The 243,793-nt window shown below is 37.5% G+C and overlaps 1 protein-coding gene across 2 annotated transcripts; it reads right to left on the bottom strand.

Annotated features, from left to right (window-relative positions):
• Positions 1–17,429: 17,429 nt before the first annotated feature.
• LOC150082916 (uncharacterized) lies at positions 17,430–176,629 on the bottom strand. Of its 2 annotated transcripts, XM_090376910.1 has the most exons (13): positions 176,257–176,629; positions 126,241–126,278; positions 125,894–125,968; positions 115,422–115,632; positions 109,254–109,429; positions 104,976–105,166; positions 90,934–91,093; positions 80,634–80,669; positions 71,013–71,168; positions 65,120–65,314; positions 46,320–46,436; positions 29,656–29,877; positions 17,430–17,988 (listed from the first exon to the last, which is right to left on the bottom strand). In XM_090376910.1, the coding sequence occupies exons 2-13, from the start codon at positions 126,260–126,262 to the stop codon at positions 17,573–17,575; spliced, it is 1,977 nt and encodes a 658-aa protein (XP_090233036.1). In that variant the 5' UTR covers positions 126,263–126,278; positions 176,257–176,629; the 3' UTR covers positions 17,430–17,572. The 2 variants fall into 2 exon arrangements, with proteins under 2 accessions (XP_090233036.1, XP_090233037.1); XM_090376911.1 differs by lacking the exons at positions 125,894–125,968; positions 126,241–126,278; positions 176,257–176,629 and having other exon boundaries at positions 109,254–109,385; positions 115,422–115,578.
• Between the last annotated feature and the right edge of the window lie 67,164 nt (positions 176,630–243,793).

Raw genomic sequence — 243,793 nt, 5'->3', positions numbered from 1 at the left:
GGGCCTAACACCGAACCTTGGGGGACTCTACTAATAACATTAGTCTACGAAGAGCAGTGTCCATTGATTACCACTCTGTCTTCTCCTACTGAACTACCCTTTTATCCATTGTAGCAACTTAACCTTAAACCTTAATACCATACTGCTCCAATTTGTACAATCTTCCATGCACAACAGTGTCAAAAGCTTTCCTGAAATCGAAGTATACGATATCAAAATTATTTTTTGCCTCCAGTACTTTTGTAACCACATCATAGAATCCAATCAGATTTGTCAGACAAGACTTTCCCTTAACAAACCCATGCTGTATCTGATTTATTGTTGCAGTCTTGTCTAGATGATCCAGCAATGCATCTTTAACCAGTGACTCCATTATTTTTACAGGAACAAAAGCTAAACTAACTGCAGTTACTCGTGTCACACTTAGATCTCCCTTTGTGAATTGCCAATACAATTGCACATGTAAACTCTATAAGGAAGGGGATGAATCAGATTGATCCACTTAACATAAATGGTTCAACTACTGATGATCCTGTTCAAGTAGCTGATAAACTGAATGAGTATTTTGCATCTACATTCACACAACGAGTTATTCAAGGAGGGGAATGCCAGAAGCTTATAAAATTACCCCAGGGGCTCACATCTGGTGAGTATAGGCTTGGCAAACCCAGGGTCCTAAGCTGGATATCATCATTCTTCTCTTTCTTGGAAATTCCTTTCTACTTCTGACTCTCTCTCTCTCTCTCAGGTAACTCGGGGAATTTTTTTTGGCTGGTGCAACATAAGCCTCAGGCTTCCTTGCATCATATGGCTAATAATAATAACTCTAACAGGGAGCTAAGTGATTTTTGTAATAACTGAGAGCAAAGTGGAGGAGAAATTGTTGAAGTTAAACATAAAAAAAGGCATCTGGGGCAAATGGAATCTATCCAGTTATATTGAAGGAGGCAGCAAGGGAAGTAAGCAAATCCTTAGCCATAATTATGGGAGCATCCGTAGAGTCAGGGGAGGTTCCCATGGACTGGAGATGTGCAAATGTATCTCCAATTCATAAAGAGGGTGCAAAGGGTGACAAATAATTATAGACCTGTTTAACTTCTGTTCTGAGAAAAATAAAGGAGTCACTGGTTAAATAGTTGATAGAGGATTACCTAGACAAGACTGCAGTAATAGTTCAGACACAGCATGGGTTTGTTAAGGGGAAGTCTTGTCTAACCAATTTGATTGGTTACTACGATGTGGTCACAAAGCAACTGAATGCAAAAAATAATTTCGATATCATATACTTGGAAAGCTTTTGATGATGTTGCACATGGAAGACTGCTTTACAAATTGGAGCGGTATGGCATTAAGGGCAAGTTGCTGCAATGGATAAAGGGATGGGTGAGTGGGAGAAGGCAGAGAGTGGTAATAAATGGACACTTCTCTATGTAGACTTGTTATTAGTGGAGGCCCCCAGGGTTCTGTGCTGAGTCCATTGTTGTTTTGTGCATTTATCAATGATATTGATGAAGGTATATCAGGCTTAATGTCCAAGTTTGCAGATGGTACAAAGGTTGGCAGGGTTGATAATGACAGTACAGTTGTGCCTCCATATCCGCTGATTCAGTTACCCGTGGTAAACCAAGGAAAAAAAACGAAAAACTTAACATGAACTACTTGCATTTCCAATACGATGCTTCCCTTTATTTTTTACAATGTTGCATATGGTTTGGTCACATTATAATGGTTCTTTAGAGATTTAACGGATGCACCGTTTTCAAACTTTTGAATAATTTCAAGTTTTTGTTTCATTTGAACGCACAACTCTTGCATTTGCCCATCATTTTCAAGATTTCTAAACAAAAAAAAAAGTTACTATAAAAGAAAAAAAAATTCTGACATCCCTGACATAAATAATGAAACAGAATTTGTCCTCTTCTGGTGCGACGGAACACAACAATCGATGCAGGAGTTGCAAGATAATAGGTACACTAATCTTCCAATGACGACTTATAACGCCGGTTCTTGTTGCTTATTTACAATTTGCCGGTTTGAGTAAATACCTGTTTATACCTATTCTAGTTATTACTTGAATTTTATGATTTCTGGTTGATTTTTTTTTTTTTTTTAATTTGGAGTCTTGAAATCTTCCGGTTAATCCAATCCCAGTAAATTGAGTCTGCTGTACTTTATTATTACCGTATTTAACATCTTATTGTGTGTTTAATTTATCAATTAAACTTGATTATAGTATGTATGTACAAGAAAATCATGTAATATATGGGGTCAGCAGGTGTTCGCTTATATCCGAGGTAGGCCTTGGAACATATCTCCCTGTGGATACGGGGGTCTTACTGTATGCTACTGCAACAGGATCCAGAAAAGTTAGGCAGATGGGCCGAGAAGTGGCAACTGAAGTTTGACAAATGCAAAGTACTGCATATGGGTAGCAATAAACAAAGAGAAACATACCGTGTGGTACTACACTCAGGAAGGTGGAGAATGAAAAAGGCCTGGGGTAATTGTGCAGTCAGATATGAAGTTCTCTGAGCAGTGCAGACGGACTGCCAGAGCAGGTTATGTAGTTTTGTCAATGATATATAGGAATTTTGCTAGCAAAGACAAGGAGGTGATTATCTGTTTGTATAAGGCAATGGTCAGGCCACACCTTGAGTACTGCGTACAGGTTTGGAGGTCTCATTTTAGGAAGGTTGTAGAGTTGCTAGAATGAGTATAAAGAAGGTGTATAAAGGGGTGCACTTATGAAGAAAGTGCTTTGGTTCTGCAAGTTGCAGCATCTGGAGACTAGGCACCTGCAAGGTGATCTGACTGAGGTGTATACAGCCTTGAATAGTTCTGAGTGGATGGTGGTTGTTGTTATTTGGTTTTTGGGAGCATTAGCAACTAAGGCCATATTGCTCCGGGGATATGCGGTGGTCATTCCCTGACCTTTCCGCATCTGGTGGTCATGGGCTCGAACCCCAGTCTAATCAAGAAGCGTGTGCTGCGCACTGCTGCTCCTGCCCACCTGGCTATGGAGGTGCCGGTTTGAGTAAGCTCAATGCTGATGGGATACTTTCATTTGCTCAGATTAAGAACCTGATGGGGCATATATTCAAATTGAGGAAAGACAGTTGTTGAATAGATGTGCTGAAGTTTTCCTTTAACCAGCCTGCAGGTAGTTGACTGCTGGAATAAACTTCAGTCTCTCTTTGAGGAAGTTGAAACTTAAATAAATTCAAGGCTGAACTAGACAAACATTTGGAAAGAATGGATGGGAAGGTTTTTTTTTTTTTTTTTTGGCTGATATTGTATCAGCTTGGTTTCTTGCATCATATGCCTCAACTAATGCTCATCTCCAGTCTGTGGCGATTTCCCCCGAGTCCAAGGATGATCTCATGATTATGGCTAAGGGTTTGCTTTACTGCCTCCTTTAATATAACTGGATGGATTCTATCCACCTCAGGTGCCTTTCTTATGTCTAACTTCAACAAATTCTCCTCCACTTTGCTCTCAGTTATTACAAAATCATTAAGCACCCTGTTACAGTTTGATAAATATCTGGCATTTTCTCTGTTAAGAACTCCTCGTGTGAATGTAGATGCAAAATACTCATTCAGATTGTCAGCTATCTGAGCAGGATCATCAACAGTCGATACAATAGCTCAACAATAGTCCATCGACACATAAAAATTTATTTAGTTTAATAGAATGGCATATCACGAGCTTATGCCCAACTGCAATGTTTCCTCATTGACCCACAGTGTTCCTTTCCTTCGGGTTGCCCTAAACTCATTATAATATGCCACTGGTTTCCAGATGCTGAGCTCAATCTTTTATACATTTATTCATCTAAGCTGGGATTGTCAGAAATATTTCTTTACCATTTTTTATATATTTTGTTATGTTATCTTACAGTTAGTTGATTGGGTGATTTTGTAAACTAATCTAAAATTATTTCAAAGAAACAAATTGAGAAAGAGGATTTGGTGCAACCACCAGACTGCACCATTATGCTATCTATCTACTGTCTTCACAGAACAAGCAAATATATGGGCTGCAATATGTTAACTAAAAAAACAATTGCATGTATACTTGCATATGCACTAATGCTAGGAGAATTGTAAATAAATTTGATGAAACTGAAGTACTGGTTAAGTCATCAAATTTAGATATTGTAGGAATATTGGAGTTGCAGAATTTGAATATGGGGAGTACAATGTGTGCAGCAAAATCAGAGTTGAGGAGAGGAGGAATTATGCTCTTTGCTAAGAAGATTAATTTTAAATCTAAGGCAGTGCATCCAATTCACATGGGTGGACAGTGAAATTTTGAGTCAGTTTGGTGTGACATAAGCACTGGAAAAAATGAAAACAAGAGTAGACATTAGCATTTTTTAGCATTAGTAGAGGCATATGATGCAAGAAAGCAAGCTTATGCAGCATCAGCCAAAAAAAAAAAAAAAAAAACCTTCCACTTCACCCCTCCGTTCATTTGAAATACCTGTCCAGCTGAGCCTTAAATTTATTTAGGCTATCAACTTCCACACCAAGGGATGGAAGTCTGTTCCACCAACCAACTACCCGCTGGCTAAAGGCAAATTTCCGCACATCTATCCTACATCTGTCTTTCCTCAATTTTAATTTATGTCCTTTCAGGTGATTATTCTGAGCAAGAGGCAGAATCCCATCAGCACTGAGCATGCTCAAACCATTCAAGGCTTTATACACCTCTATCAGATCACCTCGCCGGTGCCTAGTCTCCAGACACTATAATTTGCAAAACTTAAGCCTTTGTTCCATTCACTAAACTTTTTGCCCTTCTCTGTACTTGTTCCAGCAGCTCTATATCCTTTTTGAAATGAGGCCTCCAGACCTGTATACAGTACTCAAGGTGTGGCCTGACCATTGCCTTATACAAAGGAATAATCACCTCCTTATCTCTGCTAAAAAATTCCTGTATATTAGCATTAGCATTAGTAGAGGCATTTGATGCAAGAAAGCAAGCTTATGCAGCATCAGCCAAAAAAAAAAAAAAAAAAAACCCACTTCCACTTCACCCCTCTGTTCGTTCAAAATACCTGTCCAGCTGAGCCTTAAACTTATTTAGGCTATCAACCTCCACCACAAGGGATGGGAGTCTGTTCCACCAACCAACCACCCGCTGGCTAAAGGCAAATTTCCGCACGTCCAGCCTACATCTGTCTTTCCTCAATTTGAATTTATGCCCTCTCAGGTGATTTTTCTGAGCTAGAGGAAGAATCCCATCAGCATTGAGCATGCTTAAACCATTCAAGGCTTTATACACCTCTATCAGATCACCTCGCTGGTGCCTAGTCTCCAGACACTGTAATTTGCAAAACTTAAGCCTTTCTTTGTAAGAGCACCCCTTTGTTCCATTCACTAATCTTGTTGCCCTTCTCTGTACTCGTTCCAGCAGCTCTACATCCTTCTTGAAATGAGGCCTCCAGACCTGTATACAGTACTCTAGGTGTGGCCTGACCATTGCCTTATACAATGGAATAATCACCTCCTTATCCCTGCTGGAAAAATTCCTGTATATCATTGACAATACTCCATGAGCTACTCTTGCAGCCCGTCTGCACTGCTCAGGGAACTTCATATCTGCCTGCACAACCACCCCCAAGTCCCTTTCATTCTCTACCACTGTCAGTGTAGTACCACAGAGTTGATACATTGCTCTGGGGTTGCTGTTTCCCATGTGTAGTACTTTACATTTGTCAATGTTAGACTTCATTTGCCACCTCTCAGCCCATCTGCTCAACCTTTCCAGATCCTGTTGCAGCAGCACAGTGTCAGTAGTGTCCTTGACAACCCTGCCAACCTTTGTATCATCTGCAAACTTGGACATTAAGCTTGATATACCATCATCAATATCATTTATAAATACAGAAAACAATAATGGACCCAACACTGAGCCCTGAGGGACTCCACTAATAACATTAGTCCACGATGAGCAGTGTCCATTGATTACCACTCTCTGCCTTCTCCCCCTCAACCACCCCTTTATCCATAGCAGCAATTTGCCTCCAATGCCACACTGCTCCAATTTGTGCAGCAGTCTTCCATGTGCAAAAGTATCAAAAGCCTTTATAAGATCCAAGTATATAATATCCAAGTTATTTCCTGCATCATAGTATCCAATCAAATTGGTCAGGCAAGACTCTCCCCTTAACAAAACCATGCTGTGTCTGATCTATAACTGAAGTCTTGTCTAGATGATCCTGCAGTGTTTCTTTAACCAGTGCCTCCATTAATTTTCAGAAGAGAAGGAACAGAAGTTAAAGTCACATGTCTATAATTACTTATGTCAGCCTTTGTTCCTCCTTTGTGAATTGGGGTCACATTTGCACATCCCCAGTCTATGGGTACCTCTCCTGAGTGACATGTGTTATAAACCTAATTAGTAACAGTAAATGATGCAAGAAAGCAAGCTTATACATGTATAGCTTCTGCAAAAAAAAAAAAACCTACACAGTTTACCCATCTGTACCCTCCAAGAATTTTGCTAGCTCTTCCTTGAATTTATTCAGTCCATCCACTTCCATACAGCTATCGTGCAATCAACCTTCCTCAACTTGAATTTAGGCCCTTTCATGTGTGTAGTCTCAGCAAGTAAAAGAATGCCATTAACATCTCAATCAGATCTCCCAGCAAGTGCCTAGTCTTGAGACACTGCAATTTGCAGAAGTGAAGCCTTTCGTTCACCAGTCTGTCCTTCTCTGCACCTGTTCCAGCAGATTTACATCCTTCCTGAAGTGAGGCCTCCAGACCTGTGTACCATACTCAAGATGCAGCCCAACTATGGCTTTATACTAAGGGATAATCACCTTCTTATCCCTGATAGAAAAGTTTCTGTATATAATTGACAAAATCCTATGAGCTATCCTGGCAGTCTGACTGCACAATTACCCACAAGTCTTCTCCATTTTTTTTTTTTTTTTTTACTACCCTGAGTGTAGTTTCACACAGTTGACAAGTTACTCAGATTACTGCTACTCATATGCAATACCTTGCATTTGTCAATGTTAAACTTCAACTGCCATTTCTCAGCCCATCAACCTAGTTTATCTAAATCTCGTTGCAGTAGCATACCATCATTACTCACACTGCCAACCTTTGTATGATCTGCAAACTTTGACATTAAGCCTGATATACCTTCACCAATATCATTAATAATTATTTAAAACTACAATAGGCCCAGTACCAAACCCTGGGGAACTCCACTGATAACATTTAAGAGCAATGCCCACTGACAACCACTCTGTCTTCTTCCACTTAGCCATCCTTTTATATACAAACGCATTTTAGCCGCAGTAGCTCTTGCACCAAGAATTCTTAAATCAAATCAAAACCATCCTTTTATACATAGCAGTAACTTGTCCTTAATGCCACATGTCTCCAGTTTGTATCAAAAGCCTTCCTGAAATCCAAGGATATGAAGTCAAAATTATTTCTTTTGCATCCAGGTCCTTGGTCACTGGATCATAGTAACCTATCATAGTTAGACAAGACCACTCCTTAACAAATCCATGCTGTGATTGCAGTATAATTGCATGCTTGTCCAGATGATGCTGCAATACTTCATTAATCGCCGATTCCATTATTTTCTCTGGAACAGATGATGTGAATCTGTAATTACTCTCGTCACCTTTTGATTCACCATTATGAATTGGAGATACATTCACATATCTCCAGTCCATAGTGACCCCTGAATCCAAGGATGCTCTCATAATTACCACTAAAGAATTGTTTACCTCCTTTGCTGCCACCCTTAATATAACTGGATAGATTCCATCTATCCCAGGTGCCATTTTTATGTCCATCTTCAACAATATCTCCTCCACTTTCCTTTCAGTTATCACTGTCATTTAGCTTCTCGTTAGAATTTGATAAACTTCTGGCGTCCCCTCATGTGTGAAGTACACAAAATACCTATTCAAATTGTCTGCAACCCAATCAGGATCATCAACAGCTAACCCACAGACATCATGTGGCCCAGTGTGATTCAACCCCTTCCTTCTGCCATTAATATAAGCATAGAAATCTTTTCTGTTTTACTTTGCATTCTTTGCAAGGGACTTTTCATCATCTGCCTTGGCTTGCCTAACCTCCTTTGTGAGTTCATTATAGACTAATTTATATCTGCTATAGGCTTCTGTAGCACCTGATAATTTATATATGCATCCCATGCACTTTTCTTCTCTGCCAGGTGTCTCAATAGTTCATTTGACATCCATTTAGGTCTAAGCCTTGAACAGTATTTCTCCACTGGTACATAAAGCCTAGTAGCTTCTTTGATTACTTTCCCCCTCTATAATTTGTGGTTTGTAACATCATCAGTTGGTCCCACTGCACAGAATTTAAAAAAAACTGAGACCACTGTATACTTGTCCTTATGAAAGCAAAAGCCTTTCTTACTTGCAGATTCTTAATGCATGAAGAATCACTGCTGAAAATCATATCAAGAATATTGTTTCCTCTTGTTGCCTCTCTAACATGCTGCTGTAGAAAACAGTCATCCAAGAAATCCACAAGTCTTGCTAGTGTGTGTGGGGTTACAACCCACAAATTCCAGTCAACACCTGGACAGTTAAAATTTCCCTATTATAAGGCAGTCTGATTTACTGGCCTGCTCTATTTCTCTGTATAGTTATTTGGTATCCTCATCCCAGTCATTAGGCCTATAATGCACTTCTCTCAACGTTGTTTTCCCAGTGCTTATATCACACCAAACTGACTCAACAGTGCACTTGTCACCGATGTCAACTGGATGCACTGTCTTAGATTTAATATGCTTCTTAACTAAGAGGTAACCTCTACACCTCTCCTGTATACATTATACTCCGCATATCCAAATTCAGCATCACTTATGTCTGAGTGATACCATGTTTCCACTATTTCTATGGCTGCATGTCCCCAGGGGCTCACATCTGGTGGGTATGGGCCTGGCACACCCGGGGTCCTGAGCTGGATATCATCATTCTTCTCTTTCTTGTTGATTCCCTTCTACTTCTGACTCTTGTTTTTCTCTCTCTCTCAGGGTAATTCAGAATTTTTTTTTTTTTTTTTTTGGCTGGTGCAGCATAAACCTCAGGCTTTCTTGCACCATATAGCTAATAATAATAATGATGACTCATCAGTACTTCAAATTCATCAAATTTATTTACAATACTCCTAGCATTAGTGTACATACAAGTACACATGCATATGTTCTTACTCTTAGTTACCCTAGCACAGCCCATGTATTTATTTGATCCATGATTATCCACAGGAGGGCCCAAAGTCCAAGACACCTTATTTTCCAGGCTGCTGCATGTACCAATAGTAGCAGTGCAAGAATCACTTTTGCCTCAGCCTGCAGCTCTAGTTAATTCTGTATATCCTCCAAGCTAGCAGTTTTCCAACTCGCTTATCACTGCCTCATTAGCAGCAGCAAACATTCTTGCACTCCTATTCAAATGTGTCCCATCCCTGTGAAAACAGTCTTCTGTTAAGAGGCACAGACCACACTGAGAAAAATTTTACCCCATGAGCCTTGCAATCTCTTCAGGGCCAAATTGATTGAATAGGCTCCCAACATGTACTACTTCCTATCATGGCTGGGCAGAATTACTTTCAAATTCGATCCTAACTTGCACATTTTTCTCAACATTGCCCTGTGCTTGCTAAGCAAATCCTCAGATCTCTTAATATCAGTAGTACCAACAGGTACAACAATATCACCTTTTCTGCTGTTAAAAGATGATATCTGCTCTACATTATCTACTTTTGCTCCTGGCAGGCATACCCTCATTCTATTTAACCTATCCTTCTATTCCACCTATCCTTCTTGCACAACATATTTCCCATTTCCCTGACAATAGAGTCATCTGACTGATTGTGATGAGTAAAATGCATGACAATACAATGGGCCAGTAATTCAGAATGTCTTATAATACACAATTTTATTTAAAGTTTCCAGTTGCTGACTGGAATTTGTGGGTTGGTCACACACACACACACACACACACTAGCAAGACTTTGTGGATTTATTAGATGATTGTTTCTTAGAGCAGCATGTCAGAGAGCCAACAAGAGAATGCAATACTCTTGATATGCTTATCAGTAGTGATTCTTAGTGCATTAAGAATCTGCAGATAAAAGACCCACTGAGTGGTATTGATTGCAATGTTGTGATTTACTTAAAGATGTGACTATTGTCAAGAATAAAGGGACAAGCATTTGCTTTTGTAAAGGTGACAAATACAGTGGTCTCAGACATTTTTGAAATTCTATACAATGGGACCAACTGATGATGTCAGCAATAAAAAAAAAAAAAAAATTCTATATAGGAAGCATTCTGATCAGTAATCATAAAAGCTACTAAATTTTTTTTTTACCCACTAAGAAATACTGTTTAAGATTCAGACCTAAATGGATGACAAACAAACTAATAAAACTCATGGCAGAGAAGAAAAAAGCATGGGATGCATATAAATTATCAGGTGATACAGAAGACTAGTCTGAAATCAAGTCACAAATGAGGTTAGACAAGCTAAGGCAGATTACGAGAAGTTTCTGGCAAAAAACAGCAAAGCAGTCTATGCTTGCATTAACAGTAGAAGGAAGTGGTTGAATCGCATTGGTTCACTTGATAAATGGTTTTGCTGTTGATGTTTCTGCTCAGGTTTCTGATAAACTGAATAAGTATTTTACATCTACATTCACACATGAGGAATTCTTTGGGGAAGGGAATGCCAGAAGTTTATCAAACTATAACAGGAAACTAAATGCTTGTGATAATTGTGAGGAAAGATGAAGAGAAATTGTTGAAGTTAAACATAAAAGAAGGCATCCAGGGGTAAATGGGATCTATCCAATTATATTAAGGAAGGCAGCAAAGGAGGTAAAGCAAATATATATACAAGCATCTTTGGATTCAGGGGAGGTCCCCATGGACTGAAGACATGCAAATATATCCCTAATTCACTAACAGGATCAAAGGGTGATAAAGTAATTACAGACCTATTAGCTAAATTTCTGTTATAGAGAAAAATCAGAGTCAGTAGTTAAAGAAGTAATGCAGAACAATCTACACAGTAGTGCAGTTATACTGCAGTTACAGCATGGATTTGTTAAGCAGCAATCCTGTCTGACCAATCTGATTGGATACTATGATACAGTAGCAAAGGAACTAGATGCAAAAAATAATTTTGGTATCATATATTTGGATTTCAGGAAAACTTCTGATACTGTTGCGTTGCACATAAGACTGCTATGCAAATTGGACAGTGGCATTGATGACAATATTTTGTTAGGGATAAAGAGATGGTTGAGTGGGAGAATAAAGTGGTTATCAATGGACACTGCTCTTCATGGAATAATATTATTGGAGTCTCCTAGGGTTCAGCGATTGGCACAAATGTTTTCTATATTTATTAATGATATTGATGATTATACTTCATGTCTAAGTTTCAGATAATACAAGGGCTAGCAGGGTGGTTAATGACAGTAATCAAGATAGCCTACAAGACCTAGGAAAATTAGGCAGATGGGCTAAGAAATGGCAATTGAAGTTTAGGATAGATGAATGCAAATTAATGCATATGGGTTACAGTTATCTCAGGTTAAAGTACCAACAGTGTAATACTGCACTGATGGTACAGAAAAATAAGGACCTGGGGTAATGGTGCAGTCAGATATAAAGTTCTCTGAGCAGTAAAGAAAGACTTCTAGGAAGCTCATGAGGTTTTGTCAGTGATGTACAATAATTTTGCTAGCAGTGATAAGGAGGTGATTATCCCATTGTACAAGGCAATGGCAAGGCCACATCTTGAGTTCTGCATACAGATCTAGAGACTTCATTTTAGAAAGGGTGTAGATCTGCTGGAATGGGTGCAGAGAAGGGCAATGAGATTGGTAGGGGGAGGGACAAAGGCATGCTCTTATCAAGAAAGGCTTCAGTTCTACAAATTGCTGTATCTGTAAACTAGGCACCTGTGAGGTGATTGAATGATTGAGGTGTTGTCTTGCTCAGACTACCTACACATAATGGAGTTCAAATTGAGGAAGGTTTCTTAATTTGGTATAAACATGTGGAGGTTTGCTTTCAGTAAGTGGGTAATAGACTGTTGGCACAAATTTCCCTCTGTTTTCATGGAAGTCAGTAGTTTGAATAAATTCAAGCAAGAACTAGACAAACTATTGAAGGGGTTAGACAGAATGTTGGAATTTTTTTTTTTTTTTAAATGCTGTATAAGCATTCTTTTTTGAATTATTTACTATTACTAGTTTTAATATTTCAAAAATATTGCTTCCAGAAAACTGGATTTGTTTTCATTCTCAGCACTGCTGCTTCCATGCAATTATTTACTCTGTAAATCTCAAATCCACCCACCAGAGAATGTTGTTTCTCCATTTGGGGAGGTGCCTCCAAAACCTTTCAAATTTCTAGACACTATCCAAAAGAATGCAGTCAGATTAATTAATGACCTATCTCTACAAGGTTTCACGACTGTCTTATTGATGTTGTTTCTACACCATGCCGTTTCAATAAATACTTCCATGGACACTATTTTTCTGAATTGGCATCTGTAATTTCCCCACTCTTCAAAATCAGTCTGAACACATGCCACAACCAATCATTTATTTACTGTTCATCTACAAACTCACAGAACCAACTTTTCCCTCTTCATTTATCTCTTCTACTTCTGTTTTCTAGAACAACAATCTTTCACATGTATTTCCTGAGAAAAAAGATACAACATGCATCTTTTGTTTTCTCAACCTATACATGGTACTAATTACTATAGGGTCTAATACCTTTTGTGTTTTGGGTATTCATTAAAAAAAAAAAAAAAAAAAAAAATTTCCAACCAGTAGCAGCTACAATAGCATATATTAAAAAATGCTCATAATTAGGTCTTATTTCTTTTTATTGTTAAAAGATGAACTTTGCTGTAAGTGGTTTTTAGTAATGTTTATGAAACTGCAGTGACAATTGCAAAATATTTGCCTCTCACAACAAAACATTTCACAACATTGATGTTCACCAAAACAAATTACAGAAGGAAATTTGAGCATGAATAGAACATCATGTTTGAACAAAATGAACCAATAGGCACCCATAACATCCCATAGCCTAATCTGCTTTAATAATTCAATTTTTATTACCAAAAAATTCAAATACAGTGCAAACTTCATTTTATTTATCAAAAACCTAAAAATACAGAAATCATTCAGAAACAAGTCTATTCAAAGTAACATTTTTACATAAGCTTTTCAAAATTAGAGTTGAAAGCCAAATTTAATTCTAAATAACTATTCAAGTAGGGGAAAAGAGGGCATAAATTAAAACAAACAGTTCTTTTGTTTAATACATTTAATGAAATAATTGCCAAGTTCTATTGCAGCAGACATAAGAATCTGAAATCAAGTTCAAAAATTCTGTCAGCCACAATTTGAACTGATTTTTGATTTAAAACCAAAAATAAAGACATAAGGATATTATATGATTTATTTTAAAAAAAATCACAGAATTCACTGGGTTTACAATTTAAAAATGAAAACTCCAGTGAATGTTTAAATTTTCATTAATTTTTTAAATACTAAAAATTACTGATATTCTTTCATTTAACCTCCATCATCGAAATTATTATCATTTAACCAAGTAAAGCACAAGGCACACAATTCAATTTCAATTTACTAATGAATGCTGATCATAAAACCAAACAAATGTTCCTTTCCTATTAGCCAAAGCACTCCTATATTAGCAACTAATAGTTGGGCTAATTAATCCATAAAGAAATGAAACTAGAAGTAAGAGTTCATAGCGTAATAAGAGGAAATATTCAAAAATTTATGTTAAAATATGATACAGCTAATTTTCTTTCAAACATATCCAGTTACTTAAATCAACAAAGATAAAAATAAAATTTAAATTATAAAGACTATGTAATTTAATTTCAGTTTTAGTCATCACATTTTAAAAGATTGGAAATTTTTAATTGCAATAAATGAAAGAACTACAGCCTATTTGAATCACATGTCTAATAAAGTGAAGACCAGTTTTGAATTTTAAAAATTCAAAAATCATTCAAGCAACTTTTTACACAGTTTGCCAGTAGAAGGTTTGGTTAAGGCAGATGTAAATTTCTTAAATACAAAAAATATACTTCCGTTAATACAAACCACTAAAAATTTTTTTCTTAGAATGAATGCTCTTAACAGTAATATTTAGCACACCACAATAATTTGACATTCTGAATGTCCTGAGAATATCAGTGCTCTCTCTCTCTCTCTCTCTCTCTCTCTCTCTCTCTCTCTCTCTCTCTCTCTCTCTCTCAAATTCATTTGGGCTACATAATAATCTAGACAATTACATAGCGCATTTGAATAATAAAATTATTACATTAAATACAGATTCCAACCAGAATAAATCAAGTCCTTAGTACATAATTTAAATTAACACACAGTGTTTAAGTGTCACTTACATTTTCAAATACTTTTTATTAGAAATTAGCCAGATTTTAGGAGAATAAACTAATTAGTTTATCATAAAACTAATTATTTCTATAATATACTATTTATTTAATTTTGATTAATTTAATACTTTATTATTATTAGCAATAACTTAATTTTTGTACAATAAAATAGCATATAAATTTATTTCTTATGGAACAACTTCCAAAATGAAAGGAAGTTACCACTGCTGTAATAAGAGGAACATAAAATTTATTATATTAATATTATATTTTGCTTTCTAGTAAGAGATATTTAGCATTAACTCCACAATTAAAATCTAGTTTCCTCTGCTTTTTTTGTTTCATGAATTGATACCACTCATTGACAATCTTTTTTAAATGAATGTTGCAAAATATATCTGCTATTATACATTAAGTGAAATTTTGGTTAGTAATAGTATTGTTTCCACTGGATTCTAATGTTGAAGTTATTTCTATATATTTATTAACTAACAAATATAAAACAAATGCCTAAAATTTAATTTAAGTATTAACAATTGTTATTCCTCTCTAAACTGGGTCCTATTGTATCCTCTAAACATGTTTACAGGAGACACTGAAATGCATTTATTCCCAAATACCTTCAGACATACCTTTATGCTGAGGTGGAGGACTTTATAATTACATTAATTAGTATTTTAAAATCTCAAAAAATACTTCCATTTCAAAAAATGCAACCTGTTTCTAAAATAGGAATGTAAATCTAAAATGCTCTCCACCTTATTCTAAAAATTCCAGAGTAGAACAAATAACTTATTTTTTAGATAAAGTATTAGAATTCTCCATTTCAGTGATGTGTAGTTTAAATATCATCTTGAACAATAAGTGTAATTTTCTGGCTCAGAGAAAAAGGAAATGAGGGGGAAAAAAAACCACATTTACATTAAGTTCCAAATTAGGGACCTACCAAATACTAATAATCATATTATTTTAATAAAACCCAAACCATACGTAATTTATTAATAATTCCTATTAATATTATAAAGAAGAGAAAATTTGACAACTTTTTCAGATGTCCACATGTCATTATAGTGCTGTTCATTGCATATAATAAATACAATATTCAGAAGGCACATATTTGATTCTAAATACAGTCAAACCTTCATAATAACTATGATAAATAGCTATATAATATTAAAGCAACAAATTTGACTAGATCAAAAACAAAGTTTTCTTGCATTTATGCTACATTGCCACAAAGTACAAGTTTGGAATAATTCTGAAAGTTGCTAAGTTAAATTAATTTCAACATTGCATTAATGTAATGCAAATTTTACAGACTTGTAACTTTATATAAATATTATATTTAACATAGTTACATACAAGTTATTTAAATATATGGCTTAAATATTGTCATATAAAAATATTTTAAATGAACTTAATAAAAAGGTAACCTTAAAATATTTTAATAACCTTGATATTACAACAAATTTTATGATACAATTTCAAAATATGGATAAAGACAGTCTTTACATTTATATTAAAACTAATTAAACCTTATAAGCAGCAGGTCTCCCAAAATCTGATAAAAAGGCACTTTATTTCTGATGCAAATGATATTCAGTAGTGGATGAAGAGTATAATAGACACTCGCATTATTATAAAACTTGATATTAAAGACGTTATATCAGAATGATGCAACTAGGTTAGCAAGGAAATGCAGCAATGGTAAAATTAAATTCCTATAACTGTAGGGATAAAGAAAACAAAAACACTAAGGAACAGTTTTTATATCATGGAAAGCAAACAGCTTAGAATGAACATCCTTCAGAGTGAATAAAGTTCTGAGTGTAAACAGAACAGTTTATTTCTGGAATGTCTTACTATGAATTCTTATATTCTTAGTCTGGAATTTCAGAATTGGCCTACTCATATCATTTAATTTAAGTAAATTTGAGGTTTACTGACAATGTACCACATTTAAGTTTTAAAGTCTTATTAAATCAGCTTCATAGCAATGTAGTATTTATTGTGCTTTCATTATTTAACAGATGCAACACTGATTTCATTAAGGAATCACATTAGGCAAATGATACATTCATTATGTGGCTGAATTCTAAAAATAAAATTAGAGGCATTTGAAACTTTGATGTATACAAAGTGTACACTACTAACTTAGTTTTTTTTTTTTTATTTATTTTTTTTAGCAATGAACCACAATAATTCATTTAAATCCACAGTCTGCTGCTGCTGTTATATCCTATCATTATATACTAAGAAAAATTAATAGTAAAGTACTGAATGGTTGTAAAGAATCAATTACACTTATACATTAAAATATTACAATTCTTTTTTTTACAATGATATCAGTATTTGATTCACTCAGTAACTAGTTTCCACCATTATTTCAAAATACTGATTATGAGAAATAAATACTATTAGTTTATGACTAGTCAAATTAATAAATAAAAGTAGGCATTTATAGTTTAAGACAAACTTTTGCTCTGCTCTGGCACAAATATATGCAAAAATATTATTTTGCACTTTCATTTTGAATTTTCTTTTAAGAGATCAAAAATAAAATTTACATAAACTGTCAGAATAATTTGTATAAAGATTTGCACACGCACACACACACACAATTAAAATATTAACTGGAATACAAAAATACCATATCTGTTCCAACTAATATAAGAAAAACTAGAAAAAAATTTAAGAAAAAAGCATTAAACTCAAATTAAGGTTTTAAATCCCTTAAAAAACAGACTAGATAACCTCGAAAATGCACATACTAAGTAATGTAGAATAAATTACAAATATTACAATGTTATTTACAATGGAAATGTTTTATTCTTGAGATGGATGCAGGAACACTATAATGGAAATGAATACTTTTTAATCCTTATTTTCTAATGAAATTTATACTCCCAATTTTTATTTTCAAATGATCATGAAAAGTGTAAAGTCCAAATTATTATATTTAATGAAATGCAGAATGTGTTTGTGGAACTAATTCTTTTATGGTGGGTTGGATTCCTTACTTCAATAAAAGTATGATCTCAGTTGATTGCTCAACGTGACAAAATATCATTACATGTGAATTCCTATAATAAAACAAAGCTTAGGCTATGTTACATTTCCCACATCTTCTATCACAGAAAACTGAGATGACTGAAGACTTGATAATGAACAAGAATCACAGGATGCAACAGTGAATATGCTTGTCTCTCTTGAATCCACTGACTCCAACTGAGAAGCACTCACAGTACTTGTTGCAGTTTGTGATGAAGATAAAGGGTGATTCAGTATGTTATCATCATATTGACAAATTTCTCGCCTGGAAAGTGGAACACTTCTAGTAACTGCTGATGGTTCATCTTGCACAAAACAAGAGTTATCATTTCCTTGCACCACACTTTCATAAGATGGAGGCAGATATTCACAGTACTTGGTTGCTTCGTCATAAGTTGGAGGCAAGTCGCACTCAATCTGACTCAAGAATCCAACATGTACAGAGAGATTTTCCACAGTTTCTCCAACATCTATTAAATAAAAATAAGATCAATACAATTGTTTAAATTTCCTTTTTTTCAATGCTAGAAAGTGAACTTTTATAGTAATATGATAAAAGTGATGAACAATGAGTAATTCTCCATTCATTTTTGGAGTTTGAAAGGGCAGATTCAACATATCATATTAATAAATTAAACTATATTTAAATATATTCAAAAAGAAAGACATTCCCTTTTCACAAAATAAGCTGTGCAAAGCATACACATGAAGATAATGACAAAACTAGAGATGTCAGCAGTAACGCTTTCATGATGAACATGTTTCACGGAGATATTAAATAGGTTTAGTAGCGTTCGTTAGCTTATTTTGAATTTAACCAGCAATTTTTGGAAGTTACGACTCCCGGTGTTGGCACCAATATTGTTGAACTAGCCACCATATTGTAGTTGATAATAAATTGCTTAACATATATATATCTCGAACTGATAGCGAAGGTATAAAGTAAAACTAGATAGCGTAATACGAAGCACTGTATTAGGAATCTGTTAGCTTATTATAGTATTATCAGTTAATCAAAAATATTACTAATCTTATTAAATTTCATTGTTAATTAAATTGTATTGAAACGGAAATAATGACCCAGACTAGAGCTGTGAAGCAAAAATCAGACTAGCGAGAGTGCTGTGGCTCAGGGGAGAAACGAAGGGGACTATTCTCCAAGGTATCACAGTCTCAAAAAACGTGCGAAATGTGAAATGTTTGCAGACCTTTCTAAAAACAGGAAATGATCTAGCTAAGGAGGATGCCTTTGTGTGTGTGTGTGTGTGTGTGTGCTAGGTGTCTGGAGTGTCAATAAATTAGGTGCCAATTCAGCATTCTGATGGGCGTCTATGAGAGCTTGAGGTGTAGGGTAAATGGTCTCAAATAAATTAATGAGGGCCATCAGGCTCTCAAGCTGCCCAGCTCAATGACAAAGCTCACTCCTGTGCATCAGGCAACACAGAGGCAATCTCCAAGGCAGAATGTGCTGGTCCCAAAGGAACTAGTTATTGTTGGTGACTATTGTCAGGGAGACGGGGAATATATTATGTAAGAAGGATAAGTCAAACAGGACAAGGGTATGTCTGCCAGGGGCAAAAGTTGATGACATTGTAGAGCAGATGTCTTTTCAGGGCACAAAAGGTGATGTTGTACACTTTGGAACTAATGACATTAAGAGTAAGAGATCTGCAGATTTACTCAACAAGTACAGGTCAACGTTGAAAAAAAGGTCACGAGTTAGGGTTGAATGTGAAAGTGTCTGCAATTCTGCCCAGACACGATAGGAGGGAGTATATGATTTGTTGTTTCGGTTTTTTTTTGGAGCATTAGCAACTAAGGCCATATTGCTCCGGGATATGCGGTGGTCATTCCCTGACCTTTCCACATCCTCCGTATTTGGTGATGACGGGCTTGAACCCCGGTCTAATCAAGAAGCGTGTGCTAAGCACTGCTGCTCCTTCCCACCTGGCTACGGAGGTGCCTGGGAGTATATGATGAGAGCCTTGTCAATCGATTCGGCCCTGGAGAGATTGTGCAAGGCTCAAGGGGTAGAATTTTTTTCAGCCTGATCTGTGCTTGTTGACAAGAGACTGCTTCTACAGGGATGGGATACACTTAAATAGAAAGGGTGCAAGAATATTTGCTGATGCTATCGAGGCAGTGTTAGGTGGGACGGACAACTGCTAGCGTGGGGGGGGATACACACACTAAAAGGTTAACAGTGGCTGCAGGCAGAGGCAAAAGTGATTCTTGCACTGCTTCTATTAGAATGGGCAGCAGACTGGAAAGCAAGGTAATGGAGATTTCCAGGACTGCTGGGAGTCATAGTGGAACAAGTAAATACATGGGCTGTGTTAGGGTGGCTAGGAGTATAGTTAATAAATTTGATGAGCTTGAAGTGCTAGTCAAGACATCAAAGGCAGATATTGTTGGGATATCACAGACGTGGTGTCACACAGATATAGGCAGTGCAGAGTTGGAATTTGGGGAGTACAATATGTATAGGAAGATTTGTTTGTTTGTTTGTTTTAGGGTTTTATGGCGCATTAGCATCTAAGGCTATAATGCGCCAAGTCAAAAGGATGTAGAATATAAAAATATAATATTAAAGTTATTTGTATATTATTGTAAAATAATATACGATATAAAACGTTCATATAGCATAAAATGATAAAAATATTTTATATAGAATTATTTAGATTAATAAGTTGTACAAACTTAAAAATAGCTGACACGTTGTCATTGTCCGATAAAACCTGTCTGAGTGTATAAGGTTCAGACAGATGGCTAAAACATAAACGGCGGTCATTATAAAAGGACGGACATTCAATTAAAATATGACGGACTGTTAAAATGGTGTCACAATTTCTGCACATAGGATGATCGTCTGCCCTCAGCAAATAGCAGTGTGTCAAATGACAATGTCCTATGCGGAGTCGAGATAGAACAACTTCCTCTTTTCGGTTCCTGCGCAGACTAGACTGCCAATGTTCAATTACAGGCTTAATCTCATATAACTTGTTTGTAATCTGTCTATGCCATGAGTGTTGCCATTGGGATACCAGTTTCTTTCAAATTACCGGCCTGTAGTCTGTATGGGGGACTAGGCAAGAGTTTAAATAGGTTTGCTGATTTGGCTGCAGTGTCTGCCAAATCATTTCCTGAGATCCCAATGTGGCCTGGGATCCAGCAGAAACGAACATCAAATTTGAATTGTGCAAGAAAATGCAGCTTCTGCTGTATCCGGGTCAGGACAGGATGAGGGTTGAACCTCATCGATGATAAAGCCTGCAATGAACTCAGATGTATAGGAAGAATAGACAGGATGAGAAGGGAGGAGGGGTTATGCTGTTAGTTAAGAAACAAAATCTAAGGAAGTGCATCCAATTGATGCTGGTGGACAATGCAGTGTTAAGTCTGTTTGGTGTGAAATAAGCACTGGGAAAGGAAAAATGAGTAGGTGTGTGTTATAGGTCTAATGAATCTGATGAGTATAATGAGCAATTGTGCAGAAAAATAAAAAGTGGGCCAGTAAATCAGAATGTCTTATAATGGAAGATTTTAACTTTCCAGATATTGGACTGGAACTTGTGGGTTGGTCACTTGCAAACTAGCAAGACTTTTGGGGATTTATTGAATGACTGTTTTCTACAGCAACATGTTCGAGAGGCAACCAGAGGGAGTAATACTCTTGATCTGATTATCAGTAGTGATCACAATGTATTGATGTGGGAATTATTTAAAGCTGTAACTACCATCAAGGCTAAAGGGAAAAGCTTTTGCTTTCGTAAAGGTGACTACAGAGGTCTCAGACAATTTTTAAATTCTGTACAGTGGGATAAACTGATGGTGTTGCCAACAGTGAATTCTAAATGGGAAGCCTTCAGGGACTTAATTTTGGAGGCTACTAGGCTTTTCATTCCAACTAAGAAATACTGTTCAAGGTTTAGGCCTAAATGGATGTCAGATGACTTAATGAGGCTAGTGGCAGAGAAGAATGTATGGGATGCATATAAATGCACAGAAGCCTATGGCAGGTATAAACTAGTCTGTAATCAAGTCACAAAGGAGGTTAGGCAGGCAATGGCAGATGAGAAATCTTTGGCAAAGGATGCAAAGAAAAACAGCAAGGAGTTCTTTACTTATGTAAACTCTAGAAGGAAAGGGATGAATCAGATTGGATTGCTTAACATAGATGATTTGGGTACCAGAAAAGAATAGTCAAATGCAGGCAGCTCTCGTTGAACAAGAGAGCAAGTTTTATTGGGAGACTAGCATTAGTAAAGGCACATGATGCAAGAAAGCAAGCTAATATAGCATCAACCAAAAAAAAAAAACAAAAAACAAAACCCCTTCTCATTTCACCCATCCACTCACTCCAAATGTTTGTCTACTTCTGACTTGAATCTATTTAAGCTAACAACTTCTACAATGACAGATGGAAGTTTGTTCAAGCAATCAACCACCCGCTGACTAAAGCCAAACTTCTGCACATCTATCCCACAACTGTCTTTCCTCAATTTGAATTTATGCCATCTCAGGTGATTATTCTGAGCAAGAGGAAGAATCTCATCAGCATTGAGCATGCTCAAACTATTCAAGGCTTTATACACCTCAATCAGATCACCGCAGAGGTGACTAATCTCCAGACACTGTAATTTGCAAAACTAAGGCCTTTCTTCTTAAGAACAATCCTTTGTTGCATTCACTAATCTCATTGCCCTTCTCTGTACTCATCCCAGTAGCTCTACATCCTTTATAAAATTAGGCCTCCAGACTTGTATACAGTATTCAAGGTGTGGCTTGACCATTGCCTTATACAAGAGGATAATCACCTCCTTATCCTGGCAAGAAAAAAATAAGCTTGATATACCTTCATACAGGAATTTTTCTTGGACACTACTGACACTATGCTACTGCAACAGGATCTGGAAAGGTTGAGCAGATGGGCTGAGAGGTGGCAAATGAAGTTTAACATTGATAAATGTAAAGTACTACACATGGGGAAACAGCAACCCCAGAACAATGTATCAACTCTGTGGTACTACACTGACAGTGGTAGAGAATGAAAGGGACCTGGGGGTGGTTGTGCAGGCAGATATGAAGTATTCTGAGCAGTGCAGACGGGCTGCAAGAGTAGCTCATGGTTTATTGTCGATGATTTATAGGAATTTTTCTAGCAGGGATAAGGAGGTGATTATTCCCTTGTATAAGGCAATGGTCAGGCCACACCTAGAGTACTGTATACAGGTCTGGAGGCTTCATTTCAAGAAGGATGTAGAGATGCTGGAACGAGTACAGAGAAGGGCAACAAGATTGGTGAATGGAACAAAGGGGTGCTCTTACGAAGAAAGGCTTAAATCTTGCAAATTACAGTGTCTGGAGACTAGGCACCAGCGAGGTGATCTGATAGAAGTGATAAAAGCCTTGAATGGTTTGAGCATGATCAATGCTGATGGGATTCTTCCTCTTGCTCAGAATAATCACCTGAGAGGGCACAAATTCAAATTGAGGAAAGACAGATGTAGGATAGACGTGAGGAAATTTGCCTTTAGCCAGTGGGTGGTACAGACTTCCATCCTTGTCGTGGAAGTTGATAGCCTAAATAAGTTTAAGGCTCAGCTGGACAGGTATTTCGAACGAACAGAGGGGTGAAGTGGAAGTGGTTATTTTTTATTTATTTATTATTATTTTTTTGGCTGATGCTGCATAAGCTTGCTTTCTTGCATCAAATGCCTCTACTAATGCTAATGCTAATTAACAACCCTGCCAACCTTCATATCATCTGCAAACTTTTGAACTAAGCTTGATATATACCTTCATGAATATCATTGATAAATATACAAAACAACAGTGGACCCAACAGCAAACCCTGTGTGGACTCCATTAATAGCATTATTCTGCAAAGAGCAGCATCCATTGATTACCACTCTGCCTTCTTCCACTCAACCACCCTTCTATCCATTGTAGCAACCTATCCTTAATACCATACTACTCCAATTTGTACAGTAATCTTCCATGCACAACAGTGTCAAAGAATTCCTGAAATCGAAATATATGATATCAAAATTAATTTTTTGCATCTGGTTCCTTTGTAACCACACAGTATCCAATCAAGTTTGTCAGACAAGACTTTCCCTTAACAAACACATGCTGTGTCTGAATTATTGCTGCAGTCTTGTCTAGATGATCCTGCAATGCATCTTTAACCAGTGACTCCATTATTTTTCCCAGAACAGAAGTTAAACTAACTGGTCTAATTACTCGTGTCACCCTTAGATCCCCTTTGTGAACTGGGGTACTTTTGCATATCTACAATCTGTGGGGACTTCCCCTGAGCCCAAGGGTGCTCTCATAATTATGACTAAGGGTTTGCTTAGTTGTCACCTTTAATATAACTGGATAGATCACATTCCACCCCAGGTGCCTTTCTCATGTTTAACTTCAACAATTTATCCTCCACTTTGCTCTCAGTTATTACAAAATCATTAAGCACCCTGTTGCAGTTTGATAAACTTCTGACATTTTCCTCCCTTAACTCCTCATGTGTGAATTTAGATGCAAAATACTCATTCAGATTATCAGCTATCTGAGCAGGATCATCAACAGTTGAACCATCAATATCAAATGGACCAATCAGATTCGTTCCCTTCCTTTTAGAGTTTATATAAGCAAAGAAATCCTGCTGTAAAGAAATAGAAGAAAGTGAAATAATGCTTCCTCACATCCCAAATGCGATGAACTTAGAGAAATGTTTCTCTGAGTTCATTGCATTTCCATGTTTTTACCACCAAATGCAACATTTCATTCAGAGTATGGATCGAGGGGATTCTAGAATGTATAAACTGATAATATAGGCAAAAATTTAGGTTAAATTTTGGAAAAAATTTAAGTCTTAGAGAATAGTTAAATGTTATGAAAATCAAAGATGTGTTTAAAATATAGCACTAGCATGAAATGAATGCCAAGTTCAGAATTTACTAAAGGTGTCTAAAAGTGTTCAGTATTTACTGAAAGTGTCTGCAATTCTGCCCAGACACGATAGGAGGGACTATATGATGAGAGCCTTGTCGATCAATTCGGCCCTGGAAAGATTGTGCAAGGCTCAAGGGGTAGAATTTTTTTCAGCCTGGTCTGTACTTGTTAACAGAAGGGACTCCTTCTACAGGGATAGGATACACTTAAATAGAAAGGGTGCAAGAATATTTGTGATGCAATCAAGGAAGTGTTAGGTGGGTCGGAAACTGCTAGATTGGGGGAATACAAGGACTAATAGATTAGCAGTAATCTATTAGTCCTTGCACTGCTTCTATTGGAATGAGCAGAAGCCTGGAAAATAAGATGCAGGATATTTCAGAGACTGCTGGGAGTCACTGCGGTACAAGTAAACACATGGGTTGTGTTAGGGTAGCTAAGAAAAAGAACAGGTGCATGTATACTTGCATGTACACCAATGCTAGGAGTTTGGTAAATATATTTGATGAATTTGAGATATTGCTCAAAGCATCAAAGGCAGATATTGTTGGGATATCAGAGACATGGTGTCACACAGATATAAGGAATGCAGACCTGGAATTTGGGGAGTACAACGTCTACAGAAAGGATAGACAGGATAGGAAGGGAGGAGGGGTTATGCTATTAGTTAAGAAACACATAAAATCCAGGAAAGTTAAGCCAGTCGACATCGCTGGATAGTGCAGTGTTGAGTTAGTTTGGTGTGACATTGGGAGATCAAAATTGAGAGTAGGAGTGTGCTATAGGCCTAATGACTCTGATGAGTATAATAAGAAAGTGTACAGGGAAATAGAGTGGGCCAGTAAATCAGAGTCTTATAATGGGGGATTTTAATTTCCCAGATATTGACTGGAATTTGTGGGTTGGTCACTCACACACTAGGCGCCTCCGTAGCCAGGTGGGAAGGAGCAGCAGTGCGTAGCACACCCTTCTTGATTAGACCGGGGTTCGAGCCCATCACCACCAAATACGGAACATGCGGAAAGGTCAGGGAATGACCACCGCACCGGAGCAATATGGCCTTAGTTGCTAATGCTCCTAAAAAACCAAATAACAACAACAACAACTCACACACTAGCAAGGCTTTTGGATTTATTGGATGATTGTTTTCTACATCAGGATGTTCGGGAGGCAACTAGAGGGAGGAATACTCTTGATTTGATTATCAGCAGTGATTCTTCATGCATTAAGAATCTGCAGATAAAGGAACCACTAGGTGGCAGTGATCACAGTGTGCTGAAGTGGGATTTACTCAAAGAGGTAACTACCATCAGGGGTAAAGGGAAGGGTTATTGCTTTCATAAAGGCAACTACGATGGTCTGAGACAGTATTTAAATTCTATACAGTGGGACCAACTGATGATGTTACCAACAGCAAATTCAAAATGGGAAGCATTTAAAGAACTTATCTTGGAAGCTACTAGGTTTTACATACCAACTAAGAAATATTGTTCAAGGTTTAGGCCAAAATGGATGTCAGATGAACTAATGAGACATATGGCAGAGAAGAAAAATGCATGGGATACATATAAATTAACACGTGACAGAGAAGCCTATGATAAATATAAGTTGATCTGTAACCAAGTTACAAAGGAGGTTAGGCAGGCAAAGGCAGATTACGAGAAATCTTTGGCAAGGGATACAAAGAAAAACAGCAAAGAATTCTTTACTTATGTAAACGCTAGAAGGAAGGGGATGAATCAGATTGGTCCACTTGATATTGATGGTTCAACTGTTGATCCTGCTCAGGTAGCTAACAAACTAAATGAATATTTTGCATCGACATTCACACATGAGTTATTCAGCAAGGGGAATGCCAGAGGTGTATTCAACTCTGGCAGTAAGCTAGATAATCTTGTAATAACTGAGAGTAAAGTGGAGGAGAAATTGTTGAAGATAAACACAAGAAAGGCACCTGGGGTGGATGGGATCTATCCAGTTATTGAGGGAGGCAGCAGAGGAAGTAAGCAAACCCTTAGCCATAATTATAAGAGCTTCCTTGGACTCAGGGGAGATACCCATAGACTGGAGATATGCAAATTTGACCCCAATTCACAAAGGATGATCAAAGGCTGACACAAGTAATTATAGACCTGTTAATTTAACTTCTGTTCTAGGGAAATTAATGGAGGCACTGGTTAAAGAAGCCCTGCAGGATCATCTAGACAAGACTTCAGGTATAGCTCGGACACAGCATGGTTTTGTTAAGGGGAAGTCTTGCCTGACCAATTTGATTGGATACTATGATGCAGTCACAAAAGAACTGGATGCAGGGAATAACTTTGATATTACATACTTGGATCTTAGAAAGGCTTTTGATACTGTTGCACATGGAAGACTGCTGCATAAATTGGAGCAGTGTGGCATTGGAGGCAAATTGCTGCTATGGATAAAGGAGTGGTTGAGGGGGAGAAGACAGAGTGGTAATCAATGGACACCGCTCATCGTGAACTAATGTTATTAGTGGAGTCCCTCAGGGTTCAGTGTTGGATCCATTGTTTTCTGTATTTATAAATAATACTGATGATGGTATATCAAGCTTAATGTCCAAGTTTGCAGACGATACAAAGGTTGGCAGGGTTGTTAAGGACACTACTGACGCTATGCTGCTGCAACAGGATCTGGAAAGGTTGAGCAGATGGGCTGAGAGGTGGGAAATGAAGTTTAACATTGACAAATGTAAAGTACTACATATGGGAAACAGCAACCGCATGGCAACATATCGACTCTGTTGTACTACACTGACAGTGGTAGAGAATGAAAAGGACCTGGGGGTAATTGTGCAGGCAGATATGAAGTTCTCTGAGTAGTGCAGACGGGCTGCAGGAGTAGCTCATGGTGTTTTATTAATGATATATAGGAATTTTTCTAGCCGGGATAAGGAGGTGATTATTCCTTTGTATAAGGCAATGGTCAGGCCACACCTTGAGTACTGTACAGGTCTGGAGGCCTCAATTCAAGAAGGATGGAGAGCTGTTGGAACGAGTACAGAGAAGGCAACAAGATTAGTGAATGGAACAAAGGGTTTCTCTTACGAAGAAAGGCTTAAGTTTTGCAAATTACAGTGTCTGGAGACTAGGCACCGGAGAGGTGATCTGATAGAGGTGTATATGAATGGTTTGAGCATGCTCAATGCTGATGGGAATCTGCCTCTTGCTCAGAATAATCACCTGAGAGGGCATAAATTAAAATTGAGGAAAGACAGATGTAGGCTAGATGTGTGGAAATTTGCCTTTAGCCAGCGGGTGGTTGGCTGGTGGAACAGACTTCCATCCCTTGTTGTGGAAGTGGATAGCCTAAATAAATTTAAGGCTCAGCTGGACAGGTATTTCAAACGAACGAAGGGGTGAAGTGGAAGTTTTTTTTTTTGGCTGATGCTGCATAAGCTTTCTTTCTTGCATCATATGCCGCTACTAATGTTAAATCGTGGAGAAAAATTGGCACGAGGTTGACAACATTAATTGAAGTGCTGAAAAAAACTGATGTGAAGATTTACAGCAAGAAGTCAACATATTCAATAAAGTTTTCCAACAAATTGGTGATGATCTGCGGAAAATGAAATTATAGATGATGCAGAGATTATACGTACCATGAAAGAAAGATGGATTTAAATATGAAGACAGAATGAATTAAATCTAGAGCCAAAACCTTCCCGTGGAGTAGCTAAAAGAGCCCTAGAAACTGCCTGGAAGAGAGGGACTATGCTGAAAAATGTCATATTTCATTTACATAGAGGTTTTGATGTCAAATAACATCAACTACATTTGCATTTGAATAAAAAAAAAAAAAGTCATTTGACTTTTTTTTTTATTCAAATGTAAATGTAGTTTGCAAAAAGTTATTTCAAAACCCTAAATTAACTACAAAACCCTACAATATATGTATGTACATATCTTACGTCAAAATAAAATTAAGGTATGTGTATATTTTATGATTCCCCACTTTGACTGACTGATTAACTGACCAACTAGTGGACCTGATCATGTTGGATAAGAGGGTTTCACCATACAAGTTTTTATAGTTGGGAAAAGCATATCAGTGCAAAATGCTTTGTTTTTAATGTTAATTTTTGTTCATTTTTAAACAATTACTTATGTATGGGCAGCTTATATATTATACACATATATAACCGAGAGACAATGGTTTTACTCTCGGTAAAACTTTTCTGCTTTTTTCCTCCTGAAAGATGAAGAATTCTAATAGTAAATATCTGATTTGTCTTTCCATGTATCTTTTGCTAGAGCATTACAATACTAGAATTTATCTTTTTCAGTTTTTCCTGTTTATGCAAGCTATTTCATAAACTGCAGCATGTTATTTTCTAGAAGTTCTGTAATGATGATATAAGCAACCAATAAAATAAGTGGCAAAGAACACTCTGAATGAAAAATGAATAAGTTTCTTCACTTATAAAATGGAATAATGCTCCTACTTCTCCTACAATAATGTCTGACAATTATAATACAATTGTAAAAAACAAAACTTGCAGGAAATAGCCCAGTCCTTAGGCAAGCTGTCCATTTCCAAGAATATATAAAAAAAAAAAAAAAACTTGCTAAAAATGTTTTGTTAACAACTCTCAATTTGGTCGCTTGCTTGTAACATCCATTTTATACTAAACACAATCTGTACTAAAAAATTCAAAAACTGTGATAATTTGCTTTAAAAAATGATCATACAGAAAGTATCAATTGGCATTGATCGAACAGCAGCTTTTAACAAAAACTGCCACAATTTGGCATCAGCAGTAAAAGTATTAATGCAAATTATACATAACCATTTAATAATGTAATTTACCATCTCTTCTGTTTCCTGGCCAAATCTTATTACCATCCATTTGATTTTATTGCCAAGTCCAAAAAGGAAATTAAAATCACAAAACTTGAGCAACATATTAATTTTAAAATATATATTAAACAGTTACAGGCAAAAATTTAAGATATTCATTGCCAGTTTGTTGATACAATGAACATCCATAACAAACAGATGGGGGTGGGGGAAGGAATAAAATTAATACCCATTTTAAAATTATTCATAATGAAGTTGACTTTAGCTTATAATCAGCTATTAACAATCTAACAGGTAACCAAAATAAATCTTTTTAGAAAATAAGTTTTTGCAAATAAATTTATTTAATTTACCAATATTTCCGCTAATTGTTCTCAAAGGTTCCCTGTCCAATGTTGGTGGTCTTCTCCAATGCTGACATATCCTCATTACAATCATACCAACAGTAACAGTAAAGATACCCAAGATAACCATTCCAATTATAATGATTAGAGTAGTGCTCATTTCTCTAGTCCTAATATAGGTTTCAGAACGTGATGCAACAACTATTGTAGGCATGGCGCTTGTCCTTCGATCTACAAGAAATAAGAAATTCAAATTTCTGAAAATAACTATTTATAGAAAAAAAAACTGGAAATAGTCCTTTTCTTTTTCATAATGAATTAAACATCCTATAAAATATGTAACAAAAAATAAACCTATAACAACAAAAATGGACAAATGAATAATTAGAACCAACTTATGCTAAGAGTACTTTAATTGCACTATCACATGAATCTCACTGGGTGAAAATCTATCATTCTTCATCACCTCATGTGAATTTCAACAAAAACCTATTTAGTTGGCAGCTTGTCCCACTTCACTTTAGCCAATTTATCCATTATTCATCTTTAATTTTGTTAAGTTGCCTTAAAAAGACAACTTAGCCAAATTAAGAATGAATACCATATATAGGATAAGTTGGTTAATTGATAAAATTGTACAAATTTAAAGTGAATTAAAGTGCACAATCCCCTAATGTAACAAAATTCATTATGTTAGGCACCTTCCAAACTTTTAACAGACACCAGCAGGGCCAAAAATAATCAATACCCTCACTCATTTTGTTCCTCATCATTAAGTTAATAGTAAATGTAATCCTCTATTTCATGCAAAATAATAGATAAACCAGAGTAAGATAGGGAAGATATGAAGTATACTTAACTCATGCTTAGCCAAGGCCACCTGAAATTGACTATATTTATCAGATTTCAAAGAGAAAGTGTTTGAAGCCCAGCCACCAAAGCATGAGAATTTTTAATGTATTAATAAATAAATTCACAAATACAGTGAAAAGAAACCAGAATGAAGGCAATACTGATGTGATGCAAAAATTCAGCAAACCCTTTTGTAATGTGATGTCACTTTGTGTTGTGATATAACCCACTTTAGAAAGTTCTACATTCGATGTTTAGGTCATTTCAGTTGAGTTGCACTTCTCAACCAATGATATTCATGATGTGACATAATACAGATCGCTTCTATCAGCATTCTTAACGTACTTTTTCATAATATTTTCATGTCATATCTCAGAATTTGAGATTTGACTTTGTGAAAGCTAATTACTGTTATTAGTATTGGGTAAGGAAGCTTGCTTTCTTGCTATTATTAAATACTTGCCAATACTAGCTTTTAAAAAATTGTCATAATTAAAATATAAACTCTTGTTTATAAAAATTAATATAAATTATGATGACAAGAATCACATATTAGGACTAATAAAATATTATTTTGTTGTTCTGCTCAAATTTTCTGTTACAAGAATGTTTTCTTTGCTAACTGTACATTTCTTCAATTTTTTTTTTTTTTTTTTAAACAGTTCCAAGTTCTGCTTTTTATTTTGTTCCTCAGAATAAACAGGTAGCATCTTTTCATTATCCACCACTGTAATTCTGAAACATTTAGAATTACACTGGTGAATAAAAGTTAACTAGCAGAAGTGCTATAATTGATAATTAAATTTGGTATAAAAATATATTATGCAGGAACTTATGGGTAGAGAACATTTCAGAAATATGAAAATTAGCTCATGCATATCAAAAAATAAGTATCCAGCAAATAAGATTGTACACATTAATATGGATATGATTAATCCTCAGAGCCAGGCAATACTTATAATGTAGTCACTGAAATTTTCCTCTTACTGAGAATCCTATATGAGCTCAACAGAACAGGATTCTCACTCAGAAGAAAGTCCTCCATCAGCTGCACTCCAAAAGGAAGAACATTATCATCCATCAGAATGAACTGGGTCCCTACTGGCTCCTACTGATCCCTACAGAAAATCACAAATCCCTAACAGAGATACGATTTTCTCTAGAAGGTCAGAGTAATAAAAGATGAGCACAGAAACAGTAAACTTTTGTGAGAAATACAACAGGACTGGCTTTTAGGATTGAAGAGTTTTCTTCATGCCACTGGAGAACAGCATTTAAGGAATTAGTGGTGTAAGAAGTTCAGTTTTCCAGGGCAAGGTTTCTCAAACTAATAATTGGAACATAGTGTGTATTATCATTGGCAAAACTATGAAGGGGATTGAGTTAGTAAATAATATACTAAAGGAAAAGAATGGGAGAAAAATTAAACTCGGGTAACATGAACACTACCAGAGAAGTTGGAAAAAGGGTTGCCATTGCCGTAGAGAGGTTGGACTTCTACCTGTTGGTCCGCGGAAGGTATTTGATTTCCCTTCTACCACCCAATGGGAGGCATTCCCCGATCCGCCACCTGGGGACGCGCCCTCTAGGGGTTACAGGCTCCCCCGAGGGTCGGCTCCCCCGACAGTCCATTACAGTCCATTGCCAGACTGAGAACTCGACACATGGCAGGTATGAAAATTAGTGTGGATGGTACCAGAACTTATAAACTTTGCAGAAACTGTCCGAAAGAACAGCTTACTCCGGAACACATCTTCAGCTGTCCTGCAATTCAGGCGACTTTGCAAAGCATGGACGAATCCCCTTTTCAGGGAGAACTTTATAACGAAAAGATCGTGGACTTAGCTAAAGCAGTGATATCAGCGCATGGTTCAATTTGACTTCAAATGAACACGACACCAACCAACCAACCAGAGAAGTTAGAAGATAGAGCCATCTTCCATTACTTGCAATGAGTGGTCAGAGAGAAAACTGTTTACCCAACTGAAAAAACAGTTAGCAATCCACAAGATAGGATTTTGTTTAGAAGACCTTTATACTAAAAACAGTCAAAAGGCTTAGATATGTCAAGAGTTCCAAACTTTTCCATTGAATTGGTCCAAAGATGAGTGACATAAGCCAATACATCACCAGTGGGATAGACACAGTCAGAATACATAATCACTGAACAGATGGAAGATTGAAATAGTTTGAAATGGATTTCTCCATTACTTTGGAAAGAGTAGAGGTGAGTGCAGGCAGATAGAGGGAAGAGGGATTTGTCACCAGTTTTGGAAACTGGCTGGGAATCAATGTCTTGACTGAGAAAAAACTCCGTGCAGAATTAAAAACACCAGCAGAATAAGGAAGTGTGATAAGGCAACACAGAAAAGAATCAAGTTTAGCAGTGTGGGTTTTGAAAATAAGAGGAGAAAATCATCAGGACCTGGAGCTGCTTTCTTGGCATGTAGATTGTTCAGAATTCATATCCTTCTGTCAGAAGACAATGAGTGGAGTATACCTGGAACAGCTAATAGTAAGTAAATTTCATCTTTAGCTGAGGATGCAACATAACTATCAGATTGTAAGAGAAGTGGGAATACAGATGGACAGAAGCTGTGGCCAATAGCTTTGGCAAGAGGTCAATGCTTAACTACCATTTGGACAAGCAAGTTTTCTATTCTTAGAATATTAAAAATTGAATTTGGATTGATTAATGATTGTTTTACAATTCTTGTTTAAAAACAGGATAGTGCAAGCAGAAAATTAAGATGGAGATTTGGATACAAGCCAATTATGATATGCTGCGGCCTTAATTTGAACAGCCTTGCCACATTTATTGGAAAACAAAAGGTTTCTATAAAATACAATATTTTAGGATGGAATGTGGAATAAGAGATTATCCTTAAAAGAATAATTCTGACACCATCTGAGCAAACATTAGGGTCAGAAGATTTAAAACAGTAATCCAACCAATGAAAACAGGAATTGCAAACATGTAGATCATCCTATTCTGCATTTTCATAATACCAGCAAAAACAAGAGGATTCAGTGGAGCTGTAATCTGAGATGCCTAGAGGATCACGCCGACCGGGCTAGCCGAGTGGGTAAAGTGCCTGCCCGGCAACCCAAAGGTCGCGGGTTCGATTCCCGCCTCGGGCTTGGATCAAAGTACTGCAAAAAAACCTTGGGAGGTGCAATATGGCCACAGAAGCCGATGCGCCAACAACTACCAAATCAAAATCAAATCTAGAGGATCACTAACTTTGATTATACTTTGGGGGCTTGTTGGCAAGGTTGATTGATTGATTGATTTGATTTTTTGTGGCACAAAGACAGCAAGGTTATAGTGCGCCATGGAAAGATTAAAATTCAAAAAAAGATTAGACTGGTTACTTTCAAAGAGGTTACTTCGTCTAAAGTTCCACACACACACACACACACACACACACACAAAATCAGTACAATGATAAAAGCAAATTGTATATTTCATATGAGTGTATACATATTGATCGATTTTAAAAATTTAAAAACTGCTGACACATTGTCATTTAAAATCTGACTCAGTGTATATGGCTCAGTCAGATGGGTAAAACGCTAAAACAAGCATTTATAAAACTGGTACAATCGCATAAAATGTGTTGGACGGATAAAACGGTGTCGCATTGCTCGCACATAGGAAGGTCATCAGCCCTCAGCAAAAAGGAGTGTGTCACATGACAGTGTCCTATGCGGAGCCGGGTAAGAACAACTTCACCTTTGCGATCCCTGCGTAAGCTGGACCGCCAAGGATGGATCACAGGCTTAATTCGACATAGTTTGTTTGTAGTAATCAGTCGATGCCACGAATCTTGCCACTGAGATTGTAGGTTACTACGGATCACTTGCCTGTAGTCTGTATAGGGAACTAACAGGTCAAGATTATCCGTCAGGGCTGCCGATTTGACTGCAATGTCAGCCAAATCATTTCCTCTAATCCCGATGTGACTGGGGGTCCAGCAGAAGCGGATATCAAATCGATTTGCATAGAGGCTGTATATTATCTGCTGAATTCGGGACAGGGTTGGATGATTAGTGCGTGACACTGCTGATAAAGCCTGTAGTGCACTCACTGAATTGGCATATATAATACACCGTTGGTAACGGTGTCTTCTTATGTGATCTAGAGCTAACTCTATAGCATGCAGCTCTGCAGTGTAAATGCTCCGATATGGTGTTATCTGGAAAAACAGCAGCAGATCCCACATACGATTCTGACCTCGAGCCGTCTGTATAAACTGGCAAGAAGTCAGAATGTTCCACACAGTGTTGTGAATAGAGCTGAAGGTAGACAGAAGCTGGAGTATAAGACTTCGCCACAATCTTGAGCGAGAAGTCACATGCTGGTGTTTGTGCATGCCAGGGTGGAAGGGGCTCCTTTGGTGATCGAGCAACCTTGTCTACCGAGATGTTAAGCTTATTGAGTAGCTCGAACACGAATGCTGAATGGGCGATTGGCGGTCCGTCGTGTGTTATAAAGATTTTCCCGTCGTGGCTCGAAAATGGATGCCCACGTGGGATGGTCTGGCAGGGACTTCAGCTTGAAGGCATATTGTAGACAACTGCATTCGTCAAAGCGACAAGGATGGTTCATTTGCTTCGACATAGACTTTGAACAGGTGATGTTCTGAATGCACCAATAGCAATACGAATGGCTTGATGACGGATGGGGTCAAGCCAACGAACAGCACTATTTCTGGCAGATGCATATACCTGAGACCCATAATCTAATTTTGAGCGTACAAGTGCACGGTATAGACGTAGGAGAGTGCATGGGTCTGCACCCCAATAGGTAGAAGAGAGAGAGCGGAGAATGTTAAGCCCTCTCGTACACTGTGCGTAGCTGACGAATGTGTTGGACAAATGTCAGCTTTTTGTCAAAAATGAGTCCCAGGAATTGCCTCTGATACAACTGGAATGGTGCTTTGTCCAAGTCGTAATTCAGGCTCAGGGTGGAGGTTACGTTTGCGACAAAGATGTACGCAAACGGTCTTCTCCGGTGAGAACCTGAAACCATTGGCCGTGGCCCAGGAGTTAAGACAGTCAATAGCTTGTTGCAGATGTCTCTCAATAACCCTCATATTGCATGATTGAGAGAATTTGCTGAAGTCATCGACGTAGAGTGCACTGTTTATAGTTGGAGGAAGTTGTTCAGAAATAGAATTTATTTTAATGGCAAAAAGCGTGACACTTAAGACAGGTCCTTGTGGTACCCCCTCCTCTTGGCAAAAGGGCTGCAAAAGGGAGGATCCTACATGAACTTGGAAATAACGGCAGGATAAAAAATTTTTAATAAAAATGGGAAGGTCTTTTAAGATACCAAATCTCCAAGTTGCGTCGTATGCTTTTTCCATGTCAAAGAAGATGGACACCAAGTGTTCTCTTTTTAGGAAAGCATCTTGGATAGATGTTTCCAGTCTAATTAAGTGGTCCAGTGTGGACCTGTTTCTTCGGAAGCCGCACTGAAAGCGGGAGAGAAGATTGTTCGATTCTAAATACCATAAGAGACAAGCATTGGCCATCCTCTCCAATATTTTGCACAGACAGCTGGTCAGAGCAATGGGACGATAGTGTTTTGGACATTTAGGATCCTTTCCTGGCTTAGCAAAAGCAAGAATAGTTGCCTTGCCCCAGGTATCCGGAAAATGCTCTTCAAGGAAGATTCTGTTGTACAGGAAGAGCACACGGTCCATGGATTCTGGTGAAAGATGTTTGATCATTTCATAATGGATGTTGTCTGGTCCAACAGCGGTAGCCTTTGTACGAGCAAGTGCTGTTTTCAGCTCATTGATATTAAATGGCCCTCTGTGTGGGTGAGAACCCTTCGATGTGAATTTAAGGGCCTGTTTTTCAGTGTTGCGCTTTAAGACCAGAAACTCTGGGGAGTAAAGTTGATGTTAGAAAAAGTTTCCCCAAGAGCATTGGCTATTGCAGTAGAGTCTGCAATAGTACATCCATTATATTCAAGGACCGATGAGGGGTGTGCTGTGTATTTTCCCTTCATTTTCCGGATTTTTTCCCAGACCATCTTAGTGCTGGTCGTCTGGGTAATGGATGATGTGAAACGGATCCACGATTCCTTTTGACTCTGACGGCGGATGTAGCGTGCTTTGGCTCGTGCACGTTTAAATGCTAATAGGTTGACCGTGGTAGGATATCGTCGAAATATCCCCCAAGCTTTGTTTTCAGCCTTTTTAGCTGCTGTGCATTCTGGATTCCACCATGGTTTTGGAAAGGGAGGAAACCGTGTGGATGTTTTTGGAATTGTAGTTGCAGCTGCATAGACAATATTTTCTGTTATGTACATAACTGCATCATTGATAGGCTCCTGACTGACTGCAGAGTTGTCAAATTTTGCCAGGTGTTGAAAGGCACTCCAGTCGGCTTGATCAAACTTCCACCGCGGTAACCTGACAGGAAGACAAGGTCTCCCAGCAATTAAGGTGGTTATCACGGAGAAGTGATCACTTCCATACAGGTTCCCTTCTACCTCCCAAGTAAGTGACGAGAGAAGAGAAGGCGAGCTGATAGAAAGATCAATGGCAGAAAACGTATGGGTAGGCATGTGGAGAAAGGTGTTTGTTCCCACATTAAGAAGGCAGTGGTCACTGTCAATGAGCATACACTCTATGACTCGTCCCCTTCTATTAATGCTAGCACTACCCCACAGGGTGTTATGTTCATTAAAGTCCCCAAGAAGTAAGAAAGGGGGAGGCAACTGCATTACGAGATCATTAAGGTCTTTCTGGCAGATGTCAGCGCAAGGTGGCAAATATATAGAGCAAACGGTTAGTAAAAACCCCACTGTTATTCGAGTTGCTACTGCCTCTATGCTGGTAGTAAGTTGCATATGCTGAAAAGGGGTATGGTTGCCCACAAGGATTGCGACTCCTCCATGAGCGGGGCCATCCCCAGTTCTATCCTTGCGAATGATAGTAACATTATGCATCCTGGGGTCATCATTTGTCCTTAGGTAAGTCTCCTGTATGCAAAAGTAAGATGGTTTGTGCTTTTGCAGGAGTGCCTTGATGTCTTCTGCATTTTGCCGGAATCCAAGACAATTCCTTGTAGGAATTTAGCCATTATTTTGGCTTGGTGGTTCCTTCAGGCGGCTTCCGAGGTGCTGAGGGCTTATTTTTGTCAGTCTTAGATTTATCCTTCCTGGGGAAGTATGGACGCTGCCCCGTGTCCATATCCTCCTCAGTAAAGAGTTCCAAGACTGCTTCTTCCTGTACCTCCTTCTCCTCAACGTCCATTTTTTCCTGAGAACTAGGATGTACGTCAGATTTCTTATTCTTTTCTCCAGAAACTGATTTTCTAATTGGTGGGGCACTAGGAGGTACAGATATTGTAGTGGCAGCTGATTGGTCCTTTTGTGTGGGTTTTATTGAACTTAACAGGTAGCGAGCAATAGGAGTGAATGACTCCTTTGGTGGTATGGTCATTTCGGTCTGAGTTCTGATGGAACATCTCCCTGCTACCTTCTGAGCGTAGTTGGTTTATTTATATTTAAAGGTTTCACCGTTTTCCTTGCCTCTTGATAAGATATGTTCAGCTCTGCCTTAAGTCACTGAATTTCTTTTTCTTGTTTCCGCCTTTGGCATGCCCTTGAGTAGGCCGGGTGTTCTTCTTGGCAGTTAATGCAGGTTGGTTTTGCAGCCGAGCATGATGTTGTTTCGTGTCCTTTGCGCCACACCAAGCGCATACAAGGGTTCCACGACAAGCCATCTGTGAGTGTCTGTATTTCTGGCACTTGAAGCACCGTAACGGATTTGGGATATACGGACGCACTGGGCAGTTAATATAGCCAGCTTTGATTTCACGAGGAAAAGTTGGTGAATTTAATGTTAAGATGATATTTCTAGTGGGAACTAATTTTCCATCCCTACGCATGGATATACGTTTAACAGCTGTCACTCCCTGTGGTTTTCACTCCGAACAGATTTCCTCTTCAGTTACATCCATCAGATCCCATTCCACGATGACACCACGGATGAGTTCAGTGTTTTGTGGTGGGTTATAGTGACAGGCATTCCCCCGATAGATGTAGCACGGAGGAGCTGTTCTGAGTGTATATCACTTCTGATTTCTACAAGTATGTCACGCGAACGAAGCCGTTTGACAGACTTAGGAGAGCCTGCCAACCCTTCCAAACCCTTCTTGGTAAAGAAGGGTGACATTTTTTCTATAGGCTTCTCACTAGTTGAGTGAATTATCAGGAACCGAGGTGTAGGACCTGATATAATCTCCTTTTTCTGTCTTTTAGCAGAAGTGCCGTTCTCTTGGTCTACGGTAAAATTTTCAGTTAGGGACAGGGTTGGGGCCCCAGAAGAAATGAATTTATCAGGATTCATGTAGTTTAAGTGGTTCAGTGCCCGGGCTCCCCACCCACCATGGAGCCCAAAGGGATGCCCACTACCCGGCATGCAATAAATGCCCTCGGGAGTGGAACGCCAGGGCTACCCAGACACCATACTCGCACCGCCGCCAGCCTGAATCCTGTCCCTCTGACCACGAGGGTAGGAGCATGGCATCGACACGGTTGACCCTCGCAGGCGAGCCTACTAGCCAGGCCTTCCAGGACCTCCCGTCTTGTCGAAGCAGGGGCCAAAGTGGTGTGTCGAAGCTGGGCCCCTCAACCACCAGGATCCCCCTTTCCGGATTTCCACGGGTCGCAGCGCACGGCAAACACGCCGGATTCCATTGATGTAAGCCTGGAACCTGGGCTGTGGGCGTTGGATCCCAGTGATGCTAGTCTGGAAGTCCAGCAGCGTCACTGGGAGGTCCCCCTCACCACGTACAGGTGCCCACGTCGAGGGGGTTGGCAAGGAAAAGATCAAGAGCAATGGGTGTTTGTGGCTAGGATTGTCTAGTATTCTGGTAAGTAAATGAACAAGTTGATTAAGGTCAATGGTAATCACAAAAGCCTTGGTACTTCAACTAGTCATATCTATGTAACTAGGAAACTGAAGCCAGCTAGATTTATGAACATCAAAATCATTATATATAATCGCCTTTAAAGAAGGAAAATCAAATTCTTCCTCCTCGGAGTCAATTTGGTAATTGTCATTATCTAGACAGATTTGCTGCTGTTGAGTTGATCGGCATCGCTGATAGAGAAAGTATCAAAGTTTGTTCTCATGACATTGTCATGATTCCTCGGGGTGTTATTGTAGAATGGACTACTTCTCCTCTTGGGAGTTTGTTGGTAGTAACTCTGTACACCATTCCCCAAGGGTCTGAGTTACCAGTGGCGGTAACCAGCCACTCCCATATAGTTCTTTTTCACTACCTGATCATGGAAGTGTATTGGTTCCTGGTCTTCTTGTAGTCTTCCCAAAGGGCTTCCACCACTTCAGTAGCTGGCCAAGAAGTGCGAGCTCTCTGAAAATCTTTCCTCTTGTTATGAACAGTCCAGCATAGGCATTCGAGTTCACGAGACCACCATGGAACAGCACTTGGAAGAGGTTTTTTCTTGGGCATAGATTGATTGCAGGAGAGAGTGATGTCAGTGACAAGCTTCTGATGCTGCTCAGGATTCAGGGAGAGGATATCAGAAGGGTTATGATCCATGATTTTTGACTGGAGAGAGAGAGAGAGAGAGAGAGAGAGAGAGAGATGGTGAACAGCTCCCAATTGGCTTTGCTGATGGCATGGCGGTTGATATCATAGTGCAGAGTAGGAGTTGATTCTATATTTCTTGGAGGCTGTATGTTATTGCTCTATGGTCAGAGGTGGTCCAGGCTTCACTGACCTGCCACGAGATTGATCTTGTGGCAATTGTCATGTCTATTGTAGACTCCCACATAGTACTGGAGAATGTTGGAAGGTTATTGGGCCTGTTTATCATGTTAAATGGTAAGGTGGCCAGAAAGTCTTCCAAATGCCACCCATTATGGCAACCAGGTCAGTCAGCTGTGAGGCTGTGCCAATCAGGAGAATGGCAGTTAACATCTGCCCCAGGATGATTTTAGCATTAGGAAGAGTAGTGGTAACTGTTCTTAGGTAGCCAATAGCTGGGCCGACGTCTTGACTGGGTCTACAGTAGGGTGATATTAAATAGAAGGCACCTAAGGGCCAATTACATGGGCACACTGAAGAGAGATTTTGGTGACCATTATGTCAGCATAGTCATTACGGACGACTATGTCAGCCTAGGGAGTATCTTCATCTGCTTGAATTATTTTATATGTGAGAGGATAGCCTCTAACTTTCTTGGAGTGGGTGTATGATTCTTTCAGTAGTAATATATCAATGTTTTCTTCATCTGCTTTTTTCCTTATTTCCTCCGCTACTGCACGTGCTCGCTGAGCATTAAGTTGAATAAATTTAATAACACTGCTGTTGAATGGTTTAGGCCTCACTACCATAGTCGGTCTTCAGTTGTTGGTTTCGATGTAAATAGGACAGTTGCTGTCCCTGATTGAATGGGATGCATCCAGTTTTACTGCTTTGCAGTTTGCGCCCACCACAGCATATGATTTGTTTGGGCAACTGCTATAAATGATGCCCTTTTTGGGAACAATGCCCACAGGTTGGTTCCTGTTTGTGTTCACATGTGGGTGGAGTGCCCAAAACGATAGCATCTGAAACATTTAGGAACAGCCACACGTTCCTTGAAGCAGTGGCTGCTCCAACCAATAAAGATCCTGTCTTGCAGTTTTAGTTGGTTCCATGCTTGTGGAGAGAGTTCCACTACCCAATTGAGGTTAGGAGACTTCGACTTGGTGCGGTATTTTGATTTTATGTTATCCTTGTCTCTTTTTTCTTGGGTTGAGTCTCGAATGTTCCTGTGTAAAATTTCTTCAGCGATGCCGTCTGGAGTAATTTCCCTGTCCAAGTCAAAAATAAGGATTGATTGGCCTTTCTTCTTGGAGTATTCTGCTGTTAGACTGAGGGAACTAATTCTAGGATTAGAAATGATTGCCTGGGCCTCTTGTTTTGTTGCAGTCTCGATTAGGACACCAGTGTTTCTAGTTTTCCTGATGGATTTTATTTTAGTTGTTTTTAAGTCGTGAGCAAGCTTCTGAACCACAATGGTTTTAACTGCTTCACTTGAGTCTAGCGATGAGTTGTTTGTAGCTTTCAATAGGACAAGGTGAGGTTCTTTGAGAAATGTTTTCTTCTTCTGATGATCCGTTGGTGGTAGTTGTATCTGGTGGGATCTTCCGCAGAGCTTGGGCATATGTAAGGGGTGCTGTAGTATTTTCATTCACCCTTTTATCTATAAAGGCATCAAGTTTCGCTTTGGTTCTCTCGTGTTCAACATTCAAATTTGATAGCACATGCTCCATTTTCGACCACACCCGCATAATTTCTTCTCTAACTGCAGTAGTGATTCGATTATTCTTTTGGAGCAATGACAGTACCTGGTCCATGATGGTTCCGTTTGGTAGTTGGGTGGTGTCTAAGTCATTGTTGGTTGTAATTATCTCTTTATTTTGGCCCATTCCTGAGTTTGTTTTTAGTTCCCCTTTGGTAGTCAGTTTCCTTGGATGCTTTATATCAGCCGGTACGGGTCACCGTTCTTCAGCATCTTCCTGGTCTTCCGTGAAATGTGGCTCATTCCAGGTTCACGTGAGGGCTACAGAGATCTCGCCCTCAACGAATTGTTCCTCACTGTTAGACATAGTTGGTGTGTGAATATAACTTGGTAATTATGACTTCCGATTTGCAAGGGTTCGGATTAGCGGGGTTATCCCTACACAGTTGGTAAGTATAGTTCCCAAGGGGGTAAAATGGTAGTTCAATTATCTCTGCCAACGTATAGAAACCAAGATACGCGGCAGTATGAGAGTCAGCACATAGTAAAAAAATTAAGGAGAGTTATTTCTGCAATATGACAGATTGGAACATTTAATGCATTCAAAGTTACAAAGGTTGGGAGAAATAAGTCAAATGCAAGAATACTTCAGTTAAAGCAGCTTGTCGGTCTGCGGTAATTAGCAGTCTTTGCTCCTGTTCATTCCAAGCGTCCCCAGTGGGAACTCGCTCCCCTCAGCACAATACGTTTGTTAGTGTGACCTTGTACTACGAAGCATTCCGTAGCCTGATTTAAACAATGAATAGCTGGCTGGGAATTCAATATTCAAAATTGCTAATATAAATTTACCTGGTCATTCCAGAGTGATGCTTTCATCAGATTTAGATGCTCAAGACACCTGGGAGTTGCTGGATATCAAATACTTGACTTGGATAGAAAAATAGAATTGAAACAAAATACATTAAAGCAGGAGCACAAGGCAATGTGACCATCTCGCACTGTCTACAGACAGTCAAGCCTTCCCAATTTAATAACACCAAACTTCTTCCTATTTCCCAAGATGAAAACTACCTTCGAAAGGAAAGATTTCAGGATGTTGAGGGCAAAGAAAAAGATAACAGAAGAACTGACCCAATTTGATGTTCAATTTGGCTGTTAGGTCATCCAAAAACACCCATCTTTTTTGGATGCCTTCAATGACACTTTCAGAAAGTTTTAGAACAGCATAAGTGCACTCAATCAGGTGGTGATCACTTGAATAAAAATAAAACCATTTTTGAGTTCTTCACTTTTTTTTTTTATTGAACCAATCCATGAACTTTACTTCCACACCTAATACAGCATTTATATTTACATGCTAAGTAAAATTCATAAAACTAAGATGCAAGCTTTTTTCAGAACACCAGAAGATTCATTCATTACAATGAATCAAACATACATCTGATGAAGATTCTTAGAAATCTAATAAAGAAATTCTCTGTTTTGAACTCAAATCTTATTTAAAAAAATGAATCAGACAGGAACAGAGACTAGTTTTTATTTTATCTATAAAGAATTTAATTCTACACTCTCCAGAGTCTCTTGAGCATATAGATAGTTATGGTCCTTTCCATTCTTAAAATTACAAAACTATTTTCAGTCTGCTGACGAGGCTACTAGAGACGGTCGTGTTCAAAGCCGCTAAGTGGATTTTTCTTATCCCCCAAGGTTCAGTTCTTTCCCCCACTCTTTTCCTCTTGTATATTAATGAATTTCTTCCATTGACTGGAAATCCTATCCATAGTTTTGCCAATGATAGCACATTGCATTCCACTTTCCATTTTGAGAAACCTTGTCCTGCTCAATCAGCTTCAACTTCTCGAAAATCTGCTACCAATTCCTTAAATGCCGATCTTCAAGTAATTCTCCAGTGGGGCAAAGACAACTTAGTTGATTTCAACCCTTCTAAAATTCAGTCTTGTCTTATATCTCGCAAAAAGGATCCTTCTGCTCCTATGCTTATCTTTAGTGACACTCCGATTTCTAGGCAAAATGATATATCTCTTTTGGGGATTACCATGCCTTCTAATCTCTCTTGGCACAAGCACATTACAAATATTGCTTCCTCTGCATCTAAAAAACTTGGTTTTCTCTTTCGCTCTCAGCGTTACTTTTCTTCCAAACAGCTGCTCACTCTGTATAAATTGCAAATCTGCCCTGCTGTGGAATACTGTTCCCACATCTGGGGTGGTGGCCCCAAAACTTCTCTCAGGCTTCTTGATTCCATTCAGAAGAGGGCAGTTAGGTTAATTAATGATTCATCTCTAACAGAGTCTCTCCACTCACTTTCTCATAGACATACTGTTTCTGCTGCATGCCTCTTCTACAGATACTTCCATGGGCACTGTTCTTCTGAATTGGCTTCTATAATTCCCGCTCTCTCTTTCAAAACAGTCCGAACACATGCCGCCACCAGCCAACATCCATTTACTGTCCAACTTCAAACCCACAGAACCAACTTTTCATCTTCCTCATTTATTCATTCAACTGCCGTTTTCTGGAACAACCTTCCTTCATATGTATTTCCCGAAAATTACAATCTACAGAAGTTCCAAGTCCAATGTCAACAAATATCTTCTTTCGTCTTCTCAACCTCCACCTCAAGCACAGTACTAAGTACTATAGGTTCTAAAACCTCTCGTGTTTGAGGTTCACATAAAAAAAAAAAAAAAAAAAAAAAATTGCGAGTCATGCCTGAAGCTGACCTAAAACAACTAGAAAATTTTTGTTCAACATTTCATACAGATGTCGATAATCTCCTGCTAGTATGAGATACTTGTTTTTGTTAGTTTGGTCTATGAACTGTTGTAATTTGTCATAAAATTCTGCGGTTTCATCAAGGTTGCCTTCTACTGGGGCGTAGATGTCAACAATTGTTATTGCATAAAATAGAATTTTTAGTCTTAATTTCAATATTCTGGGTGATATCCAAGAGTAGTCTAATATTTTGTTTTCCCATTCTTTCTTTATTATAACAGCAACTCCCGATGATGCCCACATTTCATTTGGTACGGCAGAGTATATCATTACCTATTTCTTTGGATCCTTTGTTCCAGTAATGACTATGCCAATATTTCTATTTTCTAGTTCCATGGTCAAGTCATCTAATTTGTGATTTAATCCCCTAATGTTCCAAGTTGCTACTTTAAGTTCCTTAATCGTAGTCTTATATCCATTGCCTAGGTTGTTACCCTTGAGATCTGTCCAGTTTTTTTCCCTCAAGCTTATTTTGAGTATTTAGAATGTCCCCCAGATAGGTTACCAGCCTTTCGCAGGGTAAGTCTAGTGGTGGGGCTGCCACCTTACAGCCTCTACACAGGCTTCAGAACCTAAAGAATTGAATTATTGAGAATTGAACCCTTCAGGTTCAATTCTGAATTAATAATGGATTTATATCAATTTAGTGGCACATGTAATTTCTATGAAGCGGCACACTTCAATCATTTTTGATAACCCTGTAGTTATGCAACAAGAGTAAAAAGTGGGGTATTATTTCACAAATTCGTATGAGTTATTAATGCACTTTTTACTTGAGTTGCATATAATATTTTTTTCTATGCTCATAATTAAAAAGTTTGAAAGAAATATTTGACATTTGTAATGGCATGGCATAACCTAACGAAAACTGTATAATTTGAATTCTGCCATTTGACATTACTATTTCCCATGGTAATCAGTGTGTAAGAGTGAAATAATGACATGTAATGGACTTTTATCGCACTCTTCCTTACTTTTTTTTTTTTAACTGTTAGAAAAGCCACTACTTTAAACACACATACGAATGAAATATAAGGTACTGTTTATCTAGGGTATAGAAAAAATCAATTTGATATTTTTGAATAATTGTTTTTCTTTCATTTTGTAATGGAAATTCATGTGATGTTTCTAGTCAATTGTTTATTATTTACCAGTATATTAAATATTGATCATAATATCATATTATTTTCTTATATTCTTCCTACATGAAATAAATATGAAAATTTGAAACATTGGTTAACCCCCCCCCCCATATTTTAATCCAAACTTCCTAAACTGTTTGTCTCACCTTGCACAGGGCCCAACAAAGTTTGCGGCCAGCTCTGGGAGCAGACTTATGTTCCACTGGCAAAACAGAAAAAACATTCAGGAGTAATTATTTAAAAGATATGAATTCTTAGTTCAAAGCAGTATTACAGACCAATGTAGTAGTAGTAGTGGCATGTGATGCAAGAAAGCAAATGTTATGAGCTTATGCAGCATTAGCCAAAAAAAAAAAAAGAAGTTATTCAGTTTTGCACACAGATCCAGAACTAGGTGGTGCAGACAGTGCATTTGCCACAGGCACAACAAAGTCAGGGGAATAACAATCCAAAGACAAATATAACCAGGAGTATTTTATAATTGATGGTGGGGGACAGTATTTTGCTCTGGGCACAAAAACACTTATGATTCTGGATCAGATAATTGAAAATTGTACTGTAAGTTTATAATAACACATCAATATTCATGAATAATTACTTACAATTGCATGCATCTTCATCAGACTGATCACCACAATGATTATGAAAATCACATTTCAGAGAGCGATCTATACAGCGATCATTTTTGCAGAGAAATTCTCCACCAGAATTACATTTCGCTAAAAAATAAAAATAAAAATGTTGTTTATAAAAATCACATGGTACAGAAAATTATATGGTTTTAACTTCTGAGGATAAAAACAATTTAATGAAGATAAAGTTTGCAGTTTAAATTTTAAAATTTTATTTAATACTATTCTTTTACTTCATTACATAAAATACCAGAAATGTAATGTTTAATATTCTGAAATAATTAAACATCAATTTGTATGCCAAGAAAATGAGCATGTACACGAGAAAAGAAATTAGCATTTCCTACCAGACTTTACTCCGCCACCTCCTTATCACAAACATAATAGTTCCTATAGAACAGCACAATGGAAAACAATGCAATGGTTGGGAGAAAGGATGCTAATTTTAAAATTATGAAGTTATTCTCAGAGATAGTTTCCCATAATATTACATCATGTTTTCTGCTTTTTTGTGTGAACTTATTTTTGAAAAGAGTAACAAACCCACATCTTGTTTCTCCCATGAAACACACTAATTACCAAACGTAAGGCAAATTTGTTAATTTACAAATTATATCTAACTATTAAAAAGAAACCAATGCAATTTTGCTATCTGCAGATCATTTAAAACTATAGGGAATTATACTCTGAACAACACAAAATTAAAATTAAGCAGTCTGCACAGTAGTCTAATGGGTACTGTTCTTGATTTCAAAAACTTGAAGTTTTAAAAGTAAGGCATGAATATAAAAAAAAAAGCTAGTAACAACAGCCAATGCCAGCTCTTATTGATATCTATACCTTAACTTTAAAGACAAATAAAAGTTATTAATCTGAGCAAAACGATTGTATTGATCACTCTTCTTGAGGCATGTAGTTATCTTATTGACATATGGGAGATTTCTATGTCCACATATACTTCAATAAAAACGTTATGTGATGCTTGACATTACTTTCATAACTACTTTAGTGACAACAATGTGAAGCTTTTTCATTAAGAGATAACACATATGGGCGGACACACACCTCTTTCACCTGCCAACAAGAAATAGTAGTAGCTACATATGAAAAGTTTTACTGAAGTTTGTTTTATGTAGGTTTCCCCTTCTGGAATACAGGTAGGAAATTTCTTATTAATTACATTGTGTGTGTGTGTGTGTGTGTGTGTGTGTGTGTGTGTGTGTGTGTGTGTGTGTGTGTGTGTGTGTGTGTGTGTGTGTGTGTAGCAAAGGCAATTTCTTGCTGTTTGTGTCAGGGCAGAGTGTAGAAATTTAAAAAGGGAGGCGATTTTTGATTGTGACCTATTACATTACAAGAATTGTGTGTGAGCATAAATGAATATAAACTAAAACTAGTCTATATTCATTGTTTAATATCTATATCTGTAATGCAAATTAGCGTTAGTTGAGGCATATGATGCAAGAAAGCAAGCTTACATACAGCATCTGTATGTAAGAATTTTACATACAGATGCTGTATGTAAAAAAAAAACTTCCCATTTCATCCATCCAGTCACTCCAAATGTTTGTCTAGTTCAGCCTTAAATTTATTTAAGCTATCAACTTCCACAACAATGGATGGAAGTCTGTTCCAGCAATCAACTACTCACTGGCTAAAGGGAAACTTCCACACATCTATTCTCCAACTGTCTTTCCTCAATTTGAATCTATGCCCCTTAGGTTCTTAATCTGAGCAAGTGGAAGTATCCCATCAGCATTGAGCCTGCTCAAACCAATCAGATCACCTCGCAGGTGCCTAGTCTCCAGATGCTGCAATTTGCAGAACTTAAGCCTCTTGGTAATAGCACCCCTTTGTTCCTCTCACCAATCTTGTTCCCCTTCTGTGTACTCATTCTAGCAACTCTACATCCTTCCTAAAATGAGGCCTCCAGACCTGTACACAGTACTCAAGGTGTGGCCTTATACAAAGGGATAATCACCTTGTCTCTGGTAGCAAAATTCCTATATATCATTGACAAAACCATGACCTGCTCTGGCAGCCCATCTGCAAAACTGCCAAAATGAAATGTTCTAAACAAAGCAATTTATATTAAATTTTATTAAGAGTTTGTGTTTACTAAGAGTTTGTATTCATTAAAAGTTATTTGAAAAAATATGCACAATGATAAAAAACTGAGTAAGCAACCAGTTACAATGAATTTCATTTTTTGAATTACTGAAGCTAACTACACTAACCTCTGCAAAATGGGACCCTCTGTACAGTGGATGCTCTTCTAACAGAATATTGTCCATGTTACAGAGCTTTTACTGTATATAATTCACATAGCAGGAAGCTTTATAGCTCTGAAGTTTATATGTATTTAGAACTTTTTTAAACAAAGTTAATCCTTCAGAAGTTAAATATCACCTGTGGCAGCATTTCCAATTCTCCTAGTGTTTCTTGCAAATTTCATGCAAAAAGAAAAAAAAAAAAAAAACCTTCTCTGAACTAGACGAGCCCTCTCTATCTTCCAAAGATATTTTAAAATTTGTCTAAGCAGCAATAAAATCTGTTTACCTTCAGTGACGATTAGATAAATATGACTAAAGCCAGTGTTTTTTCCCCTCACATAATGTTCAAAAGACCATTACTTTACTTCATTAGCAACCCATAAAGCAAAAAAAAAAAAAAAAAAAACCAACAAGACTTGCTTGTGTATTTATTTATTACTGTAAACATTCTGCCAAAGCAGGTTATTTATATTCAAAGGAAATTTGAACAATTTCATTTGAAGTGGCAGCTTCACAATATCATATGAAACCCCCAATACCAAATGTGTACAATAAATTCAATCTATGGTACTTCCCACCTGTATCACAACCAAGGCAAGCGAAGGCAGATTAAAAGAAACCCTTGGCAAAGGATGCAAAGAAAAACAGCAGAAACTTCTTTACTTACATAAACTCTAGAAGGAAGGGGATGAATTAGATTGGTCCACTTGATATCAATGGTTAAAGTGTTGATGATCCTGCTCAGATAGTTGACAAACTAAATGAGTATTTTGCATCTACATTAGGAAAGTGAAGTACAGAAGCTGATTAAACTCTAACAGGGAGCTAATAATTTTGTAATAACAGATACCGAAGTGGAGGAGAAATTATTGAAGTTAAACATAAGAAAGGCACTTGGGGTGGATGGGATCTATCCAGTTATATTAAAGAAGGTGGCAAAGGAAGTAAGCAAATGCTTAGCCATAATTAATGTCCAAGTTAACAGATGACACAAAGGTTGGCAGGGTTGTTAATGACAGTAAGCTACTGCCACAGGATCTAGAAAAGTTGAGCAGATGGGTGAGAAGTGGTAACTGAAGTTTAACACTGACAAATGCAAAATACTGCATATGGGTAGCAGTATCCCCAGAGTAACATATCAACTGTGTAGTACTACACTCAGGGTAGAGAAGAATGAAAAAGACCTGGGGGATAATTGTGCAGTTAGATATGAAGTTTTCAGAGCAGTGCAGACAAACTGCCAGAGCAGCTCATGGGGTCTTGTCAATGATATCCAGGAATTTTTCTAGCAGGGATAAAGAGGTGATTATCTCTTTGTCTACGAAAATGGTCAGGCTACACCTTGAATACTGCATACAGGTCTGGAGGCCTCATTTTAGGAAGGATGTAGAGTTGCTTGAGCATGTACAGAGAAGGGCAACAAAATTGGTGAGGTCCTCTTACAAAGGGGTCCTCTTACGAAGAAAGGCTTAAGTTCTGCAAATTGCAGCAGCTGGAGATTACGCACCTGTGAGGTTGTCTGATTCAAGGCCCTATACAACCTCTGATTGAGGTTGTATAGGGCCTTGAATGGGTTGAGCACGCTGAATTCTGGTGAGATTCTTCTGCTTGCTCAGATTACAAACCTGAAAGGGCATCAATTCAAATTGAGGAAAGACAGTTGTAGAATAGATGTGCAGAAATTTGCCTTTAGCCAGCAAGGTAGTTGATTGCTGGAACAAGCTTCCACCTGTTGCTGTGGAAGTTGAGAACTTAAATAAATTCAAAGAACAAGTGAGCAAACAAACGTTTGGAGCAAATGAATTGGTGAAATAGTAAGTTTTTTTTTTTTTTTTTTTTTTTGCTGATGTATAAGCTTGCTTTCTTGTATCATATACCTGTATTAATGTTAATTGATTGTATAAAGAATATATAAAGTGCTATAAAAATCCTCTAAAAATGGAATGGGATGAAGTTATAGAAAAAAAAAAATTACAAGTACATTTCATTGTACTAAAAGTATTACATCAAATAAGCTCCCACACAACAGAACTGCTTGATAGCTGAAGTTTCTGAAATTGTGCAACAACAGGTGTAATCAGGAAATATTTTGCAGCTATTATTAACTATGCCACGCAGAAGACTACCAAGATGCCAAATCTTTCCTCATTAGGCCTAATGACATGATCCGACATGGAATCCAGAAGCATTTCCAATTACTACTTATAGTACCATCATGCTTGGAAGGGCCTAAATTCTGAAATAACAGTGCCACTATAGCACACTTGTTTTCCTACAATGTGCTTACCAGAAAGAGTCACATTTTTGGCTCACATCTGGTGAGTATGGGTTTGGCACACCCAGGGTCCTGAGCTGGATATATCATCATTCATTCTTCTCTTTCTTGGTGATTCCCTTTTACTTCTGACTCTCTCTCTCGGTAATTCAGAAATTTTTTTTGGCTGGTGCAGCATAAGCCTCAGGTATCCTTGCACCATAAGGCTAATAATATCCATCCATTCACTACAGGTGAGGCTTTTGTTATCATTATTCGTGATAACTAATTAGTGGAAAACTAATTTAGTATGTTTGAAAATTCCTGTTCAGAAATAAATATAAAAGAATAGTTTTATCTAAATGGAAAGATATGCTGTGGGCCACATGTTTTTTTAGATAATAAAACATAATACCTCCAATTTCACAGGTTTCACTATTTAATACAAAAAAATTGGGAATGATTTAAAATATGCAGAAGTAACGTGTGAAAAAGCATAAATTGTAGACAGAGGCTATTGAGGAATGTCGTAATGCACAAAGCAATGCTCTTATTTTTCACTAACTCATACAGAGTGAAATAGTGTGGTTACAAATCCTGAAAAAAAATGAAGACACTGATGATAATGAAGAGACAAATAAAAACACAATTTCAAATGATAAATGAAATTAGTTTAATTGAAGAACTTAAAACTGGAACAAAAAAAAAAAAAAAAGTTTAATTTCTGAGCAAAACATGTGGTTATATTTTATAAAATAGAAACCCTCGTGCAATACAAAATCGTGCAATATAAACAACAGGCCCTATGGGAAAAATAGGGTTAGGTGCCGACCATCCAAGATTGAACACACATTGGTAACCAAAACATTACCAAACACAATAAATAATCGTAATAAAATACTTACGTATTTTATAACAATTAAAATACGTAATAAAAAATAATATTATAATTTTTTATAATATTTTTTATTATTATTATATTATATTTTATTATAATATAATAAATAATAAAAAATACGTAAGTATTTTTTACAAATAAAATACGCATTTTATTACGACTATTACGTAATAAAATATTGCTACTGCTTTTGCTTCTATCGTAAGCAAACTTGTTTTTTGTTTGATTTTTTATGGAAACAGATGACAGCCGTTCCATCTCTTCCAATTCTTTGTGTCTTAATCTAGTGGATTTTAATTACCCTTTGAGTTGTTCCTGCTATGAAAGTTGTTTTTATTTTCTCTGCATTCTTTGTAATATTCGGCCTTACCTCATTTAGGTCTGTAGCACGTGCAATATCACATGGTCTTCATTTCGCTCAAAGCGTTTCACAGTTTCATATTTTTTCGCTATCGACAGTGGCGGACTGGCCATAAGCCTTACCAGTGTGATTTTGGCCATAAACGCTAGTGTGAGGACAATACAAATTTTCCTGGGTAAGAATTCTTGACCCAGTCCGCCTCTGTTTATCGATATTGCTTCTTTTTTTTTTCTGTCTGAATCTGCAGTGCTTTCACCAGGATGCTTCCTTTTCACACCTTTTAAGTATTTTACTCATTTTTAGGGAATAAAGCACCATTACAAAATGAGGAGGCATGCTTGATACACATAAACAAAGCTGCGCACGTGTAGCAACTGAATAAACAACACCGTAAAGGCAGAGATACACTATTAACACCTCACATTTTACTAAAGCACATTTCTAGGGGTTACTACCATAAAACAATAAAAACAATTTCCAGTTGTGTTTCTGCTAGTGGAATCTGTTATAAACTGGTAGTAAACTCTATCTAATTGCATTCACGATAATACCGATAGCTGGAATTCTATGTTATTATGGTAAAACACATAAATACATTTTCAGAATCTCCACTTCATTCCTATCGTGTTGCGTTTAGTTGGGGTGATTCCGCGTTCGACTGGCATTTCTTGTAAACACAAAGGCGAATCGTGCATAAGCGAATTCGGTTTGTGTTATATAAGATATCGTTCCCCTATTCATAAATCGTGTATGATCGAATTCGTGTAGTGTAAACACGTGTTATATGAGGACTGATTGTATAACAAATTTCCAAAATTAAAAAACTAAATACATGAAACCATTAACATAGGGATAAGTTTAAAAATTTAAATGTTCTGACAAAAGTACTTTCAAATCTGGCTCTCACTGTCAACTCTTTCTATTTATACTCTAGGATGACAGCATATAATCAAGAGTTCAAAGGCAGAGAATACAAAATATCACCATATTTGGCAGTCACATGAGCTTGAACCATGGTGAGTACAAACAAGAATAAAAATATACCTTCACATTTCACTAGTTGGTTATGGTGGCTTCAAGCAAGATATGATTTATGTTCAGCTAATTATAATATTAAGGGCACAAAAGGTGATAATTATAATATTAAGGGCACTAATGATATCAAGAGTAGGAGACCGGCAGAATTACTTAAATACAGGTCACTGTTGAAAAAAAAGCCAGGAATTAGGATTGAATCTGAAAGTGTCTGCAATTCTGCCCAGACACGATAGGAGGGAGTATAATGATGAGAGCCTTGTTGATCAATTCGTCCCTGGAAAGACTGTGCGAGGCTCAAGGGGAAGATTTTTTTTTTTTCAGCCTGGACTGTAACTGTTAACAGGAGAGACTGCTTCTACAGGGATGGGATACATTTAAATAGAAAGGGTGCAGGAATGTTTTCTGATGTTATCGAGGCAGTGTTAGGTGGGTCGGAAAACTGCTAGCTTGGGGGGATACAAAGACTAACAGATTAACAGTAGCCACTGGCAGAGGTGAAAGTGATTCTTGCACTTCTATTGGAATGAGCAGAAGCCTAAAAAACAAGATGCAGGATATTTCAGAGACTGCTGGGAGTCATTGAAGTACAAGTAAACACATGGGTTGTGTTAGGGTAGCTAAGAATAGAAACAGGTGCATGTACACCAATGCTAGGAGTTTGGTAAATAAATTTGATGAATTTGAGGTATTGCTCAAAGCATCAAAGGCAGATATTATTGGGATATCAGAGACGTGGTGTCACACAGATATAAGGAATGCAGAACTGGAATTTGGGGAATACGTCTACAGAAAGGATAGACAAGATAGGAAGGGAGGAGGGGCTATGCAATTAGATAAGAAACACAAAATCCAAGGAAGTGAAACTAGTCGACATCGCTGGACAGTGCAGTGTCGAGTCAGTTTCGTGTGACATAAGCATTGGGAGATCAAAATTGAGAGTAGGAGTGTGCTATAGGCCTAATGACTCTGATGAGTATAATAAGAAACTGTACAGGGAAATAGAGTGGGCCAGTACATCAGAGAGACTTATAATGAGGGATTTCAATTTCCCAGATATTGACTGGAATTTGTGGGTTGGTCACTCACACACTAGCAAGGCTTTTGTGGATTTATTGGATTGTTTTCTACATCAGCATGTTCGGGAGGCAACTAGAGGGAGTAATACTCTTGATTTGATTATCAGTAGTGATTCTTCATGCATTAAGAATCTGCAGATAAAGGAACCACTAGGTGGCAGTGATCACAGTGTGCTGAAGTGGGATTTACTCAAAGAGGTACCATCAGTGGTAAAGGCAAGGGTTATTGCTTTCGTAAAGGCGACTACGATGGTCTGAGACAGTATTTAAATTCTATACAGTGGGACCAACTGAAGATGTTACCAGCAGCAAATTCAAAATCGGAAGCATTCAAAGAACTTATCTTGGAAGCAACTAGGCTTTAAATACCAACTAAGAAATATTGTTCAAGGTTTAGGCCTAAATGGATGTCAGATGAACTAATGAGGCATATGACAGAGAAGAAAAATGTGTGGGATACATATATATTAACATGTGACACTGAAGCCTATGATAGATATAAGCTGGTCTGTAACCAAGTTACAAAGGAGGTTAGGCAGGTGAAGGCAGGTTACGAGAAATCTTTTGCAAGGGATGCAAAGAAAAACAGCAAAGAGTTCTTTACTTATGTAAACTCTAGAAGGAAGGGGATGAATCAGATTGGTCCACTTGATATCAATGGGTCAACTATTGATGATCCTGCTCAGGTAGCTAACAAACTAAATGAATATTCTGCATCGACATTTACTTCACACATGAGGAGTTATTCAGCAAGGGGAATGCCAGAGGTGTATTCAACTCTGGCAGTAAGCTAGATAATCTTGTAATAACTGAGAGTAAAGTGGAGGAGAAATTGTTGAAGATAAACACAAGAAAGGCACCTGGGGTTAATGGGATCAGTCCAGTTATACTAAAGGAGCCAGGAAAGGAAGCAAACCCTTAGCCATAATTATGAGTGCTTCCTTGGACTCAGGGGAGGTGCCCAGACTGAAGATGTGCAAATGTGACCCCAATTCACAAAGGAGGATCAAAGGCTGACACAAGTAATTACAGACTTGTGAGTTTAACTTCTGTTCCAGGAAAATTAATGGAGGCACTGATAAAGAAGCACTGCAGGATCATCTAGACAAGACTTCAGTTATAGCTCGGACACAGCATGGTTTTGTTAAGGGGAAGTCTTGTCTGACCAATTTGATTGGATACTATGATGCAGTCACAAAACAACTGGATGCAGGAAATAACTTTGATATTATATACTTGGATCTTAGAAAGGCTTTTGATACTGTTGCACATGGAAGACTGCTGCACAAATTGGAGCAGTGTGGCATTGGAGGCAAAAATGCTGCTATGGATAAAGGGGTGGTTTTTGATGGGGAGAAAACAGAGTGGTAATCAATGGACACTGCTCATCGTGGACTAACGTTATTAGTGGAGTCGCTCAGGGTTCAGTGTTGGGTCCATTATTGTTTTCTGTATTTATAAATGATACTGATGATGGTATATATCAAGCTTAATGTCCATTGGAGACGATACAAAGGTTGGCAGGGTTGTCAAGGACACTACTGACACTATGCTGCTGCTGCCACGGGATCTGGAAAGGTTGAGCAGATGGCCTGAGAGGTGGCAAATGAAGTTTAACATTGACAAATGTAAAGTACTAGATATGGGAAACAGCAACCCCAGAGCAACGTATCAACTCTGTGGTACTACACTGACAGTGGTAGAAAATGAAAAGGACCTGGGGGTAATTGTGCAGGCAGATATGAAGTTCTCTGAGCAGTGCAGACAGGCTGCAAGAGTAGCTCATGGTGTCTTGTCAATGATATACAGGAATTTTTCTAGCAGGGATAAGGAGGTGATTATTCCCTTGTATAAGGCAATGGTCAGGCCACACTTTGAGTACTATATACAGGTCTTGAGGCCTCATTTTAAGAAGGATGTAGAGCTGCTGGAACAAGTACAGAGAAGGGCAACAAGATTAGTGAATGGAACAAAGGTGTACTCTTACGAAGAAAGGCGTAAGTTTTGGAAATTACAGTGTCTGGAGACTAGGCACCAGCGAGGTGATCTGATAGAGGTGTATAAAGCCTTGAATGGTTTGAGTATGCTCAATGCTGATGGGATTCTGCCTCTTGCTCAGAATAATCAAATTTGCCTTTAGCCAGTGGGTAGTTGGTTGGTGGAACAGACTTCCATCCCTTGTCGTGGAAGTTGATAGTCTAAATAAATTTAAGGCTCAGCTGGACAGGTATTTCGAACGAACGGAGGGGTGAAGTGGGTTTTTTTTTTTTTTTTTTCCCGGCTGATGCTGCATAAGCTTGCTTTCTTGCATCATATGCCTCTACTAATGCTAATATAAAGTTATATTGCACATTCAAAAGCACTTGAAAACATTACTAGTATTGAGCTGAACATAACATTAGTCAAAGAAGAGCAGTGTCCATTTATAATCAACCTCTGTGTTCAGTCACTCAACCATCCCTTTATCCAAAGCAGTAACTTGTCTCTAATGCCAGCTGTTTCAATTTATACAGCAGTCATTTGTGTGGAACAGAGTCAAAAGCTTTACTGAAATCTAAATACATAATATCAGAACTATTTGCATCTAGTTCTTTTGTTATTGCATCATTGTAGCTAATCAGACTGATCAGCCAGGATCCCACCCCCTCATTAAATCCACCATCCTTGGATTTCCACATAACTATTTTTGTTAAGATAATCTTCTTTAACAACTGATACCATTATTTTCCTTGGAACTGAAATAAAGCTCCCAGGCCTATAATTGATTGCAATTTGATCCCCTTGGTGAACAGGAGAAACATCTGCACATATAAAATCCATAGGTACCTCCCATAAAAGGATGCTTTAACAATTACAGCCAAATGTTTGCTTACCTCTTCTGCTGCTTTTAATATAAAAGGATAGATCCCATCAGCCTCAGGCACCTCATTTACCTTTTACTTCAATCATTTTTTTTCTTCCACTTTCTTTGCAATTATTACAAATATCATTTAACTCCTAGTTATATAGGCCTAAATGGTTGTCAGATGAACTAATGAGACATGGCAGAGAAGAAAAATGAATGGGATACATATAAATTAACAGGTAACACAGAAGCCTATGGTAGATGTAAGCTGGTCTGCTTTTGCCTTTGGCAAAGGATGGAAAGAAAAACAGCAAAGAGTTCTTTACTTATGTAAACTCTAGAAGGAAAGGAATGAATCAAATTGGTCCACTTAATATCGATGGTTCAACTGTTGATGATCCTGCTCAGACAGCTAACAAAATTGAATGAGTATTTTGCATCTACATTTACACATGAAGATTTATTCAGGATGGGAGGAATGCCAGAGGTGTATTAAACTCTGGCAGGGATCTAAATGCTTTTGTAATAACTGAGACCAAAGTAGAGGAGAAATTGTTGAAATTGAACATAAGAAAGGCACCTGGGCAGATGGGATTTATCCAGTTATATTAAAGGAAGCAGCAAAGGTAGTAAGCAAATGCTTAGTCATAATTGTGAGAGCTTCCTTGGGCTCAGGGGAAGCACCCATGGACTGGAGATGTGCAAATGTGACTCCAATTCATAAAGAAGGATCAAAGGGTGACACAAGTAATTACAGACCTGTTAGTTTAGCTTTTGTTCCAGGTAAATTAATGGAAGCACTGATTAAAGAAGTACTGCAGGCTCATCTAGAGAAGACTTCAGTTACAGTTCAGACACAGCATGAGTTTGTTAAGGGGAAGTCTTGTCTGACAAATTTGATTGGATACTATGATATGGTCACAAAGGAACTAGATGCAAAAAATAATTTTGATATTATATACTTGGATCTTAGGAAGGCTTTTGATTCTGTTGCACTTGCACATGGAAGACTGCTGCATAAATTGGAGTACCATGGCATTAAGTGCAAATTGCTGCAGGTAATAAAGGGATGGTTGAGTGAGAGAAGACAGTGGTAATCAATAGTCACTGCTCTTCGTTGACTAATGTTATTAGTGGAGTCCCCCAGGGTTCAAGTGCTGAGTCCATTGTTGTTTTCTGTATTTATTAATGATATTGATGATGGAATATCAGGTTTAATGTCTAAGTTTGCAGATGACACTAATGACAGCATGCTCCTGCAAGAGGAGCTAGAAAAGTTGAGCAGATGGGCTGAGAGGCGGCAACTGAAGTTTAACATTGACAAATGTAAAGTACTGCATATGGGTAGCAGTAACCCTAGAGTAACATATCAACTGTGTGGTACTACACTTAGGGTAGCAGAAAATGGAAAGGATCCAGGGGTAATTGTGCAGTCAGATATGAGGTCTTCTGAGCAGTGCAGATGGTCTGCAAGAGTAGCTCATGGTGTCTTGTCAATGATAGACAGGAATTTTTCTAGCACGGAAACAGTGCGATTATCCCCTTGTATAAGGCAATGGTCAAGTCACACCCTCAGTACTGTATACAGGTCTGGAGGCCACATTTTAGGAAGGATGTAGAGCTACTGGAATGAATACAGAAGGGCAACAAGATTAGTGAATGGAACAAAGGGTTGCTCTTATGAAGAAAGGGTTAAGTTTTCAAATTACAGTGTCTGGAGACTAGGCACCTGCAAGGTGATCTGATTGAGGTGTATAAAGCCTTGAATGGTTTGAGCATGCTCAATGCTGATAGGATTCTTCCTCTTGCCCAGATTAATCACCTGAGGGAACATAAATTCAAACTGAGGAAAGACAGTTGCAGAATAAGATGTGCAGAAATTTGCCTTTAGCCAGTAGGTGGTTGATTGCTGGAAAAAAACTTCTATCTGTTGTTGTAGAAGTTGACAGCTTAAATAAATTCAAGGCAGAACTAGACACACATTTGGAGCGAATGGATGGGTGAAATGGGAACTTGCTTTCTTGCATCTTATGCCTCTACTAATATTAATAACGTAGTATACTTCTGGTGTTGCCATCTCTAAAAATTTCAAGGGTGATGTAAATACAAAATATTTCTTTAGTTTGTCAGAAACCCAACAGGATCATCAATAATGCCTTTCATATCTAGGGGACCAATGTTGATCATCCATTTCGTTCTAGTTATTAACATAAGCAAAGAATTTGATACTTTTCATTGCACTCTTAGCCAAGGATATCTCAATCTGCCTTAGCTTGCTTAACACCCTTAATGATCTGATTGTAGACCAGTTTGTACTAATACAGGGTTGTTAAAATTAAAGTATCCCTATGTAGGGGCTCTGGAGCGAGTTCTAAGGCTCATGCTGAAGAAAAATTTGTATAACAGGTACAATAAAGAATGCGTTTACCATTTATTGGAAAAAAAAAATAAGTTACAAAATTCACTGTATGGTGCGTAACTATCTTAGTTATGATTATGCAAATAACGTAAGTTATTTGCATAATTGTACGTTATTGCTACAGCACCACTACTCAGCTCTACTGTACTGTATAAAAGCAAAGCAGTCTCTTTAAAATCATACAGTAGCCAGCACTACAGAAGCAATGCCAACAACGTTGCAGGAAAATGCACTATTAGTGAAGCTGTACTATCAGAACAGCAAAAATACAGCTGCAGCTATCAGAGAATTCCTGCATCAGAAGCACATAAGGCACATGTGGACCTATGACTGTTTGTGCTGTCCGCAAAATGATTGCGAAATTTGAAGCGACAGGACATCTTGGTGTCCAACCAGGTAGAGGTTGAAAATTAGTGGACTCCTCGTGTTGAAGATGTGGCTATGGCTGTTGTGGATTTATCAAATCAATCTCCATGTGGTGGCGCACGTCTGCCAGCTATTTCTTGAAGTGGACATGCCGTATTCCACTGTAAGGCTAATAATGCGTCAGGTGCTGCGGTTCTATCCTTACAAGATGCACGTGCTAAAAACCATGGTGATGCAGATATTCATTTCACATATGCACTTCAGTTTCTGGCACGGATATCACTTGGCCATGGAACATCTTTGGAGTGATGAAGCCCACTTCTGCTTAAATGGGCACATTATAGCCTTAGTTGCTAATGTTTTTTTTTTTTTTTTTTTATGAGAACCCCAAACACGAGAGGTATTAGAACCTATAGTACTTAGTACCGTGCTTCGGTTGGAGGTTGAAAAGACGAAAGAAGATATTTGTTGACATTGGACTTGAACTTCTGTAGATTGTAATTTTCAGGAAATACGTATGAAGGAAGGTTGTTCCAGAAAACGGCAGTTGAATGAATAAATGAGGAAGATGAAAAGTTGGTTCTGTGGGTTTGAAGCTGGACAGTAAATGGATGTTGGCTGGTGGCGGCACGTGTTCGGACTGTTTTGAAAGAGAGAGCGGGAATTATAGAAGCCAATTCAGAAGAACAGTGCCCATGGAAGTATCTGTAGAAGAGGCATGCAGCAGAAACAGTACGTCTATGAGAAAGCGAGTGGAGAGACTCTGTTAGAGATGAATCATTAATTAACCTAACTGCCCTCTTCTGAATGGAATCAAGAAGCCTGAGAGAGGTTTTGGGGGCACCACCCCAGATGTGGGAACAATATTCCATGGCAGGGCAGATTTGCGATTTATACAGAGTGAGCAGCTGTTTGGAAGAAAAGTAACGCCGAGAGCGAAAGAGAAAACCAAGTTTTTTAGATGCAGAGGAAGCAATATTTGTAATGTGCTTGTGCCAAGAGAGATTAGAAGTCAGGGTAATCCCCAAAAGAGATATATCATTTTGCCTAGAAATCGGAGTGTCACTAAAGATAAGCATAGGAGCAGAAGAATCCTTTTTGCGAGATATAAGACAAGACTGAGTTTTAGAAGGGTTGAAATCAACTAAGTTGTCTTTGCCCCACTGGAGAATTACCTGAAGATTGGCATTTAAGGAATTGGCAGCAGATTTTCGAGAACTTGAAGCTGATTGAGCAGGACAAGGTTTCTCAAAATGGAAAGTTGAATGCAATGTGCTATCATCGGCAAAACTATGGGTAGGATTTCCAGTCAATGGAAGAAGGTCATTGATATACAAAAGGAAAAGAGTGGGGGAAAGAACTGAACCTTGGGGGACACCGGCATTAGTGGAGAAGTTAGAAGACAGAGCCATCTACCATCACCCTCAGTGAGCGATCAGAGAGAAAACTGGATAACCAATTACTAAAAACAGTTGGCAAACCATAAGATGGAAGCTTGTTTAGAAGACCTTTATGCCAAACACGATCAAAAGCCTTTGAGATGTCAAGAGCAACTACTTGTGTTTCACCGAACCTTTCCATTGAATTAGTCCATAAATGGGTAACATAAGCCAGAATATCACCAGTGGATCGACACTGACAGAATCCATACTGGCGATCGTTGATCAGACGGAAGGTTTCTAGGTAGTTTAAGAGTTGCCGGTTAATTGATTTCTCCATTACTTCAGAAAGAGTAGAAGTAATTGCAATGGGACGATAATTGGATGGGAGGGATTTGTCACCCTTTTTAGGAACTGGCTGGATATGAGCAAATTTCCAAGCAGAAGGAAAAACACCTTTGGAATAAGAAAGTGAAAAAAGGCGGCAAAGAATAGGAGTAAGTTCAGGAGCACAGGTTTTGAGAACAAGTGGAGAAATACCATCAGGACCTGGAGCTTTCTTAGCATCAAGATTCATCAAAATCCTTCTGATATCCTTTTGACGGAAGACCACAGAAGGCATTGAATGGAGCGTGTTAGGAATGGTGGGAGGTGTTTTACCAAGATCATTAATACATGAGCTGGAAGAAAAATGGGATGCTAGCAGGTCAGCTTTATCCTTGGCTGAAGTGACAACAGAACTATCTGGTTTGGACAGAGGCGGGAGCAGAGATGGGCAAAAGTTGCGGCCAATAGCTTTGGCAAGAGACCAGAATGCTCGGCTACCATTAGGGCAAGAAGCAAGTTTTCTACTCTTAGCCTGTTCAAACTCTAGTTTGGACTGATTAATAACTGCTTTACAATTGTTAATGTGACAATAAAACCCAACCAACCAATCAGCTTAAATGGACAAGTGAATATGCACAACTGTCGCATTTGGGCAACAGGAAACCCTTGAGTTATCCAACAGGTCCCATTGCATTCTCCAAAAGTAATAGTGTGGTGTGGATTTACGGCCGCATTCATGATTGGGCCATATTTTTTTTTAACAGGTAACATCGACTGGACCCCGCACCTGTTCCGTCACTGGACAGCAATATTATGAACTGTTGGCAAATTTTGTAATATCAGAGCTGCAACAACGTGGGTGCCTTCAGGATACCATATTCATGCAAGATGGTGTGCCACCCCACATCCACCGTTGTGTCCAAAGATTGCTAAGGCAACACTTTACAGATGAACAGGCCATCAGACATTGTTTACAGACATCTTGACTACCCCGATCACCAGACCTCACTACATGCAACTTCTGGTTGCGGGTTTTTTTGAAGAAACAGGTGTATCAGGAAGGATGTCAAACTCTGACAGATCTGAAGGACAGCATTAGATGTCGTGTGCTGGCTATTCCAGTTGACATGTTACATTCTGCTATAGAAAATGCTGTTCTTCAAATGGAAACTGTTGTTGACCAAAATGGAGGATACATTGAACAATTGTAGCGCTGTTCAAGTTATTTGTATTGCCACAGTGCCATATAGTGACAAATTTTGTAACTAATTTTTTTTCCCAATAAATGCCGAGCACATTCTTTATTGTACCTTTTTTTTTTTTTTTTTTTTTTTTAAAGGAGCATTAGCAACTAAGGCCATATTGCTCCAGGAATATGCGGTGGTCATTTCCTGACCTTTCCGCATCCTCCGTATTTGGTGGTGACGGGCTCGAACCCCGGTCTAATCAAGAAGCGTGTGTTACGCACTGCTGCTCCTTCCCACCTGGCTATGGAGGCACCCTTTATTGTACCTGTTGTCCAAATTTCTCTTCAGTGTCCTGTATAACAGATAATATAACTTGCTAATTTATAATTGTTCCACATTTTACTTCTCTACCAACAGTAATCAGCTCAATTGACATCTGTTTTGGTCTAAACCTTGAACAAAAGCTCTTTGTTCGTATAAAAAGCCTAGTAGCTCATACAATTGCATCCTTGAATTCTTCCCTTTTAGAATTTAAACTGACTGAGACTGTTGTAGTTACCTTTATGAAAGCAGAATCCTTTCCCTTCATACATCACAGTAGTTTATTTTGTTAAATAAATCCCACGTCAATATCTTATGATCACTGTCACCTAGTGGTTCCTTTTGTGCATGTTCTTAATGCAAAAAGGGTCACTGTTGATAACCAGATCAAGATTATTGCTTTCTGTTGTTTTCAACATCTTTCATTGCTTTCAACATCTCTAACATGTTGCTATAGTTAACATGTCATCCAATAAACTCAGAAATTTTGGCTACTGTGTGCAGGGCCAACCCACAATTTCCAATAAGTATCTGAAAAATTAAAATGCCCCATAAGGCATTCCTATCTACTGACTCTCTTTACCTGTCTGTATACTTGTTCATTATGTTCATCACAGTCATTTGGACTATAACAGATTCCTACTCTCAATTTAATTTACCCAGTGCTTATATCACATAGAACTGACTAAACATTGCAAAGAGCACTCACATCATCTAGGTTCAAACCTCGGTCTAATCAAGAAGCATGTGCTACGCACTGCTGCTCCTGCCCACCTGGCTACGAAGGTGCCACCTCTAAGGCGAGACAAGGGAGAAACAAAGCATATACAGTAATTAATATTGGATAACTACTGTAATACCTATTGTAAAATTTGTGTTTTGCCACAAACTACATTTTTTTTTATGTCCCTCTTGGGGGAGACACCTTACATTTCAAACTGTGGCATAACCAGGCATGATATTATCAGGGTTGGACTGTAATATAAAAATTATCATTTAGACTGTATATATAGTAGTACCGGCCAATAAAAAAAATATGGCAGATCATACGAGGCTACACTGAGTATTTTCTCTCCATTTCTGCTATGACATTTATTTTATTTTAGGCATGGTATATAGCATTCATGGTATACAACATTATGCTTTGGGGGAAATTATAAGAATATAAGCTTTTGAGTTATGGGGTTAGAAGAGGGTTGAAAGAGGGAGGGGTTCAGCAAAAACAGAAATATGATAAAAGCTATAAGGAAAGAAAGAAAAATTGGATTGGACATATAGCGAGGGAAGGAGGAGAATTTCATAAGGTTGTAAATATTATTATTATTAGCTATATGGTGCATGAAAGCATGGGGTTTATGCTGCACTAGCCAAAAAAAAAAAAAAATAAAATAATTCGAGTTACCCTGAGAGAGAGAGAGAGAGAGAGAGAAGTAGTAGAAAGGAATCACCAAGAAAGAGAAGAATGATGATATCCAGCTCAGAACCTTGGGTGTGAAGGGAAGCTGATGGGCAAGAGACCACGAAGGAGAAGTGGAATACCAGATGACTTGAAAGAGGTTGATAAGCATCATGAGACAAGGACTAAGGACAAAGATATGATTGAGTTCTGGCTGTCAAGGTTCTGCTATATGGCAGAAAACATAACACCATATTATTGTTGACCAAAATGGTCAAAAATGTGTGCATGCACACACATTCACTCAAGGAAAAATCTGCTAACAGCTACAGCATGTGGTAAAAGTTAAGGTTGAATCAGTTGAAATGAGCTGAGCTGAGCTGTGTGAAGATTTATTTTTCAAAAATCCATCTAATGTCACTGGGTATCAAGGAAAAAAAAAAAAATTCAGAATAATTTTTTATCATATCATAAGTTTAAATGTTGGAGACATAAGTCCGCCTGGCAGGAGGACCACTCAAACTTAGCAACTGCTAGCAAGTTAACCTAAATATCAGTTAATTTTAATAAATCTAAAATTAAATTTTAATATTAATATTTTGAAATTCTTTTCATAACTTTAAAACAACTTACTTCCATAATGGAAAACTGCATATGTAAAGGAAAGAAAAGAGCTTATGTTAAAGCGAGCTGTCATACGAACATAAAGGCCTTCTGATGATGGAACAATTATTTCCTGAAAGCCTGACTGCTGAAACCATTGTACAGTTCTCAAAGGTGGTGATTGAGAAGTATGTCCATTGCGAATTACTATCATACCATTTGGCTCTGCAAAGAAAACTTAAGTATTTAATATGGAAATTTAAATATATATTTATTATTAAAATTAAAGAAGACTGTTGATACCATGTTTAATGATGAATTAAGTTTTTTATTTCATTGTGTAAAGATAGAAAGCCTTATTAACACCTAATATAACAAATTACTAAACATACTTATGCAAATTGAAACGTTTCTAGATTTTCTACTGAATCCTATTGTAAGGCTAAACAATAATGGGGGGGAATAAATTAAAACAGTAGATAAAACATATCATGTTAATTATATTGTTATTGCAGAAGTTATCTTGAAGCTTTAATTTGACAAATTAAAGATTACAATAGAATTTACAGCAAATATGAACATATGAAAGCAATCAAATTAGTAGTAGGAACATTCAGATATAGAGAATCCTTTAAGAAAAAATAAACAAAGATAAAGAAACAAAATTCAAAACTGAATTATTACAAGTTAAAAATATTAGGAATCTATACAAAAATATATTGAGAGAATATTTAGAATTAAAAGAAATGGAATATGAAAATCAGTCAATAAAAGAAAAATGGGAAAGGATTAAAATTTGTATATAATAAAGCATCGTATAACACATTATTAGAATAAAATATAAAAAAGAATAAAAATTATAAACCCTACAGCAGGTATACAGAAGAAATAAAAGATCTAGATAAGATCAAAGCAAAAGCACTTCAGAAACATTTATTAAATAAAACAGATGCACAGATATAATACACTGAGGAGATATGAAAAATAAAACAACTGTGTCGGAATAGGTTTTCAAAAGAATGAGAAAAATAACTATAAACAGATTCAACTACAAGGGAAAATTATTTTAAAAAATTATGCACAAGAAAAGGGCAGCAAATGTTAGAAAACAAAGAAAATAAGGTCAATGAAGAGGACATAGAATTAAATGCAGAAGAAATTAAATTAGAAATGCTAGAAAGAATTAATTAATAGAAAGAAATGCAGAATTAACAGAATTATTTAAATAGATTTTTAAAGAAAAGAACATACAAAGTGATTGGCAGAAAAATAGAATAATACCAACACACAAAAAAATGGGTATAAATTTATTAAACACTTCATTGCAACTGTATACAAAAGATAATATCAGAAATATTAACTGAAATTTTAGAATTGAATGACAAGCAGCAACAATTTAGAAAAAATAGATTATGCATAGATGCAATAATTATGACAAAGCAGATAACAGAAAAATCATTAGAGGATAATAGACCAATTTGTGTTTCATAGATTTAACAAATGCTTTTGACAGAGTTAAAATAAAAGATATAATAGAACTCAATGTTGCACAAAGTTCCTAAACAATTAATAGAAGTAAACACACACACCAATTAAATTCAGATGTCAATGTAATTGGCATCTAAATTTAATTGATTTCTTTTATTCATTTATTTAGATTTTCTAAATAAATGAATAAAAGAATATTTATTCATTTATTTAGATTTTCTAAATAAATTTGGAGTTTCTGCTACAATATTTTTAGTCTTGTTGCCTTTTCTCTTCCCTCCCTGTTGGTTTGATTATTACGTTTATTATTTTTTTTGCTCTACTATTTTGCCATGCTACTGGCATGAGTTTTTATTTTAAATTTATTTCCAGTACTATTTTTAGTTTGTATTAGTTATATTTCAAGCATCATGTAGAGCAGCAGTTCCCAACCTTTTTTTGACTCATGAACCCCTTTCAATATAATATTTTTTATTATATTGAAAACCCCTTTCAATATAATATTTTTTTTTATATTGAAAACCCCTTTAAACAATATTTTTTATTGCAAACCACTAAGCCTAGTCTACGTGGGTAGCACAGTGGTATCGTCACAATCCTCCCCACACCGGATGAAAAAGGCCCGGGTTTGAATCCCTTTGATGACGCAAGGAACTTTAATGGGCTTTTTTCACTCTGTGGCTGAGTTAGCATTAGTGGAGGCATATGATGCAAGAAAGCAAGCTTATATACAGCATCAAAAAAAAAAAAAAAAAAAAAAAAACCCTTCCCATTTCACCCATCCATTTGCCCCAAATGTTTGTTTAAGTCCTACCTTGAATTTACTTAAGCTGTCAACTTCTACAACAACAGATGGAAGTTTGTTCCAGCAATCAACCACCCACTGGTTAAAAGCAAATTTTTGCACATCTATTCTACAACTGTCTTTCCTCAATTTGAATTTATGTCCCCTCAGCCAATTAATCTGGACAGGAGGAAGAATCCCACCAGCATTGAGCTTGCTCAAACCACTCAAGGCCTTATACACCTCAATCAGATCACCTCGCAGGTTCCTACTCTCCAGACACCGTAATTTGCAAAACTTCAGCCTTTCTTCATAAGAGCAACTTTGTTCCATTCACTAATCTTGTTGCTCTTCTCTGTACTCATTCCAGCAGCTCTACATCCTACCTAAAATGAGACCTCCAGATCTGTATACAGTACTCAAGGTGTGGCCTGAATCATATCTCTGGCCTTATACAAGGGGATAATCACCTCGTTATCCCTGCTAGAAAAATTCCTGTATACAATGACAAGACACCATGCTCTTGCAAACCATCACTGCTCAGAAAACTTCATAGCTGTTATTTATTTGGTTTTTAGGATCATTAGCAACTAAGGCCATATTGCTCCGGGATATGCGGTGGTCATTCCCTGACCTTTCCGCATCCTCCGTATTTGGTGGTGACGGGCTCGAACCCCGGTCTAATCAAGAAGTGTGTGCTACGCACTGTTGCTCCTTCCCACCTAACTTCATAGCTGACTGCACAATTACTCCAGGTCCTTTTCATTCTCTACCACCCTGAGTGTAGTACCACACAGTTGATACGTTACTCTGGGGTTACTGCTACCCATATGCAGTACTTTACATTTGTCAATGTTAAATTTCAGTTGCCACCTCTCAGCCCATCTGCTCAACTTTTCTAGATCCTGTTGCAGTAGCATACTGTCATTAGTGTCAGTACGCTATTGCAACAGAATCTAGAGTTAGTTGGTCTCAGGCGGTAGATAGCAAGGTTCTCTCCCCAGAAACTGGGGTTTCTTCATCCAGCAAAACTGGCAAATTGACCACTGAACACAAACAATTTACAACAGAAATACTTGTAGATGTATTAAATTACAGATGAACCGAATATAATAATAATATCCCCATGGAATCACTAAGCCTATATTCTCTGAAATCGTATAATAGTTCTGAATTTTTATTGTAAAACATTTCAAGTACTTCATTTTTATAAGCGATATTGCATAATAATAAAAATTATTATTAAGTACCTATACAACAATGGTCTTTGAGAATTAAAAAAAAATTAGTATGGAAAACATATTTAACATGATATACTGTAAGATAGTAAACTAATAAGGATTTGTGGTTTCTTTCATTGGCAATTCTTAAAATATACCTATTAAATAGGTATATTTTAAGAATAATACAAAAATATACCTATGTAAATCTAATCAAACACCATTACAGAATTTTTAGTGCCAATCCCCTGAAACACTTTTTGCGGACCCCTAGTGGTTCGCAAACCACCGGTTGGGAACCGCTGATGTAGAGGAATATGCATTTTGCTGCCGCTTATGTTTGCTTAATTTCCTTTTCTCTTTCACTACTGTTTTCAACTATTGTTCATCACACACACACTTAAGGAAATACAGAAGAAACAGAAATAACTAAAGGAATAAGACAATACTTGTAAGTTACACTAGAGCCAGAGGGCATAATTAAAACTAAGGGGTAAGAATTACAAGCTAGATTGTAGGAAGTCTTCCATTAGCCAAGAAGTTATTAATCATTGGAATAAGATGCTTTTATGGGTAATTAAGGCTGATGGCTTTAACACATTCAAAGGGCTGTGGAGGCATGCATGTGGGTTTTTTTTTGGCTATATTAGCAATACCATATCTCACTGACATCACTTCATGCACCATTCATACAAAGGGTACTAGGAAAGTTTTGCAATATGACGCAACAATGAATCACAGGAAGCTGCTTGTTGCTGCATGTTGAGACATGTTCATACGTGCATAGTAGCCGCCGCGCCAAGTCGATGGGCTCAGTTATTCATTAGTAGTGAGAGTGTAAAGTGCTTGCGATGGCATCGTGGTCACGAAATGAGATAAGGACAGTTTTGCGGTATAATTTCGTGCGTGGTTTAACCATAGACCAGTGCTTAGAAGAAATGACTCTTGCACTAGATGATGATTGTCCACATCGTACAATGATATTCAGGTGGTATAGAGAATTCGAGGCCGGGAAGGCCACGAACGTCAGTTACAGAGGAAAACGTTACTGCTGTGAGGAAAATGCTTGACGAAAACAGGCGAGTGACCTACCAACAGATAGAGGATACTTTGGGCCTAAATGCACCAGCAATTCGTTCGATTCTGCAAGATCATTTGCACGTGAAGAAACTTTGTTCTCTCTGGGTGCCGCATCAACTGACTGAAGAGCAGATGACACGACATGTGACTAGGTGCTGGGAGATGTTAAAAAAGTTTGATAAGGGACAATCTCGGTATGTGAACAACATCGTGACAGGTGACAAGACTTGGCTGTACTATTACGATCTGCCGACCAAGGCTCAAAACAAAGTTTGGGTCTTTGATGATGACGACACACCCGTAATTGTCAGAAAATCCCGATCTGTAAAGAAGAAAATGATAGCTGTATTTTTCAAATCGAGTGGAATTGTGGAACGTGTCGTTTGGGACACGCAGAAGACAGTCACAGCTAAGTGGTATACTGAACAATGGCTGCCTAAAGTCATTGGATCTACGAAGAACCTGCGGCCAAAGTCAAGAATGGACACCTGGTACCTCCATCACGATAATGCTCCAGCTCACCGCGCCAAAGCCTGCACCGAATATTTGACCACGACAGGACTGAAACTTCTCTAGCACCCTCCCTACAGTCCAGACCTTGCTCCCTGCGACTTTGCACTGTTCCCGCATGTGAAAATGAAGATAAAAGGGAGGCGGTTTTCCAGTGATGTGGATCTTCTACGGGCTTGGGACAACGAGTGTGCTTTACTCCCTAGTGAAACTTGGCAGAACTGGTTTAAAGATTGGTTTTGGAGGATGGAGAGGTGTATTAAATGTAGAGGAAATTACTTTGAAAAAATTAAATAAACAAAGCTGTATTTCAAAACTTTCCTAGTACCCTTTGTATGGGGAAACAGGTTTAGACTGGATTGCATGAAGTCCTTTTAGCCAGCAAGTTGTCAATTACTGGAACAATTTACTTCCATGAGAACATGGAGAAATTCAATTATTCCTATTCACATAGGAATATCAGCTGGATAAACACATGGGAAGAGAATCAAATAGGTAGTTTATTTTATTTTATTATTTATCTATTATTATTTTTAATTAATTATTTTATTTTTTGGCTGGTGCAGCAAAAGCCTAGAACTTCCTTGCACTACATGGCTACTACTAACGTCCTTTTTTTTGAGATATCAAAATTTTATCAAAGTTTAATATTTGACTATAACGTTCTGACTCTATAAAGAAAAGCCTTTTACCTACAGAATATTATATAGTTCTCCCACAATCTTTAACTTTTTGCCTAGGTTTTGGCATACACTGATTATCATATTTGCAAACAAAGATATTTAAATATATCACCACTTCCATTAAGGAAGTCCATATATTTGGTAATATTAGTACTTACCCACATTTAAGAAATAAACAATGGAGAAAGAAAGATTGCTCTTCAGTAAAGGAAAACGAGATGGACGGATTAACCAGATACAGTCAAAATATTGTGGTTCACTTTTGCTGGACAATGAAACTAACCCACCATTATCTTCAATATTCCCGCCACAATCTGCAACATACAGATTAAGAATAATGCTTTAAGTAATATGACTGAAATAATACAAAATCATACTACCTTAATAAAGTCTCAAAGAGTACCTTCAAATGGGAGAGTTTAAGATCAGCAAATATGATTATGAGCTTTGTGTATCCATCATGCTATAAGAGGATGCCATGATTGCAAAAAGATAGTCGTATGAAAATGTTTGCGATATAGATTAAATTTTAATCTGTGTAATCGGTTCTTTAACAGATTAGATAGATATAACAATTTTTTTTTTATTTATTATTTATTTTTTTTAAGTATTTTAACAAAACTTTGACCTTTTCTCAAATATAAATAGAGGAAGTGTGTGTATGTGTGTGTGTGTGTGCGCGCGCGCGTGCGTGTGTGTGTAAAAGATGGAGCTTCTGGAACTGATCAGGTACAAAAGGCAAAGTAAACAGTTAAGTGCAAAGTGAAAAATAAAATTGTTAAAATGAATAAGTATAAAGTAGCAGTGATAGGTTGTTAAAATGAATTTTAAAGTTAGACTTGGTAAAAATATAAAAAAGGTACCTACTTTTTTAAGAACAAAAAAATCCTTCATTACTAATGATTATGTATGAAAACATTCCCCAAAAATTCAAATTTAAATTACTTTTCCTATTTACAATATTTTCTGTCATTCTATGCCAGATTACATACATATTTATATGGCTGACTATATATACAGTACTTCTGCCATGCTGACAACAGGCAAATTATGGCAAGTAAAATTTGCCATTCAATATTATACAGACAATATATTTCACCTGGTGACTCCATTTTGAAAAGCACTGTCAATAACTTATGACATGTAGGACAGACAGTACTTTTTGGCAACTTAGTAGGTATGACACCTCACCATCTGCCCTCATTTAGAGAGGTCTGGGTTTGATTTCCATTTATAAATGGAATGGAAGATAGTCTGGCATCCTCTTCAATTGAAGCTAAAGTTAGTGGACCATAAGCAGAGGGAATAGGGGTTTCTCCTATTGAGTTTTTCTATTTTCCAGCCTGCACAACATAAAAATAGGCCTATAAACATGCACATCTAGAAACAATATATACAGTAGAACCTCTCTAAGATGACTACCTTCGGTTCCACATATATTTGGTCTTTTATATAGGTGGTCGCCTTGCAGAAATATATTAAAAGTAAAATATATCATAATATAATGAAAATTTTAATAGGAAAATAGAAATAAGTCTTATTTTAAAAGCAGTTTATTTGTAACTAAGTTATTTTTTAAAATGAATTATAAAATGTCTTAAAACTAAACAAAATTTACTTTCATTATAAAAATGTTAAACTAAACAGATAATATAAAATATACACATTTATTTTTTTTAAATATTCAGGTTACAATTTGTCTCGATTTTTTTTTTTTTTTTGCTGAATTATTTCCTTTTCTAAAATAGTTTCAAATTTAATAATTTTAACATTTTATTATTACCTAAATCATCACAAAACAATTTTTTAAGTCCTAAAACAGTAATTAAACTTTCTTTTATTGGAATTTTAATTTCTTCAACATCCAATTCATCATTTATATTAATATTTTCATAAACTGTCACTGTTGTCAATGTTCCTAGCAGAATCAAAGTTCTTCCCAGTTTTCACCATTTTCACACATGACTGATCTTCATATTCTGTATCGATGTTTACATTTATCTGTTGTCCAAGTTAAACAATTTCTTTTTGTACTTATATAAAATCAGTTCTAACATTAACCTCCAAGTTGATATCACAGTTAATTCCACATTCATTGAAACCCTTGTACAGTATTTTCACTAACACAATTCCAGGCCAATTTTCTGTATTCAACAATGTCTGTTAGTGAAATTTTTATTTTATTTTATTTATTTTTTAACTAATTCTTCAATGTTTTGTCACATGTTAATATTTGCTACTAATATAGTTAAAATACAACAGTGGCATTACAATTTAAATGACTGAATGATAGCTTGATCTACTGGTTGGCAAACATTTGCTGTATTAGCAGAAAAAAAAAATGACATTAGTTAAATTCAAATTTACAGGATGACAAGGAGCATTATCTAATAATAGTAAGATCTTCTTATTTTCTTTTGTCATTTTTTCTAAATTATGAAGCCATTCAGAAAAAAAAAAGCAATTGTCATCCATGTTTTTTTTTTTGTTGTTTTGTTTTTTTTTAATTGGCATACCAATCAACTTTCATGGATGCCATATTCATGTTTTTAAAATCTTGGTTTCAGCACAGTATTAATTATCAATGGTTGTTCTTTTTGCCTCAAAAAATTTACACACAGCACAATTGTCACTGTTTGTTTTGTTTTTTTTTTATAACCGAAAGAATTAGAACTTTTAAACACTAATGATTTACTTGGTAAAGCACAATAAAAGAGGCCAGTTTCATCTACATTAAAGATGTCTTTGGATTCATATTGTCGTGTTAAAGATGGCAAATGCAAAATTCATTGTTCCACATAATTTCAATTCACAGATGTACTTTCACCACACAGTCTTCAAAACAATCTTATTTCCGTGACAATTTACTAAGCATCCATTGCTAGCAAAAAACACTTTTTTTTAAAGCTTTTGCAAAATTCAAAGCTTTTTCTTGTAGTATTAGACTGCTTACTAGCAGTCCTATACTACAAGAAACCAGGCAAGTGTTAATTCATTAATTTTTTTATATGGTTGATATGTTTCTCATCAAATATTCTTATTTGCATTCTGAATCCACTTTTCTTTAATATTATTTTTTTATAGCAAAATATTTTGAATTTGTGTTTTACCACAACTAGATTTTTCTGCCAACTGTCTTTGCAAAAAACCCTTTGCTGCATCTTCTATATCTTTCAGTTGCATTTCTAAATTTTAAAATTTATTGTCTTTTTTTTCTGCCATCACATCTATATTCAAAGATGGATAAATCAGAAATAAATGATGAAATAGCTATTTGGTAGCAATATTTATACAATTACTTCAAAAACTTCATTGTGAAAAACACTGACCACCAAACAGGATCAACTGTGTTAATCAAGCAAGACAATAGCTGACTTAGAGAATTATAGATTTCTAGAAATCGATGGACTACACTGGCCACCAAACAACAGGGTTAATGGTCATGGTCAGGTCAGAGTGGTCACCTTAGAAAATACAGTTTTTAATACACAGGAAACTGTATCTAATTGGTGAATACACACACACACACACACACACACACACACACACACACAATATACAACTGTTAAGAAGAAAAATAAGCAGAAAAAGGAAAATAACAAAAGTTATCATATGTCTAATGCTACTCTGTGAAATATTTTCACAGACACTATTTTACAAACCACACACACACACACACACACACATATATATATTTTTTATGAAACCCCCAAACACGAGAGGTATTAGAACCTATAGTACTTAGTACCATGTTTGGGTTGGAGGTTGAGAAGATGAAAGAGGATATTTGTTGACATTAGACTTGAACTTCTGTAGACTGTAATTTTCTGGAAATATGTATGAAGGAAGGTTGTTCCAGAAAACAGCAGTTAAATGGATAAACAATGAAGATGAAAAGTTGGTTCTGTGAGTTTGAAGTTGGACAGTAAATGGATGTTGGGTGCTGGTGGCATGTGTTTGGGTTGTTTTGAAAGAGATAGAAGCCAATTCAGAAGAACAGTGCCCATGGAAGTATCTGTAGAAAAGGCATGCAGCAGAAACAGTACATCTATGAGACAGCAAGTGGAGAAACTCTGTTAGAGATGAGTCATTAATTAACCTAACTGCCTCTTCTAAATGGAATCTAGAAGCCTGAGAGAGGTTTTGGGGGCACTGCCCGAGATGTGGGAACAATATTCCATGGTAGGGCAGATTTGCAATTTGTACAGAGAACAGCTGTTTGGAAGAAAAGTAACGCCGAGAGTGAAACAGAAAACCAAGTTTTTTAGATGCAGAGGAAGCAATATTTGTAATGTGCTTGTGCGAAGAGAGAGAGAGATTAGAAGTCAGGGTAATCCCCAAAAGAGATATCATTTTGCCTAGAAATTGGAGTGTCACCAAAGATAAGCATAGGAGCAGAAAAATCCTTTTTGCGAGATATAAGACAAGACTGAGTTTTAGAAGGATTGAAATCAACTAAGTTGTCTTTGCCCCATTGGAGAATTACCTGGAGATCGACATTTAAGGAATTGGTAGTGGATATTCGAGAAGTTGAAGCTGATTGAGCAGGGCAAGGTTTCTCAAAATGGAAAGTAGAATGCAATGTGCTATCGTCAGCAAAACTATGGATAGGATTTCCAGTCAATGGAATGTCATTAATATACAAGAGAAAAAGAGTGGGGGAAAGAACTGAACCTTGGGGGACACTAGCATTAGTGGAGAAGTTAGAAGGCAGGGAGCCAACCTACCCTCACCCTCAGTGAGTGATCAGAGAGAAAACTGGATAATCAATTACAAAATACAGTTAGCAAACCATAAGATGGCAGCTTGTTTAGAAGACCTTTATGCCAAACCCGATTGAAAGCCTTTGAGATGTCTAGAGCAACTGCTTGTGTTTTACCGAACCTTTCCATTGAATTAGTCCATAAATGGGTAACATAAGCCAGAATATCACCTGTGGATTGACACTGATGGAATCCATACTGGCAATTGTTGATCAGACGGAAGGTTTCTAGGTAGTTTAAGAGTTGGCAGTTAATTGATTTTTCCATTACTTTAGAAAGAGTAGAAGTAATTGCAATGTGACAATAATTGGATGGGAGGGATTTGTCACCATTTTTAGGAACTGGCTGGATATAAGCAAATTTCCAAGCAGAAGGAAAAACACCTTTGGAATAAGAAAGTGAAAAAAAGGCAGCAAAGAACAGAAGTAAGTTCAGGAGCACAGGTTTTGAGAACAAGTGGAGAAATACCATCAAGACCTGGAGCTTTATTAGCATCAAGATTCATCAAAATCCTTCTGACATCCTTTTGATGGAAGACCACAGGAGGCATTGAATGGAGTGCATTGGTAATGGTGGGAAGTGTTTTACCAAGATCATTAATACATGAGTTGGAAGAAAAATGGGATGCTAGCAGGTCAGCTTCATCCTTGGCTGAAGTGACAACATAACCATCTTTTTTTGACAGAGGTGGGAGCAGAGATGGGAAAAAGTTGCAGCCAATAGCTTTGGCAAGAGACCAGAATGCTCAGCTACCATTAGGGCAAAAAGCAAGTTTTCTATTCTTAACCTGTTCAAAATCTAGTTTGGACTGATTAATAACTGCTTTACAATTGTTGCGAGCTTTGGTTTTTTGTGGTTAAGTAAACAATTTTTGTTTAATTTATAAATAATAATTGTGTTTATTTTAATAATAACAGCTTTTTTAAATATGCATAAAGTTAAGTAAAAATTATTATAATAAATCTAAATGCAATGAGACAATATTAAAAGAGCTTAAATTATCTATTAAATATCTTTTTATTTATCTATTAATATTTAATAGATAACTTTAATCTCTTATAATAATATTATGCCTCATTGTGGGATTAACTTCACAACTGGGTTTTCATTGCAATACCAGGGTATCTGCCCATCTACCAATGAAAGGCCAACAAGCCTTGAAACAGTGCCATGTGGGTGGTGGTGCCCACCAAGAATAAGTAACAATAGTCTTCTCTATTAGTGAAGTGTTACTTGTTTGAAGTAGTGCAATACATGGTAACTCATTGTGAAGGATGATCACAATATGAGATAGAGTTGAAATGATGCCTTTTACACTACTATCATAGTTTTCATTCAAGAGCTATCTATGGTGTATCTATACTGATGTTTAACAGTAAAAATTAATGTAATAACATGAGGTCAAATATATTACAACTAATAGTATAAGAAAAGACAGAAAAAAAATATATCATAAACCAAGGTACATATCTTATCAAGAAGCCACAACATGACAGTGGTTTATGGAGGCACAAATTATTTTGATTAGCCAGACAATTTAGTATAATTTCAGCAAAATTTTTAGTAAATTATTTTATTTTAAATTTGGCAACTTTTTTGTTTTAAATTTGGCAACTTTTTTGTTTTAAATTTTGCTTTTCCTCATGTGGACACCCTTTTACTGATCTCATCAGAAGAGCTCTGAATTCTTTCAAAAAGCTCAGTCTTTAAGGTGCAGTATCCATACTTGAACACAGTATTTCAAGTGTCATCCTACAGTGTGTTATATCCTGGGATTATGACCTCCTTATCTTTACAAGCACATATTTGATAAATCATTGCTAGACCACCATGGGGTTTCCTTGCTATCTGTCTATATTGCTTGGAGAAAGTCATGTCTGATTGTATCAGAACTTCCAAAACCCTTTCTTCCTCTACTGTCTTTACTTCAAACCCCAACCCCAACCAAGTGGGTAAGTTATTTTGGGGTTATTATTTCCCAAGTATAAGACCTTACGTTTTGATGCATAAAAACATAGTTGCCACTTTTCTGACCATCTCTGAAGTCTAAGTCATCCAGAAAACCTCTGCTTGGTGCTGATCATTAATTATTCTACCGATCTTGATATCTACAAATTGACATCACTCCCTTTATCCTTTTGTCAATGTAATTTAAGAAAATCAAAACCAGAGGTCCCAGTTAACAAGTCTTTTGCTAACAGAATTTTCTTTTATCATATATACAACTATCTTTTCTTCAGTTAAATGCATGTCATCTAGTTTCTTCCACCAGCAAAAGAGAAATCACTCTTTCAACACATCTCAATCAAGTACCCATGCACAAACAATATTGGAACTCACAAAACCAAAATTTTTCAAGAATACATCTTTATTTCAATAACTATTGTTGCTTTTCATTGTGCCTTTTCTAGCAGATCAGTCTCAAAATGGGGTTCAAAACCTGTACAATACTCTCAAATTACTCAGACATCTTTTTCACTGTCAACTGCCAAGTTTGCTTCCAAAATAAGATAATCTTGGATTACTATTACCCAAAAATAACAAGCATTTCATCTCCTAATATTATACTTTAACTGAAATTTTTCAACCCAACTGAGTACAGAAAAACTTCAATTTAATTAATTACCTGGAGTAAGGTCCTCCCACTAAAGCCATTAGAAAAGTCCATTAAACTCAAAATAAATATATGTTGTCACCAAAATTAGGAAAAACTACTGTAGGATAAAATAAAACCTTTAAAAATGTTATAATATTGTATTTAACTGCATTTAATAGTTTTGTGCAGCAGAAGATCTTGAAATTTTGCCAAACTGCATAATGGAGACTGACTACAACTTATTCAGTCTGAAGGCAAACTAACTAAATTTCACGTATTCAATAGCTCTCTAACATTTAATAGGTTTGGATTGAAGACTAATGTAATGAAAAACATTAAGTTACAGTCTTCAATCCATGCTCAAGAGTAAATTTATTTATTTATTTTTTTAAATACAAATTTCACTCATACTTGGGCACAACTTAAATTTAAAGTTGTTTACAGTTTCTTTACATCAACAGGAACTGCAAACAATGGTTAGCTAGAGCTTTTCAATAAATTATTTCAACAATCATAAGAGAATAAAACTGCTTCATATAAAATATCAGCTTTTCTATCTAGTGCTGTTATTGATATATGAAAGGAAGGCAAGCCTTCTCATTGGCTGCAAAGCTAGACTGCTTTACTGTTAAAATATTTGAACTCATGATAAACACTACCAGAAGAAGGCAGCAATATCATGTGTCTTTTATGGACAAAAAAAAAAAAAAAAAAAATCCGCGTTACCCTGAGAGAAAGTAGAAGGGAATCGCCAAGAAAGAAAGAGAAGAATGATGATATCCAGCTCAGGACCCTGGGTTTGCCAAGCCCATAACTCACCAGATGTGAGCCCCCTGGGGTAACATAGCACACTCCTATTCTCATTTTCATTTTCCCAGTGCTTATGTCACACCAAATTAACTCAACATTTTACTGGCCACTCATGTAAACTAGATGCACTACCTTAGATTTAAAGTTAATCTTAACTAAGGGCATAATCATTTCCCCTCCTCTGCTGTTTGGTGTTGCTCTTTCTGTACACGTTGTGCTCCCCATATTTATCTCTTATATCTGAGTAAAACTACATCTCTGATATCCTTAATATTCACATTTTATAAATTAATAAGCACTTTGATTTTATCAAATTTATTTACAATATTCCTAGCATTAGTGTACATGCAAGTATACATGCGCCTGTTCTTATTCTTAGTTACTGTATGGCAGTTCATTAATTTGCTTGTTTCGTGAAGACCCCCTTCCCCAGAAAGCTTTGAAATCTGACACCTTGCTTTCAATGCTGCTTGATGTTCCAATAGAATCAGTGCAAGAATAATTTTTAAACTTCTGCCTGCTACTGTTAAGCTATTAGTCTGTGCATCCTCCAAACTATCAGTTTTCTGACCCACTTAATACTGACTCAATAGCATCAGCAAACGTTCTTACACTCCTTCTATTTGAGTGTATTCCTACTTTGTGAAAACAGGCTCTCCTTTTATCAAGCTCATAGACCATGATGAGAAAAATTCTATCCCACGAGCTTTACACATTCTTCTCTACAGGGCCAAATTGACCGACAAGGCTCTCAAACATGCACTCCCTCACCCCCATCATATCTGGACAAAATTGCAGATACTTTTGAATTCAGTTCTAATTCCCAAATGTTTAAAAGACTTAAGTGAGTGAAATTTCAAACATTCATATGTGCATTATTTCTGCTTATTATGTATAAAAAAAATTAATAAAAAATTTTAAAAACATGTTCAATACTATTAGTTGCTTCTGATTTCAAGTTTATTTAAAATTTGGCATTCTTCACAGCATGCAAAATTGAAACTATATATCCTGCTTCCTGCAGTGCACCAGCCATCTGGAAGGAATATAGTTTGATGAAAACAATAAAATTTTCAAAAACAACTAGGATAAGAAATGTAGATGTTTATTAAACTAGTGTGAGAGTAAAATAAGTAACCTGAAATGTTAAATAAATATAACATTAGCACTTGTCTGGTACCATGCTACTTATCCAAATAGTTGCAAAGATACTGGTAGGTAATCTAACATGTTGTCATACACAATTTCTATGAGAAATCCATAAAAAAAATCCTCCCTTCAGAAACTGTTGAAGTAAAAGTTTGATTGTGTTTAGGAAGGCAGGAAAAAAATTTCAGATGATTTTTAATTATTGAGGGAACATTATTTTCAAAGATCACCTGTCAGGTAAAACCCACATTATCACTTGGCTAATAGAAGTTCTGATAACTGAGGTCCTACTGCAGTATCAGAAAAGAAGAATGAAATTATAAAATGCATCACTTTGAAACTATTACTATTTCTTGCCTTGCCATTCTCTCAAAAATAGCACTGCATGCAATACAATATGCCTGCTAAAGGGATAACTAAAACGTTTCAGTAAAAAAAAAAATAATAAATAAAAACCTTACCTGTAGATGGCCTGTTTACCCATTCTGATTGAGGATCTATAAGAGAGAATTTTCTTAAGTCTTAAAGCAATTTTCAGAATACCAAAATTTATGAATTACTAAAAAAAAAAAAAAAAGTGCGTTCAAGAGCCGACTTCAGTAGTGTAGAGAGGAGTTTTTGTCAGCAGGTATATTCAGTAAAAAAAAAAAAAAAAAAAGTTACCAATCGCCTAATGCTAAAAAGCGGATTTCGGCATCAGGGGGTAACAATGTACCTGCTGACCTTACCCTGGCTACACCACTGGCTGACTTAAAAGGATTTTATGAAGTGGGCTACAGTTGAGAAACTGCTAGAAACATTAAAACAACTGCCATCACTCCGCACTCATAAAAGAGCCACATTATCATTTCAGATATGATTGAGATAACCACAATATTTGAAATTATTCTCAGTATGAATTTTACTATGTTCTCAACATTTTCTTGAATTTTCATCTACATCACTGATTACATAGGTCAACAAGTATTTTTCATTGAAAAATAAAATATGGACTAGACAGATATTTGGATACTAATTCCAATTCCCCCCCCCTTTAGCACATTAGTTTTCATGAGACGAATTACATGAACATGATGGGATTGATTATACCCCAGGGCCATAACATGTATGAGGCCCTTCTCTCTTACCTGTGACAATATTAAATAAAGAATTTAATATGGAGCGAAGCTCCTTGTAATGTAAGGCCCAAAGCTGTAGCTTGTTTAGTTTATGTGTAAATCTGACCCTGATTATACCATTCATACCTATTCAAGTCAACCTACATGATCATTATTATTATTGTATATAACATTTCTATATATATATATATATATATATATATATATATATATATATAATTATTTGAATATATCTATTAGCATTATTAGGAGGCATATGATTCAAGAAAGCAAAGCTTATACAGTATCTGCAAAAAAGGGGGAAAAAAAAAAAATCCTTCCCATTTCACCCGTCCATTCATTCTAAATGTTTGTCTAGTTCTGCCTTGAATTTATTTAAGCTATCAACTTCCATAATGACAGATGGAAATTTGCTCCAGCAATCAACTACCCGGTGGCCAAAGAAAAATTTCCACACATCTATTCGACAATTGTATTTACTCAATTTCAGTTTATGCCCCTCAGGTTTGTAAATCTCAGTATGAGAAAGAATCCCATCAGCATCGAGCCTGCTCAATCCATTCAAGGCCTTATACACCTCAATCAGATCACCTCGAAGGTGCCTAGTCTCCAGATGCCACAATTTGCAAAACTTTAGCCTTTCTTCATAAGAGCACCCCTTTGTTCCCCTCACCAGTCTTGTTGCCCTTCTCTGTACTCGTTATAGCAACTCTACATCCTTCCTAAAATGAGGCTTCAGGCCTGCATGCAGTACTCAAGGTGTGGTGTGACCATTGCCTTATACAAGGGCATAATCACCTTATCCCTGCTAGCAAAATTCCTGTATATCATTAAAAAGACCCCATGACCTACTCTGGCAGCCTGTCTGCACTACTCAGAAAACTTTCTGACTGAACAATTACCCCCAGGTCTCTTTCATCACAGAAATGGGCAACAAGACTGGTGAGGGGAACAAAGGGGGGGGGGTTTCCTCTTACCAAGAAAGGCTTAAGTTAGGCAAATGGCAGTGGCTGGAGACTAGGCACCTGCGAGGTGATCTGATTGAGGTGTATAAGGCTTTGAATGGGTTGAGCACACTGAATTCTGATGAGATTCTTCTGCTTGCTCAGATTACAAACCCGAGGGGGCATAAATTCAAAATGAGGAAAGACAGTCGTAGAATAGATATGCGGAAATTTGCCTTTAGCCAGCAGGTGCTTAATTGCTGGAGCAAACTTCCATCTGTCATTGTGGAAGCTGATAGCTTAAATAAATTCAAGGAGGGACTGGACAAACCTCTATAGGGAATGGTTGTGTGAAATTTTTTTTTTTGGCTGATGCTACATAATCTGATATGCATCACACTCTATTACTACTACTTTCTTGCATCGCATGCTTCTATTACTACTACTACAATGCCGACCAAACAGGACTTCTTTTTTATAATTTGACACCTGACAATACATTTAAATTCAAAGGAGAAAAATGTGTTGGCGGAAAAAAAAAAAAAATCAAAGGCTCACTTGACTGTGCTCATATATGCAAATATGACTGGAACTGATAAAAAAACTGTTTGTTATCAGAAAATCTTTAAAATCTCAGTGTTTCAAAAACGTAAGGAAACATCCTGGGGATTACACTGCAAAAAAGAAAGCTTGGATGAATTCGGATATTTTTCAGCAATACATAAATGATTGGAATAAACAGCTACTCAAAAAGAAGAAAAATATTTTATTGTTAGTTGATAACTGTCTTGCACATCCCGTGATTCAAAATTTGTCCAACATTAAGCTAGTGTTTCTGCCTCCCAATGTGACATCAATTTTACAACCAATGGACATAGGTGTAATCAAGAGTTTGAAAGAATTTTATAAAAGATTTCTAGTTCTACATCTGATCAGTCAAAGAGAATGGAAACTTGCCAAATCTATATTGATATTGGATGCTATAAATTTATTGAATGATGTGTGGGAACAACGTTACTTCGACAACCATATCGAATTGCTTCAAGAAATCGAAATTAAATTCAAATGAAATTTCAATTGTAGATGAAGATTTTTTTTTTTTTTTTTTTTTGATTTGGTAGTTGTTGGCGCATCGGCTTCTGTGGCCATATTGCACCTCCCAAGGTTTTTGCAGTACTTTGATCCAAGCCCGAGGCGGGAATCGAACCCGCGACCTTTGTAGATGAAGAAGATGAAAACAACTTACCATTATCTGAATGGTTGCTGTGTAACAATGTTGTAGGTTTTAATACAGATAACATCGATGAATTTGTATGAGTCAATGACAACTTATTAACTAGTGGTCTTTCTACAGAGAGTGACGTAGTGCTGTGCTCAACAAAGATGATAATGACAATGGTAAAGATGATATGATGACAACTGAAAGTGAATCAAAATTAGTGTTGACAATCTCAAGCTCAAGCTCCAATGGATGCAGTCATTTTTTTTGAAGTTACTGAGGCAAGTAATGATACTTAACGCATTGAGTGTTTTAAGGTTATTGTTGTTATTTGGTTTTTAGGAGCATTAGCAACTAGGGCCATATTGCTCCGGGGATATGCGGTGGTCATTCACTGACCATTCCACATCCTCCATATTTGAGTGTTTTAAGGAGAAACTTAAATATCAAAGTGATATCTTTAAAACAAATATCAATTTTAAGATTCATAAATAGACTAATTGAAATCATGTTTATTATTAAATAGTATTGTTTTTAATTAGAGAAATAAATTGTGTTTAGTATTAAGTGCATGGTTTTAATATTACAGATAAATAAATTGTTAAATATTAAGTGTATTGTAGTTTATACAAGCATATTAACACAAATAATATGTAGGTATATACTTATATTATTTTTTTCTCTCTAATATTTTTGTTTTATGAATCTATCTTTTTATTATTATTAGCCATATGGTGCAAGGAAGCCTGAGGCTTATGCTGCAGCAGCCAAAAAAAAAAAAAAAAAAATTCCCAAGTTACCCAGAGGAGGGGGAGGGGGGGAGAGAGAGAGAGAGAGAGAGAGAGAGAGAGAGAGAGAGAGAGAGAGAGAGAGAGAGAGAGAGAGAGCGCGCGCCAGAAGTAGAAAGTAATCACCAAGAAAGAGAAGAATGATGATATCCAGCTCAGGACCCTGAGTTTGCCAAGCCCATACTCACTGGATTTGAGCCCCTTTTATCAAGTTATCGAGAATTTAAAAAAAAATAGGAGGTAGATTTAACTCCTCACTGATATAAAGCATTTGTTGTTTAACAGCCCCGGGGATTTCCCCGTCTCCGCTACCACGGATATAGCGAGTAACGGTTATAACGAGGAAATTTCGTCAGTTCCTTGATGCTTGTTATAACCAATTTCGACTGTACTTGGATTTCAGGAAAGCTTTTGATATTATTATTATTAGCCATATGGCGCAAGGAAGCCTGAGGCTTATGCTGCACCAGCAAAAAAAAAAGAAAAAAAAAAAACCTGAATTACCCTGAGAAAGAGAGAACAAGAGTTGGAAGCAGAAGGGAATCACCAAGAAAGAGAAGAATGATGATATCCAGCTCAGGACCCTGGGTGTGCCAAGCCCATACTCACCAGAGGTGAGTCCCTATACTGTTGCACATGGAAGACTGCTTAGCAAATTGGAATAGAATGGCATTAAGGGCAAGTTGCTGCAATGGATGAAGGGATGGTTGAGTGGGAGACAGCAGAGAGTGGTAATAAATGGACACTGCTCTACATGGACTAGTGGTATTAGTGGAGTCCCCCAGGGTTTGGTGCTGGGCCCCATTATTGTTTTGTGTATTTATTAATAATATCAATGAAGGTATGCCAGGTCTAATGTCCAGGTTTGCAGATGATACAAAGGTTGGAAGGGTTGTTAATGACAGTAAAGGCAGTATGCTACTGCAACAGGATCTAAAAAAGTTAGGCAGATAGGCTGAGAAGTGGCAACTGAAGTTTAACTTTGACAAATGCAGAGTACAGCAATACCTCGCTTAACATGGCTTCAAACAGCACAGGTTTCACTATAATATGGTTTTAAATTAAGTTTAAAATTTACTGTACACATTAAAACTCATTCAATGCCTAGACACATACTCTACATATATGCTGTGTTGTCATAGCCTAGGTAAACGTGTGTGTGTGTGTGTGTGTGTGTGTGTGTGTGTGTGTGTGTGTATATATATATATATATATATATATATATATATATATATATATAATTTAACCCTGGGGCTCACATCTGGTGAGTATGGGCTTGGCACACCCAGGGTCCTGAGCTGGATATCATGATTCTTCTCTTTTTTGGTGATTCCCTTCTACTCTCTCTCTCTCTCTCTCTCTCTCTCTCTCTCTCTCTCTCTATTCAATTTTTTTTTTTTTTGGCTGCTGCAGCATAAGCCTCGGGCTTCCTTGCGCCATATGGCTAATAATAATAATATGCTGCAGTGCCAAATATATTGTCTCACATGTGCATATATGCCAATAGCTCCCCTCAGGCAGTCTGCGGCAACATGCAACACTGTTCGGTATTCTTAATTCCATTATGATAAGACAATGTGATAGCTTTTCAAACTTTTCATTGGACAATTTATTTTTTATCCCTTTAAATACGATCGAAAATATATCTGCATCTTGGCTAGAAATCACTGTCAACAACATGCCTTCTATTTGGCAACATGTTTTGCCCCATTTGGCAAATAATCCCACTGGTTTTGAATCACAAGTTCAAACAACTGCCAAAGAATTTTCAACAGAAGAATTGGAGAAAGTTTTTCGGGAGATTTACGTGGCCTGCAAGGTGATTATGAATGGAGATCCGAACGTTGAACATAGCATCAAGATATGGCAAATTTTACAAGGTGGGATTTGATGCTACAAAAACTTGTATGCCAGAAAAAGAAGAGATGACTTCATTATTGAAATATCTAAATAAACAATAAAGCTTTTTTCTCATCTCTCATGCTGTTACCTTTTCATTAATTAAATTTTTGCAATATATATTTTTTTCAAATCCTTTTAATTGGCTATCAAGTGCAAATTGTTTCTCTGGTACGCATTCAATTCAATTAAACATTATAATTATACCTCAATCAGCACAGTTTCACATAACACGGAATAGTTTCGGTACCAATTATCAGTGCTATGCAGGGTATTACTGTACTCCATATGGGTAGCAGTAACTCAAGGGAAACGTACCAACTGTGTGATACTACACTGAAAGATGGAGAATGAAAAAGACCTGGGGGTAATTGTGCAGTCGGATATGAAGTTCTCTGATCAGTGCAGACAGGCTGCCAGAGCAGGTCATGGAGTTTTGTTAATGATATATAGGAATTTTGCTAGCAGAGACAAGGTGATTATACCTTTGTATAAGGCAATTGTCAGGCCATACCTTAAGTACTGAGTACAGGTCTGGAGGCCTCACTTTAGGAAGTGATGTAGAGTTGCTAAAACAAATACAGAGAAGGGCAAGATTGGTGAGAGGAACAAAGAGATTCTCTTACCAAGAGAGGTTTAAATTCTGCAAGTTGCAGCATCTGGAGACTAAGCACCTGCAAAATGTGATCTGATTGAGGTGTATAAGGCCTTGAATGGTTTGAGCAGGCTCAATGCTGATGGGATACTTCTGCTTGCTCAGATTTAGAACCTGAGGGGGCATAGATTCAAATTGAGGAAACACAGTTGCAAAATAGATGTGTGGAAGTTTGTCTTTAGCCAGCAGATAGTTGATTGCTGGAACAGACTTCCATCTGCTGTTGTAGAAGTTGATAGCTTAAATTTAAGGCTGAGCTAGACAAACATTGAGTGACTAGATGGGTGAAATGGGAAGTTCCCCCCACTCTAAGCTTGCATCATATGCCTCAACTAATGCTAATGTCAACTTGATGCTCTTCCTTAGATTTTGTATTTCTTAAACACATAATATCCTTGTTATTTAGTAATTTAGTCAAATTGTTTCAGGTAAGATCCATTACATTACTTAACCACATTCATTATCATCATGCCTCGAAAATGTAAAAATTACCCCAAACAAATACTATGGGTGCAGCTCTTTCCTAATTAAATTGCAACTATGCAAAATCATGACAAATTATTCAGAAAATTTACCAGTTATAGTTTAATATCAGTATAGGCCAAAAGTTCCCAAAGTGTGGGGTGGGGCACTTATTTTCATGAAGCACTTTTTTTTTCTTTTTTTTTAAACATAAAATGAACAAACCATCCCACTAATCCGGCTACAAAGCATTTTGTTTAAAAAATGCTTTCTATTATTCATATTTTATTTCTTTAAGATTAAATGTATAGGAGTATATTTCAATTTATAAAAGTATGTATATTCATAGCTAAATTATGTGAAATCTGTTTATTTGTGCTGAAACTTGGGGGACATGAAATTTATGAAAAATTTTAAGGGGGCTCATGGTATAAAAGTTTGGGACCCTATGGCACAGGCAAATGCTGCAAGGAAGGAAGCAAGCTTATACAGCAACAGCAACAGCAAAAAAAAAAAAAAAACACACATCACTGAATTATGACCACAGTTTGCACATGTTTTGTCTAGGAATCAACTCCAGGGATCTACTGCCATGCTGCCTGCCTGCAAGGCTTTCCACAGTGTTGAAATAGATGCTGGTTACATGTCTATATGCCTCATGATGTTCCAGAATATCCCAGAAATATTCACAATTGGATTAAATACTTGTGGGATATCTGGATTCACTTGAGGTCAGGTGAATTTGGAGACCATTTGAGTCTCCTAATAACTGCCAATTGACCTCATTTGTGAAACATTGGTCCATATAATCTGTGGTGCTAGTTCTTGCCAGCAAAATATGGTCTGGATAGTGGGCACATGCATGACTGGTCCACGGACTATCATTGCTTACACTACACACAAAAATGTCTATCAGCATATTGCACAGGTATTTGAACTCATTTGACCAGCACACTTGTTTCCAGTCCCAAGTGTCCTAATCAGTGTGTGTGTTCTTGACGCAACAGCATTTACCATCAATGATGATCAGCAGTAAGGAGAGTACTTCTTGGGTCATCTGCTGTAGAACCCATATGTCTGAGCGTTCTGTGCATTGTCATTTGTGATTTTTTGCACTCCCCATATTGCATTGCAATATCAACTGTCTTAGGGTGGCCTGCCATTGAGCCTGTACAATACAATACAACACACTACACCCTTTGCTCACTATGAACATCCACCTTGCATAACCCTTTACAATGTCAGCAGAAGGTGGTTTGATCTATCTGACACCATTCTTTGTACACCTTGACCCCAGTGAACCATGAGCAACTGACAAAAAGTGCCATTCCCGATATCGAAGCACACGATACACAAACTCCCACAATAATTCTCTTTTAAAACTCCGTGATATCTTTTCTACATTCCATAACTTCTACTTTATCAGTCTGATTTGCACAATCAGATGCAAATGCAAATTAACACTGCTCTAGCATACAAAGCTAGAGCAGTGTTATTGGCTTTTTATACTGTGAGCTATGAGGTACAGTCTATTATAGATGGGGGTGGTCATAATTCAGTGATTACTGAGAGAACGAGAGTGTCTTGCATGTGTGCACACACACATGCAAGACATTTATTCACAGCCACACACACGTTTATGGACTCCTAGCAATAAATCCATTCTCCCCTCCCCCCATTTGTCTGCAGCAAAGAATTTGAACCACCATTTTAACAGAATTTTTTTTTTGTATTACCAGTTAAAATCGGTGGCCACCACTGCTTATAGTAGTCCTAAATGTTATTAAATACAATTTGGTTAACTTTTCTTTTAATTAACAATTAATATGAAGCCTCATATTTATGGTGAATATACAGGATAATTCATGAAGATATGAACTTCAAGAGCTAATTTTTGAGGCAATTGAGTAAAGAGTGCATATAAACACGGGTCCAATTCCAAATGATTACAGAGCTATGACTTTATAAATCTTAGAAAAAAAAAAGCAATTATGAGCAATGTAAAATAAACGGACACATTAATAGAACAGATGGTGTTGATTTATTTATTTTTATTTAGAGAAATTTGTGTCTACAGATATGTATGTACATATGGCTTTTCCAGTTTTTCTGGTATGGATCTTAAATTTCATCTGGTGAGTATGGGCTTGGCACACCCAGGGTCCTGAGCTGGATATCATCATTCTTCTTTTTCTTGGTGATTCCCTTCTATTTCTGACTCTCTCTCTCTCATTCACAGGGTAACTTGAATTTTTTTTTTTTTTTTTTTTTTGGCTGGTGCAGCATAAGTTTCAGGCTTCCTTGCACCATATGGCTATTAATAATAATAATAATAAATGACACCAAAATTTGTTCATAGAAATCAAAGGAAAGATGAAATCAGCAATTTTCATCCAGTGCTGCAAACTGACTTAACTAATTCTATACGTTGCTTAGAAAAGGCTGTTTTCATGAACAGTACAAGATAAATTGACGAAATAAATGGTATTCAACTTGGATTCTGATTGTATTGATTATTTAGAGCTTTCCACTAATGTAGAGAATCTAATCTTAGACTTCAATGCATTTCACTATTCTTATTAATTACATGCACTGCTCACCTAAGCTCAATCATGGCTGTCCTTTATGCAAGTTGCAGCATTCAGCAGGCAATCAAGTAATGAATCTTGAATTTGCACTTTTGTTTGGTATACAAGATCTTTCATCCATCCAACAGGTTTAGAAATACTTTTAACAGCAGGAACAGGATTTCAATGCAAAATCCATAATTATACACCATATTGGCATATTCAGCACCTGTAAGAAGCATCTTGTAACAACACTGCTCTTCACAGGTTCTGCATGCATGAGTTACAAGTGAGATTCGCAATAGTGCATTTCTGGGAATTCATTAACATTACATAATTCTGTAATTATTCAGAATTGGAGCCATGTTCACATGAATATTTTTACTCAAAATTGCCTCAACAATCATTATGAAGTTATGCCACATCTTTGTGAATCACTACGTATTGCTATATGAATGAGAATATGAGAATTGCCTAGTAGGGGCTGTGCTGCTAAAAATTTTGAAAAATCCAACATTAATTTTCCTATGCAACCACTTACATAAAAAAAAATAAATAAATAAATAAGTACTAGGATTATAAAAATGACTTTTATAATGAATATATCCCTTTTAGTGTAGAAAAAAAAAGGATAAAAGAAACTGTTACCTTGAAGTAGGTAAACTACTTCAAGTAGTTTACCTACTTGAACTACTTCTACTACTTAAATTTTTACAGTAAACTACTGTTTACCTTCAAAATGAAGAAATTCAATCATTTGGTTGTAAAAATTATTTAGAAAAAGTTAAAGTTATGAATGTGTTACTTTAATAATAATCAGTACAATAGTGAAATTTTCTTGTAAAAATTTATGAAAATACTCATAATAATAAGGACCTGCTATACACATTTAAAAAAATTGAGTAATGACATGGCCTCCTAGAGATACACTTACGGAGATTTGATTAGCATTCCCTTTACAATAAAAATAGCTATTTACTGGAAAATAAAATTTATATGCCATTTTGTTTTTACAACTCTGATATTCCACAAAAAAATTAATTAATACTACCCTAACAAATTATGAATGCAATTCAATATACTACACTACAGTATTCCTTCATACTTACATGACACAAAGGTATATTCAGCCCGAAACTGTGACATCAAATAACCACCCCTAGTTTTAAATATTACACTTAAAGTGGGTCCTGATGACATGATAGGAGGTGGTCTGAACGTTGTCTTCCAAAAATACATACCAAGACTCGAGTTGTCACTGTCTCGTACCTGTAAAAGCAAAGAATATAAGGTATATCTGAAGATTTACCAGTAGCATTATTCTCTAATTCCAGAATTTTCAAAATATATTGTTTCCATTAATTAAAAACCAAATGTGCTTAGTTATTATCTCAGAATTCCAGTGAGAAGACTTAACCACATGACTATCTATGCCCTCTCCAATAGGGCCTAATATTTTACTTATTAGATCTTGTTTCTTAACCCCAGATTTTCTGATTATGTTAATACCATCCTTGAACAGAGAGAGAGAGAGAGAGAGAGAGAGAGAGAGAGAGAGAGAGAGAGAGAGAGAGAGAGAGAGAGAGAGAGAGAGAGAAAAGCACTTTTTTTTTTTTTAATTCCAAATCTCTATAGATGCTTCATAAAACTGGGACCCTGAACTGGGAAAAAAAAAAAAAGAAAACAATTTGCAAGTAATTCCTAGTGAACCAATGCTGTAAAATGAATGAATTTTGGACAATATATAGACAAAAGAAAAAAACAATAATATAATAAAATATATATCATTACCAGCTCTTTACAAGGAATTAATATCACCAACTTCAAATGGTACATTCAAATTACAAACATTTAGTATTCATAGACCAATGACCATTACTGCTGGTTTGAAAAAAAAAAAAAAAAAAAGAGAGAAAAGAAAAGAAAGTTTGCAAGCGTGATAATGCAAAGCCTTAAAAAAAAAAAGGAAAAAAAACAGGGGGAAAAAAAAAAAGTGCTTTTACTGCCAGTAATAAGCAATAAACAAACCTTCAAGCTGAGATAAGGTAGCTTATAGGTTCTTTTAGTATGCTTAGTCTTCTTAACACATGAACCTCATGATTTGTGCATCATGGAAAAATGGTTGATGAATATCACTGGTATACATACATGTACTTTCTATTATTATTATTATTTTTAAATATAACTAGGTGAACCTGCTCAACTTTTGGGTTCTGATTCAAAATTGGGAAATGATTTGTTCTATCATAAATTTTTCTGCAAAAAATGGTAAAAAAAAACAACAATAAATACATATACACCGAGTGATCGCTGAATTATGACCACCTACCTAATACTTTGTAGGTCCTTCTTTTGCCCTCACTACAGCAGCTATCCGACATGGCATTGATTTAACAAGATGTCGGAAGCATTCGGGAGGTATGGCCAACCAAGTTGTGCGTAATGTGGTCAGCAATGCAGGTATGGAGGTGATTGGTGTATCCAGATGCCGGATATGCCTTTCCATAGTGTCCCACAAGTGCGCTATGGGATTGATATCAGGGGAGTTCGGAGACCAATCAATATGCTGGAAGTCAGAACTGTGTTCCTCAATTCATTCCTGCACAACAAGCGCCTGATGGCTCGGTGCATTGTTATCTTGGAAGACACCCTCAACCATTCAGGAAAAAGTGTAACATAGCGAGGTGTACACAGTCAGCAAGCAGTTGATGATAGCAGAGACCACTGATATGTTGTTCCACATGCACCAGGGGTCCAAGTTCCTGCCAGTGAAACATGCCTCACACCATACAACCGCTTCCACTGTCCTGCCCTTTTGATACCATGCATGATGGATCAAGAGCCTCATGTTGTTGATGCCAAATCTGTACATGACCATTGATGGTGTGGGGTAAAAAACATGACTCATCCGACCAGCACACCTTCTTCCAGTCTTCTAACGTCCAACTTGCATGCTCTTTGCACCAGGCGAGGCTTTTACGCCGATGAACCTTGGTTAGGAGAGGATGCTGTAGGGGTCATCTCATCTGCTGGTATAGCCCATACGTGCGAGTGTGAGACATATGGTCATGCTAGATATTGCTCTGGGTTGGCCCATGTTGTATTGGATAGTCAACTCTTCGACAGTGCTGTGCTTGTTCACCTGTACAAGTCATCGGACCCGGCGCTCACATCTAACATCAACCTTTCGCTGACCTTTGCAGTTGGGTCGTTGTTTGACCATGTTTGACCTGCAACGAGTGTAGCCTGTGCGGATGTAGCTTTTTGTCGCTCCTGGAACAGGGAAGTTTTTTCTGATTTATTTCTGTTTTATTAGCTTAACTTGGCATATTAACTTATTTTCTAGAGTAGCTTTATATTCCTATTTACAATACTTATTTAAAGTAACTTAGAGATTTTGTAGGTATTACTTAGTATCGGTAAGGGTATCAAATCCACGTGTTGACCGTTCGTAAATTGCCGCCATTGTAACGCAATACAAAATATCTCAAGCTTAATATAGTATAGTACATAATATTGTCAATTAATCAGTAAAATCTATTAATCTTGTAGAACTTCATTGTCAATTAAATCGTACTTTTAACTATACATATAACGACTTAGGTTACGTAACATAAATAATTAGAAAAATAAAAAATTAATACTAACTTGATATGGAAGTTATATAAAGGGATTTCGTAGATAACACTCGATACTGAAACATAAATATAGCGTTATAACTATGTTGGGATACAAGTTTAGCGTTTTAATTTTGTACTGAAATTGAAATTTTATTGAAATTAAATCGAAATCATGACTCAACCCAGAGCAGCAAAGCAAAAGGCTCAAGCTAATGGGAGTGCTGTTGCTCAGAGGAGAACTGAGAGGGGCAGTTGCCCTCTGAATCACAGCTTTTTAAAATGCACTACTTGCTTGATGTTTGTGGGCAGTCGGGTACGGGACATGATACTGCCATGGGGGATGTCTTTGTTTGTGCGCGATGCAAGGAGTGTGAGGAAATCAGGAGACAACTCAGCGTTGTTATGGGCCTATATGAGAGCTTGAAGGACAGGGTCGATGCCTCGAAGGATGACAAGTGAGGGCCCATCAAGCTCTCAGCTGCCCACACCAATGCCAGAGCTTGCACTTGGTCATCGCGGAACACAGCGGCGGCAGCCCCCAAGGCAGAATGCGCTGGTCCCAAAGGATCTAGTAGTTGTTGGTGACTATTCTCAGGGAAACGAGAAACATGCTTTGTAAAAAGGATAGGTGGAACAGGACCAGGGTATGTCTGCCAGGGGCAAAGGTTGATGATGTTGTAGAGCGGATATCATCTTTTAAGGGCACAAAAGGTGATATAGTTGTACACGTTGGCACTAATGATATTAAGGGTAGGAGACCGGTGGAATTACTTAACAAGTACAGGTCACTGTTGAAAAAAAAGCCGTGAATTAGGGTTGAATTTGAAAGTGTCTGCAATTCTGCCCAGACACGATAGGAGGGAGTATATATGATGAGAGCCCTGTCGATCAATTCGGCCCTGGAAAGATTGTGCAGGGCTCGAGGGGTAGAATCTTTTTCAGCCTGGTCTGTACTTGTTAACAGGAGAGATTGCTTCTACAGGGATGGGATACACTTAAATAGAAAGGGTGCAAGAATGTTTGCTGATGCTATCGAGGCAGTGTTAGGTGGGTCGGAAAACTGCTAGATTGGGGGGATACAAGGACTAATAGATTAACAGTAGCCACTGGCAGAGGTGAAAGTGATTCTTGCACTGCTTCTATTGGAATGAGCAGCAGCCTGGAAAATAAGATGCAGGATATTTCAGAGACTGCTGGGAATCATTGGGGTACAAGTAAACACATGGGTTGTGTTAGGATAGCTAAGAAAAAGAACAGGTGCATGTATACTTGCGTGTACACCAATGCTAGGAGTTTAGTAAATAAATTTGATGAATTTGAGGTATTCCTCAAAACATCAAAGGCAGATATTATTGGGATTTCAGAAACGTGGTGTCACACAGATATAAGGAATGCAGAACTGGAATTTGGGGAGTACAATGTCTACAGAAAGGATAGACAGGATAGGAAGGGAGGAGGGGTTATGCTGTTAGTTATAACATAAAATCCAATTACCATTAATACATAAAATCCAAGGAAGTGAAGCCAGTCGACATCGCCGGACAGTGCAGTGGCGAGTCAGTTTGGTGTGACATAAGCATTGGGAGATCAAAATTGAGAGTAGGACTGTGCTATAGGCCTAACGACTCTGGTGAGTATAATAAGAAACTGTACAGGGAAATAGAGTGGGCCAGTAAATCAGAGAGTCTTATAATGGGGGATTTTAATCTCCCAGATATTGACTGGAATTTGGGGGCTGGTCACTCACACACTAGCAAGGCTTTTGTGGATTTATTGGATGATTGTTTTCTACATCAGCATGTTTGGGAGGGAACTAGAGGGAGTAATACTCTTGATTTGATTATCAGTAGTGATTCTTCATGTATTAAGAATCTGCAGATAAATGAACCACTAAGTGGCAGTGATCACAGTGTGCTGAAGTGGGATATACTCAAAGAGGTAACTACCATTAGGGGTAAAGGAAGGGTTATTGCTTTCGTAAAGGCGACTACGATGGTCTGAGACAGTATTTAAATTCTATACAGTGGGACCAACTGAAGATGTTACCAGCAGCAAATTCAAAATGGGAAGCATTCAAAGAACTTATCTTGGAAGCAAATAGGCTTTACATACCAACTAAGAAATATTGTTCAAGGTTTAGGCCTAAATGGATGTCAGATGAACTAATGAGACATATGGCAGAGAAGAAAAATGCAAGGGATGCATACAAATTAACACATGACACAGAAACCTATGATAGATACAAGTTGATCTGTAACCAAGTTACAAAGGATGTTAGGCAGGCGAAGGCAGATTACGAGATATCTTTGGCAAGGCATGCAAAGAAAAACAGCAAAGAGTTCTTTACTTATGTAAACGCTAGAAGGAAGGGGATGAATCAGATTGGTCCACTTGATATCGATGGGTCACCTGTTGATGATCCTGCTCAGGTAGCTAACAAACTAAATGAATATTTTGCATCGACATTCACACATGAGAAGTTATTCAGCGAGGGGAATGCCAGAGGTGTATTCAACTCTAGCAGTAAGCTACAGAATCTTGTAATAACTGAGAGTAAAGTGGAGGAGAAATTGTTGAAGATAAACACATGAAAGGCACCTGGGGTGGATGGAATCTATCCAGTTATATTAAAGGAGGCAGCAAAGGAAGTAAGCAAACCCTTAGCCATAATTATGAGAGCTTCCTTGGACTCAGGGGAGGTACCCATGGACTGGAGATGTGCAAATGTGACCCCAATTCACAAAGGAGGATCAAAGGCTGACACAAGTAATTATAGACCTGCGAGTTTAACTTCTGTTCCCGGAAAATTAATGGAGGCACTTGTTAAAGAAGCACTGCAGGATCATCTAGACAGGACTTCAGGTATAGCTCGGACACAGCATGGTTTTGTTATGCGGAAGTCTTGCCTGACCAATTTGATTGGATACGATGATGCAGTCACAAAAGAACTGGATGCAGGGAATAACTTTGATAATATACACTTGGATCTTAGAAAGGCTTTTGATACTGTTGCATATGGAAGATTGCTGCACAAATTGGAGCAGTGTGGCATTGGAGGCAAATTGCTGCTATGGATAAAGGGGTGGTTGAGGGGTAGAAGACAGAGAGTGGTAATCAATGGACACTGCTCATTGTGGACTAATGTTATTAGTGGAGTCCCTAAGGGTTCAGTATTGGGTCCATTATTGTTTTCTGTATTTATAAATGATACTGATGATGGTATATCAAGCTTAATGTCCAAGTTTGCAGACGATACGAAGGTTGGCAGGGTTGTCAAGGACACTACTGACACTATGCTGCTGCAACAGGATCTGGAAAGGTTGAGCAGATGGGCTGAGAGGTGGCAAATGAAGTTTAACATTGACAAATGTAAAGTACTACATATGGGAAACAGCAACCCCAGAGCAACGTATCAACTCTGTGGTACTACACTGACAGTGGTAGAGAATGAAAAGGACCTGGGGGTGGTTGCAGGCAGATATGAAGTTCTCTGGCCAGTGCAGATGGGCTGCAAGAGTAGCTCATGGTGTATTGTCAATGATATATAGGAATTTTTCTAGCAGTGATAAGAAGGTGATTAATCCCTTGTATAAGTCAATGGTCAGACCACACCTAGAGTACTGTATACAGGCCTGGAGGCCTCATTTCTAGAAGGATGTAGAGCCGCTGGAACGAGTACAGAGAAGGGCAACAAGATTAGTGAATGGAACAAAGGGGTGCCCTTACGAAGAAAGGCTTACGTTTTGCAAATTACAGTGTCTGGGGACTAGGCACCAGCGAGGTGATCTGATAGAGGTGTATAAAGCCTTGAATGGTTTGAGCATGCTCAATGCTGATGGGATTCTCCCTCTTGCTCAGAATAATCACCTGAGAGGGAATAAATTCAAATTGAGGAAAGACAGATGTAGGATAGACGTGCGGAAATTTGCCTTTAGCCAGCGGGGTGGTTGGTTGGCGGAACAGACTTCCATCCCTTGTCGTGGAAGTTGCTAGCCTAAATAAGTTTAAGGCTCAGCTGGACAGGTATTTCGAACGAACAGAGGGGTGAAGTGGAAGTGGTGATTTATTTATTTATTTTATTATTATTATTTTTTTTTTTTTTTTGGCTGGTGCTGCATAAGCTTGCTTTCTTACATCAAATGCCTCTACTAATGCTAATGCCAGTCCTGGTACATTAACTACGGTGGCTCTCGAACACCCCACCAACTCAGCCATTTGGGAAATAGAGGCACTAGCTCGTCGAGCACCCACAATCTGTCCTTTATCAAAGTCCAATAAATCCTTCCTTTTACCCATCACGCTCGGAATTTTACTACCTACTGAACCACTGACACCTTGTCTACACTACATAGGTTGACTAACTGCGCACTTTCGTACCTGACATGGTCAAGGGTCCCATTCAGTTTTCATAGGGAGTGGTCATAATTCAGTGATCACTCAGTGTATATATATTAATTTTGAAGACTATAAAATAAACAAAGCATAATGTTTCGAGTTGATATTAACTATAAAATATTGGTCTAAATACACCATAGTTTACCCATAAATTTATCTACATAAATAGTGTAACGGCATCGTTTGGTTATATCTCATATTGTGGCTACCTTCGACAACAAAATACCAGTAATTGCACTACTTCGAATAGCATTAGTAGAATAAATAATGCTTCTCTAGTAGAGGAGACTACTGTTTATTCTCAGTGGGCACCATCCAGACACATTTCGGAGCTTGCTGGCTCACTCATCAGTGGGCTTACTCATCAGGGGTATATAAATATTAAATGTAATATAAAATCAAAGTTTCAGTTGATAGATAAAAATAAATAAGCAAGTTATGAAAAGGTATACTTTACAACCCCAGTACATTTAACAACTTTTTCTATACCTTTTACCTTTCTATTTCTATCCTTTTCCTCATTTGTAAAACTATTAGTGCAATACAAAGGTGATACGAACATTCCACTTATCCTCATTCTATTGCTATTTTCATCATTATTTAGCTACTACTTTATCCCTTCCCCATCTTCAATTTAAACACCTCACCCCATATCATATGCTTGTTCTAAATAATTTTAATTCTTCTAATTTCTACCGAATTCCTACACTAATATATTTTTCCAAGTTTACTTAAAAATCTACATATTATTAAAAACCTTTTTCCCACTCTGAAAACACTTATTTTAGCTTTATCCTTATTTTATATCATTGACACTGTGTTGGGATTACCTTGTCATACTATAAGAGAATGTGCTAATTTTATTCTTTTAGTTTTTTTGGCTTCATTTCACCTCTCTTCTACTGTTATGGACAAGTATAGAAATGCAGTTCCTGTTACATGGTCAGGTGTAGTCCCCCGATGAAATACTCGACCACGTATCAACATTTACTTCAACTGACATAAGATTTTGCATTTTTGCTATCCCTGTTTTTGACCTATTGCTAAATTTGCCCACCCATATCTGATGGCAGCTTTAACAACTTTTATTTTTAGTTTTCTATATTTTTTATTATTATTTTATTTGTTTAATTATTTTACTTTGCAGTTCCCTGACCTCTAATTGGTTTTTCAATTCGGCCCATAATTGTCTTAATTCATCATAACTTTTAGGATATTAACATTCTTTTGCCTTTTGCAAACCTACAATACTTTTCTTTTCTACTATTCTTACCCTTGGCACTTTGTACTTTTTACTTCCATCTGTGCAAACTTATCTATTCTCTCTCTCTCTCTCTCTCTCTCTCTCTCTCTCTCTCTCTCTCTCTCTCTCTCTCTCTCTCTCTCTCTCTCTCTCTCTCACACACACACACACACCTTGTTCAGATTCATCTTGAACAGGATTTAATAGAAGAAATAAAATGATACCTAAAGGTATGCCCAACAGAGGACGCAAAAGAGAATTATATAAAACGGAATTCATAGGGTACTGAAGGTGAGGATACTTGTTTTAGGTGCGCAATGCCTTGCCTAATAAGAGTTCAATTTGACTATGAAGTATAATATCAGAATGGAGACAATGCAAGGGAAGCCATGCAGGATTACAAATCCAAAATTACTGCTATTGCAAGCACTAGTGAAGGTCCAATGACACCATCTGGTGTCAGAAAAATGATTGAATAGCTTGAGGAAACAGAAGTCATGGAGTGAAGCCAGAAAGAGGATGAAACCCCCAACCAAGAATGGGCTGGGAAAATTGCTACTGCAATCATGGGAAGACAGTTAGTAGTATAACAACAGAGGGCAGAAACAGAGCATATATATGGCAGCAACACTGGTAGGCATCGTGTGTGTGTGTGTGTGTGTGTGTGTGTGTGTGTGTGTGTGTGTGTGTGTGTGTGTGTGTGTGTGTGTGTGTGTGTGTGTGTGTGTGTGTGTGTGTGTGTGTGTGTGTGTGTCAGTATGGAAGTTGTTTGAATGGTTAGTAAAAGTTATTTCTTTAGAAAAAGTTTAGATTACGCTAAATTCAGCTATTTTACTCAATAAATGTAAAGTTATTGCTGAATTCCTTAAACAGTAACACAGATGTGCCTTCAAATGTACATTCACTCACTTAACAAAAAAAAAAAAAAAAAAACTTTCACTGAGAAATTTCAAAATCCTAACCACTGTATAGTAGTACTAAGGTAGCTTCCCACAGAAAAGTATAGTATGTGAACTTTAGTAAAAAAGAAACAATAGTAAATAAAAGTTTTTTATAAAAAAAGGTGTTAGATTACATTAAATTCAGCTGTTTTCCTCAGTACCCAAAAAAAAAAAAAAAACCCTCTGCTGCAGACTACAACTGAAAGTTAGTAATATTGAAACTCCACTGACATTTGCTATCACCTTGGCACATATGGAAGTAAACACTGGCTTCAGGCTTTTTTCCATTTTGCCATTTCCATTGCCATTTTGTAAAAACCCAAAACTGCATGTTTTAGAGAGCCATCTCCTACAATACAAGAAATATGCCCGAGGCATAATTTCTTGTATTGTAAGGCAAGAAATATGCCTATATGGTATAATTTCATATCTAACTTAATCAACCCCCCCCCACATATTTTGCAGGAAATTGTCCTACATGTTCAGTTACTGCAACAAACTTCAGGGATATGTTAGCAACTGAAACAGTTTTCATACAAAGCAGAGCACTTCCTCATACACCAAGAGATCCATACAAGAACTGATACAACAGCATAATACCACTGCAAGGGTAACACATAATCAGTTTGTTTATTTCCCAAAGCACGGCTACCTCGATTGCCCAATTTCACACCTTGCAGCTTTAAGCTCTGGAGCTGCCCGAAGAGCACGTACTGGACAACATTTCTGACCGACCCAGCAATCCTGATGGACAGTATTACATGATACATGAGAAACAACAGCTTCAATATGTTACATTCTGCAGCTGACTGTGCCATTATTCAGTTTAAACAATGGTAATCACATTGAAGCATCATCATACAGAACAGGAGAAATCACACTGTTAATGTTGTGCTAATGTGCTTGCAACAGTCATGCTATACATATGTTGATGTTAATACTGTTACATGAAAACATCAAGCGAGAAAGTGGCAATGTTAATGTACCAGTTAATGGTGGTTTTTCATTTGCAGTTCACAGTCAAATAGGTTAAGTAACAGGTTAATCATTCACAGCATAAAAAGACTTTCTCCTGGCAGTGATTTTTGGAACTATTTTTCATGTAACTGTGTTCTGCATTATCCAAAGAACATACCTGCTAAATTTGGTTGCAGTTCTTTCATTAAATCATTCTCCAGACAGCTGTAAATAGACTTTGTGGTTGTTATTTCAAACATTTCGAAGACTCTTTTCAATACCAAAATGATGTTACCAACAGCAAATTCAAAATGGGAAGCAGCATTCAAAGAACTTATCTTACAAGCTACTAGGCTTTACATACCAACTAAGAAATATTGTTCAAGGTTTAGGCCTAAATGGTTGTCAGATAAACTAATGAGGAATATGGCAGAGAAGAAAAATGCATGGGATACATACAAATTAACACATGACACAGAAGCCTATGATAGATACAAGTTAATCTGTAACCAAGTTACAAAGGAGGTTAGGCAGGCGAAGGCAGATTATGAGAGATCCTTGGCAAGGGATGCGAAGAAAAACAGCAAAGAGTTCTTTACTTATGTAAACTCTAGAAGGAAGGGGTTGAATCAGATTGGTCCACTTGATATCGATGGGTCAACTGTTGATGACCCTGCTCGGGTAGCTAACAAACTAAATGAATATTTTGCATCGACATTCACACATGAGGAGTTATTCAGCGAGGGGAATGCCAGAGGTGCATCCAACTCTAGCAGTAAGCTAGAGAATCTTGTAATAACTGAGAGTAAAGTGAAGGAGAAATTGTTGAAGATAAACACAAGAAAGGCACCTGGGGTGGATGGGATCTATCCAGTTATATTAAAGGAGGCAGCAAAGGAAGTAAGCAAACCCTTAGCCATAATTATGAGAGCTTCCTTGGACTCAGGGGAGGTACCCATGGACTGGAGATGTGCAAATGTGACCCCAATTCACAAGGGAGGGTCAAAGGCTGACACAAGTAATTATAGACCTGTGAGTTTAACTTCTGTTCCCGGAAAATTAATGGAGGCACTGGTTAAAGAAGCACTGCAGGAGCATCTAGACAAGACTTCAGTTATAGCTCGGACACAGCATGGTTTTGTTAAGGGGAAGTCTTGCCTGACCAATTTGATTGGATACTATGATGCAGTCACAAAAGAACTGGATGCAGGGAATAACTTTGATATTATATACTTGGATCTTAGAAAGGCATTTGATATTGTTGCACATGGAAGCCTGCTGCACAAATTGGAGCAGTGTGGCATTGGAGGCAAATTGCTGCTATGGATAAAGGGGTGGTTGAGGGCGAGAAGACAGAGTGGTAATCAATGGACACTGCTCATCGTGGACTAATGTTATTAGTGGAGTCCCTCAGTGTTCAGTATTGGGTCCTTTATTGTTTTCTGTATTTATAAATGATATTGATGATGGTATATCAAGCTTAATGTCCAAGTTTGCAGACGATACGAAGGTTGGCAGGGTTGTCAAGGACACTACTGACACTATGCTGCTGCAACAGGATCTGGAAAGGTTGAGCAGATGGGCTGAGAGGTGGCAAATGAAGTTTAACATTGACAAATGTAAAGTACTACATATGGGAAACAGCAACCCCAGAGCAACGTATCAACTCTGTGGTACTACACTGACAGCGGTAGAGAATGAAAGGGACCTGGGGGTGGTTGTGCAGGCAGATATGAAGTTCTCTGAGCAGTGCAGACGGGCTGTAAGAGTAGCTCATGGTGTATTGTCAATGATAAATAGGAATTTTTCTAGCAGGGATAAGGAGGTGATTATTCCCTTGTATAAGGCAATGGTCAGGCTACACCTAGAGTGCTGTATACAGGCCTGGAGGCCTCATTTCAAGAAGGATGTAGAGCTGCTGGAACGAGTACAGAGAAGGGCAACAAGATTAGTGAATGGAACAAAGGGGCGCTCTTACGAAGAAAGGCTTAAGTTTTGCGAATTACAGTGTCTGGAGACTAGGCACCAGCGAGGTGATCTGATAGAGGTGTACAAAGCCTTGAATGGTTTGATCATGCTCAATGCTGATGGGATTTCCCCTCTTGCTCAGAATAATCACCTGAGAGGGCATAAATTCAAATTGAGGAAAGATAGATGTAGGATAGATGTGCAGAAATTTGCCTTTAGCCAGCGGGTGGTTGGTAGGTGGAACAGACTTCCATCCTTTGTCGTGGAAGTTGATAGCCTAAATAAGTTTAAGGCTCAGCTGGACAGGTATTTCGAACGAACAGAGGGGTGAAGTGGAAGTGGTTTTTTATTATTTATTTATTTTACTTTAATTTTTTTTTGGCTGATGCTGCATAAGCTTGCTTTCTTGCATCAAATGCCTCTACTAATGCTAATGCTAAATTATCACCATACAGTTTCCTCTCTGATGTGTGGTCTGTTTTCAAACAGACTACAATGGATCTAGATAACACTGCAAACATATAAAATGATTGTGATGAGATTAACAACTATACAGACAGGTAGAACAACTATATAGATAGGCAGTAGGTTGGAATGTCTTAATTATATACTGATTTTAACTTTCCAGATACTGACTAGAACTTGTGAATTAGTTACCCGCACAGTAGCAGAAATTCTGGATTTCTTGGAATAATTGTTTTCTCTGGCAGCATATTAGAGAGGCAACAACAGAAAGTAATATTATGATTTGATTATCAGCAATCACTCTTCATGCATTAAAAACATACACATAAAGGAATCACTAGTGACAATGTTCATAATCAGAGGCATATTTACAGTGAAGCTAATGAAGCTTAAGCTTCAGAGCCCCTCGCTTGCACAGGCACCTTCACCTTCCAAGGTGCTAGGAGTGGGCCCCTAGCAATGTGTTCACATGGTCATGTTTTTGTAAAATTTGACAAAGTAAGATATTTTAACCACAATTGGTCAAGACCACTGTCTCTTTCTGCTCTGACTGCCTCCCCGTCACTTCAATCTGTGACTTGAGTCAAAAAAGTGAAATAAGTTCTGGACGAATGTACCTACCATTGAACAACATTCTCGGCGGCCAGTTGTATGACAATGCAACTATTATGAAAGGCGAGAAAAAAAACGCTACAAGCACTCTTTAAAAACATTAATAAGTATGCAGAATATGTGGTGTGTGCAGCTGATTCCCTTAATCTCATTAAGGAAAAAGCTGCCTCAACGGTACCTGAAGTTGACTATTTTGGTATTTGGCAACAGTTATGTGTTTTCTTTTCAAGCTCGTCTCGTAGACTGAGTATTTTAAACACACATGCCAACATGGATTTTTCTTTAAAGAACCTAAGTGTAATGAGATAGTCTGCCCATTACAAAGCTGTTCAAACCTTGCAAATTGGGTACAATGACATTTTAAGGAACAGAATATACTTTCAAAGACTCGGAAGAGAAACCTGAACGCAAACAAGATGCAAAATGTTTATTCAAAAATTTCCTAAAGCTCGAATACATCATTTTAACTGCAATTTTGCAAGACATTTTGGAATGTTTTAATATTTGTAAGATAATAAAAGAAGTTTACCTCAATATAGTATGGAGAACACTTCCGTATGTACTCTCCAGAAATTAAAACGAAAAAAAAAAAAAATCAGAAAAACTTACATTAGAGTAACAAATTTTCGATTTTTTCATTTTAATTTCTGGAGAGATCATACCGAAGTGTTCTATGTACTATATTGAGGTAAACTTCTCTTATTATTTTACAAATATTGATATCAACGTAGAACGTATTGAGCATTACAGCTTGGTTCATACTATGGAATGTTTTAATAAAAACATGTGAGAAATTACAGACTCCTGATTTGGACGTATATGAAGGGTACCTTCTTTTTTCATCTTTAAATTTATTTATTTAAGAACTGAGAGAAAATTCAGATAAAAAATTAATGAGATATGGAACAAAAGTGATAAAGATGAGCAATGAAATCAATAGAAATTTTTACCTCAATAAAAGACAATGGTGATGATAGCTGAAAGTCCAAAAATAATAGCTGAACAAAACCATTTTGGTTGAGGTTTTCTATCACATATTCAGCCATATATTCTTGAAGCTGCTCATTTTGGAATTTGGGAGATTCGATGTAGCCCCTCGACGGATGAGTTAAGTCACTTCCTTGAAATACAAAACTATTGTCTGAAAGAGAAAAAAAATTTTATCTAAAACATTTTAGTAGTTCTGCCTTGTATTAAGCTAAATATTTTTTTTTTTTAAGAATACAAATATAAAAAACTAGAAAAAAATATTTATTATTTAGATTAAATGAAATATATATTTAAGGTATCAATTTTAAAAACTCCCTATGATGCAGGTAGCTGGATTTCTGAGTAGGGAAAGAAAGAATTTGAAGTTGCATTTTTGATGTTAAACTATTTTATTTGTGTTTTTTTACAAAAATTTAATGGAAATTAAAAACCAGATTTCTTCAGTACGGTACTGACCATAAAGATAGATTTAGTTAGCTCACAGCTTATTTTGGATTTTAATATATAACGAATATCAAAATATTATTAATATACTTTGTGGCTTGGTAAATTAATTACTTTAAGATGTGACTAAAATTCCTGTCTATCTATATCCCCTTCTTTCAATTAATAGTCTTAGTTAAATGAGTTAGTGATAAATACAAACTATACAGAGAAATGGAGTGGGTGAGTAAATCATAATGTCTTATAATGGGGGATTTTAACTTTCCACATATGACTGGACCGTGTGGATTGGTCACTCACACAGTAGCAAGACTTTTTTGGATTTATTGGATGATTATTTCCTACACCAGCATCTTAGAGAAGCAACAAGAAAAAGCAATACTTTTGATCTGATTATTAGCAATGACCCTTCATACATTAAGAATCTGCAAATAAAAGACCCACTAGGTGGCAGTGATTACAATATACTGATGTGGATTTACTTAAAGATATAACCACTGCCAAAAGCAAGGAAAAAAGCTTTTGCTTCTGAAAGCTGACTACAATGATCTCAGTCAGTTTTTAAAAATTCTATGCAGTAGGACCAACAGCAAATTCAAAATGGGAAGCATTCAGGGATGTTACCATAGAAACTTCTAAGCTTTTTATACCTTTATGTATGAAGGGTCATTGCTGATAATCAGATCAAAAGTATTGCTTTTTCTTGTTACTTCTCTCTAATAAGAGATACAGTTCAAGGCATAGACCTAAATGGATGTCAGAAAAATCAATGAGACTTGTGGCAGTGAATAAAATGAATGGGACGCACAAATTATCAGCTGACAGAGATGCTTACAATAGATATAAACTAGTCTTCAATCTAAGGCAGATTACAAGAAGTCTTTGGCAAAGAAAAGCAGGAACAACTTCATTACTTACATAAACAGTAAAAGGAAGAGGTTGAATCACATTGGTCAAATAGACATGAATGGATTAACTGTTGATGATCCTGCTCAGGTTGCAGATAAACTGAATAGGTATTCTGCATCTATTCATACATAAGCAATTTTTTAGGGCTAGGGATGCTAGAAGAGTCAAATTCTGGTGGAGAGCTGAATGATTTTATGATAACTGAGAGGAAAGTAGAGGAGAAATTGTCAAAGCTAAATGTAAAAAAGGCACCTGGGGTGGATGGGATCTATCCAGATATTTTAAAGGAAGCTGCAAGAGGTAAGAGAAATTTTAGCCATGATTATGAGCATCCTTTGATTCAAGGGATGATTCCTATGGACTGGAGATGTGGAAATATATCCCCAATTCACAAAGGGGATCAAAGAGTGACACTAGTAATGACAGACCCATTACCTTGACTTCTGTTCCTGGAAAAATGGAGTTATTGGTTAATAAAGTAAGGCAGGACCATCCAGACAGGAATGTAATTATACTGGAGTCATATCATGGATTTGCTAAAGGGAAATTTTGTATGACCAACCTGAATGGAACATGTGATATAGTAAAAAAAACCGAATGCCAAATATTATTTTAATATCACATACTTGGATTTCAGGAAGTCTTTTGATACTGTTGCACATAAAACACTGCTGTACAAATTGCAGCAGTAGCATTGAGGGCAAGTTACTTTTATGGATAAAGGGATGGTTAAGTGGAAGAAGACAGTAGTTATCAATGGACACAGATCTTGTTATTAGTGGAGTCCCCCAAGGCACTAGTGCTTGACCCATTGTTGATTTCTGTATTTATTAATGATATCAATGAAGGTTTATCAGGTTTAATGTCTAAGTTTTCAGATGATACAAGGAATGGTAGGGTGGTTAATGACAGTAATCAAGGGTTATTACAACAAGATCTAGAAAAATTAAGTAGATGAGTTAAGAAATCGCAACTGAAGCAAAACAGTGACAAGCGCAAGGTACTGCATATGCATAGCAGTAATTCCAGATTAATTACCAACAGTGCAGAACTACTCGGGGGAGCAGAAAATGAAAGATGCAGGTAATTATGCAGTCAGATATGAAGTTCTCCGAGCAGTGAAGACAGGTTTCCAGGCCAGCTCGTGGGGTCTTGTCACTGATCCATAACTTGCACAAAAATATTGCACACACACACACACACACAGTATTCACTTCAAATAAAGACAAAAGTTGAAGATGGTAAGAACTTTCTAAACATTATTGTACTTCTTATATGATTGCAAGTTCTTTCCTAATTGATTATAAGTCCTAAATTTTGGCTTAATGATGAAAGTTAGGTTTATTTATTATGCCTTGTAAAGATACCAAGCTCTTAACACTTTGTACCACAAATAACTAAGCATTCATAAGAAAATAGCAACATTTCTGAGTTTATTATGAAATGCTATCATGATGTGAGGGGAATAAATTCTGACATATACATTAATAGTTAATGTAATAAATTCATTTTATTACATTAATTCAGAAATAAAATGCCTTAATTTTTACAAATAATGAATATTGCTATATAGATTAATAACAGACCACAATTTTCAAAGAGTTTCGGAATGCAATACAACATAGATACGCGCCTCCATAGCTAGGTGGGCAGGAGCAGCAGTGCGTAGCACACGCTTCTTGATTAGACCGGGGTTCGAGCCTGTGACCACCAAATACAGAGGATGCAGAAGGGTCAGGGAATGACCACCGCATATCCCCGGAGCAATATGGCCTTAGCTGCTAATGCTCCTAAAAAAAAAAAAAAAAAAAAAAAAAAAAACAACAAATAACAACATAGATACATTCAGTTTAAAGGAAATTTAAGATTAATTATAGGTTGTGATATTCTGAAAGTTTAAGAATAGTTACATAAGGATTCTTTACATAAGGATATACTTACTCATGATCATGTTCTCTTTTAATTTTATTTTAAGTTTTTTTCCCAAACATAAATGCACTTCTCACAATTGAAACAATTTTGAATAGAGTCTCAAAGTTTATCCATTACTTTACAGTTTTCAGCTGTTTACTAGAGATTAACAGCTATGTAATTTTTCATTGTTTCAATCGGTTAGTGAAGTAACACAAGAAATGCAAGACAACATTTTCTAACAACAGTAATATTACCACATATTAAGCAATTAAATTTCTGGTTTCAGACTAAGCTGATGTTAAAAACCACTTTGTTTAAGGGAGATCACAGATAGTGATCAAGAGAATAATCAGATTAAGAGTACATAATGACCTGTGTTTACTATTCTCATATGAAATCAAGTTAACTGGAAAAAAATATTGTAGAAGGAGCCAATCCATTGGGGACAGGGAGTACTGACTAAGTTCAAGTTCCTTGGGCTGTGGCACTTCTACTACCATTTGCTACTACCTTGTTACAACTAAGAGAATGGAACTACTGTTATAAATCTGTCTCCATCTCATCTTTGAGACCTTTTGCTTTCTTATTATGTTCACCAACTTTACGTAACTTCATTTTGTTAATGATATCTCCATAATTAGGGCTGATTAGAGGGATTCAATATTCGATTTCTTACAGTTCATTGGCACTTGCAAGATGATCAAATGAATATACAGTCTACTTCAATCAAAACATAATACAGAAATGTTAATGGTAATCTGTAGGAGTTTTGGCTTACTAATGATAAATTATAACCCTTTCTCCACAAGGAAATTCACTTTATTACAACTTATATGGCTTAAATGTTATCCTCACTTCACAAGTAATTTTTAATGATTAATACTTAAAAATGAAGTACTATTTTCAAATTTTAAGAATTCACTTTTTTAAAACATCAGTAGGAAAAAAAAAAAAAAAAAAAAAAAACTTACCGACACTTTTAAAATCTAGTGAAACTGAGAAAGTCTGAGGCTGAATATACACAAAATCCACAATGATAGTACTACTTTTGGACTGGTACAGAGTAAAAGGATTACCTCGACGATGGCCACAAAAAACATCACCTAGATGGTTGGAAGGTCGATCTATTATTCTTACAAAATTGCACCTAAAATATTTAAAAATAGCTGCATTATATGAAAACTATTAAATATGAGAGAGAGAGAGAGAGAGAAAACCAAAATTTGTTTTATGAAATTCAAACTAATAAAAAGGACTTAACCAGTTATGTACTAAAATTGCCAAATAAAATATGCAAGTCTGCAAAATGAGCTACTAACCTAAGGAGAGTGAGGTATGAACCAAATAGAAGTGTTTTTTTTTCTCTTATTGTTGAAGAGAATTGAAGGTATTTAAATCCAAATAAATATTTTTTTTGTTTAAATTTTATATGAAAATTAAACCCTTTCTTTCAGACTTCAGAAATAACAAGGCATTTTGTCCATATGGAGCCCAGTTACTGCCTCAGTCTGATGGTATTTACCACCAGTTTAAACATTTTAATTAATAGTAAAGCAAATTTAACTTGCATCTAATTAAGATGCTTCAGATAGAAATATCAAAACACTGTATGAAGCATTATCATTCTCTCATGACCATTGAAGTAATTTATGAAATACTGAACCAAGCCACGTTTTACAGTTCCTGTAAAGAAATTGTAAGCAAAACAAAATTCATGTGCCCTTCACAATATTTACATTTAGAGTGCAAGGATACCAGAATTTTCCTAATCACCATATTTTGATGTCTAACATGCCTGCTGGGCATGTTAGACATCACTCTGATGCAATCCTAACTTCTGATCAGGGTGTTCTAGAGGCACTTCAGCCTCTGAATAAGCTTCAGTGTTCACTGCAACTATATGACATGACAAAACTATTTGCAAATTACTTAAAGCTCTTCTACCACAAACTAAAAAACTTAGTAGTTTGTGGTAGAATACAAAAAAATACAGAATCAAAACATCAATTTTTTTTATTTCATAGTGCAGCACTTTTTTTCATAACATTCTAGCAACTTCAGTGAATTTTTCTTTAGAATTTAAAAGACAATCAATCAGATTTAATGGACAGACAAGAAGTCAATGTTTTGCTGATGCTATCAAGGCAGTGAGAGATGGGTCAGAAAACTGCTACTTGGGGAAGGGAGGATACACACACTAATAGCTTAACTAGAGCCACAAGCAGAGGTGAAAGTGATTCTTGCACTTATACTATTGGTACATACAGCAGCCAGGAAAGCAAGGTGTATGGGACTTCAGGCCCTGCTGTAGGTCATCAACCTCGGGACTGTGACCGAAAGATTCCTCCCAGACGTAACATTTATAATGAATAAAGTACAGGGAAGGTAGTTCTCAATGAGCTTTGAAACGTCTTTCCTGGTAATGGGGCACAGCTCCCTTAATGAGAAACTATTTTCAGCTGGGACTCTCAAACTGATGCAGGGAAAAGATAAAAGATAACTGGTTTCATACAATCTTCGACTGCACTCAATATGAAGAGCAGCGAGCCAAACTGAAAACTATTGTGACAAACCTTGACCCTAGCCATATTGACCAACTTATTACAATAACTGACAACCTGAGGGCAACATTTGCTAAGGAAGTTTTTGCCAGATGCAGACACCTAAACCTGACTAGAACTAATGACCACCAACCTAGGACATGAGCTGACTGCAAAATGATGAATGTCCTATCATAACTTTTTTTTGCTCTCTTTCTCTCTTCGTGTTCTGCTTTGGGTCTGGGACTAATTCCTGGATCCGGAGTAGCAGTAGCACTCTCCTGCTACACTTCCCCCCCCCCCCCCTCTGTCCTGCACAGGATGAAAAACTTTTTTTTTATTAGTATTTATTTATTAATCTCCCTATCTGTTGCTGGCACCTGATCGATGCTCCCTTCCTTTCTGCAATCGGGATGTGGGATTTAAAGAATTTTTTTATTTTTTATTTTTTTCGTTCTCGTGTTGTGCCCTAGCCTGGGGCTCCCCAGGTCAGGCTAGCAACCTCTCACCCACTCATTTTTATTATTATTATTTTCTCTCCTAACAATTTATCCTGGACTGGGGCTCCTCTGGGCTGGGGAGCCCCCTCCCCTTGTCCTTCCCCCTCTTCACCTTATTCTAGTTTTCTTATCCTCCCTGGGAAATTCATTCCCCAAGGAGGAGGACGAGCAGTAGTAGGGAAGGCCTTGCCTTCCCATGGCTAGGGACAAGTACCTGGAAGCAGAAGTCTAGGTGATCACTGCTTCCAGGTAGCCAAAAGGCCAATACACAACACTACAAAACACACACACAAGCTCACAGACAATTTTTCTGTCCTATCACTTTCTCCCATGCGGAATGAAAAAAAATTTTTTTTTTCTCCTTTCTCTCTGCTTCCTTTTCTCCTATTCCAGTTCAACTGGCACAGAACCCTCCGTCCTGTGCAGGAGGATTTTTTTTTTCCCCCCACACTGGCCTTACTTTGACAGTCTGCAAAACTGAACTGAGCAAAGAGGTGGAGATGAACTTCTGTTCTAGGAGCTGCCCATACAAAAATACAAATACAATAAAATCATGGAACAAACATATACATGGGCTGTGTTAGGGTAACTAAGAGTAAGAACATATGTATGTATACTTGCATGTACACTAATGATATGAGCATTGTATATAAATCTGATGATTTGAAATACTGAGAAATGGCAGTTGAAGTTTAATATTGAAAAATGCAAGGTACTGCATATGCATAGTGGTAATCTCCAAGGAACTTATCAACTGTTGTACTATACTCAGAGTAGTGGAGAATGAAAAAAGACCTAGGGGTAACTGTGCAGTCAGATACGAAATTCTCTGAACAGTGCAGGCATACTGCCAGGACAGCTCGTGGGGTTTTGTCAATCATATAATGGACTTTATTACACTTCTAGCTTTTTTTTGACTTATTCATAGTAATGAATATTTCTAAGGCAGTTAACATCTGGATGACATATGGCAACTGCTTCATATTGGTCACAGTAGCACTTGGGTCATGTCAAGCAGTGGGTAATGCCTGGCTATCCATTTCTGCACAAAAGAGCCATAGCCAGCTAGTCCACTGAAAAACAGTGCATCTATTTTTCAACAGACTAAATAGCTAGAGAATTTCAGTTTATAGTGCTAGTTTTATGCTATAATTATCTGTATAGAGATTTTATTTTATACAAAATTCTATTTCCATTTTCCATTTTAAACAATATACTATTACATTAGTATTTAAGTTCTGGTTCAATATAAAAATAGTTAAATGCTTAAAGTGCGGTACTCACCTTGAATATAATCTGCAATAGTTTTATGAAAAGACTGATGGCTAAATATAAGGTGGGATGAGATTTAATTTTACCGAATTTTAAAATAAGCGCAAGGAAGCAGAAGTGCACTACTCCGTCCCTGGTTGTCATAAAATAGTTGATCTGGAACAAAGGAATTGATAATGCCAATAGTAGTGACGACAGACTTTCGTTAAGTTATAACGTCTTCAGTTGGCGGTGTTAAGTGAGAAGTAACGCGTGCTGTATTTTAAGGAATTTCCTATACTCTGGTGATGCTCTTTGGAACACGTGGGAATCTCAGATGTGAGAGATTCCAAGCCAAGGAAAGGTGAAAGGGAAGTTTTGCATTTAGGATGTTGAGATTAGTGTTGTGTCAAAACCATTCGATAATGAGGGCTTCATATTGAAGAATTTTGTGGCTGGTTTTAAGTCTTATAATGGTGATAGTGGAGTCAATTAAAGGAGTGTGATTGTGGGTTTGGGCATGAATTGTGAGTTCTGTACTAGCTTGTCCCGATCTAAGACTATTAGAGTGGTAGTATGCGCAAGTGTTGGAGGTTTTGGTAGAACCTCCAACAATTGGTAGTACTACTACCAAGTTTGGTTCTACCAAAACCTCCAACACTTGCGCATACTACCACTCTAATAGTCTTAGATCGGGACAAGCTAGTACAGAACTCACAATTCATGCCCAAACCCACAATCACACTCCTTTAATTGACTCCACTATCACCATTATAAGACTTAAAACCAGCCACAAAATTCTTCAATATGAAGCCCTCATTATCGAATGGTTTTGACACAACACTAATCTCAACATCCTAAATGCAAAACTTCCCTTTCACCTTTCCTTGGCTTGGAATCTCTCACATCTGAGATTCCCACGTGTTCCAAAGAGCATCACCAGAGTATAGGAAATTCCTTAAAATACAGCACGCGTTACTTCTCACTTAACACCGCCAACTGAAGATGTTGTAACTTAACGAAAGTCTGTCATCACGACTATTGGCATTATCAATTCCTTTATGTTCCAGATCAACTATTTTATGACAACCAGGGACGGAGTAGTGCACTTCTGCTTCCTTGCGCTTATTTTAAAATTCCGTTAAATTAAATCTCATCCCATCTTAATGCATTAACTTAACCATTCCACCTTATATTTAGCCATCAGTCTTTTCATAAAACTATTGCAGATTATATTCAAGGAGAGTACTGCACTTTAAGCATTTCACTATTTTTATATTAGTCTATTATCACGGTACTATAAGAATTCTATAACTTTATACTTGTCAGTTCTGGTTCAATTATTATTTGCTTCAGTTTATTCGGTTATGTTTTACAGCATAAACCAGAATATATTCCAGAAATGCTATAGGTAATATTTTAATATCAGTCTGTCTGAATTTATTAAATAGTAGCCTACAGTCTACTGTTACTATGGAAATCAGAATTAAATGTATGTGCATGCACACACACAACTAAATGTTATGGCTGCACATCAAAGATTGTTTTGTGAAAAGCTGTTATGATATTTTAGTTATACTAAAAAATATAAAATTTAAACAAATTATATTATATTTAAACACACACACACACACACACACACACACACACACACACACACACACACACACACACACACACACACACACACACAATCATTGAATTACATTAAATAAGGTTAAATTATAATAAAATGTATAAATAAATAAATCCTTAAGTATTCATTAGAGGCAGCGACATGCAATTCCTCCATATGAAGCTGAAATACATCCAATATTTTAAATTAAATAAAATAAAACATAAGCCAGTAGTATGGCAAAAACTGTAGAGCGAAAATTAACATAAAAATAACTCAAATAAACAATCGAACGAAAAAAAAGAATAGATATAAATAGTAGCCCAGAAACCCTTGTATAATTTCGATCTTTAAATCCAATTAACAAAAACTATACAAAATTTAGGATAATGCCAATTATTTATTAATTTAGTGGTAACCCCCCCCCCCCGAGAGGTACCAGTTCCGAAAGACGTGAAATATCACCAAAAGAGGGTTAAAGGAACTACCAAACGATAACAAAATCAAAATAAATTAAAATAAAATAGACTGACGATCATGCCCCATCTCGACATGGAATCGCTGGAGGGAGGGTGAATTGGTACTTCGATCTTTTCACCATGGCGACGATTTGTATAGCGATTGAAATGCAGCGATTCCATGACCATTATTGGCCTCGTGGTCCTCTGTCGAGATGGGGCATGATCGTCAGTCTATTTTATTTTAATTTATTTTGATTTTGTTATCGTTTGGTAGTTCCTTTAAACCTCTTTTGGTGATATTTCACGTCTTTCGGAACTGGTACCTCTCGGGGGGGTACCGCTAAATTAATAAATAATTGGCATTATCCTAAATTTTGTATAGTTTTTGTTAATTGGATTTAAAGATCGAAATTATACAAGGGTTTCTGGGCTACTATTTATATCTATTCTTTTTTTCGTTCGATTGTTTATTTGGGTTATTTTTATGTTAATTTTCGCTCTACAGTTTTTGCCATACTACTGGCTTATGTTTTATTTAATTTAAAATATTGGATATATATATATATATTTTTTTTTTAAATACAGTATTATAATTTATATATTTTTTAAATATATTTAAAATAATTTTTTTAAATAAAATATAATTTAGTTATATTAAAAAAATTCATAAATCTAACTTTTTCATTAATGTATACACAATTTTTAATTTCATAACTTGGAAATCTGCAAGCAGTTGTTTAAATAGCATAAAAAATTTACAGTGCACTCTTACTTGCAGAAATTGCTATCTGTTTCAAAACAAGAAGGCACATCAATATGGTGGATCGATACAACAAAGTGGCAGGATGAACAAGTTATGAGCTTGAGCCTGCAGTTTCGCCAAGTTTTTGGCCAATTGGTCCCATTTTCAAATACATTTAAATGGTAGGTTTCTCCTTTTGCAATGTTATATACATTGTGGCTCTTCATCCAACTACAAATTGCTGTAAAGAAAAATAACACAACAATTATCAAATAAAAGATAAATACTAAATATCAGAATGCCTTTATACAGAAAAAGAGCTTGAACTCTAACAAACATTACTGATCAACTTTTTAATGAACTTTCTCCCCACGTCATTGGCCATGTTTTAAGTTTTCATGTAATATGGCAAGTTAGTTTAAAATCATTTCAGTGAATGGGCTATACAGACAACATTGCCATTCAAACACCAATGTTCTTTGTTTTAAAAAGGACGGTTCTTAGAACATACTTCACAGGACTGGCAAAAATGCAACTGCTGGGAGCCATTTTCATACCTTTAGGTTTAAATATGACATAGCACCCATTTATACAAAAATTAATGAATTAGTTCACAAGAATGGGCATTCTTCGATAATCAGGGAGAGAGAGAGAGAGAGAGAGTACTTCTAATCACCGAACGTTACTTTTAGAAGACTCAGTATAACTGCTTCAACCCTCCTGGGCATATGTTTTACCAACTTCTAGTAGTTTATCAGTTTACATTTGCCTCCATTCCTGCAAAAGACACTTTGGAAGTCCATTTTGACCACAGATTGATCCAGTGCTCCAACACATCCTACAGATGTTCAATGAGATTGAGTTCAGGACCAGCTAGTATAACTTCAACATTGCCCACAAACTAATACTGTTTGACCCTTCTGCATGGAGCATCTCTTGCTGATACTGACAGGGCTAAGTTCTATAGCAGTGCCATAGCGTAAGTAGCAGCACAGGTGACCAAAACTCCTAAGTAGGTCACAGAATTCATGGTTTCAAGCATTATCATCAACAGATCAAGTTCAAACCACATGAAACATTCTCCTATGAAGACAGCCTCCAACAAACTTCAAAATTAAGCCAATACACTCATACAAAATTCGGGAAATCTTCACATCAAAACATGTCTATCAGAATGAAACACTGTGAGAGATGTATCACTCCTTCTGCTGTTCAGGAATATAAGGAGCACCACTACAAATGATGACCACGACATTGGGCTCATGCACAACTTGCCCTTCCATAATCCATTGCTATGCAGCTGCCTATGGATGGGAGATGCATTGACAGATGTTCCTGTGGCCTCTTGGTTCTGCTTAATTTTTTTTTTCAGACAACACGTACAAGACATGAACTATCCTCTATGGTTTGCCAAAGATGTCACAAATTTATGGGACTATTCAGACCATTTTTTAATTGAAGGTTCCATCTTTGAATGATCTGCCACATTGAATTTTGAGAGGTTTAAATTTAAAAATACTACTTATAACAGCAATGGAATACCTTTTCTGACCTGTACACAAAAAAAATAAATAATAATAAAATAACAATTTTGTGAAAAATCTGACTTAGATCAGTAAATAGTTTAGATCTAACTTAAATCTGACTTAGATTAGTAAATAGTTTATTGATGTTATAAAATGGTATGGTAATAATAATTGAAAAAGCTTCTAATGACAATGTTGGTGCTGCATAATTTTTTGCACAATTGCACTTATTTCCACTAGATGTGGCTGATGGACTATAAAAGAATTTTGTCCTAAAAAAAAAAAAAAAAAAAAGTATAAATATTCTTCTGTGTGCTACTCATGCAAATTGTGTTACCACTGCTGACCTCCATTCCATTTAAAATATCTTTTGACAGCCACTCCCCAGACCGAAGTAAAAAAAGAATTGATAGAAATGGTCAAGGATATGTCTCCCAGGGGAAGAAAGGTAATGTTGTACAGCAGCTATCATCTTTTAAGGGCACAATGGATGTTGTATACATTGGTACTAATGATATCAATGATAGAAGGACCTGAGGATTTACTTAGCAGAGCAATGTTAAAAAAAAGTCAGAGTTAGGATGAAATTTGAAAATGTCCACAATTCTGCTCAGCCATGATAAAAGGGAATATATGAAAGCCTTTTCAATCACTTTGGCCCAGGAGAGATTGTGCCAGGCACTTGAGATACAATATTCCTTGGCATGGTATGTATGGAAAGAGTTTTTTTCTTTTTTTTTTTTTAAAAAAGAAGGATGCGATATACTTAAATAGCACTAGTGTAAAAATATTTGCTGATGCTATCAAGATAGTGTTAGGTGGGTCAGAAAACTGCTAGTTGGGACACACACTAATATGAGTGTGTGGCTATTAAATAAAAAATGTTTTGCATGCAGCTACTATACACCAAATACCACCTGCAAAATAAAGGCACAGAAGTTGACTTTGAACCTTTCCCTATGTTTGCCAAGTAACGTTCCAATACATCCATTTGCTTTGCAGTGGGACAGGTTTTCATTACCTTGTGTATTTGCAGTTTTCTGGAAAAATGATAGACAAAAGAATCGAATGAATCAACCTCAAATTAAAAAGAATAAAAAAAAAAAAAAACTAAAGAAAACATCAACTGAAAGTCATGGAGTTGCTACATCAAGTTTATGGGGAAAATATGTCGAGAGCTTGCATGTTTGAATGGCATAAAATATTTTTTAGAAGGAAGAGAGAATGTGAAAAAAACAATTGACCAGGACATCCAGTATCCACAAAAACTGATGAAAATGTGGACCAGGTAAGAACACTGAGTAGAAGTGATCCTCATTTAAGCAACAGAGTAGTTGCATCAGAACTCAATATGGACAAAAAAAAAAAAAAAAAAAAAACACACACAACACCACACACAGATATTACAATTTTAACTGAATATTTAGGCAAGAGAAAATTTCCCAAGATAGTGCAAAAAATTTTGCACCATTTTGGTAAACACCAAAGAAACTGAAGACTTCAAGTTTGTGAAAATGTTTTGAAAAAAAAATATTGAAGATCCAGACTGGGTATCCAAATTACCTGTGATGAAAGTTAGCTGTTCCAGTACAACCCAGAAACTAAAAGACAGTCAATGCAATGGAAGATAAAAAATTCCACCAGAACAAAAAACCAAGATTATTAAAATCAAAAATTAAAACCATGTTTCTTATTTTCTTCAACATTAAAGGAATTATTATGGCTGAATAAGTTCCACCAAATTAGACTTTCAATCAAACATATATTGAAGTTCATAAGGGTGTGTGAAAATATTCAAAGGAAGAGACCTGAGTTGTGAAAGATTGTCTTGATGAAGCATCCAGCCAATGCTCCAGCACACAACACACTGTTTGCCAGTTTCTGGCCAAAAAAATCCCTGTGTGTAAACCTGGACTATACTTGCCAAGCCTATAGGGCCCCTTGTGACTTTTTTTTTTTTTTTTGCTTCTCTAAACTGAAAAGTATACTTAAGAGAACCTATTTTGTCCACCGAAGACATTCAGAAAAAAGTGTTTTTTTTTTTTTCTGAATGTCAGGAGGTGATTTCGGAAATGTTTCTGTGCATGAAAGAAATGTACAGAACAGTGTGTGCAAGCCCAAAGCAATTATTTTGAAAAGGATTACTTGTAAGTATGAAATATTTCATATTTATTTTATTGCAGTAGTATTGTTATTTAATAGCCACACTTTGTAATTTAATGGCAGCCACAAGCAGAGAGGTAAAATTGATTCCCACATTGCTTCTACTGAGACATGCAGCAGGCTGGAAAGCAAGGTTTCAGATTACAGGATTTACTAGCAATTCTCACGAGAAGAGCAAATACATGGGTGTGTTAGAGTTATTAAAATCAAAAAAGGTGCATATATATACTTGCTTGTACAATAATTCTAGGAGTATGGTAAAAAAAAAAAAAATTGAAGTAATAGTTAAGTCATCAAATGCAGTCATTGTACAGATGTCAGAAACATGCCACTCAAACACAGAGAAAGCAGAATTTTAGCATTAGCAGAGGCATTTGATGCAAGAAAGCAAGCTTATGCAGCATCAGCCAAAAAAAAAAAAAAAAAACCACTTCCACTTCACCCCTCTGTTCGTTCAAAATACCTGTCCAGCTGAGCCTTAAACTTATTTAGGCTATCAACTTCCACGATAAGGGATGGAAGTCCGTTCCACCAACCACCCGCCGGCTAAAGGCAAATTTCCGCACGTCTATCCTACATCTGTCTTTCCTCAATTTGAATTTATGCCCTCTCAGGTGATTATTCTGAGCGAGAGGAAGAATCCCATCAGCATTGAGCATGCTGTTGTTATTTTCTTGTTGTTATTTGATTTTTTAGGAGCATTAGCAACTAAGGCCATATTGCTCCAGGATATGCGGTGGTCATTCCCTGACCTTTCCACATCCTCTGTATTTGGTGGTGACGGGCTCGAACCCCGGTCTAATCAAGAACCGTGTGCTACGCACTGCTGCTCCTTCCCACCTGGCTACGGAGGCACCTATTGAGCATGCTCAAACCATTCAAGGCTTTATACACCTTTATCAGATCACCTCGCTGGTACCTAGTCTCCAGACACTGTAATTTGCAAAACTTAAGCCTTTCTTCGTAAGAGCACCCCTTTGTTCCATTCACTAATCTTGTTGCCCTTCTCTGTACTCGTTCCAGCAGCTCTACATCCTTCTTGAAATGAGGCCTCCAGACCTGTATACAGTACTCTAGGTGTGGCCTGACCATTGCCTTATACAAGGGAATAATCACCTCCTTATCCTGGCGAGAAAAATTCCTATATATCATTGACAATACACCATGAGCTATATATCATTGACAATACACCATTTTGTACCCATTGCAAATACAATGGGTACAAAAAGGACAAATGGACGGGGTAGAGGGAGGAGTCATGTTTGGCTCAGAAGCACAGAATCTAAGGCGGTGTACAAGTTGAAGTTGGTGGCCAGCAATAATGTTGCGTCAGTTTAGTTTAACATATGAACTGTGAAAACAAAAATGAGTACAAGCATGTTAATAGGCAAAATAATTAATGATTAAAATGAACAGCAATATACACAAATGAACTAGACAAGTAAATCGGAATGTCTTATAATGGGAGATTTTAACTTTCCACGTATTGACTGGAACTTGTGGAATGGTTGCTCACACAATAGCAGAGCTTTCTGGGTGTAAATAAATGATTGTCTTCTGCATCACCTTGGCTGAGAGACAGTGAGAGAAAGCAATACTCTTTATTTGATTATCAGCAATGTCATTCATAGTTAAGAATTTCCCAATGAAACACCTACCAGGCAAAAGTGGTTACAATATTAGCATTAGTTGAGGCATATGATGCAATAAAGCAAGCATATAACAGCATCAACCAAAAAAAAAAAAAAAAAAAAATCCCTTCCCATTTCATCCATCCGTCACTCCAAATGTTTGTCCAGTTTAGCCTTAAATTCATTTAAGCTATCAATCCCCACAACAACAGATGGAAGTCTGTTCCAGCAATCAACTACCCTGGCTAAAGGCAAACTTCCACAGATCTATTCTACAACTGTCTTTCCTCAATTTGAATCTATGACCCCTCAGGTTCTTAAATTCAGCAAGTGGAAGTATCCTGTCAGCATTGAGCCTACTCAAACCAATCAAGGCCTTATACACCTCGATCAGATCACTTCGCAGGTGCCTAGTCTCCAGCTGCTGCAACTTGTAGAACTTGAGCCTTTCTTCGTAAGCACACCCCTTTGTTCCTCTCACCAATCTTGTTGCCCTTCTCTCTACTCGTTCTAGCAACTCTACACCCTTACTAAAATGAGGCCTCCAGACCTTTAAACAGTACTCAAGGTATGGCCTGACCATTGCCTTATACAAGGGGATAATCATCATCATGTCTCTGCTAGAAAAATTCCTATATATCATTGACAAAACTCCATGACCTGGTCTGGCAGGCTGTCTGCACTGATCATAGAACTTCATATCTGACTGCACAATTACCACCAAGTCTTTTTCATTCTCTACCTCCTTGAGTGTAGTGCAACACAGTTGGTATGTTTCCCTTCGGTTACTGCTACCCATATGGAGTACTTTTCATTTGTCAATGTTAAACTTCGGTTGCTACTTCTCAGCCCATCTGCTTAACTTTTCTAGATCCTATTGCAGTAACATACTGTATTTACTGTCATTAACAATCCTGCCAACCTTTGTATCATCTGCAAACTTGGACATTAGGCCTGACATAACTTCATCAATATCATTAATAAATACAGAAAGCACCGAACCCTGGGGGACTCCACTAATAACATTAGTCCATGTAGAGCAGTGTCCATTTATTACCACTCTCTGCCATCTCCCACTCAACCATCCCTTTATCCATTGCAGTAACTTGCCCTTAATGGCATACCACTCCAATTTGTACAGCAGTCTTCCATGTGCAACAGTATCAAAAGCTTTTCTGAAATCCAAGTGTATGATATCAAAATTATTTTTTGCATCCAATTCTTTTGTGACCACATCTTTGAATCCAATCAAATTGGTCACACAAGACTTCCCCTTAACAAACCCATGCTGTGTCTGAACTATTACTGCTGTTTTGTCTAGGTGATCCTGTATCACCTCTTTAACCAGTGACTCCATTATTTTCCCTGGAACATAAGTTAAACTAACAGGTCTATAAATATTTGTGTCACCCTTTGTTGTTGTTGTTGTTATTTGGTTTTTAGGAACATTAGCAATTAAGGCCATATTTCTCTGGAGATATACGATGCTCATGGGCTTGAATCCTGGTATAATAAAGAAGCGTGTGCTACGCACTGCTGCTCCTGCCCACCTGGCTACGGAGGTGTTGCCACCCTTAGAACCCCTTTTGTGAGTTGAGGATACATTTGCACATCTCCCCTGACTCTAAGGATGCTCTCATAATTAATGCTAAAGGTTTGATTACTTTCCTTGATGCCTCCATTATAACTGGATAGATTCCATCTACCCCAGGTGCCTTTTATGTTTAACTTCAACAATTTTTCCTCCACTTTGCTCTCAGTTATTACAAAATCACTTATCTCCCTGTTAAGAGTTTGATAAATTTCTGGTATTTCCCTCCTTGAACAACTCCTCACATGTGAATGTAGACACAAAATACTCATTCTGTTTATCAGCTACTTGAGCAGAATCATCAATAGTCAAACCATCCATGTTAAGTGGACCAATCTGATTCATCCCCTTTCTTCTAGAGTTTACATAAGTAAAGAATTCTTTGCTGTTTTTCTTTGCATCCTTTGCCAAGAATTTCTTGTAATCTGCCTTCGCCTGCCTAACCTCCTTTGTGACTTGATTACAGACTAGCTTATATCTACCATAGGCTTCTGTGTCGCCTGATAATTTATATGCATCCCATGCATTTTCCTTTTCTGTCACAAGCCTCATTAATTCATCCAGCATCCATTTAGGCCTGAACCTTGAACAGTATTTCTTAGTTGGTATTAAAAGCCTAGTAGCCTTCAAGATTAAGTCCCTGAAGGTTTTCCAATTAGAATTGACTGTTGGTAATATCATCAGTTGATCCCACTGTATAGAATTAAAAAAAAAACCTCTCTCAGACCACTAATCACCTCTATGAGAACAAAAACCCTTCCCTTTACCCTTGATGGTAGTTACATATTTAAGTAAATCCCACATCAGTACACTGATCACTGTCACCTAGTGGTTCCTTTATCAGCAAATTCTTAATGCATGAATAATAACTGCTAATAATCAGATCAAGGGTATTACTTCCTCTGGTTGCCCCTCAAACATGTTGCTGTAGAAAACAATCCTCCAATAAAACCACAAAAGTCTTGCTAGCGTGCAAGACTAACCCACAAGTTCCAGTCAATATCTGGAAAGTTAAAATCCCCCATTACAATAAAATATATTAAGATATATATATATAATGGATGGCTGCAGGGCAGATGTGTGAAAATCTGCTTTCAGCCAAAGAGTAATTCATTGTTCAAACAAACTACCATCCGTATACAAACTACCACTTTCACAACAGTGAAAGTGGGTAGTTTGAATAAACTTGAGGAAGAATTAGATATATTATTAGAGGGAATGGGCAGATGAGATGAGAAAGTGTTTTTTTTTTTTTTTTCCTTTTTGGCTGATTCTGAATAAGCTTCCTTCCTTGCATCATTTTCCAGTACTACTAATAATAACAATCCTGTATTGCACATTCCACTCTAAAATCTTGTCATTTATCTAAACTTTGGTTTTTCAATAAATGTGCTAAGGCCATTCAAGATAGGACTGTAGCATATCGTAACTGGCTTGTATCCAAATCTTGAGCATAGTTTCTGCTTGCACTAAAGCTTGCAATAACTGTAACAGCTATTAATCAATCCACACTATTTTTAACAGGCTAAGAAAGAAAACTAGCTTCTTGTCCGAACTTTAGTAGAGCATTCTGGTTTCTTGCCGACTATTGGTCACAACTTCTGACTATATATACTCTTGCCTCTATTGCAACCTAATAGATTCTATTGCATCCTCAGCTAAGGATAAAGCTGACTTACTAGCATACTAGTTTCCTTCTAACTATTCATAGTTTTACTGATGATAATGCACCAGAAGCACAAACAAGAATTTTCCTGAGGGTGGGGGATGCAAAGTATGTATAGGTCACAAATTTAATATTCACTGATATACAGAATTTCATACATAAAATGTTTATTACACATACACTAAAAAACAAACAATCTAATCACCTTATTTTTATTTTAGGAAAAACACAAAAGGTAGAACCTACAGTACTTAGCACCGTGCATGGTTGAAGACTGGGAAGATAGATGATACTTGTTCACGTTATACTTGAATTTCTGTAAACTGTAATTTTCAAGAAATACATGTGAAGGAAGGTTGTTCCTGAAAGCTGACATTGAAGGAATAAATGAGGAAGAAGAAAGGTTTATTCTGCAATTTTGAAGTTGGGCAGTAAAAGAATGATTACATACATAGATTACTAAATATGGTGCTGTTTCTTGTATTCTCTCTCAATCTTGAGAACTCCTCTAACTGTAGTTTCACAGAGTATAAACAGAAAATCCATTTATTTTACATAGTGCCTCTCAGCACAGCTGGCTCAAGGCATGTGCTGATGATGTAATGCATACATGTACTATTAGAACAGATGCTGCGAAGGGTGATGACATTTTCAATGACTAGTGCCACAAAGAAAAATTTTATTAGTGCTTAATCATAACCACTGTTAAAAAGTACCTGATGATGGTCATCATTTGTTACTGAGTTGTGGTATTCAGTTAACTGTACCCTTTTAAAATGTCATGGTGCTCTTAGAACTTCATTAAAAAGCTCAGTAGTCCAATAGCAAGTAGGGAAAGAACCTAATCAAAATTAAAATGATAAAAAAGTATCCCCATTCACTGATGGGCTAAGAAAAGTTAATTTATGGCTATAATTTCAATTGAGAACAAATAACAAAATTCTGGATACAAATAATCAAAAATATTTCCACAAATAAAACAATAACTAAGTAAATATTCTGTTAAACTTCATTTTTAAGACTAAATTTTAAATTTAAGGAATTTATTTTTTCTAAACAAAAAACTCATTCTGTAGTACTCAAGTAAGTATTTCTTATTTCTTAATACTGTACTTTGAAATAACATTGCACATGCCAAAATAAAAATTTAGGCCAATGTGGCCGTCTGAACACCGTTACAAATAAATAGCAAGACAAAAAAGCTGTATTGCCCTTTTTACTAAGAGCTACAAATCATTTGTTCTAAAAAGAAAGGATGAAAGGTCAGCATTTTATCTTGCATATTTTTGCATCCTTTGAAAGCTCCTATAGAGGGCACGGCATGGTCTTAACAAGCATGTATTCTTCCATTAGGTTTGATTTCCAAATATTCATTAAAAATCAAGATGGTGCAGTATAAAATACATATTATATAGTACCATACTGATTTTGCATCTGACTATTATAAGCATTAAATTATTATTTCTTTTAAAATACTTAAGTTACAAAAATCTAATACTGAATCATCTGAAAAATTTTATATGCTAGTTATAGCTTAAAGTTGAATTCAAGAACATGAGAAACTAAAATATGTTTTTAAACAATTCTTAACTTTTAGATGTATGGGAGAGAGAGGGTAGCATTTTTTAACATATTGAAATACAACGAAAAATTAATGTTACAAGATCAAGTAATATAGCAAAAATATAAACAAAACATGAACTTAAGGATTTGGCTATATGAAGGATTTGAAATGAGAACAATTTATACATTTCATAAATTCAAAATTAATTTAAATGCAAGTGGGAATTTGTAAAAAAATTTTTTCCTACTTAATTTAATTTAAGTTAAAATTTTCTTTTATTATGAATAGTGAAAAGCATTCTAGTAAGAGATCATCACTTTAATTGGAATCAATTTATATGGTGGGAGTAGGGCCTACATACCATGTAAAGATCTTCTCCTTTGAAAAAAAGTATCACAACCAGTTAAATATATCAACAAAAGGAATATGCCAATAGCTGAAAAAGTACAAAAATATGAATTAAAATATTTTAGGCTATATTACAATCTTAAAAAACAACAAGTGGGTAGGGGCGACTTTCATTTAGGATAATTATTTTAGATATCACTAACAAAATTTTGAATATAATTTTCTTAATATTATAGTTTATTATATCTTGATTATAATAATCATACATGTTAATCTTTGATAATCATTTACTATCATCTTTTATCTTGATTTTAAGAAGCAAATTTTAAATTTCATTTAACTTAAAAAAAAAGAACTCACTAAATCTGTTCAGACTATCCATGATGCAACATCAGACCCTAAAGAGGAAATAAGAAAAATTAACTAAAAGGGAAGGAAAATCTATAAAGCTATATCAAAAACAAGATGTGTTCAAGAAGAAATTATCTGAGAACTTTTCTTTCAATGTTCCCTCAAATAAATTAACACTGAAAGTTTAATATTAAACATTATAAACGCAAGCACAATATCATTCTAAGTGAATTACTCCTGATGCTAATGTTTAGCTCAGCACCATTGGCATTCAAGACTGCATTATTATTTCTTCAAACAAACTTTCAGTGTGTGTGTGTGTGTGTGTGTGCGCGCGCGCGCGCGCACGCGCCCACTTCTTTTTCTGCTTATATTTTTTTTAACCTATTATATCATATGGCGAAAGAAAGCCTGAGGGTGGGGAATCACCAAGAAAAAGAATAATTATGATATTATGGCAGCCTATAGATTTTCAACAGTTCACAACAACTTAATTGGCTACTCTTAGAAATCCTGGCTAACAACAAAACAAATTACTTTCATGAAATCAGTATTACATAGGCATGCAGAGAAAGACAAATTAATTTCTGATGTAACGCTAGCTCAATGAAGTTATAATGGAAAGCCAACTGACAGTCAAGATAATATGCAATTCTAAAAGTGAGATGCATAATCAACAAGCAAACTCCATATATATGCAAAACTCACAGGACAAAAAAAAAAAAAAAGAAAACATAATAATAATAATATTAACAACAACAAAATAACTGGAGTACTATACAAAAGATGTTTTTTGGAAAAAATAAAACCATTAGAGAAGATGAGAGAACAAATAAAAATGTTAAACTGAACTTTTCTTCATAAAATGTTTGTCCTAAAAAATGAACACTGTCAAAAATAAAACAATTTACCCAAACCTTCAAGATACATTGCATTTGGTAATACATTGCATTTGGTAAGCACTTAACTGAACGAAATTAGTGACCATTCATAAATTACAGTGAAACCTCTCTAAAGCAGACAACATTGGATTATAAAAAAGTGTCTATTATGGGGAGTGTCTGCTTTTTCATTTTTCCAAATTATTGAAACTGGTTACACTGACCAGTTTCAATAATTTGGAAAAATGAAATTCTTTGAACTGGTTGTTTACTCCATTTTATTTATTTATTATTTTTTATGATTATCATTGTATATGTGTTTCAATTAACTGAGTTCAATAAATAAAAACATTTAGTTAACACAAGCAAAAATTAATGGCTGTGTTTAGTGAATTTCATTTTTGTTATGGATAATTAGATTACTTATTAGTTTTATTCCATATTCATCACTGTTACTCCAGCAAATTCTTTTTTTAAGGTAAAAGGGTACACCCCATTTAATGGGTCACACTCCCTACTCTTTTTAAATTTCTACATACAGCCCTGTGGCAAAAACAGTAAGTAATTTTATTTCTTACAAAATTAGCACACAATTAACATAATGCCTAGTAAAATATCAGCTAGCATTCCAAATTAAAATCTGCATACATAAACAAATTTCGTTTATAGGCTATTTAAACAACCACCAATTATCACTGCCAAGTGAAAGTGGTAAGCAGTGGCATGGGAAAATTGCCATTGTCCTTCAGTCAGAAAGCTGGATACTACTGTTGCTTAAGTAGTTATGAAAGTAAATGTCAAGCATCACATAGCATTTTTATCAAATATACAGTAATATTGAATCTACAGGGTATCCACGAATCTCCTTTACAAAACACTGTGTGAATAGGATACATGATACAAATCTAAAACCACTTAGAAGTGATAGAGGATGTTCTCAAGTTTGTATTTACCAAGTGGAAAACGTCCATGTCGCAGTAGATGGCAGCATAAATGTAATCACGGAGAAATTGACCAACAAAATTCTATCCTCTTGGTTTTTGTCATTAATCAATCTGCAATGAGCTGCAACTTGTACCATTTCACACTGCTTATCTTGACATCTTAAGACTGGCATGTCATATGGATTTCCCTGGGCTTTGCATAAAACTTCCTTTGAACCAGCGGTACTTTGTCTGCACCAACTTTTGTTCAGCCACCATCACCTCTGTCAGGATGATTTCACAAATTTTCCCCATTCTTCTTACGGTTTGTACACTTAACTGATACTAGAAAGGTTGTTCTGCTGCATTTATATCCACAATGTGGTCATGTGACTTGCAACATTATGGGACAAACCATTTGTATGCAATAAAGTGGCAGCACAATGTATATCCTTAATAAGGTTGCCAAAAAAATCTTTCTGCCTGGGGCACAGAAATACCTTGGTCCAGCTCTGAATGAAAATGTGTATCAACTGCAAGTGTCTTTTACCCTTGGAAGTTTCCTGGCTAGAGAAAATGAAAATACTAAGAGGTAAACTATTAAATTGTTGAAGATAAACATAAGAAAGGCACCTGGGGTAGATGGAATCTATCCAGTTATATTAAAGGAGGCAGCAAAGAAAGTAAGCAAGCCCTTAGCTATAATTATGAGAGCTTCCTTGGACTCAGGGAAGGTACCCATGAACTGGATATATACAAATATGACCCCAATCCACAAAGGAGGATCAAAGGGAAACACAGATAATTACAGACCTGTTAGTTTAACTTTTGTTCCAGGGAAATTAATGGAGGCACTGGTTAAAGAAGCACTGCAGAATCATCTAGACAAGACTTCAGTTATAGCTCGGAAACAGCATAGGTTTGTTAAGGAGAAGCCTTGTCTGATCAATTTGGTTGGATACTATGTGGTCACAAAGGAACTGGATGCAAAGAATAATTTTGATATCATATATTTGGATCTTAGAAAGGCTTTTGATACTGTTGCACATGGAAGACTGCTGCACAAATTGGAGCAATGTGGCATTGAAGGCAAATTGCTGCAATGAATAAAGGGATGGTTGAGTGAGAGAAGACAGAGTGGTAATCAATGGACACTGCTCTTCATGGACTAATGTTATTAATGGAGTCCTCCAGGGTTCAGTTTTGGGTCCATTGTTGTTTTCTGTATTTATTAATAATATTGATGATGGTATATCAAGCTTAATGTCCAAGTTTGCAGATGATACAAAGGTTGGCAGGGTTGTCAAGGACACTACTGACATTATGCTGCTGCAACAGGATCTGGAAAGGTTGAGCAGATGGGCTGAGAGGTGGCAAATGAAGTTTAACATTGACAAATGTAAAGTACTACACATGGGAAACAGCAACCCCAGAGCAACGTATCAACTCTGTGGTACTACACTGACAGTGGTAGAGAATGAAAGGGACCTGGGGGTGGTTGTGCAGGCAGATATGAAGTTCTCTGAGCAGTGCAGACAGGCTGCAAGAGTAGCTCATGGAGTATTGTCAATGATATACAGGAATTTTTCCAGCAGGAATAAGGAGGTGATTATTCCATTGTATAAGGCGATGGTCAGGCCACACCTAGAGTACTGTATACAGGTCTGGAGGCCTCATTTCAAGAAGGATGTAGAGCTGCTGGAACGAGTACAGAGAAGGGCAACAAGATTAGTGAATGGAACAAAGGGGTGCTCTTACGAAGAAAGGCTTAAGTTTTGCAAATTACAGTGTCTGGAGACTAGGCACCAGCGAGGTGATCTGATAGAGGTGTATAAAGCCTTGAATGGTTTAAGCATGCTCAATGCTGATGGGATTCTTCCTCTAGCTCAGAAAAATCACCTGAGAGGGCATAAATTCAAATTGAGGAGAGACAGATGTAGGATAGACGTGAGGAAATTTGCTTTTAGCCAGCGGGTGGTTGGTTGGTGGAACAGACTTCCATCCCTTGTGGTGGAGGTTGATAGCCTAAATAAGTTTAAGGCTCAGCTGGACAGGTATTTGGAACGAACAGAGGGGTGAAGTGGAAGTGGGTTTTTTTTTTTTTTGGCTGATGCTGCATAAGCTTGCTTTCTTGCATCAAATGCCTCTACTAATGCTAATATCAGGCTTAATGTCCAAGTTTGCAGACAATACAAAGTTTGGCAGGGTTGTTAGTGAAAAGGAGCTAAGGGTAATTGTGCAGGCAGATATGAAGTTTTCTCAGCAGTGCAGACAGTCTGCAAGAGTAGCTCATGGTGTCTTGTCAATGATATACAGGAATTTTTCTAGCAGGGATAAGGAGGTGATTATCCCCTTGTATAAGGCAATGGTCAGGCCAAACCTTGGGTACTGTATAAAAGGTATGGAGGCCTCATTTTAAGAAGGATTAGCATTAGCATTAGTAGAGGCATTTGATGCAAGAAAGCAAGCTTATGCAGCATCAGCCAAAAAAAAAAAAAAAAAAAAAAAAAGTAACATAAATAAATAAAAATAACCACTTCCACTTCACCCCTCTGTTCGTTCGAAATACCTGTCCAGCTGAGCCTTAAACTTATTTAGGCTATCAACTTCCACGACAAGGGATGGAAGTCTGTTCCACCCACCAACCACCCGCTGGCTAAAGGCAAATTTCCGCACATCTATCCTACATCTGTCTTTCCTCAATTTGAATTTATGCCCTCTCAGGTGATTTTTCTGAGCTAGAGGAAGAATCCCATCAGCATTGAGCATGCTCAAACCATTCAAGGCTTTGTACACCTCTATCAGATCACCCCGCTGGTGCCTAGTTTCCAGACACTGTAATTTGCAAAACTTAAGCCTTTCTTCGTAAGAGAACCCCTTTGTCCCATTCACCAATCTAGTTGCCCTTCTCTGTACTCGTTCCAGCAGCTCTACATCCTTCCTGAAATGAGGCCTCCAGGCCTGTATACAGTACTCTAGGTGTGGCCTGACCATTGCCTTATACAAGGGAATAATCACCTCCTTATCCCTGCTAGAAAAATTCCTATATATCATTGACAATACACCATGAGCTACTCTTGCAGCTCGTCTGCACTGCTCAGAGAACTTCATATCTGCCTGCACCACCACCCCCAGGTCCCTTTCATTCTCTACCACTGTCAGTGTAGTACCACAGAGTTGATACGTTGCTCTGGGGTTGCTGTTTCCCATATGTAGTACTTTACATTTGTCAATGTTAAACTTCATTTGCCACCTCGAAGCCCATCTGCTCAACCTTTCCAAATCCTGTTGCAGCAGCATAGTGTCAGTAGTGTCCTTGACAACCCTGCCAACCTTCGTATCGTCTGCAAACTTGGACATTAAGCCTGATATACCATCATCAATATCATTTATAAATACAGAAAACAATAAAGGCCCCAATACTGAACCCTGAGGGACTCCACTAATAACATTAGTCCACGATGAGCAGTGTCCATTGATTACCACTCTCTGTCTTCTTCCCCTCAACCACCCCTTTATCCATAGCAGCAACTTGCCTCCAATGCCACACTGCTCCAATTTGTGCAGCAGTCTTCCATGTGCAACAGTATCAAAAGCCTTTCTAAGATCCAAGTATATAATATCAAAGTTATTCCCTGCATCCAGTTCTTTTGTGACTGCATCATAGTATCCAATCAAATTGGTCAGGCAAGACTTCCCCTTAACAAAACCATGCTGTGTCCTAGCTATAACTGAAGTCTTGTCTAAATGATCCTGCAGTGCTTCTTTAACCAGTGCCTCCATTAATTTTCCGGGAACAGAAGTTAAACTCACAGGTCTATAATTACTTGTGTCAGCCTTTGATCCCCCTTTGTGAATTGGGGTCACATTTGCACATCTCCAGTCAATGGGTACCTCCCCTGAGTCCAAGGAAGCTCTCATAATTATGGCTAAGGGTTTGCTTACCTCCTTTGCTGCCTCCTTTAATATAACTGGATAGATCCCATCCACCCCAGGTGCCTTTCTTGTGTCTATCCTCAACAATTTCTCCTCCACTTTGCTCTCAGTTATTACAAGATTCTCTAGCTTACTGCTAGAGTTGAATACACCTCTGGCATTCCCCTCGCTGAATAACTCCTCATGTGTGAATGTCGATGCAAAATATTCATTTAGTTTGTTAGCTACCCGAGCAGGGTCATCAACAGTTGACCCATCGATCTCAAGTGGACCAATCTGATTCATCCCCTTCCTTCTAGAGTTTACATAAGTAAAGAACTCTTTGCTGTTTTTCTTCGCATCCCTTGCCAAGGATCTCTCGTAATCTGCCTTCGCCTGCCTAACCTCCTTTGTAACTTGGTTACAGATCAACTTGTATCTATCATAGGCGTCCGTGTCACGTGTTAATTTGTATGTATCCCATGCATTTTTCTTCTCTGCCATATGCCTCATTAGTTCATCTGACAACCATTTAGGCCTAAACCTTGAACAATATTTCTTAGTTGGTATGTAAAGCCTAGTAGCTTCCACGATAAGTTCTTTGAATGCTTCCCATTTTGAATTTGCTGTTGGCAATATCATCAGTTGATCCCACTGTATAGAATTTAAATACTGTCTCAGACCATCATAGTTGCCTTTACAAAAGCAATAACTCTTCCCTTTACCCCTGATGGTAGTTACTTCTTTGAGTAAATCCCACTTCAGCATGCTATGATCACTGCCACCTAGTGGTTCTTTTATCTGCAGATTCTTAATGCATGAAGAATCACTACTGATAATCAAATCAAGAGTATTTACTCCCTCTAGTTGCCTCCCGAACATGCTGATGTAGAAAACAATCATCCAATAAATCCACAAAAGCCTTGCTACTGTGTGAGTGACCAGCCCCCAAATTCCAGTCAATATCTGGGAAATTAAAATCCCCCATTATAAGACTCTCTGATTTACTGGCCCACTCTATTTCTCCGAACAGTTTCTTATTATACTCATCAGAGTCATTAGGCCTATAGCACACTCCTACTCTCAATTTTGATCTCCCAATGCTTATGTCACACCAAACTGACTCGACACTGCACTGTCCAGCAATGTCGACTGGCTTCACTTCCTTGGATTTTATGTGTTTTTTAACTAATAGCATAACCCCTCCTCCCTTCCTATCCTGTCTATCCTTTCTGTAGACATTGTACTCCCCAAATTCCAGTTCTGCATTTCTTATATCTGTGTGACACCATGTCTCTGAAATCCCCACAATATCTGCCTTTGATGTTTTGAGCAATACCTCAAATTCATCAAATTTATTTACTAAACTCCTAGCATTGGTGTACACACAAGTATACATGCACCTGTTCTTTTTCTTAGCTACCCTAACACAAACCATGTGTTTATTTGTACCCCAATGATTCCCAGCAGTCTCTGAAATATCCTGCATCTTATTTTCCAGGCTGCGGCTCATTCCAATAGAAGCAGTGCAAGAATCACTTTCACCTCTGCCAGTGGCTACTGTTAATCTATTAGTCCTTGTATCCCCCCTTGGATGTAGAGCTGTTGGAACAAGTACAGTGAAGGGCAACAAGATTAGTGAATGGAACAAAGGGTTGTTCTTACAAAAAACAGGCTTAATATATATAAAGCCTTGAATGGTTTGAACATGCTCAATGCTGATGATGGGATTCTTCCTCTTGCTCAGAATAATCACCTGAGAGTGCATAAATTCAAATTGAGGAAAGACAGTTGTAGGATAAATGTGGGGAAGTTTGCCTTTAGCCAGTGGGTGATTGATTGCTGGAACAAACTTCCATCTGTCATTGTAGAAGCTGATAGCTTACATAAATTCAAGGCATAAACATTTGGAGCGAGTGGATGGGTGAAATAAGAAGGGTGTGTTTCTTTTTTTTTGTTTTTTTTTGGCTGATGCTATTTAAGCTTGCTTTCTTGCATCATGTGCTAATGCTAAATTGCTTGCCATCCTTACCTTCTATTCTTCTACAAACAAGAACCACTCCGTAAACAATTAAACAAAAATAAAAACTTTAGAATACTTGTAAAATCCCAAGGTTATGTAGAACAGATTATATCAATGGCTTTTAATGTGAAATTAATTTCAGTACTATGAACAAATTACTTTGTAACAAAAAGTCATTGTACATGTCAGGCAAAGCCTCTTTCTGTATACAACTATGGGCAAGCTGAGTTAATCTCAGTTTGCCCATAGTTGTATACAGAAAGGTCAACCCTTCCCTATCTCTTTTATCATGCAGGATGACTGATGACTTTTGAGGTTAGGATGAACGTCGTGGCGAGATCCAATATTCCTTACATTTCGAGGGTACAGCTCTAAAATGGTGTTTGCAGGCCGGCCGCTAGTTAGTACACCGGACCGAACCTATTGTTAACTCTCTAGGAGGCTTCCGGATCAGCTGGTGTATAATCTTGCTACCTCTACTCTGCCAGATAGTGACTGGAGGGAGTCCGAGTAGTGTGTATGCAGGGAGCATTGTCGAGGCCACGTTATGGCAAGGATCTGGGTATATTCTTACCACGTGTACGCCATATCCAAAAATTTCATTACTTCATACAGCATGTCCCACCCACTTTTTCTTACTATTGAATACACCATGAATTGTCAAACTAATAGAGCAAGCTTATCTGCGAAAAGATCTAAACCTCCCAAGCACTTCCTAATTCATTTCACAAATATACGTGGTCTCAATTCTAATCTCAACGATGTCCATTTCCACTTGCAGTCTGCCAAACCCCATGTACTTTTTCTGACAGAATCTCAGTTATCGGTTGATTCAACTACTGCTCATCTCAGATGCCCAAATTATTCGTTGTATGATTCCTTTCGCCTCAAAGGTGGTACTTGTGCATATGTCCGTTCTGATATTCCCTGTCAGAGACTTGGCAATTTGGAATCTCCTCTCTTTGATCTTCTCTGGCTTAAAATCTCTCTACCTCATTGTGTCAAATTCATCTGTTGTCTCTACCATTCTCCCAATCCACTAATCACTTGGAGCTCTTTGACTTCCTCTCTTTGCAACTTGACTTTCTCCAGTCCAACTTTCCTAACAGTGAGGTAATTTTCCTTGGTGATTTTAATGTTCACAACTCCAGCTGGCTTCCGTTTTCTAGTCACACCGACCCAGCAGGTCGAGATGCTGAGGCTTTTGCAATTACTAATGACCTAGCACAGATTGTTCATTTACCTACAAGAATACCGGACAATCCTAATCATACAGCCAATACGCTTGATCTTTTTCTCATAAACAACCCTTCTAAGTACACAGTCGAAGTGAGAGGTCCTTTAGGCACTTCAGATCACAACTTGGTGATTGTCTCTTCTCCAATGGAACTGTAAGGACCTGTCCTTACAACTGTTATTTGATAATGAGAGTTATTGATATTGAAAAATTAAGGAATATTAATACAGACAACCATTTAAAAATATATATGGTCAAATCTCATAACAGAATTTGCATACAATAGTTCAGATAAGTCCCAGGTTTAATTGTGCTCGTTTCGCCTATTACCTTTAAGCAAGAGGAAGATTAACATAGCAACGGGGGGGGAAGCGTTTAGAACACGCGATTCAATAGGAAACACTGATGGAGCAGACCGTAGCTAATGAGCACAGATCAGAGTAAACATTTCACCCCTAAAGAACAATGAGCCGAAACAAAAACAATTAAGATAAAGATGGAGCTCAGTAATGGAGATACTCAAGAAATTTAAGTACACACTTTAAAATTTCATGGAGGCAATTAACAACAGGTGTAGCCAGGCAAATATAGGGCATAGATGGGTGTGGATGTGAGGTCACAAAGAAGATCTGGAAACTGCTTGGCTGACCAGAACTTCCGTTTACCTTTCTAGAAAGTTCCAAAATTGCTGGAAAACAGGAAGTCCTCATATAAAGGATGGAAGACATGCCCAAGGAAGAGTATAGGAGACGAATGGGAATTACAGGGGAAGGGATGTACAGGTCAGCGATTGGCCAGAGTGAAAAGCGTAGGAAATTTTGAAATTCAGAGTGAGGAGAAAGAAAATGTTTTTTTGAGAGTCTTTGGAAGTATGTAGAGGAAGACAGTCACGTGGGAGAGCCTTTGGAAGTGCGTGGAGGAAGACAGTCACGTGGGAGAGTCTTTGGAAGTGCGTGGAGGAAGACAGTCGTGTAGCAGAGTCGTTGCTGAGTTTTGGGGAGATGGTTTAGTAATGGGAAGGAAATTTTCCTTGTGAGAAATTTCGTAAGTCTAAAGTTGGGGAAAGAATGTGTCCATGTGGAAAAAAGATGATCCAGAGTAGCCAATGAATACAACAACGTTGTGAGAAGCTGATGAAATTCATAGTGAAGGAAGGAGAGCGCCCAATGAGAATTCTAGAGAATGACGTAAGAAAAGGATCCTTATTCAACTCAGAGTGAACCTCAGGTAGATTGATGTATTCTAAGGATGAGCAACCACCCACCTTCTAGTCTACGCCGTTACGCTGATGGTTATGGCAGCCTGAATAGAAAAATCACTTGGAAAACCAGTAAGTGATAGTTCAGTAAGAAAAAATCTTAAGTTAGCGAAGGAAGGACTCTAGGGGAAATAGTTAACCTATGGGAGAAAGCTAAATATAATTGTACCCACGTACACAGAATTGTAGTGAAATTAAGAGTAGGACCTTATGGTAAAAGTTTATTAATGGGTAGAAAGGATACTTTGAGGTAGTTAATTTTGGGGAATGACTAATTAGATAACAAAGGATTGTAGTTGAATATGATATTATAGTGAATTTGGATTTATAGAGAGTATAACTTAGAGTGATAGTAATTGTTTAAATGGATAAAACACGGATTGAGTGCCCTGCTAATTAAAGAATTATAGGATTAGATACAGGAAGAAGGTTAATTACCATTGTTGATTATGAATGATGAACAGGTCTGTAGTTGAGGAAAGGTTTTTCTAACTGAGATATATATATATATATATATATATATATATATATATATATATATATATCTATCTATGTGTGTGTGTATGTGATAATTTTGGAAAGGGATATAAATATGTATATATGGCTACTTGAAAGTGTTTATTACCATGCTGAAAGCCACTTGTAAACCTACTAGGCCAGTTGATTGGTAGGAAAGCTGATGTAAGATTATGAGATGTAATGAACTCCTAGATCTGTTACAACCCAAGGATGAGACATACGAAGAACATGATGTTATGTATATATGTATGAAAATTCTGTAGTTTGAATTACAAGGATAATTACACAGATAAAGCCTAGCAGTCTAACAAAGCCACACATAAAGTTCACAGTTAATCGTAGTTATAGATTGGAAATGTATATATATAATGTCAATAAATATTATGTTTTGGTACTTAAGTGTCAGTCAGTCATTTTGAACTTCGCCAATCCAGAGGAGGAATACCAAAAATATTGAGACCCCCTTCGAGTCTAGAATCTTCTGGGAGACAAACAAGTCAGGTGTAAAGTGGGAGGGGACTAAACAGTGGGAGGGCACGGTAGAGTACAGGGAATAATTAAACAAGGCACATGCATTAAATAAATGAGAAAATATTTATTTAATGCATTAAAAGAAATAAAAATAATAAACATTTAAATTCCACCCCCACAGAACCTTTATCTCATGGCTATTCCCAACCTAGTGTTGTTTGGCATTACAAGAATGCAAAATGGGATGACCTGCAAGACTTCTTTTCCATGGTCGGATTACTGTTTCAAAACTTCTGATGTCAGCGTCTGCTCAGATCGTGTCAGTGAAATTATTCTTGCAGGAATGGAATCCTTTATCCAACACTTCACTTTAAAATCTTGTCCTTTATCTAAACCTTGGTTTTCCAATAAATGTGCTAAGGCTGTTCAAGAGAAGAATGTTGCATATCGTAATTGGCTTGTTTCTAAATCTTCAGTTTCATTTTCTGCCTACACCAAAGCTCGCAACAATTGCAAAGCAGTTATTAATCAGTCCAAACTAGAGTTTGAACAGGCTAAGAGTAAAAAACTTGCTTCTTGCCCTAATGGTAGCCAAGCATTCTGGTCTCTTGCCAAAGCTATTGGCCGTAACTTTTGCCCATCTCTGCTCCCACCTCTGTCCAAACCAGATGGTTCTGTTGTCACTTCAGCCAAGGATAAAGCTGACCTGCTAGCATCCCATTTTTCTTCCAGCTCATGTATTAATGATCTTGGTAAAACACCTGCCACCATTCCCAACACGTTCCATTCAATGCATCCTGTGGTCTTCCATCAAAAGGATATCAGAAGTATTTTGATGAATCTTGATGCTAAGAAAGCTCCAGGTCCTGATGGTATTTCTCCACTTGTTCTCAAAACCTGTGCTCCTGAACTTACTCCTATTCTTTGCCACCTTTTTTCACTTTCTTATTCCAAAGGTGTTTTTCCTTCTGCTTGGAAATTTGCTCATATCCAGCCAGTTCCTAAAAAGGGTGACAAATCCCTCCCATCCAATTATCATCCCATTGCAATTACTTCTACTCTTTCTAAAGTAATGGAGAAATCAATTAACCGCCAACTCTTAAACTACCTAGAAACCTTCCGTCCGATCAACGATAACCAGTATGGATTCTGTCAGTGTCGATCCACTGGTGATATTCTGGCTTATGTTACCCATTTGTGGACTAATTCAATGGAAAGGTTCGGTGAAACACAAGTAGTTGCTCTTGACATCTCAAAGGCTTTTGATCGTGTTTGGCATAAAGGTAGTAGTAGTAGTGGCATGTGATGCAAGAAAGCAAATGTATGAGCTTATGCTGCATCAGCCAAAAAAAAAAAAAAAAAAACACCATTCCCTCCAAATGCCTGTCCAGTTCCTCCTTAAATTTATTCAACTTATCAACTTCCACAACGACAGATGGAAGTTTGTTCCAGCAATTAACCACCCGCTGGTTAAAGGCAAATTTCCACACATCTAATCTACATCTGTCTTTTCTTAATTTGAATTTATGCCCCCTTAGGTTCGTAATCTGAACAAGTGGAAGGATCCCTATCAGAATTCAGCGTGCTGAACCCATTCAAGGCCTTATACACCTCAATCAGATCACCGCGCAGGTGCCTAGTCTCCAGCCACTGCAATTTGCAGAACTTAAGCCTCTCTTGATAAGAGGATCCCTTCATTCCCCTCACCAATCTTGTTGCCCTTCTCTGTACACGCTCAAGTAAATCTACGTCCTTCCTAAAATGAGGCCTCCAGACCTGTACGCAGTACTCAAGGCATGGCCTGACCATTGCCTTATACAGAGGGATAATCACCTCCTGTTCCCTGCTAGCAAAATTCCTATACTGTATATCATTGACAAAACCCCATGACCTGCCCTGGCAGCCTGTCTGCATTGCTCAGAAAACTTCGTTGCCTGCACAATTACTCCCAGGTCTTTTTCATTTTCTACCACCTTAAGTGTAGTACCACACAGTTGGTACGTTTCTCTGGGGTTACTTCTACCCATATGCAGTACTTTGCATTTGTCAAGGTTAAACTTCATTTGCCACTTCTTAGCCCATCTGCCCAAATTATCTAGATCCTGTTGCAGTAGCACACTGCCATTACTGTCATTAACAACCCTGCCAACCTTTGTATCATCTGCAAACTTCGACACTAAGCCTGATACCTTCATCAATATAATTGATAAATATACAAAACAACAGTGGACCAACACCAAACCCTGTGGGACTCCACTAATAACATTAGTCCAAGAAGAGCAGCACCCATTGATTACCACCCTCTGTCTTCTCCCACTTAACCATCCTTTTATCCATTGTAGCAACTTACCCTTAATACCATTCTGCTCCAATTTGTACAATAGTCTTCCATGCGCAACAGTGTCAAAAGCTTCTAAACAAGCTTCCATCTTATGGTTTGCCAACTGTTTTTAGTAATTGGTTATCCAGTTTTCTCTCTGATCGCTCACTGAGGGTGATGGTAGATGGCTCTGTCTTCTAACTTCTCCACTAATGCCGGTGTCTCCCAAGGTTCAGTTCTTTCCCCCACTCTTTTCCTCTTGTATATTAATGACCTTCTTCCATTGACTGGAAATCCTATTCATAGTTTTGCCGATGATAGCACATTGCATTCCACTTTCCATTTTGAGAAACCTTGTCCTGCTCAATCAGCTTCAACTTCTCGAAAATCTGCTCCCAATTCCTTAAATGCCGATCTTCAGGTAATTCTCCAGTGGGGCAAAGACAACTTAGTTGATTTCAACCCTTCTAAAACTCAGTCTTGTCTTATATCTCGCAAAAAGGATTCTTCTGCTCCTATGCTTATCTTTAGTGACACTCCAATTTCTAGGCAAAATGATATATCTTTTGGGGATTACCCTGACTTCTAATCTCTCTTGGCACAAGCACATTACAAATATTGCTTCCTCTGCATCTAAAAAACTTTGTTTTCTCTTTCGCTCTCGGCGTTACTTTTCTTCCAAACAGCTGCTCACTCTGTATAAATCACAAGTCTGCCCTGCCACGGAATATTGTTCCCACATCTGGGGTGGTGCCCCTAAAACCTTTCTCAGGCTTCTTGATTCCATTCAGAAGAGGGCAGTTAGGTTAATTAATGATTCATCTCTAACAGAGTCTCTTCACTCACTTTCTCATAGACATACTGTTTCTGCTGCATGCCTCTTCTACAGATACTTCCATGGGTACCGTTCTTCTGAATTGGCTTCTATAATTCCTGCTCTCTTTCAAAACAGTCCGAACACGTGCAACCCATAAATATATCCATGACATATGGTACAGTAAGTAAACAGACTTTTGCCCTGGACTTAATTTAGTAATAAAAACTGATTATTTGTAAATTTTGACATTTGATCGGCTGACTGACCAAATTTTAACCGATTAAATAACACTGTTCATTTCAACAATGTGCTGCATTTTTTCCCCCCATAAGTCTCAGTTGAGCACACTATGCATTTGTCTTTCCATTTATCTCATTAAATTATTGAAGTAACTTTGCAGGCATGTTGAATATGTCAGAGATGCCCCAAGTAGTTAGCAAAACAGTGAGATTATCCTCTATAGCAAAATCAAACGACTTTGTGAGCTACCAACTCACAAGAACTGATTTGAGTTGGTAGCTCACTCATGTAGATTTTTGGATGACAGCTTTTTATACCAATGTGTCAAAGAAGATGCAAATCATTATATATTAAGAATCCAAGTAAAGAAAACACTAAAGGTGGCTCAAGGTCACTTCACTTTGCTTCCCACACTATACTAATGCTATGAAAGAGAAGGTGTCTAAGAAGAGATTTGACTCAAGCCACTTTCCTAAATTGCTTCAAGCCAACTGTTTTTCTTCCTGTTATACAAGGCTGTGATCACAGAGCATTGATGTGGGATTTATTTAAAAAATAACTACTGACAAGGGTAACACAAACAGATTGTTTTTGTAGAGGTGATTATAACAGTCTTACATCCTTTTAAAATTCTTTTCAGTGGATAAAACTGATGTTTTTAACAAATGCAAAGTGAGAAGCCTTCAGGGAAGTAATCATTAATGCTACCGAGTTTTCATGTTAACTAAAAGTTACTGTTGGAGATTTAGACTAAAAGAGATACTAGATAAATTTAGTGGTAGGGAAGAAAAATGCACAAGGTAATTATCTATATAATAGTGTAGACATACCATAGTTTACCTATAAATTTAAACTATGTATGGAGTGTAAAGGCATTGTTTTAATTGTATCTCATATTGTGGGTGCCTTCACAACGAGATAGCAGGTACTGCACTACTTTGAATAAATAATGCTTCTCTAGTAGAGAAGACTACTGTTATTTATTTTCAGTGGATACCACCACCAAGATGATTGTTTCGAAGCTAGCTGGCTTCATCATCAGTGGGTGGGCAGATACCCTGGTAATGTAACGTGCCATCACAGTTGAAGTTATTTCCACAATATGAGAGATGCCAAATGGTGAATAAATAATAATGTATTAGAAGACGAAATGCATAAGGCATAATTTATCGGTTTAGGTAATTAACTATATAATATAGGTGTAGATACACCATAGTTTACCCATAAATTTAAGCTACATATGTAGTGTAAAGGCATCTTTTTAATTGTATGTCATATTATGGGTGCCTTCACAATGAGATAGCTGGTATTACACTACTTCGAATAAATACACTTTTTTTTAATCGTATGATGTGAGCAATGCATGAAGGAACCAGCTTTTTCCTGCTTCCTTCGTGTATTGTGGCCGTGAGGTCCAACTGGACAGTGTGGCACCATCGTAATATCCAAGCCCGAGGCGGGATTTAAACCTGCGACCTTTGGGTTGCCAGGCAGGTACTTTACCCACCTGGCTAGCCCAGTTGGTAATAAATACACTACATATGTAGTTTAAATTTATGGGTAAACTATAGTGTATCTACACCAATATTATATAGTTAATTACCTAAACCCATAAGAAATTATACCTTGTGCATTTAGTCTTCTAATGAGGTAACTATAAATTGTCAGGGGACAGAATCCTATAGTAAGTAGTAATAAAGTTACCCAAGGAATCAGGTATGGAAAGGCAAATTAAGAATTCTTTGTATAACAGCACACAGAAAAGTAGCAAAGAATTTCTTTATGTTAACAGTAGAAGGAAAGGGACCATATTGATTCACTTAATGAGCTGCAAAACCATTGATGATCTTATAGAAACTGCTGACAAACTGAATAAATATTTTGTATTTACATTCACACATGAAGTTTTTACAGATGGAGATAAAAGAAGTCTGATACTGACTAGGAGTTAAAGACTTATAACTGAAGGGAAGCTAGAAGATAAATTATTACTGCTAAAAGTAAACAAGGCACCTTGCAGTGGTAGAATTCATACAATTAGAAAGGTAAATCAAAAAAGTAAGGAAAATTTGGGTAAAGGTCCTAAGTCAGAATACTTTCCCAAGATAATTATATCTATTACATTGTTTGATTTAACTCCAGGGGCTCACATCTGGTGAGTACAGGCTTGGCACACCCAGGGTCCTGAGCTGGATATCATCATTCTTCTCTTTTTTGCTGATTCAGACAGACAGAGAGCAATACAGAAATTTTTTTTTTCTTTTTTTGGTTCAGGTGCAACATGAAAATGTGATTCTGGAGGAAACCTCAGGCTTCCATGCACCATACACTAATAAGTCTATATGTGTTGCCAGCTGCCTGCATTCAGCCTGTTATATACAGTCAGGGTGTAATCATGTTGGCTCTGCTTTCCAATTAAAGTGTTAGTGAATGTATTGTGATCCAATTTGAGTATTAATAAAATGATGCAATGAAGCAAGCTTATAACAGCATCCACCTTAAAATACTGTTAACTTCATTTGTCCATCCCTTCTAATAACACTAGCCAACGAACAATATTTTTTGTCATACCTCTGGAACAAAAATGTGATTCTGGAGGAAATAAATGAGCAGATTCTGAAAATCACCATAAAAAAAGTCTATCACATCTACATCAAAAGATGTACCAAAGTTTAATATTAAAATAAAGGGATATATATAAGTTTAATTCAAGTTTGTAATACAAGTGTAAAACAATATTACAGTATATGTTACCTGTTTGTTCAGAGGTTAGATTTACAACCCTAAGAACATGTCACAATCAGTTAATACTTGGAAAACCTTAACAGAGAATATAAAAATCCTCACCAAAAATGCTGTGTGCTCTCTTCAAATTGTAAATTGTTGCATTGAAATTTGAACCTAAGAACCATAGGTAGAAGTCCAATTATGTTTATCACAAGAAAATGAATGCTAAACTTAACAGAATTAGTGTATATCTATTAAAATAAATCAGTATGTCATGCATTACTGGCTAGATTATGCAAAATTGGCATATTTCGGTAAAAAATAACTCCCTCTATATTTAATAACTAACCATGACGTGATGTTAAACTATCATGGTGATTTTCGAAATCTACACATAAAAATTGGTTAAAAACAGCATTTAAGTTCTTGGGGGTAAAAATCTTGTTGGCTAGTGTAATTTGTTCAATCCTCTTTTAAATTTATTTAAATTACCCACTTCAACACCAGATGAAGTTTCTTTCAACAATTAACAATCACTCTCTAGCTGAAAGTTTGGCATCTATCCCGCAACCATCCTTTTTCAATTTAAAGTTATGTTACCTTGTGTGTCTCTTCTGAAAAAAAAGTAAGGATACCATCAGCACAGAGTTTACTTCCGACAGAAAGCCTTAAAACACTTTAATCACATCTTCTTGCAGGTGCCTAATTTCCATTTTCAATTTACAGAACTTTCTTGTTAAAAGCACTCTTTTGTGCCCCTAAGTATCTTGTTGCACTTCTCTGCACCTGTTCCAGATTTACATAACTCTTCAATTGAGGCTTCCAGACCTGGATATAGCAATAGTTGGTTTAGAGATTTATTAGGTGCATTGGCAGCTATGGTCATAGTGCGCCTTACATATGGAAAGAATTTTTGCTATTTCCTGTCAGATAGAGATGATTACAATAAATAGTACCAGCAAGTTAGTTTTTAACTAGTTAAAGGAGGTTGTATACATTAATCATTTTGAGAAAGCTAAAAATGCTTGAGACATTTGTTTTATTGCCTATAAGTGAAAGAGTGTCTTCTGTTGTGACTGGAGTGAAGAGATTTTGGCATTCTTGTGCATTCAACAAGGTATGTTTTACTGAAAGCACTGTGTTGCAGTGATGACACTTGGGTGAGGGATCTCCCCTCTTAATTTATTATTATTAGCCATATGGTGCAAGGAAGCCTGAGGCTCATGCTACACCAGCCAAAAAAAAAAAAAAAAAATTCTGAATCACCAAGAGCAAGACAGAAAGAATCACCAAGAAAGAAGAATGATGATATCCAGCTCAGGACCCTAAGTGTGCCAAGCCCATACTCACCAGATGCGAGCCCCTGGGTTAATAGATAACTATGAGTGATATTTGTGTGACCTATTCCTAGGCATGCCAATCTTACTTCCTGTTGTCGAATTGACCTGAAACTTGAAAGCCAATCGCCCAAGATTTGGCTTGATACTTTGGAGCTTATTGTTATGTTGATTTTTCCATGATAATTGTCACTGGGTACATGCATTTTGCCTGGATTATTGATATATAGTCTTGATGATATAGTGCTAAAGATGTGGCCTAACTAGATAACCTCTCCAATGCAACAAGGATAATCACCTATGTCCCAAATATTAAATACTTACAGTATTCACTCTAGGCATTCTAGGTTGATTCTCATATTGTACAAGGGAAGTCTTGAATCAGTGCATATTATGTGGGCTCAATACCAAGCTACAGAACAGCTATACTATTATCATTTGTGCAACTATCCAAATTTGTTGGGACCAGGCATATATTAAGATTTGAGAAAAGGATGGGCTTAGAAATAGTAAAAGGTTTGCACACCATCCTGTTCATCTGGTGGAGTATCCAATATTCTTGGCACATGTGATTTTTTAAAATTACTTTGGAGGCCTGATGTCCCCTCAAAATAATAATTTTTGATAAATGCATAGGAAATTAGGACTAAACACTTTTAGATATACTACATGATTAGCTTTGAATTCCTTATTCTGACAATTCCTGTCAAACTGGACATATGGCAGTATATGTCTTGGGGTTTTTTTTTTTTATTGCTGCAAAATGTTGGTCCTTAATACTATGTTAATGTGAGATCTTTGTAGCGTTAATTTTTGATAGCTACATTAGCTGTTTATGATGGAAATATTTCTTAAATTGTAAATGCTATTTGTATTTATTCCAAATTCTACGGATTTTTCATTAATTTGATAGATTTTATATACTGTTCAACATCTGATTTCTTCACTTACTTTCTTGTCAACTTCTTGTGCTTGTTGGACCTTCTGGTGTTGTATATTTTAAATTATGTATACAGGACAAAAGCTGGAACATCCTGCCAGGAAGAGCTGCTGCAATGGTGAGAATACCCCCCCCTCTATCTGATAGGATATGCCTCTATGGCATATCCCATAGCACTAATTCTAATATCTGAACTAGATTTTTATTAATGCTGAAGAGAGACTTTAAATCTAAAAAGATTTTAGACTGCTCCAAACAGAAAAATTCAAATTGATGTAGTCTAAAGTAATTTATCTAGTAGATTGGTGGATGTTGTCAGGAGAGAAGGTCTATGGTTAGAGCACTTTTTATTTAGAATTGGCAACAGTATTTTTCAAAAATTTTCAGTAGGAAGCAATTTACAGATATTTGGTGAAAATCTTTTGGTTGTTTAAGAGTTTTAATCTTGAGCATTGCCTTTAACAATCTTTTCCAACTATCTGGGAAGTACCTACCAGGAACTTAGGTAGATCAGGTTCCCAAAACCTGTATATAGGGTAAGGGGGCTTGAGCACTGCCTTAAGTTATATAAAAGAACTGGAAGGGCAAAAATGGCACAGTGAGGCTGTTTGTCCTCAAGCCCATACCAGCTGAACAGTTATATAGCAGCAAGTATTAGGGGTAAACTTATTATAGTGTTTATATGTATATAAAGAATGTGTAGAATAATATTTTTACTTCTAAAAGAGGTCTATTTTCATGAAACTATGGAATGTTTAATATTGAGATGAAATTAGTATTAGTACAGTCAGTCCTCGTATAACACGATAATTGTGTTCCTAGAAACCCTCGTGCAATATAAACAACAGGCCTTATGGGAAAAATAGGGTTAGGTGCCGACCACCCAAGACTGAACACACATTTTTAACCTAAACATTACCAAACACAATAAATAATCGTAATAAAATACGTATTTTATTACAACTATTACGTAATAAAATATTGCTAATGCTTTTGCTTCTATCGTAAGCAAACTTGTTTTTTGTTTGATTTTCTATCCAAACAGATAACAGCCGTTCCATCTCTTCCAATTCTTTATGTCTTAATCTAATGGATTTTAATTACACTTTGAGTGTTCCTGCTATGAAAGTTTTTATTTTCTCTGCATTCTTTGTAATTCTCGGCGTTTCCTCATTTAGGCCTGTAGCACGTGCAGTATCACATGGTGTTTCATTTCGCTCAAAGCGTTTCACAATTTCGAACCTACAGATGCGGACTGGCCATAAGCCTTACCGGGGAAACCCCTGTGGGCCGGAGGCCGGTGTGAATTTGGCCATAAACCATAGTATGAGGCCACTATAAATTTTCCCGGGTAGGAATTTTTGACCCAGTCCGCCTCTGTTTATCGATATTGCTTTTCTTTTTCCTGGTGAAGACACTGCAGATTCTCTCTGAATCTGCAGCGTCTTCACCAGGACGCTTCCTTTTCACACGTTTTAAGTATTTTATTCATATTTAGGAAATAAAGCACAATTACAAAAGGAGGAGGCACGCTTGTTACACCTAAACAAAACTGTAGCAACTGAATAAACAACACCATAAAGGCAGAGATACACTATTAATACCTCACATTTTACTAAAGCACATTTGTAGGGGTTACTACCATAAAACAATTTCCAGTTGCGTTCCTGCTAGTGGAATCTGTTATGAACCCCGGGGGCTCACATCTGGTGAGTATGGGCTTGGCAAACCCAGGGTCCTGAGCTGGATATCATCATTCTTCTCTTTCTTGGTGATACCTCTCTCTCTCTCTCTCTCTCTCTCTCTCTCTCTCTCTCTCTCTCTCTCTCTCTCTCTCTCTCTCTCTCTCTCTCTCTCTCTCTCTCACACACACACAGTGGGGTAACTCGGAATTTTTTTTTTTTTTTTTTTTTTGGCTGGTGCAGCAGCATAAGCCTCAGGCTTCCTTGTACCATATGGCTAATAATAATAATAATATATAACTGTTCTGGTATGTTTATCATGAAAGGGCTACAGACTTTTAGAATAAATACAAAGAATTGTCTGGTCCCAAAACTGCTTTACCTGGCAAGCTATTAATTGCATTTAATTTTCCTCTAGTTATGCCTTGCTGCTGTGTTTTAAATAGGAGTATCCATATGGATAGCAGCCAATTTTACTTACTGGTAGATTGTGTGACAAAACTGCATCTATACTGGTAATTTTTGTCCATTCCTTGAATTATTCTCTTATACACAACTTTTATTTTAATTTATATATAATTTCATTTATAATATTGGGGTGGGGAGAGGGAGAACGTACATCTAGATAAAAAAAATAAAAAATAAATAAAAAACCTTCAGTATCACTGAAGATAAAGAAACAGATGAAGCAACTGATGCTTTGCACTACTGTTTTTGTGAGAACCTACTATAAGCTATTATGAAAAAAATAACTGATCAACAGTGATTTCTTGACTAGGGAACAACAAGCACAGAAAGAAACTTGAAATACACATGATCAAAAGTAATGTTTGGCATTTAAACAGTTCCTCATAACCTATCTGAATACGAGAGGATATTCAGCCAGGTGGAAAAAAAAAAAAAAAAGTATATATATTAAATAAACATTAATTCAGTTCAAATATTCTCTTTCTGATGAAACTTTGAAAAAATGCTTTTGACAACCAAATATAGACAGGACGGCCATTATTACAAATAAAAACTTGGACTCAATACTTCTGATGCAAGCTAAATCTGCAGTACCTTCTTAATCTGTTGTAGAGTTTTAGGTATGTCAGTGACTTAGGTCATATTGCACCATTGTATATTACATCATTACAGGTAGTGTTCACAGGTAAATTTGCATGTTTATGCAGGCTGAAAAACCCTGGATAACTCGCAGGGTGGGGATATGCTACTCCCTCTGTCTGAGATTTGCAATAACCTTGATTGAAGAGGATTTTAGAAATTCCTCCAGTCATTGACAGGAGTCTAACCCAAACCTCTCCAAACACTAGACAAATGGTGTACCACTATACTGAAGCTGTCACAACAATGGTGACGTATAACATATTACCGCTTGAAAGCATACCACAATAAATTATCCTATAGCTGGATCTTAAAATGCATGTTGCCAGTGATACTTAATTTCAAGCGTACATTTAAAAATCTCCTGCTTTCTTAGTTTATGAAAATTAGGAAATCTGCTTTCCAAAAATCAAATGTTGGTGGTTATTAAATAATAAGAATTTTTATCCATTAATTCACCATGTTGTTCAATTTAATTGGATATGAGAATTCAAAATTATTAGAAGCAGTTTCAAGATGGACAAAAATGTTAACACACACACACACACACACACACACACACACCTGAGTGATCACTGAATTATGACCACCTACCTAATATACTTTGTAGATCCTCCTTTTGCATTAAGTATAGCAGCTATTATCCGACGTGCCACTGATTCAACAAGATGTCAGAAGCATTCGGGAGGTATGGCCAACCAAGCTGTGTGTAATGTGGTCAGCAATGCAGGTATGGAGGCGATTGGTGTATCCAGATGCCTGATATGCCTTTCCATAGTGTCCCACAAGTGCTCTATGGGATTGATATCGGGAGAGTTCGGAGGCCAATCGATATGCTGGAAGTCAGAACAACTGTGTTCCTGAAACCATTCCTGCATATCAAGCACTCGATGGCTCAGCGCATTGTCATCTTGGAAGACACCATCGCCATTCAGGAAAAAGTGTAACATAGTGAGGTGTAGACAGTTAGCAAGCAGTTGACGATAGCCAAGACCAGTGATATGTTGTTCCACATGCACCGGGGGGTCCAAGTTCCTGCCAGTGAAACATGCTCCACACCATACAGTCACCTCCACCAGCCTACACTTTTGATACCATGCACGATGGATCAAGAGCCTCATGTTGTTGACACCAAATCCATACATGACTATCCACGGTGTAGAGTAAATAACGTGACTCATCTGACCAGCACACCTTCTTCCAGTCTTCTAATGTCCAACTTGCATGCTCTTTGCACCATGCTCTTTTTATGCCAATGAACCATGCTTAGGAGGGATGCCATAGGGGTCATCTGCTGGTATAGCCTATATGTGCGACGCATGGTCATGCCAGATATTATTCCAGGTTGACCCATGTTATACTGGGTAGTCAACTCGTCAACAATGCTGCACCTGTTCACCTGTAAGAGTCATCAGACCCAGCAGTCACCTCTAACATCAACCTTTCACTGACCTTTGTAGTTTTTCGTCGAATCGTTTTTGACCATTTTGACGCAAGTCCTGGTACACTTTAACAACGGCAGCTCTCAAACACCCCACCAGTTCAGCCGTTTGAGAAATCGAGGCACCAGCTCGTCTAGCTCACGCAATATGTCCTTTATCAAAGTCCTATAAATCCTTCCTTTTACACATCACACTCAGAATTTTACTACCTACTGAATCACTGACACCTTATCTATGTAGGTCGACTAACTGTGCACTTTCATACCTCATGTGGTCAACGGGTCGCATTCAGTTTTCATAGGATATAATTCAGTGATCACTCATAATTCATTTTCATAATTCAGTGATCACTCAGTGTGTGTGTGTGTGTGCACACACATACACGGTAAATAAGCACTATCCAATTTTATTCACATTTTTATTTAAAAACATGAAACATAATACCATGACGAAGTAATCTTATACTAGACTTAATTAATCATTATGAACATACTGTTAACCAATTACAGCATTTTAAATTCATCAGCTCATGTCTGATGCACTGTAAGTCTGGTAGAGTTCGATGGGCCTTTATATGCTTTACCATCAACTGTAATAAAGTGACATTCAATAATTTCAATTCTTATTATAAGAACAATCAGAGATGGCAAACCTAAGGTGCAGCACAGAGGCCATTCATCCAATCTATTGATTTTTGGAATGGTTTTCAAGACACTGACAAATATTCCTAAATATCATAGAAATATAACTGATCATACTAAACACACCATTAAACAGATCTTACAAATTAGACAGAACAATATACATGTCTAATTTCCATCACATTTTATTTTAATGTTACTTCATAAATCCATGTAATTTTAGAGAATAGCTTCAAAGCCATGGAAACACCCATAGAAACATATGGCTAGTGCTTTCTCTAGCAACTGTAGGAAGGATGTAGTTGCTAGAATGAGTACAGAGAAGGGTGACAAGATTGGTGAGAGGAACAAAGGGATGTGCTTATGAAGAAAGGCTTAAGTTCTGCAAGTTGCAGCATCTGGAGACTAGGCACCTGTGAGGTGATCTGAATGAAATGTATAAGGTCTTGAATGGTTTGAGCAGGCTCAATGCTGACAGGATACTTCTGCTTGCTCAGATTAAGAACCTAAGGGGCATAGATTCAAATTGAGGAAAGACAGTTGTAGAATAGATGTGCAGAAGTTTGCCTTTAGCCAGCAGGTAGTTGATTGCTGGAAGAGACTTCCATCTGTTGTGTGGGGGTTGATAGCTTAAATGAATTAAGGCTGAACTGGACAAACATTTAGAGTGACAGATGGGTGAAATGGGAAGGGTTTTTTTTTTTTTTTTTTTTGGCTGATGCTGTATAAGTTTGCTTCCTTGCATCACATGACTCAACTAATAGTAATGCTTTAGCATCATTTTGTATGTAGCTACAAGATAAAGTTTATCAGAGTTTGTGTAAAAGGCATTGTTTTGAGCCATCTGAGTAGTGGCACTCAGAGAGTAAATAGCAACAGTCTTCTCTAAATGAGAAGAGTTATTTATTGAAAGTGCATAAGTAGGGCAACTTATGAAGGGATTCATAATATGTGATGTTAAAATAATGCTTTTTACACAAATTGTATTATTTACAGCTGTGTACAAAATGCTAAAGCACTTGCCCTACAATCATATATAAACTAACAAGGATAAAATTAGGCTTTCCCCCCACTTTTTTTTGACATAATGTATTCAACAGTGCAGTTTGTTATTAATTTACATTATATAATAATGCAAACTCAGCAGTGGAGAATAACTTTGTCTCCTGCATGCAAAATATTGATTTTTTCCCATCCCTTTTAATGCTATAAAAAGGACTTTAGCTGTTCATCTATTTTGTACTAAATAAAGTGAGAATTCTATTTATATCCTTACTTGGCAAGTGTCCAAACTAAAAGCAAATTACAATAATTTCACAAATGCAGAGGAAAGTAGAGGCCTGTAAGAAAGGCGACTGGGTGCAACAAGACAGTCCTTTATTGAGGACTTCATCTTATATTGCCATTTTTAAAGTAATTGCCATCTTTCAAAAGGATAGAAAAATCACAATTACTGCAGCACTGTTTTTTCAATGGAATTTACTTTTCAGCTATTACCTTATGCAAAATAATTATGACAACAGTTCAACGTGAAGTGCATCCACAAAGTCTGCTATTCAGAAAACTGAACAATCTTGTGAACCAGGAACTGTCTATGTTGAAGTAGAAGGCCAACACTTTACAACATACAATGTCAATAATCAGCTTTTATACCATCACTGAGTTGTCATATGCTGTACTTCAGGTGCCAACAAGCACAAAAAACTACAGCTGTCTGAGAGGTAGCACTGCACACCAAGTAATACTGTAATTTTTTTTTAGATAAGTATTACTGCATCCACATTTACATTATAACTTATGGTAACTTGCCATGGCAGCCATACAATTTTAGAGATCAATGACTTTACATCTTTATTTACTTGTGCTACATGGCAAAGATACAAATCCTACCACAAACATACTGTGTTATTACAGACAGGTTTGAAATTTTCTTAGTTCATATGACTAAAATTTTACCCAGGCTACAAATTAGTTTTACAAATATTTCTGATGTGTGGAATTGCCCTTTCATCCACAGGAGGGTGTTCCATAACATATCTGTAGCAAGTGAATTCAAAATCAGCACATTTAAGATTGTTTATAAAGAGAAGATAAGAAATGAAAAAAAAAAAGTGCCCAGCTGTCATGCTTATTTTCTTAAAAATAAACTCTGGGGAAACAGAAGCATAAGCAGTTTTTTTTTACAGTCTTTCATATTAGACTATTCCTAATGTCAACAAATGAGGATTGTTCTCACTTCTAAAAATAGTTCATACAGTTGATTCCGGTTATTTGGGACACATTGGGACTAGCGCATTTTGGCCCGATTAAGCAGTTGCCCCAATTATCCGAAGTTTCACATAAAAAAAAAGTTAAAAATACAATGGACCCCTGCTTTACAATTGGTTCACTGTACAACCAAATCACATTATGATGGCGTCACCATAGTAAAGTACTGTACCGTTCACTATACGATGTGTATTAAGTGCCAGTCATTGTGATTACGATTGTGAATTCAATTTTAATTCTATTACACAGCGATTCTAATTAACGAAAATAGGAGAAATATTATCCACAGGCTATAAAAGTAAAAAAAATGGCAGAAGGTTATCAAATTGTAGCAGGGTACTTAATGATTTTGTAATAACTGAGAGCAAAGTGGAGGAGAAATTGTTGAAGTTAAACATAAGAAAAGCACCTGGGGTGGATGGGATCTATCCAGTTATATTAAAGGAGGCGACAAAGCAACTAAGCAAATACTTAGCCATAATTATGAGAGCATCCTTGGACTCTGGGGAGATTCCCACGGACTGGAGATGTGGAAATGTATCCCAAATTCACAAAGGGGGATCGAAGGGTGACATGAGTAATTACAGACCAGTTAGTTTAACTTCTGTTCCAGGTAAAATAATGGGGTCGCTGGTTAAAGATGCATTGTAGGATCATCTAGACAAGACCGCAGCAATAATTCAGACACAGCATGGGTTTGTTAAGGGAAAGTCTTGTCTGACAAATGTGATTGGTTATTATGATGTGGTTACAAAGGAACTGGATGCAAAAAATAATTTTGATATCATATATTTGGATTTCAGGAAAGCTTTTGACACTGTTGCGTATGGAAGACTATTGTACAAATTGGAGCAGAATGGTATTAAGGGTAAGTTGCTACAATGGATAAAAGGATGGTTAAGTGGGAGAAGACAGAGGGTGGTAATCAATGGGTGCTGCTCTTCGTGGACTAATGTTATTAGTGGAATCCCAAGGTTCGGTGTTGGGTCCACTGTTGTTTTGTATATTTATCAATGATATTGATGAAGGTATATCAGGCTTAGTGTCGAAGTTTGCAGATGATACAAAGGTTAGCAGGGTTGTTAATGACAGTAATGGCAGTGTGCTACTGCAACAGGATCTAGATGGCCTGACGTAGCCCAGTGGTCAGGAGCGAGAGTGCATAGCACGTGTTCCTTGAGTGGACCGGGGTTCAAGCCCGTGACTACTAAATACGATAAATATTTGTATTGACGATTTATTGTAAACTCTGCTGACTTGGTTGTCGTGCCGGAGTATAAACAGAAAATTTTTTAATTTGGGCAGATGGGCTAAGAAGTGGCAACTGAAGTTTAACCTTGACAAATGCAAAGTACTGCACATGGGTAGAAGTAACCCGAGAGAAAAGTACCAACTGTGTGGTACTACACTTAAGGTGGTAGAAAATGAAAAAGACCTGGGAGTAATTGTGCAGTCAGATATGAAGTTTTCTGAGCAATGCAGACAGGCTGCCAGGGCAGGTCATGGGGTTTTGTCAATGATACATAGGAATTTTGCTAGCAGGGAAAAGGAGGTGATTGTCCCTCTGTATAAGGCAATGGTCAGGCCATGCCTTGAATACTGCATACAGGTCTGGGGGCCTCATTTTAGGAAGGATGTCGATTTACTTGAGCATGTAAAGAGAAGGGCAACAAGATTGGTGAGGGGAATGAAGGGATCCTCTTACCAAGAGAGGCTTTTAAGTTCTGCAAATTGCAGTGGCTGGAGACTAGGCACCTGCACGGTGATCTCATTGAGGTGTATAAGGCCTTGAATGGGGTGAGCACGCTGAATTCTGATGGGATCCTTCCACTTGTTCAGATTACGAACTTAAGGGGGCATAAATTCAAATTAAGAAAAGACAGATGTAGAATAGATTTGCAGAAATTTGCCTTTAGCCAGCGGGTGGTTAATTGCAGGAACAAACTTCCATCTGTCGTTGTGGAAGTTGATAGGTTGAATAAATTTAAGGAGGAACTGGACAGGCATTTGGAGGGAATGGTGTGTTTTTTTTTTTTTTTTTTTTTTTGGCTGATGCTGCATAGGCTCATACACTTGCTTTCTTGCATCACATGCCACTACTACTATATTAGGCAAAAATTTACCGTTATTACCTTACCAATTAAAAAATTAAATGATACTGAAAATCGGAAGAATATACGTGATAATCGGAATAATTAATATCTGTAATATGTACATACTAATTAGTTGACATTTCTGTTCAGTGATATTTGTGGGTGGCGGTTAAAATTTAAAACAGTAAAAAGATAAGCAATCAATAACAAAGAATACGGCACACACAAATTGCAAGTAACAACGATACACACGCAAGTGAGAACGGAGTAACAAGTTACGAAGCTTTAAAAATAGGAATGAAGAGAAGATTCTGATAATTAATTTTTTATATGATTTAAGATTTCATGGAAGTGTAAACACATTTTACCATAATAACCCACAGAATTCCAGCTGTCGGTATTATCGCAAATTCAATAAATCGAGTTTACTATCAGTTTATGATAGATTTCACTAACACAAAAGCCCAATAAACAGTTGACTGCTAATTGTTTTTGTTTTATGGGCGTGACCTCCAGAAATCCGATCGAACTACGTGGTACGGTGGGAGGCAATCGTAGGGCAATCTGCAGTGCTGCGGTCTCCTGTCCCGATTAAGCGAAGTAAACCCTGGCTATTTTCTCGATTCAGTTCTGTTTTTTTTTTTTTTTAAGATTTGCCTCAAATAACGGCTGCCCCGATTAACCGGTGGCCCAAATAACCGGAATCCACTGTATTTTTCATTAGAATAGAATAATCAAGCATGCAGTTTCCTGTACAAAGCAACCACACTTTTTATAAGTGAGAAAGTCTCATTAGTTTACAACAGGAATGGACGAAGGTAAAGAAAGCCAACATGAGAACCACAGCAAACTTCGAGAAACTTACCGGACAAACTCGTTTCCTGCTACCGAGATCTGTTTACCGAGAATGCAGTTTCTCCCTGCATTCTCGGTAAACAAATGGTGCATGTTATCAGTAGTGGCAAATAGAATTATTAAAAGCAGATTATTGTAGTTCATGAATGTAATGCCTTCGCGGCTGAAATTTATCCCCCCTCGCACTGTTTTAAAATAGGAAAATGAATTCTACAGACAGTGCGCGTTATCGGTAGTGGCAGTAGAAGTCGTATTCCTATTTTAAAACAGCAGGAAGGGGGGGGGGGGGGTTGAACACCCTAAGATTGAGGCAGTCTGGAGAGTGTACCTGTAAGTAAATTTCAGCCTATTCATGAACTCCAATAATCTGCTTTTAATAATGAGAAAAAAAAATTAATCAATACATCATTATCAAATTATCCCAGGGGCCTCACATCTGGTGAGTATGGGCTTGGCACACCCAGGGTCCTGAGCTGGATATCATCATTCTTCTCTTTCTTGGTGATTCCCTTCTACTTTTGATTCTCTCTCTCTCTCTCTCTCTCTCTCTCTCTCTCTCTCTCTCTCTCTCTCTCAGGGTTAGTCGGGAACTTTTTTTCCTGGTGCAGCATAAGCCTCAGGCTTCCTTGCATCATATGGATATTAGTAATAATAATAATAACTTCTACTGCCACTACCGATAATATGCACTATCTGTTTACTGAGAATGCAGGGAGAAACTGTGGTAGCAGGAAACGAGTTTGTCCGGTAAATTTCCCGATGTTTTCCGTGGTTGTCGTGTCGATCTTCTTTACCTTACCCATTTTTTCTTTACACAATAACATTGTTCAAATTGATGAACTAATCAAATATCTACAAAAAGATCCAATAAATCACTTCTCAAGAAAGAATTAAAAAAAAAAAATTCTCACCACCACCAATTTCTGTGACAATTGGTCCAGCACATCATTAATAGCAAGTTACAAATATCAATAAATATCTTTCACAGTTCTACCTAAATATTAACCTTGCGAAGTCAATTCAAATTATATTCTTTATGAAGTGCTTTAGGAGTCATCTTTGATGTCAAATTTCATTTCTATTATATATGCATTCACTTCAAAAATAAAATAAAAAAAACAGTGTAGTTAGATCACCAAGAATCATCTTTCACATTAACAGATGCAACCTTGTACAAAACATATGTTACAGATATTTACACATTTTTTCCACACAAAATAGCCAAGAACAAATAAAGACAAGATTTTATGCCAATAGATTGTAAGTTATTTGTACTGGATCTGATATCATTATCTGTTTTCTAATAACAATACTAATGATGACAGATCTTATATTTAAAATAACTAAATATATTTTAAATTTAGTTTAAATATATAAAAGAGTGGCCTCTCTCATCAACCTGTAGTATAACTTCTATATAGGAGCTCACATCTGGTGATGTATGGGCTTGGCACACCGAGGGTCCTGAGCGGATGTCATCATTCTTCTCTTTCTTGGTGATTCCTCTCTCTCTCTCAGAACTTTTTTTTTTTTTTTTTCTGGCTGGTGCAACATAAGCCTCAGGCTTCCTTGCACCATATGCCTAATAATAATAATATCACAAAAATGAACAGTAACCTTTCCCCCCCTCCCAACAATTTATAAAAACCACTAATTCTATTTAGGCCCTTTCAAAATTATGAAAGAGACCTTCTGTTTTGGTAGCTGAGAGAATTTAAACTACCCAGCCAATTCTGTACTTTTAAGAAGAAAGTTAAGATCTGAAGCAATATATTTACTGATTTACAAACAATATTTTGTGGATATCGATTTATCACGTCTGATATTGCTAAACATCAAATACTGTTCTATAATATAGTTAGGGAAGGATGTTACGGAGTTGTTTTCAAATTAAGATTATTACAATAATTAATGCCACTCATAATACCACATGAAATTAATAATATAGTTTATTAAGCTAAATCACTATACAATTTAAGATGACGTTTCGGGCATCTTAATAATGCCCATCATCAGACCATGCTGCTATCAGACTACTCTTGCTAATGCTCCCAGAAAACTGAAGTGCGTACTCTGGTACTATTATCTTGACCTGGCAGTCACCTTTGATGACATGCTGGTGAATCTCTGTTTCATCGAAAATATACGAATCGAATCGCTGAAAGAACAAAATTATGGTAGTCTTTTTTTTTTTTTTTTTTTTTTTGTTAGTTGTTGGCGCATCGGCTTCTGTGGCTATAATGCACCTCCCAAAGTTTTTCCATTTTACTCTGATCCAAGCCCGAGGCGGGATTCAAACCCGCAACCATTGGGTTGCCAGGCAGGCACTTTACCCACCTGGCTAGCCCTGTCATCCATGGTGGTTTGCTTTTCTCACTATTTGCTTCAACCACAAACAGGCCCTCCACAAGATGTGGAAAACTGGTGGACTATCTGTGACCGTATTGCAGGTTCAGAGCTGAATTAAATTGAAGTGAGGCCCGTGAAATCAAAAATCACCTTCAGCAGGCTCTTCAAAACAAGAAAACGAATGTACACCAACAAGTCAAACTACCTCTCCCTTCATTTCAATTCCACAGAATGGCCTGATCTGATTACTAGATTCTAGAAATCATGTGATAGAAGACGTCACCGACTTTCAGTCACTATCTGATGCCTTAGCAGATATTACAATCTCTACGCAACAGCTGATTAAAGCTATTCATATGCCACCTCCGACTGCCACTTCTAGGGCTGATGGAGCACCACAATTTATAATTAGATACCAAACTCTTAATCTTAGAACCTCTACGAACATATTGAATATAATCCTTCACCACAGTGTTGAATCCAGGGGGGAGGGGGTGATCGGAGGCGAATTTCCCCCACGGTGAAAAATTAGTAATTTTATAAAACACGAATTCAATAAATTTATGTCAAATAAACACAACACGAAAAATCACATCAACTAATATGGTACTTGTAATGTGGTAACACGGCGAAAATAAATTACTAAAATTCAAAAGACACGAGATTTTTAAATTAATTAAATGGGCAATATTTCTGGCTGCACAAATTGTAACTAAAAGCCACTATTTCAAGTGTCCGTATTTTCGTTTTATGGTTTTCAGGTTCCCTTTATTTTCAACACGAACCATCTTTTGATATGTTTCAAACAAACGGTCTACTTGTGACTAATTCTTCGTTTCTATATCATAAACAAGATTGCAGGCCGCGAATAGGTTCGCCTGAATTCGTTCCTGACAAATGCTATTGTAATTATAAAAAAAGTGTCCCGCGGCTTTCAGGGAGTCTGCAGCCATTAACTCAATCGTCAGCAGTTTCGCTTTATGGTTTTCACATTCTTTATTTTTTTTATTTATTTTTTATTTATTTATTTTTTTTCACAGCAAGGGTCTACACTTGTGGCTAATTCTTCCTTTGTATACCATAAAAAATACGGTTCGGTCACAGCCTATAAACAATACATTTTATATATGCATATTATACATATTATATATGCATCAGGGGCGGCTCGTTGGAACTGCAGAACCTCCAGCTATTTAAATCTAAATATACAGTCAACGGAGTTATATGAAATTTTGTGAAGAACAATGCAACGTAATGAATATTTTTTATTGTCCAGCACATAACCTCAAGGGCTCACATTTGGTGAGTAGGGGCTTGGTACACCTAAGTAACTAAGTCATTGACTCGACTTGGTCGAGTCAATGACTAGTTGGCAGATTGCCAATACGCAATTTTGAGGTAATAAAACGAGTCAGAGGGACTGCGGAGCGGCAAGTGCCGATTTGAACAGTGCCCAAACTTGAATGAAAAAGTTATATTTCCTTTTTTTCCTATTTTGTTTTCTCATTCTCTTATTATAACATTCATAAATATGCATAAATATTATGTTTACATTAATTCTCCCCCCCCCCCCCGGTGCAAACGCTCTGGATTCAACAGTGCTTCGCCATAACTTTTCCCTCAGTAATGGAAGGTGAACAGAGTGAATCCCATACCTAAGATTATGTCTCCATCGCAAGTCAATCATTACCGACTCATTTCATATGCCTCAAGCCTACTCAAGGTTCTAGAGAAAACCTTGCTACCTATTTTCACTAAACAGCTTCTAGCTGATATACCTCCACAAATCCACTATGCAATACAAATTCGTTCTACTACGACTAACATCCTCTCAATTACGACTACAATTCGCAATGCAGAAATTGCCGTCACCTACTTCGACCTCAAATCTGCTTTTCAATCCGTTGATGTACCAGCACTCCTCCTTCTGTGTCAGAGGCACCTCCACAATTCTGGAAACGTGTTTCTATTTTTGAACTCTAACAAATGGGCGTTCCTTCTAAACTGGAGAAATGATACATTTCCACAATGTGAGAAGCACAAGTGTTCCACAAGGTTATTATCGGGCCTATTTATCGCTCTGCTTGTTCCTCTGGTTAATGGGAGAGAAGATATAATTTGCCATGCAGATGATATCAAGCAATTTGTGTATCAGTTCCAATGATGACATAAATCTTATCACAGCCAGTCTGTCTGACAAACTAAATAATGTTTCTGTATATTTACGCTGTCTGAACCCTACCAAATCAGCCGAAATGACCTTCTCCCTCAAACCATCACAGTCTGTGATTCAATTGCTGCACAATATCACTCCGATACCTAATAATCGATGGGATTGACTTTTCACAGTAACCTTAGTCGTTTTTAACCTACAAGTTGACCTTTCGTTATCATCTTTCGTAGCCTGAAAATGGCTAAACTTAGTTGGCAAGCTAAGCGCACCTACTCTATATTAGGAATATTAACATCACAAGAGGTGCGTCACAACAGTTGTCCCCTCAGTAATCCTGTATAGAGCAGAAATATCAGCTTCGGTGTAAACAACAGCAAACCACTGTACGCTTCAGAATATTGGCTGCTGAGGTGGATAACATGGTGTGCCCCTTATCAGTAGTACCAGAGCCCTAGTACAATCCCAAGGCACCATAGTTCAATCTTTGAAAGAAGACTCACTGCCACTGTAAATATGCTCATACGACATGTTCCAGCTCTTGAGTCTTGACCTGTGGGACAATACTCACTGGAAGATCCCACTCTGCACCCTTCGGGCAACTCCTTCACTATCTCCAATAGAAACAGTCTGCACATGGCTGACAGATTTCACCACTCGAAAATACTGAAAGTCATACAGTCACGCAGTGTGAACCTTTAATCTGCTACCAGTAAGAGATATCGTAGGAAAATCCTTGAACGCAGGAGTTGTTCTAGTGCACTAATAAAGCAAGCACAAATTCAGTAAAATTCTAAATATTGTAACTAAATGATCCCCGCAAACGTGCTAATTCTGTTAAAATAGTATTCTCTGTTTAGTGTATGTTAAGAAGTATTATACTGTATAAGTGTATACTGTTTCAATTTTCATAACTAGCTCTATACCAAATCCTATTAACCCCTGTTATGGAGTATGGTGTATATCTCGATGTCAGCTGCCAGTTAATTTATCTATTATGTCAATCCCCTGACCATTTTTCAGGCCATGGAGGGAACTTTGCTTTCATATATGTACTTCGATGTTAGTATGTATACAGGGGCGTTCCCGGGTGCCAATTGAAATTAAGCGCCCCCTTTAAAATTTTCTTCATATGTGTATGTAAGTTTAAGGTTTTCAGGCGCCCCTTTGAATGTTTGCGCCCAGGTGCAGTGCACCTCTTGTACCCCGGGATGGCTCGCCCCTTGATATCCTCAGCAATAAAATTTTATTTTATCTTGAATACTTTTATATTTTATCTGTTCATGGAAATAATAGCTATTCCTGAAAATGTCTAACATTCTTTTTTTGACATTTTTTAAAATATTGTACTCAGTGTTAAAAAAAAAAAGGGGGGGGGGACAGACTTTAGCAGACAGTGTATAATCATGTGGTCCCACATTACATACAATATTTCCGCTGAAATTATGTGGACTCGTGTGATTTTATTATATCGAGCGGAAATGGCAGAACAAACAACGGAAATAGTATAAAACTGCTGTCTCGCTCTGCTGGGAAGAAGACTGCCTCTACCTCATCTGTAAAATAAAACAATACTTAAGAATCAAGCTTTTCAATCAGTGAGCCTCGCCCTCCTTCCCTCCCTCAGAGTGGGGATGAGAAGCGTTAGATATATTAGATACCCTGAAACCTTCAAATACAGGATAAGTGATAGTTATTCCGATCGAATAAAGAACACTCGAGTTTATTCTCCTCCCCCAATGGTGGAAGCGAATGTTTTTAATACAAAAATAAATTTCTGTTTATACTCCTGGACGACCACACGAGCTCAAAGATAGAGAGAATACAAGAAACAACACCGTATTTAGCAGTCACGACTTGAATCCCGATCACTCAATGCACTTTCGAACTGACCACTCGGCTACGACCATATATATCTAAAGTAATGTGAACGTTTGCTTGATATGACTTTTTCTTCCTACTTCTGTCTTCCGCAGCTTAGTCGACATGATAAACTTTCTGCCACTTTTACAAAGTCTTGGTTCTATTCCCATAGATGAGTGGAGGAATTTAAATATCTCTTCAATCAAGTTAGTCAATTTCAGACGGATGGAATACGGTTTCCGTGTGAGTCATTCTGGGTTTTTATATATATATATACATACATACATATACATACAGTGTATATATATACACACACACACACACAGGTGTTCAAAGAAAGTGCATCAACTAGGAATTTCAATTTCTAACCCTTTTTCGCGATGGTATGTTACATTAATGACTAGCATCACAAACAGAAATATAAACAAAAGATATCTACCCCCAGGAGCTCACATCTGGTGAGTATCGGCTTAGCACACCCAGGGTCCTGAGCTGGATATCACCATTCTTCTCTTTCTTGGTGATTCCTTTCTACTTCTGACTCTCTCTCTAAGGGTTACTCGGGAATTTTTTTTTTTTTTTGGCTTGTGCAGCATAAGCCTCAGGCTTCCTTGCACCATATGGCTAATAATAATAAAATAAATATTTATTAATAGTAAGGCAAAGTAAAGTAATATTTGACAGGTGGTCTCAAAATGAGCATTTGCAACCTTTATACAACAGTTTTCGTAAAAAAGACAATTATGGCTAAAATGTTATCAGAAGCCCTCAATTTGCTTCAGTTTATCATTTTAATTGGAAAACAAACTGAGTTCACCAGGTGCAAACTAATAGATAGTAGCACACCGTTGAGGCATTGATAAGATTAATTTCTCAAGATAATCAACTGATGATTCGTGGTTCCAAACACGAATTACAGCTTCCTGAAGTTCGTGAAGGGTCTTTGGTTTCTTTCTGGCAATTGCAGATTCCACACGATGCCAATAGTTCTCTATAGGATTTAGGTCCAAGCTGTTTCCTGGCCAGCTAAGAGTTGTAATGGACCGTTCTTCCAACCATTTTTTCACCTGTAACAAATGTAAACACATTACTGTTGAACCTCTAATGTAGAAATGAAGCTAAAGTAACTACAGAAGTGCCTACTTACGCTTCTCGCCCGATGACAAGGAGCAGAGTCGTCCTGAAAGATGTAGTTACTTGGCAGGTTCAAATGATCTCTAATGGTTTGCAGCAATTTGCCTTCCAATATTTTATAAACTTCCAACCTTTTATAAACTGCAGGTGACCTACTCCGCGATACGAAATGCAACCCCAAATCATTTGGCTGGTAAGGAATTTCACTGTAGACACCATACAGTCTGGATGGCATTCTTCACCACGTCTACGGCCAATCGTTTGTCTCCCATCGGAGCCATGCAGGTTGAATTTCTTCTCATCCGAGAAAATAACTGACTTCCACTGCTCGGGGGTACATTTTACATGCTCCTTACACCAAATTAATCGGGCCCTTTTCATTTTTTGTGTGAGGAGGGGCTTCTTCTTAGGACGACGGGCTACAAGTCCATTTTTGATGAGTTTTCTGACTGTTAATGCACTTGCTACCACTCCTGTACGTTCTTCCCATTCTCGTTTCAGCTCAAGACGAAGACGCTTTACGGTTTTTAAGGCATAAGTGCTTCAAAACGTGGTCCTATTTTGGCGTAGAGACTCGTTTGCGTCCGGTTCCTTTTTTCCTATCAGCAGAAACAGTACTCGGGTTTGGAAAGAAATCTACTCACTGTCGACTGATTACACGACACTATAAGCAGTACGTGAGGAAGAACATCCTTCCTCACGTAAAGCAACAATAGCACTTTCTTAGTGGCGTCAACTGCATGTAACTCTTGCAGGTGTGCTTAGCTGAAAGTAACAGCTGATGCAATCTGTAAGAAATATTGCCATATACTTACGTTATTCGGACGACAATTACAATTTTAAGGGGAGATGCACTTTCTTTGAACACACACATACATACATGCGACGAGTTGCCTTGATATTGCACTACTTTCAGACAGATGGCGTCGCCAAAAGGTTAATCGGCCATTTTCTTAAAAGATGAGACTGCTATAACAGCTTTGCTTGAAGACTGTTCAGTTTCTCATCAGGTGGTCGCTAGTGGCAAAGCAGACAAAACTTTATTTAAAAAAAAAAAACTTATAAACAAGTTGTTAGATGTGAGCTGCCATGCAGCATACAAAATCAAAGCTGTAATATAACCAAAGCTATCTGTTGAAAATAACACAATACCAGGGTAAATCGTTACAAAGGAAAGTTTGTTCTGTTGTGAGAATTAAGACCATTGTATCATCCATGCAGTTTAAACCCTGCTGGCCGTAAAAACAGATGAAAGGACAAGATAGTAGTTCGTTATGCATTTTTACATATGCAAATATTTCAGTTGCTTGTGCTTAATATTCATTGAAATGTGCTCCTCAAACTTCTCAACCATACCTCTCTAGAAACCGGAAACTTAAAATCCAGCAACTCTTACACCCTGAGGGTGCCGGATTTTAAAGGCTAACTGTACTGTACTATCAACTGGTATGAGCAGCAACCTCCTGTGCCGTTAAATAATTTGAAATTGTGTCATAATTGGAATTAAGTTCATAAAAGGGATACTGATCACAGATGTAGACAAGTTTATTACTTAATTTACACAATTCTTCAGGAAGTAACTGAAACTCCTCCAACTCTGAAAATGTAATGAATTATTCAAGATTTACAGAATTATTCCACTCAAATTGTATTTTCGTGTTAGTGAATGAGGTGCGCGCGTGTTTTGTCCCAATACTTCTGATAAATTTATTTCGTTGATCTTATAAGAAAAAATAATTAATATTTAAAAATGCACGATAACTTGATTTGAATAGACCAAGCGCTGTCACTGGAATGGCCAGCTCTGAGATGGGATCTTATTATAAATGGTGCATACATGCAATTTTAAAATACATGTACGTCATTTCAAGGGAAAAGATTTCACAGTAGTGAAATTGCGCATAAAAACTGAATTAAACTAGCTCAAAGATCAAACTAAACACACGTACTGATTATAGTATATTGGGAGGAAAAAATAAATGTAATACAGTATTTTACCGACTTACCAGTGGAGTAGAATATCCCGAAATTTTGGTAATTCAAAGATCTCCTACTGATGTCTGACCAGCCTATTCCATAAACAATTTCGCAAAATTTAACGTTCCGAAAGTTGCAGAAAAAAGGTCATGCATCACATGCTTAAATTGTGCACGGAAGAAAAATTTGTTCCCTCAAAATACTTGCAAAATTTTAACCGACAAACTCTGGATGAAGAAATGATATCGTTCAAAAATAAATATTTTATATGTATACAATTTGTGAACACCTGGGGGGGGGGGAGAGAGAAGGTTGAGCCATTAAATAAAATCAAATGTATGGAACGGATGCTCTTAGAAGAATAGCAGTTTGCGAGAATATCGCTTATAAAAATATTTATGTGGAATTTCAAATTGACAAACTTTAGCCAGTTTTCTTTACTTAAATTATTTTTGAATAGTTGAAATAGGAATGATGAAGCGTAAGAAATCTTGTCATGGTTGGTGCTCATTTACTGATGTTTGTTTCAATAGGATAATGTTCCATGATATACACCGCTGGTGTTATTAGTACTTCTGGAGAACGTTTCATGGACATAAAAGTACAAAAGTTGGAATGAACGGCGCAGACGTCCAATTTAAATCTTATGGGATGAATTAGAAGTCATGAGGATCAGACCAACATCTCCCACATCGGTAAGTTATTTGGTTTTTAGGAGCATTAGCAACTAAGGCCATATTGCTCCGGGGATATGCGGTGGTCATTCCCTGACCTTTCCGCATCCTCTGTATTTGGTGGTCACGGGCTCGAACTCCGGTATAATCAAGAAGCGTGTGCTACGCCAGTGTTTCTCAATCTTTTTACTCTCGTGGCACATTTTCCAAAGAAGAAAAATTTCGCGGCACACCTACGTAGTCATAGAAGAAGAAATTTCTAAATTTCGCGGCACACTTGGAAAATTTTGCGGCACACTAATGTGACGCGGTACACCCTTTGAGAAACACTGTGCTACGCAATGCTGCTCGTGCCCACGAAGGCGCCCATCGGTAAGTCAACTGGTCACTGTTCTGTGGGAGGAATGGAGGATTATACGTATCTTTTGTTGTCTATCGTTTGTTAGTGGAAAACCTACCCAGGAAGGAGTGTGTCATAGTAGCCAAAGGGGAACCGACACGCTCTTAAATGAGTGGTAGCAACATCAATGTGAAACCGAGGTGTATCTCCGTATACTTTTTGGAGGGACGTATATAACGCACGATAAAGACAATATGGATTACAGCACTATGACCATGGTACTGTAGTCAATTCGCCAACACCCACAGAACAGCGTGTCCTTCGCTTTCTCATTCCAATTTTTTAAAAATTATTACTACTTTTTAATACCTTGTACCTTTATTCAACCGTTAAACTACTTCGCTTATACGGTTAGTGCAGCTTGTAAAGATATATACACAGTTAACCATGTATACAAGCAGAAGTTTGATTTGGGAATAGGAATTAGATATACAATGAGAAAATTATGCTGGAATAAGGTTATATGAATATTAGCATTGCCCCATCAAAATTATACAACGAAGAGGTAAAATTTCCACTTAAATATATTATTTTATTGGTAAGAAAGAACAAACTGACAAATTGGCTCAGACACTCTCAATAACTAAATAAAACTGGGTACGTTTCTAATATCTATATTGAAGTCAGTCTTTGGAAAACTCACTTGATCATAAAAGAAACCTAATTATATCATTGTTAGAATAAATCCACCTGGTGTCGATGGAAGATGGTAGGCTGAATAAATTTTGAGGAACTGGACAAATTATTTGAAGGGGATGGGCAAACGAAGATGGCAAGTTTATTTTTTAAATGGCTGGTGCTGTATAAGCTTGCTCCTTGCATCACTTTACCATTACTAATACACGTTAATAACGCTGTCTCTCTATTCTTGAAATTATTCTTTTGCCAACAGGTTTTCAGGTTGAACACACATCTGTTTCATAATCAGGAGGTTCGTGTTTCCTCATATCCTTGTATTTTGATTAGTGCCTTTCTAGCCTAGAGGTGTCGCAAACCGACCTCGTGCATTAGTCCGTCATTGAAATCGCTAAGCAGAGTTCAGTGATGTTAATAATAAACAGCGAAAATTGCACTTTTAGCTGAAAAAAAAATAGCCGTTCCTTTCATTAAAGAGACCGAGAACAAAATTCGGGGAGATGTTCGTTCCGTAGAAATAAAGTTGTACGTTAAGTAGATGTGATTCTATACTAAGAAAAATATTTTCCGACTTTCCGGAACGTACTCCAGCTCCTCCCATTACTTTAAGGTATTTCCTGATGAGGGTTCCCCATAACTAATCCTTCACATCAATTATACAGTATTTGGAACATGGAACAGAATTGTTACCGAGTTGCTCGGGAATTTGCATAGAATATTTTCATATATATGGTATAGTGACGCGTAAAGAAAAGATGAAATTAAAAATTATATTAAGATTGAAAATACAGTTTTATTATACCTTTCGGGATAGGGGATAATCCTCCATACCCTTGTTTAAAAATCGGAAAACTTAATTTCAAGAAAGGTTCACATCAATGGTTTTAAGCAAAGTAAACACTGTTGTGTTTTAAAATCCGCTACAAATAATATACAAGGTGCTTCATTTAAAAGGTGCTGTGGTCTACTAGTTTATTTTCAGGTTTAGGCTATTTGTCATCTTGATCATTTAGCTGAAATTTTTCAATTTGATTGTATGTAGTATTTTACAAATTTAGTAGATTTTACTATTTTTAAATTCAAATCTTGCCTAATCAATGGGTCCCCCCCCCCACCTCTCTGAATTAGAAAGCTGATTCAGTCTAAAAACATAATCGGTAAACTTCTGAAATGAGAGTAAACCAATTTTATTTGAATGAAAACAAGTTGCCATCTACAGTTGGCTGTTTCACATAGCTAAACGTACGTACTAAAGAGTGAATAGCGCAATACACCCGTTTTTTGCTTTCAATTACGAGGGGCGTTTGAAAAGTTCGTAGTCTGATTATGAAGGGTTCATTTGAAGAGTCTGGTATCATGGTACTTTTCAACATATTTAGAACACACTTTTTCCACCAATGCTGCAATGTATTGATTCCAGCTGCGAAAAAAGTAATCTTTTCGGCCACGAGGAATGCATTCATTGCAACAATGACGCCATTGTACGTGGGAAAATGGATGACAGTCAGGTATTTTTTCAAATTAGGAAAAAAGGTGAAAGCCCGGTGGTGCTAGATCTGATGAATATGAGGGCTGCTCCAAGATTTCAAAAGCTGCACTAATGCATTGCACCACCATTATCAATGACAGACATGTAAGCAGGCGCTTTATCTTAACGAAAAAAAAAAAAAAAAAAACACTACTTTGTTGAGTTTTGCTCGGCGTTTATCTTTTATGTTTTCAAGCAAACGCCTCACAAGATCTGCGTAAAACGCCCCTGTGGCTGTATGGCTTTTCTGAAGGTAACCATTAGCAACACTCCAGCATCCCAAACATCCGATGCCATCACCTTGCCAGCAGAAGGAATCGATTTGACTTTCTTTGGAGGAGGAGAATAGCTATTTCCACTGTTTGGATTGCTCCTTTGTCTCGGGCTAAAAGTGATAGACCCACGTCTCATCCATGTTTACAAACCTTGCAAGGAAATTTGCTGAATCTGCTCGAAAACGATGCAAATGTTCACAGAGCTTGATAACTCTCGTGCGTTTTTGATATATTATCAAAAACTTTGGACCCATCGTGCTAATACCTTTTTCATAGCGAAAACCTCTGTTATTATAGTACACTGGTATTATAGTACACACGGTCAGATAAGATACCCACAACGCTGGCAATTGTACCGAACTGTCACTCGTCGAACACTCACCACCAGATCATGCACTCTGTCAACAACTTCTGAAATATGAAAAAGGCTGTTTAAGCATGAGCAGTGCATCTCCATTTCTACTACCTAGGTAGTATTACATGCATCGTTTTATTATTACCTAGGTAGTAGAAATGATGGAGATGCATTACCCATGCTTAAACAGTCTTTTTCATACTCTGACATTTCGTCAAGAAATATATTTAAACTTCTGAAGTGATGGGCATAGCAAGTCTTCAACAGGGTGTGTCATCTTCCAGTCTCATCCTCCCTCCCTCCCTCTCTCGTTTAAATTCTGCTTTCCACTTGTCAACCACGGAATAGAAAGTGAATCCTCCCACAATATTTTAATCATATCCTCAGGGGCTCACATCTGGTGAGTATGGGCTTGGCACACCCAGGGTCCTGAGCTGGATATCATCATTCTTCTCTTTCTTGGTGATTTCCTTTTACTTCTCTCTCTCTCTCTCTCTCTCTCGGTAACTCAGAATTTTTTTTTTTTTTTTTTTTTTTTTTTTTACTGGTATGCAGCAAAAGCCTCAGGCTTCCTTGCACCATATGGCTAATTTTATATTATATTAACTGCCTTTGGAGTTAGTCCCTTTATTTCCAAATGTTGGATGACTGTACGTGACTGATTTTTGTCCAGCTTTCCTCATTCGAGCAAGTTAGTTGACTTCAGGGGATATTCATTTGTTGTTGAGGCGGATCCCAGCGTTTCCCCCATCAGCCGCCGTTGTACATCTTGTGTAGAAGCTTACGCCCAAACCGGCCATTTTACGTAGTGTGTTGGACGTGTAAGTGTAGTGATATGGTGTGTTATGTTTTCGGCCGGTACCTGGCTCTTAGCTGTTTGTTTGTTTCAGAATTTATTAGGCGCACCGGCAACTATGGCCATAGTGCGCCACGGCTCTTAGCAGATGGGAAGTAGCAACACCTGGTAACCACGTCCCACCCCCGCCACGTGGAGGCGGTCAGGATCTATCACCTGCTGGAATTACCCAGGGCAAAAGACCCGAGAGAACCCAAATTAAGATGAAATGAAAAGGCTATAATAGAAGTTTGGGAGCTGGAGAGGTAGGAAAGAATAGAAGACCGGAGGATCAAACAGAGGAACCCTCCGATAGTTAGAAGGTAGAAGAAATGAAGCAAGACTAAAGGAAATAGAGGTGGAGAAGTGGACCGACTTCTCATGCTATGGGAAATAATCCCATGGAGGATCCCATCCTAGAAGGTATGATCAGCAAGATTTCTTGAAATATAATTATGTCTAATCTCTTGTAGACATTGCTCCAAGCACTTAATTTTTTTTACCCCAATCACGCTATAAACAGGTTCCACGTCTTCAGAAGAACACCAATAATTTACACACACTAGATACAGGAACAAATTCAATGTCCAGCAGGGTATATTTCATTACAATGAGTATCCAATCATCAAATTCTGATAAAATTATCCCAAATTAGCAAGTCTAAGCTCCTCTCTTCTTTTAAAAGCACGTGAGGCAAAGGTGTTCAAGTGCTATAAATGTTAGTTGACTTCAGGAGTTATAATTAAAAAAAAAAAAAAACCCGTTTTGAAACTGCATGAAACTTTGTGGGTTAAATTTAAGTACAAAAGCGATACATTGTACCGCTTCTCTTTCATACTCAAGCTATTTAACTATTTAAATGCCGCTCGTAAACCAAGACGGAAATAACTTTCCCATTGAGGGGAAAAATGAAAAATTAAATAGCAAAATTTAAATTTAGAAATAGTAAAATCCAAACGGTAATAATTAACTTAGTCAAATTTTAATATCGAATTAAAAATTTCAGCCTAGATTTGATAAAAAATGTTCCAGGCGACAAATAGGCTAAACCTTTTTTTTTTTTTTTTTTGAAGTACTCTGTAAATGAAAATATATTTTTGTATGCAGTCCCCACAATAGTTCAGTTTATATTTAAAAAATTAAGCTCGAAGCATTAACACCAGTTAAACTTACGGGGGAAAAAAAAGTTTAAGAAATGTTACAATGGTCACTATCGACTATCTAGTACAGTTGTAATTGATGGTAGCATCCAAATATCAAAACTGGCGTATAATGTTCGCATATTTTAGATAAACTTCAAATAAAATATGTAGTTATTTTATTTCGCCAATCAGCCAGCATTCACGTTGTTAATATTTTCTAATTCGAACACATTTCTAATTCCATTCAATAAATACAAAAATCACTGCAGAGAAAAAAAAGGAAAAAACAAAAAGGAATCCTTGCACCACTGACAAAGTTGCGAAAAGTCCTTGAATCATACGGTATTTTCTATTTTAATCCACAGAATAAGCAGGTATCGAGCGAGTGACAAATCTAATCAGCCAAGAATAAAGTACTGTATGCTAAAAGATCCGAATCGAAAGAAAGGCAAGCGCATACATAAGGTATGCGCTAGCTACCGAATTTCTTTTATTTTCAACAGAAAATTTTAATTCATGTGATTTAGGAGGGTACATACAGTATTTCTCAAAAGCAACAATGTACATTTAGACACCAGGAAGAAAAAGATTAGTAAAGGTATGGAACAAATTGTTCTTATGAGATAAGAGGATTGATCGAGTAACTTGGAACCTCCCCTTCCTTTATATATGTACATATAAATATTCTCTTGTACAATGACATGTTCCATCTTCCTCGTAGGCAGGCACTGATGCTGGCAGTATAGAAGTATTGGGGCTGATCACGTAGCCACTTCAGAACTTAAGGTTGAGTTCTTCATCCGTTTGGAATTTCGACCCCAGGTACTTTTTCATCGGCCACAAGTGGATGGCTAATGATTTCTCAAGCCAGGATTGCCAAAGTTACAGCAAGTACTTTCATGCGAATTTACTTGTGTACATTACTTTTTCAACGTGTTAGGTAATATTGCGAATTAACTGGCGAACGTAGTGGCAGGAAATATAGTTTGATTACCAGAGGTGTAATCACAAGCTCTAGTTCTCCCACTAGATTCTTGAACGAAACCCCAGCGCTCTTTAAATTTTATACTATACCCAAGAATTGGATTCTTCAGACCCCACCCACTCCCCTCCTCGCAGTGGCGGTATCACAGTTTCGCCGTTCGATACTGCGGATTACTCCAAGAGACACTAGCCACGACCTTTGACAGCTAATAGCTTAGTTTTGAAATTTTGGAAGTTTAGGTTTTGGTTCCACCCATGCTGGGTTCTTTTGACTCAAGTGTGGAGTGGTTTTCATCATATCAGTAATTGCTGAAGGATGAGTCTCATTCCTGATTCAAACCGATACAAATATTTTGCGCACACAACAACACTGCACCCTTTAATAGAAGGTTATTTGGACACCCACTGTACACTTATTCAAAAGCAAATAGTTATTTTGTCAACACTAGTGCACAGTTCAGGTGCAATATCACGCACTTTAACGTCATAACATGGCCATTTAACAAGGTCAACCGACAACTGCCACCAAGTTCCCCATTGGTGGCAGTTGCCGGCCACTTCACTGCTTCCAAATAACTTGTTGCAATTTGTGTACCATTGGTACACGAGTCTCTTCACCATACTGCGCACTAACCTAAAACAGTGAAATTCATACATGTAAAAATTAAACCTACTGCGCAGATACGCGCGATCAAGATAAGTAAGCAATGTTACCTCTTCAAAAGAAATAAAGGTTCGGGTAAACTCCCCCCCCCCTTAAAAATCAATTACTCTCGCCCATTAATTCAATCAATTTAATGACTATCGACGATGTTTGAAATAAATTTTGTAGTTTATTTACTAGTTACGCCAAGAGCCGATTAAAATGTTTAGTACGAAAGCAAATAACGCGTCACTACATTATGTCTGTAACTGCGTATGTTCTGTCGACTTTGCTGTTTGCTGAACAAAAAAAGACTTAAGTTTCCGGGAGAAAAAACCTTGCATTCTTCGCATGAGACTAACTCAGCCACATTGCGAAAAATGGCAAAAATTCTTCGCATTGGCAGATGATACAAGAAAGGAAGGCCGATGATTATATCCACTGTGCTACCGCAAGGGCATTAGGCCCAGAGATCATCTTGGATTGTTTCTGCGAACAATTAGGCATTCGGATAACGGTTTTTTTTTTTTTTTTTTTAAACTGACTTGCATATTATGTTATTAATTTGATACATTATCTTCCTTGATGTCATTTAAAGCTGCGGTGTACACAACTCGATTTTGTTTAGAGAAGTTGAAGTTGAGATGACTCCGGACTTGAATAACCGGTGCATTTATATCGAGCCTACTACAATTAAGTTTATACAACGTGTGAAATTAATATTTTATTATATTTCCATATCTCTTTATTATCTTTAAGAGCTGTTTGGCAAAGTTCAGTATATTTAGCTGTCAAATGGTATATTTAACTGTCAAATGGTAATTCGGGGAGGGGTAGTAGTAGTGGCATGTGATACAAGAAACTATGCAGCGTCAGCCAAAAAAAAAAAAAAAAAAAACCACACCATTCCCTCCAAATGCCTGTCCAGTTCCTCCTTAAATTCTAGAAGGTAATTAGACCTCGAATTAAAAATTATTCCAAAAGCATATTCTTGCATGTATTCTTCTGCATTAGTTCTAAACAGAAGAATATCCATATGCTATTATTCTTCCCAAGCCTAGATTCCCTTTGTTTTCGCATGTAACCTCATGACATCAGGATCAGACCTTGATTTTAAGCGAGCAAGATCAAGGAGGTGAAAGAAGAACCGCTTTAAAGAGCTGTAATTGTATCAACGATAGCTGAGTAGAAGGATGAATTCTGTAGGTGCCTCTAGGAGAGCGATTCTTTGTTTCTCTCAATGCATCTCCTGTGCTCCAAGCCAACGTAGGCTTACGCACTCCCACTTGAAAACTGTTCTTTCAAACTGATCATCTTCGTATCTCCAGAAATTGCCGACATAGCTAGTTAAGAAAAATAAGACATGACTGTACAGTATTTGACTTCTGGGGACTATGATTGCGCGCTCAAAGTTTTAAAAATAGATACCTCAAACTTTTAGTTGAAATAAAAAAATAAAATTGTATTACCTGGATGCTAAATAAATACAGGTAATATAATTTTTTTCTTTTCAGTAATCTGATCTCAACCTTCGGAAAACTATCTTGAAAATTTTCATATTTTTAGGACTTCAAAAACACGTCCCATTTAAAATTTCTGTAAATCATTCGCCGTTCGTGGATTTCATTTGTTAAACCAACCAACTCTAATCTTAAAATAACTTAATTTAATTTCATGACAGCGCAAATTATATTAGCACTGGCAGGCATATGATACAAGAAACAAGCTTATACAGCATCAGCAAAAAAAAAAAGAACACATTTCATACAACCATTGTTGTTTTTATTTCAACTAAAAGTTTGAGGCATCTATTTTTAAAACTTTGAGCGCACAATCATAGTCCCCAGAAGTCAAATACAGTCATGTCTTATTTTTCTTAACTAGCTATGTCGGCAATTTCTGGAGATACGAAGATGATCAGTTTGAAAGAACAGTCATGAGTTTTCTCTAAAAGTTGGTCCAATTCTTCCTTGAATTTATTTAAGTTAACTTCCACAACGACAGATGGAAATTTGTTCCAGCAATCAACTACCCACTGGCTAAAGGGAAATTTCCAAACGTTTATTATACAGCTGTCCTTCCTCAGTTTGAATTTATGCCCACTCAGATTCGTAATCTGAGCAAGAGGAAGAATCCCATCAGCACTGAGCTTGCTCAACCCATTCGAGACCTTATACACCCCAATCAGATCGCCTCGCAGGTGCTTGGTCTCCAGACGCTGCAATTTGCAGAATTTAAGCCTTTCTTTGTAATAGTACCACTTCGTTCCCCTCACCAATCTTGTTGCCCTTCTCTGCACTCGTTCTAGCAACTCTACATCTACTCTATTTTTGGTAAACCCGCAAAGAACCTTTTATGGAGTCAAATTTTAAGTAAATTCCAAACGGGTTGGACGCCAATTTTCGATAGAAAGTCAAAACAATTTATTGTAGATCTTAAGTTTTTTTTTTTTTTTTTAAAGAACATGAGATATTGTAACTTAAGCCAGCAACCAAAACCACAGATCAGTAAATTAACTGGCTGAATGGGTTTCAGTCAGTACCTGCACTGTACCTATTTACAATAACTGAGCAAAAGAAATTCTGATCTAATGGACTTTCAATCTCGTTGCTCCATCGATTCAAATGTCGCAATCGAAAAACCTTAGCAACCAGTTGTGTAGTTCTGAATAAATGAGCAACAGTCTATTCGACGGTTAACAGAACAACGTTAGCGCATGCGCAGACATAAGGGCTCGTGTTTGCTGTTTTCATATGATAGATTTTTGGTTATCCACTACTCAGAAGGGAGGGTGAGTACATATGTTGTTCGGAAAAAAAAAAAAAAAAAGTGAAAACTTGAATGCCTATCACAATTAACAGTAAGTTCTCGTAGACCTGATAAACATTAGTAATATAATAAAATATTATTCACACCCTGCCTACTTCAACTTTCATTTACCTTACTATTGCATTAAGCTGAATTTAATTACTTCCTTTTAAAATTCAGTAAAATATTATTATTATTTTTTATTACAATTATATTATTCTTTTGTTTATTGGAAAGACATTGGCGCGTATACATGGATTTAGAAATAAATAAGGAAAAATGCAATAATAGCGGTCGAGAAGGGAAAGTAACTTATTAGTTTATGATAAAATCCACTAACATACCCAGTAATTTCTGATCATAACAGATAACTGCAACCTAAATATCCTCTGTTGTAGACGTCAATTACTAAAAGCGTGGCAAACTAGGTATCCAAATACCTCGCGAATATCCGCTTACTTACAGCTGCTAAAACATTTTAGTATAATGCAAAGTTCTCTTCGTCTTAATACATACCTTAGTGATAAATAATTTATCCAATAAAAAGCTAACTTACTTTTAGTAAATCCAGAACCACACTTTTTACGATGTTTTGTCATCTGCTTTTGCAGCTTTGTCACCTACCAGCGACGGCATTTCTTTCCCCCGCATTCGTCGCCGTACAGGTCTATACCCAAGCACGCATATTGATTTTAGCTAGAGGTTACTATATTGGATGCGCTTAGCGGAAGCAAACATACATCCCATTACATGGATAAAACTTACTACTCCCTTACACCACGTAGTAATGACGTAGTAATATTCATACTCTCGTGATCAGTTTGGCAAATTCTACGAATGACCCGAACTGAATGACAATTGGCAGCTACAGATTACGACTCCTGCGAGTTACGCCTTTTATGACTTTTCAGCAGTAAAAATGGTGCATTTTCAACATAATATTTGTTCACTCCATTAGCCTATTAAATTAATTGCGACAAAGACAGGCGAAGTGGGTGACTAATAATTAATATTAGAGCTTAGCTGTTGGAGTGTTAATCCATATACTGTACAAAGCACGAGGTTCTGTGCAATCAAGCACACAGCTTCCTCTACAACAGTTATACAGGCGTACAAGATCGGTAATGGACCACGTGATCTGTTTCCTTTGGCCGTGAAAGTTTTCTTTCTTTTTTTTTTTATTTTTTCCCTTCGAGAGGGTTAATATTGGGGTGGGATCTTTATACTTCCCTACCCAATCTGTTACATATAAGTTAAAAACTGAAGAAAAGTATAACTTTTTTTTTTAATAACTGAAGCAAATTTACTTTATAAATATCTGTAATGAATATACATTATCATGTTATTAAAATATAACTTACTGGCCTTAAAAAAAACTGGAAGAGTAAACCCTTTTGGCTCAACAACAGGGCTGAACCTTTTACCTTATGCAACTCAGATAACCACTGATTGATGCACTCCCTCCCCTCTCTTCATTTCTCGAAGCTCTTTAATATCGAAAAACCTATGTTCAAAATTTTATGAACGGTGATGCCCAAGATGATTTTCTATAGACGAGGTAACTTGATTCTAAAAGTGTTTTATATCTCTAAGCTAAACAAGGGCGTATCCAGCCTGGTTTTTTTTTTTTTTTGAATGGGATGAAAAAAAAAAGCATAACATCAAGAGCATGCTTTCAGATAGGTAATTATTATTCCAACTCTGACCCCCCCCCCTCAGTTCCGCCCTTGTTTTAAATATTTATATTCATTAGAATAAACTTTTCTCTTAAACGCTTACGCTAATCATGAAGGGCAGTTTGATTAATGATTTTTTTTCAGTGCTGCCATCTTGTGTGCCAAAATGAAATATTTATTTTACAGATAAGATTTTTTTTTTTTTTTTTACTATCAAATTCTTAATGAGAAGTATCGGGGTCTAGGTTCTTTTCCAGATTTCTTACTTTACTGTAAAAAAAAAAACAAGTACAGTAGATGCTTGAATGCGATAACAACCGGAAAAGACTGAGGCAGGGAGAAGCTTAATTCGCCTTTTCTTTCCTACTGGATCACATACAAGTATTTTGACACATCATAAATACTAACCATCTGGAACTATCATACAAATTCGTAGTACATAATAACATGATCATATTACTTTTACATAGTCACTGACAACCTCCCCCCCCCAACAAAATTTCTGGTGCGTCACTGGTTACAAAGGTTAATCGGGACTTGTACCAGAGACAGACGCTGTTTATGCTGATTTTGTAATAGGAGTTTGTATCGTGCAATCGTGCTGGGTTGATGATGGTTCTGCAGGGGCGTATTCAGATTGGGAGGGGGGGATATGCCCCCTTAATCATGCATATAAGTGTTCTTAGGTCTATCTAAAACACTCAAAAACCTGGTCGTCATGTCCCCGACGATACCTGAATACGATGGGGATGGTTCTAACGGTGGAGCTACATGCTCTGCACGCTATAAAAATGTTGTACATTTGCATTTTTGTTCTGATAATAATTACTATTAAAAAAGGACACACACACACACATTGTACCTAACTTCGCGATTTTCCAAGTCGGCCCTGCCTATACTGTGAACCAAGTCCAGATGTATGGAGAAATAATTCCCAGTTGAAATTGCGCTCAAGGTTTTTCGTAGGTTCTGAAATGTGGTTGTTGTGCAGAGGAATTACTCCCTCAAACAGCAGCCCTGAGTATTTTTATACGTATTACGCTCATTCTAATGATGTGTAGTATTACGGCGTTTATTGATATACTAAGTTCCCTTCTTTAGCATAAACTTCTGTCAAATGATTGATGGATTTCTTCAGGTTTGATAATTTAAGCCCACAGAAGACAAACAATATTTCGCATCTCTTCCGGCGTAGGTACTATTCTTTGATATTTCAAATACAGTACTGCTAACCCGCGCGAGACAAACCTCCTCAACCTTTCTGAGCATGACCAAATCAGTTGTTCCTATTATCTGAAATGGGGGAGTAAGAACAACATGTGGGTTCATCGCGTTTTAATCCTTAATTGAGTAAGTTGTTATTAGAATAAATTAAGGCAGAGAGTTTGGTAAATTCAAATCTCAAATGGATCGATAATCGGTAGAACCTACGTAAGAAGCATTTTTATTTATTTATTTGGTGGTATGGCGAAAGCCTGTGACTGTCTTGAATTTAAAGATAAGAAAAAAAAAAAAAAAAACTTTTGGGAATTGTAAAAAAAATATTAAAATTTAATTGGAAATTTTGTGAAAGAAACTTTATTTCATAATAAAATATATTTTTAAATATTTTATTCTTATTAGTTTCATTTCCCATAAACACTTTATTCTCTAAGTAAGACATAATTTCTTTCCATTAAAACTTTTATTTGAGATTTCTTATAACAAAATCCCATCTCGTGAAGAAATTTTCTTAAAATTCTCTTTGCAATTAAAATTTATTTTCTGTTTTAATACTAGGATTAATTTAAGTAGAGTTGGTACTTTTTTTTTGTATCACAAATATATAAAAATCCTGGACTGTCTTGTGACACACGATCAAACTGGTCCAGGAAATAACCTAGTCTTGGATTTTCAAGTATTTTTCTAATCTTAAAATTCTCGTTATAACAATTAAACACAAGTACAATTCATTAATTTCAGTTGCCCACTAAGGATATATAGGGAAATTGGCTTATTTAAAATACATAGAACAAAAACAAATTATCTGTTTTGCCAGTTTTTAATAGAGTACTGTAATGAGGTTTTCAAACCAAATGGAATTCTAGTTTTGCGATAACTGTAACAATTTTAGTAAATATATGTTAAAGAGAGATTTAAAATTAATACTTTTCATTGTAATCGTATTTTTATATTATTATTTTAGTTTATTTCTACTAGTTTAAGGCGATCACCTTAAAATATACCATATTAGATGTTAATATAACAATTCAGCTTGTGCTTCATAAATTGTATTATTATGCTTCTTTCAACTTTGGATACTGTCTGTAGGTTGAGATAAATTAAAAAAAAAAAAAAAAAAAAAAAATCATACACCCATGTGTATTATTTTTTGTAAATTGCGTGAATCCTCTAGTCGAAACTCGAAACCCAGAATTCTGGAACTAAAAACGGCTGTTCTACCGCAAAGACATAGCATCAGCATTAGCATTAGTAGAGGCATTTGATGCAAGAAAGCAAGCTTATGCAGCATCAGCCAAAAAAAAAAAAAAAAAAAAAAAGTAACATAAATAAATAAAAATAACCACTTCCACTTCACACCTCTGTTCGTTCGAAATACCTGTCCTGCTGAGCCTTAAACTTATTTAGGCTATCAACTTCCACGACAAGGGATGGAAGTCTGTTCCACCTACCAACCACCCGCTGGCTAAAGGCAAATTTCCGCACATCTATCCTACATCTGTCTTTCCTCAATTTGAATTTATGTCCTCTCAGGTGATTATTCTGAGCAAGAGGAAGAATCCCATCAGCATTGAGCATGCTCAAACCATTCAAGGCTTTATACACCTCTATCAGATCACCTCGCTGGTGCCTAGTTTCCAGACACTGTAATTCGCAAAACTTAAGCCTTTCTTCGTAAGAGCACCCCTTTGTCCCATTCACCAATCTTGTTGCCCTTCTCTGTACTCGTTCCAGCAGCTCTACATCCTTCTTGAAATGAGGCCTCCAGGCCTGTATACATTACTCTAGGTGTGGCCTAACCATTGCCTTATACAAGGGAATAATCACCTCCTTATCCCTGCTAGAAAAATTCCTGTATATCATTGACAATACACCATGAGCTACTCTTGCAGCCCGTCTGCACTGCTCAGAGAACTTCATATCTGCCTGCACAACCACCCCCAGGTCCCTTTCATTCTCTACCACTGTCAGTGTAGTACCACAGAGTTGATACGTTGCTCTGGGGTTGCTGTTTCCCATATGTAGTACTTTACATTTGTCAATGTTAAACTTCATTTGCCACCTCGAAGCCCATCTGCTCAACCTTTCCAAATCCTGTTGCAGCAGCATAGTGTCAGTAGTGTCCTTGACAACCCTGCGAACCTTCGTATCGTCTGCAAACTTGGACATTAAGCCTGATATACCATCATCAATATCATTTATAAATACAGAAAACAATAAAGGACCCAATACTGAACCCTGAGGGACTCCACTAATAACATTAGTCCACGATGAGCAGTGTCCATTGATTACCACTCTCTGTCTTCTCCCCCTCAACCACCCCTTTATCCATAGCAGCAATTTGCCTCCAATGCCACACTGCTCCAATTTGTGCAGCAGTCTTCCATGTGCAACAGTATCAAAAGCCTTTCTAAGATCCAATGATATAATATCAAAGTTATTCCCTGCATCCAGTTATTTTGTGACTGCATCATAGTATCCAATCAAATTGGTCAGGCAAGACTTCCCCATAACAAAGCCATGCTGTGTCCTAGCTATAACTGAAGTCTTGTCTAGATGATCCTGCAGTGCTTCTTTAACCAGTGCCTCCATTAATTTTCCGGGAACAGAAGTTAAACTTACAGGTCTATAATTACTTGTGTCAGCCTTTGATCCTCCTTTGTGAATTGGGGTCACATTTGCACATCTCCAGTCCATGGGTACCTCCCCTGAGTCCAAGGAAGCTCTCATAATTATGGCTAAGGGTTTGCTTACTTCCTTTGCTGCCTCCTTTAATATAACTGGATAGATCCCATCCACCCCAGGTGCCTTTCTTGTGTTTATCTTCAACAATTTCTCCTCCACTTTGCTCTCAGTTATTACAAGATTCTCTAGCTTACTGCTAGAGTTGAATACACCTCTGGCATTCCCCTCGCTGAATAACTCCTCATGTGTGAATGTCGATGCAAAATATTCATTTAGTTTGTTAGCTACCTGAGCAGGATCATCAACAGTTGAACCATCGATATCAAGTGGACCAATCTGATTCATCCCCTTCCTTCTAGAGTTTACATAAGTAAAGAACTCTTTACTGTTTTTCTTCGCATCCCTTGCCAAGGATCTCTCATAATCTGCCTTCGCCTGCCTAACCTCCTTTGTAACTTGGTTACAGATCAACTTGTATCTATCATAGGCGTCTGTGTCACGTGTTAATTTGTATGTATCCCATGCATTTTTCTTCTCTGCCATATGCCTCATTAGTTCATCTGACATCCATACTTCCCACGGATATTTACAGTCCAAAGTTCTACTCCTTGGGAGAATGTTAAGGAGTCGTATTGGTGTAAAATAAGCAATGTATAATGATTTCAGCAAAGTGTTGGTTTAAAAAAACACTGAGGTTAAAGGAGTGCAAGGCTCTATCACAGGAGGATATACTGCACATTCAGTTTAATTAAAAAGACTGCACGTGAGTGTATCAAACCGCTGGAAATGTGTATGATGCGTCATTAGAGTCTGGGAAGATCGCCTTCTATTGGCGAGGTGCTAATGTCTCCCCAAATAGGTGGTATTAAAGACGAGTTGGGTACATATAGGCCAGTGAGTTTAACTGTGGTAGGGAAAATCAGCGAGTCAATGGTTAAGGAGTCAGGGAGTCTAGTTTACAGTCAGTGGAGCGTTATACATTGATGGGGCTCAAGGCAAAATGGAATTTGGGGGGGGGACCCCAAATTCCATTTTCAGTTCCATTCCAAGGCAGTCTTTATTTTTAAAATTAACTCAACTATTTAAGGAAGAATTAAATATAAAACTTCCTCAAAATCGGTAAAACAATTTTGAAAAAAAAAAACAAAAAAAAACGTAATTTTGAAATTAAGCTTCAAGTAAAGTTCATTGACCTTGGCAGGTAGAAAGTTCAGTTTTTTTCTTTTATGAAAACCCCCAAACACGAAAGGTATCAAAACCTATAGTACTTAGTACTGTGCATGGGTTGAAGGAGAAGTATGGGGGGAGGGGGATGCCGGAAACTTTGCTCTAGAGACTAAACATGTGTTTCACCACTTCAAGCCTCCAATAAGCAAAGTGGTGATATTTCACCGGTTGATGAAAGTCATCTACCACCTTTTCCGATAAAGAAAAAAAAAAAAACACTTAAAAATGTTAGTAAAAAACAGTAATGAATTTTTGCAACAGTGATCTTGTCCCTCCCCTCTCTGATCAGGGCCCTAGACAGATGATGTCTTTTTCTGCCTATAGGATAACGCGCCACTGTTTACAGTTCAGGGAGTCTATCCAAGGCCATCTAAACAAGAATAGTTGCCTCTCATGCCTAACCAATCTTGTAAATTACTATGAAGTACAGTAGTCATTAAACAGTTTGAATGCAAGTAACAATTTTGACATTATATGTCTAAACTTCAGTAAAACTTTTGATGCGGTCCCGCATGGAAGGTTACTGTATAAACTGGAAAAAGTCGAAGTTACTGGTAAAAATCCTACACTGGATAGAAGACTGACTAAAATAAAATGGACAAAGTTGTCATAAATGGTCAGTCTTCATGGTGGACATTGTATGGAATCCCTCCGGGAACAGTGTTTGATCCTCCTATTTCTAATTTTCATAAATTATATTGACGAGGGTATCCAAGGGAAGCTGTCAACGTTTGCTGATGATCTGAAGATAGGAAAGGTGGTTAAAAATTCGAGAGAGACCATGTTACTTCAAAAAAGACTTGGGTCGATTGCATATTTGGTCCAAAAATGACAAATAAAGATTAATAGTACCTCTAAATGTAAAGTTATACATCTGGAGGACAGAAAGCCTAGAGTCACGTATAAGTTGGGGGGAGAGGAACTAAAAATGGTTCAGGCTGAAAAAGACTTAGGGTTACAATTCAGTCTGACAGGAACTTTTTCAAGCAGTGTAAACGAGCGGCTAAGAAATGTCCTGTCCATGATTTACTCGTATAAGATCTCTTGTAGTAGGGAGAAGGACGTCATTATCCCTATATACAAGAGGATAGTTAAATCGCATTTGAAATATTGTATTCAGGTCTGCAGATCACACCTGAAAAAAGACATAGAATTCCTGGAGAAGGTTCAAAGAAGGGCTACCAGATTAGTGATGAGTGCAAATCGATGCACCTATGAAGAACGGATTAGAAGCTGTGGATGGCAAAGTCCGACAGTTAGACATCTAAGGGACGATGTGACTAAATTTGTATAAGTCGCTAAAGGGGTTGAATAAAACGAATGAGGAGGGTCTCTCTCTCAGTATGAATATTCTGTTTTATTATTATTTTTTTTTATTTATTTATTTTTTTATTTTTTTTTTTTTTTGGCTGATGCAGAAAAATTCCGCTTTCTTGCATTATTTGACCTTACAAATGCTAAATGTAATATCTGTTATGTCAGTTTTATTGTTGAATAAGGAAATTTGCCAAATTCATTCACTGTTTAGAAGTTAGTGTTGGTGAAAAAGGCAGTTTTTTTTATTTTTACTAGAAAACCCACACTGCTACAATCGGAAAGAAAAACAGTTTGCCGACAAAGCAAGGGAACAATATATATATATACACTGGTGTTCAAAGAAAGTGCATCACCTAGGAATTTCACATTTCTGACCCTTTTTCGCGATGGGATGTAAATTAATAAATAAATAATTTTTCTGTTTATACTCCGGGATGATCAACCGGTCAGAAGAGTTCACAAGATAGACAGAGTCCAAGAAAAGAGCACCGTATTTAGCAGTCACGGCCTTGAACCCCGGTCACTCAAGGCACGTGTACTTATACACACGCGCGCCTGACCATTCGGCTACTATCACAAATAGAAATATAAACAAAAGATATTTATTAATAGTTAAGGCAAAGCTAAGTAATATTTGACAAGTGCTCTCGAAATATTCCAAAATGAGCATTTGCAACCTTTATACAACATTTTTGGTAAACACGACAATTATGGCTGAAATGTTATCAGAAGCCCTCAATTTGCTTCAGTTTATCATTTTAAATGGAAAACAAAACGAAAAGTTCACTAGGTGCAAACTAATATTTAGTTGAACCGCCTCTGGACCCCGTCGAGGCATTGACAAGATCAATTTCTGAAGATAATTAACTGATGGTTCGTGGTTCCAAATACGAATTACGGCTTTTTGACGTTCACGAAGGGTCTTTGGTTTCTTTCTGGCAACTGCAGATTCCACACGATGCCAACAGTTCTGTATAGGATTCAGGTCCGGGTTGTTTCCTGGCCAGCTAAGAGTTTTAATGGCCCTTCTTCCAACCATTTTTTCACCTGTAACAAATGTAAACACATTACTGTCGAATCTCTAATGCAGAAATGAAGCGAAAGTAATTACAGAAGTGCCTACTTACACTTTTCGCCCGATGAAAAGGAGCAGAGTCGTCCTGAAAGATGCAGTTACTTGGCTGATTGAAATGGTGTCTAATGGTTGGCAGCAATTTGCCTTCCAGTATAGCCAGGTATCCATTGGCATTTACGGAACCTTTTATAAACTGCAAGTGACCTACTCCGCGATACGAAATGCACCCCCATATCATTTGGCTGGTAGGGAATTTCACTGTAGACACCATACAGTCTGGATGGTATTCTTCACCACGTCTATGGCGAATCGTTTGTCTCCCATCAGAGCTATGCAGGTTGAATTTCTCAACCGAGAAAATAACTGACCCACCTACTCGGGGGTCCATTTGTAGCTAAGTTGAAAGCAGACTGAAACCTCTTTAATTTAACGGTCCAAGCTTCCCTTGAAATTCCTGGAAACGCCAATCTCACCAACCTCAACCACAACCAGCATCAGAGGAAAATAACATCAATCATGACCAATGTCTGTGACAAAACAATCAAGAAGAAACACCCTTTCCCGAGTGCTGTCCCATGGTGGTGCAACCAACTGGATCATCTCCGCCATCAGGTTCATACAGCACGGAAATCATTTCAACATGCTCGCCGTACCTGGCCCCCTCATGAAGTTGATGCCCTACGCAATAACCACCTGGTCTCCACGACTGGAAACAGCACCCCCTGGGGAGTTATGTATCGCATTGTTACGAAAAAGCTCCCCAGGGGTGAGGTCATCTCCTCTACAGTCACCCAGCAAGGCACCACAACCCTCACATGGGAAGAGTCAGTAAACAACATCTTGGACACCCTGTTCCCGCAAAACACAGATTCTCAATCCAGCCAGCAACAAAAAATCTGTACTGAAAACGCATCCTACAGCACCACTTCTATAGAACAGACTTTCAACTTAGATGAATTAAAACTTGCCAAAGTTTTAATTTCATCTAAGTTCCAGGGTTAGATTTCATTGAAGCAGAAGTAATTAAGAAGCTTGCAGAGATGCAATCAAATCTCCTTCTCAGCCTGTACAACCATTGTCTGGAAGTTGGACTCTTCCCAGATGACTGGAAAGAGGCCAATCTACGCCTCATTTTGAAGAACCCAAGTAAACCACCAGAGCAGCCAAGGTCATACAGACCCATAGCACTCCTTCCCGTTTTAAGCAAAATATTTGAACATCTTCTCTTGTCCAGATTGAAAAAACACTACAAAAATGCAAATCTCCAGTCCCCAAACCAGTTCGGTTTTCGGGCAGGCCGTTCAGCAGATGCTCTTCGACAGCTCATGGATTCAGTCAAAAACTCAGCCACCAAATACTTCTTAGTAATATCAGTGGATTTCGCCGGGGCCTTTGACTTGCTCTGGTGGCCAAGTATACTACGAAGACTCAGAGAAGCTAGCGTTCCAGCAAATCTTTACAGCTGCATACAGGACTATCTTCACAACAGAAGTGTTACAGTCAGAAATGCCTATCGACAAGTCTCCAGATATGTCTACAGAGGATGCCCCCAGGGCTCTGTCCTTGGCCCTTTCCTATGGAATGTGGTCATGGACGACTTTCTGAACCTAGACCTGGGGGATGTTTCCACCCAAGCCTTCGCAGACGACTTGATACTGATAGTCACTGGAAACTCCAGAGCTTCCCTGGAAACAACAGCCAACGGAGCCCTTTCAAAGCTACAAGAATGGGCCAGCCTCCATAAACTCCATATATCCAGTAAGAAAACTACTTCAATTCTACTCAGAGGAACTCTTCAAATAAGCAGGCTGCCGCAGATTAAAATTGCTGGTAGAACCATCAAACTGACAACTGAAATGAAGTACCTTGGGGTAATTCTCGACCCCAAGCTCACGTTTTACCCGCATATAGACTACGTTCATCGCAAAGTCAGGAACTACACGGAAATGATAGTGAGGATCAGCAGCTCTAACTGGGGCCTAAATCGCCGCTCACTGCAAATGCTATACAAAGCTGTATTTATTCCCACTATAACCTACTGTGCAGGTGTCTGGTATCATCGTGCACTCATTGTTCGTAACCAAAGGAAACTCACCTCCACCCAGCGTAATATCCTTCTCACTATCACCCGTGCCTGCTGCACAGTAAGCAAAGCAGCGCTCCAAGTCTTGGCAGGAGTTCTCCCTCTAGACCTGCAGATAATTCGAAAAGGCGTGCACTACCGGCTCGTAAAGGGGCTCCCTACCACCATCCTGGATTTCACTACAAACCCAGTAAACACCATCAAAGAAGAAAAAAAGCCCCTTGCAGTCTACCTTCTTAACGCCTGGCAAAACAGATGGAATACCACCCCCAAAGATACCATCACTAAAAAATTCTTACCTGAAATATCCCAGATCTACCCTAAAGCTCCAGCATGGTAGAGCCCAGGGTTATATACCACTTTCCTGATTACAGGCCATGGATCCATAAATCACAAACTTGCCTCTATGAACATCGTGGATGACCCTCGCTGTCCTTGTGGTGAAAACGAAGACTGGGATCACCTATTCTATGTTTGCCCGCTCGACGAGGACCTGCGAACGTTGCTCATATCAAAAATACATGCCTTGCCTCGAGGAAATGAACATTTTCTGATCAATCAGGAAGACCAGTACAGTACCATGCTTTCTCTGCCTTCGCCCATGATCTCTTCGCCAGAAGAAGGTCACTGGTACAACGTCCTGGAACTGATGCATATTGACAACACCCTTTTCTCATATTGAACATCTTCACCTAGATTGTGACCACTTCTAGCTACTGAACTTGACACTCAGGTCGCTTGAATTGTTTCATCCATGCAACAAGATAAAGCATAAGCCTTACCAGGCTTATACATTATCTTATTGCATCTTATTGCAATATCTAATTGCATAGGACTGATCCGAGAACATACAGACCAATTTCTCTCTTGGCGAACATGGGTAAGGTTTATGAAAGGTTACTTGTTCCCAGAATTTCTGCGATGTTAGAGGATAAGCATCTGTGTTCTGCTGATCAGCATGGATTTAAGAAGGGGCACTCTACAGAGGACGCCATAGCATCTCTTTTAAACTACATCAAGGATTCTTCTGATAAATGTTCTTATGGTCTTTATAGACTTTGAAGGAGCATTTGATTCGGTATGGTGGGAAAGTGCCCTTCGATCTCTTGTGCTTGCACAGTGTAATAGTTACATGTTTGACACTATAAGGTCATACTTTCAGGACAGATTTATTATTGTGCGTGCACGTCATCTGTCATGTAGTGCCGGTGTCTCGAGAGGTTGTCCTGAAGGTTCGGTTTTGGGACCTCTCTTTTGGAATGCAGTTTTAGATCAGTAACAAACTCTGTCCAGGGTACAGAGTTTGTTAAGATAGCCTATGCTGATGACCTTGTGATTGGAGTTTCTGGGCGCTCCAGACTTATATTTGAAGGAAAAATACAGTCAGTTTTAGATGATTTAATGCAGTGGGCCGAACTGAACAAATTGAAGATCTCTGCAAGTAAGACCTGTTTTATGGTTTTTAAGAAACAATTTGATTATGGCAGACCTCTAAAAGTTATTTTAGGTGGAGTTCAGATTCCTTATGTGACTAAAACTAAATATTTGGGATTAATCACAGATGACAAACTTTCCTTTCTGTCACATGTTTTACACCTGAATGTCAAAGTCAGACACTTTACAGCCTCCATTGCTAGGATTTCTCATAAGGAGTGGGGATTGAATAAGAGGGTGTTGTCATTGTATTAGAAGACTATTTTTTTTCAGATAATGGCATATGTGGCTGTTGCTTGGTTTCTGTGGTAACTAAAACTAGGATTCTATCCAAACTTTTATCGCTTCAGCGCGCTATGTAATTAACTTTACTGAAAGTACATAGAACAGCATCTACAAACGCCCTACAGGTAATTGCTGGTACCATGCCATTGGATTTATTTATTGTCTACAGAGGCTTTTTTACAAATTGAAAAAGGGTATGTTGTTAACGTTTTTGGATATCACAATCGATTTGGATAATAATATTAAAGAAGAAAAACAACGAATATGGAATAAATTAATGGATTTATGGTAGACCAGATAGGAAAGTGGTGATGATGGAGATGTAACGAGGAAATATATTCCCCAGGTGAACTATGCATTGTCAAAAACCGTGGCATCTTGGTTTGCGCCTTCAATACATACTTCTTTTTTGTTAACAGGACATGGCTCGCTTAGGGCCATTATATGAGAGAGGATTGGAGACAGATCCTTTCTGTACATGTGGCGAACAGGAGACTTGGATGCATGTAATTTTTTTTATGTCGGGAGTAGCAGTAGTAGTAGTAGCATGTGATGCAAGAAAGCATGTGTATGAGCTTATGCAGAATCAGCCCAAAAAAATCACATCATTTCCTCCAAATGCCTGTCCAGTTCCTGCTTAAATTTATTCAGCCTATCAACTTTCACAACGACATATGGAAGTTTGTTCCAGCAATTAACTACACGCTAGCTAAAGGCAAATTTCCGCACATCTATTCTACATCTGTCTTTTCTTAATCTGAATTTATGCCTACTTAGGTTCGTAATCTGAACAAGTGGAAGGATCCCATCAGAATTCAGCGTGCTCAACCCATTCAAGGCCTTATACACCTCAATCAGATCACCGCGCAGGTGCCTAGTCTCCAGCCACTGCAATTTGCAGAACTTAAGCCTCTCTTGGTAAGAGGATCCCTTCATTCCCCTCACCAATCTTGTTGCCCTTCTCTGTACACGCTCAAGTAAATCTACATCCTTCCTAAAATGAGGCCTCCAGACCTGTACGCAGCACTCAAGGCGTGGCCTGACCATTGCCTTATACAGAGGGATAATCACCTCCTTTTCCCTGCTAGCAAAATTCCTATATATCATTGACAAAACCCCATGATCTGCCCTGGCAGTCTGTCTGCATTGCTCAGAAAATTTCATATCTGCCTGCACAATTACTCCCAGGTTTTTTTCATTTTCTACCACCTTAAGTGTAGTACCACACAGTTGGTACGTTTCTCTGGGGTTACTTCTACCCATATGCAGTACCTTGCATTTGTCAAGGTTAAACTTCAGTTGCCACTTCTTAGCCCATCTGCCCAAATTATCTAGATCTTATTGCAGTAGCACACTGCCATTACTGTCATTAACAACCCTGCCAACCTTTCTATCATCTGCAAACTTCGACATTAAGCCTGATATACCTTCATCAATATCATTGATAAATATACAAAACAACAGTGGACTCAACACCGAACCCTGCGGGACTCCACTAATAACATTAGTCCAAGAAGAGCAGCACCCATTGATTACCACCCTCTGTCTTCTCCCACTTAACCATCCTTTTATCCATTGTAGCAACTTACCCTTAATACCATTCTGCTCCAATTTGTACAATAGTCTTCCATGCGCAACAGTGTCAAAAGCTTTGCTGAAATCCAAATATATGATATCAAAATTATTTTTTGCATCCAGTTCCTTTGTAACCACATCATAATATCCTATCAAATTTGTCAGACAAGATTTTCCCTTAACAAACCCATGCTGTGTCTGAATTATTGCTGCAGTCTTGTCTAGATGACCCTGCAATGCATCTTTAACCAGTGACCATTATTTTACCCGGAACAGAAGTTAAACTAACTGGTCTGTAATTACTCGTGTCACCCTTCGATCCCCCTTTGTGAATTGGGGATACAAATCCACATCTCCAGTCCGTGGGAACCTCTCCTGAGTCCAAGGATGCTCTCATAATTATGGCTAAGTATTTGCTTAGTTGCTTTGCCGACTCCTTTAATATAACTGGATACATCCCATCCACCCCAGGTGCTTTTCTTATGTTTAACTTCAACAATTTCTTCTCCATTTTGCTCTAAGTTATTACAAGATTATTATTAAGTATCCTGCTACAATTTGATAACCTTCTGCCATTTTCAAACCTTAATAATTCCTCATGTGTGAATGTAGATGCAAAATACTCATTCAAGTATTTTGCATACTCATACTCATTCATTCGAGTATAAAGACCAAAGGCAGACTTTGATGGCACATATTTCTGGCTTATAGTTTGATACATTTACTTATTGCAAATAGTGACTGTTTTAATTCATTTTAGTAGTTCTTAGAGCATTTCATTGAGAGGCAAACCTGGTGACTGGATTGTCTTCATGGAGTTTCTTGTTGGACCCGATTCCTTGTGTCAGTTCCGTGATTTTGGAGAACGTTGGGGTTCAACTATTGGTTTCTACCTCTGGCTAACAAATGGAGTGCTGGACCTCATTCACGGTGTTGGGTGTGGTGCTCTGGTTAGTTGCCTTTTGTGCTGCGTTCATGAATACTCAGTTCTTGATTCTGGGGTGCTGGACCTGATTCATTGCGTCGGGTCTGGTGCTCTAATGGTTCTATTATCCATGGCGTATAGTTGGACATTTGCTGAACAGTACCTTTATTGGATTTGGAGGTTCCAGTGCATGTAGAGCAGCAAATGAGGAAATATTCAGTCGAACTGATTTTTGAAGTTTATAGTTGTGCCATTCAGACTATTGAATATTAGTGTTGTTTTATTTTATTTTTTCCTGCTGGCTCCCTGGTATGGGCAACCCGGGAAGCGGGATTGCTGGTACTCACTGGTGTTGCACTACCTACAGTGGGTGCGGCATTTCATGAGCGAATTGCGCTACAGTAAAATCGGACCCAGGTAATTCAACATACTTTTCCAGGCCTGCTTTGTAAAGACTACATAATTACAAGTTCTCAAGGTAGAGTTGGGCTTATGGCTGGAATCTACCCTGATTAAAGAACACACTTACACACATACATACACGAGTTGTTTAATGATATGTACAGAGCATCTAATTATATGTAAATATGTCTTGTATATAAATCATGTATATACTTTGATGTACATAATCTTGTGACTGTATATTGTGTGTAATTAATAAATGAAGGAAATGAAATAAAAATTTGACATGCTCCTTACACCAAATTAATCGGGCCTTTTTCATTTTTTGTGTGAGGAGGGGCTTCTTCTTAGGACGACGGGCTACAAGTCCATTTTTGAAGAGGCGTCTTCTGACTGTTGCTGCACTTGTTACCACTCCTGTATATTCTTCCCATTCTCTTTTCAGCTCAGACGAAGAAGCTTAACGGTTTTGGCATAAGCGCTTCAAAACGCCGTCCTGTTTTTGCGTAAAGACTCGTTTGCGTCCGGTTCCTTTTTTTTCCTATCAGCAGAACCAGTATTGTTGAGTTTGGAAAGAAATCTACTCACTGTCGACTGATTACAAGACACTCTATACGCAATATGACGGGAAGCAATATAAGCAATATATCCTTCCTCACGTAAAGCAACAATAGCACTCTTTCTTGGTGTCAAATGCACGTAACTCGCCATTCTGACACAAGCAAGGAATAACTGCAACTCTTGCAGGGCGTGCTTATATAGCTGAAAGTAACAGCTGATGCTATGCGTGTCAATCTTATATGATGCAATCTGTAAAAAATATTGCCATATACTTAAGTTATTCGGACGACAATTACAATTTTAAGGGGTGATGCACTTTCTTGGAACACCAGTGTAAATAAAAGCGGGGGTTATACGTAAGCAAATTGCCTGCATGGCGAACTGAGATTTCTAGTTATTGTTATGAAAATATTAATGGCCTGGATTAAATACATATTGACCAAGGAAACATGTTTATGTTTATTATAAAAATAAATAAAACTAACTTTATATTAAAACTAATAGAAATTTTCATATTATTGAATTAATGTGTGGGCTACCTCGTAAATAGCTCCAGGGGGCTCACATCTAGTGAGTATGGGCTTGGCAAACCCAGGGTCCTGAGCTGGATATCATCATTCTTCTCTTTCTTGCTTTCTTGGTTATTTCCTTCTACTTCTGACTCTCACTCTCTCTCTCTCTCTCTCGGGGTAACACGGGAATTTTTTTTTTTTTTTTGGCTGGTGCAGCATAAGCCTCAGGCTTCCTTGCACCTTAAGGCTAATAATAATAATAATAATAATAATAATGATGATGCATGCAGACCAGAGTTTAAGAAACACTGATCTGAATAAACATACATAAAATTTCTATTACGGTAATGTTTGTAGCAGCGTTTCACATGTGGTGCCATCTATTAGTGAATATGCATTCTAAATTGGTATCGTTAGTAAATTAAGGATTTATATCTATTTATTTGATTATTTCTACTTATAACCTTTCATTATAGTGAAATTAAATAATTTCTTGGTTAAAAAAATCTCTCATAAATAAAGTGTTTAAAGATGAGATAGCTTCTGTAATATAACTGATAATATTTATATTAAATTCAGCTCCTGCGTTTTTCTGTATTGCCTGCTTATACTGATATTAATATACAGTACAGTATACGTATACAATATCCATACACTTTTAAATCTCTGGCCTTTACAGTGAACTGGCACACCTACAATGAAAGCAACGCGAAGATGGGGGAACCCCAGGTGCCGCTTGACACTAAACACACTCTACACAAACATCGTTGCTGACCAGGTAGACCCTTTCATGTCAACGGTCTTCCCCTCTAGCGGTGCGGTCTTTCAGCAGGATAATGCGCCATGCCACACCGCCCGGATTCTTCGAGACTGGTTCGCGGAACATGAAAAATACTTCCAGGTATTGCACTGGCTTCCAAATTCCCCAGAGTTGAATCCCATCGAGCATCTGTTGTTTGTGTTGGAACAGGAATTCCTATCTGCGGCGTCTCAACCACGGACCTTACAAAGTTAAAGGATAACCCCGGGGGCTCACATCTGGTGAGTATGGGCTTGGCAAACCCAGGGTCCTGAGCTAGATATCATCATTCTTCTCTTTCTTGGTGATGCCTTTCTACTTCTCTCTCTCACAGGGGGGTAACTCGGGAATTTTTTTTTTTTTTTGGCTGGTGCAGCATAAGCCTCAGGCTTCCTTATACCATATGGCTAATAATAATAATAATAATAATAAGCTGCTGGTTACGTGTTAGTACTAGTTACCGCAAGACACATTTAGAAATCTTGTAGCGTCCATACCTCGCCGGGTACGAGCTGTTTTGGCTGCACGTGGAGGGCCAACATCATATTCGGTAGGTGGTCATAATGTTTTGGCTCATCGGTGTATATTTCGATTATAGCAAATTATTTGATTATATTGATTATCATTAGAATGATAAAAATAAAGGTAAACAAAATAAATAAATAAACGGCAGCCATTATCAATCCACTGGAGGATGGAAGCCTCCTCAACAATTCATGTTGAGGAAAATGGACCATAATTTGCCACGCTGGTCCAGTGCGGGTTGGCAGAGAGGCCCAGGAGGATTGGAATGATATAGTCGAATAATCAGTAGTGAGTAACTATGCATCCGCCAACTGTCCATCTTTGACGAAGTCTATTCGTTTCCCGATTGGCCCCAAATACTACTCCAAATGATATCGAATCATACATAATTCATGAGCTGCACCTTAATGTGTCCGTCACACTTCTTCAGAAAGCACCCCTGCATACATCGTTCAAAGTTGAGTGTGATGCACAGTACTTCAGCTCCATATCAACGACTGCTCTTTGGCCGTCTGGTTCACTACTCAGGCCATACTACAAACCTAAATCCAATATCACCCCACATCTAGCCATGGCTAATCCGCTATCCTACCAAGACCACTCCCAAGCGTGACTCCATAATAGACATTGCTATTCTCAGAAGCCCCAAATCCAGGAACCAGGGTCACACAATGATGAGCCCTATACATAACCTGATGACAAAACCTCTGATCAATCTCTGCAATACCGCGGCTCCAATGAAATCCACCCTTAGCTGATACCAACTATAACCAACCGTGCTAAAAACCTAACGAAGAAAATAAATCCTATCCTCGAATCAGCACTTCTGAAGGTCTCGTGTCAGCTTACACTCAAGATTTTTTATCAAAATGTTTGTAGTATTCGGAATAAGCTTGAGATACTTGAGCAGATACTCCTGTCCCAAATGGCTGATGTCATCTGCATGTCTGAAACCTGGCTGGAACCACAATAAGAATCAATTGCCTCCACCCAAGCTGCTGGTTACAAATCTTTCTTCACCTCCCGATCTCACACCTGTGGTGGGATGTTGCTGTTATCATAAATGCCAACAGACTTGAGTTCGTATATGTAGTCTCCACCAAATCCAATCTATTCGAAGCATTGATTGTAACGGTCAAGATGAACTCCTGCTTATTAGATCTCAGTGCAATATATATACCCCCAACACCCGATGCTCAGACAATGAATAATATTGCGTCCTGACTAATGAATATGCTCCACACATCTCCCATCCACCTCATCTGCGGAGATTTTAACTTACCACCAAGTCTCCAAAATCTTCATGAGTCACTTACGGCTAAGATTGCACCTAGTGGCCTCAGGGTCACAAATAAAGGCCCAACAGAGGTCTTCATCGCTTGGATCTCATATTATCCTCTGGTTCCTGTAGCGTCGATATTAAACCTTAAACTCACTTTGAATCCGATCATGAACCCATCGTAGTCCTATTGTAGCTCCCAACGCCCAACTTTAATGTCTCCCACAACGTGAAAAGGAAGATCATCATTTCTCCCACCTTCCTACAACCGAACAGATGCCTGTATGCAGCAAGATTAATTCCCTGGAGAGTTCTTGATCAGGAGATCCGGAACTGGCTCTAGACATATTAACTAGATGGTTGCACACTGTTACCATGTTCTCAGCAGCTAAACAGGTCAATATCTCTGCTAGAACTAATGCTTGGTGGTTTTCGGAGCTAAATTACAGTTTCAAGTGCAAACAGTCCCTCCATAAACAATGGAAACAGTCCGGTACAGCATATGACCGAATTCAGTACTCCAAAGCTAAAGCACTGTTTAACAGACTGAAGTCTCAAGCCATTAAAAAATATACTGACAAGACCTTATCCAAAGGCAAAGTGCCATATACCCATAACTCTGAACCAGGTTCCAACTTCAATCCAGTTGAATGGATCAACTATGTAGCCAGATTCCAAGACAAGACCATACAACCATATGATTACCAACCAGACCCCATTTCTGGTCCAGATGATGAGCTGTTTTCCATTCAAATAGATCGACAGCAGCTCCTTCAAGCCATCAACTCGCTGCGTCCGTCATGCACCGCTGGCTTCGTTAAATTCCCGCATTTCATCGTAAAGTGCCCCAGTCCATATATCCTTGATCCTCTGCTCTACTTGTTCAACTCCATCCTCTCTCATAGAGTGTTTCCTGCATCCTGGAGCAAATACGCTCTCGCCCCACTACATAAAGTTCAACTACCAAGCCAGCCGAAGCACTACAGAGCGATATCCACTGCATCCACCCTCTTAAAGCTACTGGAAAAAGTCCTTCTTCCGCATATAACACGCCATCTTCTTCCGCAACCATCAAAGCAACTCCATTATGTTCTCCCTAATAGCTAAACTGTCTCCAACCTTCTGGCAGTCCAAACGGCAATTCTAAATGCATTTGAGGTCAGATCAAAATTGCGGTTGTTTATGCCGATATCGAAGCTGCTTTTGATACCTCAACATTACAGCCCTTCTGAATCTCCTAACCAATTTCTTTCGGATCAAAGGTGACGTTTTCGCTTTTCTACACTCGCTCCTCTGGAATAGAACAGTGTACCTCACTCATCGCAACCTCTCCTATACCCGATCCATCAATGCAGGTGTGCCGCAAGGTGGCGTTTTATCGGGGTTACTTTTTACCGCCCTCCTTATTCCGTTTGTTTGTAACAGAGATGATGTTATATTACCTACGCCGACGATATAAAGTTCCTAAAGGAAATACCACCATCGGCCGACAGGGGAATGATCACATCGGAAATCTGTAATAAGATCACAGCTTTCTCTAGCCATCTCAACCATTTCGGTCTTAAACTGAATTTCCAAAAATCCGTTGTTATGGTTTTCTCTCTGAAGAAGTGTCCCACATTCGTACAACCCTCACTGGAGGGTGCAATTATTCCAAGTGTAACTAAACACAAAGATCTCGGTGTAACCTTCGACCCAAACCTTAGGTTAAACTCTCACATTGAATGTGTTCTACGCAAGATCAGCCGAATGCTCTGGATTGCCCGTCAACAACTTCTTCATAACACAGATGCAAAAACTACAATCAGATATGTGAAAACCGTTGTGTATCCTACTTTTCTGTATGCCTCTGAAATATGGGCCTCCGCGGTACCTTCTCTCATGAAGCCTCCTCGCCAGCGAATACTGGATACTAAAGTGGGCAACCCGCAAACATCGACTCCCTCCAACAGAGGACCACCAGCATGGCCGACCAACTTCAAATCCCACGACTGCCTCAAATAATCGGCATGAGGAGAACTGTGACAACAGTAAAAATGCTGGTTGGCAAAATCAACTCCCCTGACTTCTGGGATATATGTCAGTGGCATGTTCCACTTCCTTCCCTAAGAGCCACCCCTCTTCTTCAGCTACAACGGAACAGGCTGAAGGTCCGTGACAGATTCCTACCTGCTGGCCAAGTACTTCCTACAATACAAGCCCTGCTAATGATCGAAGTAGATCTCCAGAAATTCGCTTCGGATCGCAATTACAGGCCCTCATTGGTCGAACTTGTTCCCCTTTTGTTTGGCCCCTGATGTGGACTCATACCGATATCTCCACCAGCTATCTGCTTTGAGGCGCAGAACGGCACGTCGCAGGTACACCGACGAACTGTTTCACAAGATAATGCGAAACCAACAACTTAATGCACGCCTGTGAAATATTCTGACTTCTGTGAATATTCTGAAATATGTGCTTTGTACATATGAACGTGTACATACCTTGGTGTACTTGTCTGCCTCACAACTATGTATATACAGTACTCATATCTATTGAATGGTTAATGCTACGTTTTTAAGTTAATTTGATGTTATGTTATCTTTTTGTTATACTGTACATATTTTTATATTACCCTATAACATTGTCAAGCCCCTAGCCTCCTGGCTGTGGCGGGCAAATTATTGTATCTTTACTGTACAATAAAGATTTCTCTGTACTAATGATTCGAGTATGAAACCTCTCGATTACTAATCATTCGAGTATGAAACCTCTCGATTACTAATCATTCGCGTATGAAACCTCTCGATTACTAATCATTCGATTATGCCCATCACTAATGGTTACTAACATATGACATTAACTTGAGATTTCAGTGAAAAATATTCTACCAGAGGTTATTCCATTATGAGATTATTTGAAAACATTGTCTTCCAAAATACAGTAATTCTGTTTTTTTATTTTATTTATTGTACTATGCAGTTCCATCCAGCTTTCACGCCAACTTCGCAACCTATTTACGATGCTGCACCACTGAACAACGTTGATGCACAACTATCTCAGATAATTCTGAATTCAGATACATTCTGTTATAGTATTTGTGACATAACATAACTAGAAGTCTATAGACGTCCATAACACAAGAAGATGAAAAAGAAAAAACGAAAAGCCACGCGAAACGTTACAATAATAGTGAATACAATAAATATACTACAATAAATCACGAAATACAGAGCATATTCTGAGAAGGAAACTTATTTTTATTTATTTCTCTACGCATCATGCTGTATATATTACAACAGCTTGAATGTACCCCAATTTTCTCGTTTGCTGTCTGTTGCTACATCGCTTCTACAGCTTGAAGCGCTCGATCACCATAGCGACATTGACGTCATTCGCTCGGATTTTCGCTCGCGGCTGCTGTTTGGCGTGGCTAAATGGCGATGATCATCGAAGCAGAAAATCGAACGAAAAAAGAACAAGGCGTAGTCGGGGGCTGCGATTAAACCAGCAAAGCCCAAGTGTAAAAATTCAGACATAATAATTATTATTACACGTGTATACTAATTATTGAAATATTAGGACTCCAAAAGCCTCTTGCTGGGAGGTGGGGGGTTGTTAATAGACTATTAAATCTGAATATATTGGACACGTGGAGGTAATAAGGACCACTGGGAGGAAGGATGTACACGTATATAACAGAGCGGACGCCGCTTATTGTGAATTACTTCGGGACTCGAACCGATTGATAACAATAACCGAAGAAACAAGAATGAATGCAGCTTTCAGTGTTGGTTATTGATGCAGAGCACATAATAAAAAAACATTAAAATCAAGCAATACAAAATACCACCTTCGAGAGGAGGCCATCAATAAAAATTAAACTGTCATAATGTTTCTGGAAATCACACAAACCGTTAAAAAAAATAACACAGTCTATTAAAGTTCTACTGTAAAATAAAACAGTCAGTTGGTAGGTGTATAGATGGAGTACCGATACCAATAATCATACGAACTGTACGAAGCGAGTACAGCAGCCACGCAGCGTTTCGGAGTTCAAGAACAAATCGTGATGTTACCTAATCACTTCCACTGCACATGCGTAAACCGCGAGAAAGGTAGAAAAGTGATAACAACAAACAACGTTTTTTCTGTGTATTCGTATACGTCTGATCGGGACTTGAAAAGTAAATGAAGAATTCAATAAGCGGCAGACATGCAGTGTATTTACATTTTTAGTTTATACAGAAGATATTATAGTCGTATAACTATTGAGCTACAGAATTTCATTTAAAATATTAATTTACCCCTAGCCTTTCATGTTATGATGGGTCTCAATTGCCTCACTGTATTCTTTATGTATAGTAACTTACGTAGGACGGCACCTGAACGTCAGTTCAATCCGCCTTTATATACTGTGTTGATGGAAAGCCTGCCCAATGTCCGTCTACACCATGGGGAGGAGGGCCACAACTACGCATGTGGCGGACCTCGAATTCTTTATTATCCTTGAGTGCACAATGATTACTTAGTCCAGAGGCTTTCTTTCTTTTTTCTTTTTTTTTTTTTTTTAGACTAAGGACCAAAACAAATAAAGCTCTGAAGGTCCGGGGCCGCATGGGTCCTCGCAGACAGAAATAACAGTTCCTTACCATTAATTATGCATTTTTAAAAGTATGATTTAATTTTTGTTGATCAATTTATATTTGCAATTTAATTTTTATAAGTAATAATTAAATAATAAAATTCAACGCTATTATTACATGAGACTAATGATATTCTTATTACACAGTTGTCATAATATTGTTATAATCAAAATACTCGCTGATGTTTCCACACCACACGTACTTGTACACAAATACGTGTGGTGTGAAATACAGTAGTTTATGCTTGCTATATTTTATGCAACCTGCTTTTTAGTGGTTACAAAGAAGTCAAGTTTTTATGGACTTTGTTTAACAATTCCCATCGCCTTTCATATAGTAAATATCTGATGCAAAACAGTCTCCATTGATCCAATGCTCGAGTTGTTTCTATTTTGAAATTTGGAAACGACGTTGTGTTATACATTTCCTCAGTTAAGCCTACACAGCAAACTCACTCACTACTCATCAAATTCATTGCAGACTTACTTGCTTGAATATATATATACATATATTCCCTCTTGGATTCTTGTAGACAACAAATGATCCGTGTCATTAAGAAAAGTTGTTATGAATACCTAACGAAAGGTATATGCAAATGTCATAATTTTGAAAGCTAATGAACGATACGCCTCGAACACTTTTCCACCTCAACGTATGGCGAAAACTGAAGTTTACTGCCTGTGTACACATATATAAAAGTTCGCTTTTCATAAGAGATATAGCTGCTTTGTTATGCGACTTTTTTTTAAATTAAATACAAGTTGTCATTGGATTAGATCTTGCAAAGCTCACAGAAACGAATTAATGCAGATATTAATAAAAATTATGATAAGCCGTTGGAAGAAAAGCTGTGGAATAATATGCATTCTTGTTTGCATCTACCAATGAAAATGTACACAAGAGTTCATATACAAGTGTCTATATATATGTGTGTGTGAGAGAAGAAGAAAAAAGTACACTGCTGTCCAAAAGCTAAATTATAAATGAAATCTGAGATATCAATAAAATTATATATACTTGATGGAATCTGTCAAACCTTTTATGGAAAACTTTATGGAAATCCTTGAAGGAGGTTGACATGTCTTAGTTCGCCTCCTTAAAACATCCCAGGCATGCCCAATAGATCCGGAGATCTGGCTGGTCACTCCATGCGAAAAATATCCTCACTATAAAGGAATTCGTCGCCCAGCTGAGCCGTATGTGAAAGGACATTATTTCCCATGAAAACTAATTCGTGGCTTATGGTACCTCTGAAAAGCCTCCCTCATGTAGGGCTCAAGAAACTCGTCCCTATACCTTTGAGCAGCCAGGGTTCCTCTCTCAAAGATATTTGTGAGATCATTCATCGTGGTACCCGCCATGATCATCACCTCGAAAGTGATTCTTTTCTGTAATGTTAGAGGGATGGGAAAGTGTTCCGCGTTTTCTCTAGATGAGAATCACGCACCGAGAATCACTTTCAAGACTGACTCGACCAGATGCAAACTGGCCCAGGGGATCCGACGGCGATCGCCACTGGAATCAATAGCAAATTTGGGTCATAGACTAATATTCGTGACATGGTACGAAAGCTGTTGGGAACGACCAGGGCCGAAACCTGCCAGTCCGCCCATGATCTCGACTCATCTTTAAAGAGAACATTGGTCCATTGGTCTTAGCCATCAGAGACGGTGTTGTCTGCACCAAGTCAGAAGTTCTCTTCTGGCAAGGGGATGAGAGAATCATAAACTGTGGATTGTTTCGCATAGATTCCTCTTTCCTGAAACGTTCTGTATACGTTTCGTTTCAAACTGTTTTTTCTATGGTGGTCTCTGAGAGCTCGAAAGAGAGAACTGCCTGGGTGTCATCTCCCTATGGTGCCTCGCCGTTAGTGGGCAGATCGTGAATAGCATTTTGATCCAGGAATATAAAATGCCGTCACGGCTACGGCCAGGGACTGTTTTCATAACCTTAAAATAGCTATCCATGACTCGATAAGGCTTCGGCCATCTGAGCTTGCAACTGCCTTGGCATCTTCCTGTCAATCACGACTCAAAATTGTCCATACATCTTGAATTCTGAAAGAGTAGAAAATCGAATTAGATGCGTTCTCTACCGCGTTAGATTAGAATTGGATATTGTTACTGTAACACTCTTTTCTACCTGATTTGCATATTCCATAGCTTAAAATCATTTTTAACGCCATAATCGGATTTCATGTTAAATTGCATTGGGACGTGAAATTTCATAAAACTTTACACATAATTACTTTTACAAATTAAAAAAAAAAAAAAAAAAAGATTGTTACCTAATTTTTGGATATCAGTGTATACACCATTATTATTCCGGAATATTATGACGAAAGTACACTTATATCAATTTCCAAAATAAATAAATATTCTAACGCTATTAATAGTGGTTATTAAAAATATTAACAAATTATACTCTAACAGTAGGCGCTCACTCAGTCCATGTTATAGACCATCAGGGACTTTCTCGTCTGTCAAAAGGTAAACAGCTGATATTAGATATATATTTTTTCCAAATCGCCGATATTGTGTAACAGCAACAGCCTACACACAAAGACGAAGACAGACCACCCACACATACACTTTATATAGCTTTCCCGTGAGAGTCATTAAGAACTACCTTCAAATCTTTGAGCAGTTTGCATTTTATGCAACTTTCACTGCTGTGGTCTGTGCACTCATCAAGTTCTTGCATATGATAAACATAAAAAGATTGTAATGGCCAATAATATTTAATGAAGCATGGCTACAAATGTAAAGTGATACCTTCCTCAGTAACGAAACCAAAATCGATTCTTCTGCCCTAGGGATTATCTCATAAATTTCCCGGACTTACCATGTACACTCCCAGCTCTCTGATTTGTTCGAAACCAACATCTCATCCACCCACAGCCACCTACACAAAATCAATCATAAGGAAGTTTCGGATACCATTCTTCAATTCCGTCCCTTTCGTTCTGTGAGCGATCTTAAAAGAGCCACCTCCTCATTCTCTTCCACAAATTAATTTAAAACTGGATGATTAATCTCTCCCAAGTATGAATAAGCCGTAATCTGCCTACTTCCGCTTTCCATAATTCCTTTAAAAATAGCCTCAAGAATTAAAGGTCAAAGTGTAACTCAAGAAAGTGGACGAAGAGGAGCTGATTAATGAATAAACACGATGTTTGTCAGTCTTACACAATGCCATTTACGCTAGAAACAATACCCAAGAGCCATCGGAAAGTCAAAAGCCTTTCTTAAAATTCAAAATAACCGCTTCTTGTTTTCCAGACTTCAATATATTCTCAGTATTGTAAATTTAGACCAATTCGCATATGGCAGCCATTCACTCTTTTTGAATGACTGCACCGACGAATATGGTAGTTGGCACGTTACTTGGTTTTCTTTGCTTCCAGGACGAAGTCAACAAATTAGGGATGATGTCCGAGAATCGGGAGCTGAACAGATGGTAAGCATTGAGGAAAAAAATTCTGGAAAATGCTGAGCATAACTGGTTTTTTATTATATAATTAGTAACGTAGAAAAAATCACGAAGGAAAACTCACTTTAACCTTCTTTATTTGTATAGTAAGTGATGTGGTTCAAAGATCTATCAAATGATTTACCGTTAATGTAACATATGAGACAAATCTAAGAGCTAATGGACGACTTAATCAAGCTTGGTAAGGAACATTAGACATCGAAACTGCAAGGCTGACTTCCCGAATTTATTTCTATAGAAATTATTAGTGCTTGTCTTGTTTGCTCTTTCCGGATTCTTCATTGGGCAACGACCTTTTATTGAGAGAGAGAGAGAGAGAGAGAGAGAGAGAGAGAGAGAGAGAGAGAGAGAGAGAGAGAGAGAGAGTACGTACTGCTTCTCAGAAAATCCATTTTTAAATATAGCCTAAAGTCATCAGGCTTAGGATATGAACTAGATAGGACAAAAAAAAATCCAGAATATGCGCTTTCTGCTTTTATATATCCATTCGTTTAAAAGTAAAGATAGGGAGCGCATTACCGTAGTAATTATCTTATTACGTAATAAACGTTGTAACAGAATTAACGTCTGTCTTAAATAAAACAGCTGAACTTTAACTGACAGAAAAAATAAACATTCTAACAGACCATAGTAATCCTAAAATATCTCTCAGTGCACAGGGTGCCATTAAGTCAATTGTTGGATCGTAAAAACTAAGGTTAATACAGGTCACATAAACATCCAATCAGATGTTTCGAATTCTGTTTTGTTTTTCTTATAGAGTTTTTTTTTTTTTTTCTTCAGGATGCTGACAGAAGTCGGCACTCTTTGCGTCAAGTTAACAATAATATCGAAAACGATCTGTCACATGATCGAATCATGTGACCGCTTGTTGGCAGAATTCCATTGTTGAACAGGCGACCTGCTAAGATGGATGACATTGTGACATCTGTTGGTAGAGGAAGTCGTCGCCCTCTTAACTCCTATCAGATAACTTTGATTGTGGAGATGTTTACCATAGAAAATGAACTGTCACTACAATACTCCAATAACAAGTGACTGACGTGTTTCCTTGCATATCGAATGACCTGAGATCATCGAATAAGTACTCCTTCCGTAGTCTATATTTGTTTCACTTGTTTAAATTTGACACTTTTTCAAATCACCAATTACTGAAACTAGGAAAGAAGTTATCTTTCAATATTTCATATCATTACTTCACTGATGGCCTGCTCCCCCTCAAAGCCAGAAATCCAGAAGTTTCCACTGAAATGCAAATTTTACTGTTGAACTGAATTATTAAACTTTTTATCCTGTTTTAAATTATTATCAGCAGCTGACAGTAATCGTACACTTAAATTATGCCACAGATGGACTGATGCAATGACTGACTCTCTCCCCCCCCCCCTTGGTTACGTTGCGGGCACTTCCGTTTTCAAAGAATTCATTTATTTAAGAAAGAGAGAGAGAGAAGAATAACAAGTCGGCCACATTACTTGGTATTTATCATACTCTGGCTCACTTAATATCAGTGGCGAATTAGGGCGAGGCAGCTGAGAAGTGCCTCGGGTTCATACTTAACAGAGCCTCGAAGCTAGCCCAGATGGATAGAATGAGGAATAGAAACAGTTATTGTGCTAAAATCATTACTTTATTATTTTACTACAGTGAGGTTAGATGTTATAATAATCGTAGCAGCATAATTGTGGAAATGTATTTCACACTTCTCAAGGGGTTAAATCCTTATTTGGTGTCGTACATCCCAAATCAACTTGCTACTTGCTATTGTTCCTGTGCTCACGTCAGTGTCTTCTTCTCTTCAAAGAAATTTACGGCAATTTTCCTAGGAAATTTCTGCAGCATGAAGATATTTCTGTAGTGACGTGGCCCTCAAAGTCGTCGGACTTTAACCATTTAGCATATAGACGATGTCTTAGGGCAGTGGTTTACAAACTTTTAAGCGGGTCGATAACTTGGGCAGGGTGATGTAGGCCCTAAATTTATGAACGCATATTCAGTACAGTAAGATAGTCTCACAACCAGGTTCTACTGGAAAAAAAATTCTATCGAATTTCTTTTACAGTAGAACGCCGGTTAACCGCACTACCAGTTTTTATTCGAACTGAAGAGCCAGGACGGCCAATTCCAAGAAGTTTCTCTCTCAACTCAGAAAGCTTTCTCAGAAGGAAAGTTCATTTACACAGTTCTTTCTCTTCTGATTGTTAAAATAAGTTTACGCATTTACTGAATATATCAAACAAATAAATTTACAAAACGTTTGTGACATTCGGTCTGCGATCCACTGCTTGGAGACGAATTAAAACCGTACAATATTATGGATTGCTCTCCTGAAAGAATGACCTTAATATCTCCTGGATTCCTGAACAGGCTCATTGACAGAATTTAACCCCATCCCTTGTTTGTCTACTTTCTGGGTTGTTAGGGTATACTTATATCCTCTGCTGAGACCTCCGTAGCCGACTAGTCAGGAGCGGGAGTGCAGTAGCGCACGCTCTTTGAGTAGACCGGGGTTCAAGCCCCTGACTGCTAAATACGATCGATCTACCGACCAGCATGGCAGATTATGATCCATTTCCCTCAACATGAATTGTTGAGGAGGCTTCCACCATCCTGCAGTGGGTTGATAATAGCTGCAGTTTACCTTTTTATATCCTCTATTAATAAATGTTTACAGCCTCTTCTGCTGAATACCCGCTTTCAGTTACGCACAAGTTAATTTGCATATTTCAGAAATGGCATTATTTGCCCATAAGTTCCCACGCCTATTGCTGCAGTATAACATAATTTACTTCTATACCAAAATTCACTGGCTTTTGTTAATTATTCAGCAAATTACTGTATCCTGTACATCAATATCTTAACTTTTGTAATCAGTGTATATTTATTAAGTCATCCCTTTCTTTATTTTTACTCTTCTTCATATTATTTTTACAGTTTTATTATGTTGTGTATATGTTACATTTCTGTTACTTAATTCGTGCGATTTAAGTTTATAAACTGCATGTGCTTCTAACAGAATATCACTTATGACTACAAGATGATATACTGTTGATGAAATAATCTGGTGGACAAAACTTGAACTATGTTACTTTTCATATTAAATAGTCAGCTATTGTGCACATACACTTTAGAATAGGTACTGTTCCATAATTTGTAATCGTGTCTTTTAGTCATCCGAGTATAATACCTGGTATTCCTGGAATTTTTTTAATTATCCCGTTTAAAGATTAATCAGAGTCAATTAATCAAAAGCACCAGTATTAAAAGATGTCAGTATACTGGTAGAATAATTAATATGGAACCCCCCCAATGCAAAAAAAAAAATAATAAATAAATAAAATAAAATAAATTATGGGAGAATCAAAGGAATAAAACAGAGACAAATAAAAATTACAAAAACAAAACAAAACATTAATTATGACTGTATCAGCTAATAGTATCACATGGTGGAACGCTAACGATGTTGAAAAGGCAGCTAAAAAAAGTTACCAGTGAAGTTGCAAAGCACCCTACAAGTCTAGAAACACGCCCGGATCGTAACCATAGTAACAGGGGATCTTTTTTTTTTTGACAAGGAACGCCAAACTCTATCCCGGAAGCATCTCTAGAAAGGTACGGAAAGATCTGATAGGATGTTCCTTGTAGACTTATGATCTTTCCGACCAACAGCAGGCTCGGTGTTAACCCTCTCTGCCCAGAAATACCCCGCAGAAATTTCGGGAGGAGAGTAGGGTTAGCTACTGAGTGACACAACAGATGGGGTATATGCATTCAGACAAATAGACCGCGTTTGTAGACTCCCTTGGGATATTCGTGGGCTCTTTGCCAGTCATCCGGATTTGGTTTAATACAAAAACGAGAGAAGAAGGTGCTGACTATGGGGGTGCGCACAAAGCAATGACAGCAGCTTTTGCGAAAGATGGTCGATGACCTCTTTGAGGGTCAACATACTCGGAGATTTTAGGAATGCTGTGGTACGTTGGAAACTGCAAAACGATTTTCGGAAAACTCAAATTCGAGTATTTTAGAAACCACGAATTGTCAATCGCTTGAGTTGCTACATAACACTGTATATTAAAATTGCGTAAACACTGTTATTTTTCGAAATGTATCTGTAGTTTTTGGAAAGGGACTTCATTGGTGCCTACTTTATGGATATCAATAAACAGCAATCATCAACGTTGCAATGCCATTTCTCGTTATCTGCAGAAGACAACGTTTGTGAATTAATTTGGAGCATGATTTATAACGCAAGAGCATTTAACATTATTTTGTGATTCTACAACCTAACACACTCTGCACTTCCCTTTCAAACACCCTGATTGTGCTAATATGATGAGATAACTCACACTCTTCTTTAATAATTTGAAATTATAAAATGAAATAGTTAGTGAGCGAATCGTTACAATTGCAGTTTGGTTCCAGTTTAGTCTCAAAAGGAGAAAATTTTATGGGCTTCATTCACATCGTGCTCATGTTAATCGGTTTTGGATGATAGTTCTTTTTCTTCGGGGAAACTCAGGTTTTTCATCCATCAAATATCTAAGCCAATCATAGAATACATGCAACCTATGGACACAATACATCGACGGCTGATGTTCTTAGTTGCCTTGACGCAAAATTAAACAACAATAGGATGTAATACTCCAATATAAAACAATATAAGGAGAAAATTTTATGGGCTTCATTCACATCGTGCTCATGTTAATCGGTTTTGGATGATAGTTCTTTTTCTTCGGGGAAACTCAGGTTTTTCATCCATCAAATATCTAAGCCAATCATAGAATACATGCAACCTATGGACACAATACATCGACGGCTGATGTTCTTAGTTGCCTTGACGCAAAATTAAACAACAATAGGATGTAATACTCCAATATAAAATTTTAGTGATGTTGGAATAAAGTCGGCTAAGATATGCGAATATTGATGTGGCAACATTGTGACAACCACTTATCCTGTAGATAAAATAACAGTCTTTGTTTAATTGTTTTATGTAATAACTGTCGACATATCTATCTTTCTATGAATTGCCTATGAATCTTTTTCTTTCTTCTTTTTTTTTTTGACTTTTTGATACTTTACCCTCTCTAGATATATGTACGTTATGAAATAATTTCGCACGCATTCGAGTGAGCAAGTTAAAATGACACACAGAAGTCCAGAACTAACCTTCTACTGCTAGGGAGTTAAAAATAGCCACACACTTTGTTCCGTTATGGCTATTTTCAGTGTGGTTGTTATTTTAAGTTCAGAAATAATTCACCTACGTCCCCTAGCCGCCCTCTGACAATAGGGATTCACCGATGCTTGTAAAATAAACAGAAATAAAGACGGTTTTTATATTTAGACTTATACTTTAGCAGTAACTTTGAGCCTCTCCATCATAAGCCCGGATGGCCAAGGAATTTTTAAGATAAATAGTAAGGAACAGACAGACTTACTAATATTAAAAACTCTAGGAAAATATTTTAAGAATTTAGATCCGTTCTTACTACACCGAATTTGTACAAGTATAATAAGATATGCCTGGCTAGAAATATTTTTCAACCCGCCCATTCTTGTTAACGAAATCACCTTTTATGTACGTAATTGTTAATTTTATAATTAACAGATAATATCACTATTATTTAATATACATTAAATAATTAGTGATTTAATGTATTTTTAATTCAAACAAAATAGCTTTTAATAAGAAGTTGCATACTCTTCGTGAAGTTTCTTAAAGGCTGTTTTACAAATTATATAATACGGTTTTTTTTTGTTTTTTTTACTTTATGAATATCCTTCTTCCTTCCTTTCCTTATAACATATCGTAACAACAGGCTTTGATCTCCCATTATTATGTGCTCTACTAATACTCTAGTACTATTATTCTAATTCAAAGTCATATTGCTTCTTCCTTATACATTTATGAATGGGGAACTCCATTCCCATTCATAACAAATGGAACCCTCCATCGAATCTCGTTTCCATCCTTGCGGTACGCAATTTGTGAGTGGTCCCAATACAAAACCGAAAAGGGGTCTCCTATTTTATTTATTATTGTTATTATCAGCTTTCAAATGAAGCTACATTTCTCAGGAGGCGCATGTCGCATGATGTGAGAGAGAAACACAAAATGTCTATTTTGTGTAAATAATTATTAATTAATTAATAATTATAGTAATTAATTAATTATTATAATTAGTAAAATAGTTATTAGTAATATTAGTAAATACTTATTATAATTATTAATTATATAAATGGTGGAAATAATTATTATTTCTTTATTCGCCTTCAAATTAACTAGTTGTTGCATTTAGCGAAAGCTATTTTCGGTCAAAAGAACCTTGACTTTCTGATATAGGTGAGTACCTTTAGAATAAAAGAAAAAATGAAGGAGATCTATGACACCATCACTGAAAACAGCAAAAACAAAAAAAGGTAGAAACATCTGGACTTTTAAGAAGATTGACTGTTTATTCTTAAATCTCAACATAATCATCCATGTTACTGACAGACATACAAAGAGATATGAGCATTTCTTTCCGCTTCTTCGTGTAGTGTTTATATGAAGGGGGTCTTCCTAATTTCGCTACCCAAGGTCGCTGACGGCGAGGATTAGTTACAAGAAGGTGTTGGAGGATAGACTTGTGTGCCCGCTCATGAGCTGTGATACTATCCGTACCATCTGGTAATTGCCGGCGTAAGTATTTCCAATAATAAATAGTCGTGTAACTAAAGTTTCGAAATAGTTACTGGAATTACCCGGAGAAGAATTAAATATAACTGATGACATCATTAAAACCAGCCAACAACTCCTTACGTTCTGACATACCGCAATTGCTGATCAGCATATTAACACAAAGTTTTTGAGAATCATAATTAACTTTGTCGACTGCCAATTGTTCATCTCCGATTGGATAGCAGTCACAAGATTCTCCTTTCAGCAACCTGGTAACAAGTGGGTTTAATTACCATAGCAACGATAAAATGACAGAGAATTACGTCATTTAAAATTAATGTGTCATGAGAAAGAAATTCAATGTAGTTTTAAATATGGCAGTAAATTCAGCATAGCTGCACTTCTTTTATAAAAATCTCTCGCAACAGATCTGGCTCGCTTTTTTATCTACGAAAACTACTGCAAACTAAACCTTATTTCTGTGATTAACCTGCGCTATTTATTAATCTTCTCTTTATATAATAATTGAGAAAGTTATTGCCACTTGATAAAATACTGTGGCCATTTCGTATGTAACTGAAAAATTTTAACTGAGCTCCTGATAAAGTCTTCGAAGTACGTTAAGAGAGAGAGAGAGAGAGAGAGAGAGAGAGAGAGAGAGAGAGAGAGAGAGATGTGTGCTTTTTATTTATTTATTATTATTTTATTTTATTTTTTTTTTTTTTGCCAGGCCATAACAAGATAGTACGTCTGCACATTAATTTATCAGCCGTGCCCGTGTGGAGCCAAAATGTGGGCCGCGACATCATCTTTCACATTAAAACCACTGTAGGACGCCGAATTTTCGCTGCTAACATGGACAACACGGAAGAATCGATCCACTATTCGCTTCCTCCTCAAAAACACCAACGGCCTATACAATCAAGTTGGAATGGCTCCCGTATTTGATTATAAAAAACGGGTCACCTGTACGGTGAAGTTACTCATAGGCAAATTCTCAACTCCTAACACTCGAGGATCCCACATTCAGGTCTACGATACATCCTAAAACTGCACACCAAGCCCTGACCACAGCTGACCCAGCAATTATATCTGCCGAAATGATTTCCTCAGTAAGTATTATATGAAGATCTGCATAGATTTATTGCTGACACATCATATTCGAAGTCAATAGCTGTTGTTGTTGTTGTTGTGTAATGAGATTCTTGGAGCATCAGCGACTAAGGCTATATTGCTCCGTGTATACTGTCTATAAATTGTATGTGTTCTGTGGGCGATTTTCTGTTTGCTAGACGAAAAACTCGAGTTTTCGGGAGAAAAACCGTACTACCCTTGCCTGAAACCGACTAACTCAACCACTTTGTGAAAAAGGCCCATAAAAATTCCTCCCGTCATTAACGGAATTCGAACTCAGATCCTTTCCACCCGGTTGGAGGAGGACGGTGATTATACCATCCACAAGGGTCAACAGCCCCGCCACAGTCCCTCAATGAAAAGACATGGGAATATTCAGCCCGCTGCTCAAATTATTTAACTGATCGTTTAGATGTAAAAGCACTCAATAAACTGTCTAGATATAACGCCAGCAATCCGTATTTAGAGTATTCGTGTTCTTAATTTTAATGTTTCTTTTAATGACCTTCTCGGTAAATTTAATGTTAGTTCCTCTGCTTACCAATCCTATCCTGACGCTAAGAGACTCAGAATCTAGATATTTATTTCTTAAGTGTCAGAATCTTTTGCAAATACAATATCTTTTTGTCAATAGTAGAACAATAACAATATAACACGATGAATATGCCACATATTTTTCAATGGTACATCGCAAATGTATTTACCATTCTTGTACAAGTACAATATTTCCGGAAAATGGCACTTCGTGAGAAGAATTAGTTAAAAGATCTGCAAGCTCAGCATAATATGTCAGGAAGATTAATTCTCATTTATTTAACGGTCATCGTGTGGAGTACATCATCCGAAAGCGCTCTTTACATTTGCGGCAGCGAACTACATTTCTCCTAGCATTCTTTGCTACCGTCTGGTAGACTATGACGTCACCCGCATGACGACACACGCCATCACTATAAAGTAAGAAACGTGAGGAAGCATGAGGTAGATGCTTCAGTAAGCAGTCCATGTTACCTGGTGAGTTTCTTTGAATGATGTGAACATCATCTACGGGGGGTCAAAGGAGGAGAGAATCGTGGGCTAATTTAACGATTATTCGTGAAAACAAAAAGCCTAACTCAGGTTTAACCATGACACTCGCCGAGCTTTCGTCAGAGTCAAGTCAGAGGTCACCGGCAGCGGCAAATGTCAACGACTCCCGAGAGGCTCCGTTCTCCCGCAGTATAAGCGACAGTGGTTGCACTACCTTGGCAAAGAAGCACGAAACTCCCCTGCGTCGAAAGAGCGAAGGTCACAGAAACGACAATTCAGCCCAGGAGAATGTTTATGGTATCATCTGCAGGCCTTTTTGTGATAGAGGGTTTTCCGTGTCCACCAAACGACCGATTCAGTGCTGTCCGTCTCACAAAGAGAGTGTCAGCAGTCGATCTCCGGCGGTCACAGCTCAACAAGTTCATAAATCCTCGGGATCGGATGGTGTAGTGGATGGTGTTGGCAGGTCGCGATCAATTGGTACGATAAGGAGGCCTAACTCCGCTGACACCAGCACCCGTCGACACAGAAGGCGCGGAGCGAGCATTCCCAATGACATGGCAGTTGCCAAAACCCAACGCGATCCTTCAGCGGCAGGTTTATCGCTTCCGAACTCCGCTTACGTTCGTCTCCGCAACTTCACCGTCACTTCCAAAGGTGTAATAAATCGGGGAGACTCTTTCCGTTCCAGATTCAACTCCGTCCGAGCTTTCACCTCTGCTCCTTATCACCGTAATAGTTTTCCTCAAAGGGGAATGTCCGTGCGGGACTTTTCGAGTGGTCTGCACGCAGAGCTATTGTTACCGTTGGTGGTGGAGCCTTTGAGGGGTGTACAGCAGCAGCTAGAGACGGTTCGGTACACAGTTGTGGTGTTAGGAGCGCCGGATGTTGGGAAGTCGGCTCTCGTACGGCAGTTCATGACCTCCGAATACATCTGCGATTATGACAGTTCGCACGGTAAGTGAGGTAATCATTTATTAATCTTTAGAATCTGAACAGTGTGATAATACGCTCTTAAATCAGGCTCATATCTCGATTGTTTTAGAGCATATTATAGCTATAAATATTGCTTGGTCTTTTAGAGTGTTTACATTTGCTCCGCGATACTATAATAACTGTCAGTTTCATCTGTGTTCAGCGCGCCTCTCCTTGCTCATGCGCAACTTTCAATGTCAGGGGAGAAATAGAGGCAGAATAATAGAATGAAGGCGCTTAATTTTTTTTTTTTTTTTTTGGCTTTCAAATTATAGAGTAAACTTCGATACTGATAAAGCAGGATAAAATTTAGATCCGAGAGAGAGAGAGAGAGGATAGAAAGTTAAGAGGAGAGACTTTACTAAATAAATAGACTACCTTTTCAACATGTATGTAGTGGATATTAAATTTAAAAAAAAAAGTCCAAAGAAATTTCTACTACCCACTATGGGCTTTAATGACATCAGTAACCCTTTGCGGAACAATTTATACGAGCTTTTGGTATGTGTAGGTTGAAATATTGCTCCACTCCTCCTTCTGCAAGACTCTGGCTATTTCTCTGTTTGAACTAGGGTGTCTTGTTTCGAAACATCCCAAAGATGTTCAGTTGGATTCAGATCTAGCTCTGTGCTGAAGAACAGATTAATCGATTTATTCTCCTCACACCATGTTGTACAGATTTGAGTCTTTTAACACGGATTGTTTCATACCGATACAAATATGGCCCCTCCCTTAAAAGTTATCATAAGGCAGATACGGCCAAATTCTTCTGAAAATCTAGTGCACCAAATCCAAACCACGCAAAAAAAAAAAATCCTTTACCATCATAGTGCAGTACAGTCTCGATGAAACCGTTCTTTGGAAATGTGCATCATCCAGGTGTTCAGTTATCATTTGATAACTGAACTACGTAGCATCCATGGTTTTACACCACGATCTTCAATGCTCTCGTTCCCTGCACCAGGATAGCCGGTGACATGCATGCATGCTCTGAAACAGCATGGGCTCCTTAGCAGCTGCGCGACCATGATAAACCGTTTTGTGAAGTGTTTTTCTGATGGGTGTAGTTTCTATACTTATCCTAGTTCTGTGAAGTGTCTTTCGAGCCAATTCATTAAGGGTCCCTTCCGATTTCCTCTCACTATCCGTTTCAACTAGCGACGTGGTCTAGGGATCTTTTTCTAACAGCTAATTTTTGGTTTCTCAGTCTTTCTGCTATCTGACGAACGGATACAGCAGGTATGTGACAAACTATTATCGCGCCTTGTGAAGGAACGGATCCAGGTCTTTTTCTTAGCTCATTTCATTCCAGTTATATCACTGGATGTGCATTCATTCTATAGATCTCCAGGGGCTCACATGTGAGTATGAGCTTGGCAGCACACCCAGGGTCCTGAGCTGGATATCATCATTCTTCTTTTTCCTGATGATTCCTCTCGGGAATTTTTTTTTTTTTGGCTAGTGCAGCAAAAGCCTCAGGCTTCCTTGCACCATATGGCTAATAATAATAATAATAATAATAATAATAATAATAATAATAATAATAATCCTATTCTTAAGCGGTTCTACCTGCCACGTGACCTTTGTAATTAAAGATAATTTCTAATTTCCCAGTGTGAGATGCACAACACCTTTTGAAAGGTATATCTATTTAATACAGACCAATAATGAGAAAGAAAAAAAAAAAAAAACAGATAAATAACGGAGTGGATGAAACGACCTATATGTGTGGCACACACACACACACACACACACACACACACACACACACACACACACACACACACACACACACACACAAAGAAAAGCGAATGGAAGAATCAACGTTTAGATTCAAAATTCAGTAAACAGGATAAAAAATAAATAAATAAATAAATTAGCGAGTATATTGATTAGAGGGGGGGTTCCCGGTATCTGAGTCCCGCAGTTACGAGGATTTGAAAATTAAAGAATTAAAGCTTGCTTTCCCTTGAGAAAATTGACCAAGTATTTGAATATTTTTTGTGAGAACGATATTCTTCACGATCATGCAACAAATGTTAAGCGCGTAGTTAAAAACATAACTAAATACTACGACAATTTTATCTGAAAAAATACGACAAAAAAAATAAATCAAACACGAACAACTCTGGATTCATTCTTTATTCGTACAACTGAAAAATAGTGTAACATATAACAAAAAATGTCTAATAAAATAATTTTCTCATTTTTCAGTTCCTTCATCCATTTTTTACTATGTACAAGTACATAATAAACATTACTATATTTTTTATAATAAACATTACTATATTATATCGGTGTAGATACACCATATCTACTCATCCTTCACAACCAGTTGCACATGTATTGCACTACCTGGAACAAGTGACTCTTCACTTACAATACCAGGGTACCTGCCCAGCCACCGATGAAACGTAAACTAGCTTTGAAACGAGGTCGTCTGGGTGGTGGCGCCCGCCAAGAATAAGTAACAGTGGCCTTCTCTATTAGTGAAGCGTTACTTATTCGATGTAGTGCAATACATGGGCAACTCGTTGAGAAGGATGAGCACAATATAAGATACAGATGAAATAATGCTTTTCACACTACTATATTTACACCGATATTATACACATATAGAATCTTAAACTCTTAAAATATTATGCCTAGTTGCATTTAGTTTTATTTAAATAATAAACACTACGAAAATTGGTTTTCGTTTTAAGTGGAATTTTCTGGAATCAATTATCATCGGGTAACGAGGATCTCCTGTATTTTAATTATAGCGCTCTCCACCAACAAAAATCGTATATATTTTTCAGTGTACGTACATCGGTTCTTCCTATGCAGAGGTAAGAATGGTACCCAGTTTAGTGCGTTAAGCAAAAATAAATGACTGCATTCGGCACAGATGGAAATTGTCCCGTTACTTGTTTAAAAAGGTCAAAGTTCAAATCCCGCTTATGACACGAGGAATTTCTGGGAAGCCCTTCTTGCAGGTGGAGAAGGGGAAACCTTGCAAACGCAGGTACAGGGCCACTGGACTTTTTACAGTTTTCATCCCGCAAAAACGTGCTTGTGAACAGCCTGGTAGACGAGACCTACATTTACTCATGTATTTCAGCATATTTATCTTTATGCGTTCAGAGGGGGAATAACAAATAAAATTTTAAAAAATAAAAAGAAACTGGATGCCATATATACCCACACACACGATTCTACATATGGGGCTCCTCCGTAGCCAGGTGGGAAGGAGCTGCAGTGCGTAGTATCCGCTTCTTGATTAGACCGGGGTTCGAGCCCGTCACCACCAAATACGGAGGATGCGAAAAGGTCAGGGAATGACCACTGCATACCCCGGAGCAATATGGCCTTAGTTGCTAATGCTCCTCAAAAAACCAAATAACTAACTAACGATTCTACATAGTACAGCGCAGTAATATACATATTTTATAGACTAAACAAGACTTCATTTAAATGAAAAACTTCAGGATATATAAAGTAATTTAAATGAAATAAATTTTAATCAGATTAAAAATTATCGGTTATATCATTAAAAATATTTGTCATATTTCCCTAAAGACTAATTCAAAGATGTCACTGTGTTATGCGCATGCGCCATGATGATTTTCTCTCATGCTTAATATATTGTGTGAACCGTCAGGCTTTCCTCTAGTGACCCAGCTTTGTACAATGCTAACTTTATACTAAAAATTTGATTTTCCTATTATAATTAGCAAATACTTTCCCGATTTCTCTAGTTTTTGTATAACGTATTACGCAAATCGGTTATTTCAGGCTTATAAGACAGGATTTAATACGTGTTTTAATGATATAAAAATTCTCATTACTGTAATTACTTTATTTTTTCTTATTTACAGTTCTGTCTTATATACTTCTTTCTCTTTATAAATAGCATTTCCTGCTATCAAGCCTTTATTAGGTAATAAAGGCTTAACGAATACTGGATTGTTAAGACGGATTAATCCAAAAGCAGACTTTTTCTTTTCATCTTCTGTCTCTTATCTATTTTAATTTCTCACAGAATCTGAACACATCCTATCTTCTAAACTTCTCTTTGATTGTTATGATCCTTTGGATGTTTGGTAAAAGGAAGAATTCCTGTTAAATCTGTAACATTTTTTTCCCTAAATTATGTACATATGCAATCCGTACAAAGAAACTGGGCAGACATTTTCTTTATGCAGTGGTATTTATTACTGACGAATTAATTATCTGTCGATTTTGATAGATTTTAATCCTTCTTTAGCCTATGAACTGTCAAGGTTCTTAGATGCTGAATTACTTTCTCCAATAACTTTTGTCTAATCCCTTTTCCTTCCATCTGAGATTCCCATTTTATTCAAGTCCATCTGAATGCTGTCTTGCTATCTTCTAGGACCCCCCCCCTCTCCTCAGGTCTTATTCTTCCGAACGCGAATCCATTCTTTGCTCCTCTATCTTTCTCCTTTCTCTCTACGTGTCCCAACCATCTCAGTTTACAAGCTATCGGTTGCATTTGTCAACGACTATAATTATTTTCGTCACCTAAAATTTTTCAGAGTTACCCTACAAGAGACACAAAACTATTTGGTTTCTTCTGAATGTCAGCTTAGAGCGTATTTAATGTTTTTTGACTCAACATGTAAGCTATTTTTGTTTCTGTTATATCTTTTTAATGTACTCGTTGTTGGTATTTAACGTAAATTTATTTTGTAGTGTATCTACTAATAAAGGGTGGTATCATTATCATTAATGTGTCAATGGATTATATTATTCTAGGCCTCTAAATGCAGAGCAGTGGTTCTTAACCAAACGTGTGCTCTAGATCAATGGGGAAGGGGTAATGGAGCAAGAGGTGTGAGGATGGCCAACTTAAAAGCTTTACTCTAATAAACGTTTAATTATAATTTTTAAGTGGGAGATACAAAATATTCTAAACGCTTCAGATGGTGAATTAGGAGAATCGAAAGATTCTTAACCTGTGCTGTAGAAGATTAGGAAAAACAATGAGGTTTCCCTTTTGAGGTTAAGTCAGTCTCTTCATTGTCACGTTTTCTATACATTAGGGCCAGGGTTTTACAAAAATATTCAGCTATCAAAGATGCAGTTATAACAACGATCATGTAGGCTGGGATTTATAACCTATTCTGATAATTGATAATTATTGATTTATTCTGATAATTAAATAAATCAACAATTCTTTAGTGTGCGAAGAAAGTTATACTAGTAGTCAAAGCTATAGGCTCATGCAAAGGAAAAGTTCTGCTATCAAACACTTAAAATGATTACTTTAATTTATTCAGATATGCTTATGAATACAATAAGGAGGTAGTCTTTCAACTAATTATTCAAAGTATATACAGTGAAATAATATAGTTAAAGAATGTAAAATAAAGCTTTTACAATACAGTTGCTGGATACTACTAATCCTAGTAATAGAGAAACCCTTTTATTTGAAGATGACCAGACTATCATCAGCAACTCAAAGAATAATTTACAGAGAGCAGATTCATTAAATATAACATCAGGGAAATATGATTTGTTTTGAGAAGGACATTGCGGAATAATATCACAAAGATCTGAAATTTAAATTAGAATTATTCGGAAGTCATGATAAAATCTTTTACAAATTTTTGACCTTAGTCAATCCATATATATAACATAAAATGGAGCCATTTCTAAATTCTTTTAAAATTCCTTCATCAGATCTGTCCTCGCGTGTTCCTGACATATTGGTTACGACACCGTCCTTCAACTATATAATAAAACAAAATCAAACGACAATCATGGGAGCAGGGGACGTTTGGATTTGAAAATTTGCTACCGGGAATAACTACATGTATCACATTGAAAAGTGGACAGAAAGTTATCCAGTTTTCTATTGTGATAATTCTGGTCCAATAACAGAATTTAATAAGTAATTCAGAAACATCGCATTTTAATTTCGATATTAACTGAACTCAAAAGTTTGTAAAACTAGTGTATACAAATCCCCTTCCCCCCTCTCTCCCTCTCTCTCTCTCTCTTTCTTTCATTCTTCTTAGGTTGTTCAAGGTCGTGATTTCAAGGGATTTTTCCAGGTGGAGGGGAGAGAGAGAAGAAGAAAAGAGAAAGAACGAAAAGAGCAGAGAAGAAGAAAGAATAAGAGAGAGAGAAACAGTGAAGAAAAAAAGAAAGAAAGAAAGACAAAGGAAGAGAGGATGAAAGAATATGACAGAGAAGAAGAAGAAGAAGAAGAGATAGAGAGAGAGAGAGAGAGAGAGAGAGAGAGAGAGAGAGAGAGAGAGAGAGAGAGAGAGAGAGAGAGAGAGAGAGAGAGAGAGAGGGGGGGGGGATTTCAGCCTAATTTTAAAAATGTAAACTTATTAATCAAAATTGAGACTGATAAGTTTACTTTTTAAAATAAGAGCTCATTCCAGTGAATACTGGCAATACTGTAAAAATAACATCGTATAATTACAGTATTTTATCGTCCATATTCAAATACTTACTGCTAAGATGGTCACCTTAATATTGTCGAATTTCAAAATTTAAAAAAACAAATCGCAATTTCCTTCCTTGTTTTTCGGTTTGATCAATCAAATTTGACAAAAATGCCACGATTTTAAATGAGTATATATAACATAAAATGGAGGGATGAAATTCAAAATCACTATGATATTTCTGTAATTCAAACTGTCGGCATAAAAAATATCCTGTAATCAGATCACAAATGATAAAAAATAACCATAAAGGCTTCAGTCTTTCTTCTTCATTTGAAGTAAAAAAGCGAAGAAGAATTACAGTGACACAGAATCGAAACTTCTAAGAATGGTAAGCAGAGTGACAAGTCTGTAGGTGTTTACTTGCAGTTAGGCTGACATCTCGCCCACGTGTCTTACAGAATATTGCGTTAGAATGCTGGTAGTTAATCTTCAAGGGACGGTGAAGTAGTCATTCTACTCTGCAGAGGAAGTGTAGTACATCTATAATTGCAAGGGCGGATTCTAAGATATTGGCAAACATTTGCATCACTTACTCTTCTGCAATTACCAAATGTGAAAGGTTAATGAGAGCAATATGACAAATATTTAAGTTAACGGAAAGTTAATCACGAAAGACGATACTCTTTATAATTGATAGTAACTCTAGCCATCTGTACATTTTAAGCTTTAGTAAAAATAGTCAACATCTACTTTTGCCACGGAACATTACTCAGAGAACGAATTAAAGGAAAACAATAGTACCTTAAATATAAGGGTATATGGTTAAATGCAGCTTTAATATAACAAAATTAATGATATGTGGTTAAATACAACGTTAATCACTGCAGAGAAAATGCAATGAGGGATAAGAGATTAAAACGGTAAAATTTTTGTTACAAAGAGAATGAAAAGTCAAATTAATCGTTGTCACTAGGATTTAAAACTCAAAAAAAAAAAAAAAAAAATTAACCGCTTTACAGTATTCGTTACAAGTTGAACTGACTACTATTTTAAGAATTCTAACGTGTCAAAAAAATGTAATTGCAATTACACGATTTTCAGTTGATCAAACTAACTGCTGTTACAGTTCTTGTGAATTTAAGTCTCATTTTCCATAGAATTAGGCCAGTTCTTCTGGCATCATTCTTAGAGTTGACAGAGAGACACATGGAGAGAGTTTTTGTACGTCTTGCTTACGAAACCTGAAATCATTCACTATTTTAAGCGTAGGCGTATTACCTGAAATAATTCACTATTTTAAGAGTAGGCGTATAACAGTTCAGGAAAGAAACACGTAAAGACAACATTGTAGTTACCTGATATCTTTATCCAGAGAGTAGATAAAATCCTGTAGAGAATTAGTTGTATAATGTAGCCCCTGACCAGTGCAAACTACTCTTAAAATTCCCAAATCGGAAATCGGAGCTGCATACTAACAACCGTTGTGTGGGTGCACTGGTTGCTCCTGTAAATACAGGTTCGCTGCACAACTTGACAGTATCGCGGTGAAGTACACATGTTTGCACAGAAGTCGTCGTTACATCTGAGGATATTAAAGAAATAGAACGTGGGTGCTCTTCTTCGTCAATAGCGATCGTTTCAAGACTATTATTAGATCCGAATGGCCTTTAATAACACGTTTAAAATCGGAACCAGATAACAGGAACAACTAAAATTTGAGTTGAAAGATTATGAAAGATAAAGTACTGAAGCCTATAACAGCTACAAGGTGGTGTGTAATAGAGCCACAGAAAAGGTTCGACAGGCAAAGGCAGTTTATGAGAAATCACTAGCAAACAGAGCAAAGAGGGGGGATAAGGAATTCTTCACATATATAAATGCCAAGAAGAGCAGGACAAACCAGATCGGACCTTTACGTAAGGGAAAGGGGATAGTAATAAATACACCAGCTGCCGTTGCAGATGAACTCAACAGTTATTTTGCATCGATATTTACAAATGAAAAGCCTTTTGTGGCAATGGGAAATTGAGGGAGCAAAGTTAAAAAATATGTAATTAATGATATTGAAATTTCGCAAGATTATTTAATGAAAAAACTTTCAAGCCTACAGACTAGTAAGGCTCCTGGAGTTGATGGAATATACCCTATAATCTTGAGAGAGGCGGCAAGCGAGTGCATTGAACCACTGAGGCTGGTTATGCGAGCATCACTAGACTCTGGGGAGATTCCCTTGGATTGGAAAAGTGCAAATGTATCTCCCATACATAAGGGTGGCTCTAAAAGTGAAGTGGGAAATTATCGACCTGTCAGTCTGACTTCAGTAGTAGGGAAAATCATGGAGGCATTGATCAAGGGTGGAATTCAGGATCATTTGGATAGAATTGAAATTCTCAAGGATACTCAGCATGGTTTTGTAAAGGGAAAATCATGTTTAACAAATCTGGTTCGCTATTTCGAAAGGGTCACTCACGAGCTGGATTTAGGGAATAATTTCGACATTGTTTATTTAGATTTCAGCAAAGCTTTTGACTCAGTCCCACATGAGCGGTTGCTTTATAAGCTGGAACAGGTCGGAATCACTGGGAAAATCCTTAGATGGATAGAAGGATGGCTTCAGGGCAGGAGGCAGAGGGTTGTGATAAATGGCTATTCCTCAGATTGGGTTGATGTAAGAAGTGGGGTTCCCCAAGGATCAGTATTAGGACCACTGTTGTTTTTAATTTTCATAAACGACATTGATGAAGGGATAGAGGGCGTGATGTCTAAATTTGCAGATGATGTTAAAATTGGTAGAGTAGTTAATGATCACTGTCAAGCTGAGCTTCTTCAGAGAGACCTAGATAGACTTCAAGAATGGTCAGAAAAATGGCAGCTGTGCTTTAATCCAACAAAGTGTAAGGTATTACACCTGGGAAACAGTAATCCCAAAATAACTTATTCACTTGGTGGAGTTCAACTAAACCCAGTACTGGAGGAAAGGGACTTGGGTGTTACGATACGGTCAGACATGAAATTCTCTGAGCATTGTAAACAGGTTGCAAGGAAGGCCCATGGTGTCCTATCGATGATCTATCGAACTTTTGCAAGTAGAGATAGGGACGTGATAATCCCATTATATAAGGCCTATGTTAGACCACACTTGGAATACTGTGTTCAAGTATGGAGACCGCACCTAAAGAAAGACATCGAGCTTCTTGAAAGGGTGGAAAGAAGGGTAACTCGCCTGGTGAGATCGGCAAAAGGGCGTCCTTATGAAGAAAGACTTCGAATATGTGGGTTGCAGAGTTTGGAAACTAGACACCTTAGAGGAGATTTGATTGAGGTGTTTAAGGCTCTGAGAGGCATCAGTAAACTGAATGAGGACAAAATTTTCAAGATTATAAATGATGCTAGAACTAGGGGACATAAATTCAAGTTACGCGGGGAAATGTTTAGATTGGACTGCAGGAAGTTTTATTTTAGCCAGCGAGTTATAAATTACTGGAATAAGTTGCCTTCATGGGTGGTAGAGGCCGACAGTTTGGGGAAATTCAAAGGTCATCTGGATAGTACTTTCGGGTAAGGGAAGCGCATAGGATGATAGGATTAATTTCCTTTTTATTTAATTTTTAATTTCATTTTATTATTTTTATTTCTTTATTAATTATTATTATTTATTTATTTAATTTTTGTTTTTATCATTGTTTTGTTCGGATTTTTTTTTTTTTTTTTGGCTGGTGCAGCATAAGCCATAGGCTTTCTTGCACCATACGGCCGTTACTAATACTAATACTAATACTATGACGCAAGAGTCCGTTATTTATTATAGCAATAAATTACATTATAAGTAACATTGACATTGTTGTTGTAGGGTTTTAGGAGCATCATCAACTAAGGCCATATTGCTCCATATATATTGTCTGTAAACTGCATGTATTTTGTGGTCAATTTTCTGTTTGCTGGGTGAAAAACCCGAGTTGCCGGGAGCTACCCCTCTGCTGAGACCGACTAACTCAGCCACGTTGTAAGAAAGGCCCATAAAAATTCCCTAGGTCATCAACGGGACTCTAACTCAGGTCTTTTCCAGCCGGTGTGGGGAGGACGGCGATCCTACTAATTGTGCTATCCACGTGCGGACACACATCAGTGATGTGGTGCTTTAGCATTGCTGGCATCTTAGGCCTTCTGGGATTAAACAGCATGACTTCTGCATTTAATTGGACTTTGGTGAGTTTCAATAACGGAAGACAATCAGTTACTACTGTACACGACCCAAATGAATAACTTGTCCTACTTACTCGCCCTTTACACTAGATCTGTTTTCTCTGCTAATAACTCAGAAATGAGAGATTTGTCTTTAGAATAAGCATTATTAATGTTTGCTATTTCAGCATATCATTGACGAAGCTAAGAATAGTCTCTCTCTCTCTCTCTCTCTCTCTCTCTCTCTCTCTCTCTCTCTCTATATATATATATATATATATATATATATATATATATATATATATTATTATTATTATTATTAGTAAGTAATAAAAAATAAGATAAAATAGTAGAAAAAGCTAACATATTTTACCCCTCTATTTACTTATGGATTATATATATATATATATATATATATATATATATATATATATATATATATATGAGTAGGAAATGCAAGAAAAAGAGAAAATAAGAATTGCACCTGAATGCGCAAAGCTGAAAAGAGAGGATACAAAATATAATGATAAAATTATTAAAAGTAATTAATAAAAAATACAAAAAGTAAAAAAAAAAAAAAAAAAAGTAAAGTGCAGCCATTATCAACCCACTGCAGGATGGAAGCTTCCTCAACAATTCATGTTGAGGGAAATGGACCATAATCTACCACGCTGATCCAGTGCGGGTTGGCAGATCGACCATATTCAGCAGTCAGGGGCTTGAACCCCGGTCTACTCAAAGAGCGTGTGCTACTGCATTCCCGCTCCTGCCCACTCGGCTACGGAGGCCGTAAATACAAAAAGATGGAGAAGTAAATAACGCAAGCGTAATAGAAAGAAAGTAAGAAAGACAAGAGAATGAGAAATTAAAAGAAAATGAATGTTAAGAACTAAAAAAAAATTATATAGAATTAAAGGCTGAATTAATAAGCCAATCATATGTACATGAGCTGAAAAGGAAAGAAGAAATTAATCAATGTTAAATAATAGTGAGCCTCAAAATGAGGGTGGTAGGAAAGGTAAACAGGGAAAAAAAACCCTTTTGATGCAAACTAAATAAAATTGGTACATAGATCAGGTATTTCATCAGGGGACCACACCTTTTTTTGGTACATGATCAGGTGTAGTCCCCTGATGAAATACCTGATCTATATACCAATTTTATTTAGTTTGCATCAAAAGGTTTTTTTTCCCCCTATTTACCTTTCCTACCACCCTCATTTGGTGCTCGCTATTATTTAACATTAATTAATTTCTTATTTCCTTTTCAGCTCATGTACATATGACTGGCTTGTTAATTCAGCCTTTAATTCTATATAATTATATATACAAATTTTGTATATATTTTTTTTTTAGGTTCTTAACATTCTTTTTCTTTTAATTTCTCATTCTCTTCTCTTTCTTACTTTCCTTCTATTAGGCTCGGCACCTTGTGTTATTTACTTCTCCATCTTTTTGTATTTTTTATTAATTACTTTTAATTTTATCATTATATATATATATATATATATATATATATATATAGTGAAGTGAATGAAGTGCCATTTGCACTTCTTCAGCATTACCTGTTCGGTTTGCAGCAATTCCTTCAATCTGGTTATAATGGTTTTTAATTTTGTAAATCATAATTCTATTCTATTATATTTTACGAGTATTCTGTTCTCTGGCAAACGATAATGGCGCCCTTTTATGGAAGCAGCCAATACTAATGAGAAAGTAGAAAATTTAATAACTAACTCATTAAATGTATTTTTAGTACAGATGCAAAATTTCGTTCTTAGATAAACTTAATTAACAAAATAAAAATTCTAAAGGAAAATCGCTTGCACAGACGAGCAGAAAAACAGACGACGAACAAACTAGGCTTGTTATATAAAATCTAAAAATCAAACCGTTGAACAAATCCACTATAACAGACTTCCGAGATGGTCAAAGAAGTGGCAGCTATTTTTTAATACTGCTAAATGCAAAGTCTTGCACTCCTTGTCTTACATTGGTGGGGTCGAATTAAAAACAGTGAAGGAGGAAAGGGATCTGGTAGTTAAGAAGGTATACGGGCAGATAAGAAGTTTTCTGAGCAGTTTAAACGGGCAGCCAGGAAAGCCCATGGTGTCCTATCGATGATTTATTGGACGTTATCCTGTAGGGATAGGAAGGTCATAATCTCAGTGTATAAGGCGATTGTAAGACCCATTGGAATGCTGTGTTCAAGAAACCTCATCTGTAAAAAAGACATTGAGCTTCTTGAAAGGGTCCAAAGACGGGCAACTCGAATGGCTAGATCTGCAGAAGGACGACCATATCAGGAAAGACTCCGATTATATGGGCTACAGAGCTTGATAACCAGGCACCTCAGAAATGACCTGATGGATGTTTATGAGGTTCTGATAGAGATCAGTAAAATGAATGAAGGTGGAAGTCTTACTGTTATAAAGAATTGCAGAACGAGGGCTCATAAATTCAAATTACAGGGGTTGAGATTTAGATTAGATTACAGGAAGTTTTCTTTTAGCAAGCGAGTCGTTGATTGCTGGAACAAGTTGCCCTCGCAAGTGGTTGAGGCTGACAGTTTGAATAAATTCAAAGGTTAACTGGATAGTTACCGGTGTGTGACGAGGAAGCATGCAATTTGTATTTACTTATCTACTTGTTTTTTTGTTTTTTTTTGCCAGTGCAGATAAAGCCCGTGGCTTCCTTGTACTCTAGGGCGAATACTATTACTATATCCTTTTAAAATTACATTTTCAATTTTCTAATTTACTTTGTTAAAAACCTTTACTGTACTTGTTTATATATGCCCATTGCACTGAGTTATTTTAATTATTATTATTATTATTATTTAATTGGTTATGAATACATAATTTTAAATCAAAGGCTGTGTACATGGTCTTTTGACCTTGAGAAATAGTGCATATGGACCTCGGCCCTGGGCACAGCATAGAATGAAGCTGTTATTATATGTATGTATATGCAGACATATAATAACATATGTATGCTCGTTGGACTTTTAAAAACCGAATGAGATGCCATTTCATTTTGGAAAAAAAAAAGTTGCAAATATATGAAGAAATTTCGCATATTTTTTTTTATCGATAACTGGAAACAATTATCAAACGAAAGGTTTTGCATTTAATAACCATAATAAAGTGTGTAAATAACCTTATTTTTAACTTCACCTTTCTTTATAATTTCTTATTCAAATCTTTTTATTAATACCTTGTATAAATTTGTAGAAGAAAAATGCGCATTTCCGTGTTTGTCTTTCGATTTATTTATGCACAATGCTTTGTTACCAACCCCCCACCCCACCCCCATATATACTACTCGGGACTCCCTCCAGTCATTATCTGTCAGAGTAGAGGCAGAGAGATTATACACTAGATGATCAGGAAGCGTCCTAGAAAGTTACCAATAGGTTCGGTCCGTTGGATTATCCACCGTTTTGTAGTTGTACCCTGGAAATGTAAGGAAAAATTAGATCTCGCCATGATGCCTATCAAACCTCAAAAGACATCAGTCATACTACTTTATGGAGAGATGGGGGGGGGGTTGTCGGAGTTTTGCTCTGGATATTAAACGAATTCCACCACTTCAAGCCTCCAATAAGCAAAGTGGTGGTATTGCACCGGTTGATGAGAGTCATTTACCACCTGGACGCCACACCTCGATCCCCCCTTACGTTGGTTCACACCTGGGTGGTCATCTTCAGTATACGAGGTGCCGCATTTCAGGATAAGGTGCCATAATGCACATGGCGGTTATACCCAGGGTTACTAATAGTTCTACCATTGTGAAGATGCAATTAGAGGATTTGGTAGTTGTCGCAGAACGACCAGACTTCCGTGAAGTCTAGTTGTCGCAGAACGACCAGACTTCACGGAAATTCGGTCCACTTAACTCAAGTTTCGCCGGAATATCAGTTCCATCAACGTTTTAGACTCCCAGGTAGCAAGCCCCAGCTTGTCATACGTGAGAGAATGAGAATATACGCTAATGCGCCTAATAAACGGTGTAAAATATAAGGTGTCCAGTTCGTGCACTGATCACCTAAATAAATGAATCAACGCACTGAGGTGACATTTAAAAGAACGTTCAACTTCAACTGCAATTAACACCAAAAGTCTTATAAAAGAGCACGAATTTACTGATATGCAACAACATTAATTTAATGTACAAGGCGCGTACATTAAGTTACATACTTGAATCCGGCCGAATGATCTGACTATCCAGTTTGCATTATATATCTCTCTGACATGCAGGGGGGTGGGGGTGGATGGTCTAGAAACTGACCACTGCAGCAAGATCTAAAAACTCCTAACTACAGAACTTCTAAAAATTCCAGAACTCCTCTATAGCAGTCCAAGCACTATGAAGAAATAGACTAAAATATAAGTGAAAACTAAAATATAAAATATCCTGCAAACTGAGGTCCTAAAGAAAAAAAAAAGGCTGCACATTCGATATAAACTTTAAAAATGAACTAAGTCCAACATATTTTTATCTAAAAAATATTTCTTCATTGTTCAATGTTAATCAGGTTATTTGAAAACAGAAATTCTACTGATCGCAATGCTTAACCACAAATAAATTGCAGAATACAGAAGAAATAAAAAGTATACAATAATAATATCATGTGTAGTATTTAATGGATTAATGCAGTAATTATTTTTATTTCAGAAGACGACATTGAAAATACACTTAGCATAGTTCTAAATGGAGATGAGTCTGAATTAGAGTTTGTAGAGTACTGCCCTCTAGAGGAAAAAGTAAGCACTTCTTTATTAAAAAAAAAAAAAAAATATTCATACGCCTATTCCTACTAAAGTCCATGGGCAATGGGAATATGATTTCTATAACTGATTTTCAATATATGCTTATTACTGTTATTTATTTATGGTTTACTTTCTTTCTTTGAAATCATTTCATATATAAATATAATACAGTATATAGAAAGGTCTTCGCAAAAATTAGAATACACCGATTGACAGTTCCCATATGGTTCCTTAAAACGAAGTACACGTCATACACATGGCCCATCACTCCCTTTAGGTTCTCCAAGGAAAAAGAAAATATGCTCGAAGGCTTCCGCTGTTCGACCTTTGATATTTGTTCTTCTTCAAAGATAAATCCGACGAAACAAATTTTTCGGCTTCTTGACATATTTCGGCTCTTTTCGAGTTCCAACATGGCTCACGGCTTTACATTTTTTATCTCTTGTATGCGTGTAAGAAGGGGAAACATCTATTAATGACTACGAAGGATGACATCCATGCACGTGACCGATCTGATGACGTCATACGCGCATCTTTCCGCTCCAGTAGCCATAAACGTGGGATGACAGAATGAGGTTGCGTACACTTAATGAGTTAAGAGAGAGAGGTGGGTAATGAGCGACAGCAAATAATAAAAAAAGAGTAACTTTACCTTTTAGAAGAACAAAACAAACACCATTTAATCACGGCAGCATGGCATGCTCATATTTCTGTGTATATTAATTCTACGTATGTTACAGTATGTTAAACTATTTACCGACATGAATAATGTATACAATCTTAACCATCATGCCAAAATAAACTTTATAACTATATTTCCGAGAAAAAGTCCCTATCCTTTTTATTTCTTAAAGTTCATCAAACGATGTCTTCAAAAGTGACAACTCTGCAACCAATGCCTCTCCCCAATTGCAAACAAGACTATTTTTGAGCATGCCAAAGGATCTACTACGCAGGGATTAAGGTTTGGTATGTTGTTGACACATTCTTAGACAAAAAAAGTAGCCTTGAGATTTCAATTTCTCTTCTTCAATGAGAAATGGGCTAAATCTGTTTAGCTCGTTCTGCACTGATCTAAATTCCAAAACCGTGAGTTGTTTAGCAGAAAGGAAGAGGGAGGGGAGGGAACAAGGAAGAAAAACCTAAATGTCTTTAGGATTATTTTAAAGTCTTCTAATATTATTTCAAATGACTGACTTTATCAAAGGTTCGGTGTAATTACTGAGTACTTAATCGTCCACCAGCCTTCGCAAGAGTTTCGCAAATCTACAGTTGTACTAAATTGTACCATAAATGCACTATCCTCCAAAAAAGTACACGGGCACACGGAGGTTTCACACTGATGTCACTGCCACTCACTTCAATGCTGTGTCGAATGCTGTTTGGCCGCTAAGACATATTCCACCCTTTTGAGCATAATTTCAACCAGCGATAGTCTACAGCTAGTACAGACCTCCATTCCTCCTGCAGAATAGTGACCAGTTGAGGTATCGATGTGGGACCGATTGGTTTGGCCCTCACCCGACGTTCCAGTTTCATAGATGTTCCACAAAATTCAAATCGGCCTCTGCGCCGACCAGTACAACTTTTGTACATTCATATCCATGAACTATTCTCGAACAGCACCAGCGGTATAACAAACATGAATCTGCTCCAAAAAGCTGCCATATCACACAGAGCAAGGAATTTTCTAAAATGTCATGGTAGGTGTCAGCGTTCATCATTTCCCGCACAACTACCAAAAGCCCTAAGCCATACCAGGAGAAAAAGTCCCACGCCATAACTCCACCACTCCGAACTTCAGTGTTGACATAATGCACTCGGCGGAAGTCGTTCTCCAAGTATCCTCCACACCAGCCTGTCTTGTTGAAATAGACTGTAGCGAGATTCGTCACTCCACAAAGTCGACATCAACTGCTCTATAGACCAATTATAGCGTCTGTTGCGCCAAGGCGAGACCGTTGATTGCGATTAATGATGTTTGGCTCATGAGCGTCCTCTCTCCCATGAAAACCGAGGTTATGGAGCTCGGTACGTAGTGTGTTCGTACAGACTTCAACCTCTAATGACACTTTAAATTCCTGGTTGGTGTTTTATAGGAATGTCTAACGAGATTGTCGTACTGCTGTCACGCTTCCAATTCATGATAGTATCGATGACGTTCGACCGTAAATGGTGTAGATTGTTAGCAGTCGCATGAATCAACAAGCCAGCAATGTGACATCTGAAAATATCACTCTTTCGATATCAGTCACACAACGATCCGAGATCTCCTTAACAGAGCTGCACAATGTACCAGCAAGTACTTCCTGGTGATCGCGGTGGACTTCGCTGGGGCGTTCGACACCCTTTGGTGGCCGAGCGTCCTGGCAAGGCTTCGTGCTGTAGCTCTTCCACAAAATCTATTTGTCTGTGTAAAGTCCTATCTCAATAACAGGGAAGTGCAGATCCTTGCGCCCTTTTCCAGCCTATCGTGTGCAGTTCGCAGGGACTGCCCCCAGGGTTCTGTCCTGGGGCCGCTCCTGTGGAACTCTGTCCTCGATGACTTTCTCTGCAAGGACCTGGGGGAGGTTGAAGCCCAGGCCTTTGCCGATGATTTACTTCTAATCACAGCTGCTGATTCAAGAGTCAACCTTGAAAAACAAGCAAACGGAGCGCTGCAAATCCTACAGGATTGGGTTAAACTAAATAACCTAAAACTAGCACCGGAAAAGACCAACTCGATCCTCTTGAAAGGAAAACTAAACTTAAACAGGCCACCACAAATCAAAGTAGAAGGAATAACAGTAAAATTATCAAACGAGATAAAATACTTAGGAATTATCATTGACAGCAATCTCTCATTTAAACCGCACTTAAACTACCTCAGGAAGAAGATACGCATATACACAGCACTTATAGCAAGAATCACGCGCAAGGACTGGGGGCCAAATAAAAAGATCCTCTCCCTATATCACAAAACCCTCTACATCCCGGTAATTATGTACGGATCACCAGTATGGATGACGAAAACCAGCACAGTAACAAACAGGAAAATTCTTGAAACAATTCAGAGGAACATATTACTTACAATCACTAGAGCGAGTAGCACAGTTAGTACGGCGGCGCTCCAGATCATTGCAGGTGCACTACCCCTTGACATGGAAGTTGCTCGCGCGGGACTAATGTACTATCACAAAAAAGCGATCCCAATTACAACCTGTGACATAACCCTTGACGTGACAAGTGGCTGGAAGAGGGAGCAAAAAAAGGATAGATAAATCCCTAACAGAAACCTGGTAAAGAAAGCGGAATGAAACCACCAAAGGAGCAACAACCCATAAATTTCTTCCACGAGTGACAAAAATGCACCCGAAAGCCCCACCGTGGTTCTTCCCGGGCCTTAACACTACTAACGGGCCATGGCTCGTTTAAGGAAAAACTAAACATGCTAGGCATAACAGAAAATAGAAATAGTACTTGCGGAGAACCCGAATCATGGACCCATGTCATGCATGAATGTGAAAATTATGACGGCATAAAAGCGAGCCTCATTACAAACATCTAGTACAATCCAATTAACCAAGAATCTCGACTCCTGAATACACAAGAAGAGTTTGTAGCGTTTACTAACTTTGCAACTGAACTATTTACAAGAAGGAAAACAATTATTGCACTACAACCTGTCCAGCAGGAAGACAACAACACTCAATAGAAAAGTCTAAACTTAGAAAGAATGGATGAACCAGAACAAGGGAGAAACTGAAACAAACCAGAATCAAAGAAGAAAATTCAACAGTACAGAAAAACGCACCATTAGTGCCTAAAAGACTAATCAAAGTTGCTCACAGGAAAAGGAGAAAACAACTATCTTGAGGAAAACAACCCTAGACAAGACAAATTCTCGTCACACTTGCGAATTTCCTGAAAGAGACCAACGCTGAAGCGTCCCAGAGCTAGAGTAGAGCGCCATCTGGCTCTCAGATCCTGTGAAAAACGGGGGAGGGGTCATCTTCTTTATCGACCCCTTTGCTTCCTACTTCCCCCCTAGTCTTCTGTCTCCCCACCCAAAACTGTCATCTTACATAGCGATCAGCCCAACATCAAAATTTAAGACACACCAAAATTTATGCCCGACCTTTTAGGCCTTACAGACTTTCAGTGCAAACCCCAAACGATGTTTAAAATAAAACTAACTAAACTATGCTCACGACTTTTCCAATTTATTTTATTTATATATATATATATTTTTTTTAAATTATTATTTTATTATTATTTTTTATTTATTATTATTATTATTATTTATTTATTTATTATTACTATTATTTTATTTATTATTATTATTTTTTTTTAGGTCCTAGCCACTGAAATCTCAGGAAAGTAAGTGGGAGGACCTGCCAGAGTAAAATAGCCTCACTGGGTACACCCGGCCAGCCTCCTCGTGGCAGGGTGTGGAAACGTCAGGTCCCACTAGGGGCCTGGCAGCTAATAGGCCGGATGAACAAAGGGCACAACACATCACATAACACATGAACCATATATTTTTAAAAAAAGAAATCTCAGGCTTGCCCGAAACAGGAAATATGCGGAGATTGGGGAAACCCCAGGAGCCGTTAGACCCTCAACACACCTTATCTTACCTTATCAGTCACACACAGGAATCCCACCCCACCAAAGGAAAAAAATTGGAAAATGACCGCTCCGAAACCAGAAAGGAAAACACGCTCGCAATCCGAGCAAAAGGAGACAAATAAGTAGCTGCCACAGAGAATGACACTACAGAGGAAAAACGGGATGCCAACGACGCACCAAAAAATGCAGAGCCCCCTCACACACACACATGGACCCTACGCTGCCCGAGGGTCCTGTTCTGGACCAGATGCTGGCCCTCCGGGTGCAGCTCGAAAACAAGCTGAAGGAATCCTCTAGCAGAATAACCACTGCCCTCAGAGCAGAAATCGTGACCAGCTGGAAACAATTCTACAGAAGGTCCACGTAGAAGCGGTAACAAATAAGGCCAAATTGGAGGCCTATATGGAATGTGGGGCAAAACAAATGCCACAGCGGGCACCCACTTACGCAGAAACGCTGAGGAAACCTACAAATGTACAGACCAAAAGTCAACCGGTCCAAAGAAAAACCCTTCTGCCCACACCCAACATAGTGGTTGTACGACCAGTAGGGAATGAAAAATCCACCAGTGAGGAAATAAAGAAAAAAAGTCCCATAGAACTTGAAAGAGGACTTCGGCGCAACTAGAATTAAAGCTATCCGAAAAACCAGGAATACTGGAATAGTTATTGAAACGGCAACCAAAGAAGAAGCACAGGAGATAATAACAAACCACAAGATCTTCACCCTAGGCCTTATCGCGGAGGTCCCCAAAAGAAAAGGTCCATCTGTAATCATTTTTGATATTGACCAGGACATGACATCTGAAAGTCTAAGGGAAGAGATATACAGGAGAAACCTCCGAAACGAATTACCTGACAACGATGAAAAACAGCTGATTATACCCAAGTGCAAAACAAAATCTAGAAATAGTGGAAACAGCAACTGGGTGGCAGAGCTGGCCCCTGAAGCATGGCAAATCCTACGAATGCAAAACACTATATACATAGAGTGGAGCAGTCATAGATTTAGAGAATGTGTGGATGTACCAAGGTGCTTCCGATGCTGCAAGTATGGCCACACAACACACACCTGCGCCCAAAAAGAAGCAACGTGTGGCCACTGCTCTGAAATGAGCCACAATTACAACAGCTGCTCAAATGAAGAAAAAGATCCCATATGCACCAACTGCAAATTCTACAGGTTAGATCATGCCCATTCCACACGCGACACAAACTGCCCAACCTACCAGAACGCTAAGAGTTCATACCAGTCACGAATCAATTATGGGGATACACCATTATTATTATTATTATTATTTTAGGGTTGCTCGTAATTAAATACCTTAACCCGTATTTGTGTCTGTAAATTGCGTATGTTCTATGGTTGATTTGCCTGTTTTGCTGGACGAAAAAAACCCCAGTTACTGGGGAGAAAAACCTTGCTATCTACGCCTGAGACCAACTAACTCAGCCACGGAGTGAAAAAAGCCCATTAAAGTTCCTCGCGTCATCGACGGGATTCGAACCCAGGCCTTTTCCACTGTGCTACCGCGCAGACTGGGGATACACCATAAGGAAAAAAAAAAATTTAATAACGGAATCCTAGTTGTGCTCTAAATAAACGCGCAGCGGGCCAGAGCAGTTGCTGACCAAGTACGGCAAAACGCTGATGAGGCTAACGCAGATGTTATCCTGATACAGGAGCCCTACACTCACACAGGGGCTACCCGCTCCGATATAAAATTGTACAATGTAACGAAGACACGCCGCGGGCGGCAGTGGTAGTATGGAACTCGGAGATAACCACGACAAAAATACCACAACTCTGCACGCCATGGACAGCATGTGCCCATATTATTAGCTCTGTTGGCATATACAGGCTGATAACATGGGCATAATATGCCCATATTATCAGCCTGTATATGATCTCGCTGTATAGCAGACCCGGAATAGAAATAGATTTCGCTATCACTTACCTACAAACGGTGCAAGAAACCCTAGCAGGACAGAGTCGTAATCGGCGCCGATGTAAACTGCTGCTCCCCTGTCTGGCACAGCACTACACCGGACCAACGAGGTACCAGGAATGGACAGAGGCTTGAGGAGTTACTAGCAAATTCTATCTTCACTGTAGAGAATCAACCCTTCAATCTACCGACATACTGCAACACCCTATGGGAATGAACCATAGACATCATTCTAACCACAAGAAACATAGAAGCTCATGTGACCAATTGGACTGTGCAAAACGCCCGGACCACATCGGATCACCGCACAATCACCTTCAATATCAAGAGAACGATGGCAAGACCAACAAATGGCAAATACATGGTAAGCAGGTTCACCATCAAAAAGGCAAACTAGGAGCTCTTTCGAGAACAACTGATCCGCAAAGCACAAGCACAGGAGGATGTGACCGGACGGGAGAGTGACGAGATGGAAAACGTGGAAAGGATGCAGCAGAAATTCACCCACATTATAACCACTGCAGCGGAAATGGCGATGAAAAGTAAGACACCCTCCGTAGGTGCCATGCCGTGGTGGGCCCCGGAGTTACAAAGACTACGAAAGCATGTCCAAATAAAGAGAAAAGAATATCAGAAGGCGCGGAGAACCTGGCCACCGGCCGATGTAGCCTATTTGAGACATCAATACCAACAACTACGCAATGCCTACACTGAAAAAATAAAGAAAAATAAGAAAGCCTCCTGGGAGCGACTAGTCTCTGCGACCGGAAATGAGTACCCCTGGGGGTGGTATACAAAATAACCACAAATAAGCTCCCCAGGGGGGGAAATAACAACGGAAACAAAAACGCCTCAAGGATCCCTCACTACAACATGGGATGATTCAATTAATAACATTCTCAATATAATTATTCTAGAACCCCCAGACATCCTCAGTGACAAGCAGGAAGAAATCTTCCAAGCGAACGAGGCATACACATCGCAACAAATGGAGCCGCTCTTCACCATGGAGGAGCTACAAAATGCTGAGGCACAGGTGCGAAATAGGAAATGCCTGAGACCGGACCTCCTGGAGCCGGAGCTGATCAAAAAGGCTGTGGAACACATACCTGGCCTCCTGTTCAAACTATTAAACTGCTGCCTGCAAGCGGGGAAATTTCCGACCTCCTGGTAAACTGCAAATCTGAAACTCATCCTGAAGAATCCTAACAAGCCACCAGAACAGCGGGATTCCTACTGACCGATAGCTTTACTGACTACCCTGAGTAAACTATACGAAAGGCTGTTGCATAAAAGAATTATGATCCACTACAAAGCCACACACCTAGAATCACCAAAACAATATGGATTCAAACCGAGATTATCAACCATAGAAGCAGTCCAAAACCTTATATTCAAAGCAACCCAATGCCACAGGAAGTACTTCCTAGTCATCGCAGTGGATTTCGCTGGGGCGTTCGACACCCTGTGGTGGTTGAGCGTCCTCGGCCAGGTCCAGGAAGCAACGCTCCCAACAAACCTTTACAAGTGTATAAAGGATTACCTAACTGCCCGAAGAATTGAGGTGGTAACACCTTTTCGATAAGTATCTCAATGGGTTCGCATCGGCTGTCTCCAGGGCTCGGTCCTGGGGCCGCTCCTGTGGAACATTGTCTTTGACGACTTCCTGACTCAGGACTTGGGAGAAGTGAACTGTCAGGCCTTTGCTGACCATTTGGTCCTGATGGTGGAGGCAGATCCCAGATCGGGCCTGGAGACTCATGCAAACCAGGCAATACAGTTTACAGGATTGGGCAAAGCTACACACGTTGAAGATCTTACCCATGAAGACCAAGTCTGTTCTACTGAAAGGGGTGCTCAAAATCCACAGACCACCGCAAAGAAAGATAGCAAGAGCAACCATCAAACTTGCGAAACAAATATGATACTTAGGAATTACAATCGACAGTGATTTATCCTTCACCCCTCACATCATCCACCTGAAAGAAAAACTAGGGAATTACGCAGCATTAATAGCAATTGTCTCACGCAGGGACTGGGGATTAAACAGAAAAACCCTGTCCCCGTACTACAAAGCAATTTTTATCCCAGCCATTACCTACGGATCCCGATATGGTACAAAAAAAGAAAGCAGGAACAGTAGTAAATAAAAGACACCTGGACACGATTCAGTGTAGCATTATGCTCATCATCTCTCGTGCATGCAGAACAGTGCGCACAGCGAGTCACCTCCAGGAGTCCTCCCACTGGACCTGGAGGTGACTCGCTAAGGGCTGATGTATCACCTGTCTAAGGGAACACCCACTACAATCTATGGACTCACCCTAGAAAGAACCAAACAACAACCACAAAGCAGAAAAGCATAGAATCGTGGCTCACCTGCTACAGCTGTGGCAGACAGATGGACAGCATCAAACAAAGGAGAAGTGACGAAGAAATTCATACCACTGGTTGCCAAGATGTATCCAAAAGTCCTCCCCCCGTGCTTTAACCTGGGATTAAATGCAACCTACTTACTAACGGACCATGGCCCATTCAAGGCAAAATTGAACACGTTGGGCATAATGGAGGAGCTAACTTGCACCTGCGATGAGCCTGAAACATGGCATCATATAATGCACGACTGTGAGTACTATAAGGAACATAGAAGCGTGCTAATAACTAAAATACAGTGCATACCAAAAAACCAAGAACACCATCGCTTGGACACAGAAGATGACTATGCAGCTTTCAGCCGGTTTGCACGAGAAGTCTTCGACCGAAGAAGAACGGAAATTGCCATCCACAATGAATAAAAGGAAAATGTATACTCGAAGCAAATCGACCACCCCCACAAGACTGCAAAGAGCAAGAGGAAATCAAAATAAATGCAGGAACTACCTGCGGTACGCCATATGGCGGTCTGAATAGGGCTCCCTAATCCTATTCACCTTTAATTTCCAATCCCCTGGCAGGAGGAGACGGTTTCCTGTTCCCTCCCTCCCCTGCCACTCCCCGTTTCTGTACTCCTGGTGGGGCATGGGCCTGCCCGCTCCACTGCTTTTGGGGACACCTACTCTATTGTCCCAATACTTCTGACTCCCCCCCTGGTCTTCAGTCTCCCTCCCATACTCTGTCTATACACCAGCGCATGTCCCACACAATGTCAAAAATTAAAACATGTCCAAATTCAAATCACGCACGCAAAACTCTTTCGGCTTAAACTTTTTTCAGCGATTATTCCCCCAAATTTTTATTTTTTATTTATTTTTTTTAAAGACCCTAGCCACTGAAATCTCAGGAAACTAGGTGGCAGGGCCTGCCAGAGTAAAATATCAACTACTAGGTACCTGGTAGTTGCCTCCACGAGGCTAAGTGTGGGCAACGTTGGACCCCAGCAGGGAGTCTAGTGGCTAAATGGTCAGAAGAACAATGATACACAACACTACACTTTCAAAATCCATACACTTTTAAATCTCTGGCCTTTACTGTGAACTGTTACAACCACAATGAAAGCAACGCGGAGATGGGGGAAACCCCTGGTGGCGTTAGACACGAACACACTTTACACTCTTTATCAGTCACACAACCCACTACCCACACACTTTTAAATCTCTGGCTTGACAGTGTTCTGTTTCCGATACAATGTGCATACGCGGCGATGGAAGAAACCCCAGGTGCCGTTTGACCCGAATATACCTTATACCTTATCAGTCAGTTCGGCTTTACGTGTCATAAAGAGAACAACTAACTTGTGAGGAAACAGTTTAGAGAAAATGAAGATATTAAACAGCATCTTTTTCGAATAGAAGATCAGCAATGTAAATTCTACCACTTGCTTCTCGAACTAAAGACTATGGTTGAAAGCCATCCGGTGCCTCAGGCTTCTGCAGTTCCAGTCCTCAGGCCAGATGCTGAAGAATTTGTTCCAGAAAAAACAGCTGCGCGATCCCAAAAATCAAGCTCTAGCTCTCTTTCTGTCCGAGAACACAATCGTGCTTCCTCGCAACGTCTTGACACAGGCAGACAACCGATATCCACCACTATTAGTAATCAACAAAAACCGAGCAATTTGTATGTGCACTGTCAAAATGATCGCTCTGAGCATTATCCTGAACTGCCTTCTCATAATGGCTTGCCCACAAACTCCTCAAGTTTTAAGTTTCCCCGCAGAAACAACAGATATGCAAGCATAATAGGAACAAGAAATATGCAGTCTTGTATTAAAATTAGAAACAGAAAGAGTTCGACGCTTAGAAGTAGTAACATTTTTTAGCAGGCTAGACCCCAATACTACTTCCCAGCAGATGGACCAGCTACTATTAGAGCTAGAAATTCCAGGTAGAGCGTTCAAAATAAGAACGAAACATCCCACATATTCATCATTTAGAATTGAGCTAAAGAATTGTGACCTACAACATTATCTAAATCCTGATATCTGGCCAAATGGTCTACTCGTCATGCCATTTTATGGAGCTATTGGAGGATCGGTCAACAACTCTAGTGAAAAGGTACCAACTAATTCTCAATCTGCTGAATTCTCTGCATAGCTAGAGAATAATATTCCTAATTCTCATCCTAATCCATCATTTAACTTGCCACCTAATACATCTGTTTGCAAACATCCTTCTAACACAAATGCCCATCTCAGCATTTTTCTTCAAAATGTAAGAAGCATAAAAAATAAACTGTCTGCGCTTATTTCATTAATGGTTGAAGAATAGCATGACATCATATGTTTAGTTGAAACGTGGATGCAGGAATCTTTACAAGATGTTTTCCTACTGCCGAAGAATCTCAGCTACACGCCATTCATGACATCAAGAATTAATCGTAGAGGTGGTGGGACAGCAATAATTTTAAAATCCAATTTTAAAGTTTTGAACACATACAACTCTAATACTTTCAACTTTGAAGGAATTTCCCTACTAATCCAAGTTAAGGATTCTCTGCTTCAAATTTATAATATTTATATTCCGCCTGGACCTACTGATGATATCATTAATGAAGTAATAACCTGGATCACTACTGCCTCAAACTAACATCATTATAATAGGCGACTTTGATCTTCCCCTCCCCAAATATAATTTACAAATGAAGCTGCTGTCCGACTCATTTTTAGTTTTAGGAGCTAAAAAAATCAACGTCCCTGTTACAAAAGGTAATCAAGCGCTTGATCTTTTATATTCTAACTTTCCACTGCATGAAAAACTCAGCAGGAACATTACATTTAAATCTGACCACAAAAGTATAGAACTGCAAGCAATAATTTGCTGCGGGAATCCTCGCCCCCCTCTGGAAATCACTAAAAGAATATCATCAATTAAATTCCTTCAGAAATAAAAGTTTTTGCAGCTCTTAAAATACTACCCATGGGATTCTCTCAAAAATATTCCTATACAGGACGCCACCTTTCTTCTTATAAAATGGCTGAATCAACTGAAAACAGAGTCGGCATCCAAACTTGTTAGAATATCTTCTCACTCCAAACCTTGGTTCAAATCCCACCTGAAACCATACTTTAAAAGTAAGCAAAAATACCACAGACAGTGGAAGAAATACTGCACTTCATCAGCACACAGAAAATATAAAAAGAGCAGGGCTTTATTTCAACTCAAAAAAATTCAGTCACACAAAAATTATGTTATGTCCCCGCTAAAGCACAACAAAAGAGCACTTTCTACAAAAACAACAGCTACCTTACAGCTTGAACTAATTTTTGAATGGATAAGATGCAATATTGAAACAAGCAGATCTGACATTTTCACTGAAGGTATACAAAACAGATTTATAGCATTTAATTCTTATGAACAAGCAGACAAAGTGCAACATGATGTGTTTCCGGATCAAGCCCTGCTGATTAACCAACTATGTGAACAAGAATACAGTTCAGTGTGCAGTTAACCAAATACGCCCTGATAGTAGTGAAGGTAATGACGGCATCCCTGGTTTTATTATTAGATTGTCCAGCGTATACATTATTGATTCGTTAGTGCATATCATTTCCAGGTGCATCTGCCAGCCATTCCTTCCAAGACAGTGGAAAACTTTCAGGATTACGCTGATTCCTAAAAAAGCTTGCAGAAATAACCATCCCGGCCATCGACCAATTGCTGTTTCGTCAATCATTACTAAAATTATTCAAAAAATCATGCTCCCATATCTTCAACACGCAATCTTCGCTAATACACCTGTCAATATGCATTTTGGTCCTAGAGAGCGCTCCACAACAACAAGCCTAGCTGACACCATTGTACGCATCCAAACTGCGTTTCAAGATAAGCTTCAATACAGCCTAAATCGCAGACTTCTCCTCTTCCCCACTAGTACTGACAATATTCTCGTCACAACCTCAACAGGCATTCCCCAAGGAGCCGTTCTCTCCAGTACTATATTTTCATCATCTCTTCAACGACTTCTACAAGAAAATCCAAATCTACTGGCATACGCCGATGATTTAAAGTTATTTATAATCTCCAAAGCCAGTGATGATATTCGCAAAGTTATCAATGATGCGAATTCACAGATTTGTGAAATCATCAAGTACCTGAAAGATCTCAATCTGAATATAAATGCAAGCAAATCTGCTGAAATTACTTATTCCCTTCAGAAACAACCCAACCACATAGAAATAAAAATTGCAGATGTTCCACTCCCAAATGTTCATGCTCACAAAGACCTTGGAGTTGTTTTGATAAAAATCTCTCCTTTAATGCCCACTATTTATATGTTGTTCAAAAAATTCAAAAAGCAAAATGGTTAATCAAACAAGAAACAGCAGCGATTCAAGACAGAAAAACAGTCATTAAGCATGTTCAAAGATGCATCTTTCCCATTCTGTCCTATGCTTCCGAAATCTGGTCTGGTGCTCCTCAAGTAACCGTCAAGAAATTCCTTGCCATAGAATATTGGGTTCTTAGATGGCTCAATAGTAAGCTTCGTTTTCCCCGTACAATATCCAGGCAATAGCTTTATAAAAACCTAAAAACAAAGCCACTGCAACAGATGATCAACGAGTCTGGAGTCATGCTTCTTGCAAAGTTAATCACCTCTGCATGCGATTCACCAAACTTAGCCAATATAATAGCTATCCCCAACAGGGAAAATTCAAGAAACCAGCAATTCAAATCCAACCTCTCCAGGCTCAAACAAATGGACAGAATGTTCCCCAATGCATTTCTTCACCTCATAAATCATCACAACATTGATTGCAACAGGTTAATCAACTCTGAAGCCTACAGGAGTCAGATCTCCGATGAAATGAAGAAAAATAATCCAACCCAGTAATTGCAACTGAAAGCCAAATGTCCTATTCTGCATTTTTTTTTTTAAATTCATAACTAAAATTCCTAGCCATAAAATCTGCTATATACATATACTTGATTATTTTATGACATTTCCTTTGTATTTTTACCTGCCCCTAGCCATGTGCTGTGATAGGCTTGCTGTATTTGCAATAAATGAATATTTATTTATTTATTTATTTATTTATATACCTTATACTCCATTATATACCGAATTACAAGTGGAATGCTATTCTAACTTTTAATTTTGCTTTTTAAAATTAACTCTGAAGCTTTTCTGATGTTAAATTTCCAAACATGTTTTCAAAAAGATTAAGATGGCCACTGCCAATTAAAAGTTCGAGTACATTCGTAAATTAATCATGGCATCCGAATGTCAGACCCTAATGAGAACTTGCATATTTTTAAGTGTTCGATAATCTTTTGACGAAAAATAAATTTAATTGTTTTTTTTTTAAAACCAAATATTAACTTTCACGGTTGTTAATAGTTTACAATTCGAACACTGTAAAACTACAATGTACAGACCTGGGGAGATTGGGAGATGATCTACCTTCCATCGTGTTTAGCATATCATTCTCCTTTGTGGATAAAAGAAAAATGTTGGAGAATGTTGTATAATCAGGAAATGGAATATTTTAACATCAGTGCCATTGAGGGTATGAGTCCTTGACACCGATGCAACCGAAAGAGAAGTCTCACCTTGACCCGATTGTGAATGAGGAAGATTCCTCGGCCATTTCCTATCTTTCATCATATAAGAATCTTCCATGAAACGACTAAATATGAGAAAACTAGTGCTATCTAATGGCGGAAAAATTCTAATCATGAAAAAGAATAATTATATTTTCATAAAGAATACCTTTACTCAGTTCAACCAGCGAATAAAACATAAAATGTGTGATCATCCATGCAATTTGAAATGATAACGTCAGTTAAGATTCCTACTTGAGAGATACAAAATCTAAGAACACTCGTTACATTCGGAAAATAAGGGACGCCATTTCTCTTTTAATTTCATAAACAAACAAAATTTTCTTTTACTTCATTGTACATGCTTTCTTTTCTTTTTGTAGACATAAAAATAGTCTCTCTTACTTTTCAAAATAAAATTGTGGATGCGGTACCCTAAGATGGTTCGTATATTTTTTTAAGAACAGTTGGGAACAGTTTTTTTTTTAGCAGGCATTCAACAAAGGCATGTTTTCCCCTCATTCTAAGAACTAAACACCTTGTGGAAGTGCAAACCTTCATTGCACAAAAAAAAAAAAAAAAAAAAACGGCAGACTACTGCGTGTGCACGCGCACGCACACTCGAGCTTCATACAGTGTAAATATTTTATTTCTTTTTTTTAAATAAGAGATTTCGCTCCTTGTTAAAATAAGACGTT

Source organism: Mastigoproctus giganteus, chromosome 7 (genome assembly GCF_048544385.1).
Source record: "Mastigoproctus giganteus isolate SK-2022 chromosome 7, ASM4854438v1, whole genome shotgun sequence".
Classification (NCBI taxonomy): Eukaryota; Metazoa; Arthropoda; class Arachnida; order Uropygi; family Thelyphonidae; genus Mastigoproctus; species Mastigoproctus giganteus.
This window is presented reverse-complemented; position numbering and strand designations above follow the sequence as displayed.

What these genes read in the sequence shown, in the direction of transcription:
- LOC150082916 (XM_090376910.1), bottom strand. Translation starts at nt 126,262, where the DNA reads ATGGATAGTCTGAACAGATTTA. An exon ending in GGATAGTCTGAACAGATTTA is followed by an intron (nt 125,969 to 126,240) that starts GTGAGTTCTTTT and finishes GTACTTTTTCAG; the next exon opens with CTATTGGCATATTCCTTTTG. An exon ending in CACCATTGTCTTTTATTGAG is followed by an intron (nt 91,094 to 104,975) that starts GTAAAAATTTCT and finishes TTGCTTTTACAG; the next exon opens with GTACGAGACAGTGACAACTC.